The sequence below is a fragment of the Rhinoderma darwinii genome, chromosome 7, assembly GCF_050947455.1.
Source record: "Rhinoderma darwinii isolate aRhiDar2 chromosome 7, aRhiDar2.hap1, whole genome shotgun sequence".
In the NCBI taxonomy this organism is placed as follows: Eukaryota; Metazoa; Chordata; class Amphibia; order Anura; family Rhinodermatidae; genus Rhinoderma; species Rhinoderma darwinii.
The window spans coordinates 78,284,584-78,572,941 of NC_134693.1; the positions used below are offsets into that span (position 1 = coordinate 78,284,584).

Below are 288,358 nucleotides of genomic sequence, written 5' to 3' on the forward strand. Positions count from 1 at the left end.
CGTTTTTACTTTTTACCAACTGGGCGTCGTACAGAGGAGTGTATGAGGCTGACCAATCGGCATCATACATTTCTCATTGTTCCAGCCCATTGTTAGGGCTTATTCAGACGAACGTATAATACGTCCGTGCTACGCGCGTGTCGCACGGACCTATGTTAGTCAATGGGGCCGTTCAGACCGGCAGTGATTTTCATGCAGCGTATGTCCGCAGCGTAAAACTCACGACGTCCTATATTTGCCCGTTTTTCGCGCATCATAACGCGCCCATTGAAGTCAATGGGTCTGTGAAAACCGCACACGGACGCACTTCCGTGTGCCGCGCGTGATGTGCGCTACAGTAGTCAAAACTATGAATGAAAACAAAAGCACCATGTGCTTTTCTGTTTACAAACATAAAAACAGAATGTCATAATGATGGCGGCTGCGTGAAAATCACGCAGCCACGCATCATATGCTGATGACACACTGAGCTTTTGCGTGCGCAAAACGCACATGCTCGTGTGAATCCGACCTTACAGTGTGATTGTGCAGTGAAAGAAGCTGGGCTGGAGCAATGAGAAGTATACGAGGCTGATTGGTCGGTGTCATACACTCCTCTGTACAACACCCAGTTGGTAAAAAGTAAAAACACACCCAGTTGTCAGTCATTAGCATAAATCTAAAATTGCTCATAACTTACTCAGAAATGATCGTTTTTCAAAATAAAAACCACTGCTGTTATCTACTACATTACAGCGCCGATCAGATTATGTAGGAGATAGGGCACTTATAATCTGGTGACCGAGCCTAAGTTTAGAAAAATGGACTGATTTGTCTTAAACCTGTAAGGAAAGCCGTTAATGGAATGTGTCTGGCTAAGTAATGTAATTAAAATTCTGGGGTAAAAAAACTGTTCAACAGGTTCTAAATGAATTTGCTGTAGAAGATGCTTCCATCAATAGCTCTTACGCGATTAGTACGATTCAAAAAAAGATATATGTCCCTTAAGTTCAACCAAGGGATGGTGAAAAAGGGAAGGGATAAAACAACAATTCTACACACTCACATAGGAGCTTATATTTTTTTCGTTCTAGGAAATTATCTAATACTTTTTCAAGGCCATCTGCTGTGACCAGCTCCTGCCGTAGGCTGTTCCTCAGTATGATCTATATATTATGTTACAAAAGTCTATTAATTATATTAGATAATGTTCAACCCTTTTTCAGACTTAGGCCTCATGCACACGAACGTATTTTTTCCCTCCTGTAAATACGGGTCCGGTGTCGCCCGTATTCCACTTGTATTTACGGGCACGTTTTCTCTGCAAAATTGCACTGCAGTAATCGACAGCCCTTCTCTCTATCAGTGCAGGATAGAGAGAAGGGGCAGCCCTTTCCGTAGTAAAAGAAATTCATACTTACCCGGCCTTGGTGACGCGTCCCTCTTTTGACATCCAGCCCCATCTCCCTGGATGACGCGGCAGTCCATGAGACCGCTGCAGCGGTCACATGGGCTGAAACGTCATCCCAGGAGGCCGGACTGGAGGAAGAAGCAGGGAGTTCTGGGTAAGTATGAACGTCTGTTTTTTTTTACAGGTTGATCTATATTGTGATCGGTAGTTTCTGGCCAGGGTGCTGAAAAAGTTACTACCGATCGTTTAACGCTTTCAGCACACTGGACAGAGACTATTTACTGACATCGTCTAGCAACACTCCCATAATTACGGGTGCATACACGTAGTCACCCGTAATTACGGGAGCCCCATAGACGTCTATGGGCCTGCCCGTGCCGTAATTACGGCCTAAAATAGGACATGGTCTATATTTTTCAACGACACGGGCACCTTCTCATAAGCATACGGGGAGGTACCCGTGGCCAATAGAAGTCCATGGGCCCGTAAAAACGTGACGTAATTATGGGCGTTTTTACGTTTGCATGCATGGGGCCTTAGCTGTTTGATCCAAAGATGGGCAAGAGTAGCCAATTCAGCTTCATGTGGGGAAGTTTTCATAAACCTAGAATTCAATGCGTTAAAGTCTGCTAATTTCCCCTGCAGTGATTGTAAACTGGTATTTAAGGGCCAGAAAGTGAGTCGCCAATTTCGAACCTTCATACGGGTAGGTATATTTGTGACTACCAGAATTTCAGTGGCTTAGTTTTAATTTTGCAATAAAGTACATAAAAGTGCAATAATGAAGGAGCTGAAAATGGATTTAAAACTAATCAAAAAAATATATATATTTTTTTAATTCTTGATGTACAACCATATTGTCTGGCTTTAAAATCGGTCTTCTGTGTATTTCTACACATGAGCCTGAACACTTGCTTCAGGACCACTCGGCAGTAACAATAGATGTCACCAGGCCAGTAAGCCAATGAGTGGCTGAGATGGTGACGTACTTACTGCAGCCTGGTGGTCTCTGCACTCATGGGGGTTGTTACCAGCTCTAAGAGAAATACATGCTGGCCTGCTGTCACAGAACTTTACCTCCACTCTGGACAGTGAGTGGAGGTGGAGCTATCAGGGCTGTGTGGTGATGGCGCCATTCCAGGAACTGGGTTTTTCTTTAATTTTTTTGGGCTTAGGCTCAGGGTTGTGTTTTTGGTGCTGGATAATGTTCCCAGGAAGATGACTCTCAGTACAGGCTTTGCCTGGGAGTGATGGGCTGCCCTAGATGTCAATGGAGGTAATGTGTAAACTTTTCTGATGGCGGCTGAGTAAGCAGATCTTTACCAGCATGGATCTTGTAAATCAAAATTTTTTTATTCGCATCCAAAGTCATATAAAATAGCAACTTTCAGAAAATTATACAATTCCGCAAAGATCAGGGGTGCTCACAGGAACACAAAATAATTACTCTCGATGTATCACTTCTATACAACAGTGCGTACACAGCCGAAAACAAAATAAGGAAAACAAATAAAACAGAGAAAAACAACATACAACATTTCTCACATATACACTCTGAAGATACAATACAACACCACAAATATCAACACCTTTGCATATTCATTACCTTAATCCTAAGAAAAAGACCTCTAATAGGACCCTATAGACCCTAGACCAAAGGGTAATCAACATCCCCAATCTGACGAATGTGACTCTTGCAGATTTATATGCAGTGGAATTGCTTATATGAGGGACCTGAGTCGTGTAATATGGATCTCATCTATTATCAAACAGTAATAGAATGAGACAATTTAGTCAACAGACTTTCCATGTTATGTGTGGATTGTACATGTTGGCGTAATTCTTTGGCAGTTAAAGGAGAATTGGACTTCCAAGTTCTCGCAATCATGGATCTGGCCGCAAGTATAATACGATCTATAACTGTTCGCACCGCCAGCTCAAATTCTGACATGCCAATAAAACACAATGCTAATGTAGGTTGTATGTGAACGCAGAGACCAGTAACAGATTTTATAAGACCTGTTGTTTCCAGCCAAAACGAGTAAACTAGGGGGACAATCCCACCAAATGTGTCTATCAAGCTGCAGCCTCTCCAGCAATAATGTGGATAAGTAGGGTTCATTTTAGAAATGTGCGCGGGAGTAAGATACCAGCGCAACATAATCTTAAAGGACGTCTCCCCATAACTCGCACTTTTGGATATTCCCTTAAGAACCTTATTTGCAGTATACCATTCTTCCGAATTTATAGTAACATTTAGATCTTGTTCCCATTTAAGAATATGAGGGGTCATTTATCATTTGTGGTTGCACTAAAAATGTATAAAACCATAAAATCCCTCGAAGAGCAGGCCTAAGAGATGAAAAGAACTGATATATAACCGTTGGGAATGTTGGTGAGTGAATTAAAGTTTTGTGTAGTGCATGACTGATTTGGAGGAACTTATAAAAATCTCTTGCAGGAAGAGAATATGTACGGGAGATATGTTCAAACATGTGTAGGGAATCTCCAGAGAATAAAAGTCCAATTGTCTTTACACGAGCTACCTTCCAATTACTGAGGTCCAGCTCAGGAATACATGTATTAAAGAATTGTATGGGTAAATCTCCAAGAATAGTCATATCTAATGCGGAGGTACATGTACAAAGCGATTTCCATGCAGAAAGGGAAGCTGAAATACTGGACAATTTATTAGAAACCTTGTAAAGGGGCGATGATGAAATGCAAAATAATGCATCTAATGGGATCCCCAAATGTGCACTTTCAATATCCACCCACCATTTTTTGTGGGAATTGTTCCACCAAAATTTAGTTTGATCCAAAATAGCCGCCAAGTGATATTTTTTCAAATCCGGTACTCCCATACCTCCTTTGGCCCATATGAAGTCTGACAAAATTTTCTGCAATTTTGCAAAATACGCGTTGGTCACCGGCACAATCACAGTCCGAAATACATACAAAATGGGAGGAAAAAGTAACATCTTAACTAGAGATGAGCGAACCGGGACAACCGAACCTGGTTTCGGTCCGAACATTGTGAAAAGTTCGGTTCGCAGCGAATCCAAACTTCACCGGGTTTGGCCGAACACGTTTTGACCGAACCCGGCTACATTTTGGCGCCTGCCACATGTTAGATCTAAAATGGAGGATTTCAAAATATCACCTGACATCAGGCTACCCCATAATGCCTTGCAAACGGCTCTTCCAGCCAATCGGGAGGCAGCATAGGGGCTCAAGCCTGCAATAATAGTCTATGCATGGAGCTCAGTGGCCATTTTAGAGACAGGAGCTGTAGGGATAGCTTTAGGAATCTAAAAGCCAGGAATCCAGCAATCGAAGGGGCTCATCCACTACAGCGGGAGTCTACTCTACTCTCAACATCCAAATTGCAATACAAATTCTCCATTTGCCAAGCCAGTGTGTGAATAAGCTTTTATAAGGGGCTCATCCCTGTTGCATGGGTTAACATCCAACTTGCAATACATTCAGGCAGCTGTAGTACTACAACGCCCAGCATTCCCTGAGTGCACAGTGGCTGATAGGAATTCTCATTCATTGCCATTTGCCAAGCCAGTGTGTGAATAAGCTTTTATAAGGGGCTCATCCCCGTTGCATGGGTTAACATCCAACTTGCAATACAGGCAGGCAGCTGTAGTACTACAACGCCCAGCATTCCCTGAGTGCACAGTGGCTGATAGAAATTCTCATTCATTGCCATTTGCCAAGCCAGTTTGTGAATAAGCTTTTATAAGGGGCTCATCCCGTTGCATGGGTTAACATCCAACTTGCAATACAGGCAGGCAGCTGTAGTACTACAACGCCCAGCATTCCCTGAGTGCACAGTGGCTGATAGAAATTCTCATTCATTGCCATTTGCCAAGCCAGTGTGTGAATAAGCTTTTATAAGGGGCTCATCCCCGTTGCATGGGTTAACATCCAACTTGCAATACAGGCAGCCTTTGTAGTACTACAACGCCCAGAATTCCCTGACTGACTGGCACCTTATGAGTCACTGATTTTCCGCCAGTCCGAATAACAATTTAAAAGGGCCTCATTTCTGTCTAAGGGGTTAATTCAACGTGCTAATTAAGTACAGCCGGTGCCTTTGGTGCTATTATACAAGTCACAGCATACACTGACTGCCACCTATTCACAGTCACTCATTTTCAGCCAGTCCCAATAATATTTTATAAGGGCCTCATTCCTCTAGTAGGGGAAGGAGTTTTGATTCAACTTGCTGCACTCCATCAGTGAAATGTCTGGTAAAAAAAAGGTTGTGAAAGGACGGGGTAGAGGAAAAAACACCCATGCCATGTCCTATTCCAGTCCAAATGTTGGATCTGTTGGTGCCAGTACCAGCATTTTTGGCACAAGACATGTGCCCAGTTCTATTAGTAGCAGCAGCCATGTGCCTGCTGGTAGTAGTAGCAGTATCAGCAAGCCAGAGTTGTCCATCTCCTCCGGTGGGCGGGTTATTTCAGACAATACGGCCATTGTGGACTGGTTGGCTGGCTCGCGGTCATCTCAGCAGGAAGACTCTGACGATCTGGCTTCAAGCCAGGTTTCGTTGGATTCCAGATCCTCTACAGTTCCTTGGCACAGTGATAGTAGTAATATGAGTATTTCTAGCGTTTCCATTCCATCATCTATGTCTTCACTCCCCCTTCCTAGCGGGAAGCCATCTTTCCTGAGAGTCCTAAGAGACATCTCCTCGGGTGCAAAGGAAGATACTGAACAACATAGTGATGATGATTTGTTTTCCGCGAGTCAGCCAACGGAGTGTGTTGCGGCGGTGGAGGTGGAAGCGGTGTCCGAGACGCATAGCTGTGGTAGTGGGGGTGTTGGTGGTAGCCGTGGTGGCAGACGCAGTAATGAGGGGGGGCATGGAGCCCGCCATGATGTCACATCACAACGCTGTGACAGAAGTGGCGGGGATGATGAGGAGGGCTATGATGATGTTGTTTTAGACAGGACGTGGGAACCAGGTGACGAGGTGATGACGGCGTCAGAGGAGGAGGGTAGTAGTGGCGGCACTGGCAGTGATAAACAGCCAAGCCGAGGTAGAGGCAGAAGTAAATCTGCAAAAGGTTGCAGCGGTAGGGTCAGCTCAGGAGCCGGTGATGGCGACACTGCTGCTACTGGTGTAGGCTCCCGAAAAAAGCCTGCCAGACAAGGGGCAAGCTCGGGTGGTGGTGGTGGACGTGGTACTACCTCTTTACGGTATTCTGCCGTGTGGCAATTTTTCTGTACCTTCCCAGAGGACGAAAGTATGGCACAGTGCCGTATCTGCAAGCAGAAAGTAAGGCGTGGGCAGGGCAGCAATGTAGGAACTACCGCTCTACGTAAACACATGGAGCGGCATCACAAGGCCATGTGGGACAATCGACATGCCCCACCATCATGTACATCTAATGAAGACCCCTCTGCCGCTGCTGCTGCTGCTCCTCCGAGTCCCTGTCATCTAAGTAGTAGCCAGGCCTTATCCACCATCTCGTTGTCATCATCATCACTGTCATCTAGTGCTCCTCCTACGTTACGGAATCGTTGTCCAATAAGCAACAATATATACCCAGTCATCCACTTGTCGTGCGGCTTAATTCACCTGGCTAAGTTGTTGGTGGTGCAGTCGCTGCCGTACCACCTGGTCGACTCCGCCGGCTTCAAGCAATTGATGGCGTGCGCTCAGCCTAGGTGGCGAATACCTAGCCGCCATTACTTCTCCAAAACAGCTGTCCCTGCCTTGCACAAGCACGTGGAGGAAAAGGTGGGCCAGTCCTTGCAATTATCCGTTTGCAGCAAGGTACATGCCACCGTCGACGTAGAGCAGCAACTATGGGCAGGGACAGTACATGTCTTTCACGGCCCACTGGGTCAATATTTTGCAGTCCGATGCACCACCGAAGCAATGCCAGGCATTACTACCTCCACACTTGTATCTTTCTGGTTCAACTCCGGACACCAGGCGCCTACCATCCTCCTACTCCTCCACCTTGCCCTCCTCAATGAAGGTCTTCCTGTCCCCGACAGGACACAGCGTATCTTCCACTCCTCCTCCCTCCTCTTTTCATAGGTGCAAGGTGAAGCGCCACAACGCTGTCTTACACCTGCTGAGCCTGGGCGAGAAAAGCTACACAGGGCGGGAGCTGCTGCTGTGCATCAAGGAGGAAATCGCACGCTGGCTGTCTCCTCTGAAACTCACACTGGGCAATGTTGTCTCTGTTAACGGGAAGAACGTTGTGGCAGCACTGCGTCTAGGTGACCTAACACACGCTCCTTGCATGGCACATGTGATCAATCTGGTCATAACACGCTTCTTAAAATCATAAGTTGGTTTGAAGGGTGTGCTGGCCATGTCTTGCAGCGTCAAAACAATCTCCCAGAACACAGCCTGATTTGCGATGTTCCAACACGCTGGAATTCCACCCTGCACATATTGGACCGTCTGTACGAACAGCGGAAAGCCGTGAATGATTTCCTCATGCAGCAGACGGGCAGCGTTTGGAGCCAGTGTAATTTCGAGCTCAGGCACTGGCAGCTGCTTAGAGATGCATGTCGCGTTTTGAGGCCCTTTGAAGAGGCCACACGATTTGTGAGCTGTGACGCTAGCGGAATGAACGATGTTATGCCGCTGATATTCATTCTGGAGCAAACGCTCACAGCGATGATTCAGCACAGGATGGAGGAAGGATCACATCTGGCTATGGATGTTGAGGAGGAGGAGGAGGAGGATGAGGATGAGGAAACAGGACCTGAAGAGGAGCTGGATTTGGAGATGGAATCACAGGAAGGGATAGGGGACGAGGCAGCCGCACAACATGACAGTGATGATGATGACAAGTCTGACGACGACCTTGATGATGGACAACCATGGCAGTATGGGGCGGAGATGGAATCAACCGGGCCCTCTGAAACGCTGGCCAGGATGGCGAGCTGTATGCTTCGTTACTTGCGCGCTGAATGTCGTATTGTTAGCATGAAGCAAAGAGATGAGTACTGGATAGCCACACTTTTAGACCCTCGGTATAAAGCCAGAATGGGGGAGTTTTTTGCGCCTTCCGAGAGGGAGGCAAAATTGGCTTATTATCGAGAGAAGCTATGCAGCCAGCTTGTCACGGCTTTCAAACGGCAAACACCTGCTGCAAGCATGTCTGACCGGGGGGCCACTCTTCGCTCCCCACTGTCTCATCGTTCCACCGCCTCTGGCAGAGCTACCTCTGCAATAGGTGGCGGCGGCAGCGGCGGCAGCAGCAGCAGCCAATTCAGTTTGGAAAATATGATGACAACATTTTTACATCCAATATCCCCACCTGACACACATCGTAGTCACCAAAGGGATGTTCACCATCACCAGCACCTAAACAACCAGGTTCAGTCGTACCTGGACTGTGCCCTTTCTCTGTCAGAAATGCTGATGCCAGACCCCATGGACTTCTGGGTCAGCAGATTCGATCATTGGCAAGAACTGGCCCAGTTTGCCATGGGTGTACTGTCTTGTCCACCCTCCAGTGTAGTGTCAGAGAGGGTATTCAGCGCGGCAGGGGGCTTCGTCACCCCTAAGCGAATAAGATTGTCCGCCAACAGCTTGGAAAATCTCACGTTTCTGAAAATGAATCAAGCGTGGATCGGTGAGGATTTTAAAACCCCTGTTCCTGATGCCACTCATTAGATCTGACATTGCTGCTGCTGCTGCCGCCTGCTACTACGGGATTCTGTCCTGTCCACTCTTTTTTTAATGTGCCGCTGTTGGTGCTGCTACTACTTCTACCACCAATCCACCCCCAGTGCCGTCTGCTACAAGCAGGCCTGCCCCACCACAGGGCTTTGTCTGTGACTGTCCAGTCTGTTTTAATGTGCTGCTGCTACTACTACTACCACCACCCATGCTGTCCGTTGGCTACCTCTACTACCACCAATACACCTCCACTGCCGTCTGCTACAAGCAGGCCTGAGGCCTGCCCCACCACAGGGCTTTGTCCTGTGACTGTCCAGTCTGTTTTAATGTGCTGACACTACTACTACCACCCTTGGTGTCCGTTGGCTACCTCTACTACCACCAATACGCCTCCACTGCCATCTGCTACAAGCAGGCCTGCCCCACCACAGTCTTTTTTTAATGTCCTCTTTTTATCTTGGGGATTGTAAAATTCTGCCAAAGTTTATTTTCCACATGTTTTGTTCCAAAGGAAGCCTTGGCTTGATCTTCCATGTTGTCTGTGTCTGCCAAGTAACCGACGCCGGTCCTCATACACAGCACCATCCGCAGTACCTCTGACAAGTCTCAGAAAAACAACCACAGGGCTTTGTCCTGTCCACTCTTTTTTAATGTGCTGCTGTGCTGTTGATGCAGCTACTACTACCACCACCACCCGTGCTGTCAGTAGTCCACCACCACCACTACTACCAGTCAACCACCACCAATCCACCTCCACTGCTCTCTGCTACAAGCTGGCCTACACAACCACCGGGATTTTGTCCTGTGCAGTCTGTTTTCATTTGCTGCTGTTGGATCTGCTACTACAACTTCTACCACAATCCACCATCCCTGCTGCTGTCTGATACTGCCAGATGATCCTAAAAAAGGAATCATTTTTGTTCTTTTATAGCTTCTTCACTTTCAAGATGCAAAACCTGTTGCTACTCCCAAAAATGGTAAATTTTTTGAGGGCTTTGAAAAAGCAATGGCTAAGTAATGACTTCTTATTTTACCACCATATATGTATGAACCCCGGCAGGCATCTGCCACCATAAAGGGTAAATTTTTTGAAGGCTTGTGAAAAGCCATTGCTTGTTGTTGCTTTTACATCCATGTATGGATGAACCCCGGCAGGCATCTGCCAATAAAAAGGGTACATTTTTGGAGGGCTTGTGAAAAGCCATTGCTTGTTGCTTTTACATCCATGTATGGATGAACCATACTTTTTGATTTTTTTACTTTTTCTTGTCTATGGGGTCTGCCATTTTTTTTTCCATCTATGTATGTGTCGATTAACGACACATACAGACATGGAATACGGCACATACAGTCCCATAGTGAATGCGAACGGGGCCCGTTTCATCCACTATGCTGTACGCCGTCTGTGTGGGAACGGCGCATGCGCCGCTCCCACAGAGTCCGAATTGAAGGTCTTCGGCCGAGCGACGTCAGGCACCATTTTCTTGTGGACCGGAAGCCGCGGCCGGACAGTAAGATTACTACTTCCGGTCGCGGCTTCCGGACTTGTGCACTTGGAGTGGAGTTAGCAGATGGAGCGGACGGACCGGAGGGAGCGGCGGCGGCAGAAGCAGGTAAGTTAGGTCTGTGTATGTACGTGTTTTACTGTGTGTTTACTACTGTATGTTAACCTACTACACTGTGTGTTAGCTCAAAAAATGGCGACACACAGTGTAGGAGGTTTGACCGTTCAATCCCCTCCTTTCTCCTGGCACTAGTCAGGATAAAGGAGGGGGGATTCTGTGAGCTCACTAGAGCGAGTGAGTTTTCTCAAATTTTGCAGCATAAAGCAATGTGGTTGCTTTACCACATGCAATGCTGTAATTTTGGGAATTGCTCCATCTAGTGACCAGCACTGGTAAATGTTATAAATTAGAATCTAATTTATAATATTTCCTGACTCGTGAAAAATTTTTAAAAATTAGGACAATGTTTAATCACTTATACACTAACTGTTTAACAAAAAAAATAATTTTCTAGCGACACATTCCCTTTAAGGCTGGGTTCACACGACCTATTTTCAGACGTAAACGAGGCGTATTATGCCTCGTTTTACGTCTGAAAATAGGGCTACAATACGTCGGCAAACATCTGCCCATTCATTTGAATGGGTTTGCCGACGTACTGTGCAGACGACCTGTTATTTACGCGTCGTCGTTTGACAGCTGTCAAACGACGACGCGTAAAAATACAGCCTCGTCAAAAGAAGTGCAGGACACTTCTTTGGACGTTTTTGGAGCTGTTTTCTCATAGACTCCAATGAAAACAGCTCCAAAAACGGACGTAAAAAACGCTGCGAAAACGCCGCGAAAAACGCAGCGAAAAATGCAAGTTGGTCAAAAAACGTCTGAAAAGCAGGGTCTGTTTTCCCTTGAAAACAGCTCTGGATTTTCAGACGTTTTTGGTCATTACGTGTGCACATACCCTAAGTCTCATAACAAGTGATAAACTCACAGAAATTTTTCATGATATCACAGGCATGATAATGTCAAATGACAAAAGGTGAACTCCAACACTTCCTCAAGGTAAAATGTATTATTTTATTTGTTCATATTAAAATAGTGTCAGATGTTTTAACAACGCTTGCACATTTCAAGCAGCTCTGGCTCTTGGTCATGGCAATGATAGTTACATACTCTGACATCAAAGAAGTGATCATGTATTAGGTGTCATTACGTTATCATAACAGGCTACGTCAGTAGTATTCCTGTTATGTTTCATTTAAAGGCTATGTACACCTTTGAAATCAGTTTTTTATTTTTAATAAAAATGTCTGGTGCAACTTTAGAAAAACTTTTTATTAAAAATTATTCTTACTTTTTGAGATACAGCTGCTTTGTATTCTGTACACAGAACAGCTGCATCATGCGCTAAGACCTGAATCCATCAGGTCTGCTGGACTGACTGATTCAGTGAAAGCTGCTCCAGGATCCATCCACCTGTAATCGATCACATCTAAGTAAGTTCTGAACTTAGATCAGATCGGTAACAGCTCGATCCCACGTGTCAGAGACAGAGGCGTAGCTAGGTTCTCCAGCACCCGGGGGCAAGGATTCAGTTTGGCGCCCCCCCCAACCTCTTTCCCAACATCTCCTTCCCCCTCGCCGTGTTGGTTTTCTCTACCACTCAATGACGTGTCATTTCTTTTCCACATTTCTTTTTATGTAAGTCGAGCATAAAAACATTCGTACATTTTACAAGCAATATAGTTCTATACACAACACCAGAACCAAGCTCAATACATATATATACAGCACAAGAACCAAGCTCAGTACATAAATACAGCACCAGCACAAATACAGCTCAATTTAGTGCAACCCCTGCCGTATAGGTATGTACGGCGTAAAACTACAGCTCCCAGCATGGCCCGAACAATGATAAGGATATGCTGGGAGTTGCTGTTTCACAAAAAATAAATCATATCATAATCATACCACCCATTATCTCGCTGCAGATCATACAGTGACTACAGTGCTGATTAGAGGCAGAATGAACATTTACATTAAGTGACTCACCGGTGATGTCTCAGATTCTAGTTCTTTTTCTCCATCCGGTCCAGACCTCTATGATGACTTCTCCCGGTCACAGCCCATTTCTGCAGTTTGCCGCGCAGATGTCTTCAGCTTCTCACTTTTCCAACATTTCTACACCTATAAATAAAGAAAAAGTTATCATTATACCACACACTACGCCCCTAAATATAATAGCACCATACACTGCACTTCTAATTATAATAGCACCATACACCGTGTCCAACACACACACACACACACACACTGTGCCCCCTGTAGATAGTGCCCCCTGTAGATAGTGCCCCCCATAGAGCCCCCTGTAGATAGTGCCCCCATTTAGCCCACCCCTGTATATAGTGTCCCACAAATAGCTTCCCCTATAGTGCTCTACAGATAGCCCACCCCTGTATATAGCCCCCTGTAGATATAGCCTAGCCCTGTATATAGAGCTCCACGTATAGCCCAACCCTGTATATAGCCCCCTGTAGATATAGCCCACCCCTGTATATAGTGCTCCACAGATAGCCCACCCCTGTATATAGCCCCCCCTGTAGATATAGCCCACCCCTGTATATAGTCCCCCTGTAGATATAGCCCACCCCTGTATATAGTATCACACAAATAGCTCCCCCTATAGTGGTCCACAGAAAGCCCACCCCTGTATATAGCCCCCCTGTAGATATAGCCCACCCTTGTATATGGTGCTCCATAGATAGCTCACCCCAATATATAGCCCCCCTGTAGATAGACTCCCCCTGTAGATAAAGCCCCCCCGCATGTAGATAAAGCCCCCCATAGATAAAGTCCCCCCGTAGATAAAGCCCCCTGTAGATAAAGTCCCCCCGTAGATAAAGTCCAACTTGTAGATAAAGCCCCCCCCGTGTAGATAAAGTCCCCCCCGTAGATGAAGTCCCCCTTGTAGATACAGCCACACACGTTTTTATTATGCTAAAAAAACAACTATTCAAACTCACCTTAATCCCGCTCCCACGCCGGCCGGCAGCAATGGAGACCTGCTCTGTTCTGCGCAAGTCTCCTGGGGGTTGAACGAAGCGTCTATGAAAGGCGCTGATTGGCTGGGCAGGATGACTTTGCCTGTCATTCAGCGGCTTTCAGCGACGGAAGCTTCACTGGTACAAAAGGTACCAGTCGCTTCACTGGTACAAAAGCGCTGAATACCCGGGCACGGAACGTACCCAGCAATTCATTGCTTCTAATTGTACCTGTGTCCTATAGACACAGGCACAATTATAGTGCAGGAAGAGGTGGCGCTGGCGCCCCCCTCTAAGTTGCGCCCGGGACACATGCCCCGCCTGCCCCCCCCCTACCTACGCCCCTGGTAAGAGACATGCAGGACCTGCTGACACTGAACCCGGCAGTCCCGCAGACCTGACGGATAAAGGCTTCAGCGCTGGATACAGCTGCTCTATGTACAGTATACAAAACAGCTGTATCTAAAAAAGTTAAAATTGTTTTTAATAAAAAGTATTTTGAAAGTTGCACCAATCACACTGACATTTTTATTTAAAAACAATCCACTATGTACACCTTTAAAATCGTGTTAAGTATAAGAACAAATGATGACATCACAGAATTGGTGTTATGAAGTTACAGGTGTGATGACCTAGTTAGTATGATGTCTGGTTCACTTATTAATAGGGTTGCTGTGTCCCCTTTAAGGCTAACAAAAAGGTGAAAATGTCACAGGATTGATATTGTTGCATTACAGGTGTATTAAACATCATCACAACACCTATGACATCATGCTTGCTATAACCCATCATGATGTCATAGGTGTTGTGATGATGTTACAGCCCGGGTGACATCATAATATACTACCTCAATGATATTGACAGGTATTATGATGTCAAGATGCGACGACCACCCAACCAATGTGACATAATGCTCTCACTCGGTTTGATGGACTATGTGGTGTTTAACCCCCTTCAGGACACAGCCTGTTTTGGCCTTCTGGACGCAGCCGACTTTTTCATATCTGACATGTCCCACTTTATGTGGTAATAACTTAGGAATTCTTTTACCTAACCAAGCGAATCTGAGATTGTTTTCTTGTGACATATTTTAATTTATGTTCGTGGAAACAATCAATAAACGCATTATTTATTTGTGAAAAACAACGTTTTGAGAAAATGTTTAAAAATTTACATTTTTCTAAATTTAAATGTATCCGCTTTTAAAAAGATAGCAATATCACACAAAATAGTTACTAATTTACATTTAAATATGTCTACTTTATTTTGGCATAATTTTTTTCAACATCCTTTTATTTTTCCAGGACGTTACAAGGCTAAGAACTTTAGCAGCAATTTCTCAAACTTTAGCCACATGTTTCTGACATATTTACACTCACTGCAAGTGCAAGCCACTACTAACATACTTATCAATGGACACCTCTCCCAAACCATAGACCTATTCAGAGGCACTAAACAGGGCTGTCCCCTTTCGCCCATTTTGTTTAACATGTCACAGGACCCCTTATTGTATCATATAACGTCTTCATCCAGGTTTAAGGGTATACAAATTGGGAGACAGGAGCTGAAGGTAACAGCATATGCGGACAACCTCCTTCTCGTAATCGAGGATCCAAAAAACAATCTGGCTCCAGCCCTAGATGAGCTCCAGATAGTTGGGAAACTCTCTGGCTATACTCTAAACGTGGATAAAAGCGAAGCCTTAATTTTGAAAGGCCCCTCTAGAATCTTATGGACTTCCATATTTCACCTGTAATGGTGTTTATCCTCCATCGAATACTTGGGAGTACAGATCTCCAGACTGCCTTCAAACCTGTACAAACATAACATCTCTAAATACATTACTGCCCTAGAACTAACACTAAAATCTTGGAAACATTTCTCTCCCTCCTTCATGGGTAGGGAAAATCTCATAAAAATGGTAGAATTCCCTAAACTTCTTCATCTATTTCAAACTTTACCTATATACCTTAGACCGAAGGATGAAAAGCTGATCAACAAACTCTACAGGGGATTTGTCTGAGCACGGGGAGCCGAGAATCCCATTCCACATATTACGACAACACAAGGGGCCTAAATTTTCCAAACATTAGCATCTATAACTTGGCCGCACTTGCCAGGATCATATCAGATTGGGCACAGAGGACACCTCATATTATACTACTCCGCAGACAGAACAATTGCAGGTTCCAGATATCTCTCTTTTGAATCTTTTACACCTCCCATATGAGTCTAAAACAAACCCGCTAGTAATCACAATATGGCACACTTGGAATAAAATTCGTAACATGTTACATTTAGACACACAGTTCTCCCCGGCGCTTACCCTGGTCAAAAATCCAAGGTTCCAACGTGGCAGTTCCCATAATGCCTTTATTTCCTGGCATGGTAAAGGCATCAACTCTTTATTTGCCCTGCTACATTTCACACAGCATACAATGCTCTCCCTCCCAGACCTTCAGGCGAAGTTCCAACACATCTCCTTTCCCTGCTTTAATCCCTTAAGGACGCAGCCTAGTTTGGGCCTTAAGGCTCAGAGCCCATTTTTCAAATCTGACATTTCAATTTATGTGGTAATAACTTCGGAATGCTTAAACCTATCCAAGCGATTCTGAGATTGTTTTGGGCTTTATGTTAGCGGTAAAATTTGGTCGATATATTCAGTGTTTATTTGTGAAAAATTTCAAAATGTAGAGAAAATTTAGAAAAAATAGAATTTTTCTGAATTTAAATGCATTTGCTTGTAAAACAGATGCTTATACCACCCAAAATAGTTACTAGTTCACATTTTCCATATGTCTACTTTAGATTGGCATAGTTTTTTGAATATTCTTTTATTTTTCTTGGACGTTACAAGGCTTAGAACATAAACAGCAATTTCTATTATCTTTAAGAAAATTTCACAAGCCTTTTTTTTAAGGTACCTGTTCAGTTCTGAAGTGGCTTTGAGGGGCCTATGTATTAGAAACCCCCCTAAAACACCCCTTTTTAAAAACTAGACCACTCAAAGTATTCAAAACAGCATTTAGAAAGTTTTTTTAACCCTTTATGCATTTCACAGGAATTAAAGCAAAGTGGAGGTGAAATTTGCAAATTTCCTTTTTCTTGATGAATTTCAATTTTATTAAATTTATTTCTGTAACACAGAAGATTTTACCAGAGAAACACTACTAAATATGTATTGTCCAGATTCTGCAGTTTTTAGAAATGTCCCACATGTGGCTCTAGTGTGCTCGTGGACTAAAACACAAGCCCCAGAAGCAAAGAAGCACCTAGTGCATTTTGGGGCCTCTTTTTTTATTAGAATATATTTTAGGTAGCATGTCAGGTTTGAAGAGGTGTTGAGGTGCCAAAACAGTAGGAATCCCCCAAAAGTGACCCCATTTTGGAAACTACACCCCTCAAGGAATTCATTTATGGTTGTTGTTACCATTTTGACCCCACAGTTTTTACACAGCACGTATTTGAATTAAGATGGGAAATAAAAAAAAAGGTTTTTTTCCAATAAAATGGAATTTTTCATCAAAATTTCTTATTTTCACAGGGAACAAAATATCCCATTATGTTTCCCAAAATCTCCTGAGTGCAGCAATACCCCATTTGTGGCGATAAACTGCAGTTTGGGCCCATGGGAGGCCTCAGAAGCGAAGGAGCGCTGTGTTCTTTGTAGTCCAGATTTTGCTGTATTGGTTTTCGGGTGTCATGTCGCATTTACAGAACCCCAGAGGTATCAAAGCAATAGAAACCCACCAGAAGTGAGCCCATTTTGAAAACTACACCCCTCAAGAAATTTATTTATGGGTGTTGTGACCATTTAGACCCCACAGTTTTTTCACAGAATTTATTTGAATTGGGCTGGGAATTACAAAAAAATGAAATTTTTTTCCAATAAGATGTAGTTATGGCTCAAAATTTCTAATTTTCACAAGGAATAAAATACCCCATTTTGTTGCCCAATTTGTCCTAAGTGCGGCAATACCCCATTTGTGGCAACAAACTGCCGTTCGGGCCCATGGGAGGGCTCAGAAGGAAAGGAGCACTATGTGTTCTTTGGAGTCCAGATTTTGCTGGATTGGTTTTCGGGTGCCATGTCGCATTTGCAGAGTCCCAGAGGTATCAAAGCAATGGAAACCCACCAGAAGTGACCCCATTTTGGAAACTACACCCCACAAGGAATTCATTTATTGGTGTTGTGACCACTTAGACCCCACAGTTTTTTCACATAATTTATTTGAATTGGGCTGTGAATTTAATTTTTTTTTTATTTTTTCCAATGAGATGTCGTTTTGGCTCAAAATTTCAGATTTTCACAAGGAATAAAATACCCCATTTTGTTGCCCAATTTGTCCTGAGTGCAGCAATATCCCGTTTGTCGTGATAAACTGCCATTTGAGCCCATGGGAGGGCTCAGAAGGAAAGGACAACCATTTGGCCTACTGGGGATTTTCTGGTGCTAAGTCATGTATGCAGAAGCCCCTGAGGTACCAGTACAGTTGAAACCCTTGAGAAGTGACCCCATTTTAAAAACTACACCCCTTAAGGCATTCATCTAGAGTGTAGTGAGCATTTTGACCGGAGACATACACCCCATAAACTGTAATGTGGGTTCTCCCGGGTATGGCAATACCCTCAATGTGGCTGTTAACAGATGCCTGGGCACATAGCAGGGCTCAGAAGGGAAAGTTGAGGGGGATAAGCTGTGCTGAGTGAATCAGGGTAAGTAAAACTGGGGTAAATTAAAAATCAAGGGATGTATGATAAATTTTAAAACACCCTTTCATACAGAGCCCTGGTTATTCGGGACACGTGTCACATTGATATATTGTGTCCTTCCTTATCCCCCTCTTATAGCAGACTTTGCACCTCTTTTGACTTTTTCCCTTCTTGCCAGTTTGGGGAACTTCTCCTGGAAAGTGTTGCCCAGGTACGATGTGTGTGGCCTCGCTTCCAGAAGTATTGGGTGCCCCCCCCCCGTCTTGGTCCCTAAAGATTAGGTTCTTGATAACCAACTCTTGAATTTCCGGGATCTGGTCTGTACATCGATTTAGCACGTACGCATTGTACAATGCCATCTGTATGATGTGCCCGGCCAGCTTCTTATACCACACCGTATGGCGCTGTAGGGCTTCAGGACTTGATCTGACAAGTCCACCCCTCCCATGTACCTATTGTAGTCCAGGATGCATGAATAAAGGAACAGGGGGAGTAGGAAAAGTAGTGAGTTTCATCAATGTAAAAAATAAAAAATACTTTATTGTTAAATTGTTATTAAAAACAATGTTAGATGTAAATTACGTTGCGCCAAAGTCCCCTGAATTGGCACACTATGACAGATTATGTCTGGATTGAGTTGCTCCGATTCTAAAGATGTATGTGTCTGGCCTCCACCATTGAATGGTTGAGGAAAAATTGTAATAGTCCCTTGGCCAGAGATTAAATTATTAAAGTTTACAGACGACTGTCCCCCTCAGTGTTGGTGAGGAAACTCTCAAATTGCATGTGAAAATAAAGGTTCCTCCAACGGGCTGTAAATAAAGCCCAGCGGTGAAGAAACCCCTATATCAATATGACTGCAATGGGTTGCATGTACATGTATCCTGTGTGAGCAGACACGGCACAGCAGAGTTAAAACTGATGCGTGCTAGCAACTACACAGGAGAGAGGAAAAAACCGAGCCACAGTCAAAGACAGGTGGCAGCACTGTTGAATTGCCTAGATAGTAATCTTTAATTAACTTGTCAGTAAATATTCTGCCTTGTCAGGCAGTAAATAACTTGCACAAAGCCTATTGAGTGCCAACAAAACCTGGCTAGCAGGGTTTGCTACGTATAGTATGGCCTGATAAGTAAGTATTACTGCCTGAGCTGAACGATTAAAATAAGTTTATTTAGATAAGTCTTTAAAATGGGCCCTTAAAGCCAAAATAACAGGCTCAATCATATGGTCAGCAGCAGAGACATAGCCTAAAAGGCAAAAGATACTATATACCCGCAGACCAGTCTCCTATTATTATATATTCGCTGAATCCTAATGATTGATTAGTAATAGCGCCGTACCACGCTACACCTTGCGCTCTGCTGCGCTAGTCCGGCTCTTAAAGCCACGTATAATGATGTGGTCAGCAATAAGGTCAAGACCTCCAATATTCGATAAGTAAGCCGCGGTCAGCTGAATGTGTGAAACCGCAAGCTGCAGCAGAGAAACCCTCGGATACAATCACAATATTATGTATTGTCATGTATGTATAGGCTCGACACAGCAGAGCCGAAACTGCTATGCCGAGACAGCTCTGCAAGAGGGAGTGACAGACCGGCCGTGCTCCCGGACGGGCGGCCACACAGGCAGCGCGCCTGGATAACAATCTCCAGTACCGCGCAAGAGTAAGTACTCTGCCTGTCAGGCAGTTAGTATATTATAACACAGTTTGTTTTTTTGTTTATTATACAAGTTGAGCTGCCTGGTCGATCACATATATGTGGAAAAGGCTGAAGGGAGGTGAGCCGCTGTCAGCTGTCTGAGTACGGACCTATCTCAGACACAGCTCAGCTCCGTCCCCCCCGTGCATAGTAAACTATATGAGCTGCGCAGCATGCAGCTTCAGCGTGCTGTTGTCCCTAACTAGAGCAGATATTCTGCAAATTGGATGGTAAATAGAACTGCTAATAGGCAGTACGGAGCAAATTATGGACATCTAACATTGATAGTGATATTAAAAAGACACCCGACGCGCGTTTCGCCGGTACTTCCGGCTTCTTCCAGGGGCGGCGAAAAAGGGGAAAAGGGGAGATACGTGACAAAAAATATCACTTTACTTGCTTGACCAGGTAGAAATATAAGTGTCCGTCCCTGGATAGTACCAATACATATTGCATGAATATAGTCCATTGATCATTTTGTTGATGACAAAAACAATGCTAAAAAATATATCAATCACTCATCACTATAAACGAAACGAGAAAATTAATGAGTTGTATAAAGAGACTACTGTCAATGGGTATAACCATATCAGGTAAGGATAAGCTCATAGATCCACAGTACTGAGTTATGTTGATCACTCAGCATGTATACCAGAGGTAGAAATTTTGGGTATCAAGCTCGGTAGACTAATAATCAAAGATCTTCCTTATCAAAAATCCTGGTTAGTTCTAGGTTCAAAGGAAGCAACCAAAATTGAAGCAACCATTTGGCATAAACGAAAATTTTAATTTTGGTTGCTTTCCTTTGAACCTAGAACTAACCAGGATTTTTGATGAGGAAGATCTTTGATTATTAGTCTACCGAGCTTGATACCCAAAATTTCTACCTCTGGTATACATGCTGAGTGATCAACATAACTCAGTACTGTGGATCTATGAGCTTATCCTTACCTGATATGGTTATACCCATTGACAGTAGTCTCTTTATACAACTCATTAATTTTCTTGTTTCGTTTATAGTGATGAGTGATTGATATATTTTTTAGCATTGTTTTTGTCATCAACAAAATGATCAATGGACTATATTCATGCAATATGTATTGGTACTATCCAGGGACGGACACTTATATTTCTACCTGGTCAAGCAAGTAAAGTGATATTTTTTGTCACGTATCTCCCCATTTCCCCTTTTTCACTCTCCCCCTTTCTTCCACATGGTTACTACATTTACATTCAAATTTTCGATTCTGCAGGACAATACTGTGTGTACTGTAATTGTATAGCATAGTGTCCGGATATAACTTCAATCTGAACTTTTCGTTACAATTTGATAGATTTTGAGCTTGGGCAATGTTACTTTAACATGGATACAAATCCTGGAATTAGCCGGAAGTATCATGTTGCACTGCTATCTTGTTTCCACTCCTAAACTGTTTGGATTGGTTACCATTCCTGTCAATCAGGAATTTTTAGCATATCTGGTCTCTGATTCCGGCGGTCGCCGCCCCTGGAAGAGCTGGAAGTACCGGCGAAACGCGCGTCGGGTGTCTTTTTAATATCACTATCAATGTTAGATGTCCATAATTTGCTCCGTACTGCCTATTAGCAGTTCTATTTACCATCCAATTTGCAGAATATCTGCTCTAGTTAGGGACAACAGCACGCTGAAGCTGCATGCTGGGCAGCTCATATAGTTTACTATGCACGGGGGGACGGAGCTGACCTGTGTCTGAGATAGGTCCGTACTCAGACAGCTGACAGCGGCTCACCTCCCTTCAGCCTTTTCCACATATATGTGATCGACCAGGCAGCTCAACTTGTATAATAAACAAAAAAAAAAACTGTGTTATAATATACTAACTGCCTGACAGGCAAAGTACTTACTCTTGCGCGGTACTGGAGATTGTTGTCCAGGCGCGCTGCCTGGGTGGCCGCCCATCCGGGAGCACGGCCGGTCTGTCACTCCCTCTTGCAGAGCTGTCTCGGCATAGCAGTTTAGGCTCTGCTGTGTCGAGCCCATACATACATGACAATACATAATATTGTGATTGTATCCGAGGATTTCTCTGCTGCAGCTTGCGGTCACACACATTCAGCTGACCGCGGCTTACTTATCAGCCCATACGATACGTAGCAAACCCTGCTAGCCAGGTTTTGTTGGCACTGAATAGGCTTTGTGCAAGTTATTTACTGCCTGACAAGGCAGAATATTTACGGACACGTTAATTAAAGATTACTATCTAGGCAATTCAACAGTGCTGCCACCTGTCTTTGACTGTGGCTCGGTTTTTTCCTCTCTCCTGTGTAGTTGCTAGCACGCATCAGTTTTAACTCTGCTGTGCCGTGTCTGCTCACACAGGATACATGTACATGCAACCCATTGCAGTCATATTGATGTAGGGGTTTCTTCACCGCTGGGCTTTATTTACACCCCGTTGGAGGAACCTTTATTTTCACATGCAATTTGACTGTTTCCTCACCAACACTGAGGGGGACAGTCGTCTGTAAACTTTAATAATTTAATCTCTGGCCAAAGGACTATTACAATTTTTCCTCAACCATTCAATGGTGGAGGCCAGACACATACATCTTTAGAATCGGAGCAATTCAATCCAGACATAATCTGTCATAGTGTGCCAATTCAGGGGACTTTGGCGCAACGTAATTTACATCTAACATTGTTTTTAATAACAATTTAACAATAAAGTATTTTTTATTTTTTACATTGATGAAACACACTACTTTTCCTACTCCCCCTGTTCCTTTATTCATGTATTGACAATTGGTGGTGTACACCTAGTGTGAATTACTCCAACATATTATATATAAATTGTACGAGGGTAATACCCATCCAAATATATAGTCCAGGATGCAATCTGGTTTGGGGGTCTCTGTACTGGTACCTCGTATAGGTACATGGGTACTGGTGTGGCCATGTATTATTGTCAATACAAGGACATCTCTCTTGTCCTTGTACTTGACACACAATATGTTGCTGCTGGATTGTGCCCTGCTCTCACCCCTTCTGAGTGTTTGCCCAAGCAGAGTCTTAGGGAGGCCTCTCAGATTTCTTCTAGCAGTGCCGCATGCCGCAGGACTTCTGGACGCGAGGTACTTGAAGAGTGGGACGCTCATACAAAAATTATCCAGGTAGAGGTGGTAACCCTGGTCCAGCAGTGGGTGCACCAAATCCCACACAGTTTTTGCATAACTCCCAGTAAGGGGGGGCATTCTGGGGGCTGAATACTGGTGTCCTTCCCTTCATATATCCTAAATTTGTAAGTATACCCATATGCACTCTCGCACAGCTTATACATCTTAACGCCATACCTTGCCCTCAAACTCGGCAGGAACCGGCGGAATTGAAGCCTCCCTTTAAAATGTACCAAGGACTCATCAATAGAAATACACTTCTCGGGGGTGTATGCTTGGGAAAACCGAGCACTGAAACAGTCTAATAGGGGTCTCCATTTATACAAACGGTCAAAACTGGAGTCATCTCGGGGTGGGCACGGCTCATTATCAGTATAATGCAAGAAGCAAATGTAAAGGATCTGCCAGGCACAACTTCTGTGTATATGCCTATTGGTAATCAGTCTGCACCTGAGTCTATGTCTCTGAGACTGACTCCATCTTCCACCACTCAGGATGGCAGGCTTAGGAGTGGGAGAGCCTATCGCAGCCTGGCCAGACGGAGCTAGCTCCCGCCCTCTGTCTATTTATACCTGCCTTTCCTGTTCCTCCTTTGCTTGTGATTCTTCTCGTGTGGTTTCCTGGCCCAGCTACAGCTTCTGACTATTCGATCCTGCTCCATACTGACCCTGGCTTACTGACTACTCTCCTGCTCTGCGTTTGGTACCTCGTACTCTCCTGGTTTGACTCGGCTCGTTCACCACTCTTGTTGCTCACGGTGTTGCCGTGGGCAACTGCCCCATTTCCCTTAGCTTTGTGTACCCTTGTCTGTTTGTCTCGTGCACTTACTGAGCGTAGGGACCGCCGCCCAGTTGTACCCCGTCGCCTAGGGCGGGTCGTTGCAAGTAGGCAGGGACAGAGTGGCGGGTAGATTAGGGCTCACTTGTCCGTTTCCCTACCCCCATCATTACATAATCACAAGCCCATATACCTAGTCTACCCTGGTCCCTGACACTACTATGGACCCCCTTGAGACCGTGGCCCAGCAAATGCAGGGTCTCTCCCTACAGGTCCAGGCCCTGGCTCAGAGGGTCAACCAGCCTGACGCTACCATGGTAGTGAACCTCACCTCACCTCTTGAACCCCACCTCAAGTTGCCTGACCGGTTCTCAGGGGACCGGAGGACTTTTCTCTCCTTTCGGGAGAGTTGCAGGCTCTACTTTCGCTTAAAGCCTCACTCCTCAGGTTCTGAGAGCCAGCGGGTGGGTATAATTATGTCCCGGCTCCAGGAAGGGCCCCTAGAGTGGGCCTTCTCCTTGGCTCCTGACGCCCCGGAACTTTCCTCCGTTGATCATTTCTTTTCTGCCCTCTGACTAATTTATGACGAGACTGACAGGACTGCCTTTGCCGAGAGTCAGCTGGTGACCTTACGTCAGGGTAAGAGACCTGTTGAGGAGTATTGTTCTGACTTTAGGAAGTGGTGTGTAGCTTCTCGGTGGAATGACCCTGCCTTAAGGTGCCAGTTTAGGTTGGGTCTGTCGAACGCCCTTAAAGACCTGCTAGTTAGCTATCCCTCTTCTGACTCCCTAGACCGGGTTATGGCTTTAGCGGTACGACTTGACCGACGTCTCAGGAAACGACAACTTAAACGTTTTCCCCTCTGACTCCCCCATGATGCCTCCCGAGGTCCCGTTGCTTCGCTCTTCCACGGAAGACTCGGAGGTACCTATGCAACTCGGGGCCTCCGTGTCCCCCTGACAACGTAGAGAGTTCCGCAGGAAGAATGGTCTCTGCTTCTATTGTGGGGATGACAAGCATCAAGTGAACACCTGTCCTAGGCGTAAGAATAAGCAGCCGGAAAACTTCCGCGCCTAAGTGATCATCGGGGAGGTCACTTGGGCGCACAGGTATTTCCCGTAAATATGAAACGTAATAAGATCTTGCTTCCCTTTCAGGTCTCTTTTGGTGGTAGGTCTGCTACCGGCAGTGCCTTCGTGGATTCAGGGTCTTCTGCTAATATCATCTCTGTGGAATTTGCTATGTCTCTAGCTATGCCTTTGATTGATTTGCCTAAACCTGTCCCGGTAGTGGGTATCGACTCCACTCCTCTTGCTAATGGTTATTTTACACAGCATACCCTTGTTTTTGAACACCTTTTTGGCTCCATGCATTTGGAGCAGTGCTCTCTACTGTTGATGCAGGGATTATCGTCCGATTTGGTTTTAGGCCTTCCCTGGTTGCAGTTGCATAATCCCACGTTTGACTGGAATACTGGGGAGCTTACCAAATGGGGTAATGAATGCTTGACGTCATGTTTTTCTGTTAATTGTATTTCTCCCCCTGAGGAGGTGAACACGCTACCTGAGTTTGTTCAGGACTTCGCTGATGTTTTCTCTAAGGAGGCCTCCGAAGTGTTACCTCCTCATAGAGAATACGATTGCGCTATCGAATTGGTACCAGGAGCTAAGCTCCCTAAGGGTAGGATATTTAATCTTTCTTGTCCCGAACGTGAAGCCATGAGAGAGTATATCCAGGAATGCCTGGCCAAGGGTTACATTCGCCCCTCTACTTCTCCGGTAGGTGCTGGCTTCTTCATTGTAGGGAAGAAAGATGGTGGTCTTAGGCCATGCATTGACTACCGTAACTTGAATAAGGTCACTGTAAGGAACCAGTATCCCCTTCCTTTGATTCCTGATCTCTTTAAATAGGTTCAGGGGGCCCAATGGTTCTCTAAGTTTGATCTACGGGGGGCGTATAACCTTATCCGCATCAAAGAGGGGGATGAGTGGAAGACTGCGTTTAACACGCCCGAAGGTTATTTCGAATACCTCGTCATGCCCTTTGGGTTGTGTAATGCTCCTGCGGTCTTCCAGAATTTCATAAATGAGATTTTAAGAGATTACCTGAGGGTATTTCTTGTAGTGTACCTTGATGACATACTGGTGTTTTCCAAGGACTTGTCCTCCCACATTGAGCATGTCAGGAAGGTGCTCCAGGTCCTTCGGGAAAACAAACTGTTTGCGAAAACCGAAAAATGTGTGTTTGGGGTACAGGAGATACAATTTTTGGGTCAAATCCTCACTCCTCATGAATTCCGCATGGGCCCCGCCAAGGTCCAGGCTGTGGCGGAATGGGTCCAACCTGCCTCCCTGAAGGCGTTACAGTGTTTCTTGGGGTTCGCTAATTATTACAGGAGATTTATTGCTAACTTCTCGGTCATCGCTAAGCCTCTTACGGACCTCACTCGCAAAGGTGCTGATCTCCTCCACTGGCCTCCTGAGGCTGTCCAGGCTTTTGAGGTCCTTAAGAAGTGCTTTATCTCGGCCCCGGTGCTGGGTCAGCCCAACCAAATGGAGCCATTTATCGTGGAAGTTGACGCATCCGAGGTGGGAGTGGGGGCTGTCTTGTCCCAGGGTACCAGGTCCCTCACCCATCTCCGTCCCTGTGCCTACTTCTCCAGGAAGTTTTCGCCCACTGAGAGTAACTATGATATTGGCAACCGCGAACTCTTAGCCATTAAATGGGCATTTGAAGAGTGGCGCCACTTCCTGGAGGGGGCTAGGCACCAGGTAACGGTCCTTACCGACCACAAGAATCTGGTTTTCCTAGAATCTGCCCGGAGGCTAAACACGAGACAAGCTCGATGGGCGCTATTTTTTACCAGATTCAACTTTTTGGTTACCTATAGGGCTGGGTCTAAAAATATTAAGGCCGATGAACTGTCGCGTAGCTTCATGGCTAGCCCTCCTTCGGAGGAATATCCTGCTTGTATTTTGCCTCCTGGTATAATCATTTCTTCTATTGATTCTGATTTAGTCTCTGAAATTGCGGCTGATCAAGGTTCAGCTCCCGGGAACCTTCCTGAGGACAAGCTGTTTGTTCCCCTGCAATTCCGGCTAAGGGTACTTAGGGAAAATCATGACTCCGCACTATCTGGTCATCCAGGCATCCTGGGTACCAAACACCTCATTGCCAGAAACTATTGGTGGCCTGGGTTGACTAAAGACGTTAAGGCCTATGTCGCCGCTTGTGAGGTTTGTGCTAGGTTCAAGAATCCCAGGTCCCGACCAGCGGGCTTACTACGTTCTTTGCCCATTCCCCAGAGACCTTGGACCCATATCTCCATGGATTTTATCACCGATTTGCCTCCATCTCAAGGCAAGTCGGTGGTGTGGGTTGTAGTAGACCGCTTCAGTAAGATGTGCCACTTTGTGCCCCTCAAGAAACTACCCAATGCCAAGACGTTAGCTACCTTGTTTGTCAAACACATCCTGCGTCTCCATGGGTTCCCTGTCAATATTGTTTCTGACAGAGGGGTACAATTTGTTTCATTGTTTTGGAGAGCATTCTGTAAAAAGTTGGAGATTGGTCTGTCCTTCTCCTCTGCCTTCCATCCTGAAACTAATGGCCAAACTGAGAGGGCTAATCAATCTCTAGAACAATATTTAAGGTGTTTTATCTCTGACTGTCAACATGATTTGGTCTCATTCATTCCCTTCGCCGAATTTTCCCTTAATAACCGGGTCAGTAACTCGTCAGGGGTCACCCCCTTTTTCTGTAATTTTGGGTTTAATCCACGGTTCTCCTCAGTTTCACCTGGTAGTTCCAACAATCCTGAGGTAGATGTCGTTCATCGGGAACTGTGCACAGTCTGGGCCCAGGTTCAGAAGAACCTAGAGGCGTCCCAGAGCATACAAAAAACTCAGGCTGATAGAAGACGTTCTGCTAACCCCTTGTTTATGGTCGGGGATCTGGTGTGGTTATCGTCTAGGAACTTGCGCCTTAAGGTCCCGTCCAAGAAGTTTGCTCCCCGGTTTATTGGGCCGTATAAGGTCATTGAAGTCCTCAATCCTGTCTCCTTCCGACTGGAGTTGCCCCCATCTTTTCGAATACACGACGTGTTTCATGCCTCCCTCCTTAAACGCTGCTCCCCGTCCTTGGCTCCCTCGAGGAAACCTCCTGTTCCCGTTCTTACCCCTGAGGGGGTGGAATTCGAGGTGGCCAAGATTGTGGACAGCAAGATGGTCCAAGGCTCCCTCCAGTACCTGGTCCATTGGAAAGGATATGGGCCTGAGAGGACTTGGGTACCCGCCCGGGATGTTCACGCTGGGGTATTGGTCAGGAAGTTCCACCTTCGTTTCCACAATAAACCAGGTCCACTTAGAAAGGGTCCGGTGGCCCCTCATAAAAGGGGGGGTACTGTAAAGGATCTGCCAGGCACAACTTCTGTGTATACGCCCATTTGTAATCAGTCTGCACCTGAGTCTATGTCTCTGAGACTGACTCCATCTTCCACCACTCAGGATGGCAGGCTTAGGAGTGGGAGAGCCTATCGCAGCCTGGCCAGACGGAGTTAGCTCCCGCCCTCTTTCTATTTATACCTGCCTTTCCTGTTCCTCCTTTGCTTGTGATTCTTCTCGTGTGGTTTCCTGGCCCAGCTACAGCTTCTGACTATTCGATCCTGCTCCATACTGACCCTGGCTTACTGACTACTCTCCTGCTCTGCGATTGGTACCTCGTACTCTCCTGGTTTGACTCGGCTCGTTCACCACTCTTGTTGCTCACGGAGTTGCCGTGGGCAACTGCCCCATTTCCCTTAGCTTTGTGTACCCTTGTCTGTTTGGCTCGTGCACTTACTGAGCGTAGGGACCGCCGCCCAGTTGTACCCCGTCGCCTAGGGCGGGTCGTTGCAAGTAGGCAGGGACAGAGTGGCGGGTAGATTAGGGCTCACTTGTCCGTTTCCCTACCCCCATCATAACAGCAAAGTTCAGTTCTGAAGTTGCTTTGAGGGGCTTATATATTAGAAACCCCTATCAAACACCCCATTTTAGAAACTAGACCACTCAAAGTATTCACAACAGCATATAGAACGTTTATTAACCCTTTAGGTGTTTCACAGGAATTTAGAGCAAAGTAGAGGTGAAATTTACATATTTATTTTTTTTGTCAGAAATTCCTTTTTATTCAATTTTGTTTAGTAAAACAGAAGGTTTTACTAGAGAAACGCAACTCAATACTTATTGCCCAGATTCTGCAGTTTTGAGAAATATCCCACATATGGCCCTAGTGCGGTAATGGACTGAAGCACCGGCCTCCGAAGCAAAGGAGCACCTAGTGGATTTTTAAGGCCTCCTTTTTATTAGGCACCATGTCCGGTTTGAAGAGGTCTTGTGGTGCCAAAACAGCGGAAACCCCCCAAAAGGACTCTATTTTGAAAACTAGACCCCTTGAGGAATTTATTGTAGTTTTCATGGGGTGCATTCGACTTTTTGATCAGTTTTTATTCTATTTTTAAGAGGCGTGGTGACTAAAAAACAGCAATTTTACTAATGATTTTTTATTCTATTTTTTTTACAGCATTCACCGTGCGCTATAAATGACATATTCACTTTATTCTGCGGGGCGATACGATTACGGCGATACCATATGTTTATAGTTTTTTTATGTCTTATGGCGTTTGCACAATAAAATACTTTTTATAAAAAATCATTTACTTTTTGTGTTACCTTATTCTAAGAGCCATAACTTTTTTATTTGTCCATCAAGAAAGCCATGCGAGGACTTATTTTTTGCGTAACGAACTGTAAGTTTGATCAGTACCATTTTTAGGTACATGCGACTTTTTGATCTCTTTTTATTCCATTTTTTGGGAGGTGAAGTGATCAAACAATTGTGATTTTGTTATGGTTTATTATTATCATTTTCTTTTATGAGGTTCACCGCGCGGGATAAATAACAAAATAATTTTGTAATTCAGGCCGATCCCAATTATGTATAGTTTATTTGTTTATTTATTTTTATTAATAATAAAGGACTGATAAAGGAAAAAGGGGGATTTTTACTTTTATTACTTTTAAAAGTTTTCTTTTCTTTTTACACAACTTTTTTTTACTTTATTACTTTGTCCCACTAGGGGACTTGAGGGCAGGAGACCCTGATCGCAATTCTAATACAGTAGTGCAGTGTATTAGAGCTGTCAGCTACTCACTGACAGCAAGAATAGTGCAATCGATCCTGCGTCTGAGTCTGCATATTCCTCATCAGACAGTTGATCCTCTCGATCCGAGGAAGGGCAACTTATCGCCTGTTTATCTTTCCGTGTCACAGGTGGTATACTACTTTGGATTAAAAGCTTGCCAGAACGGGAGGAATGCTGACAAGGATGGCTTCTGTCGTTTCTTCAATAGCACGGATCAGGTAGATAATTTGGCGCCAAAACCTTCCTGCCTTAAGATATGACCAGCAGTATTCAGTAATATCCCCAGTAATAGCCAATTTTCTACAGGGTATTTTCCTTGAGACAAAGAAGCTTTGCCTGGATTGTCATCATGTGTAAGTATGTTAGCTGCCAGCGAAAGCCTTTACATTGTCTCTGTATTGCAGTAGTGGGAAATGGCGGGTTTTATCCCAGCAATGAGTATCAGCAGCAGGGTCGGGGTAGGCGCCCAGCAAACCCAGGCAAGTGCCGGGGCCCACTGCCCTTAGGGGGGCCCACTCGGCCGCCAGGTGTTGACGCTGCCATCATGGCTCCTCCAGAAGTGGAATCCCCGGCCAGAGCGCTGCCGACACTCTTGCCAGGGATTCTGTGTAACATCCGTGGTCGCTGACCACAAACTCTTTCCATCCAGTCAACGCCCTTCTCTCCAGAGATGTCTACACATACGGCCATCCTGTTCCACAGTGACCACCAGGGTGCGCTTGCGAGCTCAGTCCAGACTTAAAGAGACTCTGTCACCAGATTATAAGTGCCCTTTCTCCTAAATAATGTGATCGGCGCTGTAATGTAGATCACAGCAGTGTTTTTTATTTAAAAAAAACGATCTATTTTCACCAAGTTATGAGCGATTTTAGCTTTATGCTAATTACTTTCTTAATGCCCAACTGGGCGTGTTTTTACTTTTGACCAAGTGGGCGTTGTGGAGAGAAATGTATGATGCTGACCAATCAGCGTCATACACTTCTCTCCATTCATTTACTCTGCACATAGTGATCCTGCGTTGTTCACTATGTGCAGTCACATGTCTTGACAGTGAATAGACATCACCTCCAGCCAGGACGGGATGTCTATTCACAATCCCGACACTTCGGTAACGTTTGTACGGGACTTACAGCACAGCAAGTGTAATCCCGCGAGATCACGCTGTAAATGACAGCACAACGTGATCTCGATGTGCTGTGCTGTAAGTCCCACACAAATGTTACCGAAGTGTTGGGATTGTGAATAGACATCCCGTCCTGGCGATGTCTATTCACTGTCAAGACACTTCAGTAACGTTAATGTGGGTGTATGTGACAGCACATAGTGAACAACGCAGGATCACTATGTGCTGAATACATGAATGGAGAGAAGTGTATGACGCTGATTGGTCAGCATCATACACTTCTCTCCACAACGCCCACTTGGTCAAAAGTAAAAGCACGCCCAGTTGGGCATTAAGAAAGTCATTAGCATAAAGCTAAAATCGCTCATAACTTAGTGAAAATAGATCGTTTTTCTAAATAAAAAACACTGCATTTACCTACATTACAGCGCCGATCTCATTATATAAGAGATAGGGCACTTATAACGTGGTGACAGAGCCTCTTTAAGAAGCCAAAACACACGCAAGTGGGAGATTGAGCTGATTACTCCCAGAGCACACTGGGCTATAAGAAGTGCTGTGCCCCTTCCTCCCATGCCTGAGCGTTGTTGTTGTACCCAAAGTTTGTCTATGCAAATGGTCTCCTAGTGTTTTCCAGTTCCCAGTGTTCCCCATACCTGTATCCTATATCCAATGCTATCCTGGTCAACTGCCGTGCTGAGCTGTAGTCATGCTGTGCTGTATTCCACGCCTGTCCTGCTACTCAACGCCTGATGTCTACCTGCTGCCTAGTCCCAGCCGAGCCTGCCTTGCTACTGTCCGAGATGCCACAGATACACTATACGAACTATAGACTGTGACCTGCGCCCTGTTGGCCAGCTGCCATACCGTCAAGGCAGTACGGCCCAGTGGGTTCACGAACCCAACGTGAAGGTACAGTCAGGTCATGGACCCCGCTGGTCGATCCAAGACCAAGATGACGTTACAAGAGATGAGGACGTATATGCTAGACCTCCGGTCTCAACAGGACCAACTCCTCCAGGCCTTGAACATTATCGCACGTCGGCAGGAGGCGCTAGCTGCCATTCCTCCTACTACACCTCCTGGCAGTTTTGATCCTCAGACTACACCTCCTGGCAGTGTTGATCCGTTTTTCTTTGCCACTTCCTGAACGCTATGATGGAGACGCAGGGACCTGTCGTGGATTTTTGAACCAGTGCCAGATCCACTTCAGCCTGTATGCAAGGGCATTTTTGTCTGATGGCGCAAGGGTCGCTTTCATCATCTCTCTCCTCACTGGCAAGGCCCCTGCATGTGCGAATCCTATCTTGGAGAGACAAGGACCAGAGACCCGTGACTTCAAGGGGTTCCTCCGGACATTTCCCACTGTGTTTGAGGTGCCTGGACGAGTTTCGTCTGCAGCGGCTTCCTTGCTGAACCTACGCCAAGTAGACACCTCCGTGGGCGAGTATGCCATCCACTTCCGCACCATGGTGGGAGAACTATTGTGGAACAATAAGGCCCTGGTGGCTACATTCTGGCAGGGACTGTCTCCTAACATTAAGGACAAACTTGCCGCTCGAGATCTACCATCTACCCTGGATAACCTTATTCTTCTGGCCACCCGGATTGATATAAGGATCCGAGAACGGCTCCAAGAAGATCGTCGGGAGGGAGGCCTCCCTAGTCCGGTCTCTACCTTGCAGCGACCCTTGCTGACCTCTGATTCCGACCCTCCTAAGGAGTCTGTGTGACGATGGACCAGTGTAAGCTTTCTACCCAGGAGAGACAACACAGACGCACTTCGGGACTCTGTCTATATTGCGGCCTCGGAGGCCATCTTGTGCGTCTGTGTCCCTAAAAGCCCCAAAGCCTAGGGTTAGTAGGAGAGACAACCTTGGGTAAAGAAGGACTTCTGTCTAAATTATCCATCTCCGTGACCATAGTGTCCGGCGAGAAAATGCATCGGGTCTCTGTGTATCTGGACTCTGGATCCGCTGCTAATTTCATTCGTAGAGACCTGGTGATCATCTCCAATTGCCCACTACCCCTCTGGAGAGTCCGTTGGTGGTTGCATCTGTGAATGGACTACCTCTGCCAAACCCAGTTATTGCTGTGACCAAGCTGCTTAGGCTTCAAGTAGGAGCTCTCCACTCCGAGCTCCTCTCGTTCTTTGTCTTGTCTAAAGCCGTTAACCCTGTGCTGCTGGGCCTGCCTTGGCTCCTACTACATGCCCCAATCCTGGACTGGAACTCTGGAGAGGTTCTCCAGTGGGGCCCCGAGTGTCACAACCGTTGCCTGGTACAGATTCGTTCGGCTTAGCCTCCTCTGTCTCAGTAATTGGCAGGATTACCTGGTCATTATGCTGCATTTTCGGACGTCTTCAGCAAGAGGGAGGTGGAGACGCTGTCCCCACACCGGGCGTATGACTGTCCTATTGAGCAGATTCCTCATGCATCCCTTCCCCGTGGTAGGGTATATCCTCTCTCCTTACAAGAGACACTGTCCATATCCACCTATGTTAAAGAGAACTTGGAGAGGGGCGTCATACGGAAGTCTTCCTCCCTGGCAGGAGCCAGGTTTTTCTTCGTCAAGAAAATGGATGGTTCCCTGCGTCCTTGTATCGACTATCGGGGTCTCAACCAGATCACGGTGCCATTAATCTCAGAACTGTTTGATCGTATACGTGGTGCCAAGATTTTTTCCAAACTAGACCTGCGTGGGCCTTACAACCGAATCCGGGTTCGCCGGGGTGACGAATGGAAGACTGCATATAATACCCGTGACGTACACTATGAATACCTAGTAATGCCCTTTGGCCTGTGTAATGCTCCCGCGGTCTTCCAGGAGTTTGTTAATGACATCTTTCGTGACCTCCTCTATGTTTGTGTAGTAGTCTATCTTGATGGCATCTTGATTTTTTTCTCCAGATCCTATGACTCATCAGAGACATGTCCGTCAAGTTTTGCTGCGGTTAAGGGAGAGTCGTCTGTACGCTAAGTTGGAGAAGTCGTGTTTGAGAAAGATGCTCTACCGTTCCTGGGCTACATCGTCTCGAATCGAGGTCTCTAGATGGATCCTGAAAAGGTAAAGTCCGTCCTGGAAAAGCCACGCCCTGAAGGCTTGGGGGCCATACAGCGCTTTATGGGATTCGCCAATTTTTACAGATAGTTCATCCAAATCTTCTCCTCACTGACTTCTCCTATCTCTAACCTCACCAAGAAGAGCATGAATGGCAAGGTTTGGACTCCTGAGGCAGAGTTCGCATTCAATAGCCTGAAGAGTGCCTTCACGTCAGTCTCTATCCTCCATCATCCAGAGGTTTCTCTACAGTTCTCGTTGGAGGTTTCTGTCTCGTTCTGGTCCCAAGAGGAGGGGGCGTAAGAGGGGGGATACTGTAACGTCCTTCGTCGCTGACCACGCACTCCTTCCATCCACTCGACGCCCTTCTCTCCAGAGATGTCTGCACATACGGCCGTCCTGTTCCACAGTGACCACCACGGTGCGCTCGCGAGCTCAGTCCAGACTTAAAAAGCCAAAGCGCACACAAGTGCGAGATTCAGCTGATTGCTCCCAGAGCACCCTGGGCTATAAGAAAGGCTGTGCCCCTTCCTCCCATGCCTGAGCGTTGTTGTCGTACCCAAAGTTTGTCTATGCAAATGGTCTCCTAGTGTTTTCCAGTTCCCAGTGTTCCCCGTACCTGTATCCCATGCTATCCTGGTCAACTGCCGGGCTGAGCTGTAGTCATGCTGTGCTATATTCCACGCCTGTCCTGCTACTTCACACCTGACGTCTACCTGCGGCCTAGTCCCAGCCGAGCCTGCCTTGCTACTGTCTGAGCCGCCACAGGTACACTATACAAACTATAGACTGTGACCTGCGCGCTGTTGGCCAGCTGCCACACCGTCAAGGCGGTATGGCCCAGTGGGTTCACAAACCAAACGTGACATTCTGCTTCTAGGAGGCCGGCAGCATGAGGGGGTCCGTCCCGCCGCCGTCATGTTCCCCTCATGCCCAGTGGCCCCGCTACAGCGGTAGCGACGCCACATTCAATAGAATCTGCGTCCTTAGGACGCAGATACTATTGAACGCTACAGAAGAGCAGGATATAGCTCCCTACTCTGCCATTTACTAGGTTACAGACTCCAAGGCAGAGTTCTAGTAGCGCTCTGCCTGGGACTCTGGGATTGCCCCTGACATCACTGTCCATATAGGAACAACTTATGTCAAATAATGATACAAATGATAAATGCGGGTGCTTAAAATCTACTTTGGGTAATTAAACTGCAAAATTTATTCCTATAGACTTTTAACACATTGTGTTTGCTTTTATGTTTTCTTTTACTACTAGAGCAGCTGGACATCTAGAAGAGACAGATAGAAAACATTAGGGTATCCTATAGTGGTTTCCTAATTCTTTATATATAGACCAGTCCATCAGTCAGCGGGCATAGGAAGAAACCGCTTACTTTAACTGCTTTAACCCTTTCCCATCGCTAATCTGCCTATTTACATTGGGAAAGGGTTATTTAAAAATGGCGTCCGCTCAGAAGCCGAGCAGACACCGTAGTCGCAAAGTCTCTGTTGTGTTACACAGCAGGGAACCAGTGGCAATTTTTGAGATCAGAGACATCGCTGATAGCAAACATTTAACCCCTCAGATACCTTAGTCAGATGTGACCACTGGCATCTGAGGGGTTATATACTTTCTCTTTTACTTTGGGGCCAGTGACCGCCTCCCGCGCGGTGACTGTGGCAGGTCTCAATAGCATGCACTGATTTTGCCACAGACATCAATACTGTAATATTGCAGTGTATGGCATAAGTGATCTAATGATCGCAGGTTCTAGCCCCCTAGGGGAGCTAAAAGAAAGTCATAAATGAAACGTTAAAATTTTTATTTTTTTAAATAATAAATTTTTTTTTTTTTTTAAATCAGCTCCCTTTCCCTAGATCACATGTAAAAATAAACAAAAACAAACAAACACATTAGATATTGCTGCACTCGAAAATGCCAAACTCTAAAAATATTTATCTAATACGATGAAAGAATTAATGGGGAAAAAAACACCAAAAAAATGAATAAAAAGTGATCGAAATACCAGACATTCGCTAAAATGCTATCAATAAAAATGACATCTTTCCCCATACAAAAAGACGCCTTACACAGCTCTATTCATAGAAATATAAAAAAGTTACGGGGGGTCACAATATGGCGATGCAAAAAAATATATTTATTTTTTAACTTTAATTTTTTTTTAAAAGGTACTAAAACATAACAAAAACAATATAAATTTGGTATCACCGTGATCGTACTGACCCGCAGAATAAAGGTAATGCATCATTTTCACCGCAGAGTGAATGCCGTAACAACTAAACCCATAAGAAAATGGTACAACTGCTGCTTTTTTATAATGGCACCCCATTCTGAATTTTTTCCAGCTTCCCAGTACATCACACATAATATGGAATAGTTTAATTAGAAAGTACAATTTGTACCGTAACAAGGAAGACCTCATATGGCTGTGTCAACAAAAAAATAAAAAAGTGATGGCGTTTTTAAGGTAGGGAGAAAACAAAAGCATAAAAACGAAAATTAGTCTGGTCCTGAAAGGGTTAAAGAGCGACTACCCGGCAAAGTGCTGCACTGACCCCCCAAATTTGGCGCCTTTTATACAGGAAGGCAACGCGAGACTTCACATGGTCTCGCGCATGTGCACAACGGAACTCTCGCCGCTGACAGAGTTCTATGCTCTTATAACACCACAACCTCTAGGATAAAAAAGAGGAACACACTCAGAATATCCATAGGTGTTTAAACCTCGGCTTAATAGAGAACACCCTCCAAAGCCGGAAAGCAGAAGGTTATATGAAGGTTTTTTTCTTCTGTCTTGTAGGACAGAAGAAAAAAACACCAGTGGTTAATGTCTCAGGCCTTAGGGTCCTTTTACACCGGCCAATTATCAGGCAAACAAGTGTTCACAGAACGCTCGTTCCCGATAATTGCCCTGTCTAAACATTTGTTCATTTGCCGATTGTATCCTTTTAAATGCCGAAACTAATAACTTTGTCGGAAGCACATCTCCCTGTGTAAAAAGGGGGACGTGATGACGACATGATAAAAATGTATGGGGATGAGAGATCGTAGTAACAAGCGTTCGTCCCTATTCTAGCTCCTTGTGAAAGGAGCAAACGAGCGCATATCAAGGAGCTGTCCCGTTGATCGGTGCTCGTTTACACGGCTCACGTCGGGCCGTGTAAAGGTACCCTTAGGCTGGGTTCACACAACCTATTTTCAGACGTAAACGAGGCGTATTATGCCTCGTTTTACGTCTGAAAATAGGGCTACAATACGTCGGCAAACATCTGCCCATTCATTTGAATGGGTTTGCCGACGTACTGTGCAGACGACCTTTAATTTACGTGTCGTCGTTTGACAGCTGTCAAACGACGACGCGTAAATTGACTGCCTCGTCAAAGAAGTGCAGGACACTTCTTTGGACGTTTTTGGAGCCGTTTTCTCATAGACTCCAATGAAAACAGCTCCAAAAACGGACGTGAAAAACGCGAGTTGCTCAAAAAACGTCTGAAAATCAGGGGCTGTTTTCCCTTGAAAACTGCTCCGTATTTTCAGACGTTTTTGGTCACTACGTGTGCACATACCCTAAGGGAGGATTTTAACGCGCGTCGCACGGACGTATGTTAGCCTATGGGGCCGTGCAGACAGTCCGTGATTTTCACGAAGCGTGTGTCCGCTGCGTGAAACGCACGACATGTCCTATATTTCTGCGCTGTTCGCGCATCACGCAACCATTTAAGTCAATGGGTGCGTGAAAATCACGCGCGCCACACGGAAGCACTTCCGTGGGACGCGCGTGATTCGCGCAACAGCAGTAAGAAGTATGATTGAAAACAGAAAAGCACCACGTGCTTTTCTGTTTACAAACATAGAGTGTCATAATGATGGCGGCTGCGCGAAAATTACGCAGCCGCGCATCATATGGTGATGACACACGGAGCTGTTAAGTGCCTTTTGCGCGCACAAAATGCCGCGTTTTTTGCACCCGCAAAATACACACTCGTGTAAATCCTCCCTTACCATCTAGCCTAGCTCTGCTGGTTACGTGAATTATTGTTTAATTGTTAACCACTCATGTGCTTTTTCTTCTGTCCTAGTAGCCAGGAGGCAAGACAAACCCATATGTATTGTGCTGCCGAGGATTATAAGGAAAGGTATAATACACTACACTACAGAAGTAAAAATATTTTAAAAAGTATTCATAATTAGTATCGCCGCAACAATAACAACCCATACTATCAAATTAACACGTGATCGCGGTGTAAAAAAAAATAAAAAACGATGGCGGAATTGCGTTTTATTATTCATCCCCCCTCCCAAAAAAAAAAAGAATAAAAATTAAAGGGGTTGTACCAGAATCGACAATTATTACCTAACCGCAGAATAGGTGATTAGTGTCTGATCGCTGGGACCCCCATCGATTGCAAGAACAGGGGTTCAAACTCCCTGTTCCTCCTCACTCTACAGCAGTGAGGACTACATGCGCCCTGCCGCTCCATTCAAAGTTTATGGGACTGACTAATAAAGCCGAGTACATTGCTGTTCACCAATCACCATAAATTTGTTACCTTTATTGGTTGGATTATTGGTTATGGGAATACCAAATATACATATGTTATTTAATGTTTCATGATTGTTTTTGAAGTGTTTTTTTCTATATTATTTTGCAGCTTAATTTTTTTCTATTTTATTTTTTTTAACAATCATTTACTGACATATCCCTATAGCCAGTACATTATGCCTTTAAAAATTAATTTGTCATACAGTATACATACAGTATATTTCTCTTTTACATGACTGTTTAAAGAACATGCAGAAAATCTTGAAGTTTATCTATTTACCTTGATCATTCATATCTAGGTTTAGTGTTACTTTAACCCCTTCCCGACATTTGCCGTACGGATACGTAATGGAAAGCTAGTGCTTCCCTCATTTTGCCGTATCCAAAAGACAAATGGTGGACACCGGCTCAGAAGCGGAGTTGGTGCCATCATCGCCGGATGTCAGCGGTGTATTACAGCTGACATCCGGCTTCGATCCCCGCCATTAACCCCTTAAATGCAGCGGTCAAAAGCGAACGCTACATTTAAGTTGTTTGCAGCTCATCGGCACCCCAGCAATCAAATTGCAGGGGTTCCGGTGGCTGCAATGGCAACCAGAGGTCTAATACTAGCCTCCCGGTTTGCCTAGCACGGAAGCCATTCAGACCCCTTCTTTTTCTCTTCCTATTTTAGTTACAGATGATGCGATCTATCTTGATATGTAGGACATTGTTCTACACTGCAATTTACACCATAACATCTGATGGATCTACGCAAGATAAAAATAAGACGTTTTTTCGTCTACCATGTTCTCTTATTCTCTAGATGCAAATGAATACCGCTGGCAGGACATATACTCTTATAACATATACATATATATATATATATATATATATAGACGATTATGTGCAGAACACATACACACATATACACAAGACATATAGACCTAATGGCACAATTGTAATAATGACACATTAATACACAATATTTAGATCTCACTTTTTATACAAATATTATTTTGTTCTTACTATTAATTCACTTTATTATATAACAACAAATATATTTTTCCACTGGAATGCACTAATTGTAGAGTAGTATATGCTACATCTACACATAAAAATATATAATTATTTATTTCTTCTTCTTTTCTTTATATTTTCTTTTCACATATTTTTTTTGTAAAATTAAAATAAAGTTTTGTTTGTTGTATAAACATATATATTATTATACATTTCCTTTATTTATTTTTTCGTAATATTTATTTATTTTATTTTCATATTTGGTAATATTCATGCACGATTATATATAAACCTTCTTGTGTATATTTTACGGTGTACATGCATGTAAACAAGTAAATAAGTTCATCTATGTACTTGAAAGATGTGAAATTTGGAATAGTGAGATAATATCGTGTGTATGACCTTAGATGTAGGTATCATATAAAAATGTATCGACATTAATGTCAAAAGAACAAACATATTTCATAACATCCCGCGATGATACTATTCCTCTCCATATCTCTGTAACAGTATATATGTCCGATCGTATATATGATAATTGCTATCTAGTATGATACTTACTTTCTAATATAGACATATAGAGAAGTTTTTTTTCTTTTTTCTTAAAGTACAAATCTGTGTCAAGTGCGCATGCGCAGGCGTCCATGGCGACTCACTATGAGTTAGCGTCTGCAATACACACGTGATGGTGATGCGTTGCGATGATGTAATCACGCACGCACTCCACGTGTCACATGACAGCTACATCATATAATGAGCTGCCATGGACAATCGCGGTCATGACGCCGAGGAATGACAGACACTCTCAGGTAATAATAACTTGCACATGAGCATAAAAGCTTGTAATTGGTCAGGAGATAGGATAAATAGGAAGTAGAAACTAGCAAGTGCCACCCCCAGACGAAGGCGGAAGCCGAAACGCGCGTCGGGGCAGGTCGCCTTTTCTTGAGACACAGCATCATGGGTCAGTAGTCCACCTTTTTTCAAGTTGTTCATTGCTGCCCTTAGCACTTTACTAAATAGAATAGTGGTAGGGGGGTCTCTATTGGCCCTTGCATTGAGGCTGGTAACAGTATACACAAATTTCCATACCCTTACAAATAGATATACTAATGGTCAAAGTAATCATGTTGCACTATGCACTTTATTCATTTATGGTACTATATACCAATGTATATGTGGATACATAATGGTTATGTGAAATCTCATGATCTAATTGGCTCATGTTTTGGCGATCTTTTTGTCTGTCATCTGTGGTGTTTCATTTTTAAATAGTTCATGTAGTAACTTTTTAGATTTTGCTAAATAAAGTATATATGTTTTATTTCTTGACTTAAAGACTCCATGCACTCTTTTTTGGTACAATATTTAAAGGAGCACAGTCGTGTTACGTGGGGAAATGTCTATGTAAAATGATGCATGTATATACCCTATGGATAGGTTCTATTGTATTGTTTTTCTGTTTTATTACAGATTTGGGTAATACTATCCCTATGGACTACAAAGCCAGAGAACGTGCCTGGCAGTCCAAAATTGAATCGGATCACAGATACCGTTTGGATGTCTATTCTTTCTCCACGTTTTATCATGATGGAATCCATAGTGGAGAGGGTCAAATCCAGTGATTCCCTTATACTGCAAATGACTGATATGAATTCAGGAGATGATGATGTGACTGCTCTGAATAATCCATTTAATATAGACCAAACTAGGGATATGACAACTTTTTTTACGTTTGGAAGATCTCCTCAAAGAGGAAGCATTCCATAGCATCGATTGTTATTTTTTAAATGTGTATTTATCTGAGAAAATGGCCCCCAGAGGCCTCAGGCTTTTGTTCAATTCCCCATATCCTGCTGATCTTGGTTTCAGTTCCAACTGGTTTGATTATATAGAACACTGTAGTTTAGGCTTTATCGATCGCCTAGTGTACAAAAGGTCTGAGTTGATTCTCTCGCATCTACCATTGAGGGTCTCATTGAACAGTTTGCCCCCTATTCCCTCCACCCAGATTTAAAAAAACTGGAAAAATCAACCCTGGATCGCCCAAAAAGGGTTCGAAAAAACACTTATTTCAAAAAAGACGCGCAAACTTACTCGAGATAGGAAGGACTACGCAAATAATAAAATTGGTGACTGGACTTTATCACGTCCTACAATCACCACCCAAAAAACTTTTCCTCCCATTTACCCTTCGAAAATATCAACCAAATTCAGATCTACACCTCTGCCGAATTTAGGTTCCAATCATAGCAATCCCATTTCTTCCTCCCCTCAGGTGGTTGAAATCTCAAGTACTATTCCCACACATATTTCTAAATGTAATCGGTTAGTTTCAACTAATGGTGGTTTTCCTCATAATGATATGCTTGCTTTTATTAATACCATCCCCAATAGTCCAACCAGCATCACAAAGACACCTAGGTCCCCAGGCCATATTCCACAATTCGCTTTCAAATCTTGTAATCTTGATGCACACCTCAGACTTTTCAACCTCATTCCTGACACACCCTCAGGTCCATCTCCCAATTCCTCCATGCGCAATGATTCAATTAATTTCTGCAGTTTCACCAACCCTTTTAGATTTGACCACTCATCTTTCAGGATCCCGTTATTCTCCTCTCAAAATTTTCAGGCTGTCAACTCTGAAAATTTGGCTCCCATTCCTGACCATATCAATCCTGCTGGTTCCTCTTCTTTTTTAGGCCTTCCCTCCCAGTTCACAATGCCCCCCATCATTCCAATTTCCCAGCCTCGGGGTGTCCAAAGCCCTTCATCCCAGACCATAAACTCCTACTTTTCAACAATACAGAAATTGCCCTCAAAAAGAAAAGTAGGGGTCGATATAGAGGCTGTAGAGGGGGGAGGCACCATACCAGAGATCCTACCCTTGTCACTAAAAAATAAATACAAGCTGACATAGTAAAAATCTTCAATCTGTCTAAATATACCCTCAATGCTGACGAAATCAGTTTGTTATCCAAAGGGCTTTCCTTTTGTCCTACCTCGTCTCCTGATGGGTTCGAACTATTCATGGATCTTAATAAATTCATGTGAAAGATGACCCTATTACGCCATTTTGCTATTTCTCCATCTCCTGTTCTGCTTGATCAAATTCCAACAGATATTCCCATGCCAGTTAGGACCAAGTTACAACCAAAATCCTCATTTTACCCTCTACATCACAGGGGTCCGGCCTTGGAAACCTTTTCCAACTTAGTAAGTACTGACTTCAAAACCATCAAGCAACCCATCTCCACCATGGATAATTTGTCCATTCCCCAAAGTCGAGCTCTAAAAGATTTGCAAAAGAAACAGGATATTGTAATACGGTCTGCAGACAAAGGGGGGGGGGGGGTATCGTTATACAAGATAGACCTGAATACTTTGATGAAGCCTTCAGGTTACTCTCGGATTAGCCATTTTATGAAAACTTGAAGTTTAACCCTATATCTAAATTTGAAATCGAGTATAAGTCTTTGATAGAAACTGCATTCAGTGATAATCTCCTGTGTAAGAAAGAAAGGGCATTTCTGACTGTTCCCTTTCCAACCATCCCATTCATGTACCATCTCCCAAAGATACATAAAGCCCTATCCAACCCCCCGGGCCGACCAATCATTTCAGGCATAGGGTCTCTAACCAGCAATCTGTCACATTTTGTAGATATCCATCTCCAGCCTTTTGTTTTAAAATTACCCTCTTTTCTTAAGGATTCTACACAGCTCATCAGGGATCTATTTGAGTTACATTCTACATGTGATCTGTCAGATATCGGTTTCCTCACCACTGATGTGTCCTCCCTGTACACAAATATCCCACATGTACAAGGTTTACAAGCCATTTCTAGTTTTCTTTTAACTGATTCAGGTTTTTCTAATGTACAGCTCAATTTCATTATGGATTGTGGGGAGTTCATTTTAACACAATGTTTTTCGTTTTGATGGCAATTTTTATAGACAGATCAAAGGGTGTGCGATGGGGTCGCGTTTTGCTCCCTCCTACGCAAATTTATATATGGGGTCGTTCGAGGAATCCCTCATATTGAGCAAACATATCTTTAGAGATAAAATTGTCCTTTACAGACGTTATATTGATGATCTGTTTTTTATTTGGAAGGGAGACTCATCTACTGCTAGTGCTTTTATAGATTATTTAAATAACAATGTTTTTGGCCTTCCCTTTACACATACTTTTTCGGACAATATTATTGATTTTTTGGATCTAACAATTTAAAAAAAGGGTGGCCGTTTCTCGACTAGGACTCATTTCAAAACGGTAGATGTGAACAGTTATCTCGATTTTAAAAGTGCGCACTATTCTCCATGGCTGAAAAATTTTCCTTTCGGCCAATACCGTAGGATCAGGAAAAATTGTTCCGATGAATCCAGTTTCAATAAAGAATGTGGGATTCTCAATAAGAGGTTCTTGGAAAAAGGCTTACCAAGGAGTCTATTAGGGGTGCAGAGCTGAAAGCTAGGGCTATGACCCAAAAAGAATGTATTCAAATAAAAACATTAACTACCAATAAGAGATCTAATCATGGTGAACACAACACTAAATTTATAACTTCATTCAATAAAGGAAGTAAGTTGATCACGTCCATCCTAAGGAAACATTGGCATATTTTAGTCAATGACCCATTTTTGAAACCCTTAATTCCTGACAAACCCGCAATCACATTCAGACGGTCCAAAACAATAAAGAATCTAATAGCCCCTAGCAAAATGTGTAGTATAAAAAAGAAAAACCAAGGTTTATTAACAGATTTGAAAGGTTCCTTCCGTTGTGGTCTTAATAGGTGCCTATGCTGCAATAACATCACTAATAAATGTACGGAGTATCTTTCTACAGTAACGGGTGAAAGATTTCCGATTAAAAACCACCTCAATTGTGGGAGTACTTTTGTAGTCTATGTGTTACAGTGCACATGTAACCTACAGTATGTGGGTCACACTACACAAACACTGAGGAACCGCATTAATAAGCATAGGTTCAATGTCAGCAAAGGTTTCTTGAAACAGAGTGTGTCACGGCATTGCACATTTAAACATAATTGTAATTTTGTGAACATTATGGTTACTCCTATTGAGCAAATACCATTTGATATACCTGATGGCTCGTGGCTGGGTCTACCAGCATGACAATGACCCGAAACATAGAGCCAAGGCAACAAAGGAGTGGCTCAAAAAGAAGCACATTAAGGTCATGGAGTGGCCTAGCCAGTCTCCAGACCTTAATCCCATCGAAAACTTATGGAGGGAGCTGAAGATCCGAGTTGCCAAGCGACAGCCTCGAAATCTTAATGATTTACAGATGATCTGCAAAGAGGAGTGGGCCAAAATTCCATCTAACATGTGTGCAAACCTCATCATCAACTACAAAAAACGTCTGACTGCTGTGCTTGCCAACAAGGGTTTTGCCACCAAGTATTAAGTCTTGTTTGCCAAAGGGATCAAATATTTATTTCTCTGTGCACAATGCAAATAAATATATCTAAAATTTTGACTATGTGATTTTCTGTTTTTTTTATATAATCTATCTCTCACTGGTAAAATTAACCTAGCCTAAAAATTCTAGACTGTTCATGTCTTTGACAGTGGGCAAACGTACAAAATCAGCAAGGGATCAAATACTTATTTCCTTCACTGTATATGGCATCGCCATACCCGGAGAACCCTTTTAACAATTTTTGGTATGTGTTTCTCCAGTGGCACAAGCTAGGCACGACATATTTTCCACTGAAATAGCATATCTAGGGAAAATGTTAAATTTTTACTTTTCACCATCTGCAGCGTAATCATTTATCATCTTGTAGGGTGAAAATGCTCACTACACCCCTTAATACATGCCTAGAGGGGTGCAGTTTCCAAAATGAGGTTACTTTTCAGGGGTTTCTTTTAATATTTCACATCAGAGCCCTGCAATTGTGAACCAATACTTTAAATTTTATATGGCACTCTTTCACTCCTGAGCCCTGTCAAATGTCCAGGCAAAAGATTAGGGCCACATGTAGGGTGTTTCTAAAACAGGGAAACACAGCATAATAATTAGAGAGCTGTCTTGTTATGGTGGGACAAGCTGCGCACCGCATATTGGTATATCTATGGGAGGAAAAAAAATAATTTCACTCTTCAACATCGAGTGCACACTAATTTCTGCAAAACACCTGCAGGGTTAACATGCTCACTATACTCCTAGGTGAACACCTTGAGGGGTGTAGTTTCCAAAATGTGGTCACTTCTGGGGGGTTCCACTGTTTTGGTCTCACAGTGGCTCTGAAAATGCGACATAGCGACCAGAAACCAGTCCAGCAACATCTGCACTCCAAAAGCCAAATGGCGCTCCTTCCCTTCTGAGCCCTGCCGTGTGCCCAACCAGCAGTTTATAACCACATATGGGGTATTGCCGTACTCGGGAGAAATTGCTTCACAAATGTTGGGGTTCTTTTTTTCCTTTATTTGTTGAGAAAATGAAAAATTTTGAGCTAAAGCTACGATTTATTGAAGAATAGGGATGGTTTTTATTTTCACTGCCCAATTCTAACAAATTCTATAAAAAAAACCTGTGGGATCAAAATGCTCACTACCCCCCTAGATCAAGAGTTGTAGTTTCCTAAATGGACTGACATTTTGGGCGTTTCCATTGTTTTGTCCCGTCAGGGGCTTTGCAAATGCAACATGGCCTCTGCAAACCATTCCTGCTACATGTGATCTCCTAAAGCCAAATAGCACTCTTTCCCTCAATAAGTGTAGTTTCCAAAAAGGCGTGTCTGGGGGGGGGGGGGGGGGTTTCCACTGTTTTGTCCCCTCAGGGGCTTTGCAAACGTGTCATGGCCTCCGCAAACCATTCCTGCTAAATTTGAGCTCCAAAAGCCAAATGGTGCTCCTTCCCTTCTAAGCCCTGCTGTGTGTCCAAACAGCCGTTTATGACCACATGTGGGGTATTGTTTCACTCGGGAGAAATTGCTTTACATATGTTGCAGTGGTTTTTCCCCTTTAGTCCTTGTGGAAAAAGAATAAATGAGCTAAACCTATATTTTCTTTGAAAAATGTAGATTTTACGGCCTACTTCCAATAATTTCTGCAATAAACCTGTGGTAATTTCCTTGAGGTGTGTAGTTTGCCGAATGGGGTCACTTTTGGGGGATTTCCGCTGTTTTGGCACCTTAAGAGCCCTTCAAACCTGACATGGTGCCTAAAATATATTGCTCCATTGCTTCTGCGGCCTGTGCTTTAGCACATTACCACACTAGGGCCACATGTGGGATATTTCCTAAATCTGCAGTGCCTGGGCAATAAATATTGAGTTACAGTTCTCTGGTAAAACTTTCTGTATTACAATTTTTTTTTATTAAAAATGAATTTTTGCAAAACAAAATGAAATTTGTAAATTTCACCTCTACTTTGCTTTAATTCCTGTGAAACGTCTAAAGGGTTAAGAAACTTTCTAAATGCTGTTTTGAATACTTTGAGGGGTGAAGTTTTTAAAATGGGGTGACTTATTTGGGGTTTCTAATATATAAGACCATCAAAGCCACTTCACAACTGAACTGGCCCCTGTAAAAATAGCCTTTTGAAATTTTCTTGAAAATGTAAAAAATTGCTGCTAAAGTTGTAAGCCTTGTAAATTTAGAAGAATGCTAGTTTTTGTAATTTTTTTAAAAATGTTGGTGTTTTTTACAATAAAATACTGAATCTGTCGACTAAATTTTACCACTAACTTAAAGTACAATGTGTCACAAGAAAACAATCTCAGAATCGCTTGGATAGGTAAAAGCATTCCAAAGTTATTACCGCGTAAAGTGACATATCGGATTTGAAAAATAAGGCTCTTTCAGGAAGGTCAAAAGTGGCTGCAGCGGGAAGGGGTTAAGGAAAAAAGACTGCAAGACCATTGTAAATCCGTGTGTATTGAACATGCAGTTTTGCATTAACTAGTACATTTACATACGATTATGAACTTATGAACATACCATTATGAACACAGAAAATTGTCTTCACAAAGGTTTAAAAAAAATGTATAAACAAATTATTACATTATTTTATACTTATAGACAAAATGTACAAGTTTCTGCTCATACAAAAAAGGGAAAATAAAAAGCAATTCTTCTATATAGAGTCAATAGAAAACCTGAGCACTTTGTTGCATTAAAATGACGACATAATCCTCGTAAGATTAGGTGAGCTCAATTTGTTTCATAAAAAGCAGAGAAAATGTGTTCAGAATATTCTAGTGGGGCTTGTGACATTTGAAAGCTTTAAACCGATTCCTTGGTCTTCAGTTGTTAGTCCACCAAGAAAGAAGACCCAGTCCAGGCTCACTTATGGAACCCTTAAGAAATTGGAAATAATAATCAAGATTTAGAATTATAATTTACAAGCCAATTTACAGAAATCAGGAGTTTAAATGAGAAGACCTAGAAAATGCAGAATAGACAAATTTATGGCTGAACTTCATCTAATATAAATCTACAGCTGCCTATTGAAGATTACAATAAAAAAAATAAACTATTATCGTCCATAATTGGGACCGGAAAAACAGGTTAAAAAGCCCCTCTCACCATCTTAGGTGGCACTTACAAATTATGTCAAATAGAATCAAAGGGAATTTCTTTTTTGTGGTTTAATTCATACTAATTCTAAATGTATTTATTAGGGACAGGTATATACGGGTGCTGTCATTGAGACCAATTCCATCTTTCCACAGTCACCTCCATGAGAGTAACTAAAGATCACAACATTAGGGGGAAGAGGCAATAGCCTGCAGGCGCGAACATCCAAAAGATAACAGAATTTGGTAGGAAATCTAGCCTGGAGCTGAAGAGAGAATGTGCAGTTTCTTCTACATCTCTACAAATCTGGTCTAGTAACACTGATGTGCTCTGAGTCTACATAAGTTGCTACTTTCAGCTCATCAAGAAATTTCTCTTCATAACAATTTACAATTATTTTCTTCTTACTTCAGGGCAGGAAAAGCTCTTTTGAAGTTCAGTATGAAACCTGTTGGATGGACATTTGTTCAGCTGACACAAATCAGCCCCAATTCACATAGTAACACTTTCAATTTCTCAGATTTTGGTGGAATAGCACAGACTTTTTCCATTCCATACCCCCCAATGGTAGCGCTATCATTTTTTTGTTTTTAAGATAAATTAATTAAATTGAAGGAAAAAAAAAAAAAAAACAGAGTTAAAAGGGGTTATCCGGGGACCCAAAATTGTATTGCAATAATATATTTATGTGAAACTAAGTAACTTACTAACATACTTATTAAAAAAATTCTGTGGTAAATGGTGCAGTTCAAACCTCATGAATTATTCAGGAAGTGTGGAGCTTTTCTAAAAGTGATGACGCTCCGACACGGCCCCACGTGAATGAGAACTTGCTTCATGTGCTGTTCGTGATCTGCTCCCGCGCTGCTCCCGACGTCCATATTTCGTCAATTCAGGGGTTTCCTATCGCTGGAGTCCCCGAGCAGAGCATCAGCTGATGCTCTGCCTGGGGACTCCACAACTTCTGCCCACATCACGGTCACTGTCCATATATGGACAATGACTTCGGCAGAGCAGTACTGGAGTCCCGGAGCAGAGCATCAGCTGATGCCCTGCCTGGCGACTCCACAACTTCTGCCCACGTCATTGTATCTGTCTATAGATGGACAACGATGTCGGCAGAGTAGTACTGGAGCCCCCGAGCAAAACATCAACTGATGCTCTGCCTGGGGACTCCACAACTTCTGCCAACGTCACTGTCCATAGATGGTCAATGACGTCGGCAGCACTACTGGAGTCCCCGAGCAAAGCATCAGCTGATGCTCTGCTCCAGGACTCCAGTACTGTTGCAAACGCCACTGTCCATATATGTGACGTGGGCAGAAGTCCTGGAGTTCCCGAGCAAAGCATCAGCTGATGCTCTGCTCCAGGACTCCAGTAGTGTTGCCGACGTCAGTGATAGGAAACCCCTGAATTGACCAAATATGGATGTCGGGAGCAGTGCTGGAGTCCCGAGCAAAGCGCTAGCTGATGCTCTGCTTGGGACTCAAGCAATAGGCAATGGGACAGCCCCTTGCGGTCATGTTCACGAACAGAACATTAAGCAAGAGCTCAGTCACGTGGGGCCATGTCGGAGCATCATCACTAGAAAAGTTCTAGCACTTCCTGAATAATTCAGGAGGTTTGAACTGCACAATTTAGTACAGAATTTTTAATTGAACTATATTAGTAAGTTACTTAGTTGCACGCACGCACGCACGCACGCACGCACGCACGCACACACACACTATTGCAATGCAATTTTTGGTCCCCGGATAACCCCTTTAAGAATTTTGTTGCAGCCGCTTTCTGGCCACTTTAACTTATAGGCTAAGTAAATCTTTGTAACTTTTTTTTTAATTTAATGCTTGTGTTTAGTGTTTTAAAATATTTTCTAATAGACATTAATTAAAAATTAATGCGAGCTACGCTTTTTCCGTAACTACTATTCAGTTCTATGGGAGTTCCGGAAACAGCATAGCCCAGCGAGTTACGCTGTTTCCGTAACTCCCGACCATGCAGACAGTAAGTGGCTGCGAGGCAAAGTGAGCACAAAAAGTTAGAACAGGGTTTAGGGGACTGGGTTCTGGAGATAGGTGCGGGTCCCAGAGGTGGGACCTGCATCTATGTGACATTTATGAAATATCCTGTGGATATGTAAAAAAAAGTCTCTAATGGGAAAACCCCTTTAATGTTATTTTTTGTATAATTAAAAGATAATTTGATAAAACTGGACAACCCCTTTAATAAGTCATAATCTTTCCTCTTACCACTAATGTGTATGGTGCCTCTTTGCGTAGGGTCTCCTCTGCAGGTATGGAAGAGGATGACTCAGTAGCACTTGGTCCAGTTGGAGAGGTGTCTATGAAGGTTTCATCTACGATACGGAACCGGATATCTTCACCAATATCCATGTACAGGTCATGAGCTCCTTCCTCTGTTTCATACTCCCATACCCAAACTTGCTCTGCCTCATCACTGAAGTAAATGTGTAATGGAAAAATACAAGCAAACTTGTAAACATTTAAAATGTTTTTTAAGGGGCACAGGCTATTAGGGCTGGCTGTAATGCAGCCACATATGCATCATCATCGTTTATAACAGTACAAAACAGCTGTAAACTAATTGGATTAAAGGACAGGTGTCGCGGAAAAACATTTATTTATATCAATTTGCCTTTAGTGTTTTATTAAAAAAGGTTTCATTTATTTGTGTGTTTGTGTTTTACTTTTTTTTATTTTTGCACTTTTTCTTGTCTATGGGGGCTGCCATTTTTTTTTTCATCTCTGTATGTGTAGATTAACGACAGATACAGACATGGAATACGGCACATACAGCCCCATAGAGAATGCGAACGGGACCCGTTCCATTCACTATGCTGAACGCCGTCTGTGTGGGAATGGCGCATGCGCCGCTCCCACACAGTCCAAATGGAAGGTCTTCGGCCGAGTGACGTCCTGCGGCATTTTCTTGTGGACCGGAAGCCGCGGCCGGACAGTAAGGCTATGTTCACACGGAGTATTTTGGGGGAGGAATATCTGCCTCAAAATTCCGTTTGGAACTTTGAGGCAGATATTCCTCTCCCTGCACGCCAATTTTCGCGGCAATTATCGCGCCGTTTTTCGCCCGCGGCCATTGAGCGGCGCGGGCATAAAAACAGCGAGAAATACGCTTTCTCCTGCCTCCCATTGAAGTTAATGGGAGGTCAGAGGCGGAAGCGCCCGAAGATAGGGCATGTCGCTTCTTTTTCCCGCGAGGCAGTTTTACTGCTCGCGGGAAAAAGACGCCGACGCCTCCCATTGAAATCAATGGGAGGCGTTCTCGGGCCGTTTCTGCCGAGTTTTGCGACGCGGTTTCCGCGTCAAAAAACTCGGCAAAATACCCCGTGTGAACATAGCCTTAGATTACTACTTCCGGTCGTGGCTCCCGGACTTGTGTTCTAATGCAAGTACTAGGAGCGGAGGGAGCAGACGGACCGGAGGGAGCGGCGGCGGCAGAAGCAGGTAAGTTATTTCTGTGTATGTACGTGTTTTACTGTGTGTTTACTACTGTATGTAAACCTACTACACTGTGTGTTAGCTCAAAAAATGGCGACACACAGTGTAGGAGGTTTGACCGTTCAATCCCCTCCTTTCTCTTGGCACTAGCCAGGATAAGGGAGGGGGGATTCTGTGAGCTTACTAGAGCGAGTGTGTTTTCTCAAATTTTGCAGCATAAAGCAATGTGGTTGCTTTACCACATGCCAATGCTGCAATTTTGGGAATTGCTCCATCTAGTGACCAGCACTGGGAAATGTTCTAAATTAGAATCAAATTTATAATATTTCCTGACTCGTGAAAAAATGTAAAAAATTAGAACAATGTTTAATCAGTTATACACTAACTGTTTAACTAAAAAAAAAAAAAATTTCTAGCAACACATTCCCTTTAAGCGGTCATCTAGCCTATGTACATAGCTGTACTCCATACAACATAAAACGTGGGAGGGGAAAGGAGGCCATATACAAGCTGAGCTGCAACTGCAATACTTCTGTGTGGCCACAGCCAGCGAGGAGGAGCACAGCGATCATAAAGAGTGCAGAATGTTAAATACACAGCATATTTAAAGGGCAGGTGGCATGACATTTTTTTTTTTATAATATTGCTTTTAGTATGATATTAAAATTTTATTTATTTGTGTTCGATTTGATGGAATCGATGGAATACGGCACATACATCCCCATAGAGAATGCGACTTAACGACTCATACACAGATGGAATACGGCAGCTACAGGGCATAGGACATAACGAATGGGAGCCATTCGTTACATCCCCTGCCTCTGCCGTCTAGCTCTGTACTGCACATGCGCAGTTCAGAGCGACCCAGCATAGAAGCTGGTTTGTAGGGAGAAAGCTGGCACCATTTTGGTGAAGACCCCCCGAATGCAGGTAAGATGTGTATGTGCGTGCGTGTGGGGGAGTGGTGTATGTGTTTGGGGAAGTTTGTATGTGGCGCAGTTGCATTTTGGGGGGGGGGGGGGTGTTTGTGTGTGTGAGGGGGGGGGGGCACTCGACAGGGCAGCGGTGCTTGCCGCTGTTCCCTCAAAACAGCTGATTGGTGGCTATGAAGGATCAGCGTCGCCCCTCCAAACATGCAACTGCGCCACACACAACCCCCCGACACACAAAGCCGCCCCATGTGGAGGGGGTTGTGTGCAGGGTGCTTGTGTGATGGTTTGCGTGGGCGTGTGTGTTGGGGGTTCATGCAGGCTGCTTGTGGGGGGGTTGTGTGATTTGCGTGGGCGTGCGTGTGTTTAAGGGGGTGCATGCAGGGTGCTTGTGGAGGCCTCTAGTATTTATTGTGACGTAGGGGAGAAGACAGAAGTCGCTGTAGGTGAGTAGAAGTAATTATGTTTTTCATATTGCTAACGTTATTTTTTTTGGTTTTGCAGGGCCTATTCGGTGGACTACATCGTAGATTCGGTGGATTACTGCCATGATTGTTTTTTTTTTTTTTTAATAAAGTGGTTAACGAGGGTCTTGTGGGGGAGTTTTTATTTCAATAAAAATATTTTCTTATGTCTCTGTGTTTTTTTAATACTTTATTAGTGCCCGGATAATGGCAGTTGTCTGTTTGACGACATCCATTACTAAGGTGGGGTTTAGTGTTAGCCAGTAAAAAGGCTGCAATTAACCCCCCATTATTACCCCGGTACCCACCGCCACCAGGGATGCCGGAAAGAGCCGGGTACGATCCAGTACCCAACCACCTGTTGAGTTGGCTGGGCACTGGGGCGGCCACAGGCTAGTATTGGCCAAAAACGGTGGCCCTTCTCACTCCTGTAACTGTAGGTCGCTGCTGCTGTGTTGTATCTGGCTGTTTATGAAAATGGGGGGACCTGACATAATTTTTAAAGTATTTTTTATTTTATTTTTAAATTCACTTACATTTTTTGTTTTAATGCGCGACACATTCCCTTTAATATCTTCCCCCGTTTGTGTTTCAATTCCTCGCAATTTTCAAAATATCAGTTTGCGGTGAGCCATTGAGAATGTTCTTGTTTACATTGACAGTCCCTTTATTATTTTTTGTTGCTTATATACATGGCCACTAGCAGTGAACATTGTATGCGCAGTGCTTTCTCCCCATCCCCGCTTTTCGCGGCCGTGCTTCCCATGTATAGCTTGTGCAGTAGCTCACTCCACAGATACTACAGCATCAGCCTGCAGACGTCTTGCTCATCTACACTCAGAAAGCCAATATCTATTCTAAAATAGATGAACAGGACAGCTTCCAGGTTACTGTGCATGTCTGTAGCTATCCAATTGATTTTTTCGACCTACAATAAACCGGATCTTACTGCAAGTTCTGCTCTGGGGTCACATGGGATCATGCTGTATGTCCACCCACAAACCAGAAAAGCAGAACATGTTAATTAGCCATGACGTATCAAATAAAACCTCTTCTTACAAAAGCCGACTTAGGAAAACCCCTTTAAGATTTATTAACCTAAAACAAAAAAAAAATACTTTAAGTGCATTGCAAAGTTATTTCAGGTTTAGTAAAATATACACTACATTCTAAAACTACTGAACCTTTTTGAATGACGGCAACGAGACACTCAAACTCAAGAAACGAAAGTGAATACAAGTGGCTTATACTTGTAGTTGGACAACCCGATAAATGTAGAAAATAAACGCAAGCCCTATATTTCGAAGAATATATAGTTTAGGCTCTGTTCCCATCTGCACCCTAGTTTCCATATATAATGGAGACCAGGACATCATGCCGAATACGTCGTACAACAGATCCCTGCGGCACCTGATGCACCGCAATGACTTATAATAGGGGCCTTCGGTACTGGTGTACGGTCAGTCATTTTTAAGGGAAAAAAAGAGAATTATTCTCACCGTTAATTTGGTTTCCATGAGTCCACCATGATGGCCACAACTGGAGGATGTCATCCTTGGCCTGTATAGGGACAGGAAATAGAGAGCTTAAAAGGCCCTTCCCACCGCCACCCATCAGTGGCTTCCAAATCACTATATGGGATTAGCAGGTATTAACTTCATACCCTTATAGGAAAGGACCACATGACAAAAAGATAGAAGGGGGGTATATAAGGGCCGTCATGGTGGACTCATGGAAATCGAATTTAGGCCTTATTCACACAGACATGTCCGTCTTGCGCGCGCAAAAAAACGCTGCGTTTTGCGCGCGCAAAAGGTCCGTGTGGCATCAGCATATGGCACGTGGCTGCGTGATTTTCGCGCAGCTGCCATCATTATGACACTCTGGTTTTATGTTTACAAACAGAAAAGCACGAGGAGCAGTGGCGGAACTACCGCTATAGCAGCCGTAGCCGCTGCTACAGGGCCCGCGGCATGAGGGGGCCCATGTCGCCCGCTGGGACACGGGCCCCCACTATGGCCGGAGGCTCCGCTAGCAGCCGCTATGGCTGCTACAGCGGGACGCCACTGAACACGACTACGGCAGAGCAGGGAGGTATCTCCCCGCTCTGCCATTAAGCACAAGACATGTATCCCCTATCCACAGGACAGGGGATACATGTGTGACCGCTGGCAGCGATAGGGAGAACGGGGGACTGAAAGTCCCCTGAAGTTCTCCATCACAAACCTCGGACTTCCGGGGTCTGTGTCGGCAGCTCTGTAGAAATGAATGGAGCGCCGGTCGCGCTTGTGCGCATGCGTGACCAGCGCTCCTTTCATTTTTATTGAGCTGCGCAGACGCCGGAAGTCAGAGGTTAGTCATGGAGAACTTGGGGGACTTTCAGTCCCCCGTTCTCCCTATCGCTGCAAGCGATCACACATGTATCCCCTATCCTGTGGATAGGGGATACATGTCTTATGTCTTTTCACACTGTAGGTCGCATTTTTTGGGGGGGTTGGGGCTGTATGGCATTCCCTACAGGGGGGGCTGTATAGCGTTCCCTACAGGGGGGGGGGCTGTATGGCATTCCCTACAGGGGGGGGGGCTGTATGGCGTTCCCTACAGGGCGGGGGGGCTGTATGGCGCTCCCTACAGGGGGGGTGTATGGCGTTCCCTACAGGGGGGGGGTGTATGGCGTTCCCTACAGGGGGGGGGGCTGTATGGCGTTCCCTACAGGGGGGGGCTGTATGGCGTTCCCTACAGGGGGGGCTGTATGGCGTTCCCTACAGGGGGGGGCTGTATGGCGTTCCCTACAGGGGGGGGCTGTATGGCGTTCCCTACAGGGGGGGTGTATGGCGTTCCCTACAGGGGGGGTGTATGGCGTTCCCTACAGGGGGGGGGGCTGTATGGCGTTCCCTACAGGGGGGGCTGTATGGCGTTCCCTACAGGGGGGGGGCTGTATGGCGTTCCCTACAGGGGGGGCTGTATGGCGTTCCCTACAGGGGGGGGCTGTATGGCGTTCCCTACAGGGGGGGCCTGTATGGCGTTCCCTACAGGTGGGGGGCTGTGTGGCGTTCCCTACAGGGGGGGGGCTGTGTGGCGTTCCCTACAGGGGGGGACTGTATGGCGTTCCCTACAGGGGGGGGCTGTATGGCGTTCCCTACAGGGGGGGGCTGTATGGCGTTCCCTACAGGGGGGGGCTGTATGGCGTTCCCTACAGGGAACGCCATACAGACCCCCTGTAGATAACGCCATACAGCCCCCCTGTAGATAACGCCATACAGCCCCCCTGTAGATAACGCCATACATCCCACCTGTAGATAACGCCATACAGCCCCCTCTGTAGAGAACGCCATACAGAGTCCCCCCTGTGGATAACGCCATACAGACCCCCTGTAGATAACGCCATACAGTCCCCCCTGTAGATAACGCCATACACAGTCCCCCCTGTAGATAACGCCACAGTCCCCCTGTAGATAACGCCATACAGCCCCCCTGTAGATAGCGCCATACATCACCCTCTGCAGATAACGCCATACAGCCCCCTGTAGATAGCGCCATACAGTCCCCCTGTAGATAACGCCATACAGCCCCCTCTGTAGAGAACGCAATACACAGTCCCCCCTGTAGATATCGCCACAGTCCCCCCTGTAGATAACGCCATACAGTCCCCCCTGTAGATAACGCCATACAGTCCCCCCTGTAGATAACGCCATACAGTCCCCCCTGTAGATAACGCCATACAGTCCCCCCTGTAGATAACGCCATACAGTCCCCCCTGTAGATAACGCCATACAGTCCCCCCTGTAGATAACGCCATACAGTCCCCCTGTAGATAACGCCATACAGCCCCCCTGTAGATAGCGCCATACAGTCCCCCCTGTAGACAACGCCATACAGCCCCTCTGTAGAGAACGCCATACAGAGTCCCCCTGTGGATAACGCCATACAGACGACCTGTAGATAACGCCATACAGTCCCCCCTGTAGATAGCGCCATACAGCCCCCTCTGTAGAGAACGCAATACACAGTCCCCCCTGTAGATAACGCCACAGTCCCCCCTGTAGATAACGCCATACAGTCCCCCCTGTAGATAACGCCATACAGCCCCCCTGTAGATAGCACCATACAGTCCCCCCTGTAGATAACGCCATACAGCCCCCTCTGTAGAGAACGCCATACAGAGTCCCCCCTGTGGATAACGCCATACAGCCCCCTCTGTAGATAGCGCCATACAGCCCCCTCTGTAGATAGCGCCATACAGCCCCCTCTGTAGATAACGCCATACAGCCCCCTCTGTAGATAACGCCATACAGCCCCCTCTGTAGAGAGCGCCATACAGCCCCCTCTGTTGAGAGCACCATACAGACCCCTCTGTAGAGAGTGCCATACAGCCCCCTCTGTAGAGAACGCCATACAGAGTCCCCCCTGTGGATAACGCCATACAGCCCCCCTGTAGATAACGCCATACAGCCCCACTGTAGATAACGCCATACAGCCCCCCTGTTGATAGCGCCATACAGCCCCCCCTGTAGATAACGCCATACAGCCCCCTTTGTAGATATCTACAGAGGGGGCTGTATGGCGTTATCTACAGGGGGGACTGTAAAAAAGGCACTATCAACAAGGGGGGGGGGCCCAGTCAAAAGTTTGCTATGGGGCCCAGTCTTTCCTAGTTACGCCCCTGACGAGGAGCTTTTCTGTTTTCATTCATTCTTTTTACTACTGTTGCGCGAATCACGCGTGGCACCCGGAAGTGCTTCCGTGTGCCAAGCGCAATTTGCACGCAGTAGTAAAACATACAAAAAACGGTGTAAATTTAGGACGCAAAAAAGTGTGCCGAAATTGCTGTTTTTTTTCTATTCCCCCCAAAAAAGAGTTAATAAAAGTTAATCAATAAATTCTATGTCCCCCTGAAATGGTGCTATTAAAAATTACAACTTGTCCCGCAAAAAACAAGACCTTATACAGCTATTTCGACGCAAAAATGAAAAGGCTATAGCTCTTTGAATGAGACGATGGAAAAACGTAAAAAATGGCTTTGGCTTGGTCATTAAGGTCTAAAATAGGCTGGTCATTAAGGGGTTAAACAATTATTATTTAAGTGATTACACATTGTTTTAATTTTTTCACAAGTCAGGAAATATTATAAATTAGATTCTAATTGATAACATTTCCATGTGCTGGCCACTAGAGGGAGCAGTTACCAAAATTGCAACATGGACAATGTGGTAAAGAAAACCTCATTACTTTATGCTGCAAATTTGGGGTAGACACACTCTCTCTAGTGTCCTCAAACAATCCCCCCTCCCTTATTCTGGCTAGTGCCAGGAGTAGGAGGGGTTTGAATCTTCAAACCTCCTACACTGTGTGCTGCCATTTTCTGAGCGACTGCACAGTGTAGGAGGATTAGATACAGTGATCAGCAGACAGTATAACACAAACATACACGAACATAATACAGACATCACATACACAAACATAAATTACCTGCCGCTGCCGCCTCTGCTCCTATTCCTTGCTCCTTCGCTTCCTTGAACATATGGCCGGAAGCCGCAGCCGGAAGTAGTCATCTCACGGTCCGGCAGCGGCTTCCAGTCCACAAGAAAATGGCGCCGGATTCCGCTCTGCGAACGAGCTTCGTTTTGGTCTGTGTGGGAGCGGCGCATGCGCCGTTCCCTCAGACGGCGTACGCCGCAGTGAATGGAACGGATCCCGTTCGCATTCTCTATGGGGTTGTATGTGCCGTATTCCATCTCTGTATGTGTCATTAATCGACAGTTAGAGATTTAAAAAAAAAAAAATTGCAGCCCCATAGAGAAGTAAAAAGTAGAAGTAAAAAGTAGAACACAAGAATATAAATAAAGAAAATTTGTTATCATATTAAAAGCAATATGATAAAAAAAAAATAACAATTCCATAACATCTTCCCTTTAAAGAGGCTCTGTCACCAGATTTTGCAACCCCTATCTGCTATTGCAGCAGATAGGCGCTGCAATGTAGATTACAGTAACGTTTTTATTTTTAAAAAACGAGCATTTTTGGCCAAGTTATGACCATTTTTGTAATTATGCAAATGAGGCTTGCAAAAGTCCAAGTGGGTGTGTTTAAAAGTAAAAGTCCAAGTGGGCGTGTATTAGGTGCGTACATCGGGGCGTTTTTAATACTTTTACTAGCTGGGCGCTGTGAAGAGAAGTAACATCCTCTTCTCTTCAGAACGCCCAGCTTCTGACAGTGCAGATCTGTGACGTCACTCACAGGTCCTGCATCGTGACGGCCACATCGGCAACAGTTGATTCTGCAGCAGCATCAGCGTTTGCAGGTAAGATCGACTTAACTGCAAACGCTGATGCTGCTGCAGAATCAACTGTAGCCTCTGGTGCCGATGTGGCCGTCACGATGCAGGACCTGTGAGTGACGTCACAGATCTGCACTGTCAGAAGCTGGGCGTTCTGAAGAGAAGAGGATGTTACTTCTCTTCAGAGCGCCCAGCTAGTGAAAGTATTAAAAACGCCCCGATGTACGCACATAATACACGCCCACTTGGACTTTTAAACACACCCACTTGGAATTTTGCAAGCCTCATTTGCATAATTACAAAAATGGTCATAACTTGGCCAAAAATGCTCGTTTTTTAAAAATAAAAACGTTACTGTAATCTACATTGCAGCGCCTATCTGCTGCAATAGCAGATAGGGGTTGCAAAATCTGGTGACAGAGCCTCTTTAAGTCCTCAATGGGCTCAAAAGGTGTTTTTTGCTAGACTTTTCACAACTAGATTTAGATCCCACTGAGGAGAGTGAGAAAGAACTAAGGGTTTTAATCTAAACAATCCCTTAAAAAAATCTTCTAATCCATATATGATCTGCAAGGGACTGATCAAAAAATTTATTTAAAGCCGCCACCTGTCACAAACTATTTTTTTTTTTTTTTTTTAAGTTACTTATTTTTATTGTATTTTTTGTGTTTTATTTTTCTTCTACAAAGTGGGAAGTATTAAAAATTCAATAATAATTTGATATGTTTTCCTATGTTGGCCACCAGAGGGAGCACTTCCAAGAATTACAGCAAGGTGAATCATGCAGAGCAGCCTGACTCACAGCTGCTGTAAATGTGGGAGGGAGACTCACCCCCTTCCCTATTTATGGCTACAAGCCAGGAAAAGGTGTATTCAAATTGCTAAGCATTGTCCAGCTCCCATTTTTGAAGAGATTGTAGAAATGTCAGCTGGCAGAAGCTATAGGACACACCAAAAGGCTAAGGGCTTGCCCACACGTAACGGAATTGCTGCGGAAAATTTCATTGGAAGTAAAAGACATTTCGCTGAGGAAAAAACGCACCATTTCCTGCGGTTTTTACTGCAGAAAATGGTGCGTATTTTGCTGCATTTTTCAAATTGCTGGGAGATGGTGACATTTCTGCAGCATGAATGGACATGCTGCGGTCTGAAAAATACGCACCGCAGGTAAATTTCTCTCAGAATTTTTACGCGATGTGTGGATCAGATTTATTAAATCTCACCCACTTTGCTGCTACTGTACTCTACTGCGTATTTTCCGTCCACAATTCCAGACGGAAAATACGCAGCAATTCCGCTACGTGTGGACAAGCCCTAGGAACGATGAAAGTCAAGAGGGAGAATCTGTGGTGAATGACTTTTCAGTTGACCGGTTCACACGGCGTGTATTTGACATGTTTTTTTGGCGCATTTTACATGCCGAACACCGCATCAAAAAACGCTTGATTACGCAATCATTTACATAAATGGGAAAGCGCACGGTTAGTAAATGCAGCGCGCTTTTTTACACACATTTTAAAAAACGCGTTGTGTAAATAAATTAGGAGTCGAGTCAATTCATTTGCACGTAAATCACGGCTAATGTTCCCATAGTCAATGGGAGACCAAACCATGCGCCAAAAAACTTGCAAAAAGCACATGCAAAATGCGTAAAAAAACGCCCGAAAAAAGCATCAAATGATTGATTAACCCCTTTGCACTCCACGATGTACTATTCCGTCGTGCTAAGCACATCATTAGCTCTCAGTGACGGAATAGTACGTCCTGGGGAAAATGCATTTTCAACCCAGCGTTTCATTGAGCTGTGATGCCTGCTGTTTCCCACAGCAGGCTATCACAGCTCATTGTGCCGGGACCAGTTGTAGCCGTGGTCCCGACTCCGCGATCACTGCTATTGGTTAGTCAGTGGCGACCGACCAATAGCAGCGATCGTATTCATTATTTCCTGCTCTGACCTCAGATCCTGCTGCACCCGCTCTCTGTTGGTTAGTCATAGAGAGCGGTCGAGGAGAGAGTCAGTGCAGAATAGTTAGAAAAAAAACTATATATTCATGTTTGTTTTTTTTTTGCTTTTCCCACTCCTGTCCTTGTGTTCCCCTTGTCACCCACATTTTTGGTCAGTGATCTCCATCACTGACCACTTTTGAGTCTTCAGGGCCACATTTCTTGGTCCCCGGGGATTATTTTTATTTTTTATTTTCTTTATACAATATAATAAAAAACAATAAAAATAAAAAAAAGTCTTGTTAAAAAAATAAAAACAAAGTTTAGATACTTAGTTATCTGCAGCATCTCAGTTAGTATTAGGGTTTGTTAGCGTCAGGGAATCGTTGGGTATAGCGTCAGGGAATTTAGTGTCAGAAATCCGTCACCGTAGTTCAGTTAAGGGTATGTGCACACGATAGCAGGCATTTACGTCTGAAAAGACAGACTGTTTTCAGGAGAAAAATTTGTTGTGCAGGTTATTACAGAATGTGTATATTTTATGTATTGAGACTTATTTTAATGTTTATTGTAAAAAAGGTGTATGTGTATTTTTTAAAATTTAATATTACTTTATTTTTAAACTTTAATGTACTGGCATATATCTATATGCCTTTACATTAGCCTGTGTACAGATAGTACACTGGCAGTTGTTAGGACATACCTAAGTATGCCCTAACAGGAAATATGGTAAGACAGCCCTGGGGACCTTCAATGGACCCTGGGCCGTTTGGCCATATATGGTATGTCCCTCAATTGCGTCACAGGAATTCCTGTGATGCGATCCAAGGGGCATCCCCCTTTTCATTTTCATTTTCAAGAGGTTTCTCTGATCTCCGCCGTTATAGAGCGGGGCTGCGGCTGTGTAATACAGCCATTGCCCCTCTCCTGACAACAAGTGCAGGTGGTCAACATGAGGTGATGTGGCCGGTGCTGCACTAATGAGCGGCGGCGCAGGCACTGAAGAGAGAACAAGGAGCTGTTTTGTAGTGCGCCCGCCATGTTCTGTCTTCAGTGCCGCCGCTCATTAGTGCAGCGCTGGCCACATCACATCATCCTGACGGCACGAACTTGTCAGGACTCAGGAGCGGGGCAATGGCTGTACTACACAGCCGCAGCCCCGCTCTCATACTATTCATGTGCTACTATACTTAGCTGTGCGGCCGCACAGCTTAGTATCGAAATACATGAAATAACGTTATCGAACCGTTTGGGGGTGCACAGTATTTTGTGTGGTATAACCATCTGCCTTACATGCAGATACATTTAACTTAAAAAATCTGCTAAGACACCATGTCAAACATAATAGCATCCCTTGTATGCTTTTGTCATTGGATGCTGAGAAGGCTTCTGATCGGGTGGACTGGGGATTTCTGGAGGCGGCTTTGCGTCAGATGGGGGTGGGTCGGTTGATGACGATGCGCATAATGTCTTTTTATACGCATCCTCAGGCACACATTAGGATAAATTTAAAGTGTCTGCTTTTCCGGATGATTTGTTGTTCTATATCACGCAGCCACACTTATCTCTGCCGTCCCTGTTGAAAACCATCCGAACATATAGTTACTTTAGTAATCATAAGATGAATCTCTCTAATAGTGAGGCTACGAACATTTCTCTGCCAGCAGAGGAACTTAGACAGTTACGCGGTAACTACTCCTTCTCATGGAAAGAGGGTTATCTGAAATATTTGGGGGTAAAGATTCCGGTGGACCTTGCGGATTCCTACTCTATCAACTTTTTACCTCTTCTTCAAGCTCTTCGAGTTGATTTGGCCAAACGGGAGAATAAGGATTTTTCGTGGTTGGGACGCATTAGTGCAGTTAAGATGAATGTTTTGCCTCGTTTGATGTACTTATTTCAGACGATTCCGTGTACACTTCCTAGACAGTTTTTTCGGCTGTTGGGTAAGGCTCTGAACAGGTTTATTTGGAGTTCTAGACCCCCCCCCCCCCCCCGGATTGCGAAGGCTACGCTGGTCAGGAGAAAGCGATGTGAGGGATTGGGTCTCCCGGACTGTCAATCCTATTACTTTGCTGCGGTGAGAGCGAGAATATTGGATTGGTTCCATCATAAATCCTCTAAGTTGTGGGTGATGTTGGAGGACTCACTGGCACCGGTTCCCCTAGTTACTATACCCTGGCTCAGACTGCGATTTTATCCAGCTACTAAACATGCTCAACTTCCTTTTGTGGCAAGACAGGTAGTTCTCACATATAAAAGGTTTGGGGGGTTGGTGGTAGTGATACCTCCGGATGGCCCATTGGTGCCGATTTCCAACAATGAGGATTTCCCCCCAGGGTTAAGTCACAATTTTTTGCCCTATTCTTCTAGACCTTCTCCATTGACCTTCCACCAGGTTTTGACGCCCCTGGGCCTTAAGTCTTTTGATAGTCTTGTGCCAGAGTCGGAAAGATTGATAGTTAGACGCTGGGATTTTCTTCGGTTGCAACATTTTTACAATAATAATAAGACGAAGCTGCGTCTGCATAGGGACCTCACTCCCCTGGAGTATTGTGTATTGCTTCTGTCGCACCGGTTAAGACTATATCTCTCATTTACAAGACTTGAGCATTGATGCTCTTCCATCCTTTGTGAAGGGGTGGGAGAGGGACCTGGCCTCTACCCAGTCAGTGGCCGATTGGTCGAAAGCATTCGTCCTGTGCCATAAATTCTCTATTTCTTGTAAAGCTCAGGAGACTAAGTATAAGATCTTATCCCAGTGGTATAGGGTTCCGACGCTGTTGCATGCCTTTTATCCAGCGGTGCCAGATGAATGTTGGCGTTGCAAGAGCACAGGTGGTACGATGTTGCATATATGGTGTCAGTGTCCCTTAATACACGCATTTTGGTCTAGGGTGGTGGACCGGATTCGTAAAATTACTGGTCAGGTGTTGCCCAACTCTCCAGAGATGTTGCTTTTTCCCATGCTCCCGGGTTCACTTCAAACATATATGAAAACTCTGATTAGCTTCCTTTTGATTGCAGCTCGAACGGTTATACCGCGGCTTTGGAAAACAGTTCATGCTCCCACGATTACGGAATGGTTCCAGGAAATATTACATCTGCAGAGAATGGAGGAGGCTACGCAGCCGCAGGATGGGTCATTTAGGAGGGTGAGCTTAGTGTGGAAGGAGTGGAAAGAGCTCTGTGAGTCTGATGAATACTTATCGTACGCATAGGTCCCGGTCCGGGGGGGAAGTAGGGGGGGGGTGGATTGGGCCTTTTTGTTGGGGAGCTTGTCCGGGGAGGGGTGTCTGTTCGGGTGAGTTATGAGATATTAGCGGCTAGAGTTATTTGGGTTTTGGTTTAACTTCCATTTTCTATCCTCTCTCTGTGAAGGTATGTTTTTTATAGAGGTGCGATTATGGGTGGTTCTGGTCGTCGTGGTGCCCACTTCCTCGTTTGCATTTTTATTATTGCATTGTATTTTGCTTTAGTATGTATATATATTTGGTATACGCTTATTTACCAGCTGTAATGTATTTCCTTACTCTGCTGGGTCAGAGGATTGCTGTACAATGTGTATGCATAACCATTTTGTTTTATTTTGTTATTACTCTTTTCGCTGGGAGTGTATTTTTGCTAATTTGCGGTTTTGATTATTCAAATGTAAAATGTCAAAATAAATAAAAGAATGTTAAAGTAAAAATCTGCTAAGTTTTCAAAATGTTCTCTAAATTGTGCTATTTCTTACAAACACTCAATGTATTGACCAAATTTTACCACTAACATAAAGCCCAATGTCTCACGAGAAAACAATCTCAGAATCACTTGGATAGGTAAAAGCATTCCGAAGTTATTACCACATAAAGCGAAATATGTTAGATTTGAAAAATGGGCTCTGAGCCTTAAGGCCCAAACTAGGCTGCATCCTTAAAGAGGCTCTGTCACCAGATTTTGCAACCTCTATCTGCTATTGCAGCAGATAGGCGCTGCAATGTAGATTACAGTAACGTTTTTATTTTTAAAAAACGAGCATTTTTGGCCAAGTTATGACCATTTTCGTATTTATGCAAATGAGGCTTGCAAAAGTACAACTGGGCGTGTTGAAAAGTAAAAGTACAACTGGGCGTGTATTAGGTGCGTACATCGGGGCGTGTTTACTACTTTTACTAGCTGGGCGTTGTGTATAGAAGTGTCATCCACTTCTCTTCACAACGCCCAGCTTCTGGCAGTGCAGATCTGTGACGTCACTCACAGGTCCTGCATCGTGTCGGCACCAGAGGCTACAGATGATTCTGCAGCAGCATCGGCGTTTGCAGGTAAGTCGATGTAGCTACTTACCTGCAAATGCTGATGCTGCTGCAGAATCAACTGTAGCCTCTGGTGCCGACACGATGCAGGACCTGTGAGTGACGTCACAGATCTGCACTGCCAGAAGCTGGGCGTTGTGAAGAGAAGTGGATGACACTTCTATACACAACGCCCAGCTAGTAAAAGTAGTAAACACGCCCCGATGTACGCACATAATACACGCCCAGTTGTACTTTTACTTTTCAACACGCCCAGTTGTACTTTTGCAAGCCTCATTTGCATAAATACGAAAATGGTCATAACTTGGCCAAAAATGCTCGTTTTTTAAAAATAAAAACGTTACTGTAATCTACATTGCAGCGCCTATCTGCTGCAATAGCAGATAGGGGTTACAAAATCTGGTGACAGAGCCTCTTTAAGGGGTTAAGCTTCCCATTTACAACAATAGGAAAGCAAGTCGTTTCATTTTTACACAAGCATTTTTAAAAAACGTGTTGTGTAAAAAAGCAGCGTCAGATCAATTCTTTGGTGCATAAAATGCGCCAAATGTTCCCAGAGTCAGTGGGAGTCCTAACTACACGCCCAAATACCTGCAAAAAGTGCAAACAAAAACCGCAAAATAACCCTGCAAAAAACAAAAAAACAAAGTGTGCATGGCCCCATAAAAAAGAATGGGTCAGTCTGCTATCCGTTAAAAAAAAAAGGATAGCACACTGAAGCATTTCATTGAAGTGTGCTTGAGGCCTAACCTATTTTTATTTGTTGCAGGTTCCGCTGGACCTATTGTACTAAGTCGTAGATTCAGTGGACTACTGCGATCTAAGTTTTTTTATTCAAAAAAAATAGAGGATCTTGGGGTGGAGTTTTAAGTTCAATAAAAATATTTTTTTATGCCTGTTTTTTTAAAATAATTTATAAGCACCTTAGTAATGGCAGTTGTCTCTTTGAGGACGTCCACTACTAAGAGAAGGCTCAGTGTTAGCCAGTAAAAAGGCTAGCTCTAACCACCATTATTAACCTGGTACCCACTGCCACCAGGGGTGCCAGGTACAATCCACTACCGGACCATCTGTATCAATAGACAGGTACTTGGGCAGCCGCAGGCTAGTATTAGGAGGCTGGGAAGAGCCAAAAACCGTGGTCCTTCCCACCCTGGTAATGCTAGCCTGCTGCTGCTGTGTTGTATCTGGCTGGTTAGAAAAATGGGACCCCCCTTAATTTTTTTAATTTATTTAAAAAAAACAATGTGGGGTCCCCCATTTTCTATAACCAGCCAGACATAACACAGCAGCAGCAGGCTAGCATTACAAGGGTGGAAAGGGCCTCATCGTACCCGGCTCTTCCCATCACCCCTGGTGGCGGCGGGTACTGGGGTAATAATGGGGGGTTAGTACTAGCATTTTTACTGCCATTACTAAGGTGCTAATAAAGTATTAAAAACACAGAGACATGAGAAAATATTTTTATTGAAATAAAAACTCCCCCAGAAGACCCTCTTTAGCCATTTTATTTCAAAAAATTAAAAAAACAACGTCGATCATCGCAGTAGTCCACCGAATCTACCATGTCTAACAATTGGAAGTAGTTTGGGTCTGGATGTAAAAAACTGGACCTGACTCAGGAGATCCTTCCTGAATGGGTGAATGATTGGGTCTGTTAACCCCTTCAGGACCAAGCTCCTTTTGGCCTACAGGACCAAGCTCCTTTTGGCCTACAGGACCAGCCCCGTTATTGCAAATCTCACTTTATGTGGTAATAACTCTGGAATGCTTTTACCTATTCAAATCATTCTGAGACTGTTTTCTCATGACACATTGTACTTTATGTCAGTTGAAAATTCATTGCTTATTTGTGAAAAACACCAAAATTTTCAGAAAATTTGCAAAAGTTATAATTTTTCTAATTTTAATTGTATCCGCTTGTAAAACAGATAGTAATACCACACAAAATAGTTACTACTTCAAGTATTCAATATGTCTACTTTATGTTGACAGTTTTTTGAACATCATTTTATTTTTCTAGAACGTTACAAGACTTAGAACTTTAGCAGCAATTTCTCAAATTTTCAAGAAAATTTCAAAAGGCTATATTTTCAGGGACGAGTTCAGTTTTGAAGTGGCTTTCAGAGGCCCATGTATTAGAATTTTTTTTTTTGCCAAAATTCATTTGTAATACATTTTTTTTCCCCCTGTAACAGAAGGTTTTACCCAAGAAATGCAACTTAATATTTATTGCTCAGATTCTGCAGTTTTTCGAAATATCTCACGTGGCCCTAGTGTGCTATTGGACTGAAACACAGGCATCAAAAGCAAAGGAGCACATAGTGGATATTGGAGCCTCCTTTTTTTTAAGAATATATTTTAGGCACCATGTCAGGTTTGAAGAGGTCTTTTGGTGCCAAACCAGTGGAAAGTGACCCAATTTTGGAAACAACACCCCTCAGGGAATGTATCTTAGGGGTATAGTTAGCATTTTGACCCCACAGGTATTTTGCTAAATTTATTTGAATTAGTCTGTGAAAACGAAAATCTAATTTTTGCAAGGAATGAAGAAAAAGCACCCCAACATTTGCAAAGCAATATCTCCCAATTCTGGAAATACCCCATATGTGGTAATAAACTGCTGTTTGGACCCATGGCAGGGCTCAGAATGGAAGGAGCGCCATTTGGATTTTGTAGCGCAGATTTTGCTGGAATGGTTTTTGGTGCCATATCGTGTTTGCAATGCACTGGAGAAACCAAAACAGTGGAAACCCCCGAAAAGTTACCCCTTTGGGAAACTACCCCTCAAGGAATTATTCTAGTGGTGTGATCACTTTTTTAACAGATCACTTCTTTTGCAGAATCTTGTGGAAATCTGGCATGAAAAGGAACATTTTCATTTTTTTCACAAATGCGTCATTTCATAGGACATATCTGTCAAACATATTACATGAAACTGATGAAACGCACTCCAACATTTATTGCCCACTTTCTCCTGTGTTCAAAAAAACCCTGACTTAGGCCATAATCTGCTGACTGGCCACACGGCGGAGCCCAAAAGCAAAGGAGAACTATGTGCCATTTTAGAACACTATTTTAGTTTGAGTAATTTATAGGCCCCACTCCATGCCTGCAAAGTTTTTGAGCTGGCAAAACAATGCAACACCCCCAAAAGTGACCCCATTTTCAAAACTACACCCCTTTGGTATTCATCTAGGGGTATTTTGAGCATGTTGATCGCAAAGATTTAGGTGTTATTTAGGTTATTTGTCTTGTTTGTCCCTACACATTGCATTTGCCTGTACATGTAACTATGTCATGCTAAAAAAGCATATGACCATCAAATGTGTCAGTTCGTAGTGCTAAGAACAGCATTTCACTTTGATATATAGTAAGTTTGAGTGGGAAAATTGTAAAAAAAATATATATAACTGCTTTGAATTGAAAGGCAGTATGTTTGAAAAGTGGAGGAAAAAATACTGAGTATGTTCACAGAATAAAAAGGACAACCATTGGGGTATATAATTTTTTTTTAAAAGGGACTGGTTTTACAACGTATCATTAGCACAATCAATCCCTATATGAGGGACGGGGACTGACGTGCCAAGTGACGCTGGCACTTCATAACAGATCCCTACCCCGGCAAGGTAGGAACTGAAATGTGCGCAAAACAACCGATCACCTGCAGAATATATAAAAGAGCAGTGTCCAACACCGTATGTATATATATATAATCCACAAATTGTTGTCAACTTTACCAGCAGTATTGTCGGGTAGGATAAGTTGCACAAAACCATAAAAAAAAGCCCATACTGCACTGATCAGGAACAGCTCATATACCCTCCAAATTAAAAGAACTATGCCCGTATCACCAAACAGTACTAAGAATTAAAAGAACAGCTTTTTATGGCAGGACATAATCGTAACAGGCAGAACAAAAAAATCTAACATTTAAAAACTATAACCCTCAATGTATTCATCTAGGGGTATAGTGAAAAAAATGAAAAAATACAGCGATTCCGCCATTGTTTTTTGCGCGTAGTTTTTACAGAATTCACTGTGCAATTAAAACAACATGTAAACTTTATTCTGTGGGTCAATATGATTACGGTGATACCAAATATATATAGTTTTTTCTATATTTTACTACTTTTACAAGTAAACACCTAAGTGTGAAAAATAAAATTTATTTTGTGTCACCAAATTCCGAGAGCCATACCTTTTTTATTTTTCAGTCGATTAAGTGATAATAGGTCTTATTTTTTACGGGATAAGCTGTAGTTTTTAATAATACCATTTTGGGGTACATGCGCCATTTTGATCACTTTTTATTAAATTTTTTGTGGGAGATGAGGTGACCAAAAAATTACAATTTATTTATTTTTTACGGCGTTCACCATGCGGGTTAAATAATGATATATTGTAATATTTCAGACTTTTACGGATGCGGCGATATCAATTATGTTTATTTATTTTTTTACTATGCTCTAGGGGGAAATTTTTTTTTTTTTTTTTTTAACTCTTCATTTTTTTTTACATACATTTTTTTATTTATTTTACTAATTTTTACTTTTTTTATTAGTTCCCCTAGGGGACTTCAACCAGCGATCGCTTGAACGATATACTGCAATACAAATGTATTGCAGTATATCGTGATTCTGACAGGCTTCTATTAAGGGGCTTAATAGGACCTTCATTAGGCCCCCAGGCAGCCATAGCAACCATCGCCACCCCGCGATTGCATTGCGGGGGGCGCGATGAGCTGTTAGAAAGAAGGGGACGACCCCCTCTAACGATTTAAATGCTGCGGTTGCTATTGACGGCGGCATTTAACGAGTTAAATGAGCGGGATTGCGCTCGAGCGCGATTCCGCTCGTTACTCTGAAGTGTCGGCTGTAACATACAGCCGACACCGGCATCGTATGGAGCGGGTTCACTCCGTGAGCCCGTTCCATACTTCCCCTACCAGACTTTGGCGTATGGATACGTCAAATGTCGGGAAGGGGCTAAATAAAATTACTTTATAATGGCCAAGATGAAGAAAGTAGGGACTGATAAATAAAAAATAATTTAAAACTCTAATGAGGTGTGACAAATTTTGAAGCATTCTTTAATGCATAGGCCGGGTTTTGTGGGGCATGTATCGCATTGGTAGGTGGTGTCTCTTCTGATCCCTCTTCTTGCACACAACCTAAATTTTTTTGGGGGTCTTTTTTTTTCTCAGTAGGTGGTATTTCTGTGGGTAAATGCTAGCCTAGAATAATGTGACTTACATTACGTGCAGTACCCTCCCCTTCTGAGTTTTCAAATATAAGAACATTGATGACCTTCTCCTGGAATTGCAGGAAGGTTTCACGATTGCTTGCATACATGGACACCATAAACGCATTATAAAATGCAATTTGGGTGAGGTGGACGCATGGCACTATGTGGTTTGATCCCTTGATCGGATAGGTCCACCTCACCCATGAAGCGATTGTAGTCCAGGATTCAGATAGGCTTGGTGGTTGGGGTGCTAGATCCATGTACTGTAACAGGTCTGCTGCTAGAATTATGAATGGTGGACAATATATGCACGTCCCTTTTGTCCTTAAATTTAAGAAAGAGCAGATTATCGCTGCAGACAAGACTACTTTCCCCTTTTTGCAATGTCTGCCCCAGCAGGGTTTTGGGGAGACCCTTCTGATTCTTCCAGTTGGTGCCATAGGTCACGGTGGATCTGGACGACAGGGACTTCAAGAGGGGAATACTGTTATAAAAATTGTCCATATATAGGTGATATCCCTGACCAAGCAAAAGGGTGTATCAGGTCCCAAACTATTTTGCCGCTGATACCAAGAAATGAATGGCAGTCTGGGGGATACATTTTTTAATCTTTACACTCGTAAATTTTAAAGCGGTGTGTGTACCCGGTGGCGCTCTAACACACCTGGTACATTTTTATGCCGTACCGAGCCCTTTTGTTTGTGAGGTATTGCCTGAAGTGCAGCCTCCCTTTAAAATTTACGAGGGATTCATTAACCGCTATATTTTTTACAGGGATGTAATTCTCTGAAAATGTTACATTATATTGGTTGATGACAGGCCTAATCTTATATAGCCTGTCATAATTGGGGTCCTGGGGTGGTGGGCAACGGGAATTGTCATTGTAATGCAAAAACTTGCAGGGCCTCAAAACGTGTCCTGCCCATTACCGTACTGTAGAGGGGCGAATTGTACAATACGTGAGCGGACCAGTAGTCCCGGATACGTGTTTTTTATGAGGCCCATGTTTAACAATAGGTTCCAAAATTATCGGCGTTCCACTGGGTCTTTGGGTGTCCAGCTTTGAACTCTGGCATTATATGAGGTGAGATTGCTGGCAACAAAGTGCTCTGCATACAAATTGGTCTGCTGGACCATCGCAGAAAAAAATTCATCAGAGAAGAACAAATTAAAAAAATCAAATTCCCTGAACCCCGCTGTCTCTACTTGGATCCCTGAGGAGGCAGTGAAGTTGGGAACCTGTGGGGTATAATTTAGAGCGGGTACCCACATCGCCTCATTTGAATCCGGCTGCGCAGGACCAGCTGCTCTTCTGCACTGTGGGGGGCTGCTCATCAGACTCGCTAGATGAGGATGAAAGAACAAATTCCATCTCATCATCACTAGCAGTGTCTGTGTCGGAGCATATCATGGCATATGCCTCGTCTGCACTATAAAATCTCTGAGCCATATTGGTATGTAATAACTATAAAGCTAATAAAACTCCCTAAAAACTAATTTTTTTATATATATATATATATATATTTAAAACTAGAATAACTAAAAAAAAAAAAAGTGCTCCCTAAAAATATAGGAACGGGACGGAGCGCATTGTATAGGTCACAGGTGGCAACAAGTCAGGTAATGAGCCTATATAAAGTAGCGCTACCCCCAACAAGCTGAAGGGAAGGACCTCCAAGGTTGTATTCTCAGGAATACTGCCTGTGCCATGCGCATCACAGGAAAGACAGCGGGAGCTCAGGGAGTTAAATGCATGGCTTAAGTCTTGGTGTAGAGGAGAAGGATTTGGGTTCCTAGAGCACTGGGCTGACTTTTCATTGGGGTACAAACTGTATTCTGCAGATGATTTGCACCTAAATTGAAGGGGGTCCGCTGTGCTGGGGGAGAGAATTCTAGCTGGGGTGGCAGAGTATTTAAACTAGGGCTGAGGAGGGAGGTCAATGTTGAAAAAAAAAGGGGTAGCCAGGTTAGAGAGGGGTCAGACTATATTGGTGGGGGGAGAAACAGAATGTGGGGAGAGGACTAGACAAAAAGATAAGGAGATCCTTTCGTTACAAAACATCAGTGTAAATAAAAAGGCCCGATTAATGTCAAATCACATTTCTGATAATAAAACTGAAAAACTGACAGGCAAGTTAAAGTGTATGTTCACAAATGCCAGAAGTCTAGCAAGCAAAATGGGGGAGCTGGAGGCCTTGATACTGGAAGAAAATATAGATATAGTTGGTGTTGCTGAAACATGGCTGGACTCTTCACATGACTGGGATGTAAATCTACAGGGTTTTACACTTTTTCGGAAAGACAGGACAAATAGGAAAGGCGGTGGTGTATGTCTGTATGTGAGAAGTGATATGAAGGCGAGTGTGAAAGAGACAATAGTGGGTGAATACTGTGAGGAGGTTGAAACCTTGTGGGTGGAACTAGAAAGGGAGGTAAACATTGAAAAAATTACTTTTGGTGTAATCTATAGACCCCCCAATATAACTGAGGAGATGGATGTTCAGCTATATAAACAGATGGAGCGGGCTGCACAGGCGGGTACTGTAGTGATAATGGGAGATTTTAATTTCCGGGATATTAATTGGTGTCATGGTTCAGCTTCAACTGCAAAGGGAAGACATTTCCTCAACCTGTTGCAGGAAAATTTTATGGGCCAGTTTGTGGAAGACCCGACTAGAGGTGAAGCTCTGTTGGATCTGGTCATTTCTAATAATGCAGATCTTGTTGGGAATGTCAATGTTCGTGAAAACCTCGGTAACAGTGATCATAATATAGTTACATTTTACCTATACTGTAAAAAACAAACGCAGGCTGGGAGGGCAAAAACATTTAATTTTAAGAAAGCCAATTTCCCCAGGATGAGGGCTGCAATTCAGGATATAGACTGGGAAGAACTAATGTCAAATAATGGAACAAATGATAAATGGGAGATTTTCAAATCTACTTTGAGTTATTATAGTGCAAAATTTATTCCTATAGGTAACAAGTATAAACGACTCAAATTAAACCCCACATGGCTTACACCTTCTGTGAAAGGGGCAATACATGACAAAAAAAGGGCATTTAAAAAATACAAATCTGAGGGTACAGCTGTAGCCTTTGTAAAATATAAAGAGCTTAATAAAATCTGTAAAAATGTAATAAAATTAGCAAAAATACAAAAAGAAAGGCAGGTGGCCAAGGATAGTAAAACAAATCCCCAAAAATTCTTCAAGTACATAAATGCAAAAAAGCCAAGGTCTGAACATGTAGGACCCCTAGATAATGGTAATGGGGAGTTGATCACAGGGGATCAAGAGAAGGCAGAGTTACTAAATGGGTTATTTAGCTCGGTACATACAACAGAAGAAAGAGCAGCTGATGTAGCCGGTGCCAGTGCTGTTAATATATCAGTTGATATACTGAATTGGATGAATGTAGAGATGGTCCAAGCTAAATTAAATAAAATAAATGTGCACAAGGCCCCGGGACCAGATGGGTTACACCCTAGAATTCTTAAAGAGCTTAGTTCAGTTATTTCTGTCCCCCTTTTCATAATATTCAGAGAATCTCTAGTGACTGGTATAGTGCCAAGGGACTGGTGCAGCGCAAATGTGGTGCCTATTTTCAAAAAGGGCTCTAGGTCTTCCCCGGGTAATTATAGACCAGTAAGCTTAACATCCATCGTGGGGAAAATGTTTGAGGGGCTATTGAGGGACTATATACAGGATTATGTGACAATAAATAGCATTATAAGTGACAGCCAGCACGGTTTTACTAAGGACAGAAGTTGTCAAACTAACCTAATATGTTTTTATGAAGAGGTGAGCAGAAGTCTAGACAGAGGGGCCGCTGTGGATTTAGTGTTTTTGGACTTTGCAAAGGCATTTGACACTGTCCCCCATAGACGCCTAATGGGTAAATTAAGGACTATAGGTTTCGAAAATATAGTTTGTAATTGGATTGAGAATTGGCTCAAGGACCGTATCCAGAGGGTTGTGGTCAATGATTCCTTCTCTGAATGGTCCCCAGTTATAAGTGGTGTACCCCAGGGTTCAGTGCTGGGACCACTATTATTCAACTTATTTATTAATGATATAGAGGATGGGATTAATAGCACTATTTCTATTTTTGCAGATGACACCAAGCTATGTAATATAGTTCAGTCTATGGAAGATGTTCATGAATTGCAGGCAGATTTAAACAAACTAAGTGTTTGGGCGTCCACTTGGCAGAGGAAGTTTAATGTAGATAAATGTAAAGTTATGCATCTGGGTACCAACAACCTGCATGCATCATATGTCCTAGGGGGAGCTACACTGGCGGATTCACTTGTTGAGAAGGATCTGGGTGTACTTGTAAATCATAAACTCAATAACAGCATGCAGTGTCAATCAGCTGCTTCAAAGGCCAGCAGGATATTGTCGTGTATTAAAAGAGGCATGGACTCGCGGGACAGGGATGTAATATTACCACTTTACAAAGCATTAGTGAGGCCTCATCTAGAATATGCAGTTCAGTTCTGGGCTCCAGTTCATAGAAAGGATGCCCTGGAGTTGGAAAAAATACAAAGAAGAGTAACGAAGCTAATTAGGGGCATGGAGAATTTAAGTTATGAGGAAAGATTGAAAGAATTAAACCTATTTAGCCTTGAAAAAAGACGACTAAGGGGGGACATGATTAACTTATATAAATATATTAATGGTACATACAAAAAATATGGTGAAATCCTGTTCCTTGTAAAACCCCCTCAAAAAACAAGGGGGCACTCCCTCCGTCTGGAGAAAAAAAGGTTCAAGCTTCAGGGACGACAAGCCTTCTTTACAGTGAGAACTGTGAATCTATGGAATAGCCTACCGCAGGAGCTGGTCATAGCAGGGACAGTAGATGGCTTTAAAAAAGGGTTAGATAATTTCCTAGAACAAAAAAATATTAGCTCCTATGTGTAGAAATTTTTCCTTCCCTTTTCCCTTCCCTTGGTTGAACTTGATGGACATGTGTCTTTTTTCAGCCGTACTAACTATGTAACTATGTAACAAGACTACCTACAATTGCAAAATAACAGTTTACATTTTATTTTTTTTCACAACTCCCTAAAAATACAGGAGAGGACGGAGTAGGTAGGGACAGAAGTACGCAAGTAAACGGTCAACAGGTGATGGACATCAGCAGGTGACAGACATCAGCAGGTAAGCAGGATTAGCAGGTGACGGAAGCTGGCTTCAGAATGGGGTAAATTTGGGGCACTTGGACGGAATCTTTTTTCACAAAATTGACAGTGGCACTGACAGGGTCCTTCACAGATCTGACAGTACGCAGGGATCAGCTGATGGGCATGGAGGGTGAGTATAGGGAAGATTTATTTTATGTAAAATTTTCAGTCAGAAACACTCTGACACAGACTTCACTACGACTATGACCGCCTCTGAGAAGTCACCATGTCGTTTGAGACATAGTGACAGTTTCAATACAGGGCATTACTGTACGCCGTTTTGCGGGAACGCACCGCTAAAAAGGACGTACAGTAACACCCATTTGCGGGAAGGGGTTAAAGAAAGCATGAGGAGTAATGGAAACCAGCTTTTCTTTGCCCAATACAGTACAATCAATATGAGAGTAGCTTGCTCGTGTAGTTTTTGTAGTACTCCTAGGATTAAGGGGAGTGGAGGAAATGCATAGACTAGACCTTCCCCCAAGGTTGAGAAAGCGCATCTACTGCTTTCAGATTGTCTCTGGGATTTAGCGAGAAAAATACCTGGCATTTTGCGTTTTTTGTTGAGGCAAACAAGTCTATCTGAGGAGTCCCTATTTCTGAAGAATACTCAGATACATTTCTTGGTGTAGAGACCACTCCCCTGGGTCTGACTCAGACTCCACTACCGTATTTTCTGCACCTTTGAGATGCACTGCTGACAATGACAGTAGATTGGATTCTGCCCAACTGAAGACTTTCCACGTCAATCTCTGCAAGACTGGCGATCTGGTGCCTCCTTGGTGTCTCAGATACGGCACAGTTGTCATATTTTCTGAGAATATTTTTATGTTTTGATGTATTAGGAGAGGAAAGGTTTGCTTAAACGTTTTCCAGATCGCTTTTAATTCCTGCAAATTTGAGGAGTTTCGGCTTGTTTGTTGGGACCAGCAGCCCAGAAAATATCAGCCTTTGAGTACAGCTCCCCAACCTTTCTGACTGGCATCTGTCTGAATCTGTACTACTGGATATTGATGCCATATGACCCCTTTTCTTAGGTTTCGTTTCTCCAGCCACCAATTCAAAGATCTTTTCATTTTTATAGGGATTTTTAGCTTCTGGTCTAGGGATATTTGACTTTTGTCCCAAGACCTTGAGATCCAATTTTGCAATATACTGCAATGAATCTGGCACCAACTGACTGACTGACTACAAACTTACCACTCCCAATAGCCTCATTCCATTTCTGATTGAGATTACAGATTTCTGCTGAAATTGGGCAATTTTTAAACATAGACTCTCTATCTTGTCTTGAAGAAATGATGTTTGCAGGTTTGAGTCCAATAGTACCCTCAGAAATTTTCTCTGACACGATGGAATCAATTTAAGAGCCATCCTAGTCTTGATAATAGATCCATAGTTTCTCTCAAATCTCGTAATATACTTTCTCGACAAACTGTAATTATGAGTTGATCGTCCAGGTAAGGAACCGCTAGGATATTTTTCCTTTCTCAGAAAAGCTATTGCTTCCACCATGATTTTGTAAATATTCTGGGTGCAGGAGATATCCCAAAGGGAAGGGCTGCAAATCTGGAAGTGAAGCACCTGATTTTCTGACAATTTGATGGCAAATCTTGGGAAATTGGAATGGATCGATACGTGGCAATATGCGACTCTTAACCAGTCCAGGACCGGGGTATATTGAGCCTTCAGGACCAGACACCGGTTAGCCCTTTTTAGCACGTGTTAGTTAAATGGCTATAACTTTTTTATTTGTTGGGCTAACGACGTGATATTTGCGTTGTTTTTTCCGTAGACAATGCAGGTTTCTTTTTTATCGTTTTTATACACATCCTTTTTGATATTTTAGAATTTTTATTCTTAAAGTTTGAAAATAATAGTAAAAAAATAAGCTTTTTTACATTTCAGCTATTTTTTTTTGGTAATAACATGGCTTTACCCTAAAATAGACCTTTTATTTGTGATCGTCATTGAGGAGAACTTTTTTTGGGATGGGTGTTTTACGTGTATTTATTATAACTTTTTTTTTGCACTTTACTTTACTTTTTTCTTTATCAAAGATTTTTCTTTTGAAAATATAACAGTATATAAAACATTTCACATATTTGCTAAAAATTTGCACGCAGTGCAATATATTAACTTTCACATCATAACAACAGTATATAAATATATGAACATCATTAGGAGGTAGCCTCCCAACCATCAAGATTGAGTAGTAATAGAAATGTAGTGGTAATAACTGTACCATGTTCACATCAAAACAGTGCAATAGTCAGGGGACCAGTCCCCCAGTGAAATAAGAGTTGGCACGTATAAGTGCGCATTTAAATGTAGAGACACACAAACACAAGACACCAGACGACAAAGGGAAACACATATAGACAAAGCGCACTCAGTTAGGCTATATAAGCTGTTCAGAACATTCAAGGTCATCCTGGACAAATCAGATAACAGCTGGATCTTGACCCCTTGTAATAAAACTTCCCCTTTATCCCGGGCCTTCCTCATGATCTGCTCCTTCAGAGAGAAAAAATGGACACGGCATAGCACATCTCTATGCCTATCAGGATCCGGGTTACGAGGGCCAAGAGTCCTGTGAGCCCTATCCAGCTCTAGCGGGTCATCAGCAGGGCGCTCCAGCAAGGAGTTAAACAGGGACTGTAAGACGGGTATGAGTTGCCCCGGAGAGATATCCTCAGGGATGCCCCGAAGCCGAATATTGTTACGGCGATTCCGATTCTCATGATCTTCAGCCAGGTTAAATAGCGCATGAATCTGCTGGGAGTGATGATCCAGCCGGTCAGCATGAGAGACTTGCTGCTGTGTAACAGTGGAAATGTCACCTTCCATGCGCTGCACTTGATCAGACAATTGAGAGAGATTATTAGTAAGAGATTGTATCTCTGATTTGTAGGTCATCTCCAGACGGTTTACATAACGCTCCATGTCCTGTTTAGTGGGCAATGTGGATAGCTGTTGTCTGAGGCCCTGTAAATCATCCCCCATGCCAGCAGAACCAATGATATGGGGAGAGGGATCCTGGTCCCTAGGAGAAGCAGCAGGTAGCAATGCAGACCCCAGAGGATGAAGAAGGAGAGACCTGGGCGCCATGACAGGCACCACGTGGCGAGCAGGACGGAGCAGGAAGCGCCATGACAGTCCCAGAGGAACACATCTCCACCCCCACCAGCAGGGAAGGAAACTGCCCCAGGGAGCCAGAAACCGAAGAGAGGGTACTGTCACAGTACCTGATGCTGCAGCGACAGCCGCCGAAGAAGTCCCCTCTGCAAGCGGAATCCCGGCGCCAGCTCGTTTCCCCTCCAGCGGCGCCATCTTGGGAGACGGCCCAGCAGCAGCGTCGGTGAGGAATCTCTGGATGGAGCCGGCTGAAGACATCTGCCTCATACAGTATGGAGTCCCCGTGGTGGCCTTGGATTTTCTGGCCATTAGGTAAGTCCAAGTGTGCTTTTTGCTGTGCTTATGAGCGGGTTAGGGAAGTGCAGGAACGGAGCTCTCAGGCAGCACGTCTGGTCAGCGCCATGTCCAAGCCACGCCCCCTACTTTTATTTTTTTATTACTATGGTCTGTTCCTCAAAGGTCAAAAAAGACCTTTGGGGAACTTTATATATTTTTTTCTTTTTACACCATGCTTTTCCACTGTAACTGGAGCTGCACAGCAGCCCCAGTTAGGGCTTATTCAGACGAACGTATAATACGTCCGTACTACGCGCGTGATTTTCACGCGCGTCGCACGTACCTATGTTAGTCAATGGGGCCGTTCAGACTGTCCGTGATTTTCACGCAGCGTATGTCCGCTGAATAAGACTCTAGACATGTCCTATATTAACCCGTTTTTCACGCATTACGCACCCATTGAAGTCAATGGATGCGTGAAAACCGCGCACGGCACACGGACGCACTTCTGTGTGCCGCGCGTGATGCGCGCTACAGTAGTCAAAACTATGAATGAAAAAACAGAAAAGTACCACGTGCTTTTCTGTTTACAAACATAAAAACAGTGTCATAATGACGGCGGCTGCGCGAAAATCACGCAGCCACGCATCATGTGCTGCTGACACACAGAGCTTTTATGGACCTTTTGCGCGCGCAAAACGCCGCGTTTTTTGTGCGCGCAAAACACACACGCTCGTATTAATCCGGCCTTGCAGAGGAAATCAGCCCTCTCATAGTGACGTTTGTCACTAATAGGGCTGTGCTGGGTCTACTAAGACCCAGCAGCAGTCTGTCACGAACGGCACCCGGCGATCATGTGACCCAGTCACATGAACACCAGGAGCAATAGAGACAGCGCGGCCTCTATTTCTATACATAGCGTTCATTGAGCGCTGTATACAAATGATCAGAGAAGACAGAAGCTGCAAAAGCTGCTTCTATCCTCTCCTCAGGGTCCCCGGCAGTCACTGACAACCGGAGACCCGACATTCAGCTGCCCGATCGTGCGGGCAGCAAGTTAAAACCTGAGCCGTAAAAAGACTATGGCTCGGGTTTTAAGGACCCTGACCGCTGGCCATAAAAACACAGCCAGCGGTTGGGAACTAGTTAAATCTACAGAGCACATTACCGCATTCCGAGGTCTCAAGTGTGTAGTAGTTTTTAAACGTCTCCATTTTGAATTTCCTGTATTTTATCCATTTGTTCAGGAATTTTTGGTTTATAATTGTACAGATCCGTTTTTTTTTTTACTGGAGTTGAGTAATGACCCAACTCCCTCTGATCCTTTGGTACTGGAAGAATTACCCCCAATGTTAAAAGATTTTCGACCCCCAGAAAAATTAGATTCTGGGCTGGAGAGTCATGACAAACCTAGGAGGAGGAGGGGAAATAAATTATATTCTCAGAGCCTCTGAAACAATATTTAGAATCCATTTGTTTGAAAATACTATATATCCTCCCAGGCCAGTAAAAACCTCTGCAGCCTTCCCCCCACCAAAACGTCATTGGTTTGCATAGGATATTGTATTAGTATTGAAGTGGAGAAGGAAATTTCATCCCTTTTCCTCTTTTTGATAGAACCAACGTTTTACCTTACCCTTTATAGTTCCTAAACTGGGTTTTAAGGGGCCGAAAGGACTGTTTTTTAATTGGGGCTCTATCCTCAGGAAATCCTTTTTTCTTGTCAGTTGCCTTCTCTAAAATATTATCCAGAGAGGGACCAAACAGATATTCCCCTGAAAAATAAATGGCACACAATTTATTTTTGGACCTTGTATCTATTTTTTTCCAGGATCTAATCCAAATTGCTCTACGAGCTGCATTTGATTGAGCACCATCTCTGCTGCAAACCTAACCGATACTACTGAGGCGTCTGCCAGGAATCCTGTAGCCGGTCTTAACATAGGGATGGATTCAATAATCTCCTCTCTAGAGGTTTTACGTTTAAGATGATTTTCTAATTAATGAACCCATATGTACATGGACCTGGCTACTGAAGTAGCAGCAATATTTGTTTTTAGGTTATACATTGCCGATTCCCATGATTTTCCCAAAAGCGAATCTACTTTACGGTCCATTGAATCTGTAAGCGGAGATGAATCCTCAAATGGAAGAGATGTTTTATTTACTGTTTTAGCAACGTGGATATCTACCCTAGGAATCTCATCATACACTGGGGTAAAAAAAATAGCCTATTTCTAAATTCCTTCGAAATCCCCAGTCTCTTTTCTGGCTCCTGCCACTCTTCAAAATCATGTCCTTAATATTCGTATTTATAGGGAATACAAGATTATTTTTGGGTCTTAAACGTCCGAACATCTCATCTTTTATTGTATGAAGAGGTTGTATTTCTTAGATTTGCATTGTTGAAGAAAGAATAGGAACCATAATTTTTACCACTCTATACCAAGTGGTAGCATTAGCATTTTTCTCCCTATGGGGTACTCATGCTATTAGGAACCATGGCGGTCTCAGCAGGCGCAGGATGAGAGATAGCGCTATCAGGACCTGGAGGGGACATGCCCCGCGACGAAGTCACAGACCTCAGATCAGGTAACTCCATGAAGAAAAACGCTAGGTTTTTAAACCAGAAAACGTCCCGCCAGCTTGAATGCCTCACTTCCGGCGCGCCTCTACTACATTTCCGGCGTGCCTCGGTGATGTACTGCGCTTAAACATGGCCTGCCCCACTTCCAGCGGTTGCGTCCGATGCATGCAGATTCGACTGCCGGAAGTGGATTTTTCTCTCTGTCCTGCGTTAGTCTCTTGGGACCGCAGGAGGACAGAGATTGACGTGAAGTACCCCGGAGGACTGTGACGGAGCCCCTCGGACCCCCCGATCAGCTGCAGGCAAGATTTCTTCTGAAGTTCCCCCGGAGGCTCTCTTCCATACTGTCCTCTTAAGGGACAGGAAAAACACTGGTGGGTGGAGGTGGGGAGGGGCCTTTTAAGCTATTTCCTGTCCCTATAGAGGTCAAGTAAGACATCCTCCAGGTGTGGCGGTCATGGAAGACGACATGTAAATAGTGGTATATTCCACGCCAAATATGACAGAATTTGCGATTATTACATCCAACGTAGATGTAAATAGAGTCGAAGTCACTTAAAAATATCACAACAACCTTAATATTTTATGGTATAACTTGCTGCAAAGCCACAAAATTTGCTCTATTGTATAGACACTTGACCACATTTATGAAAACTAAATCTGGACAACGATTAGCAATTGGGTTTTAAAGAAGGCTTCTTGTTCATTTAACCAAAAGCCTCGAAAAAATGGTCAAATAGTAAGATTGATCTGTAATAATAGTAATAGTTATAATAATCATAGCACAACAAAAACTACTGCAGGAAAATAAAAAATCCAGTTATTGAAAGTGCTATGACATACAGTAAATATCTGATAGGTGGGACCCCACCTATTGGGAGAATGAGAGCTTGCTTCGCTGCTTGCATATGTCCATATGGAATTGAATGGAAAAAAAACGCACACATACGTGGCCACCTCTCCATTCAGTCCATAGTTGGATGGCAGTTGCTAGCGCTGCTCTTTCAATGCCTGTTATTAAGCACAGGTAGGCAGATCAGGGTATTCATATTTTTTTTAACCAGAAGAGTTGAAAAGATGATCACTACTTGTGCCTTGCGGTTTACCAGCATCTAGGTTATGGAGTCAAGTTAGTCGTTTGAACCACGCTACATTTTATCATTTCAGTCTGTAGCCCATATGTCTAGTTGAAATTGTAAAATGTAGCGCGTTACATAGATTAGGATAAATGCCTAAAAGGCCACTAATTTTTACAGAAGACTAGAAATAATGAACTTGAGTAAGCGATTATAAACATCTAGGATGTATAAAGCCCCATGCACACAAACGTGCTTTCGCAGCGGCAATTCCCCCGAAAATCCACGGGAGAATTGCGTCCCCATTCATTCCTATGGGGCCATGAACACGACCGTAATTTACACGGTCCGTGCATGGCCCTGGAGCACGGACCGCAGAAAGAACGGGCATGTCTTATTACGGCCGTGTTCTGCGGTCCAGGCTCATAGCAAATAATGGCCGCAGCCTTGTGGGTGACACTCCGCCCCCGGCCGACCCGAAAATCACGGCCGTGCACATGGATACGGGCGTGTGCATGAGGCCTTACTGTTTATGATGAATTGAATAAATGCTGAAGCAATTTAAAGCAATTCTTAATCCAATACATGCATTTCTATTTATACAAAGCGTAGACGGTTTGGAAAGGATACAATTTAGCAGGCTGCTGCAAGGACTCAGGAGGTATAACGATATCATCAAAAAAGCCAAGAGATACTGAGAAGAGATAAGAGTGAATTATCACCCAGCCTATTCTGTAAAATCTCACGTGCAAAAGAAGATAAATGTCAAGTTAAATAACATGCTTAAAATGACTTCCTACCAAGAAAAAAGCATTACTTCAGGGAAGCAAATGTTTATATAAGCGGTCAGTTGCATAAAATCAGGTCACAGAAAATCTACAGCAAGCATGTCAAATCCAATATTTACTCGATAGCTTATGCATATTATATGGGCATCAATGATTATTCTAAAGCTGGGCTTACTCACACAGATTTCTGACCAATAAGTTTGATCTAAACGCCCTAAACATGGGCCAATTATTGTAATAACGCTCGTTCCCGCTCATTGGCCAATGTAAAAACTTCATAAATTAGCCGACAGACTTGCAAACATTTATTTGTGGGCTGATCGAATATTTTATGCAGCTTAAAAAATAATCATCATTGGCAGCACATTTCGTCGTGTAAACTGAGGATGCGCTGCCGACCGTGTGCAAACTGTTTGGGGACCAAGCGATCGTATTAATGATTGTTCGTCCCTATACAGTTTGCATCAGCATATGTAAAAGGTCCTTCAAACACGCGCCGATTGATTGGTTAGATCATGATTCGGCGCTTGTTATGGGCAGTGTGAAGTGACCCTTAAAGGGAACCTGTCACCAGCATTTCACCTATTGATGTTTACTCATCCCTGCTATCATAAAAGTTCATTGCCGTTATTCCCTCTCCTAAACTCCTCCTCCGACTGTAAATAATGGCCTGCAAACATTTTGCGCCTTTTATCGTAATAATCTGGTGTCCCTTTGTGCGCACGCACCAGAATAGAACATCAAAGAACAAGCGCAGGATTTTGTGTGCTGGGGGAAGGCGAGGAGCTATCAATTAAATGTAAGGAAGCGAGGTAAACTCGGAAAGACTCTTTTCAAACTAAGATTTGTCTGTTTTCAAATGAAGATATGACTCTTATACTCATTAGCATACGGTGTGGGAACACTAAAAAACTGAACACTAAAGGTATAGAGCCGACTAAGAAGACAATTCTAGGTTATATAGAAATGATTTTTCACCCACTACCACTATTGCTGGTTTAATAGGTGAAATGCTGGTGACAGGTTCCTTTTAAGGCTTTAGTCACATAGCGTTTTTAGTACTAGTTTGGTGCATATATCCTGGGAAAATCTGCTGAAACATAAAACCCTATGTTACCCATATGTTTTCATGTAATAAAAACCACCAAATGTGGTGTGAACATGACCCTATTTAAAACTTAGATATTTTGTTTGGTTTGCTCTTTGCTGTTGAAATGTGTGGCCTCACCATGTCTAAATCCAAAAGAGTTCTCAGGTGTTTAAACAGACTGTTAGAAATGCTTGTGGGTCTGGAAATGTTTTTTGAAAAATTGTGAAATAACTGGACAATAATTCCACAGTTTGAAATCTTCTCTACAAGTAGAGAAGATTTCAAACAACTACCAACTTGCGTAGGCTAGGGTGCCCCGACAAGTTCAGCTCGGAAGCAGAACACTTTAGCAATATCTGCCGTACATTTACAGTGCCTGCACTAAAAATGCAGTAATGAAAAAACTAAACAACGGTCCAAAACGTGCATCGTTTTAGAACTTAAAGAGGCTCTGTCACCACATTATAAGTGCCCCATCACCTCCATAATGTGATCGGCGCTGTAATGTAGAGTTATGACCTATTTTAGATTTATGCGAATTACTTTCTTAATGCCCAACCGGGCGGTTTTAGCTTTTTACCAAGTGGGCGTTGTAAAGACAAGTGTATGACGCTGACCAATCAGCGTCATACACTTCTCTCCATTAATTTATTCAGCACATAGTGATCTTGCGAGATCATGATGTGCTGTTACTTACTCACAAATTAAGGTTACTGAAGTGTCTTGAGAGTGAATATACATCGCTTCCAGCCAGGACACTATGTCTATTCACAATCACGACACTTCGGTGGGACTTAATGACAGCAAGCGTGATCTTGCGAGATTACGCTGTAAACGAAAGCACAGCGAGATCTCAATGTGCTGTGTTGTAAGTCCCACACAAACATTACCGAAGTGTAGGGATTGTGAATAGACATCGCGTCCTGGCTGGAAACTATGTCTATTCACTCTCAAGGCACTTTAGTAACGTTAATGTGTGAGTATGTGACAGCACATGATGATCTCACAAGATCACGATGAGTACATGAATGGCGAGGAGTACATGAATGGCGAGAAGTATATGACGCTGATTGGTCGCTGATTGGTCAGCGTCATGCACTTCTCTTACAACGCCCACTTGGTCAAAAAGTAAAAACACTCCCAGTTGTCTATTAACAAAGTCATTAGCATCAATCTAAAATAGGTCATAACTATAATAAATAAAAACCACTGCTGTGATCTACATTACAGCGCCAATCACATTATGTAGGAGATAGGGAACATATAATGTGGTGACAGAGCCTCTGTATGCTCTTGGTCACTTAAAGATCACTCATTAAAAGACGTTATGGACCTCTTCATATACGTTTTGCTGCATAATGATAATCTGTTCCACTTACCATGGACTCCTTCAGGGCTACAGCCTTTGATTTTTCCCATTAAGATCTCATCAAGGAAAGGATGGAAGACAACATATCGGAAATGGACTGAAAGGCAAATACAAGACCATGACATCAAGTAATTAACTACTACAAATGCAATGGGGGGAGATTTAGTAAAATGAGAGCAAAAGAAAAGTAAAGTAGGTGCCCTGGTCCCACTAGTGCACAATAGTATGCAAACAGCTGGGGAGTCACATACAAAGGGCCTGAGAGCCACATGTGATTCCCGAGTCACTGGTAAGGCAGCACTGCTTTATAAATTTATTCAACATAACATAAATTTTGCGGTAGAAGCTGAGTAGGTCTTCAGCTAACTGAGACAGTACTATAAATTGCACAAATACACATCGTTCAGCTAGAACATTAAAATCACCTGCCTAAAATTGTGTAGGCATGTGTGCAGACTGTGCCATATGTGTGACTCGTGTGTGCGGCATGTGTCCTATGTGTCAGGCATGTGTGCAGCATGTTCCAATGTGGTTGACTTGTATGCAGCATGTATGTGATTATGTATCTTTGCCTAGCTTTGTTGTTATTTAAGGCACAGCGGCCAAAGCATATTTCTTGCACAGAGGTCCTCTGCTGTTAGTGTCTGCCCCTGCTCCTCTCTTACTACTTCCCAATCTCCTACCTAATCTAATAAACGCTTTGATGTAGATAACTACGGTTTTGTTTTTGTTTTTTAAAACATTTATTAGTGACAAAGTTATGATCATATTTACATTTATGCAAATTTTGGGCATTGTAAAAAAAAAGTGGGCGTTGTAAATTAAAGTTTTTGGACATTGACCAATCAACGTCATACACTTCTCTTCATTCATGTCCAGCTTTATTCACAGCACAGCATGATCTCGCGAGGTCACGCTGTGATGTAATTTTCTCCCGCAGTTCCTTCACCGGAGCGACGGGATAATGACCAGACATAGTCTCCAGCCATGCCAGGACGATTATCCTTCTCAGCAGCAGTCCTGTCTGGTCATTCTCCCGTCTCTCCGGTGAAGGAACTGCGGGAGTAAGTGACGTCACAGTGTGATCTCGCGAGATCACGCCGTGCTGTGAATAAAGCTGGGCACGAATGAGGAGAAGTATATGACGCTGATTGGTCAGCATCATACACTTTTCTTTACAACGCCCACTTGGTGAAACTAAAAAAATGCCCAGTTGGGCTTTTACAAAAAAAATGCATAAATGTAAAAATTATTAGAATTTTGCCACTAAAAAAGTTTTAAAAAAAACAAAAAAAAAACAGTAGTTATCTACATCAAAGCGTTTATTAGATTAGGTAGGAGATAGAGAAGTATTAAACTGGTGACAGAGCCTCTTTAAATAACATCTAGATAAATGGAGCAGTGTATAATGGATGTAACTAAAGGGATATTCTCACTTAAAGTGTCCTGTACATGTGGCTTATTTTTCTTAGGCCCCATGCACACGAACGTGCTTTTGCGGCCGCAATTCCCCCAAAAATTCACGGGAGAATAGCGGCCCCCTTCATTTCTATGGGCCCATGCACACGACCGTGGTTTCCACGGTCCGTGCATGGCCCAGGAGCCCGGACCGGGGATGTCTTATTACGGCCATGTTCTGCGGTCCAGGCTCATAGAGATTAATGCACGCAGCCATGTGCACGGCCCGCGATTTGCGGCGGCCCGTGGGTGACAATCCGCGGCCGTCCAACCTGAAAATAACGGCCGTGCACATGGCTACGGTCGTGTGCATGAGGCCTTAGGCATATCTTACGGCAGAGAAGATTGTTTCTCTTGTTAGACAAGAGGAGGATGAGCAGGATGTAAATAATCACTCTGAACTTTTGGTAAATCAGGGTCACCTTAAATTGCAGTTGATATGCAGTCTTCAACTCTGCTGGGTTGATATGCTTCCTTAGAAGACAACCATCAACAGTTATAACTGTGTAAGACTTTGTTCACATCGGCGTCCCAGTTTCCATTTATAACAGAGCCGGATGCATCGTAGAACGGATACCATAGGCGCGTGACGGACCTCATTGACTTACAATGGAGTCTGTTTGTTTACGTCGTTTGACAGGAGGAATATCGCTGCATGTAGCGCTAGTTTTCCTGTCAAATTGGAAGAGATTTGAGACAAGGCTGCAACCTGTACTGGGGAAAGGTGTCACATAGTGTTGTAGAAGAAAATGTGCCAGTCTGATGTCCAATTTACTTCAACAATTCTTTCAAAGCATCTTTAGTAGGTCTGGACCAGGGCCAACTGGGACTTAAAGAGGTTTTCCAGTTCTAAGAAATTGATGGCCTCTCCTCAGGAAAGGCCATCAGTACCTGATCGGTGGGGGGGGGGGGTCACTTGAACGGGAAAAGGCTGTAATACTGTGAATTGCCGCTACAAGCTAGGGTTGTCACGATACCAGAATTTGGACTTCGACACCGATACTTTGTGTAGTATTGCGATATTCGATACCAAAACCATACTTTGCCAACAATAATCAGAAAAAAAGTTCTTCCATTTTCTGATGTGAGGCGCGTGATGTGAAGAACTTTGAACTTCCATGTGCCTCACATTAACAGTAATTAACCCCATCATATTACTCAGTCATAATGGACAACATTGGGTTAATGTGTGAGGAACATGATGGTGTTAATTAATATTAATGTGAGGCACATGGAGGTTCAAAAATCATAATATCTCGTGCCTCACATTAATAAGTGAAAGAAAGAAGTTTTTTATTTTATAACAGCGTAAACATGAATGACGCTATAAAGGTGTTATTACGGTTGCGACAATACCGAATATGTGTATATTTTATGTATTGACAACATGTAGAAAAGAAGACGGCACGGCACTCACCATTTGCAAAAGGTTTCTCTTTATTCCAAGATTGAGGCAGGCAACACGGGATTCAAAAGACAACAGAGCCGACGGCTCTGAAGCATTGTCTACCTTTTATGCTGCTAAGGCATTTCATTAATCAGTAAACACCACACAACTGCTAAATGGAAGCCATGTATTCATGTCTACAAACCCCTCCTCAAGTCTCATTTGCACTGCCCTGCTGCCCTTCTCTGATATTTACCTCTCGCTAAGAATGTGAGCCGAGTGCTGTGCATAGCACTGGTAGTGCCGCCACTTTCTAGGATAGGGCATCCATGGGGTAAAAAAAAAACAAAGGAGCCTTCCGCCTGCAACTTGACATCATTACCTGCTGTAGAAAAATAATCATATCCTGCTGACTGGTGTGGGCATTGATTAGTATTAACACATGTATAAATCTTTCTCTCTTTCTTTCTTTTACGGTCTGTTTGCCTTAATAAATAGACGGATCAGCCATTACATTAAAATCACCTGCATGATATTATGTAGGTCCTCTTCGTCCCTCCAATCTAGCTCTAACCAGTCGAGGCATGCTTCCACAAGACCTCTGAAGGTGTCCTGTGGTATCTGACACCAAAATGTTATTAGCAGATCCTTTAAGTCCTGTATATTGCTATGTGTGGCCTCCATGATTTGGACTAGTTTTCCCAGTACATCCAGAAAGATGCTCAAACAAATTGAGATCTGGTAAATTTGGAAGCCAAGTCAACAACATGAATGCTTTGCAGTGTGTCAGGGGGCATTATCCTGCTGAAAGAGGCCGCTGACATTAGGGAATACTGTTGCCATGAAAGGATGTTCTTGGGCTGTAATTTTGTTTGGCTAGGTGGTACGTGTCAAAGTAACATCCACATGAATACCATGGTCTAAGGTCTCCCAGAGCATCACACTGCCTCTGCAGGCCTGCCTTAATCCTGGTACAATCTCTTAGACAGCTTAAAGAGGCTCTGTCACCACATTATAAGTGCCCTATCTCCTACATAAGAAGATCTGTGCTGTAATGTAGGTGACAGCAGTGGTTTTTATTTAGAAAAACAATCTATTTTTACCACGATAGGAGCGATTTTAGCTTTATGCTAATGACTTTCTTAATGCCCAACTGGGCGTGTTTTTACTTTAGACCAAGTGGGCGTTGTACAGAGGACGTGATGTCTATTCACAATCCCGATACTTTGTTAACATTTCTGTGGTACTTACAGCAGAGCAAAGCGTAATCTCGCTGTAACCTGTCATTTGCAGCGTGATCTCGCAAGATTACGCTTGCTCTGCTGTAAGTACCACAGAAACGTTAACGAAGTGCCGGGATTGTGAATAGACATCCCGTCCTGGCTGGAAAGAATGTCTATTCACTGTCTAAACACTTCAGAAACGTTAATGTGTCAGTATAAGACAGCACATAGTGAATAACGCAGTGTCACCATGCGCTGACTAAATTAATGGGGAGAAGTGCATGACTGTGATTAGTCACTGATTGGTCAGCGTCATACACTCCTCTGTACAACGCCCACTTGGTGTAAAGCAAAAACACGCCCAGTTGGGCATTAAGAAAGTAGCAACATAAAGCTAAAATTGCTCCTGACGTGGTAAAAATAGATAGTTTTTCTAAATAAAAAGCACTGCGGTCATCTACATTATAGCGCCCATCTCCTTATGTAGGAGATAGGGCACTTATAATGTGGTGACAGAGCCTCTAAGTGACACACATGCACCTGGCCGTCCACTTGATGTAAAAGAGAACGTGATTCATCAGACCAGGGGTAAGCATGGGCACTCTTATTAGTCAGCATTAAACGGTCACTAACTTTACATAAATCAATAGTACAAGCTAATAATAAACGTTGTAATATATCTTATTAGAAAAATGCCTCTTTCTCGACTTATCAGGTACTTCTCCTTCCTCGCCTCCTGCTAAGGTGTGCTACAAAAAAATTGGGGAGAAGGATGTTTTCTGTGAAAAGACAGGACAGCAGTTATGCTCCATCCCTTAGCTCAGGGAAAACTAAAACTGAAGAGATACATCCTGAGGAGGGGAAAACTGCTAAATAATGCAGGATACGTCATATAATTGCCGGAAATAGTGTTATTCCTCAGGTACACACACGATAGCTTATTCCGAAAATTCACTTGAATGGTTAGGTACACTACCTTTCTCAGCAATTTATGCTACAGTAACTCCTAAGTAGGATTGAACCTTTTGGTAGGTACACCACTGCATACAGGGAACAGCCCACAAGTCATTTTGGAGATGCTCCGACCCTTTCGTTTAGCCTGGTCAATGTCGGGTGCGCAAATGCATCTGTGTGTGTTGTTTAGCCATAACTTTAACCCCTTCCCACACCTTGGCGTAAATGAACGTCCAGGTGAAGAGTAACTTCGGGCACCTGGGCGGGCAGTTACGTCCGCGCTTTAACAGTTAACCGCCGCGCGTCACTACACCACAGCAGCGGTTAACTGTGCAGAGTGTCTGCCCTGCTCTCCCCGTAATCGGCAATTAACCCCTTAGATGCGGCGGTCGATTGCGATAGCCGCATTGAAGAGGTTTAGAGCAGATCGGCAGCCTCCCACATGCATTTGCGGGATCTGGCGACCCTTGTCACGGCAACCGGATGCCAGACAATGGCCTCCGGGCCGCCATGTACGGAAGCCTAGGAGGAGCAACAGGAGGCTGGTTCTTATAGGATTCCTGTCAGAGTGACTGAACACTCTGAACACCTAAATATAAATAAGTAAAACAACAATGCCAGAATCACTATTTTTTGGTCACCACTCCTCTCAAAATATACAATAAAAAGTGATCAAAAAGTCGCATGTACGCCAAAATAGTACCAATAAAAACTACAACCAGTCCCGCAAAAAACAAGCCCTTACACAGCTTTTTTGACTGAAAAATAAAAAAGTTATGGCTCTCAGAATATGGTGACACAAAAAATAATTTATTTTATAAATAAGTTATTTTTTTGCACAAACGCTGCAAAACATAAAAACATATATATACATATGATATCGCCGTAATCGTACCGACCCGCAGAATAAAGTAAAATGGTTAGTTATAGCCCAGGGTGAATGCCATAAAAAAATAAAAAAAAAAACAATGTCAGAATTGATGGTTCTTAGTTACCTTGCTTGTCAAAAAATTGAATAAAAAGTGATCAAAAAAATTGCATGTACCCCAAAATGGTACCAATGAAAACTACAGATTGTCCTGCAACAAATAATTCCTCACACAGCTCCGGTGGAGAAAAAATAAAAAAGTTCTGGCTCCCAGAATATGGCGATGCAAAATGTGCAGTGTTCCAAAAGCGGATAAGATTGGGCGCCATTTATCAGTGCGACACCGGCCACACATCTGCGGATTATTATTTGTTTACCCCATTATTATGCCCTGATGTTCTCCGCGCAGATTACATATGCCCCCACATTATAAACTGAAATACCACTAAAACGGCAAACAGAACTAACAAGCTAAATCTGCGTGTCAAATGCCGCTCCCTCCCTTCTGAGCCCTACAGCTTGCCTAAACTGCCGTTTACATCCACGGATATGGCATCACCATACCCAGGAGAACCCGGTTAATATTTTATGAGGTTTTTGTCTTTAGTGACACAAACTGGGCATAACATGTAGTGCACTAAAATGGTATATCGGGTGGAAAATGTTAATTTTCACTCTGCACCATCCGCACCATTAACCCCTTCGCGCACCACGACATAGCATGTCGTAGTGTGGGGGTGATGTATGGAGCGGGCGCACGTGAAAAATAAATTTAAAATGGCAAAATCGCTGTTTTTTGGTCACCTTGGCTCTACCAAAAAATGTAATAAAAAGTTCTCAAAAAGTTGTATGTACCAATAAAAACTACCGCTTGTCCCACAAAAAATAAGCCCTCACACCACTCTATTGACGAAAAAATAAAAAAGTTATGGCTCTTGGAAAGCGGGGAGGGAAAAACTAAAAAGGAAAAAAAAAAAATGGTTCAGTCCGGAAAGGGTTAATTACTTTCTAATGAAAAAACATTTATGACCACATGTGGGATACAACCGTACTCGGGAGAAATTGCTTTACAAACGTTGGGGTGCTTTTTCCTCCTTTATGAAATTTAAAAATTCAACATTTTAGTGGAAGAAAGGTTGATATTCATTTTCACGGCTTAATTCTAATAAATCCTGCCCACTATACCCCTAGATAGATTATTTAAGTGGTGTAATTTCCAAAATGGGGGTCACTTTTGGGGGGTTTCCACTGTTTTGGTCTCTCAAGGGCTTTGCAAATGCGACATGGCACCCAAAAACCATTTCAGCTAAATTTGAGCTCCAAAAGCCAAATAGCACTCCTTCCCTTCTAAGCCCTGCTGTGGGTCCAAACAGCAGTTTATTACCACATATGGGGTATTTCCGTAATCAGGAGAAATTGTTTTACAAATGTTGGGGTGCTTTTTCTCCTTTATTCCTTGTAAAAATTAAAAATGGCTACCTTTTTTCAGAAAAAAAAAGTAGATTTTTACCTTTACCGAATAATTCCAATGAATTCAGCAAAACAATTGTGGGGTCAAAATGCTAACTTGGCTCCTAGAAAAATTCCTTGATGCGTGTAGTTTTCAAAACGGGGTAACTTTTGGGGGGTTTCCACTATTTTGTTCCCTCGAGTGCATTGCACACGCGACACGGCACTAAAAACTTCCAGCAAAATCAGAAATCCAAAATCCAAATGGTGCTCCTTCCCTTCTGAGACCTGCTGTGGGTCAAAACAGCAGTTTATTACCACATATTGGGTATTGCTATAATCGGGAGAAATTGCTTTACATATGTTGGGGTGTTTTTTTCTCTTTTATCCCTTGAAAAAATTAAATATTTCTAAGTTTTTTCAGAAAAAAAGTAGATTTTCATCTTCATATACTAATTCAAATAAATTTAACAAAAAAACTGTGGGTTCAAAATGCTAACTTTACCCCTAGATAAATTCCCTGAGGGGTGTAGTTTCCAAAATGTGGTCACTTTTGGGGGCCTTTATTGCTTTGGCCCCACAAGACCTCTTCAAACCCGACATGGTACCTAAAATATATTCTAGGGTCACATGTGGGATATTTCTAAAAACTGTAGAATCTGGGCAATAAATATTGAGAAAGTACACTGCCTGTCTAAACGTTTAGACAGGCAGTGTACTTTCATAATCTAATTCAAACGTGTACCTTTCACACTGACTATTTTGAAATGCAATAAATATGGAGTTGCATTTCTCGGGTATAACTTTCTGTGGTATAGAAAAAAAAATGTATTACAAATGAAGTTTGGCAAAAAGAAATGAAATTTGTAAATTTCACCTCTAGTTTTCTTTAACTCCTGTGAAACGCGTAAAGGGTTAAAACACTTTCTGAATGCTGTTTTGAATACTTTGAGGGGTGCAGATTTCCAAATGGGGTGACTTTCTAATATATAAGGACCTCAAAGCCACTTCAGAACTGAACTGGTCGTTATAAAAATAGCCTTTTGAAATTTTCTTGAGAATATGAGAAATCGCTGATAAAGTTCTAAGTCTTGTAACGTCCTAGAAAAATAAAAGAACATTCAAAAAACAATGCAAACATAAAGTAGACATGGGAAATGTAAACTAGTAACTATTTTGTGTGGTATTACTATCTGTTTTACAAGCAGATACATTTAAATTTAGAAAAATGCTAATTTATGCAAATGTTCTCCAAATCTTGGTGTTTTTTTACAAATAAATATTGAATTTATCGACCAAATTTTTTCACTAACATAAAGTACAATATGTCACGAGAAAACAATCTCAGAATCACTTGGATAGGTAAAAGCATTCCCAAGTTATTACCACATAAAGTGGTAAAAGTCTTCGTCCTGAAGGCCAAAACAGGCTCAGTCCTGAAGGGGTTGAAGGGAACCGATCACATTGAAAATGCTGTTTGATCTGCAGGCAGCATGTTATAGAGCAGGATTGAGATTTAGTTTTGTTGGAGAAGATTCAGTATAATTTGTAATTTATTGATTGCGCATAGAGACAACTGACAAACACAGAGTAGGACCGCCCACTGGACTCCTAAACCTAAAATGAGCAGACGTTTAGCTTAAGAAATTACAGATTGCTGATTTCATGCACCTACTGTGGCAGTGCCATAGACTACACCGTTTATGGCTGGAAATTGTGTTCCATCGTTCTCTGTGTTTTGATATTAATGCCCTTGCTAAACGTGTTATGTATTATAGAGTAATATGTAGGTTTAGTTAGTCAGACTAAGCGGAAAAATATTGTCTTATTGAGCCTTCTTTTGGCAAAAAAAAAATTATATTTCAAAACTGTAAAGGTCATAAAGCTCCTCTGGTTTCTTCCTGGGTCTATCTCATGAATAAGGTTGCTATTGTAGATAAGCTCCATGATCCGTTTGTTTCCATTGAAAAATGGAAGACTTGGACAACACAATTTATGAAATAGATGGAAGAAATGCTTATCTAAATTATTATTTTTTTGTTTCGTTTTGTTTTTCCCTGGTTGGTAAAGCGAGTGGGAAAGGGCGGGGGGGGGGGGGGGTGGGGGTTGCGGCTGACATTGATGTTGTTTGTATACGCTATATTCATGTGTTTTTTCATAATCTGTAACAACTTTTGCTGTAAATTACATTGAAAAAAGGAAAAATAAATAATTTAAAAAAAGATGAATAAATTACAAAATTATACTGAATCTTCTCCAACAAAACTAGATATCATTCTTCTCAGCAAATCCTGCTCTATAAATGCTGCTCGCAGATCAGACTGCATTTTCAAAGTGACTGGTTCCCTTTAAGGCTGCATTTCTGTTGCCTTTTTAACATGCATTTTTTGAGGTTGATGGACTCCCATTGAGAGACATGGGAGTTTATCTACTTTAAAAAAAAAAAAGAAAGAAACCCATGTTAAAAATGCTGTATGAACAACCACTTACAGGTGAGTTGAGTAACATTGATTGTCTCATTACAAAGGCGCCTATCAAAAGGTGGGATAGATTAGGAAGCTTAGAACTAGGTAGTGAGTATAGCCAATTTTTACGTGCCGCACCCTTCAGTTCTTGGCGGCCTCGCTCAGTGAGTTTTTCCCCTTTGACAAGGCAATATTTAGCTCAGTATTATGCATCAGTATTTGTAAGCCAAAACCAGGAGTGAAACAAGAACAGAAAAAGTATAATGTAAAGATTTGCACTTCTTTCATGTTTTGGACCCACTACTAGTTTTGGCTTACAAATACTGAAGGAATATACTGCCATGTGAAAGGGGTCTGTTGACCTCTTCGTCGCTGAGCTGTTGTTACTCCTAGATGCTTCCACTTAACTGAGCTGTTGCTGCATCTGTACAAGTAGCGGTGGAGGTAGTATGTATGATATGCTCCATACACATCCCGAAATGTACCTGGTTAGCCACTCTTTATCTAAGTCCTATTTATATTTAGTAGATAAATATAATTTGTTTCTGTTCAGAAGATTATAGTTAGTCTTGAGGTAAAATATTCATCTATAATGTATTCATTTATTCATACTACTGGTGTATTTGTCAAATGATGCTTTGCAATACTCTACCATTTTACATTTCTATAAATAAAGATTGCTCGAGTCCAGAGCTCAGTCATTTTCAACCTGGCTATCTTTGTGTGAAGTTATTGCTCTCCGGGTCGTAACACTTAACCCTTTGAATCCCAAGGAATAGAACATTTGTCTGGAGTAGACAGAGCTACTCTAACAAAACTATACATAATTAGTATCGCTGTGTCCGTAATGGCCTGAACTATAAAAATATGAAGTTATTTATCCTGCGCAGTAAAAACTTTAAAAATAAAATAGTAAACAATGGCAGAATTGCTGTTCTTTGGTCACCTTGCCTTCCAAAAACTGGGAATAAAAAGTGATTAAAACAGTCGCATGTATTCAAAAATTGTACCAAAAAAAAAAACTACACCCCGTCTCGCAAAAACCAAGCCCTCAAATAGTTCCATCGATGGAAAAATTAAAAAGTTATGGTTCTGAGAACATGGTGACACAAAAATTGAATTCTTTTAGTAATTTTATTGTGCAAAAGGTTGTGAAACAAAATAAACTATATCAATTTGGTATCGATGGAATCGTACTGACCCGCAGAATAAAGTCAATATCTCATTCATAACGCATGATGAATGCTGTATAAAGAAATACCTTAAAAACGATGCCAGAATTGCTGTTTTTTTGTCACTTTGCCTCCCAAAAAATAGGATAAAAAGTGATCAAAATGTCGCAAGTACCCCAAAATGGTGCCAATAAAAACTAAAGCTTGTCCACCAAAAATAAAGCCCTCTCACAACTCCGTCGACGAAAAAGCAAAGAAAGTTATGGCTCTCAGGATATGGCAACCCAGTAACATGTTTTTTTTGTTTTTTTAATGTTCTATTGTGTTAACGTGGAGTAGCCATAATCGTACTGACCTGAAGAATAAAGTTAATATGGAATTTAAACAGCACGGTAAACACTGCATTAAAAAAACGAAAAAAATAAATATGCAGAAACACTTTATCAAATGCAGCTCGTTCTGCAAAAACAGTCCTCATACCACTAGGTCTATCAAAAAATAAAAAAAGTTATGACCTCCATAAGTCAGCGATAAAAAAAACTATGCCAATGTGCAGGCCACAGGGAAACATTTCATCTGCCTTTATTATACCAGAACAACACTTGCCCAGAAAAATTCACCAAACTGCAAAAGGTGCGGAGTGTGGACCAAAAGGGGGATAACCACTTAGCAGTGCGACACTGGCTTGTGCATAAGGATTGCTACAAAGCATAACAAACATTCTTGGACAATTTTATTATTTTTTTACCCATTATACTACCCGATTATGCCCTAATATACTCTGCTCCGCTTACATATGCCCCACCTTATAAACTGAAATACTAGTAAAACTCTAAACAAAACTACCAAACAAAATCTGCGCTCCAAAGGCCAAATGGTGCTCCCTCCCTTCTGAGCCCTACACTGTCCCCAAACAGAAGTTTAATTCCACATATATGGCATCGCCATGCCTGGGAGAACCCTTTTAATTATTTTTGGGGTGTGTATCTCCAATGGCACAACGTATTTGCCACTGAAATGGCATCTCCATCCGCAGCACATTCATTTCTGGAAAACACCTCTGGGGTCAATATGCTCACTACACCCCTTGATAAATGCCTTGAGGGGTGTCGTTTCCAAAATGTGGTCACGTCTTGGGGGATTTTTTTACTATTTCACCTCAGAGCCTCTGCAACCAATACTGTGTAAATCACCAAATAAGGCCTCAAATTCGCATTGTACTCTTTCACTCCTGAGCCCTGCCATAGTTACATAGTTAGTTCGGTTGAAAAAAGACACATGTCCATCAACTTCAACCAAGGGATGGGAAAAGGGAGGGGAAATTTTTTTACACAGAGCAACTAATATTTTTTTTAGGAAATTATCTAAGCCTTTTTTAAAGCCATCTACTGTAGCTACTGTGAACAGCTCCTACTGTAGACTATTCCATATATTCATAGTTCTCACAGTAAACAAGGCTTGTTGTCTCTGCAGGTCGAACCTGTTTTTCTCCAGACGGAGGGAGTGCCCCCTTGTTTTTTGAGGGGGTTTTACATGGAACAGGATTTCACCATATTTTTTGTATGTGCCATTCATATATTTATATAAGTTAATCATGTCCTTAGTCGTCTTTTTTCAAGGCTAAATAGGTTTAATTCTTTTAATCTTTCCTCATAACTTAGATTCTCCATGCCCCTTATTAGCTCCGATGCTCTTCTATGTATTTTTTCCAACTCCAGGGCATCCTTTCTATGAACTGGAGCCCAGAAGTGAACTGCATATTCTAGATGAGGCCTTACTAATGCTTTGTAAAGAGGTAATATTATATCGCTGTCCCGCGAGTCCATGCCTCTTTTATTACACAATATCCTGCTGGCCCTCGAAGCAGCTGATTGACATTGTATGCTGTTATTTAGTCTATGATCTACAAGTACACCCAGATTCTTCTCACTAAGTGACTCCCCCAGTATAGCTCCCCCTAGGACATATGATGCATGCAGGTTGTTGGTACCCAGATGCAAAACTTTACATTTGTCTACATTAAACTTAAATTTGCCAAGTGGACGCCCAAACACTCAGTTTGTTTAAATCTGCTTGCAATTTATGAACATCTTCCATAGACTGAACTATATTACATAGCTTGGTGTCATCTGCAAAAATAGAAATAGTGCTATTAATCCCATCCTCTATATCATTAATAAATAAGTTGAATAATATAGTGGTCCCAGTACGGAACCCTGTACACCACTTATCACCGGGGACCATTCAGAGTACAAATCATTTACCACAACTCTCTGGATACGGTCCTTGAGCCAATTCTCAATCCAATTACAAACTATACTTTCTAAACCTATAGTCCTTAATTTACCCATTAGACGTCTGTGAGGGACAGTGTCAAATGCCTTTGCAAAGTCCAAAAACACTATTTCCACAGAGGCCCTTCTGTCTAGGCTTCTGCTCACCTCTTTTTTGCAACAAAATCCTTTATATAATCCCTCAATAGCCCCTCAAACATTTTCCCCCACGAAGGAGGTTATGCTTACTGGTCTACAATTACCTAGGGAAGACCAAGAGCCCTTTTTGAAAATAGGCACCACATTTAACCTGCGCCAGTCCTTTGGCATTATATTAGTTGCTAGAGAATCTCTAAATATTATGAAGAGGGGGGCAGAAATAACTGAACTAGGCTATTTAAGAACTCATATGTCCAGGCAAAAGATTAATGTCACAATCCGGGTGTTTCGAAAACAGGGAAACTCAGTATAATAATTAGAGAGCGGTCTTTTCATGATGGCATAAGCTGGGCACCACATATTTGACACTGAAAGGGTATATCTATGGAAAAATTATCATTTTCATTCTGCAACGTCAAGTGAACACTAATTTATAGAAAACATCTGTGGAGTCAACATACTCACTACACACTTAGGTGAAAGCCTTGAGGGGTGTAATTACCAAAATGAGGTCACCTGGGTGATTTCCACTGTTTTGGTCCCACATAGACGTTGCAAATGCAACATGGCAAAAATCCAACAAAACGTGCACTCCAAAAGCCAAATATCGGTCCTTCCCTTCTGAGCCCTATCATGTGCCCAAACAGCAGTTTCTGACCACATATGGGGTGTCGGAAGAAATTGCGTTACAAATATTTGGGGTGCTTTTTCTTTATTCCTTGTGAAAATGAATTGTTAGCTTAAACTGCATCTTATTGCAAAACATTTCATTTTTAATTTTCACGGTCCCATTCTAATAAATTCAGCAAAAAAACAAGGTGGGGTAAAAATGCTCACTATACCCCTAGATAGATGTAGTTTCCTAAATGGAATCACTTCCCTGGGATTTCCACTGTACTGGTACCTCAGGGGCTGTGAAAATGTGACATGGTGCCCAGAGACCATTCCAGCAAAATCTGTGCTCCAAAAGCCAAATGGCACTCCTTCCCTTCTGAACCATACTGTGTATGACCACACTAGCTGTGCCCTCGACTTCATACGCGCAGACCACTGAAAAACGTACCGATGCTGTTTTTTTTTATAAGTATACTCCTAGCCTTGGACCATACTCAAAACAAAGTGAAAAAAAAGAAACAATAAAGAATCTTCAATTAAAAATAGTTTTCTTTCAGTAGTCAGGTTCACTACGACAACGCTTCCCTGTAAACAATGTTAGAAGTAGAACCACCAGGGATGTGTGCATAAAGATTGGTGGAGTTGTTAACACGGGAAAGAAGCCACATAGAGCTGGCCATGCGCAAAGCAGCTGACACTGAGGTCCAAGCCCGCAACGCGCAGCGTTTGGCCCTGCGCTTTGTTGATGGTCATAGCAAAACATAAGCTGACAGGAAACCGTACACGTCTAGAACAGAAGGAAAAATTATTTGTAATGGAGGAGGATTCGGGGGTATAAAAACGCCATCACCTGAGCAGCATCCTGTTAAAATCTCAGCTTCTATCACGTATTGTTGTAGATTTGTGATTTTTAGTTGGGTGCCGTTACATAGTTTTGGTGGGCTTAAATTATCGGGACGCCGACTATTAAATTAATTTTGTGTGATGCAAGACCGGGTGTGCTTAGAGAATTTAAAAATTCCACCGGATAGTTAGTAGCGTCTTCTCATTCAATTACTCTGTTGATAGAGATATATTCTGCACTCTCTCCATGAACACACGTCAATATTTCAGCGTTTATTGCTGCTGCCTGGTCGTTGCGAGGGGTCAAAATAGCTACCTTTCGCATAGCCAAGAGTTTTCATGATTTGTTATTTGCGTTGGGTCACCATACACAGAAGAAATTAGGTCTTGCAGTGATGGAACAGTACACCATAAATTATCAGGCAAAATAAGTTTCCCCTCTTCTTGCGGATACGTGCCATCATCAATTTTTAGTAATAAATCTGAAAACTCTTGTGCATTTGGGTTGCCTCCTGTTCGCGCCCGCATATTTATTGTTAAATGCATCAGTATAACGTTACGCCACAGACTTGAGTCTCTTTAGGCAAACTAATTTCATCTGCCCTCATGCCTCATGGTATGACTGGCAAAGTCTGCCTAAAATCGCCACAGAAAAGCATTGTCATACCACCCATGGGCTGGTCGTTTTGTCTGATATCTCGCGAGGTTCTATATACTGCTTCTACCGCTTTACGGTTTGCCATAGTGCACTCGTCCCATATTACTAAGCAGCAATCGCGTAGGAACCCTTGGTTTGTCGCTGTTTCTAGAAACATGACACACTGGGCTTTCCGTAAGATTCAAGTCAATCGGGATCTTGAACATTGCATGGGCGGTTTTACCTCCAACAATGTGACTGCTATGCCCGATGAAGCGACAGCAAGAGCAATTTTGCTTTGATTGCATATTTGGGCCAAGATGACTTTGGTGAGAAATGCTTTTCCCGTTCCACCGGGTGCATCTAAAAACAGGATTTCTCCCAAAGTACCAACTATGCTATGACACACGCTGTTCCGCTGTCACGACTCGAGACACCGTTTTTCAATGTTTCGGCCAGTTCCGCTGGATTATAGTTTATTTCCGCCGCGTACTCCCTGTTAATGCATTCCCCTTTTAAAACTGGTGCGGGCATACCATATTGAGAGACAGGATTAACCCCCCTATAGATGTAACTATGTCTTGGATAGCCAGGAAACACGTGTCGTTCAGTTCGCCGTTATTGTTTAGTTGTGCATGCCTGAAAAAGTCTTCAACTAATTCTTCCTGATATTTTTGCCACATCTGTGAGGCATCCGAAAGTCCACAAAAAAACAGCAAAATGGCAAACAAATGACGCAAACGTTATGGACTATCGATGACGCATGCTTCGGCCAAAGCGCCATCCCACTGCTGATCACCATCTAGCAAGTGACGCACTCGGCAAGCAGCCTGGTAAGTAGGATATTTAATATCGTCAACCTTTCGCAATTCGGCAAAAGAAGTAGGTCCTCACACTGTATGTAGAAGCAAGCGTAAGTAATAGCATTTGGAGTTGTTTGGTTGCACCATATAGACTCTTCCAATGACGTGTTCTTTTAAAATGCCAGGCTCACCATTCACAGCTGTTCCACGACTTCTACGGTGGAAAACATCTTGCTGCTTAGTAGAAGTATAATATGACGGAACGTCGTTATATAACAGTGTTTTTGCAAAATCATCTGTCTCACAAAGTTGAAAGTATGCCAGCAAAGTGATTTGTCTCGGGTTTTCTAACCGCTCTGCCACATTTTCAGGGTTGAAGTACACCCGTTGCATGCCTTCAAGGTGATCATCAAGACGCATCACTGGCGGATGTCTCTCGCGAATGTGGAAGCTCAAAATGCGCCACTCCGCCTCAGAAGAGCTTATATATCAACCAGATTGGAACCTCGTGACTTCGTCGTATTCATTATTATTTCTGAACGCAAACGTGGCCTAGTCACTACCCTTGTTGACGTACTTACATATATATTTGATGGCTTCGATGCTGTTACATATTTTGACATTGATGTGAGCTTGAAATGTTCTTGATAACGGTGAATAGGGTGCAACCCATCAATTGTCCAAAACAATTTCTTGACCATGTAACCTTACTGTAGCTGTGAAACCGCCTTGTAGGGGTGATCTTCGATGATACAACTGATTTCCCCCCGACATTGTTTGCTCTAATAGTGCTCTAGGGTATCTTTTAGAGCAATGACCTTCCTGCATGCAAGGAGAGCTTCTATTTAAAGCGCTGCATGGCCCATGAACCATGTTCGTCTTTACAATCTCGTGCAATACAGTGAAGGAAATAAGTATTTGATCCCTTGCTGATTTTGTAAGTTTGCCCACTGCCAAAGACATGAACAGTCTAGAATTTTTAGGCTAGGTTAATTTTACCAGTGAGAGATAGATTATATCTAAAAAAAATAAAAAAAAAACAGAAAATCACATTGTCAAAATTATATATATTTATTTGCATTGTGCACAGAGAAATAAGTATTTGATCCCTTTGGCAAACAAGACTTAATACTTGGTGGCAAAACCCTTGTTGGCAAGCACAGCAGTCAGACATTTTTTGTAGTTGATGATGAGGTTTGCACACATGTTAGATGGAATTTTGGCCCACTCCTCTTTGCAGATCATCTGTAAATCATTAAGATTTCAAGGCTGTCGCTTGGCAACTCGGATCTTCAGTTCCCTCCATAAGTTTTCGATGGGATTAAGGTCTGGAGACTGGCTAGGCCACTCCATGACCTTAATGTGCTTCTTTTTGAGCCACTCCTTTGTTGCCTTGGCTGTATGTTTCGGGTCATTGTCGTGCTGGAAGACCCAGCAACGAGACATTTTTAATGTCCTGGTGGAGGGAGGGAGGTTGTCACTCAGGATTTGACGGTACATGCCTCCATCCATTCTCCCATTGATGCGGTGAAGTAGTCCTGTGCCCTTAGCAGAGAAACACCCCCAAAACATAATGTTTCCACCTCCATGCTTGACAGTGAGGACGGTATTCTTTGGGTCATAGGCAGCATTTCTCTTCCTCCAAACACGGCGAGTTGAGTTAATGCCAAAGAGCTCAATTTTAGTCTCATCTGACCACAGCACCTTCTCCCAATCACTCTCAGAATCATCCAGATGTTCATTTGCAAACTTCAGACGGGCCTGTACATGTGCCTTCTTGAGCAGGGGGACCTTGCCGGCACTGCAGGATTTTAATCCATTACGGCGTAATGTGTTACCAATGGTTTTCTTGGTGACTGTGGTCCCAGCTGCCTTGAGATCATTAACAAGTTCCCCCCATGTAGTTTTCGGCTGAGCTCTCACCTTCCTCAGGATCAAGGATACCCCACGAGGTGAGATATTTGCATGGAGCCCCAGATCGATGTCGATTGACAGTCATTTTGTATGTCTTTCATTTTCTTACTATTGCACCAACAGTTGTCTCCTTCTCACCCAGCGTCTTACTTATGGTTTTGTAGCCCATTCCAGCCTTGTGCAGGTCTATGATCTGGTCCCTGACATCCTTAGAAAGCTCTTTGGTCTTGCCCATGTTGTAGAGGTTAGAGTCAGACTGATTAATTGAGTCTGTGGACAGGAGTCTTTTATACAGGTCACCATTTAAGACAGCTGTCTTTAATGCAGGCACCAAGCTGATTTGGAGCGTGTAACTGGTCTGGAGGAGGCTGAACTCTTAATGGTTGGTAGGGGATCAAATACTTATTTCTCTGTGCACAATGCAAATAAATATATATAATTTTGACTGTGATTTTCTTTTTTTTTTTTTATATATAATCTATCTCTCACTGGTAAAATTAACCTAGCCTAAAAATTCTAGACTGTTCATGTCTTTGACAGTGGGCAAACTTACAAAATCAGCAAGGGATCAAATACTTATTTCCTTCACTGTATATGGATCCTCATTCCAATCAGGAAATTCAGCACTTATGACCGTGTCAACAGCATCGTGACAAATTCTTTCTTGCAGCCACAGGAGAATGTGGGCGTGTGGCAAGCCATGCTTTTTGCCACTCAACGCTGAACCGAAAACTTTTTGTTTTGTGATCAGGTCGATCAACAACTTTAGTTTTATGTGGAAACTCTGGCTATAATATAATGCCTATCATAAGATGTCTATCCTGCGAGAAGTTCTTGGAAATTTCATACCCCTTTGGATTAGTTGTGAACGTTATGAAAAATTCAGGCCGGTCGTATTTTCGGACGTAGCAGAAAGCATCTTGTGTATGTTCATGAATCGAACGCGGATCACCGGTAAAACTGGATAACAGTAAAACGAATAGCTCTAAGTTTTACACGTTATTAGCTTGTTGCATGGTGTCTCGCAGATGCGCGTAATCTTCAGCGCGTAAACATGTCGGATTAGTGCGTATGTACACTAAACGCTCCGTCTCTATTTTCGAAAACATGTCCACAATAAATTGGCTGAACAATCCTCTAAATAATTGCAAATAGATAAAACGATTACGCCTTATGTGCAGTAGAGATCAATAAAATTGCTGGGCTGATATATTTTTATGAAAATGTGTTACCCTAGTAGTAGGATTAGCTTGGTAGAGTCCAAAATTGTAACCATCTTCTCCATGGCAATAAATTAAAGGATATTGTAGGGAGTCGTAAGCTCTGTGTGTCTCAAAAATGCGGCGATCATCGTGAGTGCGCAACACGGTGTCACACCTATTGAACTCCTAATCAACTAAAACCACTGCAACTTCATCTGTGACGGGGCGTTATACCCGGTGTTCAGTAACAGGACGTCTATCTGCGCTGATGATAATTTTGTAATCATTGCTTTGCCCCTGCGGAATAGACTGTAATGCAGCTGGAAACTATGCACGTACGAATTCACCTGATGCAGCATGCTTTGAAGTGGAGATATAAGGTTACAATTTAGTTGTGGAACCTTCTGATTTCTGGTATTGGCCTGTTCATTGTAATCTGATACAAAATGAATCTGAAGAAATTTTGGCTCATCTTGTGGTAGCAAACATCTGAGGATAGTAAACTTGGCCTTGCACCTTGACGGTTGGCATGAATGGTCCCTCTGTAATTAGTTTTGCCCCAAAAGATATCATTTGGAATGCGCGGTTATATAAACGGATACTGTGTAAGAAGTGTTTTGATTGTGGATGGTCACCATTTAAAAGTTGTTTTAGAAGCTCTGGAGGTTCTTGAATTTTTTCAATGTGAACTTTATCACTTGAACAACAGATTACATTTGGTTCTTTTCTCCATTTGAGAGCACCGCAAAAATTGCAAATTACGACCATACCACCTTTGGAAGCGAATTCAGCAGTCAATCCTAGGGAAATACATAAAACCTGCTATTGCCTTATTGACCCAAGTAACAACATTGTTTGCCGCACCATACTCCTGAGACTCATCTGAGTCTTCTGATGAAATAGATATTCTATTGAGTGTCGAATTCGATCAGCCTCTATGCGTGATTGACGTTGTTCTGCTGTTTCTGCTTGCCATATTTCATCTACTCTTTCACTTTCAGTCAATAAATAACTTTCATTATCTTGGCGCGTGCGTTCATAATTCTCTAGCGGATTCCAATCGTTGTTGATATTGGTCTTCGCTTTCGAGAGCTCTGGCATAGTTCTGACGTTTGCGAACGGCGGTTAATCTCGCTTCACGTTCTACACTCTCGAGAGGCCGATGTGCGAGCTCTCTGACAACTCAAGCGAGATTCTCTGTCGGTGAAAGTTTCAGATTCGGGTGGCGATGCATGGCGCGGTCGGTCAGCAGATAGTCACGCTACGCATTTTTCGTTACTCTCCAGAGGCCGAGAGGCCGCCATGCGAGCACGCTGTGTACTTAGACGAAACTCACGCTGGGTAGAAGTTTCTGATGCGAGAGTTCTGGCCTGACGTTCTTGAGCTGCAGTAAGTGTCGCCTCATGATCTTCTTCAGATTCCCGAGACCTAATTAGTCTCAATCTTTTTGCATTTCTGCTATATTGAGAAACAATTGATCTCTTTCTGGAAGGCATTTACTCTCTTCAGACCGAGAGGACGCTGTCCGAGCCCTTTGAAATCAGATTACAGTTTTTTTTAGGCAGCTAGCGGATTGGTTGCTTTATCTCTCTTCTATGTGTAATATCCAATACAGACAAATGTTGGAACGGTTGTCCATAGCAACCAATCAGATTACAGTTTAGATTGTTGTAAGGCAGATGAGAGAATAAAAGCAGCAACCTGATTGGTTATTTTATCTCCCTTCTATGTGTAAGAACCAAAATAAACAAATGTTGGAACTTTTGGTCCTTAGCAACCAATCAGATTGTAGTTTACAGTTAGATCTTTTTTTCTGAGGCAGCTTGGACAATGAAAGCAGAAACCTGATTGGTAATTATAAGTGCCTCCGATGCATAAAAAAACCCAATATAGACGAAAGTTGGAGTTGTTGTCCTAAGCAACCAATCAGATCACAGCTGTAATTTGTCTGAGGCAGCTTGAAAAATTTGCAGCAATCTTGTTGATTGCAACCTCTCCCTTATATAACAATCAGTATGGATGAAATTTGGAGCAGTTGCCCATAGCAACCTACTGGTGTCTATTTTTCCAAGACAATACAAAATAAAAGTAAAAATGTGTTTGGTTACCATGGTTTCCATGTGTTTGTTGTTGTTGTTGTTGTTGTACTAATGCAATGTAAATTAATTTTTGAAAACATTAACCCCTTTAGGACGCAGCCTGTTTTGGCCTTGTGGCACAGCCGATTTTTTCAAATCACTTTATGTGGTAATAACTCCAGACTGCTTTTACCTATCCAAGCGATTCTGAGATTATTTTATCGTGACATATTGTACTTTACGATAGTGGAAAAATTTGGTCGATAAATGAAATATTTGTGAAAAACACCAAAATGTAGATAAAATTTGCATTTTTCTAAACTTAAATGTATTTGCTTGTAAAACCGATAGTAATACCACAAAAAATAGTTACTAGTTACCATTTCCCATATGTCTACTTTATATTTGCATAGTTTTTTGAACATCCTTTTATTTTCTAGGACGTTACAAGGCTTAGAACTTTAGCAGCAGTTTCTCACATTTTCAAGAAAATTTAAAAAGGCCATTTTTATAGGGGCCAGTTCAGTTCTGAACTTGTTTTGAGGGCCTTATATATTATAATACCCCAATAAATCACCCCATTTTAAAAACTGCACCCCTCAAAGTATTCAAAAGAGAATTCAGAAAGTATTTTAACCCTTTAGGCGTTTCACAGGAAATAAAGCTAAGTAGAGGGGAAATTTACAAATTTCTCTTTTTTTTGCCGAAATTCATTTGTAATAAAGAAAATTGTATAACACAGAAGGTTTTACCAGAGAAATACAACTCAATATTTATTGCCCAGGTCCTGCAGTTTTTAGGAATATCCCACATGTGGCCCAAGTGCGGTAATGGACCGAAACACCGGCCTCAGAAGCAAAGGAGTACCTAGTGGATTTTGGGGCCTGCTTATTTTTAGGTTATATTTTAGGCACCATGTCGAGTTTGAAGAGGTCTTGTGGTGCCAAAACAGTGGAAACTCCCCAAAAGTGACCCCATTTTGGAAACTAGACCCCTCAAGGAATTTATCTAGGGGTATAGTTAGCACTTTGACCCAACAGGTATTTTGCTATATTTATTGGAGTTAGTCTGTGAAAATTAAAATCTACTTTTTTTCTGAAATAACAGACATTTTTAATATTTACAAGGAATAAAGAAGAAAATTCACACCAACATTTGTAAAGCATCTTCTCCCGATTACGGAAATACCCCATATGTGGTAATAAACTACTGTTTGGACCCACGGCAGCGCTCAGAAGGGAGGGAGCGCCATTTGGATTTTGGAGCACAGATTTTGCTGGATTGGTTTTTAGTGCCATGTCGCGATTGCAACCCCCTGGAGGGAACAAAATGGTGGAAACACCCCAAAAGTGACCCTATTTTGGAAACTAGACCCCTCAAGGAATTTTTCTAGGGGTATAGTGAGCATTTATACCACACAGGTCTTTTGCAGAATTTAGTAGAATTAGGCTGTGAAAATGAATTAACATTATTGTCCACTAAAATGTTGAATTTTTACATTTTCACAAGGGATAAAGGAGAAAAAGTCAACCTAAATTTGGAACGCAATCTCTCCCGAGTATGACAATACCCCACATGTGGTAAGAATTTATTTTTTTTAATAGAAATTAATAAACCTTTGCAGGACTGATCCTTTTTTGCTTTTCCATTTTAGTTTTTCACTCCCCGCCTTCCAAACGCCATAACTTTTTTATTTTTCCATGAATTGAGCGGTGTGAGGGCTTATTTTTGGCAGGGCGAGCTGTAGTTTTTATTGGTACCATTTTTTGGTAGATGCAAATTTTTGATCACTTTTTATTACATTTTATTTAGAGCTTTGGTGGCCAAAAACAGTGATTTTGGAATTTTAAATTCTTTATTTCTTACAGCGATCATAATGCGCTATAAATGACAATTTTACTTTATTCTGCGGGTCGGTACGATTACGGCGATACCATATGTATATAGTTTTTTTATGTTTTGCAGCGTTTGCACAATAAAATCACTTCTTTATAAAATTATTTCTTTTCTGTGTCACCATATTCTGAGAGCCATAACTTTTTTATTTTTCAGTCAAAAAAGCGGTGTAAGGGCTTGTTTTTTGTGGGACAGGTTGTAGTTTTTATTGGTACTATTTTCGGGTACATGCGACTTTTTGATCACTTTTTATTCTATATGTTGGAAGGGGTGGTGACCAAAAAACAGTGATTCTGGCATTGTTTTTAGTTTATTTTTTTTGCGGCGTCCACCGTGCGGTAAAAATAACATTATAGTTTTATAGACTGGGTCGTTACGAACGCGGTGATACCAAATATGTGTACTGTTTTTTAACGGTTTCATTTTTTCCCTATAATAAGAGACTTATTATAGGAAAAAAAAATCTTTTATTTTTACACTTTTGTAAAACATTTTTATTAACTTAGTGTAACGTATTCCAACTGTCAGTGTGACGTCACAGTCACTCTGACAGTTAGTCTACGAGGACCAGCCAGAAGCTGGTCCTCATAGGCTTGCATACATGGCAGACCCGAGGGCCGTTGTCTGGCCCCCGGGTGCCATCACAAGCATCAGCAGCCCCCACAATTGCATGTTTGTCACGCAAAAAAAACAAGCCCTCACTGCGCTTCGTCGACAAAAAAAAAAAAAGTTATGGCTCTCAGGATATAGTGACACTAAAACATTATTTTATTTAGTAACTAACACAGCGCGTCAACGGAAAAAAAAAAATATATATGACTCTCGGAACGCAATAATGCAAAACGACGGCCCAGACTAATTTATATGTGCAGCAGTTCTTCAGTGGAAACTATGACATTTTGGGGTCTGTGCTACATATGGGGCTAGTGCAGAAGTCAAAGATTAGGCAATGCTGGAGTGCGGATATTTTGTACAATCCCACTGACACCCTTCAGAAGTGTGACTCCTGCACCCAAAACTTTGGCCTGTGCATAAAGGATTGGTTGAAAGCATACGTCACTATCCATGGATCATTTTATTTTTCATTTACTTCATTTTACATCATCCTTTTATGACCGGATGTTCTCCACCCAGCTAAAATATACCCTGATGTACTCCGCCCAGCTTACATATACCCTGATGTACTCCGCCCAGCTTACATATACCCTGATGTACTCCGCCCAGCTTACATATACCCTGATGTACTCCGCCCAGCTTACATATACCCTGATGTACTCCGCACAGCTTACATATACCCTGATGTACTCCGCCCAGCTTACATATACCCTGATGTACTCCGCACAGCTTACATATACCCTGATGTACTCCGCACAGCTTACATATACACTGATGTACTCCGCACAGCTTACATATACCCTGATGTACTCCGCACAGCTTACATATACCCTGATGTACTCCGCCCAGCTTACATATAATCTGATGTACTCCGCACAGATTACATATGCCCCCACATTATAAACTGAAACACCAGTAAAATACTAAACAAAACTACTACCAAGCAACATCTGCGCTCCAAATGCCAAATGTAGCTCCTTCTAGGCTTGGCAGTGTGCCCAAACGACCACATATGGGGTATTACTGTACTCTGGAGAACCCACCTAACAATTTAAGGGGTGTGTGTCTCCAGTGGTACAAGCTGGGCACAACACATTGGGCACTGAAATAGCATATATGTGGGAAATGGCAATTTTCAATCTGCAACATCCACTGTGCACTAATTTCTGCAAAACCTGTGGGGTCAAAATGCTCACTACACCTCATGATAAAATTCCTTAAAGGGGTGTAGTTTCCCAAATGGGGTCACTTCTCAGGGGTTTTCACTGTACTGGTACCTCAGCGCAATGCAACATGGCGTCAAAAACCAACTTTGTAAAATCTCCACTCCAAAAACGAAATTGCGCTTTTTCCCTTTAGACCCTTGCCGTGTGTCCAAATAGCAGTTTACAACCACATATGGGGTATTTCCTTACTCAGGAGGAATTGTGTAACAAATTTTGTGGTGTCTTTTCTCCTGTATTCCTTGTGGAATATTTTTTCATTTTCACGTCCCGATTCTAATAAAATCTATAAAACACGTGAGGGATCAAAATGATCACTACACCTCTAATTTAATTCTTTGAGGGGTATAGTCTCCAAAATGGGATCACACCTGGGGAATTTCTACTGTACTGGTACTTCAGGGGCTCTGCAAATGCGACATGGCCCCCAGAAACCAATTCAGCAAAATCTGCGCTGCAAAATCCAAATGGTGCTCCGTCCCTTCTGAGCCCTGCCGTGGGTCCAAACAGCAGTTTATTACCACTTACGGGGTTTTGCAATAATCAGTAGAAATTGCTTTACAAATGTTGGGGTGCTTTTTCTCCTTTATTCCTTGTAATAATTAGAAAATTCTATGTTTCTTCAGAAAATAAGTAGATTTTCATCTTCACAGCCTAATTCCAATAAATTAATCAAAAAACCTGTTGGGTCAAGATGCTAACTATACCACTAGAAAAAATGGGGTCGCTTTTGGGGGTTTTCCGCTGTTTTGGTCCCTCCAGGGCGTTGCAAACACGACACGGCACAGAAAACCATTCCAGTAAAATCTGTGCTCCAAAATCCAAATGGCGCTCCTTCCCTTCTGAGCACTGCCGTGGGTCCAAACAGCAGTTTATTACCACATATGGGGCATTTCTGTAATCGGAAGAAATTGCTTTACAAATTTTGGGGTGCTTTTTCTCCTTTATTCCTTGCAAAAATTAGAAAATTCTATATTTTTCCAGAAAAAAAAGTAGATTTTCATTTTCACAGTCTAATCCAAATAAATGTGGCAAAAAATCTGTTGGGTCAAAATGCTAACTATACCCCTAGATAAATTCCCTGAGGTGTGTAGTTTCCAAAATAGGGTTACTTATGGTGGATTTCCACTGTTTTGGCACCACAAGACCTCTTGAAACCTGACATGGTGCCTAAAATACATTCTACATCCGAGTCGTGCACGCGCCAAGGAGGCTAAATCAGCACATATACAGTGGTATCCGGCATTTTAAATCAATGTTTCTATGAATCCCTGATGATGTATCAAGCTGTTGGTGATACTGAAATGCGTGGGATCAATTGAAAATCTTTGGCAAGGGTGCAGTGAATATTTATTACACAATTAGGAAAAGTGGTCTTTTGGTGGAAGAATATATGTACCATCACCCCTGGACGCTTTTTCTTTTCCCTGACCACTTGCTTTTGCCCGTTTTTGGACATAGTGGCCGTTTGAGCCATATTTTATATGAATTATCAATAAAAAAAAATTGTTCTTTCAGGCGGTGAACATTTAACAATATATTGAATTACATTTTTCTATCAATTATACAGTGAATTACCTAATAAAAAGGAGGGCTCAAAATCCACTAGGTGCTCCTTTGCTTCGGGGGCCTGTGCTTCAGTCCAATACCACACTAGGGCCACATGTGGAATATTTATAAAAACTGCAGAATCTGGGCAATAAATAGAGTTGCATTTCTTGGGTAAAACCTTCTATGTTGCAGAAAAAAATGTTTTATAAATTAATTTTGGCAAAAAAAAATTACATTTATAAATTTCACCTCTAATTTACTTTGATTCCTGTGAAACGCCTACAGGGTTAAAACACTTTCTGAATGTGGTTTTGAATACTTTGAGGGGTGCTTTATGGGGGTTCCTAATATATAGGCTCCTCAAAGCCACTTCAGAACTGAACTCGTCCCTGAAAATATAGCCTTTTGAAATTTTCTTGAAAATATGAGAAATTGCTGCTAAAGTTCTAAGCCTTGCAACGTCCTAGAAAAATAAAAGGACATTAAAAAAATGATGCCAACAAAGTAGACATATGAAATATGTGAAATAGTAACTTTTTTTGTGGGGTATTACTATCTGTTTTACAAGCCGATACATTTTAATGAGAAAAATCATAATTTTTTCAAATTTTCTCAAAACGTTGGTGTTTTTCACAAATAAGCAATTCATTTATTGACCAAATTTTTACACTAAGATAAAGTACAATATGTCACGAGAAAACAATCTCAGAATCACTTGGATACATCAAAGCATTCCCAAGTTATTACCACATAAAGTGACACGTCAGATTTGAAAAAAAAGGGTCTGTTCCTGAAGGCCAAAATGAGCATGGTCCTCAAAGGGTTATAGACGATGCTGATGTTTTCAAATCTGACATATGTGATAACTTTAAAATGCTTTTCCTATCCAAATGTTACGGAGATTGTTTTCTTGTGACATATTGTACTTTTTGTTAGTGAAAAAAATTTGGTCGATAAATTCAATTCAAATTTTGAAAGACACCAAAATTTAGAGAAAATTTGCAAAAATTAGCACTTTTCGAAATTTAAATGTATCTGCTTAGTAGTAATAGCACACAAAATATTTACTAGTTCACGTTTCCCATGTGTGTACTTTATGTTGGTATCGTTTTTTTAAACATACTTTTCTTTTTCTAGGACGTTACAAGGCTTAGAACATTAGCAGCAATTTCTCACATATTCAAGAAAATTAAGGCTATTTTTTCAGGGACCAGTTCAGTTGTGAAGTGGCTTTGAGGGTCCCATACAATACAAACCCCTATAAATCACCCAATTTTAAATAAAAACTAGACCCTCAAAGTATTCAAAACAGCATTTAGAAAGTTTCTTAACTCTTTAGGCGTTTCACAAGAATTAACCCCTTAATGACCGGGCATGTTTGTACCTTAATGACCAAGCCAGATTTGTCAAATCTGGTATGTCTGACTTTATCAAAGAATAACTCTGTGAAAGTTTTGAATATCCAAGTAATTCACATGTTGTACTTTATTTTAGTGGTAAAAGTCGACTGATACGATTTGCGGAAATTAATTAAAAAATAGAAAAATGGAAGAAATTTTGTAAAAATTACCATTTTCCCCTATTTTTAACTGCAATATGTTACATATGTACACACATACTGTACAATTTTTTTAATTAAATATATATTTCTATCTCTTTACTCTATTTTGGCAGCACTTTTGAAAAAATAAAATAAATTTTCAGCAATTTAGAGGACTTACAAATTGAATAATAATTTTATAAATTTTGAAGTACATTTTGTTTTCCTGCACCAAGCCAGGTTTTCAGAGGCTCATAGGTCTCAGAGTGATGGAAACCCCCACAAATGACCCCATTTAGAAAACTAGACCCCTTAAGGTATTTACCCAAGGGTATAGTAAGTATTTTGACCCCACAGTTTTTTGCTAAATTTAATACATAGCAGGTGAAAAAAAAAAATGTCACTTTTTTTCATAAAAGTATCAGTTTGAAGACCAATTTCTTTGTAAAGCGACCATGAGAATGAAGAAACACACCACAAAATCTATCACCCTGTTTCTCCTGTTTTCAAAAATACCCACATTGTGGCCCTAATGCATTGTTTGGACACACGGCAGGGCCCCAAAGGAAGGGAACACCCGGAGGCTTTCAGGACTCATATTTTGCTTGAAAATGTTTTAGGCCCCACTGTACATTTGGAGAGGCTTTGAGCTGCCAGAACGATAGAAACTCCCCATAAACGACCCCATTTAGAAAACTAGACCCCATAACGTAAATTATTTAGGTGTATAGTAAGTGTTTTGACCCCACAGTTCTTTGCTAAATTTAATGCATATCAGGTGAAAAAAAAATTTTCACTTTTTTCATAAAAGTATTTGTTTGAAGACCGATTTCTTTGTAAAGCGAACATGAAAATGAAGAAACACACCCCAAAATCTATCACCCTCTTTCTCCTGTTTTCAAAAATACCCACATTGTGGCCCTAATGCGTTGTTTCGACACACGGCAGGGCCCAAAAGGAAGGGAACACCCGGAGGCTTTCAGGACTCATATTTTGCTTGAAAATGTTTTAGGCCCCACTGTACATTTGGAGAAGCTTTGAGCTGCCAGAACGATAGAAACTCCCCATAAACGACCACATTTCGAAAACTAGACCCCTTAAGGTATTTATCTAGGGGTATAGTTAGCATTTTGACCACACAGGTTTTTCGCTAAATATATTGGAATTAGTCTGTAAAAATTAAAATGTACCTTTTTTCTGAAACATAGACATTTTTATTATTTACAAGGAATAAAGAAGAAAATGCACCCCAACATTTGTAAAGCAATGTCTCCCGATTACGACAATACCCCATATGTGGTAATAAACTGCTGTTTGGACCCACAGCAGGGCTCAGAAGGGAAGGAGCGCCATTTGGATTTATGATTTTGCTGGAATGGTTTTCGGTGCCATGTCGCATTTGCAATGCACTGGAGGGACCAAAACAGTGGAAACCCACCAAAAGTGACCCCATTTTGGAAAAACCTTCAAGGAATTTTTCTAGGGGTATAGTGAGCATTTACACCCCACGGGTCTTTTGCAGAGTTTATTGGAATTAGGGCGCGAAAATTAATATCAACATTTTTTCCACTAAAATGTTGCATTTTCTCATTTTCACAAGGGATAAAGGAGGAAAAAAACAACCATTTATTATAAAGCAATTTCTCCCGAGTACGGAAAATACCCCACATGTGGTCAAAAGTTTTTTTCATTAGAAATGAATTAACCCTTTCAGGACTGATCCATTTTTTGCTTTCATATTTTAGATTTTCACTCCCCGCCTTCCAAGAGCCATAACTTTTTTATTTTTCAATCAATAGAGTGGTGTGAGGGCTTATTTCTTGCGGGAGGAGCTGCCGTTTTTATTGGTACCATTTTTTGGTACATAAAAAGTGATTCAAAAGTTGTATTACATTTTTTTTTTAGAGCGAAGGTGACAAAAAAAAAAAAATTGCGATTTTGCCGGTTTCAATTATTACATTTTTTTAAGGTGTTCACTGTGCAAATTAAATAATGGTATATTGTAATAGTTTGGACTTTTACGGACGTAGCGATACCAATTTTGTTCATTTTTTTACATTACTTTAGAAGAAAAATGCGGAAAGGTGTTTTGTTTTTTTAACTTTAAAAAAAAAAATTCTCACTACTAATAACTATAATTCTTCTACACATTTTATTAATCAATCCCCTTAGGGGACTTGATCCAGCGATCATTGGATCGCTGGTACAATACACTGCAATACTAATGTATTGCAGTATATTGTTATTCTTACAGGCTTCTGTAACAGAGCGATCGCTGTACCTGTCCGTTAGTACCGAGGGGGCCTGCTGTAATACACAGCAGACACCCGCAGCGTATGGAGCGGGCTCAGCACGTGAGCCGGCTCCATACATCAACCGCCGCATCATGACGGGCAATTAAGTCATAGTGCGCAAAGGGGTTAATGCGCAGCGGATGGTTCAAAGTGAAAATTGCAATTTTCCACTGATACGCCATTTTAGTGCATAATATGTTGTGCCCAGTTTGTGCCACAGAAGACAAATACCTCATAAAACGTTAAGCGGGTTCTCTCAGGTATGGCAACGCCATATGTGTGGGCGCAAACTGCTGCTTGGGCACGCTGCAGGGCTCAGAAGGGAGGGAGCGCCATTTTGCTTTTGGAGCGCAGATTTTGCTTGGTAGTTTTTCTGTTTTGGGTTTCGCTGGTATTTCAGTTTATAATGTGGGGGTATGTGTAATCTGTGTGGAGTACATCAGGGCATAATAAGAGGGTATGATAATGGGGTAAATAAATAATATTTCATAGATATGTGACTGGTGTCGCACTGATAAATGGCGCCCGATCTTATCCGCTTTTGGACATTCTGCACATTTTGCATTGCCATATTCTGAAAGCCAGAACTTTTTTATTTTTTCACCCCCGGAGCCCTGTGAGGGCTTATTTGTTGCGAGAGAATCTGTCGTTTTCATTGGTACCATTTTGGGGTACATGCGATTTTTTTTGATCACTTTTTATTCAATTTTTTTGCAATCCTGACCAAAAACCTGCAATTCTGACACCGTTTTCTAGGTTTTCTTTTTGCGGCGCTTACCGTACGCTATAAATGACGTTTTTACTTTATTCTGCGGGTCGGTACGATTACGGCGATACCATATGTATATAGGTTTGGTCCTTTTTTTTAGCGTTTGCACAATAAAATGACTTATTTATAAAAAAAAATAATTCTGTGTCACCATATTCTGAGAGCCGTAATTTTTTAGTCAAAAAAGCTGTGTAAGGGCTTGTTTTTTGCGGGACAGATAGAAGTTCTTCTTGGTACTATTTTCGGGTACATGCGACTTTTTGATCACTTTTTATTCTTTATTTAGGGAGTGGTGGTGACCAAAAAAATTGCGATTCTGTCGTAGTTTTTTATTGATTTTTTTTGGGGTGTTCATCGTGCGGGAAAAATAACATTACAGTTTTATAGTTGGGTTCGTTACGAACGCGGTGATACTAAATATGTGTACTTTTTTAACGTGTTCATTTTTTTTCTATAATAAAAGTCTTATTATAGGAAAAAAAGCATTTAGTGTTTATAGAACTTATAACTTTTATTTTTACACTTTTTTTAAAACATTTTTATTACTTTTTTTTACTTTTTTCACTTGTCCCACTAGGGGACACTTAGACTTGCAGCTTTGATCGTTGCTGGAATACATTACACTACACACGTAGTGTGATGTACTCTAACTGTCATTGTGACGTGACTGTCACACTGACAGGAAGCAGAGGAGGAACGGCCGGAGGCTGTTCCTCCGAGGCTTCCGTACATGGCAACCCGGAGGTCATTATCTGACCTCCGATTGCCGTGACAAGCATCGGTAGCCCCCACGATCACTTCGTGGGGGCTGCTGATGTGCTTCAAACCACTTAAATGCGGCGACGGCAATCCGTCGCCGCACTTAAGGGGTTAACTGCCGAAAGCAGCGGCGATGGTCCGCTGTCCGGCGAGACTGATGTCTCAGCTGTCTAGGACAGCTGTCAGCGCGGGTCTGTCACTCTGTGTTTACACAGAGTGACAGTTTGAAATGCGGACGAAAATGAACGTCATGGTGCGGGAACTAGCAGCCGACCATGACGTTCATTTTCGTCCTTGGTCGTTAAGGGGTTAAAGCAAAGTAGGGGTGAAATTTACAAATTTCCTTTTTTTTGCAGAAATTCAGATTTCATCTTTTTTTTTTTCTGTAACACAGAGGGTTTTTACCAGAGAAACGCAACTTAATATGTATTGCCCACATTCTGCAGTTTTTAGAAGTATCCCACATGTGTCCCTATTGTGCTTATGGACTGAAACATAGGCCTCAGAAGCAAAGGAGCACCTAGAGGATTTTGGGGCCTTCTTTTTATTAGAATATATTTTAGGCGCCATGCCTGGTTTGAAGGTCTTTTGGGGCCAAAACCGTAGAAACACTTCCAAAAATACACCATTTGGCAAACTACACCCCTCAAGGAATTTATCAAGGGGTATAGTGAGCATTCTGACCCCACAGGTCTTTTTCTAAATTCAGTGGAATGAGGCAGTGAAAATGAAAATTTTTCCAATAAAACATAGACATTTTTATTTTTTTCAAGGCATAAAGGACAAAAAACACCCCAATATTAGAAAAGCAATTTCTCCCGATTACGGCAATACCCCATATGTGGTAATAAACTGCGGTTTGGATACATGGCAGAGCTCAGAATTGAAGGAGCACCATTTGGCTTTTGGAGCTCAAGTTTTGCTGCAATGGTTTTCGGGTGCCATGTCACATTTGTAAAGCCCCTGCGGGACCCAAAACAGCGGAAAACACCCAAAAGTGACCCTGTTTGAGAAACTACACCCCTGCAGGAATTTATCGAGGGGTATAGTAAGCATTTTGACCCCACAATTTTTTTGCTGACTTTAGTGGAATTAGGCCGTGAAAATTAAAATCTACATTTTTTTTCTAATAAAATGTAGTTTTAGCTCAGATTTTTCCATTTTCACATTAAATAAAGGAGAAAAAGCACCTCAACATTTGTTTATCAACCTCTTCTGAGCAGAGCAATACCCCATATGCGACAAACTGCTGTTTGGACACAAGGCAGAGCTCATAAAGGAAGGAGAGACTATTTGGCTTTTGGAGCTCAAATCTTGCTGGAATGTCACATTTGCAAAGCCCCTGCAGGACCAAATCAGTGGAAACCCCCAAAAGGGACCCCGTTTGGGAAAATTTGCCAAATTTTGTGGAAGTAGGTCATGAAATTGAAAAGCTCATTTTTTTCAGATAAAACATTGACATTTTCAATTTTTATAAGGAATAAAGGAGAAAAAGCAGCCCAACATTTGAAAAGCAATACCCCATAAGTGGTCATAAACTGCTGTTTGGGCACACGGTCAGGCTCAGAAGGACCGCCATTTGACTTTGAGCGTAGATTTTGCTTGGTAGTAGTTTGGGGTTTTACTGGTATGTCAGTTTATAACGTGGGGGCATATGTAAGCTGTACGGAGTATATCATGGTACATGTAAGCTGTGAGGAGTACATGAGGGTATATGTTGCACTGCGGAGTACAGCAGGGTAGATTAACCCCTTCACGACTGTCAATCGGCTATATACATTCTAACTGCCGATGCCCCGTGCAGTTAGCACGTGTATAGACGTTTGCAGTGTGCATCGGGGTTTAATGTGTGCAGAAGCTGCTTTAGTGTGAGCAGGTCTGCACTAATCTATGGGTTGGCTCTCTTTACAAGTGACGACACCTCTTTGCATTAGTTTCATAAAACAAATATGTGTTTTTTTATGAAACTAGACCTAGGCTGCGTTCACATCGGTGTCAGGGCTCCGTTCCAACGTTCCGTTGAAATTTTTCATCGGAACAGAGCCCTGACTGACACAAACGGAAACCAGAGGTTTCTGTTTCCATCACCATTGATTTTAATGGTTTTACGTCGGTCTCCGTTGTGCAGGGGTTCCGTCGTTTTAACGGAATGAATACCGTAGTCTTATCTACGCTATTGATTCCGTCAAAACGACAGAACACCTGCACAATGGAGACAAACGGAAACCATTTGCACTGGATGCATCACCATTGAAATTTCAATGGTGATGGAAAAGGAAACCTGTTTTGCGTTTGTGTCAGTCAGGGCTCCGTTCCGACGGAAAGGAGCCCTGACACAGATGTGAATGCAGCATTACAAGTGCAGCTCTGCTCAGAATGAAGCAGTTGCACTTATCTCTCTCTCCCCCGTGTTTCGACACTCCCCCCCCCCCCCCTCCATCGGCTTCAGAGATAACGGAGCCAGTTTGCTCCATAAGGAACTGATAGTTTTAAATCTTTCATTTAAGTGTTTGTTTTTTTTTAAATTGTGATTTGTCTGCTCATAATAAAAATTTAAAACATGGAATTAAACAAATCTAGAAAAAACCAAACTAAAAATAGTTAGGAAATTCAAAGTGGTTGTAAAAATATTATCGTTTAAAGAAGTGCATATCAGAAATGGAAAATTTGTCCTGGACACAGGGGTATCAATGACCAATGGTTATGAAAGGGTTAAGCTAGGCGAAATACATATGTAAGCTGTGTGTAGTACATCAGGGTATATGTAAGGTGTAAGGAGTACATCAAGGTATATGCAAACTGGGCGGAGTACATCAGGGTATATGTAATCTGTGCGGAGTACATCAGGGTATATGAAAGCTGGGCTGGGTGCATCAGGGCATAAAAGGATGATGTAAGGTATGTGTAAGCTCTGCGGAGTACATCAGGGTATGTGTAAACTGTGCGGAGTACATCAGGGTATATGTAAGCTGGGCGGAGTACATCAGGGTATATGTAAGCTGGGCGGAGTACATCAGGGCATAAAAGGATGATGTAATAATGGGGTGAATGAATAATAAAATTTATAATGGATTGGTGTGGTATGCTTTTACCAATCCTTTATGCACAGGACGGGTATTTTGGGTTTGTAAAAAATATCTGCGCTCCAGTATTGCCTATTCTTTGACTTCTTCACTAGCTCTATAAGCAGCACAAGGCCCTAAAGTAGGGCTGGGAAATTAAGCGAATTAATTCGCCCTCAAGGACTCTCATGATTCTGTTTTTTAACAGGATTGTTGAACCGATTCTGTAGTGGCGCTGTCGCACTGTGCTGCAGGAGGAAGATCTGCCCCACCAACTCATCACTTCCTGGTCTGCCCCAATCTGTCCCTGCTTCCCCATGGAACTGCTGTTCTGTACTGAACAAAATGATACAGTACGGAACAAAATGATACAGTACGCGGGGAAGCAGGGACTCCTCGTATATAGCGATACCACCCCGGTGTAGATAACACCCCCCTTGCAGATCGCACCACCACCACCCCCCCTTGCCGAACGAACCATCACCACACCTCCTTACAGATCGCACCACCACCCCCCTTGCCGATCGCATAACACCCCCCCCCCCCTCGTAGATCGCACCACAGTAGCTCCAATTAGGAGCTGAATCCCCGGCCAGAGGTCAGTTTCTAGTGGCAGCTACAGTAGTGATTCCTACAAGGAAGAAGGGGGGGGGGGGTGTGATCTACAAGGGAGTGGAGGTTGTGCTGCGATCTACAAAGGGGGTGGGGGTGAGACCTACCTGTGTGGGGTTGCGTTCTGCAACGGTGTGTGGCACTATCTACATGAGCACTGCGGCACTATATTGGGGGTGGCATTGTGTGGGCACTGTCACTATATGTGGGCACTGTCTTTATGTGGGCACTGTGGCACTATGTCTATGATGCCAGGAGTCTTATTCACATATATCGTGATCGGCTGGGAAATCCAGCGGGCACACTGCCCGTTTTTCACAGTTCAACGGTCGTGTGAATCCGGCCTTAATGTCATTTATTAAAACCCCATGGCGGGGCCGGTACTGCACAGGGTCCTGCTGAGTCTTCAGACACTATAATGTAATCTCGCCCCAGAGTGCCCGCTCAGCACTAGCAGGAAAAAACCCAGATACAAATAAGAAAATCGAGATTCAAATCAAAAAAATCACCAAAAGTGTTGAAAAAACCCAAATTGTTGAAAAAAACCTAGATTTTATTTTTTGTCAAAATCGTCCAGCCCTAACCTAAAGTGTCCTCATCTCCGCTGCATCTACGGGGTCCACCTGTGGGGTCCAGCAAATGATGGTGGGGTTTTTAGTGAAAAACTACTGAACATGAAAAAATTTGCCTGGGCCGTCATTTAGCATCATTTTGCATCATTGCGTTCTGAGATTCATGACGTGTTATTTTTCCGTTGACGGAGCGGTGTGAGGGCTAGATTTTTGTGGAACGAGCTGTAATTTTTATTGGTTCCATTTTGGCGTACATGCGATTTCTTTTTTTTTTTAGCAAAATTCCATTTTTTGGGAGACGAGGAAACCAAAAAACAGCAATTCTAGAACGGTTTTCTTTTTTTACAGTGTTCACCGTGCAGTATAAACACATTAACTTTATTATGTCGATACGATTACAGCGATATCAAATTTATATCGTTTTTTTACGTTTTACAACTTTTCCACAATAAAAATACTCTTTTCTAAAAAAAAAATCATGTTTTAGTGTCACCATTTTCTGACTGGCATAACTTTTTTATTTTTCAGATGAACTGTAGTTTTTGTGGGTACCACTTTTGGGTACTTGCGACTTTTTGATCACTTTTTATAAAAAAAAATTCTGAGACAAGGTTACCAAAAATATAAATTCTGTCATAGTTTTTTATAAAACAAATTTACGGTGCTCACCGTGCGGTAAAAATAACGTGATATTTTTGTAGTTCAGGCGGTTCCGAACGCGGTAATATTTATTATGTATATATTTTTTTCGAATTATAAAGGACTGATCAGGGAAACAGGGCGATTATTGTTTTTATTACTCAAAACTTTTATTTATTTCTTTTTCTTAAACATTTTTTTTTACTTTTTTTTTTTTTTTACTCTACTTGAGGACTTGAAGATCTGGGCAGGACCTAATAAGTTTCCGTACCTGGCTGACCAGGAAGACGTTGCTAGGCCATTGCTTCCGGGTTGCAAGAGCAAACATTGATACCCGCGAGTCACTCGCGGGGGTGGGGTGGTGGGGTACAGAGGGAGCCCCCTCCCTCTGTCAACCACTTCAATGCGGCGGACGCCATTGACAGCCGCATTAAAGGTGCTAAACGGCGGCGATTGGCGGTAATTGCGATTGCTGCCATTGCAGCGGGATGTCCGCTATAAATTACAGCTCCTGTGCCCGATTCATCCTCACGACGGGTCTGGTACGTTGGATTGAGGTAGTTACTTGCAATGCCGACGTACCAGACCGTCATTTTGCGGGAAGAAATTAAGGAAATACGTGCTCCTTCCTGGCATAAAGCCATTTGGGTCTAGATGAACAAGGGACAGGATAACTTTTTTTTGAGTCTAGTGGCCAATATCTTTGCACGTATTTTAGTATCCGAATTGAGAAGGGAAATGTGACAGTAGGAATCTGGAAGAGTTGGAGCCTTCCCTGGCTTCAACAGGACAACTATAAGCACCTCACGGATAGAGGCAGGTAAGATACCACACTCCATTGCCTACGAGTATAACTCCAGAAGTTTAGGCACCAGACTATTCGAATCCTATTTGTACCAATCTCTCCACAAACCATCAAGGCCAGGTGTGTTGCCCAAAGACAAGTACTGAATTGCAACAGCAATATCCTCCTCAGTGAAAGGAGCAACCAACTCAGAGGCTTGTATATCCGAAAGGAACCACAGAGGTAACTCGCCTAGGAAATCCTTGATCACTGAGGAGGCACCACCCTGTGAACTATAAGGCTGGGTTCACACGACCACATTAACGTCCGTAATGGACGGACGTATTTCGGCCGGAAGTCCCGGACCGAACTCCGTGCAGGGAGCCGGGCTCCTAGCATCATAGTTATGTACGACGCTAGGAGTCCCTGCCTCTCCGTGGAACTACTGTCCCGTACTGAAAACATGATTACAGTACGGGACAGTTGTCCTGCAGAGAAGCAGGGACTCCTAGCATCGTACATAACTATGATGCTAGGAGCCCGGCTCCCTGCACTGAGTTCGGTCCGGGACTTACGGCCGAAATACGTCCGTCCATTACGGACGTTAATGTGGTTGTGTGAACCCAGCCTAAAGGGTACAATAAAACTGATGAAAAACTTGGTTAATATCTGTAGGTGCAGTGCACAAAGTACCATTCATTGACTTCACAGAAGGTATAGAGGAACAGGGGCGCTCAGATAGTGCCAAGTATGCCAATCATTTTCCATTTTTATCCCCATATTCAAATTTGGAAGCCCCAACAGATAGAAGACGCTTTTGCGTTTGCTCTCTGCACAGCTGCTATCAATACGCCATTTTTATCTCTATGAGACCGCCTCCGCACCGCTACCCTAGCCACAAAGGCTCCTCGGATTGGAGCCTTATAGGCATCCCATTTAATCAAAGGATCTGGGTGTGAGGAATTATTCTCCTAGTAGTCATTATGAGCCTTGGAAACAGTTCCCGTTACCAATGGGGAAGACAACCAGACAGGATGGAGTCTCCAAATCTGCGAGTCCACCGAGGGTCCAGCCTGAAAAGTTAAAGAGCAGAATGGTCTGATATACCCCTAGGGGCAAAAGTAATACTGGAAATCGCCTGCAGCAGGTCTAGGGAGACCAGGGCCAGGTCAAATTTAAAAAAACGTTTTATGTGACGCGGAGGAATTTGTATATTGCCCATCTATCGGGAATTTCCATCGCCCGACATAAACAAGATTAAGTGACAGTGACCAAGAATTTAAATGTGCAGAGGCTGGGTCACGACCACCTGTGCGGTCCACTAAGGGATCAGGAACAGCATTAAAGTCACGCACACAGATAAGAGGGCATACTGGAAACTGCGTGAGTTTACCTGATATTAAACGCAGCAGGGTAGGACCTAGAGGAGGAGGAGCATATATATTCACAATATTAAAAACAATGCAGCATACAATTTAAGATAATATAACGTCCAAAATGGTCGCAAGCAACCTGCACCACCTCAATAGTGAGACTTTTGGTTATTAGAACGGACACATCCCAAGAATAGGTGGAAAATGTGGAGTGATACCCCCTAGCGACCCAAGTACATTTAAGAGCAAGGAACTTCTGTCCAGTTAAACGCGTTTCTTGCAGACAAATTATGTGCGGGGATTGTTTTTTAACATAATCTAGAGCAACTGCTCATTTGAATTTGGAATTGAGCCCCCGCACATTCCAACTCAGAATTTTAATTGGCGCCATATTAGCCATTGAGTTATGGGTGCCAGTGACCATCAACAACACATAGCAAGAGGTGTGCACAAGTCAAGAGCGCGCAGCAACACACACATACATACCAGCAATACAAAATTAGCACTAGTAAAATTACACATTCCCCAACAAATAACTCTCTGCCCAGCACTTAAAACCAGAACGGGTAGACCTATACCCTTTAACTATGTAACTTGGAAACAGTGGTTCCGGACTAAGCTGCTATCCACCAGAAGCATAGTCCCGAGACCTGACCTTAAAGGAGATAAATTGATTAACATAGATCAGATAGAACATTGTAATTCTTTAAAATCCTGCATTCCAAAGGCACCGCATCACTCAGTCAGATGCCGGATCTCCGAAGCATAAATCAGGAAAGTGTCTCAAGTAAGCAGGCCTTCTCCACCAGAAAAGGATGGGGGAACTTCTGCCCCTGCCAGTGCTTCAGCCGGTACCATGAAAAATCTAGTAGTATGAGACCATCCTCTACCCTTAGCTTGGCGGGATATAACATAGCATATCTGTAGCCTTTCTCACGCAGTCTCTTGAACGTCTCCGTGAATAGAGTGCGTTGTTTGCGTATTGAGACTAAAAAGTCTGGATAGAAGGAAACACGTTGACCACTAATAAGGATTTCCCCTTTACTTCTGACAGCTTGGAGAATGGCATCCCTGTCTTGGAAGTGTAAGAGGTGAGCCAGTAGTGCTCTGGGAGGACCCCCTGGAGGACCATGCCTTGCAGAAACATGATGCGCCCTTTCAATAGTAAAGAATAGAGTGAAGGTATTGACATCAAACAGGGATTTAAACCAATTTTCTAAGAATGTCACCGTGTTTAGGCCCTCTGATTTTTCAGGTAACCCGACTATACTGGTGTTATTACCTCTCAGACGGTTTTCAAAGTCATCAGCCCTGTCTGTTGAGGAGGAGACCAGCCGTTTCTGGACAGCAATCTGCTCAGGCATGGGACGAAGCACGTCCTCTACATCAGAGATCCTACATTCCGTTTCAGCGGTGCATTCTCAGATCTTTTGCATATCATGGTGTAAAATGACAAAATCCTGCTGCAGCTCATCCACTTTTGTGACCAGCATAAACTGACACGAGTTAATGGCCGTCAACAGTTCAGCAAATTTTAGATCCATATGCGTAGGATTTAGATCTTGAGGGAAGAGTGGTTGCGGAGGGCTCGTGGATCCCTCAAACAATGAAGAGATTGCGCAAGCGATCTGGGCCCTGGTCTAGAAAACAGTAGAAAAACAAATGCCAGAGGCAAAGAAGCCCTATTTCCCAGCTACCATAGAAGTTGTAAAATTTAAAAAGTAATCTTTATTATGCTATTGCAGCAAACAGACAAACAGACAGACCAACATAAATGGTTACAATTTTCAATGCAAGGATCAGGTCAACAACCTTTATTGGTTGTGTCAGTATGCACGTGTATATGCCGTCTATGTCTATAGACCGGCAAAGTCTGGAGAACGTGGATAGCACCAATGGACTCCTGAGCAGTTAAATTGTTAAATTATAAATCCCTAAGATCCAGCATGTATTAAAATTGAAAGGAGAGCCCCCCCCGACATGTTTCGCTACATATGCCCTCAGGGGTTCACGGGGCTACTGATGGCGCGCCGAGAAGTTCTCACTGTTATGGGAATCCTCTATGACGTATTAGGGGGTGTGTGTGTGCAAGTAGAACCAATAGTAGTAGGGGTGGGCGGGAAACTCCGACCCCAGTTTGAGTGGCAGATAGAACTGCCAATGGGACAATAAGAAGCCCGGGCAGCTGAGCAGGAAAGCTCACGCATGCGCTGTAGGGCTTATGCAGTACTTACACTCGGGGCTACTAGCTGAAGATCAGATGAGATCAGTGTTGCGTTTATACTTAAATCGATTATACATCCATAAGTCACTAGAGTTGAGATAGGATATTAGATGTATACTAATAGTTGAGAATGCGCGGTGTATGATTAATTAAAGAGGCTCTGTCACCAGATTTTGCAACCCCTATCTGCTATTGCAGCAGATAGGCGCTGCAATGTAGATAAGAGTAACGTTTTTATTTAAAAAAAACCAAGCATTTTTGAAGCACGCCCACAATTTTTTTTATTTTCTGGCTCATTAGATAGGCACATTATGTAAATGTAATCTCTTTACCTGTGTCTGCATTTGTGAGTTATCCACTCCCCTGTGGTCCTCAGCTGTGTCATGTGACCAGCAATAGGACTCTTCAACTGCCACAGTGTCTCCTCTGTGGACAGGAAGTCAGTTTCTCTATTCATTACAATCAAAGCCTCGATGCGAGTCCTATAGGAATGGAGAAACTGACTTTCTGTCCACACATGAGACGCTGCGGCAGTTGAAGATGACACAGCTGAGACCAGATGGGAGTGGATAACTAACAAATACAGCGGCCGATAAGAAAATTACCGTCACCAAAATTTACATAATGTGCCTCTCTAATGAAGAGAATAATTTTTTTTGTGGGAGGGCTTCTTTAACATTTTCTATTCCTCACTTTCCTTATTCTTATACCTTCACCTTAGATGCCAAGAGAGCAGGTATAGCCATCTTTGTACCACGCCATTATGAGCTCGTGGTCTCTAAGATGGGCGCAGATCCTCAGGGCCACTTTGTGATAGTCTGTGGGGCCAAGAAACGGCTCGACATTCCTAAGTCTGTGCTATTTGCTTATGCTTCGCAGGGCGGTCTATCGGTACCAGATATTATAAAATGTTACTAAAATACCTCTATCCCTTCTTACATACATCCTAAACGTTCATCACAATAAGCCATGACTAAGGACGCAGTCAGCGTCTGAAATGCGTAGGCACCGCCTATTCCACCAACTACCCATTGCCTTTTGGAAACACTCGTGTTAATTTTTAATTAGTTTTGGAATAAAACTTGGAACAAGTCTCCTATTTTAACAGCCATACAAGTCTCAGCGCTGGATCTTTTTCTCTACTTTCCTGCCTATTCCATTCGTGTACCGGCATGGGGACCCGAGCGCTTTCAACAATACGTACTTAAGATAAGGTGAGCTGGAGGACTCCTATTTTTTCATCCTAAACGTTGTGTCAAAGTCTCTGCATAGACACGCCACAGGTTGCTCCTACACTTGCTTTGTGCCTCTAAATGTCTAATTGTTCTGGATAGGAACCACCATACCATCTTTACGATACTTATATTAATGTATTGCAGATGTCAGGTCCATGGAACGAACTTCTCACTGTAATAGATTTGTAATATCCAGGAAAAGTTTGACTCAGTATGGTCCCTATGGGATACACACCTTTCCATGAATACAGGGACTCAGTGATCCGTTTTTTAGGTTTTTTTTTATGGCCCCTGCAAAACCTCCATTCAATTTGTACCGGGTTCTCCCATTTGGTCTGTCCCTTCCTAGACTTCTCAAATCCCCTCACCAATGCTCTCCCTCCTACACTCATTGGTCTTCTCACCTTTCCTACTCCTAACCTTTTCTGGTTTTCTTATGTGACCTTGTATTAGTTAATGCTACTCATCATAGCTATTTGATGACTTTCGATTGCTCGTGTTATCCTCAGGTACCGATGGAGACCCTTCTGTTTTGATTACTGCTGCCATACTTGTTAGACGTGCACTCTTTGGTGTTCGTGCATAATACTTGCCTTTCATTGTTATACTTCTTTTTATTGATAAAAAAAAACAATAAAAGTTACAATTGGGAAAAAATATCAAAATAACTTAAAATATAGCTCCAGTTGTATATTCCCGACCGAAAATACATGTACGACACCTGGAGAATATCGTGGAAAAAGTCCTATTAATTCAATTTAGAACTGGGTACGACACTGTCTAGGCTTTACATGTTTGCCATGGCAACTGGAGTGCCCATTGTGCAGGAGCATCTATCCAGAGTCTACAACTAAAGTCACACTTTAAAATCTAATTTTAACCGGTTAAGGACTAGGCTGTTTTACAGCTAAATGACCAGAGCAAATTTCACAATTTTGCTATGCGCTTCTTTAGATGACTATAACTCAGCAGGTGAATAAAGTTCATCTTTGAATTTTACACTCTTTTTAAAGGACAGATAGGGCTTTGTTTTAGTGGCATTTGTCAGTATATATCATTTTTATTTTTTTCTCTAAAGTGGGCAAAATTGGAAAAAAATGCAAGAATTTAGTAATTGCGCCAGTTTATGCTAGCATTTTTCACACACGGTATGGACCACGGACAAAATTAATCTCCTTTCACATTCTTCCACTTCTCCTGTGCATGGGGATACCAAATATGTGTGCTTTATTCACGGGCATGTGCCAGGGCTTGGCATAAAAAGAGGCTTTTTGGCCTTTTCGGTCCAGGAATTCTGCACTTAATTTTATAGCCGCATACTGTTTTCTGGGGGGCCTAATGCTGCTGAAAGATTAGAATCACCCCATAAATTACTTCATTCACGCAAGTAGACCCCACAAGGTTTTCTTCAAGGGGTTTATCATATTTTTAGACAGTCCAGTTTTCTTCTGAAAGTTTCTTGAATAAGATGGATCAAAATAAAATTAGCAATTTTTTAGCAAATGCGTCAGTTTATACCAGCATTTTTCACACACAGTATAGACCACGGCCAAAATTCATCTCCTTTCACATTCTGCCACTTCTCCTGTGCATGGGGATACCAAATATGTGTGCCTTATTTATCACATAGAGAAGTAGGAGGGCGGACGATAGAAGAAGCTTATTTCACAAATCGCTTTTTTTCAAAGCTGGTTTTACAAAACTCAACAGAGTTTCTATAACACTTCCAAAATATCTGCTCTTGAAGCAGAAATCCCAAAATATTCATCTAGGGGTATAATGGGAATTTATTTTTTGGGGTTTTCTAAAATAAGAAATTGCAGGTTTATGCAAATGGAGCTCTCCAGCAGATGAACTTTAGAGAATATGCAAACATGACATCCACCCCCCACCCACCCATTCCCTCCCTCACCCTTGGAGTAAAATCAGGGGAAAAATAAAAACTTAATGTAGGGCAAATATATTTTCAACGAATTAACTAAAATCTAATAATTCAGAACAGTGTGGTATTTTTTAAAACATGGCTCAATGCACAGGCCTGGTTGTGAGGGACATGAGGGACAGAAATATCGGGAATCTTTGCGGTGCCCGTCTTTTCTGCAGACGCGGCACTTTTTCTGAGGGTTGCTTCTGGTTGGTGTTGGGGGAATCCGACTGATGAAGTGTCTTTCAGTCAGTCGCGTGACATCCTCAGACTGGGGGCATTCTCCGGTGTCCTGAACATCAAAAATGAGGCCTTTAATAATTTTTTCCTGGAAATCCAGGTATGTGTCTCTGCCTCTGTTTTTTTTGTAGAGCACAAATGAGTTGTGGATGGCCACCTGTAACAAATAAATGGGCACTTTTTTGTACCAGGTTTTAGTTTTGCGTTTTACTAAATAGGGCTGTAAAACCTGGTCGCTTAAATCCACCCCCCCCCCCATGTACTTGTTATATTCGGACACGCTCACTGGTTTGTGCTTGTCCGATGTTGCCCCCCTTTCCCTCACTGCCACTGTTCCTGCGGTATGAATCGTGCTTAGCACATACACATCTTTGCGATCCCTGAACTTGACCGCCAGCAATTCTTCAGATGCATAAGCACAGGAGTCCCCCTTTATCATGCGCTTCCCCACTAATTGCTGTGGAAAACCAATTCTGTTTTTGCGCATGGTACCACATGCCCCAGTCCTTGCAGCATGCAAATGCCTAACCAGGGGCACACTGGAATAAAAATTATCACAGTACAGGTGGTACCCCTTGTGAAGCAGAGGCTGCATTATCTCCCACACGATCTTACTGCTGGTGGAAAGATCTGGGGGGCATCCAGGAACATTTATTGTGCGGTCCCGCCCTTCATAAATTCTGAAGGCGGTGGTATATCCTGACCCGCTTTCACACAATTTGTAGAGCTTAACGCCATATCTTGCCCTTTTTGAAGGTAGATATTGGCGAAAGCGAAGTCTGCCATGAAAGTTGAGGAGGGATTCGTCCACACTTACATTCTGCTCAGGGGTGTAGAGTTGCAGAAATAAATTATTCAGGGAATTTATTAGCGGTCTTATTTTGAACAACCGATCCCGGTTTGCATCGGTACTTGGGGGGGGCCTGTGCGTTGTCATTGAAGTGGAGGAACCTCATTATTGTCTCATAACGAGACCTGGGCATTACTGCAGAATATACTGGGGTGGCTTGGGCGGGTCTTGTTGACCAGTAAGACCTAATGGAGGGCTTTTTGACAATACCCATATTTAGGGTGAGCCCCAAAAATTTTTTTAATTCCAGCAAATTGGTGGGCGTCCAATCTCTGGCATGGGTGGATGAAGGTTTCTGCCTTATATATTGAGTGGCATATAAATTTGTTTCGTGGACAATCTGATTTAGGATGTCGTCCGTTATAAATAAATGGAAGTAATCCATTTGGACAAAATTTGTATTGTCCACGGTTATGCCAGGAGTGGCAGTAAATCCGTGGATTCTAGGCCCAAAAGATGGGGCAGGTGCCCATACAAGAGCCTGGACTGAAGGGACCAGGCTGTCCCGTGCTACAGCGCTACTTGGCCCTGCGCTTTCAAGTTCTGCAGTTTCAACTGCATCAGGGACAACGTCCCCTGAAGATGAACCTGAAGTGACGCTGTCATCGTCACTACCTAAAACAGGTTCCATCTCGGACGCCATCTCTGATGTGGTCTCCGACTCAGACCACAGCATGGCGTATGCCTCCTCGGCGCTAAACAACTTCCTCGCCATAACGTAACTAACACTAACTAAACAAATTGTTTGTTTTTTTTTGTTTTTTTTATATAAAACACACAAACTAACTGCTATATATATCTACACTACCGCTAACAAAAAAATAAACCGCTATTGCTATATATATTATATATATATGTGGATATATATATAATTATATACTCCCTACCTGCCTATTCTAATAGAATAAAAGATAGAAAGGTAGATATATAGAAAAAAAGATAGATGGATAGATAGATTGTATAGATAGATAGAAATCTATCTATACAGAGAATGTTTTAGAGTGTAACTGTATTTTTTGTGTAACTGTAATCTTCTGGCAGCAATTCTCCCGAGTCTCTTCTTCTCCTCAAACTGAAACAATGTTTGAGGAGAAGAAAAGAGGCAGGAGATTTACTGCCAGAAAAGTCAAAATAAAACAAATGTGGTCGCTGTGTTTTCACAGCGACCACATGTTCAGGGACCATCAGATTGGTCCCTGATACTCTGCCCAGTGCCCAGAGCTGTTGGTAACAGCGTGGGCACAGGGCTGTGTGCACGCGATCGCGTGCACACTGTTTTCTATGCAGAAATGCATGTGATCGCTGTGATTGGTTGTCACAGCGATCACATGTTCAGGGGCCAAAAGATTGACCCCTGACATTCTGCCCAGTGCCCATGGCTGTTAGCAACAGCCAGGGCACAGAGCTGTGTGCATGCGATCGCGCGTGCACAGTCTCTGAAGTGCCGCCGTAAATAGTCTATACGGCGGACTTTAGAGACCCTGACCGCTGGCCGTATATTTACGGCCAGCGGTCGGGAACCTGTTAAATTAATACATCCTCCAAACATTGTTTTACTTTACTGAAATCAATAATGATCACTGTTCATTTTCTTAAATCTGAGAACTTTAAAAGATCTGTATAATTGTTTCAAAGCCGCTTTCTTGTCAGTAATGCACCATCATGTGCTCTATTTAACTCCTTAACGCCAAAGGACGGATATATCCGTCCTCTGCAGCTGTTAGTTCGAGCAGGAGGACGGATATATCCGTCCTGCACTTAAACTGTCACCGTGTGTGTTTACACGGTGACAAGTCCCCGGCAACAGCTGTCATAGACAGCTGAGTGTCACAGGGAGCCGTCGAGGGACCAATGACAGTGGTCCCCGAACAACGATCGCTGTGATTGGTCAGTCAATTCTGACAGACCAATCGCAGCATGCAAAGGCTGTGAGGCAGGGCAAACAGCTCCGTTCTCTTCATTCCTGTCAGATCGTTGAGGAGAATGGAGCTGTGTGTTTTGGTCTCCTGTAGAAAGTTAAAAAAAGAGATACCGATCACCCCCTTTACCCCATTCACCCCCTCCCCCACCTTTGTTCTATATTATAGTTTAACATTTCTATCTATCTATATCTATATATATATAGTTTAGTTAGCGTTAGGCATTAGGTAGCATAAGTTAAAATATAGTGTAGAATTTAGTTGGGGTTTAGTAGGGTTCATTATCGTTACTTAGTGTTAGGCATAGGGCATTATGTAGCGTAAATTAGGTGTAGGGCGTTAGTTAGGGGGGCAATTAGTTAGACATAGTTAGGGCTAGTGTTAGGGAACATTTATCAGCGTTAGGTTTATAGGGTTAGTATAGTAGGGACGTTTTAGCGTTTTATCTATAAAAAAAAAATACAAAAAAAATATATAGTGTATCATTTAGTTGGGGGTTAGTAGGGTTCATTATCGTTACTTAGTGTTAGGCATAGGGCATTAGGTAGCGTAAATTAGGTGTAGGGCGTTAGTTAGGGGGGCAATTGTTAGAAATAGTTAGGGTTAGTGTTAGGTTTATAGTAATAAAATGGCTCAGCGTCTGTATTCGGCAGAAGAGGCCTACGCCATGATCTGCTCGGATACAGAAAGCGCAAGTGAGATTTTTTATTTTGTCATGCACTAGCTCTAGTGATGAGGAGCCACAGCCAAGGCGCCGCAGGCAGGATTGTCCGCCTAGCACTAGTGCCATTGACCCCGATTGGGTGCCCACGGAGTCATACACCCTGTGTGTTCCAGAATTTAGTTCTGTGAAGGGCATCCACATCAGCACCGAGGGTTTTAGGGAGGAGGACTTTTTTTAAATCTTCTTTTCGGAGGAGTTATTACTCCTGATGGTTGAGCAAACCAATTTATATGCTGCTCAATTTATCGCCAGTCACCCCACATCTTATTACGACAAAAATAGCGTGTGGCGCCCAGTAGCTGTGGCAGACATTTTAAAATTTTGGGGCCTCCAATTGAATATGGGTTTAGTTAAAAAACCCACGATTAGGTCCTATTGGACATCTGATGTCCTGTACGAAACCCCTATGTACAGAGAGGTAATTACGAGGCAGCGCTTTGAGAACGTAATGCTCTTACTTCATTTTGTTGGCAACACGCTTTGCCCACCCCGCAGTGACCCCAGCCACGACCGGCTTTTTAAGATTAGGCCACTAAAACACTTTTTAAATGTGAAGTTTGCGGAGACATATACCCCAGAAAAAAATATTGCCATGGATGGTCCTTTTCAAAGGCCGCCTACAATTCAGGCAATATTTGCCAAACAAGAGGGCCCGATTTGGGTTAAAAATGTATAAGCTGTGTGAAAGCGACTCTGGTTACACTCATAAATTCAGAGTGTATGAAGGGAAAGACTCCCAAATTGTCCCTCCAGAATGCCCCCCCTTCACTCAACAGCAGTGGAAAAATTGTCTGGGACCTTTTGCACCCTCTTTTGGATAAGGGGTACAATTTGTATGTGGATAATTTCTACACTAGCGTACCGCTCTTCAGGTGCCTGTCTGCAAAAAAAAAAAGTGGCCTGTGGCACCGTACGCCGAAATCAAAAAAGCCTGCCAAAGTCCCTAATAAACCAAAAATTAAAACCTGGGGAAATCAGGGGACTTTGCAATGAGGACTTGCTGCTTGTAAAATTCTGTGACAAGAGGGATGTCCTGATGCTCACATCTATTCACCCGGACAGCAGCAGCCACATTCCTGTACGCGGGGCAAGTCGTACCGTCTGTAAGCCTGTTTGCATACAGGATTACAATAAATTCATGGGTGGGGTGGAACTTGCAGACCAGATGCTGCAGCCCTACAGCGCTGTCCGGAAATCCCAGATATGGTACAAAAAACTGGCCGTTCACCTCATCCAAGTGTCCCTATATAATTCCTTTGTAATTTTTAGAAAGGCGGGGCCCAACCAGGGATCTCTTCTTCACTATCAAGAAAGAGTAATTAAAAATCTTATATTCGGAGACCAGACCCAGGGGAGGGGAGGGGAGGGGTGGCATCATCTAGCCAAGCCAGCAGAATTGTCCCAGAACAACATTTCCCATCCGAAGTGCCCCCTACTGCCAAAAAAAGCCGACCCCAAAAGAAAAGTCGCGCATGTGCTAGGAACGGAATACGGAGGAAAAGCAGTTATCAGTGTGACACCTACTCAGAGAAACCAGGACTCTGCATTAGGGAATGTTTCTGTGTGTACCATACATCCCTAAATTAATAATTTGAATTAAAACATTTTTTAACCCTTTTATTCATTTTCGTTACCATTTTAGCAATCCATTGATTTTTTTTTTTCACTTCACTTTTTATTATACTATAGGCCACATATAAATTGGAATGCAAGAAAGACTCCAAAATAACAAAAAAAATTCTCACTATACCCCTAGATGAATACCTTTGGGAAAGCTCCCCCACCCAAAAAAATTCTCACTACACCCCTAGATGAATACCATTAGCGAAAGATCCCCCACCCCAAAAAAAATTCTCACTACACCCCCAGATGAATACCTTTGGGAATGTAGTTTTCAAAACGGGGTCAGTTTTGGGGGTGTTACATCGTTCTGAAAGCTCAAATCCTTTGTAAAGAAGGAGTGAGGCCTATAAGTCATTCAAGCTAAAATTATGTCCTGAAAACCATAGATTGGTTCCTGTAATTTCGTGCCCCACCATGCAGCTTGGCAATGGATTACATCCTAAGTGGAGCCATTTTTGAACACAGGAGAAACAGGGTGATAGATTTTGGGGTGTATTTCTTCATTCTCATGGTCGTTTTACAAAGAAATCAGTCTTCAAAGTGAAACTTTTATGAAAAAAAGTGAGGTTTTTTTTTTCACCTGCTATGCATTAAATTTAGCAAAAAACTGTGGGGTCAAAATACTAACTACATCCCTAGATAAATGTATAGTTTTCTAAATGGGGTCATTTATGGGGAGTTTCTATCGTTCTGGCAGCTCAATGCCTCTCCAAATGTGCAGTGGGGCCTAAAAGATTTAAGCAAAATATTGGTCCTGAAAGCCAAAGGGTGCTCACTTCCTTTTGGGCCCTGCCGTGTGTTCAGGCCACGCATTAGGGCCACAATGGGGGTATTTTTGAAAACAGCAGAAACAGGGTGATAGATTTTGGGGTGTGTTTCTTCATTCTCATGGTCGCTTTACAAAGAAATCTGCGTTTAAAATGATACATTTGTGAAAAAATTTAAATTATGTTTTTTTACACCTGCTTTGCATGAATTCCTACAAAAAAAACTATGGGGTCAAAATACTTACAACACCCCTTAATAAATACCTGAAGGGGTGTAGTTTTTAAAATGGGGTCATTTATGGGGGTTTCTATCATTCGGACACCTATGAATCTCCTGAAACTTGGCTTGGTGCAGGAAAACAAAATGTACTTCAAAATGTATAAAATTATTATTACATTTGTAAGTCTTCTAAATTATTTATTTTTTTTCAAAAGTGCAGCCAAAATGGAGTTGAGATGGAAATATGTATTTAATAAAAAAAAATGTATAGTATGTATGTACATATGTGACATATCGCAGTTCAAACTAGGGAAAAATGAAAATTTTTACAAAATGTCTTCAAATTTTGAATTTTTTAATTGATTTACGCAAATCGTATGAGTCTACTTTTACCACTAAAATAAAGTACAACATGTGACGAAAAAAACCAATGTCAGAATTACTTGGATATACAAAACTATTGCAGAGTTATTCTCTGATAAAGTCAGACATAATAGATTTTCAAAATCTGGCTTGGTCATTAAGTGACAAACAGGCCCGGTCATTAAGGGGTTAATAGCACAGGTTTCTGCTCTGTAATGTTGTATCAAATATAATTCATTATCAGCTCTTATGGAATTAAAAAAACGGACCAAGGTAGCCAGTTTACAGACCTATGATAGGACCACTGCAGTCAAGAGGAGAAGTTATAAGCGTAGCATTTATAATCCTACATTCTCCTGCATATTCCTAGAGGTATTCATTTTGTAAATAGATGTCTTTTGGCCACATAGTATGAAGAGTGTGTAAGAAAACGACACGAACATACCTGGCTTTTATAGTTAAGAACCACAGCGACCAAAACGTACCAGAAATGGTGTGTGTGACAATACCCTAAAAGGTATGGGAAAAGGTATTCGAAACCTTCTCCTACTACTCAGACTGCAACAGACACCAAGCAAAGCTAAGCCACATCCCCTTCTGACACACCATAGAGAAAACCAAGATGTGAAAGCGCCCTTCTTTGCCGTATTCTTCTAAGGCCAAGTCCAGCCAAGGATGGAAATGCTGCAAATTTCCTGTGCAGGTTTTCTGTGTGGAAAATCTGCAGCAGATTACAGTCCCAGTCATGTATAAGGCATTTAAACAAATCTCATCCACACGCTGCTGAACATTTTCCACATGGATATCAAAGCACGCTGCAGATTTTCAAAACGAATTCTGTTGTGGATTTTTACATCAGATTTCACTCATTTCAATGTAGAAGGGGTGAAATCTGCAATGAATCCAAAGCAAAATCTGCAAGTAACATGTGCGGAATGTGCTGCGTATTTGTTGCGGAACATACGCAACAAATACCTAAAGGCCATGTTCACCCAGTGAATATTTCATTTGGAAAAATCCAACGTGAATTTGGCCGAGAATCCACGGCAGAAATCCAAAACGGACCACTGGCTTTCTGCCGAGGTTTTGAAGTTTAAACTAACGATTTTAAAGGACAGAAACAACATTATAACTTCAAGAACTAACCTTTGGTGTGAGAAGCTCCGTCACCGGGAAAAATGTAGGAGTCTTCCAACTTAGTGATGTCATATAGGCAAATACAGAGGCCCACATTATACACAACCTAGTTGAGAAGAGCATGTCATGAATACTACTTATTCTGATAACAGATATTTTGCATGGACATTTAAAATTCTCTTAGTTGATTCCTTAGCAACAGACTGCAAGTTGCTCCTGTTAGTACAAGTGGCAACCTGTAGTCCGTGATCCGAGTGACAGCCAAGCTTTCCGTCGCTCGTTCGCGCTCTTCTCCTCCTCACAGTGCGAAGTGCATGTGGAGGAAGAGGAGGAGGAGGGTATTTTTTTGCTCCCTGTAGGAGCGAAATCCCCAATCTCCGGCCACAGCTTCGGCAACGCTGTTGCCGGGGATAGGGGATTCCGCTCCAGGAGAAGTCCCTGACTTCACTGTCCATATATGGACAGAGAAGTCCCTGACTTCACTGTCCATATATGGACAGAGAAGTCCCTGACTTCACTGTCCATATATGGACACAGTGACGTCAGGGACTTCTGAAGTGGAATCCCCCGCACTGTGGACAGTGTTTCCGCTCCAGAAGAAATCCCTGACTTCACTCTCCATATATGGACATTGAAGTCAGGGACTCCTCCGGGAACGGTCCTCTACAGTGGCGCTATCTACAGAAAGGTAGGGGGGTGCCATCTATGGAGGGTTGCTATGTTAAAGGGTGCTGTGTAGAACTACCTACGGGGGGGCTGTGGGGCATTACCGACAGGGGGGCTGTGGGGCATTACCGACAGGGGGGGCTGTGGGGCATTACCGACAGGGGGGGGCTGTGGGGCATTACCGACAGGGGGGGGCTGTGGGGCATTACCGACAGGGGGGGGCTGTGGGGCATTACCGACAGGGGGGCTGTGGGGCATTACCGACAGGGGGGGCTGTGGGGCATTACCGACAGGGGGGGCTGTGGGGCATTACCGACAGGGGGGGCTGTGGGGCCATTACCGACAGGGGGGGGCTGTGGGGCCATTACCGACAGGGGGGGGCTGTGGGGCCATTACCGACAGGGGGGGGCTGTGGGGCCATTACCGACAGGGGGGGGCTGTGGGGCCATTACCGACAGGGGGGGGGCTGTGGGGCCATTACCGACAGGGGGGGGGGCTGTGGGCCATTACCGACAGGGGGGGCTGTGGGGCCATTACCGACAGGGGGGGCTGTGGGGCCATTACCGACAGGGGGGGCTGTGGGGCCATTACCGACAGGGGGGGCTGTGGGCCATTACCGACAGGGGGGGCTGTGGGCCATTACCGACAGGGGGGGCTGTGGGCCATTACCGACAGGGGGGGGGCTGTGGGCCATTACCGACAGGGGGGGCTGTGGGCCATTACCGACAGGGGGGGCTGTGGGCCATTACCGACAGGGGGGGCTGTGGGCCATTACCGACAGGGGGGGCTGTGGGCCATTACCGACAGGGGGGGCTGTGGGCCATTACCGACAGGGGGGGCTGTGGGCCATTACCGACAGGGGGGGCTGTGGGCCATTACCGACAGGGGGGGCTGTGGGCCATTACCGACAGGGGGGGCTGTGGGCCATTACCGACAGGGGGGGCTGTGGGCCATTACCGACAGGGGGGGCTGTGGGCCATTACCGACAGGGGGGGCTGTGGGCCATTACCGACAGGGGGGGCTGTGGGCCATTACCGACAGGGGGGGCTGTGGGCCATTACCGACAGGGGGGGCTGTGGGCCATTACCGACATGGGGGCTGTGTGGCACTACCTACAAGGGGGGTTGTGTGGCAGTATCTACAGAGGGCAGTGTGTGGCATTATCTAAAAAGAGGGCAAAAAATGTGTGGCAAAAAATGTCCAAATGAAATTCATCCGTTTTTAAAACGGACAGGGAAAAAAATGGATGCAAAATGGATCAAAATCGGCCATTATAAACGGAAACACGGCCCGGAACGGATGCAAAACGGCCGAGAAAAAAAGGACCGAAACGGCCGACGATCGGACCCTGTCGTGTGAATAGAGTCTTAGGCCTTATTCACACGACAGGGTCCGAATGTCGGCTGATAAAAACGCCCGTTTTTCCCGGCCGTTTTGCATCCATTTTGCAATAGTTCCGATTCCGTTCCGGGCCATGTTGGCGTTTTTAACGGCCAATTTTGACCTGTTTTGCATCCGGTTTTTTTCCTTGTCCGTTTTAAAATCGGATGAATTTCATTTGTAAATTTTTTGCCACACACTTCCCTCTGTAGATACTGCCACAGCCCCCCTGTAGATAGTGCCACACAGACCCCTTTGTAGGTAATGCCACACAGACCCCCCCCCCCTTGTAGGTAGTGCCACACAAACCCCCCTGTAAGCAAGGCCACACAGCCCCCCCCTGTAAGCAAGGCCACACAGCCCCCCCCTGTAAGCAAGGCCACACAGCCCCCCCCTGTAAGCAAGGCCACACAGCCCCCCCCCTGTAAGCAAGGCCACACAGCCCCCCCCCCTGTAAGCAAGGCCACACAGCCCCCCCTATAAGCAAGGCCACACAGCCCCCCCCTGTAAGCAAGGCCACACAGCCCCCCCTGTAAGCAAGGCCACACAGCCCCCCCTGTAAGCAAGGCCACACAGCCCCCCCTGTAAGCAAGGCCACACAGCCCCCCCTGTAAGCAAGGCCACACAGCCCCCCCTGTAAGCAAGGCCACACAGCCCCCCCCTGTAAGCAAGGCCACACAGCCCCCCTGTAAGCAAGGCCACACAGCCCCCCTGTAAGCAAGGCCACACAGCCCCCCCCCCTGTAGGTAATGACACAAAGACCCCCCTGTAGGTAATGACACACAGGCCCCCTGTAGGTAATGCCACACAGCCCCCCTGCAGGTAATGCCACACAGCCCCCCTGCAGGTAATGCCACCTGTAAGCCCACCTGTAAGCAATGCTAAACAGCCCCCCTGTAAGCAATGCCACACAGCCCCACTGTAAGCAATGCTAAACAGCCCCCCTGTAAGCAATGCCACACAGCCCCACTGTAAGCAATGCCACACAGCCCCACTGTAGGTAATGCCACAAAGCCCCACTGTAGGTAGTGCTACACAGACCCCTTGTATATAGTCACCCCCCATAGATGGCACCCCCCCCCCCTACTTTCCTGTAGGGGACGGCTCCAGGAGAAGTCCCTCACGTCATGGTCCATATATGGACAGTGAAGTGGAAGACTTCTCCTCGGTCGGAAACCTGGCCGCAGCTTCAGAAGTCCCTGACGTCACTGTGTCCATATATATGGACACAGTGAAGTCAGGGACTTCAGCTGGAGCGGAATCCCCAATCCCCGGCAACAGCGTTGCCGAAGCTGTGGCCGGGGATTGGGGGTTTTGCTCCTACAGGGAGCAAAAAAATACCCTCCTCCTCCTCCTCACATGCACTTCGCACTGTGAGGAGGAGGAGAGAGAGCGAGTGATGGAAGACACGGCCGTCACTTGGAGCACATTCAAGTGATGGCCGTGTATTACCCAGCCCCATATGGGAGCCGGGCGGCTGGAAGAACGGCCGAAAATAGGGCATGTCCCATTTTTTTGATGGCCGGGTTACCTGGGCCATCAAAAAAATAGATCGTGTGAATAGCCCTATTTGGGGTCTATTGTTCCCACTGCAGCCGTGTGACGGCTGATTTTTGAACGGCCATCACACGACAGGGAAACCCTGTCGTGTGCATAAGGGCTAATGCTGTTAAACCAAAGATTGATGAGGCTAGAGAAAGGCCTGTGCAGCTTATGATCACCTATGTCAAAACTGCCTCCCCAACTGCGGTTAACCTTCCAGTTTGATAAGCACTAGTCTAGGATATGCACGACTATTGAACACTTACTGTTTTTACAACAATCGAGCCCAGAACCAGATTGTGCATCAGCCACTTCGAACCATAGCAGGTCAATTTTTTTTCAAGTCTGAAATCTATTTGAGATGACCAGATAGGTAGACAGGCTGACCATGAATAGGGGTTAAAGAGGCTCTGTCACCAGATTTTGCAACCCCTATCTGCTATTGCAGCAGATAGGCGCAGCAATGTAGATTACAGTAACGTTTTTAGTTTTAAAAAACGAGAATTTTTGGCCAAGTTATGACCATTTTTGTATTTATGCAAATGAGGCCTGCAAAAGTCCAAGTGGGCGTGTTTAAAGTAAAAGTCCAAGTGGGCGTGTATTATGTGCGTACATCGGGGCGTCTTTACTACTTTTACTAGCTGGGCGTTCTGACGAGAAGTATCATCCACTTCTCTTCAGAACGCCCAGCTTCTGGCAGTGCACAGACACACAGCGTGTTCTCGAGAGATCACGCTGTGACGTCACTCACTTCCTGCCCCAGGTCCTGCATCGTGTCGGCCACATCGGCACCAGAGGCTACAGTTGATTCTGCAGCAGCATCAGCGTTTGCAGGTAAGTCGATGTAGCTACTTACCTGCAAACGCTGATGCTGCTGCAGAATCAACTGTAGCCTCTGGTGCCGATGTGTCCTCGCTCGTCCGACACGATGCAGGACCTGTGAGTGACGTCACAGCGTGATCTGGCAGAAGCTGGGCGTTCTGAAGAGAAGTGGATGATACTTCTCGTCAGAACGCCCAGCTAGTAAAAGTAGTAAAAACGCCCCGATGTACGCACATAATACACGCCCACTTGGACTTTTACTTTAAACACGCCCACTTGTACTTTTGCAAGCCTCATTTGCATAAATACAAAAATGGTCATAACTTGGCCAAAAATGCTCGTTTTTTAAAAATAAAAACATTACTGTAATCTACATTGCAGCGCCTATCTGCTGCAATAGCAGACAGGGGTTGCAAAATCTGGTGACAGAGCCTCTTTAACTGGAAAATCTAATTTCTAATTTGACTGCCCAAAAGAAAAACCATGAACAGATTACAATTAGTTGGAAACTTCATTTACATGCGCATAAATCAATCAAATTTGAACATGTAAACGAATCTTTGCCCTTCTTACCTGCATCCTTTAACCTGGTAAAATCATTGATTTCTTAAAAGGTACACTAAATCTTCAGTCTACCTTATTCTATTTGCAGTTAAGGGTTGTATGTTGGTTTCTAAGAGCAGCCACTTTGGCTAGGGAAAGTTTGACTATTGAATTTTCCATTTTTCCATTGGCAATAGAGGCCAAATGGAAAAAAAAAGTCTACTTTATGTCCCATATCTCCAGGTCTGAGAACCTTCAGAAACATTTATATACACATGTGTGTGAATTATAAACCTTACTTATATTAGCTGCTGCCATTACATTTACGGTTTCTTTAAAAAGAGTCTGTCATCAAATTTTTGCCTTCCAAACAGCTAATACTACTATATAGTGATCGATGATGCTTTTCAAACATACCCATCTTGCCCAAGTCAGCCCATCATGAACCATAAAAAAGTGCTTTTATTTTCTGAGCGCCGTAGCAAATGAGAACTAAAGAATCCTGCAATGTCTCCTGCATTCCAAGCAGAAACGACGTAGAATGAATGACAAGGTTTAGATGCATCCTAAAAGGGTAACTAAACTTTCAAACAAGTTCTGACATGTCATGGGGAAATGTCAGAAGTTTTGATCAGTGGGGGTCCGAGCACTGAGACCCCCAGCAATTGCTAGAACAAAGCGGCAGAAGCGCTCAAGTGAGCGCTAAGCCGCTCGGTTTCTAATCGTCTTTTCTCGGAAAGCCGATGTAGCGGTGTACAGACTCAATAGAAATTCTATGGGCCCGTACACTGCTACATCACTGCTACATCAGCTTTCCGAAAAAGCCGATCAGAAACTAAGCAGCTCAGCGCTCACCCGAGCACTTCTGCAGCTTTGTTTTAGCGATCGGTGGGGGTCTAAGTGCTCGGACCCCCACCGATCAAAACTTCTGACATGTCCCTATGACATGTCAGAAGTTTGTTGAAGGTATAGTTACACTTTAAAGTTTGCATCCTTGTCAGTCACCATTCATCATTGCAAACAGGATGCAAGGGAACGTACAGAAATCTATCTAAATGAATCCAAGATAGCTTACCCTATTAAAGAGAACCTTTCACCTGCCCATACATGAGCAGCTGAGTGCAGCATGTAATGGGCAGGGCTTCACAAACACTGTCTCACTTTAAATAATTTTTCTAACTTCCTCCATTATTTACAAATCGGTGCCGTTATATTTGGTGCCCGATATGTAAATAAGATCCTGAACTGTCAATGGGGTGTTTCTATCCAAATGGCAAGGGGGCGTGATGTCTTCGCTCTGACACTGTCCAATCAGCTACGGACAGTGTCAGTTCGGCTTTCGCTGTGTTCCCTCCCGCGAGAACACACAGACTGGTGGTTCTGCAGATAGCGCTCTCTGTCTGTGTGTGTTCTCGCGGGAGGTTACACAACGCAAGCCGCCCTGACACTGTTCGTAGCTGATTGGACAGTGTCAGAAAGAAGAGATCAAACCCCTTGCCATTGAGTTAGATAGAAACGCCCCATTGACAGTTCAGGGGCGCCACTTACAACGGCACCGATATGTAAATAACAGAGGAAGATAGGAAAAAAAATTAAAGAGAGAGTGTTTGTGAAGCCCTCCCCATTACATGCTGCACATATATGGGCAGGTGAAAGGTGTCTTTAAAGGGAACCTGTCACCAGCATTTCACCATTTGAACTTTTCTTATCCCTCACTGACCGCTGCTATAAAAAGTTCATTGCCGTTATCCCCTCTCCTAAACTCCTCCTGCGACTGGAAATAACGGTCTGCAAACATTTTGCGCCTTTTATCGTAATAATCCGGTGTCCCGTTGTACGCACAACCCAGAAGAGGACATCAATGCACAAGCGCGGGATTTTGTGTGCTGGGGGAAGGCGAGGAGCTGTCAATCAAAAGTAAGGAGGCGGGGTAAACTCGGAAAGACTTGAGGAATGAAGATTTGACTCTTTTCAAACGAAGATTTGACTCTTTTCAAATGAAGATATGACTCTTTTCTGCTCATTAGCATACGTTTTGGGAACACTAAAAAAAGGAATACTAAAGCTACAGAGCCAACTAAGAAGACAATTATAAGTTATATAGAAATGATTTTTCACCCACTACCACATGGTATTGCTGGTTTAATAGGTGAAATGCTGGTGACAGGTTCCCTTTAAGGATGCAAGGATTTTTTTTATTTTTCCTCACTAATGAATTAATTTTTTTTATTTTTAGACTTAGGCCTCATTCACACGACAGTGAAAAACGGCCATGTGATGGCCGTCCTTTTAACGGCTTTCACATGGCCGTTTTCAGAACAATGATAGGCTGGTGTGGCATCATGTACAGGGAGGCTGGTGTGGCATCATGTACAGGGAGGCAGGTGTGGCATCATGTACAGGGAGGCAGGTGTGGCATCATGTACAGGGAGGCAGGTGTGGCATCATGTACAGGGAGGCAGGTGTGGCATCATGTACAGGGAGGCAGGTGTGGCATCATGTACAGGGAGGCAGGTGTGGCATCATGTACAGGGGAGGCAGGTGTGGCATCATGTACAGGGGAGGCAGGTGTGGCATCATGTACAGGGGAGGCAGGTGTGGCATCATCTACAGGGGAGGCAGGTGTGGCATCATCTACAGGGGAGGCAGGTGTGGCATCATCTACAGGGGAGGCAGGTGTGGCATCATCTACAGGGGAGGCAGGTGTGGCATCATCTACAGGGGAGGCAGGTGTGGCATCATCTACAGGGGAGGCAGGTGTGGCATCATCTACAGGGGAGGCAGGTGTGGCATCATCTACAGGGAGGCAGGTGTGGCATCATCTACAGGGAGGCAGGTGTGGCATCATCTACAGGGAGGCAGGTGTGGCATCATCTACAGGGAGGCAGGTGTGGCATCATCTACAGGGAGGCAGGTGTGGCATCATCTACAGGGAGGCAGGTGTGGCATCATCTACAGGGAGGCAGGTGTGGCATCATCTACAGGGAGGCAGGTGTGGCATCATCTACAGGGAGGCAGGTGTGGCATCATCTACAGGGAGGCAGGTGTGGCATCATCTACAGGGAGGCAGGTGTGGCATCATCTACAGGGAGGCAGGTGTGGCATCATCTACAGGGAGGCAGGTGTGGCATCATCTACAGGGAGGCAGGTGTGGCATCATCTACAGGGAGGCAGGTGTGGCATCATCTACAGGGAGGCAGGTGTGGCATCATCTACAGGGAGGCAGGTGTGGCATCATCTACAGGGAGGCAGGTGTGGCATCATCTACAGGGGAAGCAGGTGTGGCATCATCTACAGGGAGGCAGGTGTGGCATCATCTACAGGGAGGCAGGTGTGGCATCATCTACAGGGGAGGCAGGTGTGGCATCATCTACAGGGGAGGCAGGTGTGGCATCATCTACAGGGGAGGCAGGTGTGGCATCATCTACAGGGGAGGCAGGTGTGGCATCATCTACAGGGGAGGCAGGTGTGGCATCATCTACAGGGGAGGCAGGTGTGGCATCATCTACAGGGGAGGCAGGTGTGGCATCATCTACAGGGGAGGCAGGTGTGGCATCATCTACAGGGGAGGCAGGTGTGGCATCATCTACAGGGGAGGCAGGTGTGGCATCATCTACAGGGGAGGCAGGTGTGGCATCATCTACAGGGGAGGCAGGTGTGGCATCATCTACAGGGGAGGCAGGTGTGGCATCATCTACAGGGGAGGCAGGTGTGGCATCATCTACAGGGGAGGCAGGTGTGGCATCATCTACAGGGGAGGCAGGTGTGGCATCATCTACAGGGGAGGCAGGTGTGGCATCATCTACAGGGGAGGCAGGTGTGGCATCATCTACAGGGGAGGCAGGTGTGGCATCATCTACAGGGGAGGCAGGTGTGGCATCATCTACAGGGGAGGCAGGTGTGGCATCATCTACAGGGGAGGCAGGTGTGGCATCATCTACAGGGGAGGCAGGTGTGGCATCATCTACAGGGGAGGCAGGTGTGGCATCATCTACAGGGGAGGCAGGTGTGGCATCATCTACAGGGGAGGCAGGTGTGGCATCATCTACAGGGGAGGCAGGTGTGGCATCATCTACAGGGGAGGCAGGTGTGGCATCATCTACAGGGGAGGCAGGTGTGGCATCATCTACAGGGGAGGCAGGTGTGGCATCATCTACAGGGGAGGCAGGTGTGGCATCATCTACAGGGGAGGCAGGTGTGGCATCATCTACAGGGGAGGCAGGTGTGGCATCATCTACAGGGGAGGCAGGTGTGGCATCATCTACAGGGGAGGCAGGTGTGGCATCATCTACAGGGGAGGCAGGTGTGGCATCATCTACAGGGGAGGCAGGTGTGGCATCATCTACAGGGGAGGCAGGTGTGGCATCATCTACAGGGGAGGCAGGTGTGGCATCATCTACAGGGAGGCGTGTGGCATCATCTACAGGGAGGCGTGTGGCATCATCTACAGGGAGGCGTGTGGCATCATCTACAGGGAGGCGTGTGGCATCATCTACAGGGAGGCGTGTGGCATCATCTACAGGGAGGCGTGTGGCATCATCTACAGGGAGGCGTGTGGCATCATCTACAGGGAGGCGTGTGGCATCATCTACAGGGAGGCGTGTGGCATCATCTACAGGGAGGCGTGTGGCATCATCTACAGGGAGGCGTGTGGCATCATCTACAGGGAGGCAGGTGTGGCATCATCTACAGGGAGGCAGGTGTGGCATCATCTACAGGGGAGGCAGGTGTGGCATCATCTACAGGGGAGGCAGGTGTGGCATCATCTACAGGGGAGGCAGGTGTGGCATCATCTACAGGGAGGCGTGTGGCATCATCTACAGGGAGGCGTGTGGCATCATCTACAGGGAGGCGTGTGGCATCATCTACAAGGAGGCGTGTGGCATCATCTACAGGGAGGCGTGTGGCATCATCTACAGGGAGGCGTGTGGCATCATCTACAGGGAGGCGTGTGGCATCATCTACAGGGAGGCGTGTGGCATCATCTACAGGGAGGCGTGTGGCATCATCTACAGGGAGGCGTGTGGCATCATCTACAGGGAGGCGTGTGGCATCATCTACAGGGAGGCGTGTGGCATCATCTACAGGGGGCGTGTGGAATCCTCTACAGGGAGGCGTGCGGCATCATCTACAGGGAGGCGTGCGGCATCATCTACAGGGAGGCGTGCGGCATCATCTACAGGGAAGCGTGCGGCATCATCTACAGGGAGGCGTGCGGCATCATCTACAGGGAGGCGTGCGGCATCATCTACAGGGAGGCGTGCGGCATCATCTACAGGGAGGCGTGCGGCATCATCTACAGGGAGGCGTGCGGCATCATCTACAGGGAGGCGTGCGGCATCATCTACAGGGAGGCGTGCGGCATCATCTACAGGGAGGCGTGCGGCATCATCTACAGGGAGGCGTGCGGCATCATCTACAGGGAGGCGTGCGGCATCATCTACAGGGAGGCGTGCGGCATCATCTACAGGGAGGCGTGCGGCATCATCTACAGGGAGGCGTGCGGCATCATCTACAGGGAGGCGTGCGGCATCATCTACAGGGAGGCGTGCGGCATCATCTACAGGGAGGCGTGTGGCATCATCTACAGGGAGGCGCGTGGCATCATATACAGGGAGGCTGTAAATAGTGTCTAGGTGAACATGTGACCTTCCTTTTGCTGTTTTTAGGGGGTTGGGACAAAAAAAGCCTGACCAATGAAATTCATCAGTTTTTTTTTAACGGCCATGAAAAACTGATGCAAAATGGATGTCAAACGGTCATTAAAAACGGACAGACGGACTGGAAATGGATGAAAATTTAGAGACACACTGATGCAAAATGGCCATGAAAAACTGACAGTTGATCAGTTTTAAATGGACATTTTTTTTCACTGTCGTGTGAATAAGGCCTTAGACATAAAAAAGGGCTTGTTTGTTTGTGGGACAAGTTGTAGTATTTACTCCAGTTTTTTCTGCATTTTATGCCAGAACTCGGTCACACGTTGCTTAGTAAATCTCCCCCAATATGTTAACTTTATTCTATAGGTCGTTACCTATATGGGAAAAATAAATATTACTTACTTTTTTTTATGTTTGATCACTTTTATTCATTACATATCTATATGCCAGTACATTAGCCTGTGTATTGATAGGTATGCCCCAACAACTGCCTGTATACTAAATATGCCCTAACTGGAAATATGGTGAAACAGCCCTAGTGTCCTTCAATGAACCCTGAGCGGTCTTTCCATAGAAGGTTTAGGCCACGATTGTGTCACAAGTATTCCCTATGATGTGGTCAAAAGGGGGTTCCACTCACTTCAATTCATTTGGAATACCGTGATCAGCATTGATTGTGGCATTCAAAGTGTTAACGACAGAGATTAGAGCTTTCTCTGATATCCGCTATTAAAGTGGAGCCATGGGTGTGTGTTACAGCCATTGCCCCGCTACTGATCGCACGGGCACTTTTGCTCTGCCCTTGCAATCAGCAGGACAAGTACATTCACCCCGATGCGGTAACGTCCTACCGCTCATAACGAGCATACTCGTCATTAGTCATCAACGGGTCAAAAAAACAGTTCTGGAACATATTTTCTTAGAACTCTGTGTTGTTCAGTTCCTCTGTCATTTCTTCTAGAAGTTTATGAATAAATTGAGTGTAAGTGTATGTTCACACGGCCCATTTTCGGCCGTTTTTCGGGCCGTAAACGCCCGAAAAAAATAGTCAGCAGAACGCCTCCAAACATCTGCCCATTGAACAGAACGGCAATCTGTTCCGATGGGCCATTTTTTTACGCGCCCGTTTTTCAAAATGTCCGCGTAAAAAAACGGCCGCAAAAAAGAAGTTCAGGTCACTTCTTGGGACGTTTTTGGAGCTGTTTTTCATAGACTATTGAAAACAGCTCCAAAAACGGCCGTGAAATAATGGCGCGAAAATCGCCAGTGGCTTAAAAAACTTCTGAAAATCAGGAGCGGTTTTCCCTTGAAAACAGCTCCGTATTTTTCAGACGTTTTGGACTCAGCGTGTGAACATACCCTTATAATTCCCCTTATCCACGGGGCGTGTCCAAACAGTCTCACAGTCTCTAACACAATCGATTGGACAGGGTTATATTGTGTAGGGACACACCCTTAAATGGTAACACCCAGTTGTCAAATTATTCATGAGCAGGAACAGCACAACAGGGAGTTCTAAGAGTAGGTGCTCTATAATTGTTATTTCATGGGGGAAACAATTATTTTGTAAAACAGACATATCAGGAGAGGTGACAGGTCCTAATTATCACACATTATTGATACTTGTGGAAAATTTATCTTGCATTATATTTCACCTTATTGGCTAATTTCTTGTTCAGTTCTTCAGCAATTGAGTCATTTAGTTTGCGTTCAAACTGCCATGGGGTCGTCCGCACAGTGTCCACCATTTCTACCAGGACAAACATAGTGGAAGCTGACAAGGCCTGCAAACATAGAAAAAACATATGCAACAAAAAATGGCAGTTAGAAAATCACATCACACTTTTGTGAGGTTTGTGAATACAATAAAAAGCATAATAATCGGCACATCATACATCCCATTACTCAAATAATGGTGTGTTCACATCAGCGTTAAGTTCCGTTGATGGGTTCTGCTAGACCTTTCCGTCGGAGGAACCCATCAACGTAAAGGCAAATGGAAACCATAGCTTCTGTTTGCATTACCATTGATTTCAATAGTAATGCTTCCGTTGCAAATGGTTACCATTTGTTTCCGTAAGGTTTCCATTTTTTTGGTGGAAACAATAGCACAGTCGACTAGAAATTTATGTCTGAATCAAGAGAATTGGAGACCAAAAATCTGATTGTAGGATAGGAACATACATGGCATAAACAATGCAGATTTTACGCCACGGATTAATTGCTGAAAATCTGCAGCTTATTACAGTAGCAGCAATTTGGGTGAGATTTCAAATCTTGTCCCCACACAGTGGAATAAAGCCGCCGAAAAAAAACGCTCATATATGTACCTGCGGTGCGGTTTCTTCAGCCGCTGCAGTGTATCTGCCCTGAACACGCTGTGTAACAACCTATAAAATACAGGGTTTACACACCTTAAACAAGTGAGAGCATGCCCAAACCCTATATATTTATTGAAAGCAGACAACCTGACAATTGCCTTGACGTGATGTTGCCAGCCATCATGTAATTTTGTGCCAAACAGGAATTATTTAAAAAATAAAATTATAATATACATTTGCTCCTAAAACTCACATATAAGCAAAGGTTTGCAAACAGAAACTATGTAAAAATAATAGATCAAGGTGTGAAAAATTCATATATATACCACATACGTCTACATCAACAAGAGGTTGTGTTCTCAAAAATGCTAAAACAGAGGACATTAAATATTTGGGCGTCATCCACAAATGTGTTAAAAATATATACTGCACATGGCGAACAGCTATCAAATTCTAAATTTTTTAATAGAGCACAGTATACGGTGTATAAAAATACAATAAAAATATAATGACCTTCAAGCAACTTTGCATCAAACAGTGATTATAAGCAAATACTGTATGAAAATTCAACTTTGTGACTAAAATGTCGATTCTGGTACAACTCCTTTACCCCTTCACGCTCCTTGACGTACTATTCCATAATAATGATGAGCGTATCGCTCGCGCTCAGTGACGGAGAAGTACGTCACGGAAGAAACGGCCATTCCGGCCCCCCCCCCCGGCACATACAGGAGCTGTGATAACTGCTGTCTCGTACAGCAGTTGCCACAGCTCCTTCAGCAGGGACTGATCGCGGGTGTCCCTGTTAATTAACCCCTTAGAATCCGCGTTCATTAGCGATCGCAGCTTCTTAGGGGTTACAACACGAAAAAGAAAGTGGAAAAAAAGTTTCATAAAAAAAAAAAAGGAATAAAAGTAAAAAATCCCTCTTTTTCCCTAATCAGTCCTTTATTATTAACATTTTTTATAAATAAACTATAAATAATTGGTATAGCCGCGTCCGTAACGGCGTGAACTACAAAAGAATTTCGTTATTTATCTCGCACGCCATACTAGAATCACAATTTTTTGGTCACTTCACCTCCCAAAAATTGTAATAAAAAGGAGGAGATCAAAAAGTTTGTTACGCAAAAAACAAGTCCTTACACGGCTTTCTTGATGAAAAAAAAAAAAAAAAAAAGTTATGGCTCTTAGATTATTGCAAGACAAAAAGTACATAATCTTTTATAAAAAGTATTTAATTGTGCAAACGCCATAAGACATAAAAAAAAAACAACAAAAAATATACATATGGCATCGCCGTAATCGTATCGCCCCGTAGAAAAAATTAATATGTCATTTACAGCGCACAGGGAATGAAGTAAAAAAAAAAATAGAATAAAAAACAATAGTAGAATTGAGGTTTTTTTTAGACACCACACCTCTTAAAAAATAGAATACAATCTGATCAAAAAGTCGCATGCACCCCATGAGAACTACAATAAATTCCTCATGGGGTCTAGTTTCCAAAATGGGGTCACTTTTAAGGGGTTTACCCTGAACTGGTACCTCAGAAGCTCTGCAAATGCGACATGGCGCCCAGATAGCAATCCAGCAAAATCCACATGCCAAATAGCGCTCCTGCCTTTCTGAGCCCTGACGTTTGTCCAACCAGCAGTTTATGACGACATAAGGGGTATTGCCGTAATCGGCAGAAATTGCTTTTCAAATGTTGTGGTGCTTTTTCTCCTTTATTCATTGTAAAAATTACAAATTTGCACAATCAGAGAAATATGTGATTTTCAATTTCACATACTAATTACAGTAAATGCAGCAAACAACCTGTGGGGTCTAAATGCTCACTATACCCCTCGATAAATTCCTTGAGAGGTGTAGTTTGCCAAATGGGGTCACTTTTGGGAGGTTTCCACTGTTTTGGCACAAGACCTCTTCAAACCGGACATGGTGCCTAATGAATAGGAGGCCTCAAAATCCACTAGGTGCTCCTTTGCTTCGGAGGCCTGTGCGCCAGTCCATTACCAAACTAGGGCCACATGTGGGACATTTCTAAAACTGCAGAATCTGGGCAATAAATATTGAGTTGTGTTTTTTACAACAAAAAAAAGAAAAAATTGAATAAAAAAGGATTTTTTCAATAAAAAATGAAATTTGTAAATTTCACCTCTACTTTTTCTTAAATTCCTGTGAAACGCCTAAAGGGTTAAGAAACTTTATAAGGGGCGTGACCGGAAGAGCATGGAGAAGTGTTGCCTCGGCTCCGTTACACCAGACATCTCAGCGGCTCTAAACGGCTTTAACTAAAACTATATTCTCGTCAAACAATGCACTACGACTTGCCTCATACTTCTAGACATGGGGAAGTCAAAAAAGAAGGAGAGTTCAGCGAGTTTTTTCCTTCCACGAGGTCCCAAGATGGCGCTCTTACAAGACGGGACATGGAACCTGAAGATAGAAAAACTCCATCGCCAGCTTACTCACTTGTTTCTACAGCCAGTGCTCCGGGATCTGTTCTTTCTCCTCAGTACCTCATTTCCGAGTGGACCTGACACTCATCGGAGTAATGCCGCAGTACTCCCCATTTTGTCCCCTGTGGATGGCGGGATGCCATGTTCCATGCAAAACTTACCTCGATCGATGCAGACTGTGTCGGAGGACATACTTAATGCTATGCTAGAGGGTTTGAGATCCTCTCTCCAGAAGGCAGGGGCGTAGCTAGGGGGGGGCAGGCGGCGCATGTGCCCCGGGCGCAACTGAGAGTGGGGCGCCAGTGCCACCTCCTCCTGCACTATAATTGTACCTGTGTCTATAGGACACAGGTACAATTAGAAGCAATGAATGACCGGGCACGTTCCGTGCCCGGCTGTTCAGCGCTTTTGCATTGGGGAAGCGACTGGTACCTTTTGTACCAGTGAAGCTTCCATCGATGAAAGGCGCCGAGTGACAGGGAAAGTCATCCTGCCCAGCCAATCAGCACCTTTCATAGACGCTGCGTTCAACCCCCAGGAGACCTGCGCAGAAGAGAGCAGGTCTCCATGGCTGCCAGACGGCGTGGGAGCGGGAATAAGGTGAGTTTGAATAGTTTGTTTATTTTTTTATTGTAATAACAGCGTGTGGCTGTATCTACAGGGGGGACTTTATCTATGCAGGGGGGACTTTATCTACGGGGGGGGCCTTTATCTACGGGGGGGCCCTTTATCTACGGGGGATGGACTTTATCTACGGGGGATGGACTTTATCTACGGGGGATGGACTTTATCTACGGGGGGGGGGGGGAATTTGTCTGCACGGGGGGGCTTTATCTACACGCGGGGGGCTTTTTTCTATGGAGGGGTGTTTATCTACAGGGGGGGATATCTATGGAGCACCATATACAGGGGTGGGCTATAGCTACAGGGGAGCTATATAGTATATAGCCCCCCTGTAGATATAGCCCCCTGTATATATAGCCCACCCCTGTAGATATAGCCCACCCCTGTAGATAGTTTCCCACAAATGGCTCCCCCTATAGTGCTCCACAGAAAGCCCACCCCTGTATATAGCCCCCCCTGTACATATAGTCCACCCCTGTATATAGTGCTCCACAGATAGCCCACCCCTGTATATAGTATATACAGGGGTGGGCTATCTGTGGAGCACTATATACAGGGGTGGACTATGTAGTGGAGCACTATATACAGGGGTGGACTATATGTACAGGGGTGGGCTATCTGTGGAGCACTATATACAGGGGTGGACTATCTAGTGGAGCACTATATACAGGGGTGGGCTATCTGTGAAACACTATATACAGGGGTGGACTATATGTGGAGCACTATATACAGGGGTGGGCTATATCTACAGGGGGCTACATACAGGGTTGGGCTATCTGTGGAGCACTATATACAGGGGTAGGCTTTATCTACAGGAGGCTATATACAGGGGTGGGCTATATCTACAGGGGGGCTATATACAGGGGTGGGCTATCTGTGGAGCACTATATACAGGGATGGGCTATATCTACAGGGGGGCTATATACAGGGTTGGGCTATACGTGGAGCACTATATACAGGGGGGCTATATACAGGGGTGGGATATCTGTAGAGCACTATATGGGGAGCTATATGTGGGACACTATACAAGGGTGGGCTATATGGGGGCACTATCTACAGGGGGCTCTATGGGAGGCACTATCTATAGGGGGCACAGTGTGTGTGTATGGGACACGGTGTATGGTGCTATTATAATTAGAGGTGCAGTGTATGGCGCTATTATATTTAGGGGTGTAGTGTGTGGTATAATGAGAACTTTATCTTTATTTATAGGTGCAGAAATGTTGGAAAATTGAGAAGCTGAAGACATGTGAGCGGCAAACTGCAGAAATGGTCTGTGACCGGGAGAAGTCATCATAGAGGTCTGGACCGGATGGAGAAAAAGAACTAGAATCTGAGACGTCACCGGTGAGTCACTTAATGTAAATGTTTATTCTGCCTCTAATCAGTAATGTTGTCACTGTATGATTTGCAGTGAGATGATTATGATAGGATTTATTTTTTTGTGAAACAGCAACTCCCAGCATATCCTTACCATTGTTCGGTCCATGCTGGGAGCTGTAGTTTTACGCCGTACAAACCTGTACAGCAGGGGTTGCACTAAATTGAGCTGCATTTGTGCTGGTGCTGTATATATGTACTGATCTTGGTTCTGGTGTTGTGTATAGAACCATATTGCTTGTAAAACGTACAAATGTTTTTATGCTCACGTTACATAAAAAGAAATGTGGAAAAGAAATGACACGTCGATTGGTAGAGAAAACAAACACGGTGAGGGGGAACGAGATGTCGGGAAAGAGGTTGGGGGGGGGGGCGCCAAACTGAATCTTTGCCCCGGGTGCTGGAGAACCTAGCTACGCCTCTGCAGAAGGACATACAGACAGCCTTTCTGAATATACAGGCCGAATTCTCTGCATTAGGAGAAAGAACGTCCCACATGGAGACCAAAATGGCAGAATTTTCAAATGCTCATAATGAGCTAGTTGATCTTAAAGAGGCTCTGTCAGCACATTAGTGGCCTATATTGTACATGATGTGATCGGCGCTGTAATGTAGATTACAGCAGTGTTTTTTTATTTAGAAAAACGATCGTTTTTGACGGAGTTATGACCTATATTAGCTTTATGCTAATGACTTTCTTAATGAACAACTGGGCGTGTTTTACTTTTTGGCCAAGTGGGCGTTGTGGAGAGAAGTGCATGAAGCTGACCAATCGGCGTCATATACTTCTCCCATTCATTTATACAGCACATGTGCAGCCACATAAACACACTATAACGTTACTGCAGTGTCCGGACAATGAATTTACATTATCTCCAGCCAGGACGTGATGTGTATTCAGAATCCTGTCACTTCTGTAGTGTCTCTGTGATATTTACAGCAAGGCAAACGTAATCTCGTTTGAAATTACAGGTTACATCGTAATCTCGCGAGATTATGCTTGCCTTGCTGTAAATATCAGAGACGCTACAGAAGTGTCAGGATTCTGAATAGACATCACGTCCTGGCTGGAGATAATGTATATTCATTGTCAGGATACTGCAGTAACGTTACAGTGTGTTTATGTGGCTGCACATAGCGATATAGTTATATCGCTATGTGCTGTGTAAATGAATGGGGAGAAGTGTATGACGCTGATTGGTCAGCGTCATACACTCCTCTGTAGAACGCCCACTTGGCCAAAAAGTAAAACACGCCCAGTTGTTCATTAAGTAACTCATTAGCATAAAGCTAATATAGGTCTTAACTCCGTCAAAAATTATAGTTTTTCTAAATAAATAAAAAACTGCTGTAATCTACATTACAGCGCCGATCACATCATGTACAATATAGGCCACATATAATGTGGTGACAGAGTCTCTTTAATACTTCTTTGAAGGAAGAGGAGGGAGCCATGAAATTAGCGGACATGGAGGATCTCTCCAGGTGAAATAACGAGCGATTTAGGGGAACCGATTAAACCGGAACTTGGGAAATTTCTCACTGACTTTTTTGTTACTCTTTTACCTGATGCGCCCCAACAAGATCTGCTTACTGATAGAGTGCTCCACATTCCGAAGCCTAAGGAATTATCTGCCGCCATTGCCACGGATATTATTGCTCGGTTGCATTTTTACCATTTTAAAGAACAGATGATGCAAGCGGCTAGAAATCCTGTGGATCTACCTGAAAGACATGTCTGTATTTACAGATCTATCCGCTGGCGAGAAGGGAATTTCAGGAAGCTGCAAAAATCCTGAGAATGCATAATATTCCCTATACATGGTGTTTTCCAGTAGAGATGGTGATCTCGAAAGATGGCAGGAAAGCGATTGAGACTTCTCCAGGGAAAGTAATGCAACTCATTCAAGGTTGGCAGTTGGATCCAAACCCCTCTTCTACTCCTCCAAAACAGAAGTCCACACTTAGATTGGAAGAAGAATGGGTAACTAAATCTTGACCGCGTTTTGGTAGTTCTGCTGATGGAACTGGAGTCTTCTGTTTCGTTCGAGTGATTTGAAATATGGTGGCGCAAGTCCTTGCTACCATTGTTTTCTTATCTTCTAAAACTCTTATGTTTCATATATAGGTCATGGTACAGTTCAAGTTGAAACACTGCAAATGATGTGTCTCTTTTCCTTCCCAAGTCATCCTGCCTTTGGTTGCGATGTTTTCTTATTCAGGAACTTGTTCAATGTATGTATTTATGTTAGTTTTAATTATTTTTCTGTTCTCAGGTCCATTCGGGCATGTGTAAGATACTTTGAATATAGTGATCTCATTCTGATTCATGTGTTAGCAAATAGTCCAATGGGGGTTCCATTAGATGGCCATATTTTTTCAGTGAAATGGTGTTGCAAATAGTCTCGCTCAATGTAAAGGGACTTAATAGTCCTTTTAAACAGTCTATGGTGTGGAAGGAAGCCCAAAGAACACATGCAGATATCATATGTATTCAGGAAAAACATTTAAATCAGACAGATATTTGTAGACTCATCATAAGCACTTCCCACATATTTTTGTTTCTCCTGCACTAAAATGAGGAGTGGCTATAATAGTGAGGAATTCGGTAGCTTTCACATTAAAGTCGTCTCAGATTGATCCGTATGGGAGATACGTCATGTTAGTTTGTGATATTAGCAAGGTTGCATATACCTTAGTGTCAATCTATGTTCCCAACAAGAGACAAAGGAGGTTCTTTCAGTCTATTTTTAAATTGATTACTTGACACAAATCGGGTTCAATCGAGTAATGTGGCCTTCTTTAGATACTACTGTTCAAAGGGTAACAAATAAACCTTCAGATTTGTTTGATCTTGCTCATAAAGAAGCCCTATTGGATGTCTTGAGGCTTCAACACCCTTCTGATAGAGATTATACTTTTTTCTAATCCACATAAGACTTACTCTCTGATTGATATGATTTTTGCTGATAACTTATTGGTTCAACGGGTATGGTCTTCTAGAATTAGAACCATAGACTGGTCAGATCATGCTCCAATATTGGTTTCCATAGCGGAAAGTACGGTACTCCTCCATCATCCCTATGGTGTCTTAATAATTACTTTTTGCAATCCCCTAAATACATAAATACCATTGAGAATTTATTAAGTGAATTCTCCTTAAATAATATATGTCTGAGGATTTTTCTTATAACACACTTTGGTGTGCTCATAAAGCATATATCAGAGGTCACTTCATTAGCATCGCATCTAGAGATAAAAGAATGAAGGCTGAGTTGCAATTACACTTCTCTACAATTACTCAACTCAGTGTATGTAATAAGCAGATTTAGGGTATGTTCACACGGCCTATTTACGGACGTAATTCGGGCGTTTTTGCCCCGAATTACGTCTGAAAATAGCGCCTCAATAGCGCTGACAAACATCTGCCCATTGAAAGCAATGGGCAGACGTTTGTCTGTTCACACGAGGCGTAAATTTACGCGCCGCTGTCAAATGACGGCGCGTAAATAGACGCCCGCGTCAAAGAAGTGACCTGTCACTTCTTTGGCCGTAATTGGAGCCGTTATTCATTGACTCCAATGAATAGCAGCGCTAATTACGGCCGTAATGGACGCGGCGTTCAAGCGCCTGCACATGCCGGTACGGCTGAAATTACGGGGATGTTTTCAGGCTGAAACATCCCCTTAATTTCAGCCGTAACGGACGCCCTCGTGTGAACATACCCTTACGGTCCTTAAAGGGCAGATAGGATTAGAAATTTGCTAAATCAAATACACCAATTTTATATAAAAATGAACAGTCTCTGAGGGGGTTAAAGCGAGATATTATGGGTATCATAACAAAGCCAGTGCTCTTTTAGCTTCACATCTTAAACAAAAATCCACCCAATCTAGGATCCCTTTTTTGTATAACGCAAACAAGGAGAAAGTTTTTATACCTCAAGACATAGCTAATGTGATGGCAGATTATTACGCTGACTTGTATAATCTTAAGGATAATTTAGATTCTATACAACCCACCTTGCCCAACATCTCTTCCTTTTTTCGACATGTGAACCTACCCTTAGCCTCCTCTCAGCAACTTGAGGACTTATCTTCATCCATTTCTGAAATTGAAATTCTACCGGCGATTAGGTCTTTGAAATCTCATAAGGCTCCAGGTCCAGATGGTTTTACTACCAATTATTATAAGAAGTTCAGCTCTATTCTGTTGCCTCACTTGTTGAATCTATTCAATTCCATACAAAATGGAGGCAGGTTTCCTGATGAAATGTTAAGTGCCACGGAAGTTATCTTACCAAAACCGGGGAAGTCTCGCGATAGACTGGGTAATTTCAGGCCTATATCACTTTTAAATACGGACCTTAACCCCTTAAGGACGCAGCCTAGTTTGGGCCTGAAGACTCAGAGCCCATTTTTCAAATCGGACATATTTCACTTTATGTGGTAATAACTTCGAAATGCTTAAACCTATCCAAGCGATTCTGAGATTGTTTTCTCGTGACACATTGGGCTTTATGTTAGTGCTAAAATTTGGTCGATCTATTCAGTGTTTGTGAAAAATAGCTAAATTTAGAGAAAATGAAAATAGAATTTTTCTGAATTTACTTGCATCTGCTTGTAAGACAAAGGGTTATACCACCCAAAATAGTTACTAGTTCACATTTCCCATATGACTACTATATGTTGGCATCATTTTTTTGAACATCCTTCTTTTTTTTTCTATGACGTTACAAGGCTTAAAGGAACAGTGTCACCACAATTTTTTTTTTAATATGTTAAAGATGTTAGTGCTTTATTAAAAACGTTTGGATTAATTTGTGTGTTTGTGTGTTACTTTTTTTTATTTTTACACTTTTTCTTCCCTATGGGGGCTGCCATTTTTTTTCCCATTTCTGTATGTGTCGATTAACGACACATACAGACATGGAATACGGCAGCTCCAGTCCCATAGGGACTGCGAACGGGGCCCGTTCCAGCCACTATCATGTACGCCGCTGTGTGGGAACGGCGCATGCACCGCTCCCACACAGTTCAATTTGAAATGCGCGCCGTCCGGCGCCATTTTCCTGCGGACTGGAAGTCGCGGCCGGACAGTAATATTACTACTTCCGGTCGCGGCTTCCGGACTTGTGCACATGGAGCAGCGACAGCAGACGGAGCGGATGGACCGGAGGGAGCGGCGGCGACTGGAGCAGGTAAGGGATTTCTATGTATGTTTGTGTTTCAGTGTGTGTTTACTACTGTATGTAAACCTACTACACTGTGTGTTAGCTCAAAAAATGGCGACACACAGTGTAGGAGGTTAGACCGTTCAAACCCCTCGTTTCTCCCGGCACTAGCCAGGATAAAGGAGGGGGGGATTCTGAGAGCTCACTAGAGCGAGGGATTTTTACCCAATTTTGCAGCATAAAGCAATGTGGTTGCTTTACCACATGCAATGATGCAATTTTGGGAATGGCTCCATCTAGTGACCAGCAATGGAAAATATTATAAATTAGAATCCAATTGATAATATTTTCTGACTCGTGAAAAAATAAAATAAAATTAGAACAATGTTTAATCACCTACACACTAATTGTTTAACTAAAAAAAAAACAAACAACATGTTTTGCTGGCAACACATTCCCTTTAAGCAGCCTTGCTTACATAAGCAGCAATTTCTAGCCACTCTTTTTAGTTCTGAAGTGGCTTTGAGGCGCCTATATATTAGAAACCCCTATCAAACACCCCATTTTAGAAACTAGACCCCTCAAAGTATTCAAAACAGCATTTATAAAGTTTATTAACCGTTTAGGTGTTTCACAGGAATTTAAAGCAAAGTATTTCATTTTTTTATTTTTTTGTCAGAAAATCCTTTTTATTCCATTTTTTTCTGTAAACAGGTTTTACCAAAGAAAAGCAACTCAATACTTATTGCCCAGATTCTTCGGTTTTGAGAAATATCCCACATGTGGCCCTAGTGCGCTAATGGACTGAAGCACCGGCCTCCGAAGCAAAGGAACACCTAGTGGATTTTGAGGCCTCCTTTTTATTAGGCATCATGTCAGGTTTGAAGAGGTCTTGTGGTGCCAAAACAGTGTTTACCCCCCAAAAGTGACCCTATTTGGCAAACTACACCCCTCAAGGAATTTATCGAGGGGTATAGTGAGCATTTAGACCCCACAGGTATTTTGCTGCATTTTGTGGAATTAGAATGTGCAATTGAAAATCTAATTTTGACAAGGAATAAAGGAGAAAAAGCACCTCAACATTTGTAAAGCAATTGCTCCCGATTACGGCAATACCCCACATGTGGTCATAAACTGCTGGTTGGACAAATGGCAGCGCTCAGAAAGGCAGGAGCGCTATTTGGCATGTAGATTTTGCTGGATTGGTTTCTGAGCGCCCTGTCGCATTTGCACAGCTTCGGAGGTACCAGTACAGGGTAAACCCCTTAAAAGTGACCCCATTTTGGAAACTAGACCCCTCGAGGAATTCATTGTAGTTTTCATGGGGTGCATGAGACATTCTTATAGTTTTTATTCTATTTTTAAGAGGTGTGGTGACTAAAAAACAGCAAGTCTACTATTGTTTTTTATTCCTTTTTTTCACAGCGTTCACCTTGCGCTATAAATGACATATTCACTTTATTCTGCGGGGCGATAGGATTACGGCGATACCCTATGTTTATAGCTTTTTTATGTCTTATGGCGTTTGCACAATAAAATACTTTTTATAAAAAAGCATTTACTTTTTGTGTTGCCTTATTCTAAGAGCCATAACCTTTATTATTTTTCCATCAGGAAAGCTGTGTGAGGACTTGTTTTTTGCGTATTGAACTATAGTTTCGATCAAGACCATTTTTAGGTACATACAACTTTTTGATCTCTTTTTATTCAATTTTTTGGGAGGTGAAGTGACCAAAAAAATTGTGATTCTGGTATGGTTTATTACCATTTTCTTTTATGGCATTCACCGTGCGGGATAGATAACGAAATACATTTGTAGTTTAGGATTTTACGGACAGTTACCTATTTGAAAATTAAAACGTCCTGGGTGGGAAGAATATCTGCTGTTAAAATGACGGTGCTACCCAAAATCTTATACATGTTTAGAAATGTGCCTATATTCCTACCAAGATCTTATCTTAAAAAGCTGCAGGGTCTGATCAATAAGTATGTGTGGAAACATTCCCGGCCCAGAATTACAGCGGAAGTCTTATATAGACCTATATCCAAAGGGGGGTTTGGGTCTTCCGCAGATGTCTTATTACTATTTTGCAGTGATCCTTGACCAAACTAGATTTTGGAAAACTAATAACCCAATTAAACATTGGATAGCAATTGGGAAAAGTATATATGACAAGGTTCCTGTTGATGCCCAACTGTGGCTAATCCCTAGGGGTGATTCGATACCCAAATTTTTTTACTTTAGATGCAGGATTTAAAGTTTGGAAAAAATTCTGTGTGACAACCTATTTTACCTATGAGATCTTCGGATTTTCCACTTCGACTCATTCCCTTTCTTATCCCTGATATTGTTATCCAAAATTGGATTGATGCAGGAATGGGGAACCTTTCTGACATTATAGTTCAGTATCATCTTATGGACATTTGCAGTACATTTAACATTCCTCAAAGTCATTTCTATAAATTTCTTCGCATAAGACATCTGTTGAACTCCTTACCTAGCTATGGTGACTCTTCCAGATCTAATTTGAAATTATCCTTTATATAACCCCTGAATGACGTGGTCTAGTTTGGGCCTAAAGGCTCGGAGCCCATTTTTCAAATCTGACGTGTCACTTTATATGGTAAGAACACTGAAATGCTTATACCTATCCAAGCGATTCTGAGATTGTTTTCTCGTGACACAATGGACTTTATGTTAGTGGAAAAATTTGGTCGATATATTCAGTGTTTATTTATCAAAAATAGCCAAATTTAGATAAAATTTGGAAAAATTAGAATTTTTCTGAATTTAAATGTATCTGCTTGTAAGACAGATCGTAATACCACACAAAATAGTTACTAGTTAACATTTCCCATAAGTCTGCTATATGTTTGCATCGTTTTTTTAAACATTCTTTTTTTTTCTAGGACGTTACAAGGCTTAGAACATAAGCAGCAATTTCTCATATTTTGAACAAAATTTCAAATGACTTTTTTTTAAAGTACCAGTTCAGTTCTGAAGTGGTTTTGAGCGTCTTATATATTAGAAACCACCATAAAACACCCAATTTTAAAAAGTAGAACCCTCAAAGTATTCAAAACAGCATTCAGAAAGTTTCTTAACCTTTTAGGCATTTCAGAATAATTTAAAAGCAAAGTAGAGGTGACATTTACAAATTGTTTTTTTTTGTCAGAAATTCCTTTTTATTATTTTTTTTTCTGTAAAACAGAAGGTTTTACCTGAGAAACGCAACTAAGTCTGCAGTTTTTTTAAATATCCCACATGTGACCCTAGTGTCCTAATGGACTGAAGCATCGGCCTCAGAAGCAAAGGAGCACCTAGTGGATTTTGGGGCCTCCTTTTTATTAGAATATATTTTAGGCACCATGTCAGGTTTGAAGAGGTTTGTGGTGCTAAAACAGTGGAAACCCCCCAAAAGTGACCCCATTTGGCAAACTATACACCTCAAGGAATTTATCGAGGGGGTATAGTGAGCATTTAGACCCCACAGGTTTTTTGCTGCATTTTTTGGAATTAGGCTGTGCAATTGAAAATCATATCTTTTTCCGATAAAAGGTACAAATTTGTAATTTTTACAAGGACTAAAGGAGGAAAAGCAGCCCAACATTTTTAAAGTAATTTTTCCCAATTACGGCAATACCCCATATGTGGTCGGCAGGGCTCCATGAAGATTTTGCTGGATTGGTTTCTGGGCGCCATGTCACTTTTGCAGAGCTTCTGAGGTACCAGTACAGAAAAGTGACACCATTTTGAAAACTAGACCCCCTTGAGGAATTCATTGCAGTTTTCATAGTCTGCATGCGACTTTGACTAGGCGTGGTGACTAAAAAACAGCAATTCTACTATTGTTTTTATTCCTTTATTTTACAGCGTTCACCCTGTGCGCTATAAATGACATTCAATAAATTCTGCGTGGCGATACGATTACGGCGATACCCTATGTTTATAGTTTTTTTTTATGTCTTGTGTTTGTACAATAAAATACTTTTTCTAAAAAATCATTTACTTTTTGTGTTGCCTTATTCTAAGAGCCATAACTTTTTTATTTTTCCATGAAAAAAAAAGACATGTGGGGGCTTGTTTTTTGCGTAACGAACTGACGTTTCTAGGGAATTTTTAGGTACATGCGACTATTTGATCTCTATTTATTCAATTTTTTGGGAAGGGAAGTGACCAAAAAATTGTGATTCTGGTACGGTTTATTATTATTTTCTTTTACGGCATTCACCGAGCAGGATAAATAACCAAATAGTTTTGGAGCTCAGGCCGTCACGGATGCGGCAATACCAATTATGTATAGTTTATTTATTTTTTAAATAATAATAATAATAAAAGACTGATAAGGGAAAAAGGGGGATTTTAACTTTTATTATTTTAAAACTTTTTTATTTTTTATTTTTATACAACTTCTTTTTTACTTTTATTTTTTTTGTCCCACACTTGATGGCAGGAAGCCCATCACAATTCTAATACACTGCACTACATGCGTAGAGCAGTATATTAGAGCTATCAGCCACTCAATGACAGCGAGCATAGTGTGACCTGACCTTGTCAGGACGCACTAGGCTTCCAAAGATGGTAACCGGAGGCCATTGTTAGGCCTACAGTTGCCATAGCACCCATTGGCGCCCGCGATGTCACGAGAGTCAATGATGCCTTAATCCCTAAGAAGCCGCGATCTTCTATGGGGTTAATCGGCGGGCGCCACCGCAATTGGTCCCTGCATACTGAGCTGTGATAGCCTGCTGTTGGAAACAGCAGTTATCACAGCTCAAACACACGCCGGGGAAAGATGGCGCTGTGCGAAATCAGGTCAGTACATTTACTGAGCTGAGCGCAAACGATGCGCTCAGCATGACGTAATAGTACTGAGCTGAGCGGGAAGGGGTTAATAACTTGAATAAATCTGTCAAGCGTATTTCACGACTTTATACTGTAATTTGTGAAACTACTTAGAGGCTCTGTCACCAGATTTTGCAACCCCTATCTGCTATTGCAGCAGATAGGCGCTGCAATGTAGATTACAGTAACGTTTTTATTTTTAAAAAACGAGCATTTTTGGCCAAGTTATGACCATTTTTGTAGTTATGCAAATGAGGCTTGCAAAAGTCCAAGTGGGTGTGTTTAAAAGTAAAAGTCCAAGTGGGCGTGTATTATGTGCGTACATCGGGGCGTTTTTAATACTTTTACTAGCTGGGGGCTCTGAAGAGAAGTATCATCCACTTCTCTTCAGAACGCCCAGCTTCTGACAGTGCAGATCTGTGACGTCACTCACAGGTCCTGCATCGTGTCGGCCACATCGGCACCAGAGGCTACAGTTGATTCTGCAGCAGCATCAGCGTTAGCAGAGCGCAGGGAAGAGAATGTGATGGGCTCTGCTAATGTCCGTGTGTACAGAGTCGCTTGGGCAGAAGAAGCCTCCGCCCGTTGCCACCTCCCTGCACCCTCTTTTCCCCTCTATATACACAGTGGACAGTGATATCTGGAGCTTCCCCAGAGCTACAGTCCCGGGCAGAGCACTAGTATAGAATCTAGTATAGAATCTGCTCCGGAACTCTGGGGAAGTCTCTGACATCACTGTCCAGACATGGAGAGTGATGTCAGGGGCTTCCCCAGAGTCGGAGTCCCAGAGTAGAGCGCTAGTAGCGCTCTGCCCAGGATTCCGGCTCTGGGGTTGCCCCTGACATCACTGTGCATATATGGACGGTGATGTCAGGAGTAGAGCGGGAGTCCCGGGTAGAGCACTAGTAGTGCTCTGCCTGGGACTCCGGCTCTGGGGTTGCCCTGACATCACTGTCCATATTTGGACAGTGATGTCAGAAGCAGAGCTGGAGACCCAGGCAGAGTACTATTAGCGCTCTCCCCGGGACTCCAGCTCTGGGGTTGCACCTGACATAACTGCCCATATATGGACAGTGTTGTCAGGAGCAGAGCTGGAATCCCAAGCAGTGTTCTAGAAGCGGCTCTGCTGCAGGACTGCAGCTCTGGGCAAGCCCCTGACATCACGGTCCATATATGGACACTGATGTCAGGGGCTTCCCCAGAGTTCTGGAGCAGAGCCTTTACTAGTGCCTGCTCTGGGACACCGGCTCTGGGGTTGCCCCTGACATCACATTCCGGTCCAGGAGGATCCCCTGTGGCAGTATCTAGAGGGCACTGTGGCAGTATCTAGGCGGTAGCATTTACAGAGGGCACTGTGGCACTGAGAAAGGAAATGAAATGGATTGTTACTTTGGACACAATGTCCCCAAGGGGTCTGAACGAATCACAAAGTTTTGCATCCTTTTTGTAATTGCTGTGTTTAAGACTAATGCTGTTTTTTAATTTGTTGCTAGTGTCGAATTAACGGATTTCTGTAGAAAGTGATACCGAAAAAGTCCGAAATATATGGATTAGTGCCGATGATTATATATGCTGGAGGATGCGAAGTTACGAAATATAATGCATGGCTATATTTCTATGAGTTATATATGTATGGATTTTTATGTATGTACGAGTGGTCATATGAATAATGTATTTATATGTATGTATGGTTTTCCCCTTCCCTTTCCCCTCTTTTTTCCCCTTCCTTTCTTATATGTATATATATCATAAAATAATAATAATTTTTTATTATGGGAAGTTTAGATGTGTACACATACCTATTGGGTATTAATATTTATTTATTTATATAATTATGGTGTATAATTTTATGGTTATGTTAATATTTTGAGTGTATTTGTATATCTTTATATATATGTATAATTAATGTCTATCACTGTGGGGGATATGTATGCACAAAGGTGTTTGCTATCATGTCATTAATTAATCTTTCAAAATGGGATTTAATTTATTGTAAACATTATATACGTATAAATCTATGTGTATGAATTAGATTTTCACTCCGTGTTGCTCATCCTGGTCGTAACCCGTGATATCTGGTTACAGGTCGGGTCTCCGATTGGGATCAGCATCTACGAATCCGTCAACTTACTAGTGTGCACTTTATATTTATATTTTTATTAATTATATTCAAGGGTCTGGTCCGGGTTGGTCCTCTTAATTTATTTATTTATGGGACACCGGCTCTGGGACACCGGCTCTGGGGTTGCCCCTGACATCACAATCCGATCCAGGAGGATCCCCTGTGGCAGTATCTAGAGGGCACTGTGGCAGTATCTAGGCGGTAGCATTTACAGAGGGTACTGTGGCATTATCTACAGAGGGCACTGTGGAATTATCTATGCATGGGTCTGTGGCAGTATCTACAGAGGGCACTGTGGCATTATCTAGTGGGGGTGTGTGGCATTATCTACAGAGGGCACTGTGGCATTATCTACGGGTGGGTGCGTGACAGTATCTATAGAGGGCAATGGGGCATTTTCTACGGGTGGGTGAGTGGCAGTATCTACAGAGGGCATTGTGGCAAAAACCGCAGCAAGAAAGTGCAGGCAGGTCAAAATCTGCCTCAAAATTCCTGAAGAAATTTTGAGGCAGAATTTTTCTGCCTGCAAAAATACTCCATGTGAACAGACTGTAAAGAAACTACAGGTTATTATAGCTGTAAGGCCTCATGCACACGACCGTAGTGACGTGCACGGCAGTGATTCGCGGCACGAACGGCTGAGGAGTGTCACCTGCGGGCCGCCGGCAAATCGCGCACCGTGCACATGGCCGCCTGCATTTATTTCTATGAGCCTGGACCGCAAAATACGGCCGTAATAAGACATGTCCTAACTTTTTGCGGTCCAGGCTCCTGGGCAATGCACGGACCGTGGAAACCACGGTTGTGTTCATGGGCCCATTGACATGAATGGGGCTGCAATTCACATGCAGATTTGCGGGCAAATTGCGGCCGCAAAAACACGTTCGTGTGCATGGGGCCTAAGTGTACTAATATAATGTACAGCTCCCACAAACACCCCAGTAGGTTGAGATATATATATATGTATACAGTGCCCACCAAAAGTTCCAGAACACCCTCATAACTTAATTTAAAGTCACCTTGATGTGACATTCCCAAGGTCACACACGCACATGCGGTCACACACGCACATGCGCCCACACACATTTAGAATTTTACCCGCACGGTACACTTTGGGTAATGCTAACACCGGCGGTAGCCGGTAATGAAGATAACTTTATAGTTAAATATTGCAGCAAAAAAAAAATCCTATCTCAAAATCGTTTGCAACATCGTTTTTGTATTGAAAAGAGCTTTCAAATGAGCCCCCACTCAATCCCCCGTGCCATTTAAGATTTTGGTGCCCCCGCCCACTTCACCGCCCCAAGGGGGTGGGGGTGTTTTTTTGGGGCGTTAACTGGTAGATTTTAGGACCCCATTAAATCCCACTAAATTTCAACCCTCTACCTCGAGCCGTTCAAAAGTTATGGGGGTGTTCCACAAACCACGGTTCAGCAGCACAGGCAGCTCTGTTCATATATAGAAAGCAAAAATAGGCAGAACAAGGACCTGGGGTTTTTCCTCATTGGCTGGCTCTTTAGATACATGATGGGAACTATGCGCAGATTGAATATTGCATACAGTACTGGAAACATCACACGCAGTAAGACACGCCCCTAGCAACTGGCCAGAATCATGAAGTGTGAGAAAATAGATGATGACTGTTGCACAAGGAAAAAAATCTGCAAAAAAGGTACTTTGAAGTGAAAAAAATTACTAGGAGTAATGTATTCACATAAAGTGACATAATAGCAGTTTAATTTTTTTTTTTTGGGCGAAAGTTTAGTTACGCCTTAAAGGAACAGTGTCACCACAATTTTTTTTTAATATGTTAAAGATGTTAGTGCTTTATTAAAAACGTTTGGATTAATTTGTGTGTTTGTGTGTTACTTTTTTTTATTTTTACACTTTTTCTTCCCTATGGGGGCTGCCATTTTTTTTTCCATTTCTGTATGTGTCGATTAACGACACATACAGACATGGAATACGGCAGCTCCAGTCCCATAGGGACTGCGAACGGGGCCCGTTCCATCCACTATCATGTACGCCGCTGTGTGGGAACGGCGCATGCGCCGCTCCCACACAGTTCAATTTGAAATGCGCGCCGTCCGGCGCCATTTTCCTGTGGACCGGAAGTCGCGGCCGGACAGTAATATTACTACTTCCGGTCGCGGCTTCCGGACTTGTGCACATGGAGCAGCGGCAGCAGACGAAGCGGATGCACCGGAGGCGACTGGAGCAGGTAAGGGATTTCTATGTATGTTTGTGTTTCAGTGTGTGTTTACTACTGTATGTAAACCTACTACACTGTGTGTTAGCTCAAAAAATGGCGACACACAGTGTAGGAGGTTAGACCGTTCAAACCCCTCGTTTCTCCCGGCACTAGCCAGGATAAAGGAGGGGGGGATTCTGAGAGCTCACTAGAGCGAGGGCTTTTTACCCAATTTTGCAGCATAAAGCAATGTGATTGCTTTACCATATGCAATGCTGCAATTTTGGGAATGGCTCCATCTAGTGACCAGCAATGGAAAATATTATAAATTAGAATCCAATTTATAATATTTTCTGACTAATTTCTGATAATTAGAACAATGTTTAATCACCTACAAACTAATTGTTTAACTAAAAAAAAAAAAAACATGTTTTGCTAACAACACATTCCCTTTAAGGCCCAAACTATACTGCATCATTAAGGGTTAATCACTGTATAAGTGAAAAGTTCTACAATTTTCAAATATACTTTGGGGGAATATACGAAGGGGGGAATTTAACAAACCTTTCTATGCCAGATTTCTGACGTAAAAAAGTGACAAATTGTGACTTTTGGCCTTTTTACGCTACCCTTGCCACTTTTGTGGAAAGTAGGCATGGCTTCCCGAAAGGAGCGGGGCCATCGCAACCCAAGAAATATTTTATAATTAAAGCTGGCGTAAATTATAGTGGAAATCCACACTAGCTAGGACTCAAGCTGTCCTCTGTGGGGTGTAGCAAGTTAGAAGTCCGTTCCAGGCCTCCTAATGTTTTGTTTTTTTGTGTGTTTGATTTTTTACAGGTTCGGTTGTTGGACTACTTCAGATTCGAGGACTACTTCAATGACCCAGAAAAGGATGCTACCCCTGTGGTCTGTACAGCCTGTGTCAATATCTGTCGGGCAACCAACTTCTCCTCAGCCGACGGAATGCGACATTTTGATATTAGAGAGTATATTTCATGTAGTACGACACATGTGATATATTATGCCACATGTGATTGTCCGAAAATATACGTAGGACTTCCTTCCAGAGAACTGAGAATCCATACAAGGGAGCATGTACGTGACATTATGGGGGCCAGTGAAATTGTGGATTTAAGGCTGGATTCACACGAGCGTGTGCGTTTTGCGCGCGCAAAAGGTCCATAAAATTTCCGTGTGTCAGCAGCATATGATGCGTGGCTGCGTGATTTTCGCACAGCCGCCATCATTATGACACTGTTTTTATGTTTGTAAACAGAAAAGCGCGTGGTGCTTTTCTACTTTCATTCATAGTTTTGACTACTGTAGCGCGCATCACGCACGGCACACGGAAGTGCGTCTGTGTGCCGTGCGCGGTTTTCATGCACCCATTGACTTCAATGGGTGCGTGATGCGCGAAAAACTGGCAAATACAGGACATGTCGTGAGTTCTACGCAGCGGACATACGCTGCATGAAAATCACTGACAGACTGAACGGCCCCATTGACTAACATAGGTCTGTAAGAAGCGCGTAAAAATCACGCGCGTTGCACAAACGTATTATACGTTCGTCTGAATAAGCCCTAACACAGCTAAAATCCTTAGCTAGACATTTTAAATTGCATCATGGTTGCAACCCTAGAACACTATCAGCACGAGGTATTGATAGAATACATTGTGGCATCAGGGGGGGGGCAATGTGATGAATGTGTTGGCACAAAGAGAATGTAAATGGTTCGTCATGCTTGGATCCATGACACCTCAGGGACTTAACGAAAATCTTAGCTTTGTTCCGTTTTTATAATCTCTACCATCCATGTGTTTTTACTAATTATGTTCTGTCCTGTATGTGTTTTTATTAGGTTCTGCGTATGATATACAAATTGCCCTATGCCCTATAATTGGAACAGGAGAGATTCAACAATTCTGGAATACCGTACAGAATTATACTGTTTGAAAGTGTGGATTCGCTGTCCTAATTTTGTCATACTCAATCAAATGGATACTTTTCCTTATTTTCTTCGCCTTTTTATGACGTATGTGAAATTGAGTGTACATGTCATATATAATAATCATCTATCCCCTCTTTGGTATACTATGTATCTAATTGTTGTTTTGTACTACTTACTATAAATGACTGGTATTTTCAGTACGTATCCCTAAAATAGTAGTATGATGTTGTATACAAAAAAATCCTTGTCGTGTCGTCGCACACAAATTTGTATCACTGCCGTTATAGACAAATTTTTATGCAAAATTATTAATCTATTATCAAACTGAGTGTTTTCTATATTGGGTCACCAGGTACCCCTTAATGTATGTATTGTTTGTCTTGCGTTACACATTCATATGTTTGTTTGCTTTTTGTGATATACATTTTTCTCCTTATTTCTTTTTATATTTTTTTGCAGTACTATTTTATTCACTTCATTCGTTCACTATTAGTACACTTTATTATTCTTTTCTTTCATGTTTTAATCTATATTCTATATTGTTGCAATATACATTTCTACTATACATGACTCTTTTCGTATAGACGTAACCCCAATAACATTGAGAAGTATCCTCTACACATATTGGCATGCAATCGGCTGTATGGCAATCTAGGTTCCCAATAGCTATCTGATACACATTTATAATATAGTATCATTCTAGATATATAGTGATAGAGATTGGGGTTTATAATGGCCACTTAGATTTTCAATGTTATTTGGATACATAAATCTGAAATACCACAGCACATAATCCTTTTACTTACAATATCGGAATTCCTTCAGTGATGTAGTGCGCATGTCCGGTGTGGCTGTGGGCAACAACTTCCTTATATTCACTGAATATTTACTAGGCTTACTAATTAAGAATGGGATAATCCCGCTTTGGATGTATATATACACCTTTCTCAAAAAAAAATTCTAATAAAGCCTGCATACCTATATATTACATTCAGCAACTGTCATTACTAACTCCGTTGTTCATACTAGGGTCTCGTCCTTATATATTTTCATATGGTCTGTTATATGTGTTAAATAAATTTCTACTTTTTATATATAAATCGGCTAAAAAAATCTGATTTTCTTCTTCTGTGTATGGTTCATTACATGGAGCTGCCTGTATGGTAAAATATGGGGGATGTTTTTGGTATAAACGGTGCCCAGCCCTCATTACAATTGCTACATATTGATTCTACTTCAATGAAAGCAGTTTTTAAAATGTTTAATAAAATGGTTAACGAGGGTTGTGTGGGTGGGTTTTATTTCAATAAAATATTTTTTCTGTGTGTCTGTTTTTGTTAAAAACTTTATTACTACTGCCTGATTGACAGTGTCCATTACTAAGACGGTGGAAAGGCTAACACTAACCCCTCCATTATTACCCCGGTACTTACCGCCACCAGGGGTACCGGGAAGAGCCAGGTATGATCCAGTACCCGACCATCTGTAGTGATGGTTGGACACTGGGGCAGCCGCAGGCTTGTATTATTAGGCTGGGAAAGACCAAAACTGTAGGCCTTCCCACCCTGGTAATGCTAGCCTGCTGCTATGTTGTATCTTGCTGGTTATGAGAAATGGGGGTCCGTTCGGCTCCCCCCCCCCTTTGTGGTCATGTGATCTGTAAACTGACTCGCCGATTCACACAGCGTCTTATGTGTGGACCAGTAGCCAGTTTCTCTATGCAAGTCTATGAACTGACTCGCCGATTCACACAGCATCTTATGTGTGGATCAGAGCTACTTAGCTCACAGAGAATTTCCTAGGCTGGATATAATTGTATCCACTTCAGCTGAGAGTAGGACTAGGAATGTACTTGTTTGCCGTCTCTGAATGTAAACAAGAGCGTTCTGATTCACTGGCAGCAAACAAATATGGCTGTGTTTATATCTGCGTTCCGTTGTTCTGCTCCTTTATGGGAACAGAACAAGAAATATCGGAAGTGCTGGATCCGTCGCATGACGGAAACCAACTGCGCCAGACAGCACCCATTGACTTTAATGGGTTCCATCTGGTTTCCGTCATTTTGTCCAGCTGCAATGACGGAATTGACGACTGAGGCTCTTGACAGCGCCTCCAACGCAGATGTGAACAGGGTCTATCTTGCAAATGATGAGGAATTTATACACAAAGGGGGAGATGTATCAAAATTGGTGCAAAGGAAAAGTGGAGTAGTTTACCATAGCAACCAATCATGTTCAAGCTCTCATTTTTCAGAGGCCCTTTTGAAAATGAAAATGGCAATCTGGTTGCTATGGGCAACTTTCTCCACTTTTCCTTTGCACGAGTTTTGACACATTTTCCCTAAAGCATATTAGAAAGTTGTCAAATTTTCATTATTATAGATATTAACCTTTATTTAGATATAACCGGAAAACCGCTTTTGATCTACAAAGATCTGCTACTGCTCATCATTTTACAGCTAAATGCCATGTCCCGTATGTACGCGATGCTCACTCTGTGATGCTGCCGTAAAATATTTTTGGGGGAGAGATCCAAATTGGTGCAAAGGAGAAGCATAGTAGTTAAAGAGAACCTTTCACCAGCCCAAATATGTGCAGTGGAGTGCACCAGAATGAGAGCTGCATGCGCGCTCCGACGATACTCCCGCCACCACGGAACAGAAGAGGAGAAGAAAAACTCACATCCTCCTCCTCTGTTCCCTGGCGGCGGGAGTATCAATGTGGGAGCTGTGCGCACGTGCGCGAAAGCGGTTCAGGCACGCACTAAATTTCTCTTCAGCTCTCGGCAGACAAGACTGTGATCTTGCGAGAGAGATCAGACAGCGCAAGCCACTCTGACGCTGTCCGTAGCTGATTGGACAGTGTCAGAGCGCTAAGTATCACGCCCCGCTGACATTTACGATAAAAGAAACGCCCCATTGACAGTTCAGGGGGTTATTTACATATCAGGCGCCAAATATAACGACACCAATATCTAAATAACGGAGGAGGATAGAAACAGCTTAAAATGACACAAGGTTTGCGCAGCCCGGCCTATTACATGGTGCACTCAGCTGCACATGTATAGGAGGGTGAAAGGTTCTCTTTAAAAGCAACCAATCAGATTCCACCTCTTACTTTTCAGTGGTCCTGAAATGATGAAGTGAAGATTGCTGTCTGAAATGTCAACTCCCAGACAACAATGGGGAAAAGCTATTGTTAGGTTTAGTGTCCCTGTCAATTTCTATGGACACCATGTGCATTACACAAGTGATGATTCCATACCTGCAATCTTGCATGCCTCCAACTACACTTCGCTTCGCTAGATCCCAGAAAGCTAAAGGACCTTTGATGATGTCATGTCCATGTGACCAGTCACATGTGTGGGAGGAGTCAGGCTCCAGGCTGTGCTGTCGGAGGAGCGTATGAAAATGGCTTCTTAGGGCTGTGTGCGCTCCATAAAGATACACAAAGCAGCTGCATAGTTGTGCATTGCGCAGGTTACATACATGTGCACGGTGCGTAGCTGTGTGAGCGGCAGTTGATATGCACATTGCAGAGCCGTGTATGTAACGAGAACAATGCTGTGGGCGTAAAAAAAAATATCCGGTGAGAAAAGTTGGCGTGTTCAAGCCGTAAATGTACTTTTAGGTACATCAAATTCACATTGTGCATTTTTGTTGCGTTTTCAAACTGCCAAAATAAGTGCTTCTGAAAAACGCATTCGGTTTTAAAATATTTTAGCTGTAATCTGGTTTTGAATTGATTGATAATAGGCTTACAGATGAAACTTTGTAAAAATGAGTGCGTATTTAAAAAAATGCATTTATTGTTTTTTTGGCAGTGTTTCAAAATGCAACAAAAACGTGATATGTAGGCCCAGCCTAAGGGCTCATTCAGACGAGTGTAAAACTCGTCCGTGTGCTGTGTGTGAAAATCACGCACAGCACGCTGACACATTGATTTCAATGGGGCCATTCACACATGCCGGAGTTTTCAGGCAGCGTGTGTCCGTTGCGTAAAACTCACTGCATGTCCCATATTGGTGCGTTTTTCACGCACATATCGCCCATTGAAGTCAATGGGTGCGTTAAAATCACGCACAGCACACGGATGCACATCCGTGTGCTGTGTGTGATTTATGCATCAATTCAATTGAAAATAATTTAAAAAAATGTGCTTTGCGAGTATGTGAATAACGCATGCCCCTCGCAAAGCACACTGATGCATAACGGACCAGATCCACGCGTGTAAATGTAGCCTAAGACTCTTTTATAAAAGGTTAAAAAAAAAAAAGCCCAAATTAGTGGCGCATAAGTATTGCTGCTTATAGCAGGTATAAAAAGAAATTCAAAAAGTCAGACAATACTAAACACACCGGCTTTATTATGGCCAGGATCGCGCACGCAGGTTTTGGCTCCGTATTTTTTTTAAGCCAAACACAGGAATGGTCACAAAATACAGACGATGCTTCCATCTTTTCTTTATGCCCTTCCTTCGTTTTGGATCCACTGCTGACTTTGGCTTAAAAAACGGACACAAAAGCTGCATCAATACTGTGTGTGCGATCCTGACCTAAAATGTGTGGGGGATTTTAATGAATTGCAGTTCTCTCCAAATATTCTCTCCAGTTTCGCTGGTGCAAAATATGTCCCACATTTATTAATAATGGCATTGTGTTGTAATTTGTGGTGTTATTTTATGGCCTTAAAACTCTGTGGTTTTTCTGCGTTTTTTATTGGTGTTTTTTTACATCGAAAACACTGGCTGCATGTTACTTTAAGGGTATGTTCACACGAGGTCATTACGTCCGTAATTGACAGACGTATTTCGGCCGCAAGTACCGGACCGAACACAGTGCAGGGAGCCGGGCTCCTAGCATCATAGTTATGTACGAGGCTAGGAGTCCCTGCCTCGCTGCCGGACAACTGTCCCATACTGTAATCATGTTTTCAGTACCAGACAGTTGTCCGGCAGCAAGGCAGGGACTCCTAGCATCGTACATAACTATGATGCTAGGAGCCCGGCTCCCTGCACTGTGTTCGGTCCGGTACTTGCGGCCGAAATACGTCTGTCAATTACGGACGTAATGACCTCGTGTGAACATACCCTAACTCTTAACTTCTTCCCGACATTTGGCATAAGTGTACGTCGCTGAAAGCTAGTGCTTCCCGCAATTTGTCGTATTAAAGGAGTTTTCCCATGAGAGGCGTTTATGATATATCCACAGATAGATGCGGGTCCCACCTCTGGGACCCTCATCTATCTCTAGAACGGGGCACCCTAATCCCTGTTCTACCGCTCTGTGTTGTAGCTGAAAAGTGTGATTCCCGACCTTGAATTGCAGTAACAGTGTAACTCGCTGATCTACGCTGTTTCAGTAAGCCTCATAGAACTGGATGGTAGTTACGGAAACAGCGTAGCTCGCATGCAACGCTTCTTCCGTAACTGCCATTCACTACTATGGGAGTTACGGAAACAGCGTAGCTCAGCGAGTTACACTGTTACTGTAATTCATGGTCGGGAATCACACTTTTCAGCTACAACACAGAGCGGTAGAACAGGGTTTAGGGACCCATTTCTAGAGATAGATGCGGGTCCCACCTCCTGTGGATACGTCATAAATGTCTCTGATGGGAAAACCCCTGTAAGTCAAATGGATGGGACAGGCTCAGAAGCTGAGTCCGTGCCATCAGCCGCGGGTGTCAGCTGTATGTTACAGCTGACACCCTGCTGTAATTGCGGGGACCGAAGTTAGCTCCGATCCCTGCTATTAACCCCTTAAATGCAGCAGTCAAAAACGACCACTGCATTTAAGGTGCTTGTAGCCTATCGGCACCCCAGCGACGAGATCGCTGGGGGTGGCAGTGGCGACTGAAGGCCTAACACTGGCTTCCCGGTCTGCCTAGTACGGAAGCCTTCTAGTCCCCGCCCGGAAGTGGGGCCTAAAAGGCTTCCGGTAGCGACGGGAAGAGGACGTGGGGCCTAAAAGGCTAACGGTAGCGACGGGAAGAGGACGTGGGGCCTAAAAAGCTGACGGGAAGAGGGCGTGGGCTCGGAAGCTGAGCCCGCGTCATCAGCGGTAGGTGTTGACTGTATGTAACAGCAGAGACCCTGCTGTAATGGCAGGGACCAGAGCTAGCTCCGATCTCTGCTATTAACCCCTTAGGGTATGTTCACAAGCTTCGCAAGAAACTTCTGAAAATACGGAGCTGTTTTCAAGGGAAAATAGCTCCTGATTTTCATCCATTTTTTTAAGCAAACTCGCGTTTTTCACTGCGTTTTTTACGGACGTTTTTGGAGCTGTTTTTCCATAGAGTCAATGAAAAACGGCTCCAAAAGCGTCTCGAGAAGTGACATGCACTTCTTTTTACGTGCCATTTTTTAAAAACTACAGCGTAAAAAAATGCCCTGTCGGGCCACCCCCATTATGCTTCACAGTTTTTTGCCGTTTACGGCCTGGAAAACGGCCAAAAATAAGCCGAGTGAACATACCCTCAAGATGCAGCGATCAAAAGGGAACGCTGCATCTTAGTGGTTTGTAGCCAAATCAAAAAGTTGTAAAAAATAAGTTTCAAGTAATAAAATAAAACAATCGTCCTTTTTCCCTTATCAAGTCCTTTATTATTGAAAAAAATAAATAAACCATACATATTTGTTATCCGTAACGGACTGAACTATAAAAATATTATGTTATTTATTCTGCGCTGTAAACGCCGTAAAAAAAAAAAACTGCCAGAATTGCTGTTTTTTTTGGTCACCTTGCCTCCCAAAAAATAGGATAAAAAGTGATCAAGAAGTCACATGTACCCCAAAATGCTACTACAGATCGTCCAACAAAAAAAAAGCCCTCGTGCCACTACCTCTGAAAAAATTAAATTTGTTAAGTCTCCCATAAGTCAGGAAAGAAAAAATCTGCAGTTGTGCTGGCCCAAGAGGAACATTTATTCGGTTTCAAAAGGCGATTTATCAAGGCCCTAAAATTGGGGAACCAGGAAGGGGAGAGCTCAAACATATCTGCTAGAAGCGAGGGTGCCCGAATTATACCAGGACAACACTTCCACGCAAAATTCCCCAAACTGCAAAGGTGCAGAGTGTGGACCAAAAGGTGATAAGGAAGGACATTTATCAGTGAGACACCGGCCTGTGCATGAAGGATTGCTTCACAGCGTAACACACATCTATGGATTATTTTATTTGTTTTTATACCCCATTATTCTACCACCTTACTATGCCCTGATGTACTCTGCCCAGCTTACATGTACCACCACATTATAAACGGAAATACAAGTAAGGGTATGTGCACACGACCTATTTTCAAACGTAATTCAGGCGTTTTACGCCTCGAATTACACCTGAAAAGACGGCTCCAATACGTCTGCAAACATCTGCCCATTGCTTGCAATGGGTCTTACGATGTTCTGTTCAGACGAGGTGTAATTTTACGCGTCGCTGTTAAAAGACGGCGCGTAAAATTACGCCCGCGTCAAAGAAGTGCAGAACACTTCTTGGGACGTTTTTGGAGCCGTTTTTCATTGACTCCAATGAAAAACGGCTCCAATTACGTCCATAAAAGACACCGCGAAAAACACGAGTACATGCAAAAACGTCTGAAATTCAGGAGCTGTTTTCGCCTGAAAACAGCTCCGTAATTTCAGACGTATTTTGCGTTTGCGTGTGAACATACCCTAATACACAGAACTACTACCAAGCAAAATCTGCGCTCCAAAAGCCAAATGGCGCTCCCTCCTTTCTGAGCCCTACACTGTGCCCAAACAGCAATTTACTTCCACATATATGGCATCGCCATACATGGGAGAAGCCTTTTAACAATTTTTGGGGTGTGTGTCTCCAGTGGCACAAACTGTGCACAACGTGTTTACCACTGAAATGGCATATCTAGGGACAAATTGCGATTTTTTTACTTTGCATCATCTGCAGCGCAAACATTTATGCAAAAGACCCGTGGGGTCAAAATGCTCACTACACCACTAGATGAATTCCTTGTGTTGTGTAGTTTCCAAAATGGGGTCTTTTTTTTTTTGGAGCATTTCCTTTGTTTTGGCCCCACAAGACCTCTTCATACCTGACATGGTATTCCGATATAAAAAAAACTTCTTGAAACTCCCAGAAAAGCTATCAATAGAACCGAATCTAAACAATATAGGAGCATGACAACCATGGATAAAAAATATAATATTATTTTTTAACAAAAAAACATAAAAAACATGTTGAAAAACATACAATGAGTTAAAAAAGATGCGATCAACAAAATATGCATACAACACTTCAATGTATCCAATGATGACTGCCTATTGCTCGCAATAGATAAATGTTAAATATTGACAGAACATATTTCCAATTGTGTACCATTAACCACTTCCGGACCGCCCATAGACTATAAGGCTATGTTCACACAGTTTTTTTGACGCGGAAACTGCACCGCAAAACTCGTCAAAAACTGCCCGAAAATGCCCCCCATTGATTTCAATGGGAGGCGGAGGCGTCTTTTTCCCGCGAGCGGTAAAAGCGCCTTGCGGGAAAAAGAAGCGACATGCCCTATCTTCGGGCGTTTACACCTCTGACCTCCCATTGACTTTAATGGGAGGCAGAGAAAGCGTATTTCGCGGTGCTCAATGGCCGCAGGCGAAAAACGCAGCGAAAATCGTCGTGCAGGGAGAGGAAAATCTGCCTCAAACTTCCAAATGGAATTTTGAGGCAGAAATTCCGCCTGTAAAAAACTCTTTGTGAACATAGACTAAATGTCCGGGCGGTCCACAATTAACTCTGCAGGGCCGTTCCAGAACGTCCTGCAGAGTTAGCAGGTTTGTCGCTCCCCGGCAGCCTTTAGCTCCGTGATACAGTTGTCTGTAGACAGCTGTATCATAAAACTTTAACCACTCAGTGTGGTCTCCGGATCTTGTGACAATCTGTAACAGTGAGCACATTGCTCCTAACAGCAGCGCTTACGCGACGACTGTGAGGAGCTTCGTGATACAGCTGTCTAGAGACAGCTGAAATCATGGAGCTTTCACCCGGAGACCACTTAGTGTCGTCTCCGGTCATGTGATCGTTGTGACCGCATGTGTCACAGCGATCACATTGCTCCTCCCAGCAACGCTTGTGCACCAACGGTAAGGCGCTCAGCTATGTGAACGCTGTGACAGTTTGTCACAGCGATCACATCCATGCCGACGGTAAGGAGCTCCATGATACAGCTGTATCACCGAGCTTCAGAGTGGTCTCTGGTCAGGTCAGAGTGGTCTCTGGTCAGGCGATTGCTGTGTCAGCCTGTCACAGTGATCACCAGTTGAATCTTCTCCCTCTCTGCCAGAGATGGAGAAGAATAATGTAATGTAAAAAAAACACACCCTTTTTTTTTTTCAATAAAATTTTTCTCTATAAATAAATTTGTGTATCTGCTACACGGCGACTTTGGCCACGCACAAAGATCAACCAGCCAAAGATCGCTATGTCTCATAGCCAGGGGCGTAACTAGGAAAGACTGGGCCCCATAGCAAACTTTTGACTGGGCCCCCCCCCCCTGGGAGTCACACACGCCATACAGCCCCCCCTGTAGATAATGCCATACAGCCCCCTTTGTAGATATCTACAGAGGGGGACTGTATGGCATTATCTACAGGGGGGACTGTATGGCGTTATCTACAGGGGGGACTGTGTGGCGTTATCTACAGGGGGGACTGTGTGGCGTTATCTCCCGGCTCTGCCATTAAACAAAAGACATGTATCCCCTATCCACAGGATAGGGGATACATGTGTGATCGCTGGCATTGATAGGGAGAACGGGGGACTGAAAGTCCACTGAAGTTCTCCATCACAAACTGCGCTAACGCCATACAGCCCCCACTGTAGAGAACGCCATACAGTCCCCCCTGTAGAGAACGCCATACAGCCCCCCCTGCAGGGAACGCCATACAGCGCCCCCCCTGCAGGGAACGCCATACATTGCCCCACCCCCTGCAGGGAACGCCATACAGCGCCCCACCCCCTGCAGGGAACGCCATACAGCGCCCCACCCCCTGCAGGGAACGTCATACAGCGCCCCTCCCTGCAGAGAACGCCATACAGCGTCCCCAACCCCCCAAAAAAATGCGACCTACAGTGTTGTTGTGTCCTACAAATAACATGCATCCCCTATCCACAGGATAGGGGATACATGTGTGATCGCTGGCATTGATAGGGAGAACGGGGGACTGAAAGTCCCCCCAAGTTCTCCATGACTAACCTCTGACTTCTGGCGTCTGTTTCGGCAGCTCAATAAAAACGAAAGGAGCGCTGGTCACGCATGCGCACAAGCGCTTCATTCATTTTTACGGAGAAGCCGACACAGAACCCGGAAGTCCGAGGTTTGTGATGGAGAACTTCAGTGGACTTTCAGTCCCCCGTTCTCCCTATCAATGGCAGCGATCACACATGTATCCCCTATCCTGTGGATAGGGGATACATGTCTTTTGTTTAATGGCAGAGCCGGGAGATACCTCCCTGCTCTGCCGTAGTGATCAGTGGTGTCCCGCTGTAGCAGTCATAGCGGCTGTTAGCGGAGCCTCCGGCCATGGTGGGGGCCCGTGCCGGCAGGCGACAAGGGCCCCCTCATGCCGCGGGCCCCGTAGCAGCTGCTACGGCTGCGTTACGCCACTGCTCATAGCCTACATTGTATCTAATAAAAGTCAATGTGGTTGCCACGACATGACAGTTGCAAGAAATCCAAACTGTCGTGTCACAGTTACTTGCAGGTCGCAACGCGACCACATTAACTTTCATTACTTGCGGTGTAGTCTATGGGACATAGCGATCTTTGGTCGGACAACCTGTACACAGAGTATTTTGCAGGCAGAAAAAAAATATGAAGTTTCCATGTCAAAATCAGCACCAAAAAAAACTGTGTGAATTGGGCCATAGGGTTACGTTAGATGTGGCAGATTCACTGCAAATTTTACCTGCGGATTTGCACAGGTAAAGTCTGCAGCGGATTAAAGTACAAGGCAAGTAGATGAGATTTTACAAAACTGCAGACATTTTACACGGCAGATGTTCAAATGTCGTTAAATTGGGGTCTGCTTTCCATAAAATAATCATTTTTGGGGTGTCAAAGGGGTCTTCCAGTCCACAAAAATTGATGGCCTATCTTCAGGACAAGGCCCTATCCACACGACAGGGTTTCCCAGCCGTATGATGGCCGTTCAAAAAACGTCCGTCACACGGCCGCAGTAGGAACAATAGACCCCAAATGGGGCTATTCACACAACCGATTTTTTCACGACCCGATTTAAATCGGGCCATCAAAAAATGGGACATGCCCTATTTTCAGCCGTTCTCCTGGCCCCCATAGAAGTCTATGGAGTTGGGTAATACACGACCATCGTTTGAATGAGTTCCGAGTGACGGCCATGTCTTCCGTCACTCGCTCTCTCTCTCCTCACAGTGCGAAGTGCATGTGAGGAGGAGGAGGGTATTTTGTTGCTCCCTGTAGGAGCGGAATCCCCGGCCACAGCTTCATCAACACTGTGGCCGGGTTTTGGGGAATCCGCTCCAGGAGAAGACCCTGCCTTCACTGTCCATATATGGACACCGGGACTTCTGAAGCGGAATCCCCACTTCTGTGGCCGGGGATTCTCATCCAGGAGAAGTCCCTCACTTCACTGTCCATACATGGACAGTGAAGTGAGGGACTTCTCCTGGAGCCGTCCCCTACAGGAAGGTAGGTGGTACCATCTATGGGGGGTGACTATGTACAAGGGGGCTGTGTGGCATTACCTACAGGGGGGCTGTGTGGCATTACCTACAGGGGGGCTGTGTGGCATTGTTTACAGGGGGGCTGTGTGGCATTACCTACTGGGGGCTGTGACATTACCTACAGGGGGCTGTGTGGCATTACCTACAGGGGGGCTGTGTGGCACTACCTACAGTTTGGGCTCTGTGGCACTACCTACAGCGGGGTTGTGGCAGTATCTACAGAGGGGAGTGTGTGGCAAAAAATTTACAAATGAAATTCATCCGATTTTAAAACGGACAGGGAAAAAACGAATGCAAAACGAGTCAAAATCGGCCGTTGAGAACGGAAACACGGCCCGGAACAGCCGTTTTTATCGGCCGACACTCGGACACTGTCGTGTGAATAGAGCCTTAGCCATCAATATCTGATTGGTGGTGGCCTGACTCCCCGCAGCCCCGCCGATCAGCTGTTTTGAAGGGGCCGCGATGCTCGTACCATCGTCGCTTCCCCTTAATTTCCTTTACTGCTCACACTGTGAATCGCGGACACACTTGTTGCGGCGGTTCACAGTATTACAGTATACACTTGAATGGTAGAAGGCTGTAATACTGTGAACCGCCGCTACAAGTGTACCTGCGATTCACAGTGTGAGCAGTAAAGGAAATGAAGTGGAAGCAGCGCTCGTATAAGCACTGTGGCCCCTTCAAGACGGCCGATCGAAGGGGGGTGCCAGGTGTCGGTCCCTGACCGATCAGATATTGATGGCCTATCCTGAGGATAGGCCATCAGTTTTTGTGGACTGGAAACACCACAACATCTGTAATGGTTGTATGGTGTCAGCGAACCAGCTTTGGAAATGTTTTCTATAAAAGCCAGTTTGCACACCATTCTTTGTAAGCGCCACCTTGCGCCCAGCGTGTAAGAAATGCACACATATTTGGTATCGTTGAATATCACCTAAAATAACACATTCACATTTTTTTCAACTTTATTTTCAATTTTTCCTTCTATATTTAAAAAAAAAGTAAAATATATCTATTATTTTTTTTTACACAATATGGAAGCGCAATATGTTCTGCAAAAAACAAGACCAAATACATGTAGGTTGGAAAAATAATAGAACAACAATTTGCTTTTAAATTGGCACATGGCTAAAATGTAAAAATGGGCCTAGTCAGGAAGTGGTTAAACCTTAATGACCGAACAATTTTTTAGGTTTTTCCATTGTCGCAATCAAAGAGCTATAACTTTTTTATTTTTCCGTCGATATAGCTGTATAAGGGCTTTTTTGTGTGGGACAAGTTGTATTTTATAATAGCACCATTTTGGTGTACAAATAATTTATTGACAGAAATGTCACCATTTTTTTTGCGCCTTAACTTTATGCCGTTTACTGTGTGGTATAAGTAACATAATAACTTTATTCAGTGGATCGTTACGATTGCGACGATACCAAATTTTATTTTTTATTTTTTTATGTTTTCCTACTTTTACACAGTAAAATTTTTTTTTTCTAAATTATTTGTTTTTGTGTCGCCATATTTTAAGAGCCATAACTTTATTTTTTGACCGATGCAGCTGTATGAGAGCTTTTTTTTTTTGCGGGACGACTTGTAGTTTCTATTGGTACCATTTTTGAGTAGATGCAACTGTTTGATCACTTTTTATCAAATTGTTTTGAAGGTAGATTGAACAGAAAACAGCAATTCCGGCGGTTTTCTATTTTATTTTTTACGGCGTTCACCGTGCGTGTTAGATAGTGTAACCGTTTTATAATTGGGTTCGTTACGGACGCGGTGATACCAAATATGGCATGGCCTAACAGGCAATCACTAAAGGCAGACCCAGGGGCCTGTTAGGCCCCCAGGCTGCCATAGAAACCATTGGCACCCCGCGATGCACGCGGGGATACCAGTGGGATGAGAGAGGGAGCCCCCTCCCTCTAAAATCACTCAGATGCAGCGCTCGCTATTGAACGCCGAATCGGAGGGGTTAAATATGATCGGAGACCACAGCTAGTGGTCTCTGATCGTTGCCCTGAAGCCCGAGGCTGTTAGCAACAGCACAGGCTTCAGTAGAGCCCTGCACGATGCGCGAAAAGTTCTTCTGAAGTGCCGACGTGAAAAGAACTACCCCAAACAGCCGAAAACACTATACTACCCAAAAACACTATACGCCGGTCGTTAAGGGGTTAAAATACCTCAGTTATTAAGGGGTTAATTGTGCACGATTGGAAACATGTTCTGTCAATATTTAACATTTATCCGTTGCGAGCAATAGGCAGTCATCATTAGATACATTGAAGTGTTGTATGCATATTTTGTTGATCGCATCTTTTTTAACTCATTGTATGTTTTTCACTGTCTCTATTTTTGTTAAATAAAGAATATTATATTTTTTATCCATGGTTGTCATGCTCCTATATTGTTTCAATTCAGTTCTATCTATACCATACATGGTGCCTAAAATATATTCAAATAAATAGGAGGCTCCAAAATCCACTAGGTGCTCCTTTGCTTCTGAGGCCTGTGTTTTAGTCAATTAGCACACTGGGACCACATGTGGGGTATTTCAAAAAATTACAGAGTGAATATTGATTTGTGTTTCTCTGGTTGAACCTTCTGTGTTACAGAAAAAAATGGATTAAAATGGAATTTCTGCAAATAAAATGAAATTTGAAAATTTGACCTTCACTTTGCTAAAATTTCTGTGAAACGCCTAAAGGGTTAAGACACTTTTTAATTGCTGATTTGAATACTTTGAGAGGTGACGTTTTTTAAATGGGGTGATTTATCGAGACTTTCTAATATATAGGGCCCTCAAAGCCACTTCAGAACTGAACTGGTCGCTAAAAAAATAGGCTTTTGAAAAAAGAATTATTTGACAAAGACATATCTGCAGTGTATGGGAAGCGCTATGGGTAGCAAAATATCACCACAATATGCTAACCTGTCCATGGCCAAACCAAAGGACGAGTTTTTATCACCCTGCGCAACTAAACCTCTAGCAGATCCCGGTACATTGATGACCTGCTGATAATTTGGACAGGCTCTATAATAAAAATAATAATCTTTATATAGCGCCAACATATTCTGCAGCGCTTTACAATTTAGAGGGAACATGTACAGAAAATATCAGACATTACATAGTGGCAAAACTCATTTACAATTCAAACAAGAGTAGTGAGGACCCTGCTCACAAGAGCTTACAATCTATGGGGAAATAAGGGAGACACAAAATGTAAAAAAGTGCTTGTTATGTACAATGGTCCAGCCATCTTTTATGCACATGAGGTAGCACACATAAAGCTGCAGGCTTTTATGCTCTGAGCATGAACTGTTATCTTTCTATAAAAACTTTAACAAGTTCCTTCCCACCATCAGACTCACTCTCAACTACTCAAAATCGCAACTACATTTCCTATACTTGATTATATACTTGAGAGACAATACCTTACATACAACAATCTACCATAAATCTACAGGCCGTCCAGCATATCTGGGATGGAATAGCATTCATCCAAGACACATAAAGAAATCCATCATCTACAGCCAGGCTCTGCGCTACATACAGATCTGTTCAGATAGTGAAAACAGAAAACAACACCTGCTATCACTGAGGAATGCATTCCTACAACAGGGATACCATCCAAGGATTATAGATGATCAGATCTACAGAGCAACAAGAATTCCAAGGAGCAATCTTCTGGAGTACAAAGAGAAGGAAAACAGCAGGGTGTCCGTAGTGGTCATATAGAACCCCCAAATGAACATCTTGGGGACAATTGCTGCTTATCTCCAACCTATATTTAATAAAGACAATAAACTGAAGGAAATATTGCTGGATTAACCTCTCCTTGCATACAAACAGCCATCAAACCTAAGGAATCTCCTAGTCAGAAGTGCCCTCTCATCGCCATCAGAACTGGCACTTTTCCTTGCAACATCTTGTCATCAAACACCATCCACATACCAAACACGCAACAAGACTATAAAATCACTGGCACGTTCTCCTGTACATCCTCCAATGTAGTGTACATGATACTGTGTACTAGGTGCATCAGTAAAGGAATCTACATTGGAGAAACTAAACAAAAATTACAAACCAGAATGAATCTCTACAGACATACAATAAAACAGGAGCTGGATACACCCGTGGGAAAACACTTCTCTGGATCAGACCTAAGTTGGCAGATTTAAAGGTCCTAATACTGAAGGGTCATTTTAAGACGACAGAGAAAGAAAAATTTGGGAATTCAAGCTGATGATAACATTCCAGTCTTTGACACGAGGCCTCAATGGAACACCTGGATTTATGAGCCACTATACGGGTTTTACACTGTGTGATTATCGAACATATGCTGATCGTATAGTTTTAAAAAAGTTAGATATTATAGTTGTCATCAGCACATCTCCCTGTGTAAACAGGGAGATGCGCTGCCAACATGATAATAACGTATGGAGACGAGTATTCAGAGTAACGACCACTCATCCCCATCCATATCTCCATGTGACAGGAGCAATCGAGCGCCGATCAACGTCTCAATCGGCGCTCGCTGCTCCGGCTGGTGTAATAGGGCCTTTAGTCATAACCCCTATAACCTCAGTTTTATTGCCCTGGCTTATCTTTATGATGTATCACCTCATATACTAATTGTCTTTGTGTAACATCTTAAATGTTGTGCTCTATTCTAAGTCATTCATTTTTAAACTTGCCTGAAGAAGGAGCCTGTGTGCTCTGAAAGCTTGCATACATTATTTTTCTGGTTAACTAAGTACAGTAAAAAATAATGTAGTATCGTGTTAGCCAGAAACCATTATTAATAATAATAATTGTTTCTGGTTCGCCTATAATGGTACTATACCGTCTTTTTTTTTACACAAATCTATTTAACATTGCATACTTCCAAAACGTGAGAAATGTCTTCTAAACTTATAAGCCTTGTTGAGTCCTATAAAAATAGAAGGATGTTATAAAAACTATGCCAACATAAAGTAGACGTATGGAAAGTGTTAATTAGTAACTATTTTGTGTGGTATATCTGCCTGTCTTAGGCCTCATGCTCCCTTCCGTTGGCTGTCGTACGGCCGCTAATGACGGATCCGTGGAACACTTCCATGTGCAGTCCGTTGTTTCAACGGACTAAATGAATGAAAAGGCTGAGACTGTTCTGTGAAAAACGGACAGGAGTAAGACATGTCCTGTTTTTGTCGTATATGGACCAAATTTTACCTCTGACATAAAAAATATGTCACAAGAAAACAGTCACAGAATTGCTCGGATAGGTAAAAGCATTCCAAAGTTATTTCCACATAAAGTGAGACATGTCAGATTTGAAAAATGAGGCTCTGTAAGGAAGGTCAAAAGTGGCTGTAGTGGGAAGGGGTTAAAGCAGGGGTCTCAAACAAAAGCGGCCCGCGTGCTTGAGACCCCTGGGTTAAAGCCTAGAAAACAAAATGGCGTTTTTGGATTTTGAGTATCAAAACGCACCATGGCTTTCTCTCTGGAGTTTTTCTCATAGGCTTCTCTATAGGACTTGAAAATGCCAGAGAAAAGCACACTTACAAAATGACACTAAATAAAGAACGCCACCCAAAATGCATGTACACTACCGTTCAAAAGTTTAGGGTCACTTAGAAATTTCCTTATTTTTGCAAGAAAAGCACAGTTTTTTTCAATGAAGATAACATTAAATTAATCAGAAATACACTCTATACATTGTTAATGTGCTAAATGACAATTCTAGCTGCAAACATCTGGTTTTTAATGCAATATCTACATAGGTGTATAGAGGCCCATTTCCAGCAACCATCACTCCAGTGTTCTAATGGTACATTGTGTTTGCTAACTGTGTTAGAAGGCTAAAGGATGATTAGAAAACACTTGAAAACTCTTGTGCAATTATGTTAGGACCACTGTAAACAGTTTTGCTGTTTACAGGAGCTATAAAACTGACCTTCCTTTGAGCTAGTTGAGAATCTGGAGCATTACATTTGTGGGTTCGATTAAACTCTCAAAATGGCTAGAAAAAGAGAGCTTTCATGTGAAACTCGACAGTCTATTCTTGTTCTTAGAAATGAAGGCTATTCCATGCGAGAAATTGCCAAGAAACTGAAGATTTCCTACAACGGTGTTTACTACTCCCTTCAGAGGACAGCACAAACAGGCTCTAACCAGAGTAGAAAGAGAAGTGGGAGGCCCCGCTGCACAACTGAACAATAAGACAAGTACATTAGAGTCTCTAGTTTGAGAAATAGACGCCTCACAGGTCCTCAACTGGCAGCTTCATTAAATAGTACCCGCAAAACGCCAGTGCCAACGTCTACAGTGAAGAGGCGACTCCGGGATGCTGGCCTTCAGGGCAGAGTGGCAAAGAAAAAGCCATATCTGAGACTGGCTAATAAAAGGAAAAGATTAATATGGGCAAAAGCACACAGACATTGGACAGAGGAAGATTGGAAAAAAGTGTTATGGACAGACGAATCGAAGTTTGAGGTGTTTGGATCACACAGAAGAACATTTATGAGACGCAGAACAACTGAAAAGATGCTGGAAGAGTGCCTGACACCATCTGTCAAGCATGGTGGAGGTAATGTGATGGTCTGGGGTTGCTTTGGTGCTGGTAAAGTTGGTGATTTGTACAAGGTAAAAGGGATTTTGAATAAGGAAGGCTATCACTCCATTTTGCAACGCCATACCCTGTGGACAGCGCTTGATTGGAGCCAATTTCATCCTACAACAGGACAATGACCCAAAGCGCACCTCCAAATTATGCAAGAACTATTTAGTGAAGAAGCAGGCAGCTGGTATTCTATCTGTAATGGAGTGGCCAGCGCAGTCACCAGATCTCAACCCCATAGAGCTGTTGTGGGAGCAGCTTGACCGTATGGTACGCAAGAAGTGCCCATCAAGCCAACCCAACTTGTGGGAGGGGCTTCTGGAAGAATGGGGTTAAATTTCTCCCGATTACCTCAGCAAAACAACAGCTAGAATGCCAAAGGTCTGCAATGCTGTAATTGCTGCAAATGGAGCATTCTTTGACGAAAGCAAAGTTTGAAGAAAATTATTATTTGAAATAAAAATCATTATTTCTAACCTTGTCAATGTCTTGACTATATATTCTAGTCATTTTGCAACTCATGATAAATATAAGTGTGAGTTTTCATGGAAAACACAAAATTGTCTGGCTGACCCCAAACTTTTGAACGGTAGTGTATATTTTTTTTTAAGTAGGTTAAAATGCCAGACAAAAATCCTGTGTGAAGGAGGCCTTTCTTTTATAAATCAATGTTTTTAAATCACTTTTTATTAATTGACTTTTATTACATTTTCTTTTACTTTTTATGACACAGCTTCTATGTATGCTTTATACACAGAAGAGGCATCGTTCTTTCTCAGTTGATTCTGTCATTTCAGCTAAACTGACGGCTTGGCTAAGAGCGAATCCTGTGGGGCTTGGACACATAGGATCCACCCAAGGTTGTATTCACACGGCAGTGAAAAAAAACGGCCTTTAAAAATGGATCAACTGTCAGTTTTTCATGGCTGTTTTGCATCAGTGTGTTTTCAAATTTTCATCCATTTCACGGTCGGCTTACCGTTTTTAATGACCGATTGTCATCCGTCTGCTATCTGTTTTTCACGGCCGTTAAAAAAAACAGATGAATTTCATTCGTCAGGTGTTTTTTTTTTATCAACCCCCCGAAAACACCACAGTATCCCTGTAGATAGTGCCCACTGTAGATACTGTCCGCATATAAATTGCCAGTGACCGCATAGTGCCCCAGTATCCCCTGTAGATAGTGCCACAGTGCCCATGTAGATAGTGCCACACCATCCTGTAGATAGCACCACACTCTGCCCAGAAAGCGTAATCTCTTTGCAGAGCATTGCCGATGCTCTGGCTGTTGATTCTTGTATTATAAAGCACCCAATGACTGGACAGTGAAGTCAGGGGCTCCCTCTAGGAGCAGAATCCCTGACCAGATCGTTGACGCTCTTGCCGGGGATTATCGCATTACAAAGCCCCTAACGTCACTGTTCATATGTGGACAGTGACGTCAAGGGCTTTCCCAAGATAGGGGTCCCTGTCCAGAGACCCTGTGAGTGCCAGGATCAGTTTTTAAGGCCATCACAAGGATGGCTTTCTGAAAGACGGCCGTTAAAATCTGATCCATTATTATATTGTGTTTTTTTAATAACCAGTATTTGCAAGGCGTTAAAAAAAATGGCCGTGTGAATACACCCATAGAATTTCAATGTTCTAAAAATCGCTGAGTGAAGGCCGATAAAAAAACATCCGCAACACGGCCATTTTTAACTGTTATCTAATTATAGCCTAACATCGATCACATCTTAGTTTATAACTTACAGTGGATATAAAAGGTCTACACACCCCTGTTAAAATGCCAGGTTTTTGTAATGTTAAAGAATCAGTACAAGATGAATCATTTCAGAACTTTTTCCACCTTTAATGTGACCCATAATCTGTACAATTGCATTGAAAAACAAACTGAAATCATTTAGAGGGGAGATATAAAAATAACAAAACTACAATAATGTGGTTGCATAAGTGTGAACAGCCTCTTATAAATGGGGATGTGGTTGTGTTCAGAATTAGGAAATCACATTTAAACTCATGTTATATAGTAGTCAGTACACAGCTGCCATTATTTAAAGTGATTCTGAGTAACCCCATATAAAGTTCAGCTGTTCTATTAGGATTTTCCTGACATTTTCTTTGTTGCATGTGACAGTAAAAGCCATGGTCCGTAAGGAGCTTACAACACATCAAAGGGATCTGATTGTTGAAAGGCATGAGTCAGGAGAAGGGTTCCAAAGAATTTCCAAGGCATTAGATATACCATGGAACACAGTGAAAATGGTCATCAAGGAGTGGATTACATTTGGCACAACAGTGACATTACCAAGAACTGGACGTCCCTCAAAACTTGGTGAAAAGACAAGATGAAAATTGGTCCAGGAGGCTACCAAGAGGCCTAGAGCAACTTTAAAGGAGCTGCAGGACTTTTTGGCAGGTACTGGTCGTGTAGTGCATGTGACAACAATCTCCCATATTCTTCATATGTCTGGGCTGTGGGGTAGGGTGGCAAGACGGAAGCCTTTTCTAACAAAGAAAAACATCCAAGCCCGGCTATGTTTTGCAAAGACCTACATCAAGTCTGCCAAAAGCATGTGGGAAAACGTGTTATGGTCTGATGAGACCAAGGTTGAACTTTTTGGCCATAATTCCAAAATGTATGTGTAACAGCCTCGGGCGGTTGCGACCCCTTTCAACCTGCCGATGTCTTCCTCCCCGAGGATGCTATCACATGCGGCCTTACTGTCCTGCAATGACCACTAGGGTGCACGCACGAGCTCTATTCCAGCCGTAAAGTGAAATATGCACACATGTTAAGAATTGCCTAATTACACCCAGATCACCCTGGACTATAAGAAGGGCCCTGCCCCTTCACTCTTTGCCTGAGCATTGTTAGTAATTTCCATGTTAGTCCTTGCAAATGGACCCTTAGTGTTTACCCTGTTCCCAGTGTCCCCGTGCCCTGCTACCTGTCTCCTGTATCGAGTGCTGTGTTATTGTTCCTGAGCCTGTTAGTGATTGGAGTCGTGTCCTGCTCTCCTGTTGTCACCCACCACGTCTAACGCAACCTGCTGTCATCCGCCAGGTCTGCCGCAACCTGCTGCCCCTGCTGTCGTCCGCCACATCTGGCGCAACCTGCTTCACCCACCTCTATCCATGCTAAAGCCTCTGCCACTGTCTGGACTATTCAGTTGCCCTTGTGCTGGACTTTGTATTAATTGGGTGCTCTGTTGTTTGGCCAGCTGCCTCCCTGCTATGGCGGTGCGGCCTACTGGATCCCCATACCCACAGACCGTGACAGTACACTCAGGCCATGGACCCTGCTGGTCAACCTGACACCTTGGCGATGACAAAAGCCATGCAGGCAGAGATGCAAGACCTTCAGTCACGGCAAGACCAACTCCTCCCAGCGGTGAACGCCATTGCAAATCGGCTGGTTGCACAAGCCTTAGTCGTCACCGCACCTATTCCTGCTGTTCCTCCTGCTACACCTCCTGTCAGTACCAGTGCTGACGCCCGATGCTTCCTGCCGCTACCTCCTAGCTATGATGGAGACACGAGTTCCTGCAGGGTATTTCTGAACCAGTGCCAGATCCACTTCAGACTACATGCCAAGGCCTTCTCTTCTGATAACGCAAGGAATACCTTCATAATCTCTCTCCTTACTGGCAAAGCCCTGGCATGGGCAAATCCCCTTTGGGAACATCGGGGTCTAGAGACTAGTGACTTGCAATATTTTTATGGACTTTCTGTTCTATATTTAGAGAACCTGGGAGAGTTTCTTGTGCTACTGCATCCCTGCTGACCCTACACTAGGGAGAGATCTCCGTGGGCGAGTATGCCATTCAGTGCCATACCCTGGCTGCAGAACTAACCTGGAACAACGAGGCCTCGGTGGCTACATTCTGGCAGGCACTGTCTTCTGTGATTAAAGACCAGCTTGCCACTCGTGATCTGCCACCTACCCTGGACGATCTCATTCTACTAGCCACCCGGGTTGACATGAGGATCTAGGAGCGTTCCCAAGAGTTTCACCAGGAGAGAGGATTTCCTATGCTGGCTTCTACTTTCCAGCAATCCCTACTGACATCTTCAGTCATCCCATCAAAGGAGCCCATGCAGATGGACTGGGCCAATTTGTCTACCCAGGAGAAACAACGCAGACACACTTCAGGACTTTGTCTGTATTACGGCCTCGGAGGCCATGTTGTGCATTTGAAGTGTAGCGTCCATGGCCGTGGACCATCGGGATTACTCACCCCCTGGCGGCCGCAGCCATGGATCTGTGAGCGCTGGCTCACATTTCCTTCCCAGGAGACACCAGCGCTCACCTCCGGTCTGCTGTGTCCTGTAGGGTGTTCGTGCACGCTCATGCCCGGCCTTAAAGGGCCAGCGTGTGTGCACATGGGAATCATCATCAATTAGCCCATGATTCCCCTGGACTATAAGAAGGGCCCTGCTCCTTTGCTCATTGCCTGAGCATTGTTAGTATTCCCATGTCAGTCTTGCAAATGGTCCCTTAGTGTTATGCTGTTCTTGTTGTTTGCCGTGCCCTGCTACCTGTATCCCGTTCTGTGTCCTTGTTCCTGAGCCTGTTAGTGTTGGAGTCGTGTCCTACTGCACCTGCTGCTTTCTGCCACATCCAGTGTCATCAGCAATGTCCAGTGTCATTAGCCACGTCCAGTGTCATCTGCAACATCCAGTGTCATCTGCAACATCCAGTGTCATCCACCCCAACCTGCTGCATGCACCTCCATCCGTGCTAAAGCCTCTGCCACTGTCTGGACTATTCAGGTACCCTTGTGCTGAACTTTGTATTGATTGGCCGCTCTTTTGTTTGGCCAGCTGCCTCCCCACTACGGCGGTGCGGCCTATTGGGCCCACATACCCACAGGCTGTAACAGTATGTTTGGCGCAAAACCAACACTGCACATCACCAAAAGAACACCATACCCACAGTGAAGCATGGTGGAGGCAGCAATATGCATTGCGGCTGTTTTTCTGCAGCTGGAACTGGGGCTTTAGTCAAGGTGAAGGGAATTATAAACAGTTACAAATATCAGGCAATATTGGCACAAAACCTGCAGGCCTCTGATAAAAAGCTGAAGATGAAGAGTAATTTCACCTTTCAGCACGTCAACGTATTGCAGTGTATTATAATAGCGATCGGAGAATCGCATATTAAGGTCCCCTAGTGGGACTAGTAAAAAAGTTTAAAAAATAGTTTCATAAAGTTAATAAAAAGTTAATTAAAAAAAAAGTGAAAAAAAAAATGAAAGACCCACTTTTTCCCCTTACAAAATGTCCGTAACGACCCCGACTATAAATCTATTATATTATTTAACTCGCACGGTGAAGGCCGTAAAATATTAATTCAAAAACTATGGAAAAATTGCTGTTTTCTGTGAATCCTGACTTAAAAAAAATTTGATAAAAAGTGATCAAAAAAGTCTTTTAGACTTTTTATATCCACTGTTAGGCCTCATTTACACGTGCGTGTGCGTTTTGCGCGTGCAAAAAATGCAGCGTTTTGCGTGCGCAAAAGGCACTTGACAGCTCCGCGTGTCATCCGTGTATGATGCGCGGCTGCGTGATTTTCGCGCAGCCGCCATCATAGAGATGAGGCTAGTCGACGTCAGTCACTGTCCATGGTGCTGAAAGAGTTAACTGATCGGCAGTAACTCTTTCAGCACCCTCGACAGTGCATTCCGATCACCATATCGAGTAACCTGTTTAAAAAAAAAGAGGTTCGTACTTACCGAGAACTTCCCGGCCGTTGCCTTGGTGACGCGTCCTTGGTGACGCGTCCTTGGTGACGCGCCTCTCTTGACATCTGGCCCCACCTCCGTGGATGACGCGGCAGTCCATGTGACCGCTGCAGCCTGTGCTTCGCTTGTGATTGGCTGCAGCTGTCACTTGGACTGAATTGTCATCCCGGGAGGTCAGACTGGAGAAAGAAGCCGGGAGTTATCGGTAAGTCAGAACTTTTTTTTTTTTTACATGTTCACGTATATTGGAATCGGAAGTCACTGTCCAGGGTGCTGAACCAGTTTAACTCTTTCAGCACCCTGCACAGTGACTGTCTCCTGCCGGGTTTGGTCAAAACGAGTTCGGCCGAACCCGGTAAAGTTCGGTTCGCTCATGTCTAAGACACTCCGTTCGGATGTTTATAAACAGAAAAGCACGTGGTGCTTTACTGTTTACATTCAGTTTGACAGCTCTTTCGCGAATCACGCAGTTCGCACGGAAGTGCTTCCGTGCGACCTTCGTGGTTTTCACGCACCCATTGACTTCAATGGGTGCGTGATGCGCGAAAAACGCACGATTATAGAACATGTCGTTAGTTTTACGCAACGCACTCGCGCTGCGCAATATTCACGCATCGTCTGCACTGCCCCATAGAGTAATATAGGTGCGTACGACACACGTGAAAAGCACGCGCGTTGCACGCGCGTATATTACGCTCGTGTAAATGAGGCCTAAATGTGATCGATATTACACAGGAACTAAGATGTGATCGATATTAGGTGGATCACATCATAGTTAATGTTTGTCTCTGCTGCAGATTTTACCCCTACAAAACAGATAAAAACAAGGGGACATATACAAAACCACCAAGAAAGGCCATACTTACAAATGGACACAGCCAGGTCAGAAACGCTGATGAAGGAGTGAGCAGGTGCTTTAAATAATAATAGCCACTCCCACTGGTCTTGAGGGGAGTGGTGTGTGTGGTGCATGGGATGTGTAGTAATAAATAATAAATGAATAGTGTGTGTGCAAGTGTAATACTATAAGTGAAATATAGGGGGCAGTAATGAGTGAAGTGCCTCAATAGAAATAAATGGATAATGGGGTGCAAGTGTGTGAAACATGGAGGGATAGTGTGTACGTCATGAGGCACAACGTGTATAGCCAGGTAGAAGCCTATTTATGACGCCTTGATAGTTCATAGAGCGGGCTACCCTGCTTGCTATGCCAAACAACAACACACCATGCTCTCCCAGCATCAAAGACCCGGCTGTGTCCAAGAGATTTTACCCCTCTCCGTGAAAGTAGTGATTTCCGCGGCTAAAATCTGCACTAGCAATTGTCATTTTCCGCAGATCCGGATTGAAAATCCGCAGCATTTTTGCTATCCTTTGTTGGAAACATTTCTGCAACTGTTCCATAGATCTGACTGCAGAAATCCATGCACATGCTGCAGAACAACCCCATTCAGATGTATAGAAGGGAATTTTCTGTCGCAGAAATTTCAGCAAAAAAATGTGCTGCATTTGTCCATATCCTAAATGTCCAATTTCCATTAAAGACACAGTTTGTCTCAAACATACAGGTTTTTAAGATTTAAACACTAAAAACATCTGACAATAGCTATTCCAGTATATAAAAATGCAATATTAAATTAATGTGACAAAATAAAGAAAAAAAAGCTATTTTTTAAAGCCATTTCATGAGGTCTGCCAGACAATGGGTTAATATGCTCTATCCTCCTGGCATAGATAAGTGCCTTGACTAGGTAATCTCCACAGCCTGGCATCTTGCTATTCAGGCTGTGCCTTTAATGGGACTGCCCTGTAAAACCACTCCTTCCTCCCTTCCTCCTGTCACAGGCGTCACCACTGAGGGGTGTGCAGGAGAATTTAGATACAAAATAACAAGGAAGATTTGGATCTAGGAGAAGGGTGCCCTTTAAGTGTCTCTGAAAGGTGAGGACTAGGGCTTGCATACATACAGTGTTCAAATCTGTTTTGGGGAGGAGGAGACTTAAATGACAGCTGAGCCTGTCATCTGTGAGCAGGTGAAGACAAGGTAAGGAAGACCCTTTAAACACCATATCATCCAAATCAGCTGTGGTATGCAAAGGGTGTCAAGACATGCAGCGGTGAATGGATCGTTAATTTGCAGAACATTTTCTTGTAAAGCAGGTATACAGGGTTATTTGTTGTACATTACCAGTACATGGTGCAATTGTATCTGAAGATTATTTTTTTTTCCAGCTACTGAATTATAAACAATGTTACAATCGTCCTTTATTGTAACATATTTTTCTTGCATAGGTTTCTGTATTTTTTCTGATGACTGTTCAATGCTATATATCAGAATCCTATGACCAGTCCTGCAATAAGCAAAAAAAAAAAAGAGATCATGTGACCTGATAGCGAAAGTCTAAAATGACCATTTATAGAAAATAGAGACATATCCCAATCTCAGATATTTAATATTCTGGTCCTTACATTTGCAGTAGGGTCACAAATTGTACGGTTAGTCAAACGCATGAGCTAGTAATGAAATGGCACGACACATGCTAGTAAATGAACATCTATTATAACCATAGGATGTCAACACTGTAATATTGTTTACATCAGGCGACAAAAACCTTAAAATTATAATACTGTCAATGATTACAACCAAAATAAAGATTGTCCAATACATCAATATTTTTCTGTCCTTCTGAAACACAAGATTTTGTTATTCCTGCTGGCCATTAGGGCGGATTTCTTCATGTGTGACAATCCCAGTAGTTCAGTGTGATTGCAATAGTATTTTTTTTTTAGTTGCCTTGTGTGGTTCAGGAAAATAACTATAGCTCTTGTCTCCATATAAAATATATTTTCTTCTGTTAGATGCAGCATGCACCTGCTGCTTAAATGAGACACAAAGAGAATCCAGACATTTGTACGATAGGCAGGGCTGGCCTTAGGATAGATGGCGCCCAGTGCGAAATTATCTTTCAGCGCCACACCCACATCATAAAAAAAATGACACATAAAAAAGTATGATCCCCCCAACAGTATAATGCCCCTTTAGTGCCCTCCATACAGTATAATAATAATAATATGTAATAATATAATATATTATAACCCCTTCAAGGACACAGTATTTTGTCCTCTAATTGTGCCCACACAGTATTTTGCCCCCTGTAGTGCCCCTACACAGTATAATGTCCGCTAAGCGGCCTCCACACAGTATAATGCCTCATCTGGCTGCGACACACTGGCCCCCCCCCCCCTTGTAGATAGTGCCCCCCCCTCTTGATTGTGCCATACAGCCTCCCTGTAGACATTGCCATAATCCCCACCTCCTCCCTGTAGACAGTGCCATAATCCTCCACTTCCCCATGTAGACAGTGCCATACAGCCCCCCACCTCCCCCATGTAGACCATGCCATAAATCCTCTCACTCACAGTAAAATGACCACCAGCCCCCAAATGACCATCAGCCCACCACTCACAGTAAAATGACCATCAGCCCCCCACTCACAGTAAAATGACCATCAGCCCACCACCTCACAGTAAAATGACCATCAGCCCACCACCTCACAGTAAAATGACCATCAGCCCCCCACTCACAGTAAAATGACCATCAGCCCACCACCTCACAGTAAAATGACCATCAGCCCACCACCTCACAGTAAAATGACCATCAGCCCCCCACTCACAGTAAAATGACCATCAGCCCACCACTCACAGTAAAATGACCATCAGCCCCCCACTCACAGTAAAATGACCATCAGCCCACCACTCACAGTAAAATGACCATCAGCCCCCCACTCACAGTAAAATGACCATCAGCCCACCACCTCACAGTAAAATGACCATCAGCCAGCCACTCACAGATTCCACATGTAGATAGTGACACACAGCCCTCTGTAGATAGTTCCACACAGCCCCTTGTAGCTAGTGCCACACAGCCCCAACTAGGTAGTCCCACACAGCCCCCTTGTAAGTAGTGCCAGACAGTCTCTTGTACAGATGTAGCAGTCTTTACCTTGAATTTTAACGCATTAAATAAACAATGTCTAGATCCCTTATCTTGACTTTTTCAATGGCTTTTGTTGTGTGATATAACCCTGCAGTAAGTTATCAGAGTCAAGTTAAAGATGGCTACATCCGTAGGTAGTGCCACACAACCCTCTTGTAGGTAGTGCCACACAGCCCCCTGTAGGTAGTGCCACACAGCCCCCTTGTAGGTAGGTAGGTACAGCCTGATACAACATAGCAGCAGGCTAGCATTACACCAGGGTGGGAAGGGCCAAGGTTTCTGGCCTCTCCCAGCCTAATAATACCAGTCTGCAGCCGCCCCAGTACCCGACTATCACTACAGATTGTTGGGCCCTGGATCGCACTCGGCTCTTCCCGGTACCCCTGGTGGCGGTGGGTACCAGGATAATAATGGGGGTTAGTGTTAGCCTTTTCACCGGCTAACACTAAGCCCTGCCTTAGTAATGGATGCTGTCAAGCCAGTGGCCATTACTAAGGCAGTAGTAATAAAGTTTTCCAAAAAATACATAGACATAGAAAAATAATTTTATTAAAATAAAAAAAAAACACACAACCCCTGTTAACCATTTTATTGAAAATAAAAAAAGCCGTCATCTAAATAGTCCTTGAATCCGACGTAGTCCAACGACCAAACCTGTAAAAAAAAAAAAACACAAACACCCAAAAAAACATTAGTAACACATTTGGTAGGCTTAGATACAGGGCCCATATGTGATACTGTCTGTTGTACCATGTATCTAAGCCTACCACAAGGTATACTTAGATACAGGGCCCAGCAGACATGATCACACATGGGCCATGTATCTAAGCCTACCAAATGCGTTACTAATGTTTTTTAGTGTGTTGGTGTTTTTTTTTACAGGTTTAGATACAGGGCCCCAGCAGACAGTAATCTTATACAGCATAAGCTTACTGTCTGCTGAGACCCTTTATCTAAGCCTACTATGTAGTAGGCTTAGATACAGGGCCCATCAGACAGGATCACACATGGGCCATGTATCTAAGCCGACCATGTGGTAAGCTTAGATACAGGGACCAGCAGACAGGACCACACCATGTGTGATCCGGTTTGATGGGCCATGTATCTAAGTCTACCAGATGGTAGGCTTAGGCTGGGTTCACACGACCTATTTCCAGGCGTAAACGAGGCGTATTATGCCTCGATTTACGCCTGAAAATACGGCTCCAATACGTCGGCAAACATCTGCCCATTTATTTGAATGGGTTTGCCGACGTACTGTGCCGACGACCTGTCATTTACGCGTCGTCGTTTGACAGCTGTCAAACGACGACGACGCGTAAAATGACTGCCTCGTCAAAGAAGTGCAGGACACTTCTTTGAAACTTAATTTGAGCCGTTCTTCATTGAATTCAATGAAGAACAGCTCAAATGTTCGGCCGTCAAAGACACCTCGCATAATGCGAGGAGGAGCTTTTACGTCTCAAACGACGCTGCTATTTTCTCCTGAAAACAGTCTGTAATTTCAGACGTAAAAGCCAGTTCTTGTGTGCACATACCCTTAGATACAGGACCGCAGCAGGCAGTAACGTTATACTTACCTTCCTCTTCGGTTCCGGGTGCAGCGGAGGTCCTGACGCCGTCCAGCGTCGCGACGTTGTGCGCGGTGCACAGCATCGTGATGTCATGACGTCAAAGACATCCGGACTTCTGCTGCACTCGGAACAAGGAGGGTAAGTATACAGGGGGGAGCCCAAAGCTCATGAATACGTGGGACCTCTGGCTCACAAATCACTGCTAAAAAAAAATGCAAGTTTAGACTAGAGGATATTTATACATAACAGACACACTGTTGAAATAAGCCTACTTCATAACTACTTCATGCTGCACTCAGACAGGGCAGCATTAAGTAGGTGACGGGTTCCCTTTAAACAGTGATCGCATTGAAAACTGCAGATGAGGCTGCATTTTCAAAGTGACATCTCCCTTTCGCCCTTTAAGGCAAAATTAAAATGGTTGCCCCCACCAAACTGGAGATGGAGAGTCTATCTCTTAAAAGTCTGCTCCATTGCAATGACAGAAGGAAGCCTCATAGTTAGGCCTCATTCACACGAGGGTATCAGATTCACACGCGTGAAAAACGCGCGTGAATCTGTTCCGTGTGTGTTGCATTATGCATCAGTGTTCTTTGCGAGTGGCATGCGTTATTCATGCACTCGCAAAGCACATGTTATTTTTTTTATATATTTTCAATTGAATTGATGCGCAAATCACGCACCGCACACACGTGCATCCGTGTGCGGTGAGTGGTTTTCACGCGCCCATTAACTTCAATGGGCGCGTAGGTCCGTGATAACGCACCAATATAGGACATGCAGTGATTTTCACGCAACTAACTCTCGCTGCATGAAAAATCACGCATGTGTGAATGGCCCCATTGAAATCAATGGGTCCGTGTGCTGTGCGTTGTTTCAATGCACAGCACACAAACGTGATTCACGCTCGTGTGAATGAGACCTTAATGCACTTATATTGTCATGATTGCGAAATATCTGTACATGTGAATGGTGAGCTCAATCATCTGATCATGCGGCATTTTGTTAGGCTGGATTCACACGAGCATGTTACGTCCGTAAAGGACGGAACGTATTTCGGCCGCAAGTCCCAGACCGAACACACTGCAGGGAGCTGGGCTCCTAGCATCATAGTTATGTACGACGCTAGGAGTCCCTGCCTCTCCGTGGAACTACTGTCCCGTACTAAAAACATCATTATGACACTCCATTTGGATGTTTTTAACAGAAAAGCACGTGGTGCTTTTCTGTTTACATTCAGAGTTTGACAGCTGTTGCGCGAATCATGCTGTTCGCACAGAAATGTGCTTCCGTGTGACCTGCGTGATTTTCACGCACCCATTGACTTCAATGGGTGCGTGATGCGCGAACAGCGCACAAGTATAGGACATGTCGTGAGTTTTTTTCAGCGGACTCACGCTGAGCAAAACTCACGGACTGTCTGCATTCCCCCATAGACTTAGATAGGTCCATACGACACGCGTGAAAAGCACGCGGGTCGCACGGACGTATATCACGCTCGTGTAAACGAGGCCTTATATGTTAAGGAGTAACTAGTTTCAGAAAATGTCAGAAGTTTTGATAGTTGGGGGTCCGAGTGCTGAGACCACCACCATCGCTGACACGAAGAAGCAGAAGCGCTTAGCCGAGCTCTCTGCACCTTTGGCTCTTATCGGCTCTCCTGGTCACCATAAAGATGACATAGAACGTCCATTCAGGCTGACTAGTAGAGCCGAATCTGTAAGTCAGCTGGACTGAAGACTTGGCTGACAGTGGCTCCTGTGTGCATCTGACACACAATCTAACCCAAACGGTATGTTCACACGCAGTGTTTTCAGGCGTAATTCGGGCATTTTTTGCCTGAAAAAACGCCCCTAACATCTACCCATTGCTTGCAATGGGATTTACGGTGTTCTGTTCCCACGAGGCTTAATTTTATGTGTCGCTGTCAAAATACGGCGTGTAAAAAGATGCCCGCGAAATTTGGGACGTTTTTGGAGGCGTTTTTCATTGACTTCATTGAAAAACAACTCCAATAATGGCTGTAAAATACGCCGCGAAAAACTAGAGTTGTTACAAAAAAGTCTGAAAATCAGAAGCTGTTTTCGCTTGAAAACAGCTCCGTATTTTCAGACGTTTTTAGTCATTGCGTGTGAACATACCCTAAGGCCGGATTCATACGAGCGTGTGCGTTTTGCCCGCGCAAAAAACATGGCATTTTGCTCCGTGTGTCAGCCCCGTATGATGCACGGCTGTGTGCTTTTCTCGCAGCCGCCATCATTATGACACTCCGTTTGGATGTTTGTAAACAGAAAAGCACGTGGTGCTTTTCTGTTTTCATTCATCCTTTTCACAGCTGTTGCGCGAATCACGCTCATCCCACTGAAGTGCTTCCATGTGGTGCACGTGATTTTCACGCACCCATTGACTTCAATGGGTGCGTGATGCGCAAAATACGCCCAAAGAACGGACATGTCGTGACTTTTTCGCAGCGGATTCACGCTGTGGAAAAATCACGCAACTGTCTGTACTGCCCCATAGACTAATATAGGTCCGTGCGATGCGCGTGAAAATCACGCTCGTTGCACGGACGTATATAATGTTCGTCTGAATAAGCCCTAATACCGATCAAATCTATGTTGCCTTTAACCCCTTCCCGCCGGATCACGTATATTAACGTCAATAAAAACTGTGTCTTACCGCATTTTGACGTTACTGTACGTCATGGAGATGAAGCTGGCTCAGGAGCTGAGCCAGCAACATCACCGCCGGGTGACAGCTGTATGTTACAGCTGGCACCCTGAGGTATCGGCCAGGACCGGAGCTAGCCTCTGATCCGACCGATTAACCCCTCACATGCTGCGTTCAATAGAGATCGCAGCATGTGAGGAGTTTATAGCCACCGGCACCCCAGCAACGTGATCGCTGGGTTGCCGGTGGCTGCAAAGGCAATCGGAGGGCTAATGCTTACCTCCCGATCAGCCTGTAACGGAATCCTCCTATGCCCCGTCGTCGGCGGGGCCCAGGAGGCTTCCGGTACCATCGGCAAGATGGCGCCGCCTCAGCTTCCGGCTCAGAAGCTGAGCCGGCGTCATCAGCAGTGGGTGTCCGCTGTATATTACAGCGGACACCCCGATCTATCGCCAGGAACTGGAGCTAGCTCCGATTCCTGGCATTAACCCCTTCGATGCAGCGATCCATTGTGATCGCTGCATCCTAGAGGTTTGTAGAAAATCGGCAGCCTTGCCATGCGATGGCAAGGCTGGCGACTGTTACTATGGCAACAGGAGCCCTAACAATGGACTCCTGTCTGCCATTACGTAAGCTGATTAGGCCCCGCCCAGAGGCGGAGCCTGATCGGCTTGCTGTCAGTGAACAACTGACAGTTCCAATACATTGCACTACATAGGTAGTGCAATGTATTAGAACATCAAACAAACAGTTGGACATTCAAGTCCCCTAGTGGGACTAAAGAAAAGTGTAAAAAAAAAGTGTAAAAAAAGTAAAAATAAAAGTTGTAAAACATACAATAAAAGTTTCAAATAATAACCCAAAACACAATCGCCCTTTTTCACTTATCAAGTCATTTATTATAGAAAAAAATAATAAAGCCATACATATTTGATATCGCTGCGACCGTAAAGACCTGAACTATAAAAATATTATGTTATTTATCCAGCGCAGTGAACGCCGTAAAAAAAACAACTCAAAAACACTGCCATAATTACTGTTTTTTTGGTCACGGTCTTCCAAAAATTGAAATAAAAAGTGATCAAAAAGTCGCATGTATCCAAAAATGGTACAGATAAAATCTATACCTCGTCTCGCAAAAAACAAGCCGTCACACAGCTCCATCGACAAAAAATGTAAAAGTTATGGCTCTCACAACATCGCGACAGAAAAAATACATTCTCTTTCCAAAAGTAATTTTATTGTGCAAAAAGTTATAAAAAAGTTCTATAAATTTGGTATCGCCGGAATCGTACTGACCCGCAGAATGAAGGTAACATGTAGTTTATAACGCATGGTGAACGCTGTATAAAAAAAAAACAACTAAAAAAACTATGGCAGAATTTCTTTTTTTTTGTCACCTTGCCTCCCAAAAAAAGGATAACAAGTGATCAAAAAGTTGATTGTACCCCAATATGTACCAATAAAAGCTACAGCTCGTCCCATAAAAAAAGAGCCCTCATACCACTACGTCTATGAAAAAATAAAATAAGTTAAGGCTCCAATAATTCAGGAAAGAAAATTATCCAGTTGTGAAGGCCCGAGGGGAACGTTTCTTCTGTTTCAAAAGGCGATGTATCAAGGCACTAAAATTAGGGAACCAGGAAGGGGAGGGCCCAACCATATCCGCTGGAAGCGACGGTGCCCGTATTATACCAGGACAACGCTTTCCCGGCAAAATTCCCCAAACTGCAAAGGTGAGGAGTGTGGACCAAAAGGGGGATAAGGAAGGACGCCAGTTATCAGTACTACACCGGCCTGTGCAGACAGGATCGATCACAGCGTAACACACATCTAGGATCATTTTATTATTTTTTTTACCTTATTATTATACCACCTGACTATGCCCCTGATGTACTCTGCCCAGCTCAGATATGCCCCACATTATAAACGGAAACAACAGTGATACTCCAAACAAAACTATTACCAAGCAAATTCCACGCTCCAAAACCCAAATGGCGCTCCCACCCATCTGAGCCCTACAGTGTGCCCAAACAGCAGTTTATTTCCACATATATGGCATCACCATACCCGAGAGAACCCTTTTAACAATTTTTGGGTGTGGCACAAGCTGGGCACGACATATTTGACGCTGAATTGGCATATCTAGGGAAAAATTTTAATTTGTACCTTCCGCAGCGCAATCATTTATGGAAAAGACACGTGGGGTGAAAATGCTCACTACACCTCTTAATAAATGCCTTGAGGGGTGCAGTTTCCAAAATGGGGTCACTTCTCAGGGGTTTCTTTTATTATTTCACATCAAAGCCTCTGCAATTGTGAACCAATACTTTATATGTCGCCAAATTAGGCCTCAATTTTACATGGTACTCTTTCACTCCTGAGCCCTGTCGAATGTCCAGGCAAAAGATTAGGGCCACATGTAGGGTGATTCTAAAACAGGGAAACACCGCATAATAATTGAGAGCTGTCTTGTTATGGTGGCACAAGCCGGGCACCACATATTGGCGTATCTAAGGAAAAATTCCCATTTTCATTCTCCCACATCGTGTGCACACGAATTTCTGCAAAACACCTGTGGGGTTAACATGCTCACTACACCCCTAGGTGAATACCTTGAGTGTGTTGTTTCCAAAATGGGGTCACTTCTGGGGGGGATCCACTGTTTTGGTCCCACAGGGACTTTGCAAATGCAACATAGCGCCCAGAAACCAAATGCAGCAAAATCTGTACAACAAAAGCAAATGGCGCTCCTTCCCTTCCGAGCCCTGCCGTATGCCCAAACAGCATTTTATGACCACGTGTGGGGTATTGCCGTACTCCAGAGAAGTTGCTTTACAAACGTTGGGGTTCTTTTTTTCCTTTATTTGTTGAGAAAATTAAAAATTTGGAGCTAAAGCTACGTCTTATTGAAGAAAAAGGATTTTTTTTATTTTCACTGCCCAATTCTAATAAAATCTATGAAATACCTGTGGGGGCAAAATGCTCACTACACCCCTAGATGGATTCCTCAAGGGGTGTCGTTTTCTCAATGGAGTCACTTTTTTGGCGTTTCCACTGTTTTGTCCCCTCAGGGGCTTTGCAAATGCGACATGGCCTCCGCAAACCATTCCTGCTAAATTTGAGCTCCAAAAGCCAAATAGCGCTCTTTCCCTTCTAAGCTCCGCTGTGTGTCCAAACATCCGTTTATAACCACATGTGGGGTATTGTTTTACTCGGGAGAAATTGCTTTACAAATGTTGTGGTGCTTTTTCTCCTTTAGTCCTCGTGGAAATTAGAAAAAATTAGCTAAACCTACATTATCTTTGAAAGAATGACGATTTTTATTTTCACGGCCTACTTCCAATAATTTCTGCAAAAAACCTGCGGGGTCAAAATGCTCACTATACCCCAAATGGGGTCACTTTTGGGGGATTTCCACTGTTTTGGCACCGCAGGAGCCCTTGAAACCTGACATGGTGCCTAAAATATTTTCTAATAAAAAGGAGGCCCAAAATCCACTATGTGCTCCTTTGCTTCTGAGGCCGGTTCTTCAGTCCATTACCGCACTAGGGCCACATGTGGGATATTTCTAAAAACTGCAGAATCTGGGCAATAAATATTGAGTTGCGTTTCTCTGGTAAAACCTTCTGTGTTACAAAAAAAATAGATTAAAAATGAATTTCTGCAAAAAAAAATGAAATTTCCAAATTTCACCTCTACGTTGCTTTAATTCCTGTGAAACGTTTAAAGGGTTAAGAAACTTTCTAAATGCTGTTTTGAATACTTTGAGGGGTGAAGATTTTAAAATGGGGTGACTTTTTGGCGGTTTCTAATATATAAGGCCCTAAAAGCCGCTTCACAACTGAACTGGCCCCTGTAAAAATAGCCTTTTGAAATTTTCTTGAAAATGTGAGAAATTGCTGCTAAAGTTCTAAGCCTTGTGACGTCATAGAAAAATAAAAAGACGTTCAAAAAACGATGCCAATCTAAAGTAGACATATGGGGGATGTTAATTAGCAACAATTGTGTGTGGTATAACGGCCTGTCTTACAAGCAGTTACATTTACATTTAGAAAAATGCTAATTTTTGCAATTTTTCACAAAATTTTGGTGTTTTTCACTGGTAAATATTGAATTTATCGAGCAAATTTTTCCACTATCATAAAGTCCAATGTGTCACGAGAAAACAATCTCAGAATCGCTTTGATAGGTAAAAGCGTTCCGGAGTTATTACCACATAAAGTGAAATATGTCAGATTTGAAAAAATGGGTCTGGTCCTGAAGGCCAAAATGAGCTTGGTCCTGAAGGGGTTAAGGCAATTGATGTTGCACAATAGAGCTAATATACGTAAGACTAGAGTAGGGTGGAGTGCATGTGTTTAAAAGGTGGCAAGTTTGCCAAACCTTGTATACACCCAACTTTTGTAAAAAAATAAAAATAAAATGAAGATAATTAACCCCTTCACGCACCTTGACGTAACTGCACATCCAGACGAGCAGTTACTTAGTGCACCTTGATGTGCAGTTCCATCTGGAATTTAACAGTTAACCGCCACGTGGTGCTACACCGCAGCGATGCTTTACTGTGCAGGGTGTCTGCCCTGCCCTCCCTGTTGCCAATCAGCGACCCATCGCCGCTGATTTTGTCAATAAACCCCTTAGATGTGGAGATCGCATCTAAGGGGATTTGTAGCACAACGGCAGTCCCCACAATGCGATTTCGGAGGCTGCCGATGGTTGGCTTGGTAACCGGAGGCCAGACAATGGCATCTGGGTCTGCCATGTACAGAAGCCTTAGAGGACAAGCCACCAGCTGCTCCTCATAGGCTTTCTATTACTTCACTGTCAGTGTCAAACTGACAGTAAGGGCTTATTTATACGAACGTTTTAAAAGTCCGTCGGACGGCCGTTGATTCAGCGGCCGTCCCACGGACCTATGTTATTCAATGTGGCCGTTCACACAGCCGTTGTTTCAACGGACCGTGTGAAGGGTCCGTGGGAAAATAGGACATGTCCTATCTTTTCACGCATCACGCATCCCTCTATAGACTCTCAACTATGGGGGATGAGTGACATCGCGTCCTGCAGCTCTGAGCACGGATGCACCTCGGACGTGAAAAACTGCAGTTTATCACGTCCATGATGCGCAGCGTTCATGTAAATAAGGCCTTAGGATATGTTCACACGTAGTTGTTTCAAAAAAGTTAATAAAAATGTTTTATAAAAGTGTAAAAATAAAAGTCATTAGTTATAAAAACAACATTTTTTTTTATCCTATAATAAGTAATTTATTATAGGAAAAAAATGAAAACGTTAAAAAAAAGTACAAATATTTGGTACCACCGCATTTATAACAACCCAAACAATAAAAATATAATATTATTTTTCCCATACATTAAACACCACAAAAAAAAAAAAAAGTAACAAGCAATTCCAGAATCAAATTTTTTTGGTCACCACCCCTTCAGGAAATAGGAAGTGATCAAAAAGTCGCATGTACCCCAAAATAGTACCAATACATACTACAACCCGTCTCGCCAAAAAAAAAGCCCTTACACAGCTTTTTTGACGAAAAAAATTAAAAAATTATGGCTCTGAGAATATGGTGATGCAAAAAATAAATTATTTTTATAAAAAAGTGATTTTATTGCGCAAAACGCTGCAAAACACAAATAACAATATACATATGGTATCGCCATAATCCTATCGAACCGCAGAATAAAGTAGAATTCTCATTTATAGCCCACTGTGAACACTGTAGAAAAAAATAAAAAATGAATTTATGGTTTTTGGTCACCTTGCTTGCCAAAAAATGGAATAAAAAGTGATCAAAAAGATTGCATGTACTCAATATGTTACCAATGAAAACTACAGATTGTCCCGCAATAAATAAGCCCTCACACAGCTCCGGTGGAGAAAAAAATAAAAAAGTTCTGGCTCTCAGAATATGATGACACAAAATGTGCAGAGTGTTCCAAAAGCGGATAAGATTGGGCGCCATTTATCTGTGCGACACCGGCCACACATCTATGAATTATTATTTATTTACTGCATTATTATACCCTCTTATTATGCCCTGATGTTCTCCGCCCAACTTACATATGCCCCCACATTATAAACTAAAATGCCAATAAAACCCCAAACAGAACAACTACCAAGCAAAATCTGTGCTCCAAAAGCCAAATGGCATTCCCTCCCTTCTGAACCCTGCAGCTCGCCCAAACAGCAGTTTGCGTCCACATATATGGCATCGCCATACCCGGGAGAACCCGCTTAAGATTTTATGAGGTATTTGTCTTCGGTGGCACAAACTAAGCACAACATATTGTGCACTAAAATGGCATATCAGTGGAAAATTTTAATATTAGTGAAAAAAATTAAATAAATATTTAACCCCTTCTCGCTATTGGGCGTGACTGTACATCCAGATTCAAAGTGAGTTCCTGCAATAGGGCGTACAGTCACGCCCTGTAGATAAAGCCGACACAGGAGCTGTGCGCGCTTCATCTTCAGCGGCTGTCAGCTGTAATACATGGCAGTTACCGCCGATCGCCGCCGCTTAATCTCTTCAATGCGGCGGTCAATGGCATCCGCCGCATTGAAGTGGTTGACAGAGGCAGGGGATTCCCTCTGTACCCCCCGGCCACCCCCATGATGGATCGCGGGTGGCGATGGTTGCTATGGCAACCAGGAAGCCGTTGCTAGGCTTCCTGGTTTCCTTGGTATGGAAGCCTATTAGGTCCTGCCCGAGGCAGGACCTAATACGCTAAACGCTGGATTCACACGAGCGTGTGCGTTTTGCGCACGCAAAAAACGCTGCGTTTTGCGTGCGCAAAAGACACTTAACAGCTCCGTGTGTCATCACCATATGATGCGCGGCTGCGTGAGTTTCGCGCAGCCGCCATTATTATGACACTGTTTGGATGTTTGTAAACAGAAAACAACGTGGTGCTTTTCTGTTTTCATTCATACTTTTCAGTGCTGTTGCGCGAATCACGCGCGTCCCACGGAAGTGCTTTCGTGTGGTGCGCGTGATTTTCACGCACCCATTGACTTCAATGGGTGCATAATGCACGAAAAACGCACAAATATAGGACATGTCGTGAGTTTTACGCAGCGGACACCCGCTGCGTAAAAATCACGGACTGTCTGCATGGCCCCATAGACTAATATAGGTCCGTGCGAGGCGCGTGAAAATCACGCTCGTTGCACGGACGAATATTACGTTCGTCTGAATAAGCCCTAATTGTCAGATGAAGAATGACAGTTACGATACACTGCTCTCCAAAAGCCAAATGGCGCTCCTTCCCTTCTGAGCCCTGATGTGTATTGATAAAGTACTTTATTACCACATATGGGGTATTTCCGGACTCCGGAGAAGTTGCTTTACAAATGTTACAGTGCTTTTTCTCCTTTATATTATGAGAAAATGAAACATTTTGATCTAAAGCTACGTCAAGGTTGAAAAAAATGTAATTTTTCATTTTTACTGCCCAATTCTAATGAAATGTATGAAACACCTGGGGGGTCAAAATGCTCACTACACCCCTAGTTGAATTTCTCTAGGGGTGTAGTTTCCCAAATGGAGTCACTTTTGTGGGGTTTCCTTTGTTTTTGCATCACAAGACCTCTTCTAACCTGACATGGTGCCTGAAATATAATTTAAGAAAAGGAAGGCTGAAAAATCCACTATGTGCTCCTTTGCTTCTGGGGCCTTTATTTCAGGCCCCTAGCACACTAGGGCCACATGTGGGATATTTCTAAAAAAAACTGCAGAATCAGGGCAATAAATATTCAGTTGTATTTCTCTAGTAAAAACCTTCAGTATTACAGGAAAAATGGATTAAAATGGAATTTCTGCAAAAAAAATGAAATTTGCAAATTTCCCTTCCACTTTGCTTTAATTCCTGTGAAACGCATAAAGGGTTAAGAAACGTTCTAAATGCTGTTTTGAATACTTTAAGGGGTGCAGTTTTTAAATTGGGAGTGATTTGTGGGGGTTCCTAAAATATAAGGCCCTTAAAGCTACTTCAGATCTGAACTGTTCCCTAAAAAAATAGGCTTTTGACATTTTATTGAAAATGTGAGAAATTGCTCCTAAACTTATAAGCCTTGTAACGTCCCAGAAAAATAAAAGGATGTTCAAAAAATGATGCAAACATAAAGTAGACATATGGGAAATGTTAACTAGTCACTAATTTGTCTGGTATAACTATCTGTCTTACAAGCAGATACATTTGAATTTAGAAAAATGCCAATTTTTGCAAATTTTCTCAACAATTTGGTGTTTTTCACAAAAAATATTGAATTTATTGACCAAATTTTTTCACTAACATAAAAGTACAATATGTCACGAGAAAACAATCTCAGAATCACTTGGATAGTTTAAAGCATTCTGAAGTTATTACCACATATAGTTACACATGTCAGATTTAAACAATGAGGCTGTGTCCTTAAGGGGTAAAAGTCCAAAAAAAAAAAACTTTTCCTGTTTTATCTCTAAAGTAATGTAAAAACAAAAAAAAAACTAAAGTGGTATCGCTCCATCCGTAAAAGTCCAAACTATTACAATATACAATTATATATTGTACGATAAAAGCCGTAAAAAAGAAAGTATTTAAAGTGCCAAAATCGCTGTTTTTTGGTCAACTTAGCTCTAAAAAACATTAAATGAAAAGTGAGAAAAAAATGGTATGTACCAAAGAATGGTACCAATAAAAACTACAGCTCGTCCTGCGAAAAATAAGCCCTTACACCACTCAATCGACCAAAAAATAAAAAAAGTTATGGCTCTCGGAATGTGGTGAAACAAAACAATTTTTTTTTTAACAAATAGTATTTACTTTGTAAATGTAGTAAAATATAAAAAAAACTCTATCAATTTGGTATCACCGTAATTGGATTTAGTCGCAGAATACGTTTAAGTTGTCGTTTTTACCACTCGGTGAAAGCCGTAAAAACAAAACCCAAAAAACTATGGAGGAATCACAGTTGTTTTCAATTTCAACCTGGAAAGAATATTATTTTCAGTTTCCCAGTACATTAAATGGTACTTTAAATGGTGTCAATAGAAACTACAACTCCTCCCGCAAAGAATAAGACCTCACACCACTCTATTGACGGAAAAAGATTAAACGTTATGGGACTTGGAATGCGGGGAGGGAAAAAACGAAAATGAAAAAGCAAAAAATGGATCAGTAATGAAAGGGTTAATTAATTTCTAATGAAAAAAAAATACTTAAAAGACCACATGTGGGGTACAGCCGTACTCGGGAGAAATTTCTTTACAAATGTTAGGGTGCTTTTTCCTCCTTTATCCTTTGTGAAAATGAACAAATTCAATATTATAGTGGGGATTTTTTTTCATTTTCATCGCCTTATTCTAATAAATTCTGCAAAGGACTTGTGGGGTCTAAATTCTCACTATACCCCTAGATTGATTCCATAAGGGGTGTACTTTCCCAAATTGGGTCACTTTTGGGTGTTTCCACTGTTTTGGTCTCTCAGGAGCTTTGCAAATGCGACATGACACCTGAAACCATTCCATCTAAATTTGAGCTCCAAAAGCCGACCAACGCTCCTTCCCTTCTAAGCCCTGCTATGGGTCCAAACAGCAGTTTATTACAACTTATGGCATGTTGCCGTAATCAGGAGAAATTGCTTAACAAGTTCTTTTTCTCCTTTATTCCTTGTAAAAATTAAACATTTCTATGTTTTTTCAGAAAAAAAGTAGATTTTAATTTTCACGGCCTAATTCCACTAAATTCAGCAAAAAACCTCTTGGGTCAAAATGCTAGCTATACCACTAGAAAAATTCCTTGAGGGGTGTAGTTTCCAAAATGGGGTCACGTTTGGCAGCTTTCCACTGATTTGGTCCCTCCAGGGCGCCCGAATACCATTCCATCAAAATCTGCTCTCCAAAATCCAAATGACACTCCTTCCATTCTGAGCCCTGCCGTGGGTCCAAACAGTGGTTTATTACCACATATGGGGTATTGCCGTAAACGCGATAATTTGTTTTACAAATTTTGTGGGGCGTTTTATTTTTTATTTCTTGTAAAAATGTAAAACGTTTAAGTTTTTTGTTGTTTTTTAAAAAAAAAGTCGATTTTAATTTTCACAGACTAACTCCAATAAATATAACAAAAGACCTGTGTGGTCAAGATGCTAACTATACCCCTAAATAAATTCCTTCTGGGATGTAGTTTCCAAAACGGGGTCACTTTTGGGGGGTTTCCACTGTTTTGGCACCGCAAGACCTCTTGGAACCTGACATGGTGCCTAAATTAAATTCTAAAATACGCAGGCCCCAAAATCCACTAGGTGCTCCTTTGCTTCTAAGGCCTGTGCTTCAGTCCATTAGCACACCAGGGCCACATGTGGGGTATTTTTTAAAAACTGCAGAATCTGAACAATAAATATTGAATTGTGTTTCTCAGGTAAAACTTTCTGTGTGACAGTAAAAAATGTAATTTGTAAATGTCCCCTCTAATTTGCTTTAATTCCTGTGAAACGTCTAAAGGGTTAAGAAACATTCTGAGTGCTGTTTTGAATACTTTGAGGGGTGCAGTATTTAAAGTGGGGTGCTTTATGGCATCTATCTAATATATAAGGCCCTCAAATCCACTTCAGAACTGAACTGGTCCTTAAAAAATGTGAGAAATGGCTGCTAAAGTTCCAAACATTGTAACGTCCTAGAAAAATTAACGAATGTTCCAAAAATAATGCAAACATAAAGTAGACATATGGTAAATGTTAACTAGTAACTATTTTGTGTGGTATTACTATCTGTTTTACAAACAGATACATTTAAATTTAGAAAAATGGCAACCAAATTTTTCCACTAACATAAAGTACAATGTGGTACAATGTGTTATAACAAAACAATCTCAGAATCGCTTGGATAGGTAAAAGCATTCCAATGTTATTACCACATAAATTGACACGTCCGATTTGAAAAAAATGGAGTACGTTCTCAAGGCCAAAACAGGCTCAGTCCTGAAGGGGTTAAATATGTACAGTATATAAATGCAAATGTCAGTATTCTCAATCATTATTGGGTGCTAAATGATTAGTAAAAATGAAGGCTAAAATGGCAGAGATATTAGATTATCTGTTTACATTTCTATTTTTTTTTTTTTGTATTTAACCCCTTCCCGACATTTGCCGTAAATATACGTCATGGAAAGCCTGTGCTTCCCGCAAAATGTCGTATATTTACGGCAAATGTTTGGCACCGGCTCAGAAGCTGAGTCGGTGCCATAATCACCGGATCTCAGCTGTATCTGACAGCTGACATTCGGCTGTAATGGCGGGGACCGAAATTAGCTTCGATCCCCGCCATTAACCCCTTAAGTGCAGCGCTCAAACGCGATCGCTGCACTTAAGGTGTTTGCAGCTCATCGGAACCCCAGCAATGACAACCGGAGGCCTAATACTTGCCTCCCGGTCTGCCTAGCACCAAAGCCTGTCAAGATCCGCCCGGCAGTGGAGCCTGATCGACTTCCGTAGCTGCCGGCAAGATGGCGCCGGGTCAGGAGCTGATCCGGCGTCATCAGCGGTGGAAGTCAGCTGTACTGTACAGCTGACATACACCTGTAACGGCAGGAACCGGAGCTAGCTCCGATCCCTGCCATTAACCCCTTCGATGCAGCAATCGAAAGCGATTGCTGCATCGTAGCGGTTACTAGCAGATCGCCAGCCCTGACAGGCAATCAGGACTGGCGACTGCTGTTATGGCAACAGGAGACACAATGGTCTCCTGCTCTGCCATTACGGAAGCCGAATTAGGCCCTGCCGGGAGGCGAAGCCTAATCGGCTTGCTGTCAGTGAATGACTGACAGATCTAATACATTGCACTACATAGGTAGTGCAATGTATTAGAAAAAAAAAATCTGACCGTTGGACCTTCAAGTCCCCTAGTGGGACTTGAGAAAAAGTGTAAAAAAAGTATAAAAAAGTGTAAAAAAAAGTGCAAAAAAAAAAAGTTTGAAAACAATAAAAGTTTCAAGTAATCAAATAAAACACAATCCCCCTTTTACTCTTATCAAGTTCTTTATTATTGAAAAATAATAATAAACCATATGTATTTGGTATCGCCACGACCGTAACGACCTGAGGTATCAAAATATTATATTATTTATTGCACGCGGTGAACAGCGTAAAAAAAAACGTAAAAAACTTTACCAGAGTTTCTGTTTTTGGGTCACTTTGCCCTACAAATATTAGAATAAAAAGTGATCAAAAAGTCGCACGTATCCAAAAATGGTACCAATAATAACTACAGCTCGTCCCGCAACAAACCAGCCCTCATACCGCTACGTCTATGAAAAATAAAATTAGTTATGGCTCCAAAAAGTCAGCAAATAAAAAAATATGCAGTTGTGCCCGAGGGGAACATTTCTTCTGTTTCAAGAGGCGATTTATCAAGGACCTAAAATTAGGGAACCAGGAAGGGGAGAGCCCAAACATATCCGCTGGAAGCGACGGTGCCTGTATTATACCAGGACAACACTTTCCCAGCAAAATTCCCCAAACTACAAAGGCGCGGAGTGTGGACCAAAAGGGGGATAAGAAATGACACCATTTATCAGTGCGACACTGGCCTGTGCAGAAAGGATTGCTTCACAGCGTAACACACATCTATGGATTATTTTATTATTTTTTTTACCCCATTATTATACCACCTGACTATGCCCCTTATATACTCCGCCCCGCTTACATGTACCCCCACATTATAAATGGAAACACAAGCAATACTCAAACAAATATAGTACCAAGCAAAATCCGCTCTCCAAAAGCCAAATGGTGCTCCCTCGGCTCTGAACCCTACAGCGTGCCCAAACAGAAGTTTCCTTCAACATATATGGCATCGTCATACCCGGGAGAACCCTTTTAACAATTTTTGGGGTGTGTGTCTCCAGCGTCATAAGCTTGGCATGACATATTTGCCACTGAATGGCATATCTAGGGAAAAATATACATTTTTAATTTGCACCATCCGCAGTGCATTCATTTATGGAAAAGACCTGTGGGGTGAAAATGCTCACTTAACCCCTTAATAAATGCCTTGAGGGGTGCAGTTTCCATAATGGGGTCACTTCTCAGGGGTTTCTTTTTATTATTTCACATCTGAGCCTATGCAGTTGTGAACCAATACTTTGTAAATCGCCAAATTAGGCCTCCACTCCGCATGGTACTCTTCACTCCTGAGCCCTGTCATATGTCCAGGCAAAAGATTAGGGTCACATGTAGGGTGTTTCTAAAACCGGGAAACACAGCATGATAATTAGAGAGCTGTCTTGTTATGGTGGCACAAGCCGGGCACCACATATTGGCATATCTATGGAAAAAAATCCCATTTTCACTCTGCAACATCGAGTGCACACTAATTTCTACAAAACACCTGCAGGGTTAAAATGCTTACTACACCCCTTGGTAAATGCATTGAGGGGTGTAGTTTCTAAAATGGGGTCACTTCTGGGGGGTTTCCACTGTTTTGGGCCCACAGGCGCCCAGAAACCAATCCAGCAACATCTGCACTCCAAATGGCGGTCCTTCCCTTCTGAGCCCTGCCGTTTGCCCAAACAGCAGTTTATGACCACATATGGGGTATTGCCGTACTTGGGAGAAATTGCTTTACAAATGTTGGTTTCTTTTTTCCTTTATTTGTTGAGAAAATGAAAAAATTTGCGCTAAAGCTACGTCTTATTCACTGCCCAATTCTAATAAGTTCTATGAAACATCTGTGGGGTCAAAACGCTCACTACACCCCTAGATGAATTCCTCAAGAGGTGTAGTTTCCTAAATGGAGTCACTTTTTGGTTGTTTTCATTGTTTTGTCCCCTCAGGGGCTTTGCAAATGTGACATGGCCTCCGCAAATCATTCCTGCTAAATGTGATCTCCAAAAGCCAAATAGCGCTCTTTCCCTTCTAAGCCCTGCCGTGTGTCCAAACAGCCGGTTATTACCACATGTGGGGTATTGTTTTACTCGGCAGAAATTGCTTTACAGATTTTACGGTGCTCTTTCTCCTTCACTCCTTGTGGAAATTAGAAAAAATTAGCAAAACCTACATTTTCTTTGAAAAAATTTAGATTATCATTTTCAGGGCCTACTTCCAATAATTTATGCAAAAAACCTGTGGGGTCAAAACACTCACTATACCCCTAGATAATTTCCTCAATGGGTGTAGTTTCCAAAATGGGGTCACTTGTGGGGGGTTTCCACTGTTTTGTCCCCTCATCGGCTTTGTAAATGTGACATGGCCTCCGCAAACCATTCCTTCTAAATGTGAACTCCAAAAGCCAAATAGCGCTCTTTCCCTTCTCAGCCACGCCGTGTCTCCAAACAACCGTTTATTACCACATGTGGGGTATTGTTTTACTCGGGAGAAATTGCTTTACAAATTTTGCAGTTCTTTTTCTCCTTTAGTCCTTGTGGAAATGAGAAAAAAAATCGCTAAACCTACATTTTCTTTGAAAAAATTTAGATTTTAATTTTCACGGCCTACTTCCAATAATTTCTGTAAAAAACCTGTGCGGTCAAAATGCTCACTACACCCCTAGATAATTTCCACCCCTAGATAATTTCCTTGAGGTGTGTAGTTTCCCAGATGGGGTCACTTTGGGGGATTTTTACTGTTTTGGCACCGCAAGAGCCCTTCAAACCTGACATGGTGCCTAAAATATATTCTAACAATAATAAGGCCCCAAAATCCACTAAGTGCTCCTTTGCTTCTGAGGCCGGTGCTTCAGTCCATTAGCACGCTACGGCCACATGTGGGATATTTCCTAAAACTGCAGAAACTGGGCAACAAATATTGAGTTGCATTTCTCTGGTAAAACCTTCTGTGTTATAAAAAAAATTGTATTAAAAATGTATTTCTCCAAAAAAATAGGAAATTTGTAAATTTCACCTCTACATTGCTTTAATTCCTGTGAAATGTGTAAAGGGTTAAGACATTTTCTAAATGCTGTTTTGAATACTTTGAGGGGTGAAGTTTTTAAAATGGGGTGACTTTTTGGGGGTTTCTAATATATAAGGCCCTCAAAGCCACTTCACAACTGAACTGGCCCCTGTAAAAATAGCCTTTTGAAATTTTCTTGAAAATGTGAGAAATTGCTGCTAAAGTTATAAGCCTTGTGATGTCATAGAAAAATAAAAGGATGTTCAAAAAACGATGCTAATTACCAAGAATTTTGTGTATTATAACTGCCTGTCTTACAAGCAGATACATTTAAATTGAGAAAAATGCTAAATTTTGCAATTTTCCGCTAAATTTTGGTGTTTTTCACAATTAAATACTGAACATATTGAGCAAATTTTGCCAGTATCTTAAAGTGCAATGTGTCACGAGAAAACAATTTCAGAATCACTTGGATAGAGGAAAGCATTCCGTAGTTATTACCACATAAAGTGAAAAATGTCAGATTTGAAAAATGAGGTTCTGTCAGGAAGGTCAAAAGTGGCTAAAGAGGGAAGGGGTTAAATTCTTTATTTATTTTCAAAACATATAAAATTTAGAGATACAGAAAAAAGAAAAGGCGTAGATGCGCATAGGAAATAATACAATACAGTTTGCACATGTAATATTTTCTATCACATCGAGGAACATTCAGTCATATAGTATAATTACAAGTAAGTATTATGAATATACCATATACTATGCTAGGTATAGATATTAATGTGCTCTAATGTACAAATGTTGGTATTCAATCCACGTTTCATGTGACCATACTGGATGAAAACTCTCATCTGGGGAAAAGAGGTAGAGGAAAGGCAGGAAATAAGAAGGAAAGAGAAGGAGGAGGGGAAAAAAAGGACAAAAGCGGAAAAACTTGTTCCCTCTTTGTCTCACATCCCACATCACACTAAGCAAGAAGGATCCTAAACATCCTCCGAACTATCTCCAGAAGACGCACTCAGAAACCCTCGACATCTTTCTGATGTATAGAAGGCGTACCAGTAAAACGAAGTCTTGCTAAATTGGGTTGGATGATCAGTTGAAGAATGGAGCAGCTCTTCCATCCTCTGGATTTCATTAACACGCTCAAGCCATTGTCGAACAGATGGTGGCTCAGAGGATCTCCAACAAGCTGGAATACAAGCCTTTGCTGCATTCAACAAGTGTCTCAACAATGATTTCTTATATTTCCCTATTCATACATTATGGTGATGTAGAGGAATCTAGGCTGGATCACCTCCTAAGGACCACCCCGTGATCTCATGTATAAGATCTTGAACCTCTTTCCAAAAAAATCTAGGTTTGTCACAGCTCCAAAATATGTGTAGAAGAGTCCCTTCTTCCTAACCACATCTCCAACAAAGGGGAGACATATCAGGGAACATTTTGTGTAAAACATGTGGGACTATGTACCAATGGGAAACTATTTTAAAGTTAGTTTCTTGATAGGCATTACTAATTGATGCTTTATGAGATAGGGTCATGATCTTCTCCTTTTGCTCTCCCGATAATGAGATCTGGAGATCTCTCTCTTATTTCTCAATATACGGAGGGGCATATCCCTTATCAGGTGTAAGAAGCAGGCTACAAATATTCGATAATATACGTCTCGCGTGTTCCTTTTGTGAGCACAGGGATTCGAAAGGAATTAATGTGCCAGTATAAGTAGAGGGCACCGGGGTAGAAGACAGATAATGTGTTAGTTATAATGTCTGCCACTGGGTTTAACCACAGGGAGGTCTGTAGGAAATGATAGCTCCTCTCCCTGAAACCAGACGTTGTTCTTGTAGAAATGACTAACCATGAAATGTCCCCCACTCATCCAAGTCCATGATCAGTCAGGCTTGGATCGAAGTCCGGGTTGCCCAAGACCGGGGTCAGGGGTGAAATCAAGTTATGCGTGTGTAAAGACCTAAACACCTGTAAGGTCGGGTAGATAGTGGGATGGTCAGCTAGAGACCTCCAATGAGTTGATGCTATCCAAGGTAAACATTTCAGGAGGATGTTCGTAAAACTTTGTTCCACAACAATCCAAGCCTTGAATGAGTGATGTCTCCACCAGTCTACCATCCTAGTCAGATGAGGGGCGTGATAGTAGTGTTCCATATCGGGCAGTCCAATCCCCCCACGCCTCTTGGCAAGAGTAAGAATCTTTCTGTAATGATAGGGGTAGGGAAACGGACAAGTGAGCCCTAATCTACCCGCCACTCTGTCCCTGCCTACTTGCAACGACCCGCCCTAGGCGACGGGGTACAACTGGGCGGCGGTCCCTACGTTCAGTAAGTGCACGAGACAAAACATACAAGGGAATATAAAGCAAAGGGAAAGGGGCAGTTGCCCACAGCAACACCGTGAGCAACAGAGTGGTGAACGAGCCAAGTCAAACCAGGAGAGCACGAGGTACCAAACGCAGAGCAGAAGAGTAGTCAGAAAGCCAGGGTCAGAATGGAGCAGGATAAAATAGTTAGGAGCTGTAGCTGGGCCAGGAAACCACACGGAAAGAATCACAAGCAAAGGAGGAACAGGAAAGGCAGGTATAAATAGACAGAGGGCGGGAGCTAGCTGAGTCTGGCCAGGCTGCGATAGGCTCTCCCACTCCTAAGCCTGCCAGCCTGAGTGGTGGAAGCTGGAGTCAGTCTCAGAGAGATAGACTCAGGTGAAGACTGATTACCTAAGGAAGTTAACCCTGAAGCTGTGCCTGGCAGATCCTTTACACTTTCTCTGAAGTCTAGGAGGTTTATAAGCCCACACAAAGGATGTGAAGCATTGATATATTGTTTTAAAGAAAGAAGGGTGTATCTTAATCGGCAGCGCCTGCATTGGGTATAAAAGACGAGGCAGGATATTCATTTTAATAATACCCACATGGCCATAGCAAGAAAAAGTCCCCCTCGTCCACCAGTCCAAGTCACTCTTCACAGATTGCATAAGAGGTATAAAGTTGAGTTTAAATGTCTGATCTACATGACTTGGCAATTGGATGCCCAAATACTTGATCGAGTCATGTATCCACCTAAAAGGCAAGCTAGAACTCAATAGTCCTCTCTGGTCCTGGGAAATATTTAGTGTCATCGCCTCCGACTTCTGGAAATGTATTTTAAAGTATGATAAAGACCATATTTCCTAAACTTCTCCATAAGGTTGGGGATAGATATACAAGGAGAGGTCAAGAAAAAAAAAATTGTCTGCATATGAAGCTATTTTAAAGGATTGACCCGTCATCACTAATCCCCACACGTTCATGTTATTCCTGATCCTACAGAGGAGAGGTTCTAGGCATAGGGCAAAGAGCAGGGGTGATAAAGGGCAACCCTGTCTAGTGCCATTATAAATCAGAAAAGGGCTCTAACCCATGCCAGCATATTAGGACCTAGACCAAGATGTTCCAGAGTTCCAAATAGAAAGAGCACTCGACCCGATCAAAGGCTTTTTCTGCGTCCGTGGACAAAATCACTGTTGGGAATTTCTGCGTATTGGCCCAGTAGACGAGGTTAAAGAGGCTCTGTCACCACGTTATAAGTGCCCTGTCTCCTATATAAGGAGATTGGCGCTGTAATGTAGGTGACAGTAATGCTTTTTATTTTAAAAAAACGATCTATTTTCACGTTAGGAGCGATTTTGGTTTATGCTAATGAGCTTTCTTAATGCCCAAGTGGGCGTATTTTTACTTTCGACCAAGTGGGCGTTGTACAGAGGAGTGTATGACGCTGACCAATCGGCATCATGCACTCCTCTCCATTCATTTACACTGCACTAGCGATATAGTTATATCACTATGTGCAGCCTCATACACAAACCCTAACATTACTACAGTGTCCTCATAATGAATACACATGACCATCCAGCCTGGACATCATGTGTATTCAGAATCCTGACATCTTTTCTGTGAGATTCCAGCAACGGATACGAAATCTCGCGAGATTACTGTCACCTACATAACAGCGCCGATCTCCTTATGTAGGAGATAGGGCACTTATAATGTGGTGACAGAGTCTCTTTAAGGGCCTTGGTCGCATTGTCTCTCGCTTCTCCAGATGGAATGAATCCTGTTTGATCTCCATGAACCACAGAAGGTATCAGCAGAGCTAAGCGATTTGCAAAAAATTTTTACAAATGTTTTAACTCTACATTAATCAATGAGATCGGCCTGTAACTAGCACAGGAGGACGGATCCTTGCCTTCTTTTGGGATAACAATGATAGTAGCTTTTAAGGAGTCTGAGGGGATTGAACTGTCCGATGCCATTTTTTAAGAGCCATCAAGAAGTGGTCTGAGAGCTGGTCTATAAACATTTTATAGTTTACATTTCTATTTAACAGACATCTTGTGATCCCAGTCCACTGTACATATCCCACTGTCTACACCAGTGTTTCTCAAACTGCCAGACGGGCTTCACTAGTGAAGTTGTTGGTGAGGCGCAGCTGGGAAAGCCGTTCTAACAGATGTGATTATGTGCTGCACAGGCTTTTCTCTGGCTGCAGCAATTTCTGATTTAGCAATATAACTCCCTTTGACTCCTTAAATTTGTAAAAATTTTGGCATGGACTACCACCAATGTTGAGGACCAAGCATCACTATATTCTAACTGGTAGAAAAGATTGAGAAATTATGCTTTGTGCTACATACAAAAAACACCATGCCTTCAACCACCTGACATTTGCAGTTCATCTGATGTAAGTTCCTACTCATCCCAAAATTTGGGACCATGATGCATTTGAACTTCTCTCAGTCTGTTCTTGAGTACTTTCTGGTTCCTCTGTACCCACCTATGTGCACTACAATGTGACCGTTAGACATCTATCTGGAAGGGGAACACACATGAAACTATGTTTACATCTGCGTTGCAATTTTTGTTTTTCTATTCCATCATAAGAACGGAAAAACAGAAATAACAGAAGGGCCGGATCTGTCACAAGACGGACACCAACAATGCCTGATGGAGCACATTGACTCTAATAGCTTCCATCTTGTTTCCATAATTTTCTTATAAAAAATAGCGCTTTATGCTGCACTACTTTGTCTGGAATGGATGCTCCTAACGAAGTCCCTAACGCAGTTGTGAATGAAGCCTTAGGGTCCATTCTCATGTTGCGGTTGAGGTGCGGGTAAAACCGAATCCCAAAAATGCATTAGTTATTTACCGCAATTTAATGCATTTTTTTGCTGCGGTTACGGTAAAAACGCAACCGCATCCATAAACACCAATTTGCGACACATGCATGCATTTTCAGGATGCAGTTTTTCAATTCGGTTGTAACCACATCTGAATGGACATTTAGGCAGCACATTTTGTCTGAAAACCGCACCACATCGTGGTGCGTTTTTTCTGACAGAATTTCCGCTGCGGAAAGCAGCTTTAAAAACCGCTCATACTTACGTAGGTCGCTGTTATGGAGTTTGGTCGGGCTCACTGAATGACGCTGCAGCCCATGTGATCGCTGCAGCCTGTGATTGGCTGCAGCGGCGGTCACATGTGATGTAACGTCATCCCAGGAGGCCGGCCTCTGACATCATCCAGTCCGGCCTCCTGGGATGACGCATCATCCCATGTGACCACCGCTGCATCCCCACATGGGATGCAACTTTACCCCAGGAGGCCGGACTGCAGGAAGGAGGACGTTCTGGGTAAGTATGATTTTTTTAATTTTCCGTAGTTGCAATTTTTGAGGTGTAATCGCGTAATCACCTTCCGTGTTATAGAAAAGATGAATTAAAAATGAATTTCTGCAAAAAAACTTGAGATTTGTACATTTCACCTCCACTTTGCTTTAATTCCTATAATGCACCGAAAGGGTTAAAAAAAACTTTCTAAATGCTGTTTTGAATACTTTGAGGGGTGCAGTTTTTAAAATGGGGTCATTTATGGGGGTTTGTAAAGTATGGGCCCCTAAAAGCTACTTCAGAACTGAACTCATCTCTAAAAAAAAAATAGCCTTTTGAAATTTTCTTCAAAATTTGAGAAATTGCTGCTAAAGTTATAAGCCCTGTAACATCCTAGAAAAATAAAGCAGATGCATTTAAATGTATAAAAATGCAAATTTTTCGCAACATTTTGGTGTTTTTCACAATTAAATACCAAATGTGATGACCAAATTTTACCACTAACATTAAGGGGGGATTCACACGAACGTGTATTGGGTCCGTGCGGGCCGCGTGGTTTTCACGCGCCACGCACAGACCAATACAAGTCTATGGGACAGTACAGACAGTCCGTGCTTTTTGCGCAGCGTTTGTCCGCTGCGCAAAAAGCGCGACATGCTCAATATCTCCGCGTATTTCGCGCATCTCGCACCCATTGAAGTCAATGGGTGCGTGAAAACCACGCAGGTCGCACGGAAGCACTTCCGTGCGAACCGACTGAAACAGCGCACCAGCTGTCAAAAGGATGAATGTAAGGGTATGTGCACACACACTAATTACGTCCGTAATTGACGGACGTATTTCGGCCGCAAGTCCCGGACCGAACACAGTGCAGGGAGCCGGGCTCCTAGCATCATACTTATGTACGATGCTAGGAGTCCCTGCCTCGCTGCAGGACCACTGTCACGTACTGAAAACATGATTACAGTACGGGAAAGTTGTCCTGCAGCGAGGCAGAGACTCCTAGCATCGTACATAAGTATGATGCTAGGAGCCCGGCTCCCTGCGCTGTGTTCGGTCCGGGGCTTGCTGCCGAAATACGTCCGTCAATTACGGACGTAATTATTGTGTGCACGTGCTTTTCTGTTTCCAAACATCCAAACGGAGTGTCTTTGAGATGAGCGAACCCGGACAACCGAACCGAACTTCACCGGGTTCGGCCGAACTCGTTTTGGCCGAACCCGGCAAAAAAAATTCCGGTACGCGACGTCAGGAGATAGTCACTGTCCAGGGTGCTGAAAGAGTTAAACTGTTTCAGCACCCTGGACAGTGACTTCCGATCCCAATATACATGAACGTGTAAAAAAAAAAAGAAGTTCTGACTTACCGATAACTCCCGGCTTCTTCCTCCAGTCTGACCTCCCGGGATGACAATTCAGTCCAAGTGACAGCTCCAGCCAATCACAGGCCAAGCACAGGCTGCAGTGGTCACATGGACTGCGTCATCCAGGGAGGTGGGGCCCGATGTCAAGAGTGGCGCGTCACCAAGGACGCGTCACCAAGGCAACGGCCGGGAGGGAAGTTCTCGGTAAGTACGAACTTTTTCATTTTTTTAACAGGTTTCTCGATATTGTGATTGCCATTCACTGTCGAGGGTGCTGAAAGAGTTACTGCCGATCAGTTAACTCTTTCAGCACCCTGGACAGTGACTGACGTCGACTAGACTCATCTCTATGATGGCGGCTGCGCGAAAATCACGCAGCCGCGCATCATACACGGATGACACACGCAGCTGTCAAGTGTTTTTTGCGCAAAAACGCAACGTTTGTCTGAATCAGCCCTAAGTCCAATGTGTCACGAGAAAACTTTCTCAGAATCGCTTGGCTAGATGAAGGCATTCCAAAGTTATTACTACATAAAGTGAGACATGTCAGATTTGAAAAATTAGGCTCTGTCAGGAAGGTCAAAACTAGCCACAGAGGGAAGGGATTAATGGGGCCTTTTAAAAATCAAATAGCTTTTTTAAAAATATTGTTAGAAATGGAATTTTATTATTGAGTTTTGTATGTAAACAACCTATGAATTCCTACCAGAGCTTGCAAGGGATGCTTGCAGGATTTTGAACAGCAAATATTATTTCAAAATAACTGACATGTGGGAACTTGCTTAAGATTTGCAATGTCTTCGCACAACTGCCTTTTATGTAAAAATCACAGATTGTGATATGTACTTTGCCAGAAGGACTTGCTAAACACATTAAAACGACAAGATCTCTTAATATGTACAAATGCATACATTTAAGATTTAGATTTAATCACACAGCATATCTTGAATAACAACATGCTCAATAGAAACTGAATGCTCAATTCGCAAGAAGATGACATATAAAAGGTTGGAAAGTTAAAAAGGGTCTGTCACAAAAATGCTTATTTCTATGTCTTTAGAGCGATCATTATAGAATCATATGATAAATATATTCTGCTGTGATTTTCGTACAGCAATTCACACTGCAGATGCCCTGAATTTTATGTATGTCCAGAATGCCTCCTAACTGCTGATGAATTTTCATTAGAGGTTTCGATCTTGTCCAGCTCAGCTTAGAATACAGATTTAAGCAGCAGATTGCTAATTGGTCAGAGCCCTTATTGCATCTCCAGTGTTTAGACTTCTTCACACAATAGCTGTCCCATCTGCCTCAAAACTGCTGACAGGGCGATATAGAGGAGGGGAAGGGCATTTTAAACGTAGCTTTTTCTTGGTCATGAAAGTTGCATGACCGAGAAACCGACGTTTAATTTACCCGACGCGGTGGTCGCAAGTGCCACTCTCTGCCCTGAGTGATGGCTTTAGCAGCCAATCAGGAGACCACTAGAGCCATTACTCACAGCAGCGGGGTGTGGCTTGCAGCATGTAGTGCAGGAGACAGAGACCTAGCTGGGGGTTTAGCACGTGGGGGCGAAACATCTGAGTGGGTCCAAACCCAGTGGGCCCCCCAACACATGTTTAGAACTGAAGGGGCGCATTCTAATTATAGTTGTCATCATTCTGAATGAGCAAGAGTGCTGCATATGCTGCTATATTATCCATTCTTAATCAAGTGTAATCTTTTCTCTGACAGAGAAGTTTGCATTAGAAATTATTGCAAACCTCTCTGAAAGTAAATTAAAGAATATATAACCCCCATCATCCCTGTATATACCAGTCATCAGCCATGTATATACCAGCCATCACCCCTGTATATAACCCCATCATCCCTGTATATAACCCCATCATCCCAGTCATCCGCCCTGTATATACCAGCCATCATCCCTGTATATAACCCCCATCATCCCTGTATATAACCTCCATCATCCTTGTATATACCAACCATCATCCCTGTAAATACCAGCCATCATCCCTGTGTATAACCCCTATCATCCCTGTATAATACAGCCTGGCTAGTATATACAGGGATGATGGGGGTTATATACAGGGATGATGTGTAGTCCAGCCCTCAACCCTGCATTAACCCCATTATCCCTGTATATACCAGCCATTATCCCTGTATACAAACCCCATCATCCCTGTATCAACCCATCCATTTATTGGGCACGGCTGCTTGCTCACGCTCTCCTCACACGCAGGCTACATCTGTTCTACTGTTCCTCTATGGCAGCCAGCGTTAGAGGTGTGCTCTAGCAGACGTGCCCAGCATGCGGCACGTCTGCTAGATTGAAGTGTATTGTGGTGTAGTCATGGCGGGAGAACTTGCATATCCCACCTCAGTGGCACTTGGAAGTGGCGCGTCAGGGAATTAAACATCATTTTCTCAGTTATGCAACTTTCACGACTGAGAAAAAAGATACGTTTAAAATTCCCTTCTCCTCCTCTACATCATATCACCCTGTCAGCAGTTTTGAGCCCTAAAAACGTTGGTTCCTTTTAAGTGTAAGGTTTGACATTTCTATTAGTTCCATCGTCTTCTTGAGCGGGCGGGTTACCTTTCTGATGTGAGTAGTCGTCAGAGGCAGGGGGATGGGTGTGAGGGATTGTCCCTGCTGCTGATGAGTGGAGCGTGCAGCATCAGCACCTGCTGACAGCTGCTCCACCAATCACAGTGCTCGCTTGAAAGGGGTAGAAAGAGTATTGCTCATCTCAACTCCTCTCTGCCCTGCAGAAGCAACACCAAGTCAACTGTCTATGCACAACACATTATATTCATATGCAGTAAGTTTATGGGGGCTGTTTGTACTGTTGCAACGAGGTCACAGACAGGACTAGATTAATGTTGGTAGAAGCCCCCATCTCTCCTTGGGACTTAGACCCTGCCTGACCCCTATTGAAGCCACATACAGAAGTTTGCTGGATAGGATCACCGAATGGCTATCAGGGAAGTGTGAATGTTGGTTGCCATGGCAATGCAAAGCAAAGCATCGATCTCCATATAGAGGCAGTGAGAGAGCCACACAGAGCAAAACTGAAAGAATATTCTCCTGGCCCACTAGGAGCATATTCCATAGTGGACACTGCCCCACTGAATTACCAGAGACTGGATGTCTGTGGGACCTAAAGAATTTGCAGCTGCACTCTTTGGGGCAAATTTGCTAAGGCCCAGTTCACACTGTGTTTTTCTGAGCTGATTTTGACACGGAAACCACAAAAGAATCAGTGCCAACGAACAGCACATATCTCCCTTTATTGATTTCAATAGGAGGCTAAGGCGCTATTATTACTGGGCAGTTTTTGACCGCTTGTGGAAAAAACAGTCATCATGCCCTATCTTGGAGCGTTTCCACCTCTAAACCTCCGTTGAAATTAATGGGTGGTGTAAAAAAAAAACCCCTAAAAAACGTCAAAAAAGCATCATAAAAAAATTCTGAAGCCGAAGTTCCCACATAGTTTTGTATTTTTAAAGGTAGTTTATTAAGACCTCATATCAAACAGCGGTACAAAATGGAGAAGTATGAAACAATGTTACACACAGCAAATAGCACATCAGTACCAAGTGTACAAGGTCAATTTTAAACAAAAACATACGGATATATTACGTCACATATCAGTAAATAAATAAATATATATATATATATATATATATATATATATATATATATATATAAAATAGAAAACTAAACAAACAAACAAACAGCCTTTCCTTATCAGAAGCAAATATGACATAAGATTAGGTGGGGACCAGTCAATAGCAGCAGTTAATGGAGAAACGGGGGACTGTAGAAAGATGTCGTCCAATTTCAGAACCAGGCAATCTGAGCAACAGCAATTTATGAGCTAGTATGAAAGTTGGCTATCCAAGAGCTCCACACTATTAGAAATGTATCTGGGACCCCACGTGCTTCGTAAGTAAGCTTAAAGAGTGGCAAGGTAGAAGTAACCAACGCAATACATGCTGACAATGTAGGAACCTTCGGATGTTCCCAATTCAGGAGTATAGTTTTTTTTGGCATAGAACAACAGAAGTGTCATAAGAGATGTGACTGTAACAGTAGGTATAATTTCTTCTAGCAATAATAAAAGACACATTCTGGGATCAAGTATACGGGGGAGTCCTACTTTAAGATCAAGAAATTCCAGTACCTCAGCCCAGAAATGATTAATAATCTGACATTCCCAGAACATGTGAAGGAAGGAGCCCTCAGTTCCGTGGTACCGTGGTCAGATAGGAGTAGGTATAAAATCCCATTCAAAATAATTTGGAAGGGGTGCAGTAAATCTTCTGGAAAAATTTCAATTGAATAAGTCGGTCCCTTGTAGATATCAAGGGACCTGTTAGAGCGGATAGAATTTCCATATGATCTTCCGTAGATACATAGGAAAGAGTCTGAGACCTGGGTTTCCACATAGGTAGTTATTACAGTTGAAAGAAGACATATGTCCATCAAGTTCAACCAAGGGATGGGAAAAAGGGAAGGGAGGAAACAAAAATTCTACCCATTCACATAGGAGCTGATATTTTTTCATTATTTTAGCTTTTTTTAACCCCTTCCCTCTTTGGCCACTTTTGATCTTCAGGACAGTGCCTCATTTTTCAAATCTGACATGTTTCAATTTATGGGGTAATAACTTCAGAATGCTTTTACCTATCCAAGCGATTCTGAGATTGTTTTCTCGTGACACATTGGGCTTTATGTTACTGGCAAAATTTGCTCGATACATTCAGTATTTAATTGTGAAAAACACCAAAATGTTACGAACAATTGCACAAATTACCATTTTTGTAAATTTTAATGTATCTGCTTGTAAGACTGATAGTAATACCACACAAAGTTGTTGCTAATTAACATCCCCCATATGTCTACTTTAGATTGGCATCATTTTTTTAACATCCTTTTATTTTTCTAGGACATTACAAGGCTTAGGCTGGGTTCACACGACCTATTTTCAGGCATAAACGAGGCGTATTATGCCTCGATTTACGCCTGAAAATACGGCTCCAATACGTCGGCAAACATCTGCCCATTCATTTGAATGGGTTTGCTGACGTACTGTGCCGACGACCAGTAATTTACGCGTCGTCGTTTGACAGATGTCAAACGACGACGCGTAAAATGACTGCCTCGTCAAAGAAGTGCAGGGCACTTCTTTGAAACGTAATTTGAGCCGTTTTTCATTGAAGTCAATGAAGAACAGCTCAAGATTACGGGCGTCAAAGACGCCTCGCAAAATGCGAGGAGGAGCTTTTAAGTCTGAAACGACGCAGCTGTTTTCTCCTAAAAACAGTCTGTAATTTCAGACGTAAAAGGCAGCTAGCGTGTGCACATACCCTTAGAACTTTAGCAGCAATTTCTCACATTTTCAAGAAAAGGCTATTTTTACATGGGCCAGTTCAGTTGTGAAGAGGCTTTTAGGGCCTTATATATTAGAAACCCCCTATAAGTCACCCCATTTTAAAAACGTCACCCCTCAAATTATTCAAAACAGCATTTAGAAGGTTTCTTAACCCTTTAGACGTTTCACAGGAATTAAAGAAATGTAGAGGTGACATTTTCAAATTTCATTTTTTTAATCAATTTTTTTTGTAACACAGAAAGTTTTACCAGACAAATGCAACTGAATATCTATTGCCCAGATTCTTCCGTTTTTATAAATATCCCACATGTGGCCCTAGTGTTGTAGTAGACTGAAGCATCGGCATCACAAGCAAAGGAGCACCTAGTGGATTTTGGGGCCTCATTTTTATTAGAAAATATTTTAGGCACCATGTCAGGTTTGAAGGGCTCTTGCCAGTGGCGTAACTACCGCCGTAGCAGCCGTAGCGACTGCTACGGGGCCCGCGTCATGAGGGGGCCCGTGTCGCCCGCTGGCACGGGCCCCCACCATGGCCGGAGTCTCCGCTAGCAGCCGCTATGGCTGCTACAGCGGGACTCCACTGAACACTACGGCAGAGCAGGGAGGTATGTCCCCGCTCTGCCATTAAACAAAAGACATGTATCCCCTATCCACAGGATAGGGGATACATGTGTGATCGCTGGCAGCGATAGGGAGAACGGGGGACCGAAAGTCCCCTGAAGTTCTCCATCACAAACCTCGGACTTCCGTGGTCTGTGTCGGCAGCTCAGTAGAAATGAATGGAGCGCCGGTCGCGCTTGTGCGCATGCGTGACCAGCGCTCCTTTTATTTTTATTGAGCTGCGCAGACGCCGGAAGTCAGAGGTTAGTCATGGAGAAGTTCAGGGGACTTTCAGTCGCTGTATGGCGTTCCCTGCAGGGGGGGGGGTGCTGTATGGCATTCCCTGCAGGGGGGGGGCACTGTATGGCGTTCCCTGCAGGGGGGGCGCTGTATGGCGTTCCCTGCAGGGGGGAGCGCTGTATGGCGTTCCCTGCAGGGGGGGGGGCGCTGTATGGCGTTCCCTGCAGGGGGGGGCGCTGTATGGCGTTCCCTGCAGGGGTGCGCTGTATGGCGTTCCCTGCAGGGGGGCGCTGTATGGTGTTCCCTGCAGGGGGGGCGCTGTATGGTGTTCCCTGCAGGGGGGTGCGCTGTATGGTGTTCCCTGCAGGGGGGGGCGCTGTGTGGCGTTCCCTGCAGGGGGGGCGCTGTATGGCGTTACCTGCAGGGGGGGGTCACTGTATGGCGTTCCCTGCAGGGGGGGGCGCTGTATCGCGTTCCCTGCAGGGGTGCGCTGTATGGCGTTCCCTGCAGGGGGGGGGCGCTGTATGGTGTTCCCTGCAGGGGGGGGCGCTGTATGGCGTTCCCTGCAGGGGGGGGTGCTGTGTGGCGTTCCCTGCAGGGGGGGCGCTGTATGGCGTTCCCTGCAAGGGGGGGCGCTGTATGGCATTCCCTGCAGGGGGGGCGCTGTACGGCATTCCCTGCAGGGGGGGGGGGGGGGCGCTGTATGGCGTTCCCTGAAGGTGGGGGGCGCTGTATGGCGTTTCCTGCAGGGGGGCGCTGTATGGCGTTCCCTGCAGGGGGGGGGGCGCTGTATGGAGTTCCCTGCAGGGGGGCGCTGTAGAGAACGCCATACAGTCCCCCTGTAGATAACGCCATACAGTCCCCCCTGTAGATAACGCCACACAGTCCCTACCTGTAGATAACGCCACACAGTCCCCCTGTAGATAACGCCATACAGTCCCCCCTGTAGATAACGCCATACAGTCCCCCCTGTAGATAACGCCATACAGTCCCCCCTGTAGATAACGCCACACAGCCCCCCCTGTAGATAACGCCACACAGTCCCCCCTGTAGATAACGCCACACAGTCCCCCCTGTAGATAACGCCACACAGTCCCCCCTGTAGATAACGCCACACAGTCCCCCTGTAGATAACGCCATACAGTCCCCCTCTGTAGATAACGCCATACAGTCCCCCCTGTAGATAATGCCATACAGTCCCCCCTGTAGATAACGCCATACCGTCTACAGGGGGGGCAGTATGGCGCTATCTACAGGGGGGACTGTATGGCGTTATCTACATGGGGGGCTGTAAAAAAGGCACTATCTACAAGGGGGGGGGGGTTGTGTGATACACAGGTGAGGGGGGGGGGCGCCAGTCAAAAGTTTGCTATGGGGCCCAGTCTTTCCTAGTTACGCCCCTGGCTCTTGCGGTGCCAAAACAGTGGAAATCTCCCAAAAGTGACTTCATTTTGGAAACTGCACCCCTTGAGGAAATTATCTAGGGGTATAGTGAGAATTTTGACCCCGCAGGTTTTTTGCAGAAGTTATTGGAATTAGGCCATGAAAATGAAAATCTACATTCTTTCAAAGAAAATGTAGGTTTAGCTAATTTTTTCTAATTTCCACTAGGACTAAAGGAGATAAAGCATGCAAAATTTATAAAGCAATTTCTCCCGAGTAAAACAATACCCCACGTGTGGTCATAAACGGCTGTTTGGACACACGGCAGGGCTTAGAAGGGAAAGAACGCCACCTGGCTTTTGGAGCTCAAATTTAGCAGGAATGGTTTGCGGCGGTCATGTCGCATTTGCAAAGCCCCAGAGGGACCAAAACAGTGAAAACGCAAAAAAAGTGGAGACTACACCCCTTGAAGAATCCATCTAGTGGTGTAGTGAGCATTTTGACCCCACTGGGGTTTCATAAATTTTATTAGAATTGGGCAGTGAAGATAAAAATAATCCTTTTTTTCCAATAAGACGTAACTTTTGCTCAAAATTTTCAATTTTGTCAACAAATAAAGGAAAAAAAGAACCCCAACATTTGTAAAGCAACTTCTCTGGAGTACGGCAATACCCCATATGTGGTCATAAACGGCTGTTTGGGCACATGGCCAGGATCAGAAGGGAAGTAGCGGCATTTGGCTTTTGGAGCACAGAGTTTGCTGGATTGGTTTCTTTGCACCATGTCGCTTTTGCAAAGCCCCTAAGGTACCTGTACAGTGGAAACTTCCCAAAAGTGACTCCATCACGACACTACACCCCTTGAAGAATTCATCTAGGGGTGTAGTGAGCATTTTGACCCCTACAGGTGTTTCATAGATTTTATTAGAATTGGGCAGTGAAAATAAAAAAAAAACTTTTTCTTCAATAAGACGTAGTTTTAGCTCAAATTTTTTCATTTTCTCAACAAATAAAGGAAAAAAAGAACCCCAACACTTGTAAAGCAAATTTCTTCCGAGTACGGCAATACCCCACACGTGGTCATAAACGACTATTTGGACACACAGTAGGGCTCAGAAAGGAAGGAGCGGCATTTGGCTTTCGGAGTACAGATTTTGCTGGATTGGTTTCTGGGCGCTATGTCGCATTTGCAAAGTCCCTGTGGGACCAATACAGTGGCTCCCCCCCAGAAGTGACCCCATTTTGGAAAAACACCCCTCAAGGTATTCACCTAGGGGAGTAGTGAGCATATTAACCCCACGGGTGTTTGGCAGAAATTGGTGTGCACCTGATGTTGCAGAGTGAAAATGGGATCTTTTCCATAGATATTCCAATATGCCAATATGTGCTGCCCAGCTTGTGCCACCATAACAAGACAGCTCTCTAATTATAATGCTGTGTTTCCCGGTTTTAGAAACACCCTAAATGTGGCCCTAATCTTTTGCCTGGACATTAGGCAAGGCTCAGGAGTGAAATAGTACCATGTAAAATTGAGGCCTAATTTGGTGATTTACAAAGTCTTTGTTCACAATTGCAGGGACTGCGATGTGAAATAATAAAATAAACCCCTGAGAAGTGCTGCGGAAGGTGCAAAGTAAAAATGTAAATTTTTCCCTAGATATGATATTTCAGTGGCAAATATGTAGTGCCCAGCTTGTGCCACTGGAGACACACACCCCAAAAATTGTTAAAAGGGTTCTCCCGGTGCCATATATATGGAAGTAAACGGCTGTTTGGGCACACTGTAGGGCTCAGAACGAGGGATCGCCATTTGGGTTTTGGAGCGTGGATTTTGCTTGGTAGTAGTTTTGTTTGGAGTCTTGCTGAGTGAAAAAAGTGACCAAAAAACAGCAATTATGGCATTATTTTTTAGTTTTGTTTTTACGGCGTTCACTGCGCGGGATAAATAACATTATATTTTTATAGTTCAGGTCGTTACGGTCGCAGCGATACCAAATATGTATGGCTTTATTATTTTTTTCAATAATAAATGACTTGATATGGGAAAAAAAGACAATTGTGTTTTATTTTATTACTTGAAACTTTTATTGTATTTTTTACAACTTTTATTTTAACTTTTTTTTACACTTTTTTTTACACTTTTCTTTAGTCCCACTAGGGGACTTGAAGCTCCAACTGTTTTTTGATGTTCTAATACATTGCACTACCTATGTAGTGCAATGTATTAGAACTATCAGTTGTTCACTGACAGCAAGCCAATCAACCTCCGCCTCCGGACGGGGCCTAATTGGCTTCTGTAATGGCAGACAGGAGGCCATTTTTAGGCCTCCTGTTGCCATACTAGCAGTTGGCAGCCTTGCCATCGCATGGCAGGCTGCCGATTTGCAACAAACCGCTAAGATGAAGCGTTGGCATTGGATCGCTGCAACGAAGGGCTAAATGGCAGAAATCGGAGCTAGCTCCGGTTCCTGCCGATACAGCGGGGTGTCAGCTGTAACATACTGCGGACACCCACTGCTAATGACGCCGGCTCAGCTTCTGAGCCGGAAGCTGAGCCGGCGCCATCTTGCTGATGGTACCGAAAACCTTTTAGGCCCCGCCACCGAGCGGGACATAGGAGGCTTCCGTTGCTGGCAGGCCAGTATTAGACCTCCGGTTGCCATTGCAGTCACCGGCAACCCAGCGATCACGTTGCTGGGGTGCCGGTGGCTAGAAAGTCCTCATATGCTGCGATCTCTATTGATCGCAGCATCTAAGGGGTTAATCGACCAGATTGGAGGCTAGCTCCGGTACTGGCCGTTACATCAGGGTGCCAGCTGTAACATACAGCTGGCACTGGGCGGTGATGGCGCTGGCTCAGCTCCTGAGCTAGCTACATCTCTTTCACGTACAGTTACGTGGGAATGCATTAAAACACCAGTTCCCATCACGTAACTGTATGTGATTTTGCGGGAAGGGGTTAAAGCCATCTATTGTTCCTGCTGTGACCAGCTCCTGCAGTAGACTATTCCACAGATTCACAGTTCTCACAGTAAAGAGAACTTTTTTTCTCCAGACGGAGGGAGTGCCCCCTTGTTTTTGAGGGGGTTTTACATGGAACAGGTTTTCACTATATTTCTTGTATGGACCATTCATATATTTATGTAAGTTAACCATGTCTCCCTAAGGCCTCATGCACACGACCGTAGTGTTTTTCTGGTCCGCAAATTCCAGGACCGTGTTCCGTGAAATGTCATCCGTAGTTCATCCGTATGTAATCCGCAGTTCATCCGTATGTAATCCGCAAAATGCGGATAAAAAAAAAAAAGCCTAGGTAAAACAGGATGACGACAGAACTCATTCCCGGTCGTCGCCTAGCAACACTTCCGCAAATCCACAAACTGCGGATGACACACGGAGGTGTATCCGCAATTTCCACGGGCCCATTGACTTCTATTGGCATGTCCGCATCGAATTTGCGGGCCGTAATAAGACATGTCCAACTCCAGGGCATCCTTTCTATGAACTGGAGCCCAGAACTGAACTGCATATGCTAGATAAGTCCGCACTAATGCTTTGTAAAGTGGTAATATTATATCCCTGTCCCGCTAGTCCATGCCTCTTTATATACACGACAATATCTTGCTGGCCTTTGAAGCAGCAGATTGACATTGCATCCTGTTATTTAGTTTTTGATCTACAAGTACACCCAGATCCTTCTCAACAAGTGACTCTCCCAGTGTAGCTCCCTCTAGGACATATGATGCATGCAGATTGTTGGTACCCAGATGCATAACTTTACATTTATCTACATTAAACCTAATTTGCCAAGTGGATGTCCAAATCAGCTTGCAATTTATGAACATCTTCCATAGACTGAACAATACTACATAGCTTGGTGTCATCTGCAAAAATAGAAATAGTGCTATTAATCCCATCCTCTATATCATTAATAAATAAAGCACTGAACCCTGGGGTACTCCACTTATAACCGGTGACCATTCAGAGTAGGAATAATTGACCACAACTCTCTCGAATACGGCCCATGATCCAATTTTCAATCCAATTACAAACTATACTTTCTAAACCTTTAGACCTTCATTTACCCATTAGACATCTATGAAGGACATTGCCAAATGCCTTTGCAAAGTCCAAAAACACTATATCAACAGCGGCCCCTCTGTCTAGGCTTCTGCTCACATCTTCATAACAACAAATCAGGTTGGTTTGACAACTTCTGTCCTTAGTGCTGGCTGTCACTTATAATACAATTTTTTGTCACATACTCCAGTATATTGTCCCTCAATAGCCTCTCAAATATTTTTCCCATGATAGATGTTAAGCTTACTGGTCTTTAATTACCCAGGGAAGAACTAGAGCACTTTTTGAAAATAGGTGCCACATTTGCCCTGTGCCAGTCCCCTGGCACTATACCAGTGTATCATCCATGGCCGCTGACCATCAGGTTTACTCACCCCCTGACGGCCGCAGCCATGGTCCTGTGAGCGCTGGCCCGCATCTCCTCCTCAGGAGATGCCAGCGCTCACTTCCGCTTCCCTCTGCTGTGACCCATAGAATGCGCACGCACGCTCGTGCCCGGTCTTAAAGGGCCAGGGCGCACATGAATCTGTTGTTAATTAGCCCATGATCCTGGACTGTAAGAAGGGCGCTGCCTCTTTCTGCCTTGCCTGAGCTTTGTTGTCATTACCTATGTTCGTCTATGCAAATGGTCCCTTAAGTGTCTTCCAGTTCCCAGTGTTCCCATTCCTGCTTCCTGTAACCTGTTTACCGTGCTATCCAGAACCAAGTGCCGTATAGTATTGGAGTCGTGCTGCGCTTGGTCTACGCCTGCTCCTCTACACCAAGCCTGGTGCCTGCCTGCTGCCAAAGTCCCATCTGAGCCTGTCCAGCTACTGTCTGAAAGTTACCACAGGTACACCTATTGAACTAAAGACTTTGTCCTGTGTCCTGTTGGCCAGCTGCCATACCATCAAGGTGGTACGGCCCAGTGGGTCTACATACCCAACGTGACAGTAAGCTCAGACCATGGACCCTGCTGGTCCGCCTAAGACTATTTAGTTGTCTGAAGCGATGCAGGCAGACCTACGAGATCTGTGTTCACGAGAAAACCAACACTTCCTGGCAGTGAATTCCATTGCACAGCGGCTCGACGCACAAGATGCAGCCGTCACAGCTTCTATTCCGACTGATCTTCCTGCAACCCCTCCTGTCAGCACCAGTGTTGATCCCCGATTCTTGCTACCACTACCACCTCGTTATAACAGAGACGCGAGTACCTGCAGAGGGTTTCTTAATCAGTGCCAGATCCACTTCTCCCTACATGCCAGCGCGTCTCCGTCTGATGGCGCCAAGATTGCCTTTATTGTTTCTCTCCTCACTGGCAGGGTCCGAGCGTGGGCGAACCCGATCTGGGAATGACAGGGACCAGAGACCCGTGACTTTCAGGGATTCCTCCGGACATTTCGTACCGTGTTTGATGAGCCTGGAGCAGCGGCCTCCTTGTTGAACCTGCGCAAGGGGGACACCCCTGTGGGCGAGTACACCATTCAATTCCGCACCCTGGCAGGAAAGCTATCCTGGAACGATGAGTATCTAGTGGCTGCATTCTGGCAGGGACTGTCGTCCGAAATCAAGGACGAATTTGCTGCTCGTGATCTGCCATTCACCCGCTGACATTAATTTCTGAGATTTTTGACCGCATATGTGGAGCTAAAAAAATTTCCAAACTAGATCTGCGTGTGGCTTACAACTTAATTCAGATTCGCCAAGGTGACAAGTGGAAGACTGCATTCAATACCCAAGACGGGCACTATGAATATCTGGTTATGCCCTTCAGCCTATGTAACGCCCCCGCGGTTTTCCAAGAATTCGTCAATGACATCTTCCGGGATCTCCTCTATGTTTGTGTTGTGGTCTATCTTAATGATATCTTAATTTTCTCTCCAGATCCGTTGACTCATCATAGACATGTCCGCCAAGTTCTGCTGCAATTGAGGGAGAATCACCTGTATGCCAAGTTGGAGAATCGCATGTTTGGGAGGAGCTCTCTACCCTTCCTGGGCTACATCATCTCGGACCAGGGTCTTAAAATGGATGCGGAGAAAGTGAAGGACGTACTGGAATGGTCACACCCTCAAAGCTTATGGTCCATGCAGCGTTTTCTGTGATTTGCCAATTTTTACCTACAATTCATCCCAGATTTCTCTTCACTGACATTTCCCATCTCTACCCTCACCAAAAATGGCATGAACGACAAGTTGTGGACTCCAGAGGCGGAATCCGCATTTAATAGCCTAAAGAGTGCCTTCACGTCAGCCTCTACCCTCCATCATCCTGATGTATCTAGACAGTTTTCGTTGGAGGTGGACGCCTCCTCTGTCAGTGCTGGTGCACTCCTGTTCCAGAGAGGTCCCAAGGGCAAGGCAAAAGTGTGTGGCTATTACTCTAGACTCTTCTCTTCCGCAGAACGCAACTACTCGATTGGGGATCGGAAGTTACTGGCCATCAATTTGGCCCTGGAGGAGTGGAGACATCTACTAGAGGGCTCAGTTCATCCCATCCTGATTTTCACGGACCACAAGAATCTCACCTATCTCCAGACGGCCCAACGGCTGAACCTTCATCAGGCCGCTGTTCTTTGCCAGGTTCTAGTTTGAGCTCCGTTATCGCCCGGCCGACAAGAATGTGAGGGCCGATGCTTTGTCCAGGTCCTTCGAGATCCGTCTTGCATTATCTCTGTCAACCCCCTGCAAGTTAGGGACATTCCTCCGGGGTGGACCTTTGTGCGCCTGGCTGACAGAGGGAGAATCCTCCGCTGGGGATGCTGCTCTAGACTGGCAGGCCACACGGGTACCCGTAAGACCCGAGACTTGATTGCCCGTCATTTCTGGTGGCCCACGCTGCCCAGTGACATCATGGACTTTGTTTCTTCCTGCTCGGTGTGTTCAGCTAACATGGTCGCTCACTCCAAACATGCTGGCCTGCTCCAACCGCTGCCTGTGCCTGATGCTCCCTGGCAGCATATAGCAATGGACTTTGTTACGGATCTGCCCCCCTTTGCGGGATGCAGTACTGTCTGACCGGCCTTCCTTCTGTTCCTCGACTGGCCAACCTCTTCATCCAACACATCTTCCGTCTGCATGGCTTACCGCATCATATTGTGTCTGATCGGTGGGCCCAGTTCACCTCTAGGTTCTGGAGAGCCCTCTGTAAACTCCTCAATGTAAGATTGGACTTTTCCTCAGCCTACCATCCTCAGTCCAATGGTCAAGTCAAGAGGATCAATCAGATCTTGGACAACTACCTACGCCACTTCATATCCAAGCAGCATGATGACTGGGTGCAACTTCTTCCATACAAGTTCTCATACAATAATCATAATAGCGAGTCCACTAGAACCACACCGTTCTGCATTGTCTACGGCCAACACCCACAAATTCCTCTTCCGGTGTCCGTTATTTCCGAGGTACCAGCAGCTGATTCTGCTTTTAGGGACCTGCAGATCTGGCAGCAGACTCGATCCCCTATTCTGCTGGCGATCGGCCGCATGAAACGGAAGGCAGACGCAAGGAGAAGAGAACCTCCTCAATTTCTTCCAGGCACCAAGGTCTGGCTGTCCTTCAGGAATATCCGACTGAGAGTGCCATCATACAGATTAATCCTGTCTCCTACAAGCTTCGGCTGCCTCATACCCTCAATATCCCTGACTCATTCCATGTCTCCTTCCTGTAGCCGGTGGTCCTGAACCGCTATACCAATATTCCTAGCCCTGCAGTGGCTTTCAGCGGTTCTTCAGATACCTTCGAGGTTAAGGAAATCTTGGATACCAAGAAATTAGGAGGAAGAACTTTTTATATAGTGGATTGGAGGGGGTTTGGTCCTGAAGAGAGGTCCTGGGAGCCAGAGGAGAACCTCAATGCTCTCTCCCGCTCTGGCCCTAAGAGGAGGGGGCGTAAGACGGGGGATACTGTAACATCCATGGCCGCGGACCGTCAGGTTTACTCACCCCCTGATGGCCGCAGCCATGGTCCTGTGAGCACTGGCCCGCATCTCCTCCTCAGGAGACGCCAGCGCTCACTTCCGCGTCGCTCTGCTGTGTCCCGTAGGATGCGCGCGCACGCTCGTGCCCGGGCCTGCGCACCTGAATCTGTTGTTAATTAGCCCATGATCCTGGACTATAAGAAGGGCTCTGCCCCTTTCTGCCTTGCCTGAGCTTTGTTGTCGTTACCTATGTTCGTCTATACAAATGGTCCCTTAAGTGTCTTCCAGTTCCCAGTGTTCCCAGTCCTGCTTCCTTTTACCTATATCCCGTGCTATCCAGAACCAAGTGCCGTATAGTATTGGAGTCGTGGTGCGCTGAGTTAACACCTGCTCTGATACACCAAGCCTGGTGTCTGCCTGCTGCCAAAGTCCCGTCTGAACCTGTCAAGCTACTGTCTGAAAGTTACCACAGGTACACCTATTGAACTATAGACTTTTTCCTGTGTCCTGTTGGCCAGCTGCCATACAGTCAAGGCTGTATGCCCAATGGGTCTACGTACCCAACGTGACAACCAGCCACTAGAGAATCTCTGAATATTATAAAGAGGGGGACAGAAATAATTGAACTAATTTCTTTAAAAGACGAGTGTCGCGGAATTTTTTTTTTTATATCAATTTGCTTTTAGTGTTTTATTAAAAAAATGTTTATTTATTTGTGTGTTTGTGTTTTACTTTTTTTTATTTTTTCACTTTTTCTTGTCTATGGGGGCTGCCATTTTACAGTGTAGGAGGTTTGACCGTTCAATCCCCTCCTTTCTCCTGGCAGTAGCCAGGATAAAGGAGGGGGGATTCTGTGAGCTCACTAGAGCGAGTGAGTTTTCTCAAATTTTGCAGCATAAAGCAATGTGGTTGCTTTACCACATGCCAATGCTGCAATTTTTGGAATTGCTCCATCTAGTGACCAGCACTGGGAAATGTTATAAATTAGAATCTAATTTATAATATTTCCTGACTTGTGAAAAAATTAAAAAAATTAGAACAATATTTAATCACTTATACACTCACTGTTTAATTTTTTCTAGCAACACATTACCTTTAAGAACTCTAGGGTGTAACCCATCTGGTCCCAGAGCCTTGTGCACATTTATTTTATTTAACTTAGCTTGGACCATATCTACATTCAGCCAATTAAAGAGGCTCTGTCACCAGATTTTGCAACCCCTATCTGCTATTGCAGCAGATAGGCGCTGCAATGTAGATTACAGTAACGTTTTTATTTTTAAAAAACGAGCATTTTTGGCCAAGTTATGACCATTTTTGTAGTTATGCAAATGAGGCTTGCAAAAATCCAAGTGGGTGTGTTGAAAAGTAAAAGTCCAAGTGGGCGTGTATTAGGTGCGTACATCGGGGCGTTTTTAATACTTTTACTAGCTGGGCGCTGTGAAGAGAAGTATCATCCACTTCTCTTCACAACGCCCAGCTTCTGACAGTGCAGATCTGTGACGTCACTCACAGGTCCTGCATCGTGACGGCCACATCGGCAGCAGAGGCTACAGTTGATTCTGCAGCAGCATCAGCGTTTGCAGGTAAGATCGACTTACCTGCAAACGCTGATGCTGCTGCAGAATCAACTGTAGCCTCTGGTGCCGATGTGGCCGTCACGATGCAGGACCTGTGAGTGACGTCACAGATCTGCACTGTCAGAAGCTGGGCGTTCTGAAGAGAAGAGGATGTTACTTCTCATCAGAGCGCCCAGCTAGTGAAAGTATTAAAAACGCCCCGATGTACGCACATAATACACGCCCACTTGGACTTTTACTTTTAAACACACCCACTTGGACTTTTGCAAGCCTCATTTGCATAATTACAAAAATGGTCATAACTTGGCCAAAAATGCTCGTTTTTTAAAAATAAAAACGTTACTGTAATCTACATTGCAGCGCCTATCTGCTGCAATAGCAGATAGGGGTTGCAAAATCTGGTGACAGAGCCTCTTTAAGTATATATATAATTGATGTATTTAAAGCGGCTACATCAGATGCTCTTTCTTCTGTTGTATATACAGAGCTAAAGAACCCATTTACTAATTTTGCCTTCTCTTGATCCCCTGTCACCAACTCCCCATTACCACTATTTAGGGGTCTTACATGTTCAAACCTTGGCTTTTTTGCATTTATATACTTGAAGAATTTTGGGGGATTTGTTTTAATATCCTTGGCCACGTGCCATTCATTTTGTATTTTTTCTGATTTTATTACTTTTTTTTACAGATTTTATTAAGCTCTTTATAATTTACAAAGGCTACAGCTGTACCCTCAGATTTGTATTTTTCAAATGCCTTTTTTTTGTCATTTATTGCCCTTTTTACAGAAGGTGTAAGCCATGTGGGGTTTAATTTTAGTCATTTATACTTGTTACCAATAGGAATAAATGTTGTACTATAATTATACAAAGTTGATTTTAAGATCTCCCATTTATCATTTGTACCATTATTTGACATTAGTTCTTCCCAGTCTATATCCTGAATTGCAGCCCTCATACTGGGGAAATTGGCATTCTTAAAATTAAATGTTTTTGCCCTCCCAGCCTGCGTTTGTTTTTTACAGTATAGGTAAAATGTAACTATATTATGATCACTGTTACCAAGGTTTTCACGAACATTGACATTCCCAACAAGCTCTGCATTATTAGAAATGACCAGATCCAACAGAGCTTCACCTCTGGTCGGGTCTTCCACAAACTGGCCCATAAAATCTTCCTGCAGCAGGTTGAGGAAATGTCCCCTCTTGGCAGTTGTAGCCGAACCTTGACACCAATTAATATCTGGGTAATTGTAAATGCTGTGGAATTTCCGCAACGGAATTCTGTGCTGAAATTCCGCAGCATTTACAGTAGCAGAAAAGTGGATTAGATTTTGAAAATATCATGCCCACACTGCGAAAAAAACGCAGCGAAAACGTTAATAAATTGACCTACGGTGCGGAACTTAAATCCGCAGCATGTCAATTTATGCTGCGTTTTCTGTTGCGTATTTTTCCCATTGAATTCAATGGGGATGCAAAACTCGCAACAGACAGCCAAATGTTGTGACTTTTGAAGCGGAATCGCAGCGATAGCGCAGCATAGATCGAAACTCAGAAAAAAAAATCACAATTACCCAGAACTTCCTACTTCTTCTTACAGTCCGGCCTCCTGGGATGACGTTTCAACCCATGTGACCTCTGCAGCCAATCACATGCTGCAGAGGTCACATGGGCTTTAGTGCCATCCTGTGAGGCCGGACCGGATGGCCACGGAGGGACGTTTCACCATGAAAATGGCCTAGGTATGTATGGGCGTTAAGTTTTTTTTATTCTACGCTGCTTACCACAGTGGAAATCCCGGCCAAAAAACCGCACCACATTGTGGTGCGGTTTTTGAACGTGATGTGCTACGGGTTCCAGATCGGATACGCTGCGTGGTTTTTACGCAGCGTATCCGACCAGTGGGAACCCGGCCTAATAGCCCTTGTCAAAGTTGCTCAGACCCTTACACCTGTCCATTTTTCCTGCCCTCACCACAACAACTTGGAGAACTGAGTGTTCATTTGCTAATATGCCCCACCCCCTGACAGGTGTCATTGTAATAAGATAATCAATGTAATTCACTTAGGGCCCAGTCAGACGAACTTAAATAACATCCGTGTGCTGCGCATGGAAATCACGCGCAGCACACTGACCCATTGATTTCAATGGGGCCGTTCACACATGCGTGAGTTTTCACGCAGCGCGAGTCTGCTGCGTGAAACTCACTGCATGTCCTATATTGGTGCTTTTTCACGCACCTAAGTGCCCATTGAAGTCAATGGGTGTGTGAAAACCACACACCGCACACGGATGCACGTCCGTGTGGGGTGCGTGATTTGCACATCAATTCGATTGAAAATAATTGAAAAAAAAAAAATGTGCTTTGCAAGTGCGTGAATAAAGCATTGCACCCTCAAAGCACGCTGATGCATAACTCAACACACATAGACCAGATTCAGGCGCGTTTTTCACGAGCGTGAATCTGATACGCTCGTGTGAATGTAGCCTTATAGTCTGTCAGTTTTTTTATATTATGGCTGAACAGTGTATGCAGTGATGTGACAAGGAATAAGTTTGTCCCTCCCTTGGTAGTATGTCGCAATTATTGCTTTCAGAAGTGGAAACTGTGGCTGTCAGTGTATTATTTGTGTTGTATGGTTCACATGTTATTTCTCTGAAATATATGTGTTGGTAGATGTGAATGTCAGTATAAGGCCACATTCACACATGGCAGAATTATTCCGCTGCAAATGTCGGTGCAGATTCGGGGCAATTACGCAACGAATCTGCACCAACATTTGCATTTTTCACTGGTATTTCAGACGTTGCAGATATCACAGCGGACTTGCCACAGATTTCCGTCCTTTCATTGCAAAGGCTGAAATCCGCAGTGAAATTCCGCTGCTTCTCCACAACATAATGTGCATGCTGCGGAGGGGAAATTCTGCACTGCAGCCTGATTTCCGCACAGTTATTTTCCGCAACGTCTGAACTAAGTTTTCTAAAAATGTATAGAAACGAATGTAAAAAACGGCTGCTGCAGAATTCCAGTGCGGACTGTCCACAGCAGAATTCAACAGCAATTCTGCCACGTCTGAACTTGGCCTAATGGCCACCCAGCAGAAATTTTTCGCAGGCTTCTATATAACCAAGCCAGGACTTGTAGATCTCATTGTTTTTGCAGAATCAGGACATAGATAAGGCTAAATTCACACTTGCGTTGTATAATCCGTGACTATGATTCGTTTTTAGATTAAAATAAGAGCTTGTCCACACGTAATGGAATTGCAGCAAATTTCTGCAGTAATTCCACAGAAAGTAGCAGAAATTCTGCAGCTGAAAAACCGCACCTTTTCCTGTGTTTTTTACTGCAGAAAATGGTGCGGATTTTGCAGCGTTTTTCTCAATGCTGGGAGATGGTGACATCTCCTCTGAAAAACTAGCAATTCAGTCCACTTTCTACAGCAGGAATTGACATGCTTGTGGTATGAAAAATACGCAAAATTTTAAATCTCACCCACTTTGCAGCTACTGTATTCTGCTGCGTACTTTCTGTGCGCAATTCCGGCCAGGACTTTCACTCCGTTCAAAAAAACCGATGGGTTGTTATTTTTTATCATTGCTGTAAAATGGATACAAATGGATTATAATCTGTTTGCATCCGTTATTTTGATTTCAATGGGATTTTTAACTGATCCGTTTTTATCCTTATTCTGATCTAAAAACGGATCAGACAAACAGATTACACAACGCAAGTGTGAATTTAGCCTTAGCTGTTAGATATATGATAAATATCATGGACGTTATACCAACATTATATCTAAACATGCTAATTTTTCTCAATGATTTTTTTTAGTAACAGACGAGTAGACCATCCCTCATCTTGATACGTGCAGACATGTCTTCTGACCCCACCACACCAACTCAACCCCTACAGTCCCCAAAGTCACCAATAGCTCCATCATACCCATTCCACAGAGAAGGGAGCCGACTCTGGGAGAGGAGTCACCTTCTTCTAGGAGACCTGCCCAGCCCACTTCCAACTAAGAGGACTAGAACATATTCAGCGTATGTATTGTAAATATTCAACATTGACGTAATGTGCAGCTGTACCCATTTTGTATATGTGGATTTAATTTTCCTTAAATTGATAAATGCAGATGAGTTAACATGGAGCAGACATTTGAATAGGAAATGATTCATTTTAAGCGTCAATAATTGAAAAATAAATAATAATAATACACAAACAACAGATCCATCTGAAAAAGTTTCACGGGACCTATACTTCAATAAAATTATGTCCCAGAGACAGCAAATAGGACAGAGTGCAATTTTTTTTATATAGACCCTGTCCTTCAATTATCTCCTCTCCTAGGACCAATTCTGGTTTTGGCTTAAAAAATGCTTGAAAATCTGCAGCAATCTACACTGTGTGAACAAGGTCTAAGGCCCTGACACGGCACTGTGTCAGGACCTTGTATAAGCCGCATGGCATACTGAGGGAACCCTAAGGCCACTTTCACACGAGCGTGTGCATTTTGCGCGCGCAAAAAACGCGGTGTTTTGCGTGGGCAAAAGGTCCATAACAACTCCGTGTGTCAGCAGCATAGGATGCGTGGCTGCGTGATTTTCGCGCAGCCGCCATCATTATGACACTCTGTTTGTATGTTTGTAAACAGAAAAGCACGTGGTGCTTTTCTGTTTTCATTCATAGTTTTGACTACTGTAGCGCTTCCGTGTGCTGTGCGCGGTTTTCACGCACCCATTGACTTCAATGGGTGCCTGATGCGCGAAAAACTGGCAAATATAGGACGTCGTGAGTTTTACGCAGCGGACAGTCTGAACGGCCCCATTGACTAACATAGGTCCGTGCGTTGCTCGAAAATCACGCACGTTGCACGGACGTATTATACGTTCGTCTGAATAAGCCCTAAGTATGTTATTTTATTTTATGGCCGATGAGAAGGGAGGAATAAATGGCGTGTGGCCGGCCGAATGATGCAACACATTATTTAAGGGGCGTTTGCCAGGGCCAGTTTTAGACAAAGTGTGGCCCTGGGCAAAATGAAAAGTTGGGCCCCAAATGCTGAATTAGTGTATCAATAATGCAGTCAATTCAGAAGGCGGTGTGCAGAGAACAGCATCACTAATTTCTAGCGCGTCCAGGAATGTTACAAGCCCCAAAGCATATGTCCCCCCCTCACACAAACAATTATCTATATACATATGCAGTTATTAAAGAGGCTCTGTCACCAGATTTTGCAACCCCTATCTGCTATTGCAGCAGATAGGCGCTGCAATGTAGATTACAGTAACGTTTTTCTTTTTAAAAACGAGCATTTTTGGCCAAGTTATGACCATTTTTGTAGTTATGCAAATGAGGCTTGCAAAAGTCCAAGTGGGTGTGTTTAAAAGTAAAAGTCGGTAGTTAGCAGGTAAGTCGATGTAGCTACTTACCTTGCAAACGCTGATGCTGCTGCAGAATCAACTGTAGCCTCTGGTGCCGATGTGTCCTCGCTCGTCTGACACGATGCAGGACCTGTGAGTGACGTCACAGCGTGATCTGGCAGAAGCTGGGCGTTCTGAAGAGAAGTGGATGATACTTCTCATCAGAACGCCCAGCTAGTAAAAGTATTAAAAATGCCCCGATGTACGCACATAATACACGCCCACTTGGACTTTTACTTTTAAACACACCCACTTGGACTTTTGCAAGCCTCATTTGCATAACTACAAAAATGGTCATAACTTGGCCAAAAATGCTTGTTTTTTAAAAAGAAAAACGTTACTGTAATCTACATTGCAGCGCCTATCTGCTGCAATAGCAGATAGGGGTTGCAAAATCTGGTGACAGAGCCTCTTTAAATCATACCACTATACCAGATTAAATATTACCTGCATACTGTAAGCCCTTATTCACACGACAGGGTTTCCCGGCCGGGTGACGGCCGTTCATAAATCGGCCGTCACCCGGCTGCATTAGGAACAATAGACCCCTAATGGGGCTATTCCCACGACCGATTTTTTGACGGCCCGGTAAACCTGGCCGTCAAAAAATGGGACATGCCCTATTTTCGGCCGTTTACCCGGCCGCCCGGCTCCCATAGAAGTCTATGGGGCCGGGTAATACACGGCCATCACCGGAATGTGTCTCGAGTGATGGCCATGTATTCCGTCGCTCGTGCTCTCTCTCCTCCTCCTCCTCAGCGCAGAGTGCATGTGAAGAGGAGGAGGGTCTTTTTTTGCTCCCTGTAGGAGTCGGAATCCCCAGCCGGGGATATATGGACACAGCGAAGTCACTCACTTCTGCAGTGGAATCCCCGAATCTATGGCCGGGGATTCCGCTACAGGAGAAGTGCGTGACTACACTGTCCATATATGGACACAGCGATGTCACTCACTTCTGCAGCGGAATCCCCGACTCTATGGCCGGGGATTCCGCTACAGGAGAAGTGAGTGACTACACTGTCCATATATGGACACAGCGATGTCACTCACTTCTGCAGCGGAATCCCCGACTCTATGGCCGGGGATTCCGCTACAGGAGAAGTGAGTGACTACACTGTCCATATATGGACACAGCGATGTCACTCACTTCTGCCCCGGAATCCCCGACTCTATGGCCAGGGATTCCGCTACAGGAGAAGTGAGTGACTACACTGTCCATATATGGACACAGCCATGTCACTCACTTCTGCAGCGAAATCCCCGACGTTATGGCCGGGGATTCCGCTACAGGAGAAGTGAGTGACTACACTCTCCATATATGGACAAAGCGATGTCACTCACTTCTGCCCCGGAATCCCCGACTCTATGGCCAGGGATTCCGCTACAGGAGAAGTGAGTGACTACACTGTCCATATATGGACACAGCGATGTCACTCACTTCTGCCCCGGAATCCCATCCTCTATGGCCAGGGATTCCGCTACAGGAGAAGTGAGTGACTACACTGTCCATATATGGACACAGCGATGTCACTCACTTCTGCAGCGGAATCCCCGACGTTATGGCCGGGGATTCCGCTACAGGAGAAGTGAGTGACTACACTCTCCATATATGGACACAGTGACGTCACTCACTTCTGAAGCCGAATTCCCGACCTGTGGCAGGGAATTCCTCTACAGGAGAAGTCAGTGACTACACTGTCCATATATGGACATTGAAGTCAGTGACTTCTCCTGGAATGTGTGGGGGGGGGGTGGGTGCAACCTACAGGGGGCTGTGTGGCATCACCTACAGGGGACTTGGTGGCATCACCTACAGGGAACTTGGTGGCATCACCTACAGGGAACTTGGTGGCATCACCTACAGGGGGCTGGGTGGCATTACCTACAGGAGGCAGGGTGGCATTACCAACAGGGAGCTGGGTGGCATTACCTACAAAGGGCAGCTTGGCATTTCCTACAAGGGGCAGGGTGGCATTACCTACAAGGGGCAGTGTGGCATTACCAACAGGGAGCTGGGTGGCATTACCTACAAGGGGCAGGGTGGCATTACCTACAAGGGGCAGGGTGGCATTATCTAGAAGGGGCAGGGTGGCATTACCTACAGGGGGCAGGGTGGCATTACCTAAAGGGGGCAGGGTGGCATTACCTGCAGGGTGCTAGGTGGCATTACCTGCAGGGGGCTGGGTGGCATTACCAACAGGGGGCTGGGTAGCATTACCTACAGGGGACTGTGTGGTATTATCTACAAAGGGCTGTGTGTGTCAACAAAGTTAAATGAAATTCATCCGATTTTAAAACGGACAGGGAAAAAAACGGATGCAAAACGGGTCAAAATCGGCCGTTAAAAATGGCAACACGGGCCGGAACGGAATCGGAACGGATACAAAACGGATGCAAACCGGCCGGGAAAAACGGCACAAAACGGCCGATTTTATCGGCCGACACTCGGACCCTGTTGTGTGAATGAGGCATAAGGGTATGTTCACACGGCAGCGTCCGTTACGGCTGAAATTACGGTGCTGTTTTCAGGAGAAAACAGCACCGTAATTTCAGCCGTAATGGCATGTGCAGGCGTCTTTCGCTGCATCCATTGCGGACGTAATTGGAGCTGTTTTTCCATGAAGTCCATGGAAAACGGCTCCATTTTCATCTGAAGAAGTGACAGGGACTTCTTTGACGCGGGCGTCTTTTTTACGCGCCGCCTTTTGACAGCAGTAAAAAAAATGACCGTCGGCACAGAACATCGTAAGACCCATTCAAATGAATGGGCAGATGTTTGCCGACGCTTTTGAGCCGCATTTTCGGACGTAATTCAGAGCTAAAACGCCCGAATTACGTCCGTAAATAGTGTGTGTGAACCCAGCCTTACTGAACGCAACTCACTATTATAAAACCAATATTACCAACAATAACAACACATTATAAGGTCCAAATAATACCGCAACACCATAACCACATAGTGACTGAATAATACCCCCATACTGTTACTGAATATTACCGCCACACCATAACCACATAGTGACTGAATAATACCACCATATTGTTACTGAATAATATCTCCACACCATAACCACATAGTGACTGAATAATACCACCATATTGTTACTGAATAATATCTCCACACCATAACCACATAGTGACTGAATAATACCCCCATACTGTTACTGATTAATACCACCACACCATAACCACATAGTGACTGAATAATACCCCCATACTGTTACTGAATAATAATACCACACCATAACCACATAGTGACTGAATAATACCCCCCTACTGTTACTGAATAATACCGCCACACCATAACCACATAGTGATTGAATAATACCCCCATACTGTTACTGAATAATAATACCACACCATAACCACATAGTGACTGAATAATACCCCCATACTGTTACTGAATAATAATACCACACCATAACCACATAGTGACTGAATAATACCCCCCTACTGTTACTGAATAATACCGCCACACCATAACCACATAGTGATTGAATAATACCCCCATACTGTTACTGAATAATAATACCACACCATAACCACATAGTGACTGAATAATACACCCATACTGTTACTGAATAATGCCGCCACACCATAACCACATAGTGATTGAATAATACCCCCGTACAGTTACTGAATAATACTGACGCACCATAACCACATAGTAACTGAATAAGACCCCATAATGTTACTGAATAATACCACCACACCATAACCACATAGTGACTGAATAATACCCCCTCACTGTTTCTGAATAATAACACCACACCATAACCACATAGTGACTGAATAATACCCCCATAATGTTAGTGAATAATACCACCAAACCATAACCATATAGTGACTGAATAATACCCCCATACTGTTACTGAATAATACCGCCACACCATAACCACACAGTGACTGAATAGACACAACATAACCACACAGTAACTGAATAATAGCCCGATACTGTTATTGACTAATACTTCCACACCATAACCCCATAGTGATTGAATAATACCCCCATGGTGTTACTGAGTAAAAATCACTATACAAAGACCAATATTATCACCATATAGTAACCATATAGTGGTAGATGCCAGTTAGACACAGGAGCTCTGCAGATGATATAAGTACATGGCTATATACATTGAAATAATTTTCTTTTATATAAAAATGTCTATCAGTGTGATTGGTTCAACTTTCAAAATACTTTTTATTTAAAATTATTTTAACTTTTTGAGATACAGCTGTCCTGTATCCTGTATACAGAGCAGCGGGATATTGCGCTGCATCCTGTATCAGTCAGATCCGCGGCACCGACGGGTTCAGTGTCAGAGGGTCTTGTGTGTCTCTGACACGCAGGATCGAGCTGTTATCGATCACATCTAAGGGCTCGTTCACATCCACGTCACCTTTCCGTTGATGGGTTTCTCTGACGGAAAGGTCTAGTATTCCATTCCATAGCTTCCATTTTCATTACCATTGAGTTCAATGGTATTGCTTCGGTTGCAAATGGTTTCCGCTCCATAAGGTTTCCATTTTTTTGGGCGGAAACATTAGCGCAGTCGACTACACTATTGTTTCCTTTAAAAAAACGGAAACCTTAAGGAACGGAAACAAATGGAAACCATTTGCAATGGCAGCATTACCATTGAAATCAATGGTAATGCAAACGGAAGCTATGGTTTCCGTCTGCCTTTCCGTTGATGGGTTCCTCCGACTAAAAGGTCTAGTGGAACCCATCAACGGAAGGGTGACGCTGATGTGAACACACCCTAAGTTCATAACTTAGATGTGATCGATTACAGGTGGATTCTGCATGCCAGGATGCAGGACCTGCATTCACTGAACCGGTCAGTTTCGCGGACCTGATGGACTCAGGTCTTAGCGCACAATACAGCTGCTCTATATACAGTATTTAAAGCAGCTGTATCCCACAAAGTAAAAATACATTTTAATAAAAAGTATTTTGTAAGTTGTACCAATCACACTAGAATTATTTCAAAGTTGTACATAGCCTTTAAAATCAGTTCTATTCATGCAGGTGCATGGGTTTCTGTAAGTTCTGTTCAGATAAATGGAACTAGTTTTCAGTCCTACAAAATCTGACTGCACTCCCAGAATGCAAGACACTTTCTGGATTGCAGGACGCTTTAGGGTATGTTCACACGCAGTGACCAAAAACGTCTGAAAATATGGAGCTGTTTTCAGGCGAAAACAGCTCCTGATTTTCAGACGTTTTTTTTAACAACTCGCGTTTTTCGCAGCGTTTTTTACGGCCGTTTTTGGAGCTGTTTTTCAATGGAGTCAATGAAAAACGCCTCCAAAAACGTCCCAAGAAGTGTCCTGCACTTCTTTTGACGAGCCGTCATTTTACGCGCTGTATTTTGACAGCGATGCGTAAAATAAAGGCTCGTGGGTACAGAACATTGTAATTCCCTTTGAAAGCAATGGGCAGATGTTTGTAGGCATATTAGGGGCATTCTTTCAGGTGTAATTCGAGGCGTAAAACGCCCGAATTAAGCCTGAAAACACTGCGTGTGAACATACCCTCAGTGCTCATTTTCTTTCGGCGCTCAGAGGAATAAAAGCACTTTTTATGGTTTACAACTATCATCCTTCCCTATGTGGTGGTATTAGCGTTTTGGGAGGCGAAAATTTAATGACAGACTCCCTTTAAGGGGTCAATAGGGAAATCCAGTCAAAATGATATTCTGATGTCATACATGTCAGAAGGTCACAGTGAAGCCTGCAATCATCCCTTAGTTGTGGTTGCAGTTTTGTAAAATAAACAGAGGAAAACTTTTCTCGAATTCAAGTGAAGTTGTAAAACGGCAGCATGACCTAAAAATGTGTGTTTTTTAATCGCACTGTACAAACGGAATTTGATGAAATCACATGCACTACAGCGTAAAATCCTGCCACATCTACCAAAACTGCAGAAACGCAGCAGATATGAGGCATGCGCAAGTGCAATAGATAATAAAAGTAGTTTCTATACTGAGGGTATTAAACAGACACAAGGCTACCCCTGCTCTACGCTGCTGTTAGCCTTCAAGAATATTGTGAAATCATTTCAGACTGCTGATGTAGTAATAACACGTGAAGACATGTATGCTTAAAAATTACTTTAGGGTATACATTTTATCTATTCAGCAAACTTCAGGTCACCTGGGTATCCAGTTTGTTTATTAAAAATGTCAAAATTTGCTGATTGTACAATTTGTTTAAACAATTTGTAAATAGAAAAACATTAATTGTTGAATTTTTTGTTGAGTTCTCATTATTTGGAAAATGGTCATCCTATATGCTTACTGTATGTTCTCATTAGCACTGCCAGAGCTTCTGCAGGACCAATCTACAAGGGTGTCTGCAAGCAGTTCTCCCGTTCCCAGGGTCATGGGTTCATCACGCCTGAAACTGGAACAGAAGATATATTTGTACACATTTCTGAGTAAGTACTTTTTACGCTATATCATTAACATTTAAGCCTAGTTCGCATCATATTTTGGCCCTACGTTTAGCGTGTACATTGGGAAAACTGCTGGTGTACACACTAAATATGTCTATTGGATTCCATTAGCTCAATAGAAGCCAAGAATGTCTTTTTGGCCACCGTTGGGCTGCTATAACTTTTTGCTTGAGGTATGGAATAGCATAATAGACTACATTACTATTCCATCCTGCAAGATCCGGTAAAAAAGTATACCACACAGTATAGGATTTATTTTAACATGGGAGCCTCTAGGTGACATATGCCTTTGTATGGAATACGTCACAGGCATTTGTTTAACATATATACGTCATGGTCTTTTCAGTAGATTTTCATGTCGTATATGTTAAACGGACACCATCTGAGTCTATGGGTGATGGATGCCTATGACGGATGTTTAATTGTGGTATTTGTCACCCATAGACTATAATGATATGTGTTTAACGGTTACGTCATGAACCCTATTCATGACGTGTTTATCTAATAAATACCATTATAGTATATGTTGACTTACTCCTCTGTTAGGGCATCCGTCACCCTATGTTCAAGGTATACGTAAGCTGCCTATTATTATAAATTTTTTATTGCATATTTGATTATATATTTTGGTGTATTGAATTCTGATTCATTTTTATTTTATATATATATATATATATATATATATATATATATATATATATATATATATATATATATTGTTTGAAGTTTTTATTTATGCTTCTAATAACATAACAGTAATAAACATTGTACAGTTTGGCAGTGAATGGAACACCAAGACAAGGAGAATTAATTGCGGAAACAAATAGGTTACACTTGTGAGAGTAGTATAACAGAGATACCATATGTATAAATAAGCAGGATATATAGGTGCCATCTATCACCACCTGTCATCATCAACAACACATTCATACTTCATTACAACATATGCTCGACCTGACCTTACAATTTCCCACCCCCAGCAACAACCAACAGTGTAATTACATTGCAGTCTCAGAGGTCTCCAACCAATGTGATCAGATCTTCTCAAACTTATACCTACTTTTCCTATTGAGATACAGATTTTGGTTTAGAGCAGCGTAACAATCACTGTAGCAGGCATAGTGGCTGCTACGGGGCCCGCAGCGACGCCACATTCAATAGTACCTGCGTCCTTAGGACGCAGATACTGTTGTACACTATGGCATAGCAGGGAGGCATCTCCCCACTCTGCTGGTTACAATAAGTTACCCCCTATCCGGTGGGTATGGGGTAACTTGCTGATCGTGGGTGTCCGACAGGTGGGACCCCCACCATTTACGAGAATGCGCACTGCCGCTCCATTTATTCTCTATGGAAGTGCCGGAGATAGCGTTTGGCTATTTCCAGCGCATCCATAGAGAATGAATGGAGCGGCAGTGCGCATGAGCAACCTGCCGCTCGTTTCAAACGAGGGATTCGGAATCCCCGTTCTCGTAAACAGTGGGTGTCCCAGTTGTCGGCCACACACCGAAGAGCAAGTTACCCCCTACCCTATGGAAAGCGGGTTACTTGTAACCGGAATACTCCTTTAACAGGGCTAGAAGCCGTTCGGCCTGCAGCCTATCAGGCACAGTGACAGGATCCCTGTGCAGGCCAGTGTGATGATGTCACTGGATCACGCCAGCCTACGCAAGGATCCTGTCGCGTTGAAGAGGCTGTGTAGAAGCTCCGTTCATTATGGGAATGGGGCCTAGGTGAGTGTAATGTTTTTTGGTTTTATTTGTTTGAGGGTGCTATCTACAGGGGGGCTGTATGGCGCTATCTACAGGGGGGCTATATGGCACTATACAGGGGGGCTGTATGGCACTACACAGGGGGTTGTATGGCACTATACAGGGGGGCTGTATGGCGCTATCTACAAGGGGGCTGTATGACGCTATCTACAGGGGGCTGTGTGACACTATCTACAGGGGGGCTGTATGGCGATATCTACAGGGGGCTCTATTGCACTATCTACAGGGGGTGTTGTATGGCACAATCTACAGGGGGGCTGTATAGCACTCTACAAGGGGGAGGTGGGGACGCTATCTACATGGGGACTGTGTGGCAGGATCTGCAGGGGAGGTGGGGGCGCTGTCTACAGGGGGGCTGTATTGTACTATACAGGGGGGCTGTATGGCGCTCTCTACAGGGGGCTGTATGGTTCTATCTACAGTAGGTGCTGTATAGCGCTATCTACTAGGGGGCTGTATGGAGCTATCTACAGGTGTGTGGGCTATATGGAGCTATCTACAGGGGGGCTGTATGGGACTATCTACAGGGGGGAGGTGGGGGGCACTATGTACAAGGGGGCCTGTATGGCACTGTCTACAAGAGGGAGGGGGGCACTATCTATAAAGGGGGTGTTACATTGTCTACAGGGGGGCTGTATGGCATAATCTACAGGGGGGCTGTATGGCACAATCTACAGGGGGGCACTATTTACAAGAGGGACTGTGTGTGGCACCTAGGAGAGGGGGGGGCAGTTAAAAGTTTGCTCTGGGGCCCAGTTTTTCCTAGTTACCTCCCTGGTTTAGAGGCATATTAACAAGTTAAAGCCAGTGGACTAGACTTTGTGTGTCCATTTTCTTCCAAGCCATGATAATGATTTTTTGGCACAAAATTTGTAAAAGGCTATGTACACCTTTGAAATAGTTTTTGTTTTTTAAAAAAAATAAAAATGTTTATCAATGTGATTGGTGCAACTATCAAAATAGTTTTTGTTAAAATTAATTTTTACTTTTTGAGATACAGCTGCTTTGTATTCTGTATACAGAGCAGCTGTAAGTAGGACCTGCGTGTCTAAGTTAGGTGATCGGTAACAGGTGGATCCTGCGTGTCAGAGATATGCAGGACCCGCTTTCACTGAACCCAGGTCTGATTCAGGTCTTAGCGCATTATACAGCTGCTCAGTATGCAGAATACAAAGCAAGTGTATCTCAAAAAGTTAAAATTATTTTAATAAAAAGTATTTTGAAAGTTGCACCAATCACACTGATAAACATTTTTATTTAAAAAAAACTAAAAAACTATGAGGCACGACCATATGCAGTGGAGGTACGTCCCTACGTCAGTCTGGCAACGAAAACTGGAGTCAGACCTAGATACCCCAAATTCTCTGCAGTCTGAGAGGTGTGTAATAAATCAAATGCAGAAATCTAGATTGTATTAAAAAATTCTCTTGCACGTACTACGGAATAAAAAAAAGAAAGTTCCACTTCCCTCCACTCCTCCTCCATCAGGTCACAAATCTCCCAATGCCACCCAGAGTAAGCCTTGTCAAAAGGTCTAAGCCCTGAGGAATGAAGCATGGTGTATGTCTGTGTAAGCGGTTTAGAAAGGTTCGGGGAACCAAGTACTTTCTCTAATTTAGAGCCACCTAACACAGGGGCTAAAGAGCCAAATTGTGCCAAACAAGCGTGATGTAATTGGAGGTAGTGGATAAATGCACTTTTCAGGAACACATGATCTTCCTCTAATTCAGAGAAAGATACAAAACCAGTATCAGTTGTGTAAAGGTGACCCAAAAAATTTAATCCCATCCCCCGCCCACATCACAGCACCCGGCAGAGACTCCCAGTGGGATATGCATGGGTTAGACCATAACGGAGTTCTAGGTAAGTATGGAGAGGCAATGGTACTCTAAATTACAGCCTGTGCAATCTTCCAGGCCTGGGTTAATGTTTGAAGTGGAAGAACCGCTGTGTTGGGAGATTTATATCTGTATCATAGATTGGTATGACTCTCATAAGAGCTCCTGCCAGTTAACACAGTGGCAGCATTACTCAGATCTATGTCAATCCACCAACGCGCAAAATCTAAGTGAGAGGTCAAATAGTAAGAATTTAGATTTGGCGCTGCTATTCCTCCCAAATGCCTAGGGGCCTGTAAAAGACTAGGGATAAATCTAAGAGTACTGCCCTGCCAATAAAAGGAGTGTAAAATGCCATCTAGGTATCTAAAAAAAAAATTTGGACAATAAAATGGGCCAGTCATGAAAGTAAGTGAGTCTTAAGTAAAGGAATTTAGGGAGGTAAATTATCTTAAACAAGTTAATCCTGCCATATAGGGAGAGAGGAAGAGTGCCATGAATTTAGTTGTCTCCCAGTAGATTCTATCAGGGGATCTAGATTAAGTGCAGGTTATTTCAGCAAGTTAAGAGAAACTATAACTCCAAGGTATTTCAATTGGGTGGCTACCTGTATGGAAACTGGGAGCCTCTGCCAGGAGCAGTACCAAGGAGAAAGGGGCAGCAGAACCGATTTAGACCAGTTTACTAGTAGTCCTGAAAAGGCACCAAAGCCTTCGATCAGATTCAAAAGAGAAGCCAGGGAAGGACTGTAATCGGCCAGATACAGAAGACCTCAGCATACAAAGACACAGTTCCAATAATGTAGTAGAGAAAAAAGGAAAGAGGAAGTGGCGCTCCTCTAAGGTACTACTGTTTTTAACATTTGGCATGCATTAAAAAAAGATGTTAGTCTTAGGGCTTATTCAGGCGAACGTGATATACGTCCATGCAACGCGCGTGATTTTCACGCGTCTCGCACGGACCTATATTAGGCTATGGGGCTGTGCAGACAGTCCGTGATTTTTGCGCAGCGTGAGTCCGCTGCGTAAAACTCACAACATGTGCGTTCTTTGAGCGTATTTCGCGCATCACGCACCCATTGAAGTCAATGCGTGGGTGAAAATCATGCGCACCACACGGAAGCACTTCCGTGGGACGCGCGTGATTCGCGTAACAGCAGTGAAAAGTATGAATGAAAACAGAAAAGCACCCCGTGCTTTTCTGTTTACAAACATCCAAACGGAGTGTCATAATGATGGCGGCTGCGCGAAAAGCACACGCTCGTGTGAATCCGGCCTTAGACTAACCTACTGCGGTTGTGCAGACATAGACACAACACTCCTCCTTAGCGTGTGTGAGTCTTAGGCCTCGTGCACACTTCCGACACGGTTTTCAAGGCCGTTTTTGACGGATCTGTGTGTCCGTTTTAGCGACCATGTGCACTCCCGTGTGCACTCCGTGTTTCCGTTTCCGTGCGCCGAGCATGGTACTGTCCAGGGTGCTGAAAGAGTAAATGGGCTGCACTGATCGGCGGTAACTCTTTCAGCACCCTGGACAGTACCATGCTCGGCGCGCGGGAAATAAAATTTTAAATGTAATAAAAAAAAAAAAAAAAAAAATGTCATACTTACTTTCCTCCTGTCCGGCCTCCAGCGATGACGTTTCATCCATGTCGCCACTGCAGCCAATCACAGGCTGTAGTGGCGGTCACGCACGTCAGGATGACGTCAGAAGGCCGGCCTCCAGGGATGACGCTCCATCCCAGGCTGCCGCGTCATTTTGGAAGGTTGGACTGGAGGAAGAAGAGGGACTCGCCACCAAGACAATGACCGGGTAAGTATGAACTGATTTTTTTTTTTTTTAATCTACAGCCTCTTTTCTCTATCAGTGATTGATAGAGACAAGTGGCTGCCGATTAGTGTAATATTTCTGTTATGTTTTTCTGCCCGCCCGGCCGTTGCTAGGCAACGGCTCCGTCACACACAGACGGCACACAGACGGCACACAGATGGCACATGGATGCCTTACATGTGCCTTCAGTTTTTTTGACGGCCCCATTGACTTGCATGGGCCTCAGGGTCACGGAATCCCGGACCAAAGTAGGACATGCTCTACTTTGGATCGGAACGGAGCAACGGGAACGTCAAAAAAACTGAAGTGTGCATGGCCCCATTGAAATGAATGGGTCAGTGTGCTAGCCATCAGAAAAACGGCTAGCACCCTGAAGGAAAAAACTGAAGTGGGCATGGGGCCTTACTGTTTCATTGCCGGCTGACACCCACTGCTATCCCTCTGAGAGCTATCTGCTATCCCTCCAGCCTGCACAGAACACCCGTGCAGGGCTTAGACTGGGCAGCCGCGAAAAGACGGCGGCCTAGTCTAAGGCCCCTTAGTGCCTGCCGCGAATAGGCGTATTGGTGGTCACTAAGGGGTTAAAGTTATAGCCCCATTGAACCCAATTTAAATGGAATCGGTCACGGGGGTTTACGCTGCCCTATCCTAGGGCAGCACAAATTAGTGCCGGAAACCTGATTTCATTGATGTGTCACTTGTCAATATGGTGTCGTTTTCATAAAATCAGAGTTCATCAGATCCAGCGCGAGCTGAGCCAGGTGTCCTTCTAGTGATGTGCACACGCTAATTCTGGAGTCCTCCATATTTATTATATGCAGGCCAATCCCACCCACCGCCGCTGATCGATAGATTTCTTCTCTATCGACAGTAATAAGGAGAATGCTGTCAATCAGCACCAGGGGGAGCCCGTTGTGCTCAGCTTGCGCTGCAACTGGTAAACTTTAATTTTATGACATCTACACCATATTGACAAGTGACAGACCCCTGCAATCAGGTTGTTTGTCAATACTTTCTGCTGCTTTAAAATAGGGCAGCATAAATCTAGTGACAGATTCCCTTTAAAAACACACTGTCACGGATGTGGGGAATGTGGACACACTGGGCCACTCCACCGTAACGAAGTAGCAGCTGATCAAACAAATGTCAATGACAGTCAATAAAGCGAGAGTACCTGGATAGCTGGCTTGTGCTGGTTTATCGGAAGTTGGTTTGTGCGGGTTTATCTGAAGCTGGGTTGTGCCGGATTATCGGAAGCTGGCTTGTGCTGGACAATTAGACTTGTCTCGGATACAGGACATGGAAACTGTAGTCATCACGGACACTGGACTTGGATACTGAAGCCGTCACGGACACTGGGCTTGGCACGGACACGAATACTGAAGTAATCACGGACACCGGACTTGACATGGATATGGATACTGAAGTCTTCACTGACACCGGACATGGATATTGAAATCCTCACGGACACCGGACTTGACACGGACACTAGACACGGATACTGAAGTCGGCATCGACACTGGATTTGGCACGGACATCGGACACAGATACAGGATAACGCTATGGAACCATTGCAGACTAACACAGGGTTAGACACAACATTGCTCAGGCATTGAGGAAGTGGGCAGAGGTATTTTTAAAGTTCCGGGTGTGCTGGGATTGGTTTGGGGTGATATTCCTGTTGGGTCCCCCCCATTTTCCATAACCAGCCAAATACAACATAGCAGCAGCAACAGGCTGGCATTATCCGGGGTGGAAAGGCCCACTGTTTTGGGGTTTCCCAGCCTAATAATACCAGTCTGCGGTGGCCCCAGTATTCGACCGTAACTACAGCTGGTTAGGTACTGGATCGCACCCGGCTCTTCCCGTTACCCCTAGTGGCAGTGGGTAACAGGGTAATAATGGGGGTTAGTGCTAGCCTTTTCACCAGCTAACACTAAGCCCTGCCTTAGTAATGGATACTGTCTAGCCAGCGGCCATGACTAAGGCTTCATGCCCACTTCAGTCTTTTCCTTCAGGGTGCTATCCGTTTTTGCCATTAATAGCACCCTGAACCCATTCATTTCAATGGGGCCATGCACGCTTCAGTTATTTAAACGGATCCGTTGTTCCGTTCTGTCAAAAGTAGAGCATGTCCTACTTTGGTCAGTGATTCAGTGACCGTGTGGCCCATAGAAGGCAATGGGTCAGTCGAAAAAAACTGATGGCACACGGAATGCTTCCGTGTGCCATCCGTTTTTGACGGATCCGTTGCCATAGCAACGGCTTAGTGAGCCAAAGTTCACAGACTCACAGACTACAGTAAACATTCATTCCTGAAGATGGATGTGGGGAGAATCATCGCATTGGTGCATGATCACCCAGAACTGTGGGATACGTGGGCAGAATGCTACCACGACCGCTATAAAAAGGACACTGCATGGGAAGAACTTGCCATGGAGCTTTTGACGCACAGATGGCAGCAGGGAACTAGTGACCAGCGTCACAAAATAAGTAAGTAAATGCACACATTTCACTCCAAAAATCCAAAAAAACAAAGCAAGCCAAGCAGAGTAATTTCAAACTGTTTCTATGCTCTGAAAGCTACAGAAAACAGCACCAAAAACTTCTTGTAACTTCTTGTAACCTTTCTATGGGTGTTTCCTGGGACATGTGACAAGTTCAAATGAAGTTTACCTTCCGTTTTTTAAACGGAAAAACAGAAGCCAAACGGAAGCACAACGTCCGTGTAAAACGGAAACACGGAACGGAAACGGAGTGCACACGGAAACAAAAACGGACACACGGATCTGTCAAAAACGGCCGATAAAACGCTGATTGAAGTGTGCATGAGGTCTTAGGCAGTAGAAATAAAGTTTAAAAAAAAATACAGACACAGAAAAAATACTTTATTGAAATAAAAAACCCCCACACAACACTCGTTAATCATTTTACTGAAAATAAAAAAAGCCGTCATCGAAGTAGGCCTCGAATCTGAAGTAATCCAACAGCCAAACCTGTAAAAAAAAGCACAAACACGAAAAAAAAACCATTAGTAACACATGTGGTAGTCTTAGATACAGGGCCCATGTGTGATACTGCCTGTTGTACCCTGTATCTAAGCCTACCACAAGGCTTAGATACAGGGCCCAGCAGACCGTAATCTTATATAGTATAAACTTATTGTCTACTGGGGCCCTGTATCTAATACTACTATGTGGTAGTCTGCGATACGGGGCCCATCAGACAGGATCACACATGGGCCATGTATCTAAGCCGACCATGTGGTAGGCTTAGATACAGGGCCCAGCAGACAGTAACCATATACAGTATAAGATTACTGTCTGCTGGGGCCCTGATCTAAGCCTATCATGTGGTAGGCTTAGATACAGGGCCCATCAGACAAGTCCACACATGGGCCATGCATCTAAGCCTACCATGCGGTGGGCGCAGCGCTGGGAACGAGGAGGGTAGGTATACTGTTACTATAGTAAGAGGGGCCCATGTAATTTATAACATAGGCCCCAGTTACTATAGTAACGTTTAATAGGTGGGGGGCCTGCGGGCCCCCTGGCTACGGGGCCCAGTCGCAATTGCGACCACTGCGACCCCTATAGCTATGCCAGTCCAGCAATCCAGACGGGCCCCTGTTTGGCCCGGGCCCCTGACGGGAGTACCATCTGTACTGCCATGATGTCGGTCCCGATTGTAACTTGTGAGAAAAATAAATCTGCATTATGGACTCTCTTTTTCTGCTTTTATTTATAAAAACTGAACCTTTGAATTATATGTGACTATATTTTGTGGAATTTACTCGAATTTAGTCTTAATACCTTTTTGTTTTTGTTTTACTTGTTACAGCATTGAGGGTGAATATGTGCCAGTGGAAGGAGATGAGGTAACGTACAAGATGTGCCCGATCCCACCCAAGAACCAGAAATTTCAAGCGATAGACGTTGTCCTGACCCACTTTTCTCCTCACACAAAGCATGAGACCTGGTCAGGACAGATAATCAGTTCTTAGAATTGATCAAAGTCTTATATAGGTGGTGGGGACCAAACAGAGACATGAAACTGCCATATTGACCCAGCGTCTACAACTTAAAGAGTTATACCAGATCTTCTGGAAAGATTGAGCCAGTCATGTCGGGATTTTTTTCTTTATTAATGAAAATTAGAAATTAAAACTGGTTCAAGCTCCCCCTAAGATCTGTACTTAATTCCCTGACTTGTCACTTGTACTAATGTCAATATAATTGATTTGCATTTCAACTATCAGGAATCTCCTGATTCTCTGCATATCAGCATATAGCAGTCAATAGTACTAGGACTGATATGTCATCTGCCTTCCACGTTTCTCGCTCGCTATTTGATGTGTTCTTTTATTCAGCGGCTGACTGGCAAATTTTAGCCTGAGGGCAAACAGGCAGCGGTGGCCCATAAATAGCAGCCCATCCTTAAAGGAGTATTTCCCTGTCAGACATTTACGGCATATCCACGCACCTATCTGGAGATTGGGGCTCCTGCACCATGTCCTTGTCTTGCGTTGCGGCTGCTGGACTCCGAATGCAGGCGGAGACTGTATGGAGAGGTGGCCGGGCTTATGTAAACAGTGTAGCTCGCTGTGTTACTCTGTTTCCTTAATTTATATAGAAGTGAATGGGAGTTACGCAAATAGTGTAGCACAGTGAGCTACGCTGTTTACTTGAATGCCCGACCACCTCTCTACACAGTCTCTGCCTGGATTCTGCGGGGACAAGCTTGTGGGAACCCTGATCTTGAGATAGGCGTGAGTCACAGAGCTAGGACCCGCATCTATTAGACATTTATGGCATTTTCTGTAGATATGCCATACATGTCTTAAAAAGGAATTCTTTGTTAACCTATTTACCGTGGAGGCCCCCCCATAAAAAATGAATTATAGTTTGTTAATTCCATTATTGTTTTCATTCTTTAGTATTCATTTTTTATTTGTTGGTCTTACTATCTAACTGGTTTCCACCATAAAATTCATTGAGAAGAGGTAATGGTTATTTGGCCATAGTAATGTAGGGAGCACAGGCGCTGTATTCAGGCCAATGACAACAGTTAATCCAGAACTAAGACACTTTCTGTCCAGCTTAACTCCCCCTTAGATATCTCAGATGTCAGTTAGACTTCCTTTGCAGTATAATGAGCGGGGAATCAGACCCCCCTATGGAGTATAATCTCCCCATCCAGAGACATGCCGTTAGCCAATAATTTTTTTTTTCTTCAAAGTCATGGATAGAGGGAGCAGCAGTCTGAGCAGCGCCCAGTCTCTTACATTGCTCACCAACCAGGCCTCTCGATCTCCTGCCTGTCTCCTCTGTCCTCCTGCTACTCTCGCCAAGTCTCGGGTAGGCAGACGCAGATCTGGGAAGTGGGATATAGCAGGAAGCCATTCCCAGGCAGCAGCGCTCTCTCTTGCTTTTCTCTGGCGGGAAGCATTAGAGTCATGTTCTAGCCAACGTGCCTAACATGCGGCACATCTACTAGATAAAGTAGCATATTCTTAAAGGTGTAGCATGGCCGCAGCGGCGTTCATAGCAATGGTGAAGCCAGCAAAATGTGGCAGCCCTAAACCTCTAATGGGGAAACGGCCCCCGGGGGGCATATGCCCCCTGCCCCCACCCCTGCATTTATTTGCCATTTCTGTTATGTAAGGAAATGTAAATTAGTTGAGCTTTCACTCTAATTCTAAACCGCAGACGTTTTTCACTCTTTAGAGGGATCTATGGTTTTATAAGAGCTTTCAGCAATTCTTGGGACGTTTTAAAACCTTAAAAATGGCTGCATTTCTAGATTTTGTATCATTAAATCACTATTGCTACGTTGACATTTGTATCTTACAATTTTGGAATGCATCACTGTAACATATATGATCAACACCAAATCTGTTAATTTTTGTGCTTCACATACAGTACACTTAAAGAGGCTCTGTCACCAGATTTTGCAGCCCCTGTCTGCTATTGCAGCAGATCGGCGCTGCAATGTAGATTACAGTAACGTTTTTATTTTTAAAAAACGAGCATTTTTGGCCAAGTTATGACCATTTTCGTATTTATGCAAATGAGGCTTGCAAAAGTACAACTGGGCGTGTATTATGTGCGTACATCGGGGCGTGTTTACTACTTTTACTAGCTGGGCGTTCTGATGAGAAGTATCATCCACTTCTCTTCAGAACGCCCAGCTTCTGGCAGTGCAGCACTGTGACGTCACTCACAGGTCCTGCATCGTGTCGGCACCAGAGGCTACAGTTGATTCTGCAGCAGCATCAGCATTTGCAGGTAAGTAGCTACATCGACTTACCTGCAAACGCCGATGCTGCTGCAGAATCATCTGTAGCCTCTGGTGCCGACACGATGCAGGACCTGTGAGTGACGTCACAGCGTGATCTCTGGAGAACATGGCTGTGTCTGCACTGCCAGAAGCTGGGCGTTGTGAAGAGAAGTGGATGACACTTCTATACACAACGCCCAGCTAGTAAAAGTAGTAAACACGCCCCGATGTACGCACATAATACACGCCCAGTTGTACTTTTACTTTTCAACACGCCCAGTTGTACTTTTGCAAGCCTCATTTGCATAAATACAATAATGGTCATAACTTGGCCAAAAATGCTCGTTTTTTAAAAATAAAAACGTTACTGTAATCTACAGTGCAGCGCCGATCTGCTGCAATAGCAGATAGGGGCTGCAAAATCTGGTGACAGAGCCTCTTTAACTACGTTGGTGGAGGGAAAATTGCTTCTAGATTCTTAGCTGACGTCAATATGATCTTCTTCCAGATTGGGGATTATTCCTGTCAGTTTTAAAACTGTTCAAAGTATATTATTGTGATTTATTTTTATAAATAAATTTTGTGTGTGAGTGCCTTAACTCTTGTAGTATTGTGCACCGTTCTGTATTGAAAAACTTCGTTTTTTCTATATTAGTTTGATTAATTAATAGATTTGGTTTGCTTGTTTTGCTTGATGAGAGGTTTGTGTTTATTATGTTCATCAATAACTTAAAGCCCATGTATACCTTTAAAAACTATTATTATTATTATTATTATATTTCTTTTAATAAAACAGTGTATTAGTGTGTTTGGCACAACTTTGTGATTACTTTTTATTAAAAATTATTTTTAGTTTTTCAGATACAGCTGCTTTTTCCTGGACACACAGCAGCTGTATCATGCACTGAAACATGTATCCGTCAGGTCGGCGGTACTGAAGGGTTCAGTGACAGAGGGTCCTGCTTCTCTCTGAGATGCAGGATCCACCTGTTAACGATTACATCTTAGTTCATAACTTCGATGTGATCGATAACAGGTGGATTCAGGTCTCATTGCAAGATACAGCTGCTGTACATTCAGGACACAAAGCGGCTGTAGCTGAAAAAGTACAAATATTTTTTTAATAAAAAGTAATCACAAAGTTGCAGCAAACAAACTGATATATTGTTTTATTTTGTAAGGGTGTACATAGCCTTTAACTTGTCCACCACATTCAGTGCCATAGCGCATTTGTTATAGCAGGTCCGTAGTGCTTTCAGTGACTTACCACTTACCGATTTCTAAGTAATGCTGTGTAGGATATATGTAACATCAAGATAAACTGAAGAAGTCCAATTCAGAATCCCTTTCTGATGATATTGCCAGGGATATTTAGCAACAGTTGTCCTAAAACACGTGCTTTACAGCAACAGTTTGCCCTCAAAAGAGATTCAGTAATTCACAGCAGTCAGTTTGAGTAAAACCGTAATCATCATATAGATCCTTAGATATTTTTGTCAATCCACACAAATACTTAATACCATCAAAGATTGAATTACTTAGTGTTTTAATACTATAATTGAAATGCATGCCTCCCTTGTCATGTTTCCCTAATGTGAATTGTATGTTTTTCTTAAAGATGTTATCACTTCAACTTTGTTTGCAAAAGTAAGATAAATGACGTGCATGTATTGGAAGTTATTGCTTCTTTTTACTTATATTATAAGCAATATAAGTCGAAACCATCTACAGACACAATAAAACCAATGAGTACTTGTATACTGGCCTTGTCCTTCTTCCATGTAGGAGGAGATGATAGCAGTTATTTTCTTTTCTACATACTCATTGCCCTTCATGACATAGCAGTACCCTTAATTCTCTAACAGTCAAAGCTTCCGTTAATAGAGGTTCCATATAAGTAAATTGAGAACACTCCCATATAAGCGTTCTTCAGTGCATTGCCCATTGATGTAGCATTTAGAATAAAACGATGGGAAGTTTACAGATACATATAGTAGCTTCTCATAGCTGTTTGCTCAGTAGTGAAAATTGCTTTTCCTAACAATATAATAGAGCCTTCTTTAAAGGGAATATAGAAAGGCTTACTTTAGATCAGGGTATCAGTACTATTCCATTCAACTACAGGGAACAAAAGTGCTGCTTATGGGGGAAAAGACGTGAGCCCTGACTCCTTAAAAACAGGACACTCTCTACGTTTTATAGGAGTCAGGGCTGCAATCATGTGACCCTCTCAGCTCTGCTGAATGGCTCATAGCAGGCAATTCAGTGAGAGCCAATTAGTTCTTTGCTACTAGGGATGCTGTAAGATGCAGTAACGTTAATGGGCCTATTTTAGAGACCAGTTCCTTTTAAACTTTCGGACTGATATGGTAAAGTATATATTTTTATGTACAGTAAAATACCTTTCCCTATCGATTCCAAAGGCAGCACACAATGGGGTGGGTTAATGACCTGCTTCTTCCCAGATAGTACAGAAGAAAAGAAGACATAATTAGTCTTAATTACAACCTCATTAACCCTCAGGCCCATGGTATAAAGCACACCTTGAACAGACATACAATGTGTTTTTTTCTTCTGTCCCAGCTGGACAGGTAAATTTTTTTCTCCCAACAGGTTTTTTTTATTTTATGCAATGATGGCCATTGGTGAAATCCTAGGGGGGCCTCTAGGGCATCCACGTGGCCCTCTGATGTATATTTTCCCCTGTGTGGTGTATACTGGAGTGGCATTGATTGACACCTCTCTTAGGATTATTACGTGTTTCTTACGTCCTGCCAAAATTAACGGCTGGAGCATTAGCAGAGTATTCTGTTGGGCTTGTCTGGAGTGGAGCCTCACCCGACTGCGCAAGTCAGTGCTGAGATTCCCTAGACTGGAGAAAAGTGCGGTGTGCGCAGATCCGGAAGTTGGTACAGGCGCACGGTGCGTATGCGCGGGAGTTACCGGACATCGTGAGACGCCATCTTGAATATAATGGCACACTTCTCAGCGATGTTTGCCGGTACCATGGCCAAGCTCGTACCTCCAGTCAGCCAAAAAAGGTAGGATGTGGATATTCTTTATCTCTTAAGGGTTTATAGAGTAAAGAGAAGGAGTTTATTTGCTGGTCAAGCCTGCTGTTTTCTCACACTGTCCCTATGTTTGTCCCTAGATGTCTAACTCTCAAAGGGGAAAACGCTCAAGGAAAGCTAAATATAGGATGTGTTCTCAGTGTGGACAGCCTCTATAATTATCCATTAAGAGGATAATGATGATGATGATGATGATGATGATGATGATGAGAATTATGGGGATGTTTTTTTGTACAGCAACAGGCTAAAAAGTTTTTTTACTGGTTTAAAGGTCATCTTGTGGAAGCTTTTAAAGAGGCTAAAGGGGAGTGCAGTATTCCTTCTAAACGTAGAAAAACAACTGCTGATGAAAACGTATTCTCAGTGGATCAGTCCCCCCAATATTGGTCTGAAGGCGAGGTGCCTTCTGATTCAGACTCTGATATAGGCAGTCCTGATGATTATTATCTGTTCAGGAAAGACAATATCTCATCTCTTTTGAAGTCAGTCAAAAATTCTGTAAAATCAGAGGTTTTGAAAGAACGTTCAAAAAAACAGCAGCTATTTCATTTTCCAGAAAAACAAGGCCAATTCTTTGCAGAGCATGATTTACTAAAAGAGTCTTTTAAACTAGACTGGCAGAGACCAGAAAAATATAGATATGGGCCACAGATTTAGGTCTTTATATAGAATAGATACGTCTCATTCAGACCAGTGGGTGAACCCCCCTAAAGTGGATCTGGCAGCTGCTATCTAAAAAAGCCTTTTTTCCTTCTGATGAGTCGTCTTTGCTTAGAGAACCTATGGATAGAAAGGCAGATTCTCAACTCAAAATAGCTTATTCATCGTCAGCAGGTGTGCTGTGCCTCAGTCCCTGTGGCTAAGGCACTAAGGATTTGGCTAAGTGATTTGTCTAAAGGGTTGCAGGAAAGTGACTCCAGAAGCGAGTTGTTACAGTTACTGCCCAAGATGAAATTATCTGCTGAGTTTCTTTCAGATTTTCCTTTAGACACTATGCGTCTTAATGTAAAAAATATGGCTCCTACTACATCGGCCAGAAGGTCTTTATGGTTGAAGGAATGGAAAAAGGGGGACGTTCCCTCTAAGCATAATTTTTGTTCCATTCCTTTTCATCCTATCAGCTTCTTTGGCCCAAATCTGGAGGACATTCTTAAATCCATTAATGACAACAAAGGTTCCTCATTTCCGTAAAATAATTATGGAAGACCCCGTCATTTTTGGGGTCAACCCAGAAGGTCAGCAAAATTGAAAAGGTCTTATTCTAACTCAAATTTTAACCGCAGGTTTAACCAGAGAAAAGGCCAAACCTCTACTGGCTCCTTTGCGAAAAGCCATCAGGAGGAGCCCAGACAACGTAATCAATGACGCCATGTCTCTTCCTCCAGTGGGGGCCCGCCTTCAAAAAAATGTTTTCAATTGGCAAGCAGTCACATCAGACGCTTGGGTTCTTTCTACAATAAAAAGAGGGTACTCACTGGAGCTTTCTCCCCAAACTATTTCTTCTTAAATGTTCCAAAAAAATACAGTCGTGCTAGATCTACTTCAGGATTTTCTGAAAAAGGGGGCTCTAGAAGAGGTTCCATATCACCAGAGATGGTGTGGTGTATACTCAAGAGTCTTTGCAGTCCTCCAGCAAGATCAGGAATGGAGGCTAGTAATAGATCTCACATTTCTTATGAGAAAAACCAAATTCAAGATGGGGTCCGTAAAGTCAGTAATATCTCTCTTACAGCCACAAGACTGGATGGTGACGATCGCGCTAAAAGATGCCTACCTACATGCGCTTATTATCCGTTGCCACCGGAAAATTCTCAGAGTAGCAATTCAGCTAGGGCCCATAGTCAAACATCTACAGTACACATGCCTCCCTTTCGGCCTTTCATCCTCACCGAGAGCATTCACAAAGATTGTGGTGGTTATTGCAGCCTTCCTCAGACTGAGGGGAATATATCTCGTGCCATATCTGGATGACTGGTTCCTCAGGGCCTCCTCGAAGGAACGTCTCTTAGATCATCTAAATTTAACTCTCGAAACCCTGACCAATCTGTTTTTTTTTGTGAATCTCAAGAAATCCAGATTGTCCTCCACGCAGTGCTGCCCTTTCCTGGGGTTTGTAATAGATTTAAATCATATGTACATCACTCTTTCCCCTCAGAGAATTATCAACATAATAAAAAAGTTTAACTTGTTGATTACAGCTCGCAGAGTTCAGATGAGGGAAGCAATTAATGTCCTAGGTCTTTTCACCTCGACTCTGGATGCAGTACCATGGGCCAGGTCCCACTTCAGAAACCTTCAGTTGGAGATTCTGTCCCAATGGGAGAAGTCTCCAAAAGCCTTAGACCATTGTATTCACCTCTCCAAAGCGACCAAATTACATCTCCACTGGTGGTTAGCACCAAAACACCTCAGCAGAGAAAGGTCCCTCAGTCCACTGCCTCAATTAGTCTTGACTACAGACGCCTCAAAGAAGGGTTGGGGTGCACACTTAGGTCAGAGGTGTGTCCAACATCTGTGGCAACCAGAGGAAGCACAGATGTCATCAAATATCACGGAACTCCGAGCCATCTTCTTAGCCCTGCACCACTTCACGGCTTATCTTCATCACTACAGAGTAGTTGTGCAAACAGACAACTTAGCTTCAGTATTCTATCTGAACAAGCAAGGAAGGACAAGGAGTTCATCGTTAATTCAGGAATGCAAGAAAATCAAGATTTGGGCGGAGTCGAATGTGGCAGAATTAGCGGCCATCCACATAAAGGAGCATCTGAATCTCCAGGCAGATTGGCTCAGTCACAATTTCATCAAACCGGGGGAATGGAGCCTCAACAAGCAAGTTTTTATGCAGACACACTTCAAGATTTGGTCTGCCAGAAATAGATGTGATGGCATCATTCCACAATGTCAAAGTTCAGAGGTTCTGTTCTCTCTCCAAGAGAGGTCATCTGGAGGCTCTGGATGGCCTTTCCATCTCATGGAAACATCTCCTGATCGATGCATTTCCCCCAGTCCCCTTAATTCCGAGAGTCCTAAAAAAACTAATAGAGGATTGTGCTACAGCAATAATGATGATTCCATTCTGGCCTCAAAGAGGCTGGTTTCCTCTCATCTTAGAGCTTTCCAGGAGTCGATATTGGAAACTTCCGATTTCTAAAGATCTCCTACAGCAGAGCGGACTGTTTCACACAGAACTAGAGAAACTGCATTTGACAGCATGGAAATTGACAGGAGAAATCTAGCTGATAAAGGCCTGTCAGATAAGGTTGTTGATTTACTTGTCTGTGCGAGAAGACCTTCCACATCTAAAGCATACTCTAGGATATGGAGAAAGTTTGCTAGTTGGTGCTTGTCAAATAGTAAAAATCCCTCTATGTTGCCGTCGGTGCTTCAATTCCTCCAGGAAGAATATGATAAGGCCTTAAAACTCAATACTTTAAAAGTCCATTTTTCTGCAATGAACTCCTTTTCGGAGGACATTTTTTTGAAAGATCAGTTAGTTCGCAGATTTTTTAGAGCAATTAAACTCCTCAGATCTACGATAAAATCTCCAGTCGCATCTTGGGACCTAAGTATTGTTCTTTGCTGTTTAGCTGCAAAGCCTTTCAAACCCATCCAGGATATGTCTTAAATACCTCTCCTGGAAAACGTTATTCCTAGTGGCTATTTCTTCAGCAAAAAGGGTTTTTCTTCCTACTATGCCCTCAGAATCTCCAGACCATCCTGCTCATCCTCTTGATGTAAAAAGATCAGTCCTTTCCTAAATAGATAAATGTCATACCTTTAGGAAGTCAGAAACGCTATATCTCAGTTTCAAGGTCCTCGTAAAGGAGAGAAGGCTTCTAAGTCATCTCTTAGTCACTGGATTAGAAATGTAATTTCCTTTTCTTACTCTCAAACTAGCTTACCGGTACCTTCTGATCTAAGTGCTCATTCTACTAGGGCCCTATCAACATCCTGATGGAGTAGAATTTGATCTAGACGTAGGTCTAGATCAAATTTGCCAAGTAGCAACCAGGTCTTCAGCAGATACTTTCGTGAAGCATTACAGACTGGATATCTTGGCTGATGCAGAGGTGTCTTTTGGCAGAAGGTTACTCGAGGTTGCTGATATGTAAACCCACCCATTTATTTTTATTATTGCTTTGAATTCCCATTGTGTGCTGCCTTTGGAACGATTGGGAAAGCTTAAAGGGAATGTGTTGCCAGAAAAACATGTTTTTTTTTTAAAAATTAAACATTTAGTGTGTGGGTGATTAAACATTGTTCAAATTTTTTTATTTTTTTTCGCGAGTCAGGAAATATTATAAATTTTTTCTAATTTATAATACTACCCATTTTTGGTCACTAGATGGAGCTAGTTCCCAAAATTGCAGCATTGCAACATTGGGTTAAAAGCCCTCGCTCTAGTGAGCTCTCAGCATCCCCCCCTCCTTTATCCTGGCTAGTGCCGGGATAAACGAGGGGTTTGAAAGGTTTAACCTCCTACACTGTGTGTCGCCATTTTTTGAGGTAACCCACAGTGTAGTAGGTTTACATACAGTAGTAAACACACACAAACACTAACATACATTGAAATCTCTTACCTGCTCCTGCCGCCGCGGCTCCCTCCGGCCCGTCCGCTCCCTTTGCTGCCGCTGTTCCATGTGCACAAGTCCGGAAGCCGCGACCGGAAGTAGTAATCTTACTGTCCGGCCGCGACTTCCGGTCCACAGGAAAATGGCGCCGGACGGCGCCAATTTCGAATAGGACTGTGTGGGAGCGGCGCATGCGCAGTTCCCACACAGACGCCGTACACGGCAGTCAATGGGACGGGAGCCGTTCGCAGTCCCTATGGGACTGTGGCTGCCGTATTCCATGTCTGTGTGTGTCGTTAATCGACACACACAGAAATGGAACAAAAAATGGCAGCCCCCATAGGGAAGAAAAAGTGTAAAAATAAGAAACAGTAAAACACAAACACACAAATGAAAATAAACGTTTTTATTAAAGCACTAACCTCTTTAACATATAAAAAAATTATTTGTCATGACACTGTTCCTTTAAATTTACTTACAGAAATTTTTCCTTTCCCTAAATTTTTCCTTTCCCTAAGTTCCCACCCCTATTTTTGAGATTACTGCTAAATTACTACACATTGTATGTCTGTTCAAGGTGTGCTTTATACCATGGGCCTGAGAGTTAACGAGGTTGTAATTAAGACTAATTATGTATTCTTTTCTCCTGTACTCGCTGGGAAGAAGCAAATCATTAACCCATTGTGTGCTGCCTTTGAACTTAGGGAAAGGAAAAATTTTGGTAAGTAAATTTAAGCTTTTTGCATGTGTGATTCTAGCCTTATGCGACTGGTTTCTTCTGTATATTTAATATACACTAATAAAGCTCTCATACACAGCATATATAGGAAATTTTATACATTTTATAGCTGGAAGGCAGTAGGAACTGAACATAGAATAAAAAATATATGACTGTTGAGTGCATCCTCACATCTTCAAAGCCCAAATAGAATAATTCCAGAAGACTATACTAGTGCACTTTACCTTAAAGGGGTTGTCCTGTCCCACAAAATGTATGGCCTATCCTCAGGATAGGCCATCAATATCTGATCGACCAACTCCCGCCACTCCCGCCGATCAGCTGTGATTGAAGGGGCCACAGCGCTCGTACGGGTTAAGGCTGCCTGAAATAGTGTACTGGTGAGGGAGAGCTGCTGTCACCATCTCTGAAGGAACGGGGATCACTCTGGGATGGGGAGATCGCCGTGGGTCTCAGTGAGCAGGACTGGGTGCCACTTCACTTCCAGTTGCCATCTTGGGTTAAGTCTTGGCTATTACCCGAATTTAAGTAGTTGTCCATGGTGTTTGGAGGACAAGTGGTTCCCAAGCGGGAGGAGGAGGCAGCAGGGGGTTTCAGGGAGGATCTTTTCCCCATAAGCGCTGTTGTAAAGGCAGTCAGCCGAATAATGTAGCTGCGATAGTAACAAAATCGGGCTTCACACATCGGACTCCATGAACTTCCAGACACGCTCGTTATTTTTAACTTGAACAGACTACAGCAAAAATTTTGGAACTCAATCTCATTAACCTATGCAGCACGAAGTTAACATAGCAATACAACTTTGCTGCTACTGTAATACGTTGCCTTAGATCAGGATCACACACACAGTTTTTGTGGTCGTTTTTCGCACAGTTATTTTAGCCAAACACAGATGTAGACACAAAAGAAAGGAGATGCATCAGCCTTTCCTTCATCTTGTACCCACTTCTGGCTTTGGCTCAAAAAATTGAGCCAAAAATTTCCACAAAAACGGCATCGAAACTGTGTGTGTAATCCCGGCCTATAACAGCATTCTGTAGAATAAAGCTATAAAGCTGTATTTTGGGTTTGCATTTTTTAGTGTGGCCAGATGTTACATTGAAGTCTACAGTGAAATATAAAATGCACTACGCACAATTGCATTTTTATTTTGTTATCGAGGCAATTTTGTGGTTAGTGATCTTTTTTCCAAACGCAGCGTTTTTCCTATAGGCTTCTCTGTAGGACTTCAAAAACTTCAGGAAAAAAAAGCGTGTACAAAATTACACTAAATGAAAAACGCCCCCAAAAAATGGCATAATAAAACGCTGTTACATAGTATGGTTGAAAAAAGATACATGTCCATCAAGTTCAACCAAGGGATGGGAAAAGGGAAGCGAAAAATTTCTACACATAGGAACTAATATTTTTTCGTTCGAGGAAAATATCTAAGCCCTTTTTAAAGCCATCTACTGTAGCTACTGTGACCAGCTCCTGCGGTAGACTATTCCATAGATTCACAGATAAAGAAGGCTTGTCGCCTCTGCAGATTGAAACTCACAGTAAAGAAGGCTTGTCGCCTCTGCAGATTGAAACTTTTTTTTTTCTCCAGACCGAGGGAGTGCCCCCTAGTTTTTTTTAGTGGGTTTTACAAGGAACAGGATTTCACAATATTTTTTGTATGTGCCATTCATATATTTATATACGTTAATCATGTCCCCCCTTAGTCGTCTCTTTTAAAGGCTAGATAGGTTTAATTCCTTTAATTTTTTCCTCACAACTTAGATTCTCCATGCCCCTTATCAGCTTCGTTGCGCTTCTTTGTATTTTTTCCAACTCCAGGGAATCCTTTCTATGAACTGGAGCCCAGAACTGAACTGCATATTCTAGATGAGGCCTCACTAATGCTTTGTAAAGTGGTAATATTATATCCCTGTCCCGCGAGTCAATGCCTCTTTTAATACACAACAATATCTTGCTGGCCTTTGAAGCAGCGGATTGACATTGCATGCTGTTATTTAGTTTATGATTTACAAGTACACCCAGATCCTTCTCAACAAGTGACTCCCTCAGTATACCTCCCACTAGGACATATGATGCAATTGTTGGTACCCAGATGCATAACATTATATTTACATTAAATTTAATTTGCAAATTGAATGCCCAAACACTTAGTGTGTTCAAATCAGCTTGCAATTTATGAACATCTTTCATAGACTGAATAATACTACATAGCTTGGTGTCAACTGCAAAAATAGATATAGTGCTATTGAGCCCATCGTCTATATCATTAATAAATAAGTTGAATAATAGTGGTCCCAGCACTAAACCCTGTGGTACACCACTTTTAACCGGGGACCATTCAGAGTAGAAATCATTTACCACAAATCTCTGGATACGGTCCTTGAGCCAATTCTCAATCCAATTACAAACTATACTTTCTAAACCTATAGTCCTTAATTTACCCATTAGACGTATATGAGGGACAGTGTCAAATGCCTTTGCAAAGTCCAAAAATATCCACAGCGGCCCCTCTGTCTAGGCTTCTACTCACTTCTTTATAAAAACAAATCAGGTTTGACAACTTCTGTCCTTTGTAAAACCGTGCTGGCTGTCATTTATAATACTATTTTTTTGTCACGTAATCTTGTATATAGTCCCTCAATATCCCCTCAAACATTTTCCCAATGATGAATGTTAATCTTACTGGTCTATAATTACCCGGGGAAGACCTAGAGCTCTTTATGAAAATGGGCACCACATTTGCCCTGCACCAGTCTCTTGGACCTATACCAGTCAATAGAGAATCTCTAAATATTATGAAGAGGGGGACAGAAATAACTGAACTAAGTTCTTTTTACCACTCGCGGGACAGGGATGTAATATTACCACTTTACAAAGCATTAGTGAGGCCTCATCTAGAATATGCAGTTCAGTTCTGGGCTCCAGTTCATAGAAAGGATGCCCTGGAGTTGGAAAAAATACAAAGAAGAGCAACGAAGCTAATTAGGGGCATGGAGAATTTAAGTTATGAGGAAAGATTGAAAGAATTAAACCTATTTAGCCTTGAAAAAAGACGACTAAGGGGGGACATGATTAACTTATATAAATATATTAATGGCACATACAAAAAATATGGTGAAATCCTGTTCCTTGTAAAACCCCCTCAAAAAACAAGGGGGCACTCCCTCCATCTGGAGAAAAAAAGGTTCAAGCTGCAGAGGCGACAAGGCTTCTTTACAGTGAGAACTGTGAATCTATGGAATAGCCTACCGCAGGAGCTGGTCACAGCAGGGACAGTAGATGGCTTTAAAAAAGGGTTAGATCATTTCCTAGAACAAAAAAATATTAGCTCCTATGTGTAGAAATTTTTCCTTCCCTTTTCCCTTCCCTTGGTTGAACTTGATGGACATGTGTCTTTTTTCAGCCGTACTAACTATGTAACTATATGTAACTCTAGGGTGTAACCCATCTGGTCCCGGGGGCCTTGTGTACGTTTATTTTATTTAACTTAGTTCAGACCATATCTACGTTCAGTCAATTCAGTATATCAACTGATATATCAACAGCACTGCCACCGGCTATACCAGCTGCTCTTTCTTCTGTTGTATATACAGAGCTAAAGAACCCATTTAGTAACGCTGCCTTTTCTTGATCCCCTGTGACCAACTCCCCATTACCACTATTTAGGGATCTTACATGTTCAGACCTTGGCTTTTTTGCATTTACATACTTGAAGAATTTTTTTGGGATTTGTTTTACTATCATTGGCCTCCTGCCTTTCATTTTTTATTTTTGCTGATTTTATTACATTTTTACAGATTTTATTAAGCTCTTTATAAATTACAAAGGCTACAGTTGTACCCTCAGATTTGTATTTTTCAAATGCCCTTTTTTTTTTGTCATATATTGTCCTTTTCACAGAAGGTGTTTGGTCCATGTGGGGTTTAATTTAGTCGTTTATGCTTGTTACCTATAGGAATAAATTTGACACTATAATTACCCAAAGTAGATTTTAAAGTCTTCCATTTTTCATTTGTACCATTATTTGACATATGTTCTTCCCAGTCTATATCCTGAATTGCAGCCCTCATCCTGGTGAAATTGGCCTTCTTAACATTAAATGTTTTTGCCCTCCCAGCCTGTTTTTGTTTTTTACAGTATAGGTAAAATATAACTATATTGTGATCACTGTTACCAAGGTTTTCACAAACATTGACATTCCCAACAAGCTTTGCATTATTAGAAATGACCAAATCCAATGGAGCTTCACCTCTAGTTGAGTCTTCCACAAACTGGCCCATAAAATTTTCCCGCAACAGGTTGAGGAAATTTCTCCCCTTTACAGTTGAAGCCGAGCCATGACACCAATTAATATCCCGGTAATTAAAATCTCCCATTATCACCACAATACCCCCCTGTGCTCCATTTTTTTTATATAGCTGACGTTCCATCTCCTTATATTGGGGGGGGGGGGTCTATAGATTGCACCAAATGTAATTTTTTTCAGTGTTTACCTCCCTTTGTCATTCCACCCACAAGGTTTCAATCTCCTCCCACAAGGTTTCAATCTCCTCCCAATCTTCACCCACTATTGTCTCTTCACACTCGCCTTAAAGGAACAGTGTCATCACAAATAATTTTTTTATATGTTAAAGATGTTAGTGCTTTAATAAAAACGTTTATTTTCATTTGTGTGTTTGTGTTTTACTGTTTCTTATTTTTACACTTTTTTCTTCCCTATGGGGGCTGCCATTTTTTGTTCCATTTCTGTGTGTGTCGATTAACGACACACACAGACATGGAGTACGGCAGCCACAGTCCCATAGGGACTGCGAACGGCTCCCGTCCCATTGACTGCCGTGTACGGCGTCTGTGTGGGAACTGCGCATGCGCCGCTCCCACACAGTCCTATTCGAAATTGGCGCCGTCCGGCGCCATTTTCCTGTGGACCGGAAGTCGCGGCCGGACAGTAATATTACTACTTCCGGTCGCGGCTTCCGGACTTGTGCACATGGGACAGCGGCAGCAAAGGGAGCGGACGGGCCGGAGGGAGCCGCGGCGGCAGGAGCAGGTAAGAGATTTCAATGTATGTTAGTGTTTGTGTGTGTTTACTACTGTATGTAAACCTACTACACTGTGGGTTACCTCAAAAAATGGCGACACACAGTGTAGGAGGTTAAACCTTTCAAACCCCTCGTTTATCCCGGCACTAGCCAGGATAAAGGAGGGGGGGATGCTGAGAGCTCACTAGAGCGAGGGCTTTTAACCCAATGTTGCAATGCTGCAATTTTGGGAACTAGCTCCATCTAGTGACCAAAAATGGGTAGTATTATAAATTAGAATTAATTTATAATATTTCCTGACTATTGCCTGACTCGTGAAAAAAAAAAAAAAAATTTGAACCATGTTTAATCACCCACACACTAAATGTTTAATTTTTTAAAAAAAAACATGTTTTTCTGGCAACACATTCCCTTTAATATCACTTCTCACATACAGACATATACCACCGCCTTTCCTATTTGTCCTGTCTTTCTGAAACCGTGTAAAACCCTGTATATTTACAGCCCACTCGTGTGAAGAGTCTAGCCATATTTCAGCAACACCAACTATATCTATATGTTCCTCCAGTACCAAGGCCTCCAGCTCCCCCATTTTGCTTGCTAGACTTCTGGCATTTGTGAACATACAATTTAACTTGCCTTTCAATTTTTCACTTATTATCAGAAATGTGATTATTTGGGCATTATTGTTTTCATTGCTGCTATGTAACAAAAGGATCTCCTTATCCTGTTGTCTAGTCCTCTCCCCACAGTCTATTTCTCCCCCCACCAATTTAGTCTGACCCCTAACCTAACTACCCCTTTATTTTCTACATGGTCCTCCCTCCTCAGCCCTAGTTTAAATACTGTGCCACCCCAGCTAGAATTCTCTCCCCCAGCATAGCTGACCCCCTTTTATTTAAGTGCAAATCATCTGCAGAATGCAGTTTGTACACCAATGAAAAGTCAGCCCAGTGCTCTAGGAACCCAAAGGCTTCTTTAACATTATTCTTAAGGCTCTCCACCTACCATGTATTCTATCGTTGGTACCCACATGGACCATGACAGCTGGGTCATCACCAGCCCCTCCCAGTAATTTATCCACCCGTTCCACCACATGTCGAACCCTGGCACCAGGGAGACAGCAAACCATTCGGTTGAGGTGGTCTTGGCGACAAATTATTCTATCTGTCTTCCTGATTATAGAATCCCCTATAACTAATAATTGTCTTGCTTTACCTGCATTACCATCCTGCCGACTACTAGCTGGGCTGTTCTCCCGGCTGTTAGGAAGATCCGTATCCACTAGGGCTGCCATTTCTGAGACCGACACCCTCGCATCATCACCCAACTTGGTATTTTTGCTTGGAATATCAGAAACAGGATTGGCCTTCCTTTTCTTAGACCCCTTTCTACTGCACTTAACTAGATTAATCCAGCCACTTGCCTGATCCTGCTGACCCATGTCTTCACTCTCCAGTTCTACTACACTAACTGCTTGCTCAGTGAGCAGTATTCTCTAGTCAAGATTGCGAGCTTCCAGGTGAACAACATGCTCACATCTGCCACAGAGGTATTCACCCTGGAACTCCGGCTCCAGTAGTGAATACATATGGCAAACTGTGCACTGAAGAAAACCTCCAATCCTGCTGCCCATTATCCTAGTTACAAAAAAACAGTGAACAATTGTTAAAGTAAAAGAAAAGAAGAGTACTTACAGGGACTTTAACTCCTCTTTTTAACTCCGGTTTAGTAACTCCACTTGATCCACAAGCCACTTAATTTAGCAAGGCTAAAAACAGAACAAGCTCAACTGAGGCCTGCAGGTTTATTTATATAACCTGAGAGCAGTTAACCCCTTCCCCTATTCAGCTGCACAGCAGGACAGAAGCTAAGAAGAAAAAAAAGGGTTTTAAAATGTGTCAGTTTTGCTAGCTTCTATTAGCAAGCACTCAATTCATATATCAAACATAGTTTAACACACAGGAACACAGCAAGCCAATCCAGTTTAATAACTCCACTTGATCTACAAGCCACTTAATTTAGCAAGCCTTAAAACATTTTGTTACATTTTACAAAACTCTGGAGTATTTACATGCATTTTTTCAGGTAGTTTACAACAGCAGAAATATTCTGTGTATCAAGGAAGCCTTCCAGCAGTCTGGCTTTGAGCCTCCTATAAGTCCGGTTCACAGGTAACGTAAATGCTGCGGAATTTCCGTAATAGAATTCTGTGCGGAAATTCCGCAGTATTTACAGTAGTAGCAAAGTGGATGAGATTTTGAAAACCTCATGTTCACGCTGTGGAAAAAAACGCAGCGAAGACATTTATAAATTGACCTGTGGTGCGGAATTTATGCTCTTTTTCTGGTGCGGGTTGTCTCCATTGAATTCAATGGGGATGCAAAACCCGCAACAGAAAGCCAAAAGTTGAGACCTTTGCAGAGGAATTGCAACACAGAATAAAAAATACAAATTCATACTTACTCAGAACTCCCTGCTCCTTTCTCCAGTCCGGCCTCCTGGGATGACGTTTCATCCCATGTGACCGCTGCAGCCAAAAATTTGATAGCCTTACAAATTGGATGTGTTCACATAAACTAGAGGTTTTCATCTAGATTGAGATATCATTATCTTGAGGCCATTGTACAATACGGCCACTTTTTACATAGAAGAAAATCTACTGCTAATATGTTTAAAGAGGTTGTCCCACCACAACAACTAATCACCTACGTATCCATAGAATAGGTAATAAGTGATTGGTAACTTCTCGAAGGAACTGCCGGAGATAGCCAAGTAGCTATCTCCGGCGGTCCCATAAAGAATAAATAGAACAGCAGGGTGCATCCATGACATGCCCCTCCGTTCGAAAGGGGATTTGGGACCCCTAGTCTCCATCGGTGGGGGTCCCAGAGGTGGGACCCCCAGTGATCAAACACTTATCACTTATAATGTGAATAGGTGATAAGTTGTTGTGGTGGGATAACCACTTTATGCCCAGGATCACACACGCATTTTTGATGCAAAAATCGCAACTCAGGAAAAAAAAATGTATACTTACCCATTCTTCTTCTTGCAGTCCGGCCTCCTGGGATGACTTTTCATACCATGTGACTGCTGCAGCCAATCACAGGCTGCAGCGGTCACATGGCCTGCAACATCATCTTAGGGGGCCGGATTACGCACAGAAGAGAGGGAGGGGGTAAGTATAAACAATTGTTTCTTTTTTTCAGTGCTGCTGAATTTCAGCAGAAATTATGGCCGAAAAACTATGCAGCAGATTTCATCGGAAAAACAGCACCACATTGCGTTTTTTCGGCCGAAATTTCCACTGTGGTAAGCAGCGTAGAAATAATTATAAAAAACATCCATACTTACCTAGGCCCTTGTCATGGTGACGTGTCCCTGCTTTTCTGTCCGGTCCAGCCTCCCTGGATGATGCTACAGCCTATGTGAGCACTGTAGCCTATGATTGGCTGCAGCATTTACATGGGATGAAGTGTCATCCCAGGATGCCAAACTGGAGGAAGGAGCAGGGAGTTCTGTGTAAGTATTCTGCCGTAAAAGTTGAAACACTTGGTTTTCTGTTGCAGCGTTTTGCACCACCATTGAATTCAATGGGTAAAACCTGCTACAGAAAAGCAACAATAATGCAGCATAAATTTACATGCTGTGAATTTAAATTCTGCACCGTAGGTCAGTTTATTAGTCAACTACGCTATGATTTCCGCAAAAACAAAACTCAAAACGTTACAGAATGGAAACAAATGGAAGCCAACTGCAACAAAAGAATTACCATTAAAAATATTGGTAATGCAAACGGAAGCTATGGTTTCTGTTTGCTTTCCGTTCATTGGTTTCTCCAAAGAAAAGGTCGAAGGGAACCGATGAACGGAAGCCTGACTCTGATGTGAACAGGCCCTGAGAATTGTTCCTTTTCTGTGTTTTGGACGCTCATCTAGTTTTGGCTTACAAATACTGATGTAAAATACTGAACAAAATACTGTCATGTGAAAGAGGACTAGAAATACGTAAAGAGGTGCAATTCTTTCCATTATACTGTTCTATATCTATGGTTCACTCCTGGGTTTGGCTTCAAATAAGGAAACAAAATACTGACCTAAACACTGTCGTGTGAAAGTGGCCTAGCGCTGATTACACGCATAGTTTTTTTTTTTTACTGAAAAACAGCATGTTTTCTCATAATAGGGCGGTTTTTTTTTAGCGTTTTTAGTGTGTGACCAGATGTTACTTTAATGTCTATAGTGCAATAAGAAACGCACTACATGCAATGCATTTTGTTTTGAAGTGTTTTGATGGTGTGTTTAGGTTCAATGGCATTTATTTTTTAAAACAAAGTATGTGTATAGTGTTTTTTTCTGTTGTTTTTCCCCATAGTCTTCTCTCTAGGACTTGAAAACGTCAGGAAAAATGCATGTTACAAATGTAACTCTATAAAAATGCCATCAAAATGCTTGTAAAAAAATACAAATAGGCTAGGTTTCCACATAGCGTAAACAGTGCAGAATTTCCGCATCAGAATTCTGTGCACAAATTATGCAGCATTTACAGTAGAAGCAAAGTAAATGTGATTTAGCAAATCTCAGATACACGATGCGGAAAAATTTTGCGGAAAGTTTTCTGCGGTGCAACTTTCATCTCCGCAGAATGTCAATTTATGCTGCGGGTTCTGTGAGGAGATGCTGCGTGTTTGGCCCATAGACTTCAATAGGAAACATAAATTCCACAACAGATGAGTTGCAGTTTGTATGGCGTTTAAGCAGTGGAATCACAGTACAAACCGCTGGAAATCTGCACTATTTGCTGCGGATTTCTGGGACAGATTTATCTGCGTTTTTTTTTTTATAGATTTTGCTGCAGATTTTCTGTTGCAGAGATTCTGCAGCGTATCCTGTGTGTGGGAACATACCCTAAAGAATGCTTGACATTCATGGCACCTTTCACAAGCAAAAGAATAGAAAAAAACACTTAAAACAAAAAGTGTGTGAAGGAGGCCTCAAGAAGATTTTCACCCAAGACTTACAATGTGTATGCATCAGTAAATCAGAAGACACACAGAGTTTGACAATGATGCTTTCTTACATACAGAGATATTAGTATTTTCTTTCTTTTGTATGAGTGCCATATTGGTTGTCACTTTTGAATACGTGTAATTTTGTCAGCATGTTCAATCAAGACCAAAGTGACAGTTTTACCAACAGTTGCTGAGAAGTTAATTCTGAAGGGTCAACCAATATGCTTGCACTTCTCTTGATAAAAATTGCTATCACAAAGGCATATAAAAATGGCAATACATTTAAAAAAAAAAGTAAAAAAAAAGATCAAATACCAAAACTCTGGCTGTCGCTCTTACTTCTGAGTTACTAATATGGCCATATTGTTTTTAATTTCAGGCATATACATTTCTATTCACTGTTGTCAGCAGATAATTGCTCATTGGGTCATAAGAAATAATAAAAAATGAATAAGGCTCCTTTCACACTACCGTTATAGTATATTTAGGACTCATCTGTCGGACGAAGAGGTGAGCGAGACTCCAAACGGACAGCATCGCTGCCGTTAAAATTACCATTGATTTCAATGGTAATTCTTTTGTTTCAGATGTTTTCCGTTTGCCTTCGTTCTCTAGGATTCTGTTTTTTTTTTTGCATGGAAGCAAAAGTGCTGCAAACTGCAATTATGCTTCCGTCAAAAAAAAGGAAACCTAGCGAACAAAGTTTAACTATAGTGTGAACTTAGCCTATCACTGTCCTATATCCTCATTCAAACACCGATGACATATGCTAATGTTTTTCTCTTGTACATATTGTTGAATACATTAGTTTGCATCTAAAGTCATGTCTGTCTGTTTTACTGTTCATGTGTTGGCAATAAATAAAAAAATGCAATAAAACAAACTCTTTTTTTCTATTATTGGAAAACACTTCATAGACATTAAAGAAAATGACTGGACAGTCGGGGAAATATATCAAAACTGGTGCAAAGTAAAAGTGGTGAAGTTGCCCATAGCAACTAATTCGATTAAGTGTGGAATATGGTTGCTGTAGGCAAATGCTCCACTTTTTTTGGAACCAGTTTTAATAAATAGCACTAAATTTTTTTCCGTTAATAATTTTTGATTTCTTTTGAAATATTCTATACACTACCGTTCAAAAGTTTGGGGTCACCCAGACAATCTTGTGTTCTCCATGAAAACTCACACTTATATTTATCAAATGAGTTGCAAAATGACTAGAAAATATAGTCAAGACATTGACAAGGTTAGAAATAATGATTTTTACTTGAAATAATAATTTTCTCCTTCAGGCTTTGCTTCGTCAAAGAATGCTCCATTTGCAGCAATTACAGCATTGCAGACCTTTGGCATTCTAGCTTTTAATTTGCTGAGGTAAATCGGGAGAAATTTCACCCCATGCTTCCAGAAGCCCCTCCCACAAGTTGGATTGCCTTGATGGGCACTTCTTGCGTACCATACGGTCAAGCTGCTCCCGCAACAGCTCTATGGGGTTGAGATCTGGTGACTGTGCTGGCCACTCCATTACAAATAGAATACCAGCTGCCTGCTTCTTCCCTAAATAGTTCTTGCATAATTTGGAGGTGTGCTTTGGGTCATTGTCCTGTTGTAGGATGAAATTGGCTCCAATCAAGCGCTGTCCACAGGGTATGGCATGGCGTTGCAAAATGGAGTGATAGCCTTCCTTATTCAAAATCCCTTTTACCTTGTACAAATCTCCCACTTTACCAGCACCAAAGCAACCCCAGACCATCACATTATCTCCACCATGCTTGACAGATGGCGTCAGGCACTCTTCCAGCATCTTTTCAGTTGTTCTGCATCTCACAAATGTTCTTCTGTGTGATCCAAACATCTCAAACTTCAATTCGTCTGTCCATAACACTTTTTTCCGAACTTCCTCTGTCCAATGTCTGTGTGCTTTTGCCCATATTAATCCTTTCCTTTTATTAGCCAGTCTCAGATATGGCTTTTTCTTTGCCACTCTGCCCTGAAGGCCAGCATCCCGGAGTCGCCTCTTCACTGTAGACGTTGACATTGGCGTTTTGCGGGTACTATTTAATGAAGCTGCCAGTTGAGGACCTGTGAGGCATCCATTTCTCAAACTAGAGAATCTAATGTACTTGTCTTGTTGCTCAGTTGTGCAGCGGGGCCTCCCACTTCTCTTTCTACTCTGGTTAGAGCCTGTTTGTGCTGTCCTCTGAAGGGAGTAG

General features: G+C 43.2%; 2 protein-coding genes across 8 annotated transcripts; one reads left to right on the forward strand and one right to left on the reverse strand.

Moving 5' to 3' along the window:
• Positions 1–47,778: 47,778 nt before the first annotated feature.
• On the reverse strand, positions 47,779–176,023 carry POLR3H (RNA polymerase III subunit H). 4 transcript variants are annotated; one of them, XM_075832292.1, is made up of 8 exons: positions 175,941–176,023; positions 151,258–151,386; positions 138,999–139,095; positions 89,676–89,804; positions 86,585–86,671; positions 83,958–84,021; positions 50,677–50,884; positions 47,779–48,207 (listed from the first exon to the last, which is right to left on the reverse strand). In XM_075832292.1, exons 2-8 carry the CDS (start codon positions 151,366–151,368, stop codon positions 48,154–48,156), a joined length of 750 nt encoding a protein of 249 aa, XP_075688407.1. In that variant the 5' UTR covers positions 151,369–151,386; positions 175,941–176,023; the 3' UTR covers positions 47,779–48,153. The 4 variants fall into 4 exon arrangements, with proteins under 4 accessions (XP_075688407.1, XP_075688408.1, XP_075688409.1 ...); XM_075832293.1 differs by lacking the exon at positions 175,941–176,023 and adding an exon at positions 175,067–175,295; XM_075832294.1 differs by lacking the exon at positions 175,941–176,023 and adding an exon at positions 173,484–173,508.
• Positions 176,024–198,570: 22,547 nt separating this feature from the next.
• CSDC2 (cold shock domain containing C2) lies at positions 198,571–266,858 on the forward strand. 4 transcript variants are annotated; one of them, XM_075832296.1, is made up of 4 exons: positions 198,571–198,699; positions 247,932–248,143; positions 255,843–255,965; positions 265,264–266,858. In XM_075832296.1, the coding sequence occupies exons 2-4, from the start codon at positions 247,974–247,976 to the stop codon at positions 265,424–265,426; spliced, it is 456 nt and encodes a 151-aa protein (XP_075688411.1). In that variant the 5' UTR covers positions 198,571–198,699; positions 247,932–247,973; the 3' UTR covers positions 265,427–266,858. The 4 variants fall into 4 exon arrangements, with proteins under 4 accessions (XP_075688411.1, XP_075688412.1, XP_075688415.1 ...); XM_075832297.1 differs by lacking the exon at positions 198,571–198,699 and adding an exon at positions 198,706–198,802; XM_075832300.1 differs by lacking the exon at positions 198,571–198,699 and adding an exon at positions 198,857–198,918.
• The last annotated feature ends 21,500 nt before the right edge of the window (positions 266,859–288,358 follow it).

Coding starts and splice junctions, on each gene's coding strand:
- POLR3H (XM_075832292.1), bottom strand. CDS start 151,368: ATGTTTGTCCTGGTAGAAATGGTGGACACTGTGCGGACGACCCCATGG. Junction 139,096..151,257: donor ACAAGAAATTAGCCAATAAG/GTGAAATATAAT, acceptor CTTCTCAACTAG/GTTGTGTATAATGTGGGCCT. Junction 50,885..83,957: donor TTGCAGCAGCCTGCTAAATT/GTATCCTTTCCA, acceptor CATTTACTTCAG/TGATGAGGCAGAGCAAGTTT.
- CSDC2 (XM_075832296.1), top strand. CDS start 247,974: ATGTCTTCTGACCCCACCACACCAACTCAACCCCTACAGTCCCCAAAG. Junction 248,144..255,842: donor AGGACTAGAACATATTCAGC/GTATGTATTGTA, acceptor TGTTCTCATTAG/CACTGCCAGAGCTTCTGCAG. Junction 255,966..265,263: donor ATATTTGTACACATTTCTGA/GTAAGTACTTTT, acceptor TACTTGTTACAG/CATTGAGGGTGAATATGTGC.